The 226,841-nt window shown below is 38.5% G+C and overlaps 20 protein-coding genes, 2 long non-coding RNA genes, 1 other non-coding gene and 1 pseudogene across 52 annotated transcripts; 7 read left to right on the plus strand and 17 right to left on the minus strand.

Annotated features, from left to right (window-relative positions):
• The first annotated feature begins 1,386 nt into the window (after positions 1 to 1,386).
• Positions 1,387 to 10,134, plus strand: LOC131324886 (uncharacterized). Of its 5 annotated transcripts, XM_058357068.1 has the most exons (8): positions 1,387 to 1,517; positions 1,669 to 2,141; positions 4,203 to 4,578; positions 5,236 to 6,641; positions 7,075 to 7,188; positions 7,541 to 7,695; positions 8,022 to 8,212; positions 9,849 to 10,134. In XM_058357068.1, the coding sequence occupies exons 2-7, from the start codon at positions 1,737 to 1,739 to the stop codon at positions 8,131 to 8,133; spliced, it is 2,568 nt and encodes an 855-aa protein (XP_058213051.1). In that variant the 5' UTR covers positions 1,387 to 1,517; positions 1,669 to 1,736; the 3' UTR covers positions 8,134 to 8,212; positions 9,849 to 10,134. The 5 variants fall into 5 exon arrangements, with proteins under 5 accessions (XP_058213051.1, XP_058213053.1, XP_058213055.1 ...); XM_058357070.1 differs by lacking the exon at positions 1,387 to 1,517 and having other exon boundaries at positions 1,559 to 2,141; positions 4,245 to 4,578; XM_058357072.1 differs by lacking the exon at positions 1,387 to 1,517 and having other exon boundaries at positions 1,559 to 2,141; positions 4,245 to 4,578; positions 8,085 to 8,212.
• A 176-nt stretch (positions 10,135 to 10,310) lies between these two features.
• Positions 10,311 to 16,347, minus strand: LOC131324887 (65-kDa microtubule-associated protein 1-like). 2 transcript variants are annotated; one of them, XM_058357074.1, is made up of 10 exons: positions 16,162 to 16,347; positions 14,876 to 14,970; positions 14,441 to 14,644; positions 13,872 to 14,120; positions 13,557 to 13,772; positions 13,065 to 13,220; positions 12,667 to 12,978; positions 12,301 to 12,388; positions 11,230 to 11,378; positions 10,311 to 10,820 (listed from the first exon to the last, which is right to left on the minus strand). In XM_058357074.1, exons 2-10 carry the CDS (start codon positions 14,945 to 14,947, stop codon positions 10,509 to 10,511), a joined length of 1,758 nt encoding a protein of 585 aa, XP_058213057.1. In that variant the 5' UTR covers positions 14,948 to 14,970; positions 16,162 to 16,347; the 3' UTR covers positions 10,311 to 10,508. The 2 variants fall into 2 exon arrangements, with proteins under 2 accessions (XP_058213057.1, XP_058213056.1); XM_058357073.1 differs by having other exon boundaries at positions 14,876 to 14,965; positions 16,162 to 16,263.
• Positions 16,348 to 17,991: 1,644 nt separating this feature from the next.
• LOC131322854 (trigger factor-like protein TIG, Chloroplastic) lies at positions 17,992 to 25,807 on the minus strand. The gene is made up of 13 exons (XM_058354388.1): positions 25,431 to 25,807; positions 24,381 to 24,464; positions 23,742 to 23,870; positions 22,973 to 23,061; positions 21,446 to 21,629; positions 20,841 to 20,931; positions 20,538 to 20,692; positions 19,991 to 20,083; positions 19,810 to 19,902; positions 19,289 to 19,369; positions 18,976 to 19,125; positions 18,730 to 18,825; positions 17,992 to 18,369 (listed from the first exon to the last, which is right to left on the minus strand). The coding sequence occupies exons 1-13, from the start codon at positions 25,734 to 25,736 to the stop codon at positions 18,292 to 18,294; spliced, it is 1,629 nt and encodes a 542-aa protein (XP_058210371.1). The 5' UTR covers positions 25,737 to 25,807; the 3' UTR covers positions 17,992 to 18,291.
• Positions 25,808 to 30,928: 5,121 nt separating this feature from the next.
• On the plus strand, positions 30,929 to 33,498 carry LOC131322462 (uncharacterized). 2 transcript variants are annotated; one of them, XM_058353789.1, is made up of 3 exons: positions 30,929 to 31,304; positions 32,266 to 32,403; positions 33,069 to 33,498. In XM_058353789.1, the coding sequence occupies exons 1-3, from the start codon at positions 31,044 to 31,046 to the stop codon at positions 33,204 to 33,206; spliced, it is 537 nt and encodes a 178-aa protein (XP_058209772.1). In that variant the 5' UTR covers positions 30,929 to 31,043; the 3' UTR covers positions 33,207 to 33,498. The 2 variants fall into 2 exon arrangements, with proteins under 2 accessions (XP_058209772.1, XP_058209773.1); XM_058353790.1 differs by lacking the exon at positions 33,069 to 33,498 and adding an exon at positions 32,549 to 32,633.
• Positions 33,499 to 34,298: 800 nt separating this feature from the next.
• Positions 34,299 to 40,062, minus strand: LOC131322464 (grpE protein homolog 2, mitochondrial-like). 3 transcript variants are annotated; one of them, XM_058353791.1, is made up of 6 exons: positions 39,752 to 40,062; positions 36,170 to 36,386; positions 35,862 to 36,061; positions 35,575 to 35,742; positions 35,151 to 35,279; positions 34,299 to 34,683 (listed from the first exon to the last, which is right to left on the minus strand). In XM_058353791.1, the coding sequence occupies exons 1-6, from the start codon at positions 39,881 to 39,883 to the stop codon at positions 34,585 to 34,587; spliced, it is 945 nt and encodes a 314-aa protein (XP_058209774.1). In that variant the 5' UTR covers positions 39,884 to 40,062; the 3' UTR covers positions 34,299 to 34,584. The 3 variants fall into 3 exon arrangements, with proteins under 3 accessions (XP_058209774.1, XP_058209776.1, XP_058209775.1); XM_058353793.1 differs by having other exon boundaries at positions 35,862 to 36,049; positions 39,752 to 40,023; XM_058353792.1 differs by having other exon boundaries at positions 35,862 to 36,055; positions 39,752 to 40,023.
• A 4,469-nt stretch (positions 40,063 to 44,531) lies between these two features.
• On the minus strand, positions 44,532 to 55,234 carry LOC131322605 (uncharacterized). The gene is made up of 6 exons (XM_058353979.1): positions 54,995 to 55,234; positions 52,541 to 52,757; positions 51,913 to 52,197; positions 50,549 to 50,871; positions 44,704 to 44,813; positions 44,532 to 44,652 (listed from the first exon to the last, which is right to left on the minus strand). Exons 1-6 carry the CDS (start codon positions 55,133 to 55,135, stop codon positions 44,532 to 44,534), a joined length of 1,197 nt encoding a protein of 398 aa, XP_058209962.1. The 5' UTR covers positions 55,136 to 55,234.
• Positions 55,235 to 59,024: 3,790 nt separating this feature from the next.
• LOC131322786 (small ribosomal subunit protein uS12m) lies at positions 59,025 to 60,231 on the minus strand. Its single transcript, XM_058354249.1, has 2 exons — positions 60,002 to 60,231; positions 59,025 to 59,691 (listed from the first exon to the last, which is right to left on the minus strand). The coding sequence occupies exons 1-2, from the start codon at positions 60,140 to 60,142 to the stop codon at positions 59,251 to 59,253; spliced, it is 582 nt and encodes a 193-aa protein (XP_058210232.1). The 5' UTR covers positions 60,143 to 60,231; the 3' UTR covers positions 59,025 to 59,250.
• Positions 60,232 to 61,545: 1,314 nt separating this feature from the next.
• On the minus strand, positions 61,546 to 65,902 carry LOC131322841 (uncharacterized). The gene is made up of 5 exons (XM_058354358.1): positions 65,705 to 65,902; positions 64,239 to 64,377; positions 63,770 to 63,913; positions 62,546 to 62,734; positions 61,546 to 61,971 (listed from the first exon to the last, which is right to left on the minus strand). Exons 1-5 carry the CDS (start codon positions 65,849 to 65,851, stop codon positions 61,700 to 61,702), a joined length of 891 nt encoding a protein of 296 aa, XP_058210341.1. The 5' UTR covers positions 65,852 to 65,902; the 3' UTR covers positions 61,546 to 61,699.
• Positions 65,903 to 68,776: 2,874 nt separating this feature from the next.
• On the minus strand, positions 68,777 to 76,328 carry LOC131322698 (EH domain-containing protein 1). Of its 6 annotated transcripts, none has more exons than XM_058354115.1 (16): positions 76,089 to 76,328; positions 75,385 to 75,464; positions 74,357 to 74,425; positions 74,211 to 74,268; positions 74,068 to 74,123; positions 73,949 to 73,991; positions 73,813 to 73,874; positions 72,036 to 72,149; positions 71,796 to 71,898; positions 71,657 to 71,706; positions 70,828 to 70,956; positions 70,487 to 70,738; positions 70,309 to 70,388; positions 69,675 to 69,801; positions 69,430 to 69,573; positions 68,777 to 69,277 (listed from the first exon to the last, which is right to left on the minus strand). In XM_058354115.1, exons 1-16 carry the CDS (start codon positions 76,171 to 76,173, stop codon positions 69,092 to 69,094), a joined length of 1,638 nt encoding a protein of 545 aa, XP_058210098.1. In that variant the 5' UTR covers positions 76,174 to 76,328; the 3' UTR covers positions 68,777 to 69,091. The 6 variants fall into 6 exon arrangements, with proteins under 6 accessions (XP_058210098.1, XP_058210100.1, XP_058210099.1 ...); XM_058354117.1 differs by having other exon boundaries at positions 73,946 to 73,988; positions 76,089 to 76,322; XM_058354116.1 differs by having other exon boundaries at positions 73,813 to 73,870; positions 73,942 to 73,988; positions 76,089 to 76,322.
• A 2,478-nt stretch (positions 76,329 to 78,806) lies between these two features.
• Positions 78,807 to 83,026, minus strand: LOC131323294 (uncharacterized). Its single transcript, XM_058355007.1, has 4 exons — positions 82,531 to 83,026; positions 80,776 to 81,225; positions 79,618 to 79,933; positions 78,807 to 79,338 (listed from the first exon to the last, which is right to left on the minus strand). Exons 1-4 carry the CDS (start codon positions 82,936 to 82,938, stop codon positions 79,202 to 79,204), a joined length of 1,311 nt encoding a protein of 436 aa, XP_058210990.1. The 5' UTR covers positions 82,939 to 83,026; the 3' UTR covers positions 78,807 to 79,201.
• Positions 83,027 to 90,218: 7,192 nt separating this feature from the next.
• Positions 90,219 to 91,541, minus strand: LOC131322774 (ethylene-responsive transcription factor 3). The gene has a single exon (XM_058354233.1). The coding sequence runs from the start codon at positions 91,263 to 91,265 to the stop codon at positions 90,600 to 90,602; it is 666 nt and encodes a 221-aa protein (XP_058210216.1). The 5' UTR covers positions 91,266 to 91,541; the 3' UTR covers positions 90,219 to 90,599.
• Positions 91,542 to 101,344: 9,803 nt separating this feature from the next.
• Positions 101,345 to 107,156, minus strand: LOC131322671 (ribonuclease 3-like protein 2). Of its 2 annotated transcripts, none has more exons than XM_058354081.1 (5): positions 106,900 to 107,156; positions 105,756 to 106,142; positions 104,358 to 104,510; positions 103,666 to 104,015; positions 101,345 to 101,732 (listed from the first exon to the last, which is right to left on the minus strand). In XM_058354081.1, exons 1-5 carry the CDS (start codon positions 106,936 to 106,938, stop codon positions 101,549 to 101,551), a joined length of 1,113 nt encoding a protein of 370 aa, XP_058210064.1. In that variant the 5' UTR covers positions 106,939 to 107,156; the 3' UTR covers positions 101,345 to 101,548. The 2 variants fall into 2 exon arrangements, with proteins under 2 accessions (XP_058210064.1, XP_058210063.1); XM_058354080.1 differs by having other exon boundaries at positions 106,968 to 107,146.
• A 2,153-nt stretch (positions 107,157 to 109,309) lies between these two features.
• On the minus strand, positions 109,310 to 114,906 carry LOC131322672 (ribonuclease 3-like protein 2). The gene is made up of 4 exons (XM_058354082.1): positions 114,390 to 114,906; positions 112,444 to 112,596; positions 111,744 to 112,108; positions 109,310 to 109,764 (listed from the first exon to the last, which is right to left on the minus strand). The coding sequence occupies exons 1-4, from the start codon at positions 114,762 to 114,764 to the stop codon at positions 109,590 to 109,592; spliced, it is 1,068 nt and encodes a 355-aa protein (XP_058210065.1). The 5' UTR covers positions 114,765 to 114,906; the 3' UTR covers positions 109,310 to 109,589.
• A 1,389-nt stretch (positions 114,907 to 116,295) lies between these two features.
• On the minus strand, positions 116,296 to 124,494 carry LOC131323285 (uncharacterized). Of its 3 annotated transcripts, XM_058354997.1 has the most exons (10): positions 124,456 to 124,492; positions 124,218 to 124,424; positions 122,679 to 122,750; positions 121,482 to 121,571; positions 120,850 to 120,892; positions 119,693 to 119,799; positions 118,849 to 118,944; positions 117,657 to 117,847; positions 117,455 to 117,524; positions 116,296 to 116,770 (listed from the first exon to the last, which is right to left on the minus strand). In XM_058354997.1, exons 2-10 carry the CDS (start codon positions 124,395 to 124,397, stop codon positions 116,663 to 116,665), a joined length of 957 nt encoding a protein of 318 aa, XP_058210980.1. In that variant the 5' UTR covers positions 124,398 to 124,424; positions 124,456 to 124,492; the 3' UTR covers positions 116,296 to 116,662. The 3 variants fall into 3 exon arrangements, with proteins under 3 accessions (XP_058210980.1, XP_058210979.1, XP_058210981.1); XM_058354996.1 differs by having other exon boundaries at positions 124,218 to 124,494; XM_058354998.1 differs by lacking the exon at positions 124,456 to 124,492 and having other exon boundaries at positions 122,679 to 122,747; positions 124,218 to 124,449.
• Positions 124,495 to 131,734: 7,240 nt separating this feature from the next.
• Positions 131,735 to 137,289, minus strand: LOC131323288 (uncharacterized). Of its 3 annotated transcripts, XR_009199145.1 has the most exons (8): positions 137,076 to 137,289; positions 135,749 to 135,827; positions 134,847 to 135,651; positions 133,539 to 134,514; positions 133,131 to 133,216; positions 132,958 to 133,012; positions 132,213 to 132,522; positions 131,735 to 132,118 (listed from the first exon to the last, which is right to left on the minus strand). It is a non-coding gene; the product is annotated as an uncharacterized LOC131323288 (long non-coding RNA). The 3 variants fall into 3 exon arrangements; XR_009199146.1 differs by lacking the exon at positions 137,076 to 137,289 and having other exon boundaries at positions 134,847 to 135,086; positions 135,198 to 135,879; XR_009199144.1 differs by lacking the exon at positions 137,076 to 137,289 and having other exon boundaries at positions 134,847 to 136,363.
• Positions 137,290 to 143,413: 6,124 nt separating this feature from the next.
• Positions 143,414 to 145,168, minus strand: LOC131323287 (nifU-like protein 2, chloroplastic; annotated as a pseudogene).
• Positions 145,169 to 148,680: 3,512 nt separating this feature from the next.
• On the minus strand, positions 148,681 to 161,511 carry LOC131323284 (1,4-alpha-glucan-branching enzyme 3, chloroplastic/amyloplastic). 5 transcript variants are annotated; one of them, XM_058354991.1, is made up of 22 exons: positions 161,113 to 161,511; positions 159,992 to 160,063; positions 158,970 to 159,034; positions 158,064 to 158,741; positions 157,381 to 157,553; positions 157,162 to 157,251; positions 156,509 to 156,584; positions 156,256 to 156,363; positions 155,352 to 155,442; positions 155,065 to 155,166; positions 154,445 to 154,547; positions 154,040 to 154,177; positions 153,862 to 153,933; positions 153,625 to 153,729; positions 153,059 to 153,136; positions 152,879 to 152,986; positions 152,009 to 152,089; positions 150,512 to 150,616; positions 150,104 to 150,189; positions 149,929 to 149,983; positions 149,203 to 149,516; positions 148,681 to 149,104 (listed from the first exon to the last, which is right to left on the minus strand). In XM_058354991.1, the coding sequence occupies exons 1-21, from the start codon at positions 161,409 to 161,411 to the stop codon at positions 149,484 to 149,486; spliced, it is 2,718 nt and encodes a 905-aa protein (XP_058210974.1). In that variant the 5' UTR covers positions 161,412 to 161,511; the 3' UTR covers positions 148,681 to 149,104; positions 149,203 to 149,483. The 5 variants fall into 5 exon arrangements, with proteins under 5 accessions (XP_058210974.1, XP_058210975.1, XP_058210973.1 ...); XM_058354992.1 differs by having other exon boundaries at positions 148,757 to 149,166; positions 149,267 to 149,516; positions 157,381 to 157,547; XM_058354990.1 differs by having other exon boundaries at positions 148,757 to 149,166; positions 149,267 to 149,516.
• On the plus strand, positions 158,993 to 160,065 carry LOC131323289 (uncharacterized). Its single transcript, XR_009199147.1, has 3 exons — positions 158,993 to 159,125; positions 159,265 to 159,355; positions 159,943 to 160,065. It is a non-coding gene; the product is annotated as an uncharacterized LOC131323289 (long non-coding RNA).
• Positions 161,512 to 165,316: 3,805 nt separating the features above from the next.
• Positions 165,317 to 166,206, minus strand: LOC131323286 (stigma-specific STIG1-like protein 1). Its single transcript, XM_058354999.1, has one exon. It carries the CDS (start codon positions 166,113 to 166,115, stop codon positions 165,603 to 165,605), a length of 513 nt encoding a protein of 170 aa, XP_058210982.1. The 5' UTR covers positions 166,116 to 166,206; the 3' UTR covers positions 165,317 to 165,602.
• A 4,301-nt stretch (positions 166,207 to 170,507) lies between these two features.
• LOC131323282 (uncharacterized) lies at positions 170,508 to 186,434 on the plus strand. 2 transcript variants are annotated; one of them, XR_009199143.1, is made up of 24 exons: positions 170,508 to 170,691; positions 172,020 to 172,232; positions 172,629 to 172,659; positions 172,861 to 173,045; positions 173,139 to 173,298; positions 173,871 to 173,967; positions 174,067 to 174,236; positions 174,885 to 175,051; positions 175,808 to 175,996; positions 176,110 to 176,199; positions 177,738 to 177,818; positions 179,545 to 179,688; positions 179,861 to 179,943; positions 182,120 to 182,261; positions 182,355 to 182,438; positions 182,813 to 182,974; positions 183,059 to 183,146; positions 183,451 to 183,528; positions 184,557 to 184,623; positions 184,699 to 184,798; positions 185,133 to 185,249; positions 185,347 to 185,403; positions 185,996 to 186,256; positions 186,295 to 186,434. XR_009199143.1 is itself a non-coding variant. In XM_058354989.1 (23 exons), the coding sequence occupies exons 1-23, from the start codon at positions 170,584 to 170,586 to the stop codon at positions 186,116 to 186,118; spliced, it is 2,736 nt and encodes a 911-aa protein (XP_058210972.1). In that variant the 5' UTR covers positions 170,508 to 170,583; the 3' UTR covers positions 186,119 to 186,434. The 2 variants fall into 2 exon arrangements, 1 of the variants encoding a protein (XP_058210972.1); XM_058354989.1 differs by having other exon boundaries at positions 185,996 to 186,434.
• An 861-nt stretch (positions 186,435 to 187,295) lies between these two features.
• Positions 187,296 to 194,887, minus strand: LOC131323290 (dihydrolipoyllysine-residue succinyltransferase component of 2-oxoglutarate dehydrogenase complex 1, mitochondrial-like). Its single transcript, XM_058355000.1, has 15 exons — positions 194,696 to 194,887; positions 194,441 to 194,517; positions 194,165 to 194,233; positions 192,655 to 192,724; positions 192,511 to 192,538; positions 191,950 to 192,020; positions 190,887 to 190,961; positions 190,729 to 190,784; positions 190,570 to 190,614; positions 190,171 to 190,455; positions 189,945 to 190,039; positions 189,581 to 189,671; positions 189,315 to 189,425; positions 188,290 to 188,484; positions 187,296 to 187,952 (listed from the first exon to the last, which is right to left on the minus strand). The coding sequence occupies exons 2-15, from the start codon at positions 194,495 to 194,497 to the stop codon at positions 187,761 to 187,763; spliced, it is 1,440 nt and encodes a 479-aa protein (XP_058210983.1). The 5' UTR covers positions 194,498 to 194,517; positions 194,696 to 194,887; the 3' UTR covers positions 187,296 to 187,760.
• A 2,823-nt stretch (positions 194,888 to 197,710) lies between these two features.
• Positions 197,711 to 211,798, plus strand: LOC131323176 (DNA mismatch repair protein MSH5). Of its 7 annotated transcripts, none has more exons than XM_058354856.1 (34): positions 197,711 to 197,817; positions 198,590 to 198,621; positions 199,410 to 199,504; positions 199,683 to 199,763; positions 199,839 to 199,908; positions 200,433 to 200,496; positions 202,054 to 202,208; positions 202,308 to 202,409; positions 202,476 to 202,503; positions 202,585 to 202,616; positions 202,703 to 202,760; positions 203,083 to 203,169; positions 203,481 to 203,537; positions 203,818 to 203,919; positions 204,014 to 204,058; positions 204,961 to 205,038; positions 205,358 to 205,408; positions 205,505 to 205,586; positions 205,826 to 205,899; positions 205,976 to 206,075; positions 206,508 to 206,604; positions 206,723 to 206,812; positions 206,938 to 207,002; positions 207,119 to 207,177; positions 207,934 to 208,010; positions 208,103 to 208,189; positions 208,394 to 208,455; positions 208,553 to 208,614; positions 209,397 to 209,450; positions 209,541 to 209,623; positions 210,047 to 210,078; positions 210,174 to 210,245; positions 211,323 to 211,438; positions 211,540 to 211,798. In XM_058354856.1, the coding sequence occupies exons 1-34, from the start codon at positions 197,782 to 197,784 to the stop codon at positions 211,675 to 211,677; spliced, it is 2,523 nt and encodes an 840-aa protein (XP_058210839.1). In that variant the 5' UTR covers positions 197,711 to 197,781; the 3' UTR covers positions 211,678 to 211,798. The 7 variants fall into 7 exon arrangements, with proteins under 7 accessions (XP_058210839.1, XP_058210841.1, XP_058210843.1 ...); XM_058354857.1 differs by having other exon boundaries at positions 197,712 to 197,817; positions 210,174 to 210,197; XM_058354858.1 differs by lacking the exon at positions 199,683 to 199,763.
• A 2,164-nt stretch (positions 211,799 to 213,962) lies between these two features.
• Positions 213,963 to 215,287, plus strand: LOC131322724 (NDR1/HIN1-like protein 3). Its single transcript, XM_058354142.1, has one exon. The coding sequence runs from the start codon at positions 214,349 to 214,351 to the stop codon at positions 215,051 to 215,053; it is 705 nt and encodes a 234-aa protein (XP_058210125.1). The 5' UTR covers positions 213,963 to 214,348; the 3' UTR covers positions 215,054 to 215,287.
• A 6,309-nt stretch (positions 215,288 to 221,596) lies between these two features.
• On the plus strand, positions 221,597 to 221,669 carry TRNAF-GAA (transfer RNA phenylalanine (anticodon GAA)). Its single transcript has one exon. It is a non-coding gene; the product is annotated as a tRNA-Phe (tRNA).
• Positions 221,670 to 226,841: the final 5,172 nt, after the last annotated feature.

Raw genomic sequence — 226,841 nt, forward strand, 5'->3', positions numbered from 1 at the left:
ATCCTCGTCCGGAACAGCCGGCATGCTTATTGGGTTGTGGTCTAGGGGGTGGATTCGTAACCTCTGCTTGTTTTCTTGTCGGATTTTCATCAGCACATGTTGAAGCCTCTGATAGGATTGTCTTTCTGAGGCGACTAATTGTCGGGTCACCTATCCTCACCTACACCGCCCTCTGATCAGTCTGTTTTCGGCAGCAATGTGTTGGGAGCTTCGTGCTCGCGTTTAGGGCTTAGGCATTAGTTTTGCTCTTTATGCTTATTGTTTATTCCTTATATCTGTATTGGATGAAAAATCGTGTAGATGTCATATGAATTCACTTTACGCGTTCAACATTTTTTTCAACCAACTTAAACAAACTACTAATCGACTCATCTAAAGCTCTTTACAATTGAAAAAATGTCAATCAAATATTATTTTTTTTTAAGCACGATATTTTCGTGGACATGGAATAGTAAAATGGTTCAAGCTGATTTTACCAAGAGTGAGTTGTTCAATCTTGTCTTAATATTTCAGTGAATCAAGAAAATACTCATCATCATATAATTAGTTTTTTTTATTTTTTTATTTTATCACTCAAGTCCGAAAAAAGTATTATTTAACATCTATGGCCAGTGGCAGAGGGAGCTCGTGCCCAATAGGAGCTTGCCCCAACTGGAATTTATGATTTTACTTATCTAAATCTATAGTGTAACAAGATATAATTACAAAAAAATCTAAATATACTACTAGTACAAAGTTTACACGAAGTCCTAAGATTTAAAACAAACACATAAACGTGAGAAACTCTTTAAAAGAGACACAAAGGTCGAGGATGAGAGATGCTAGGTGCATAACCATCCGAACACAATACCAAACACAATCTCTCATATACACGTGGGTTCTGTACACATTTAACACGTGAGACCCATGTGTATGTGAGGGATTGCGTTTGAAGTTGTGTTTGGATGGTTGTGCACCTAACATTTTTTGGCGATAATATATATATATATATATATATATTTGTAATGAAGGGACAATCCTACAGTCAGGCCATTAAATGAACTCGATTGCGCAATCCAAACCTCGCCCCCACTTACTTCAGGGGAATCGAATCCCAGACCTTAAGGAGCACCCCTAAAACCCGAACATCCGCCCGAGAGCAACCCGTGTAGTTGACATATTTTATCTTCGTTTGACGAAGAAATACATTATAAAATGGATTTACAAAATTTATCGCTTTTTTGTGTGTGTGTGCGCGCTTGTGTGTGTTGCAAAAGAAAATAATAACGGGTAACGGGTTAAAGCAAAAATTAAGGTATTAAAGTGTAATTAAGGGAAGGGCAGGGCAGGGTAGCACGAAGGGAGTCGTGCACCGGGCGTTAATTATAAACAGTATGGCAGTAGAAAAAAGACTTAAGGCCGTCCCTCTAAAATACGCGCCCCCTCTCGAAATCTCTCTCTGCTCAAAGATTTTGCTTTGGTGTTGCGCGCAAGTGAGTTGAGAAGTATTTTCCTCTCTTCAATTACCCGCCCAAAAGGTATATAATTTAACGAATTAAAACTCCCTATTTTCCAAAATAATCGTCTTATCCCTCTCTCTCTCTCCGTCCCTCTCTCCTCCCCTTCTGTTTCTCTCTCTAGGGTTTCCCCCGCCCCTCCCATGGCTCCTCACCTTCCTCTCCTGTGCAGGTTTCCCAGGCTCAATCCGTCGTTCGGAGGCTTTTTTGATGTTGAAACGGTGAGGCGGCGGGGTTTGGATGGATTCGAGTTCGATGGAGGGTTTGGAGGTGGGGGTGGCGGTGGGGGAGAAGCGGCCGGCGGGGGAGGGGGGTGAATTGGCCGCGGCGAAGAAGAAGGCGAGGAGGGCCGACGGGGTGGTTGCGAACGTGAGGAGGGCGGCGGAGATAGTGATGGTTCTGGCGGCGATGGGGAAGATGCGGGGAGGGAGGAGCCCGAGCGCAGCGGAGAGGGAAATGGCGGCGGAGGCAAGGGAGAAGGTGGCGGCGGTGTGCGGGGAGTTTGCGCCCAAGGACTTGTTCCCGAGGGATGCGTTTGGTGGGGTGATTGAGGATCTGGGGTTTAATAAGGTGAGGGAACAGAGGTTAGGGTTTCGGCCTCCGAAGATGTCTATTGCTGAGAAGGTGTTGCTTGCCAAGCAAAAGGTGAGGTTTGAATTGGTGCTTAAGTGTTGTCTGGTTGAATGCTTAGCTCATTTTTTTTCGCTGTATAGTTCATTCAGTATTTATGTTTCCATCAGTCTAATCAGAAGACACTAGATGTGGACGTGATGATTGTGCAAATTGTCTTGTGCGAAAGAGGGAAAGGGAAAAATCCTCAATTGGGATTAGTTTCTAATGGAATCTGAGTTGTGAAAGTAGAAAAAATTGGGAGAATAAAATTAGGGTGACAAGTTTATTTTTTCTTCTGGGCAGCTCCTTAGGCAGTTTAAGGGTAGTTTTGGAAACTATAATGTGAGCCAGCTTCAAAACTGACGTTCCCACTAAAAGGGTTGTTCCCTTTGTTATAGTAATAGATGAAGTATTAGGAATTGCTGTTCCTTGAGAGTTTGTGTTGAGGAGTTTTAGCACTTGTTTTTAAAGCATATGTTTATTTGGGGACATGCTTGGTTCAATTTGTTGTGTACTAATGAGACGATTTCGACACAAAGAAACAATAAAGAGATAGAAGAGAATACCTGATATACTTGGTTCAATAGTGTGCCTAAAGAGATGAAGAACAGTCGTTTAAGTGTACTGCACACGAACTATCCACTGTTGGGTCCAGGCCTCTGGCTTTCATAAAAGGCCTTTTACCGTGTTGTTAACGTTGAGAGTTTATAAAACCAGACGCTGTCAGGGTACAGTTTAAGGTGCATCTCTAGGCTCCAGTGGTGAAAATTCAGTTGGAGTACTATTTTAGTTTAGATGATTAGTAGGATTCTTTTGGAGAAATTTTGCAACTTTTGTACGGGCTGATGGTTAAATTAGGGATTTTGCAAGTCACCTATGTAGATTATTAGAACTGTGCAAGTAGTTGACAGCTAATGCCTAACGGTAAAAATGTTCCAACGAAGGATATTATGTTCGATGGGACAGCTCCCATGACGCTTGGCCATATTGTAGTTTGAAAGGTCTTGAGGATTAGATACCTATGGTCCTATACATCCCTAGACAGCTATTACGAGTATCATACCCTCGTGGAGAATGAATGAGTACGCTGAACTCTCCTAAAGAAAGTTATTTTGGATGTTATTGATGGACGAAAAACTAACTTTAGTTAAACTCAACCCAATAAGCCCCTTTTTTTTAACTTTGCTCCAGTTGATTTTGTTCGTAGTGATAGCCTCCGCTAAGTTTAAGTTAATTGTGTTTTTCCTCATCACCTCAACCCAAGTTCTCATTGGTCTCCGACTCTCCATCTATTTCTTTTACTTAAGAGGCACAACTAAGGCTAGTTAGTGAATCAAACCGATGTTTAACCTTGTAGATTCAGTACTCCTGAAAACTGTGTTCCATCAAAGGTTGTAATGGTGACTCGGGCTTGTGAGCTTGTAGCAGCCAACTTACAGGTTCCATATATGACTGGTTGTCTTTATTAAGGCCTCGGGTTTCGTAAACCTAGTTTTCGTGTGGATCCGTGCATGCAAACATGCAGTTGCACCTAAATCAAATTAGATGTATATCATGTAGGATTTTTCTACTTCCTAAATCACTTGTGCATTATGGGTAAATCTGCTTATGCCAGACCAATGTTCGAGGGATTCTGGTTTCTCCTAATACTGAACATCTTGAGCTACTTGTAGTTGTCAAGTGTCCCTTGAAATCATGAACAAGCTATTAATCTTTGTAGAGCAGTAGAGGGATTATCCACAACAAAGGACTTGTTGATGACAAGAAGTTATCTCGATAGTCAAGATATTTTGGTACAGATATGCTTCCTTCACATCATCCTTTTCATCCTAAGAATGTATTGTGAGGTTCCCGTGTAAATAAAAGAGAACCTATTGTCAGATGCTAAGATTTAGTTGATTCTGGCTGGTTGAAAGTTTTCGTGGGCCTTTTTTCTCTTTTAATGGCGTCTATTGAGGTTACTGCTTTTCTCAACAGGGTGAAGCCTTTATGAACTCATATTTCTGCAAGTATTTGTTTGACAAACGTTGCTTTTAAGTTATGCCACTTGTTTCTTTTATGACACTCACCAATGTTTTCCTCACTCGCTTTTAGATGGAAAAATCTGACGAATTTTCTTTACGCAATGGGATACAGTTATCTCAACGGTTGCAAACAAATATGGGTGCAACAGAAAGCCGTGGGGCATCACATGCTACTAGAATGTTTCCATCAGATAAACCTAATCATGGACAGGCTACCTCTGGAGCTTTCCAATCTGCTTCTTCTTTAGGCCATATGTCTGCCGCAAATTCTACATCTTTACCGTATCAGCTGCCTGCTAGTGAAGTAAAACAATCTCTGGCTTCCACTGGATTACCTCCCAGTCTTCTGGCAAGGGATTCTTCAACCACAGCGCCGAAAGTTGACAGGCTACATATGAGGTCGGATCCGAGATCGAATGGTTCATCATATACATTGCGAAATCAAGGTATCCCTTTTTTTAGCTTTTCTCATCCTCATTTAACATGTCAAGATCTGCTTGGAAAGTCACCGATAGATTATCTAGAAAACTTACGAGCAAATATATATCTAGAGAATAGTTGTGAACAAAAACTTCAGTGTAAAGCGTGTTCTCCATTGGATGGTACCTGGATCTCTTTTTCCTTTTGGAGACCATCCTAATCTTCAGCATCTTTATTATGATTGGCTCTCTCTGTTGTAAGACTTGCTTTAGTGTAAACTGTTGTCCTCCAACATTTGACTGCCATCATCTTTTTTTCTTGGGAGATCAGCATCTCTGTCATCATTTATCATTATTATGATTTGTTCTTTCTTTGAGAGGTTTCCGTCATTACATGAAGTTATTGGCTGGTTCTCAAACTCTCCGTCTTGCTAATACTTCCCCTCCTCTAATTAAAAAAAGAATATGTTTTACTTTATTTTGTTTGTTTTTTTTGGTGGGCCCAGCAAAGGGGCGAGCATGTTTTTTGGAGAGTTGTTTCATTTGTGCTTACAACAACAGAATAAAGTTTAATATGCAACTTTACTATTTTCTCCACATTTCTATATTACTTTGTCAGCTTTCTGTATTGAATTGTCTGCTGAGTTTTTATTCAATTATCATTAGTGGATCATCTGTTTGCAGTAAATTCTTCAGGAGACCACACAATGCAAAAAACTCCGGCTTGGTCTCAACAATCGCAATCTGCTTCATCAGGTAAAACTGGTCCGGATAATAAGGTGCTGCCTCATCCTTCTATTAAGGTCGAGGGGACAGTTAGTATTACTGCATCAAGAGTAGCCCCTCAAGCAGCAACTTCTAAACCACCGGTCACTCAGACCACATCTGGACATCTGCCGACTATGCATCAGCATGTGCAAGGAATGAACGTTCCTCAAGCCCCTTCGCTTAGCAATATGCACATTGAAATTGGTAAAATTGTTCAAAAGTTATTACAACCGCATCTTCCAGTTCACCCTACTTGGACTCCTCCTTCAAGAGATTACATGAATAAGGCTCTGACTTGTCAAGTGTGCAAGCTTACCATTAATGAGGTTGAAAATGTACTTGTTTGTGATGCTTGTGAGAAGGGGTATCACCTAAAATGTCTCCAGTCTCACAATCAAAAAGGAGTTCCCAGAGGCGAGTGGCACTGCTTTAAGTGTTTGTCATTGAGCAATGGGAAACCTTTGCCCCCTAAATACGGTCGTGTCACGAGAAATATAACTGCACCAAAAGTGCCATCCAATGCCGCAGCAGTTCGGCCATCTCCAGATAATAAAGGGGGAACATTAGCTGAGAAGGGAAATCAGCAGAAAATAACGGCAAATGGAAGCTCTGGCATAGAAAGTGCTGCTGCTGGTGGCATGGGCAATAATCATAATCAATCAGCATCTGATTCAAATATTCAAAACGCAAAGGAAATGCACGGGAAAGATATTTTATCGAGTGGAGAGAAAAAAGATGACAAGATCAAGTCTGAAACTTGTCCAAATGACGTAATGAGAACATCGTTGTCTGCTTGTGTTTCTTCTGCTTCTGGCTCAATGGTTGAAATGTCAAATGAACAGAAATTGGTTCCTGAAGCCGAAGGACAGTCTCCTGCAAAATCATGTGAGACTGGTTCCAAGATGTTGGATCATCTGCAAGCCTCTGGTAACTCCCAAAACGATGTCCAAGAAGGGCTTCCAAATAGTGCTGGAGTTCCTCCATTGCAAAGTGATGAAAAGAGCGTCATCCTCAAAGATTCAGGGGAATCTGATGGTAACAGAAATTTGGATGGAAATCCAATTGATGATAATAAGGAAGAGGAGCAAGCAAATGCACGAGCTGAACCTGTTGAAAATTATGAAACCAGCGCTCCAGCCGCTGAGCAGGCTGGGTCATTGTCAGATGGCTCAGATTATGTTGATTGGATTGGTGATGTACTTAGAATTGTTGATGACAAGACATATTATGAATCCTGTTGCATCAATGGAGTTGTGTATAAAGTGCAGGATTATGCTCTTTGTCGTTCTATCAAAGACAACCTGATGCCTTCTAAGCTTCAGGTAGGCAAGCTGTTGCACGTTCCAAGTATATTGTGGCCATTACTCTCGTTTTAGTTAAAGCTGTTGTACGAGTACAGTCTTATCACCTTTGATTTTTTTCCCGTCTCTGATTTTTTTATTTACCACTGTCCTGGTTTAAGCTCCAGTTTGCATCATAAGAGGTACAATAGCCCCTGAAGTGTGCTGGAATGCTACTAAACCAGCACTCACCTGCTGGCAACTTATCCAATGAGATGAGCCTAGGTTGCCACGCTAAGTGGGTTTGGTTAGGCTGTCCTTGCTCAATTTGCATCCGCTTTTCAGCCTTGGTCCAAACCTCCTTAGCACTTGGAAATAGAACTGTAGACTATACCTTTAGCTACTTGAAGAATTAGCTTTTTCATTACTCTATGATAGTATCTTGATATGAAGGAGCTTTACCTTTCCATTGCAGGCCATGTGGGAAGATAACAAAACTAGATCAAAGTGGGTTTTTGTCAACCGCTGCTACTTCCCCAATGACTTGCCAGAAGCAGTTGGCCGTCCTTGTTCCCCCGAAAGCAATGAGGTAGTTGTTTATATGCATTATTTCATTTATTTTGATATCTATGTGCATTTACACAAGAAAGCTATATTCAAAAAGTTGGCTCAAGTCTAATAAGCTCATGTCTGCATGATTTAGCTTCTGTTCTGGTAAGTGCAGTGAATGTTGAGTAATTATGGATTGTGTGAAAATGTAATCAAGTCAAAGGAGTTTGTGAGGTTGACATTCCAACTACTTGTTACTGGACCTATGTTTCATGTTTAGATCTTGATGAAGTAATGACTTGACCAAAATGTCAATTTCTGATTTGAATGAACACCTAAATTTATGTGTAACAGTGTAGTCCCCATAATTACTCCTTGTTGCTCCATTGTAGGTTTATGAGTCTAATCACGGTAACACCATAGTGGCTGGCTTGATTCGTGGCCCATGTGTAGTCCTTCCTCCAAGCAAGTTTAACGAAGAAAGTGGGAGGAGATCCCGCTTGGGGCCAGGGGCAAATGATGGATTACAGCCACTTTACCTGTGCAAGTATGTTTCATTGTTTCTCACATCTATTCCTTGTCTTCGATTGCTGCCTGCAAGTTGCTTCTCTATAAAAGTTGGATGGCTTCAAGAAACCTCGTCAATGTTCATGGGTTTATTGTCGCATTGCTTTACTTTCTGCAGTGATTTTATTTGCTTCAATGGGGTATCTTCAGTGCTCATAATGAGGCATCACAATTCTGAAGCTATTCATGCTTCTATTTTTCACAATTCTGAAACTATTCATGCTTCTACTATTTCCGCTGCGTATATGACAATATTTCTTATGCTAAAGCTTCTATTTTTCCATGTTTATTCTATTTTATTTTCAGTCTAGTGGAGATGAATTATCAGATTGTGGGTGTAATTTATTGGAGAACGATCTTGTTTTGCAGATGGTTTTTTGATGAATCAAAAGGCGTATTCAGAGATGTTTCGAGTTAGTTGCAGTCAAGAGTATTTTTTTGTGCTAGTCTTATTCAGGGCTCTAGTGCACAAAGTTGATGGATCTCCTTCTGATCAGGTAGCACTTATATGTCAAGTTACCTTCTCTATTAGGGCCCTGTCTTCTAGCATGCTTTGGGGCTGTATGGCTAAATTAAGGGTTGATTATATTTGATTTAGTCAAATCAGTGAGTATGTTCATTGGCAAACTATATTAGTCTCTTGTTTGCACGGTTTTACAACTGATCCAGTTCACCTGAATCCTCTATTTTGCGGAGTCCACAATCAGAGGGGCAGTTGGTCCTATATTTCCTATGAGGTTGACAGTATTAGAACTATTTTAAACTAATGGTTCAATTCAGATAAATCATGCATGTATAATACTATGTTTTTAGACCTTTCCAATGAACATGAGAATGTGAGGTCAAGGTTTAGGCAACCACGTGGTACAAATATTGCGGGAGGTAGGTCTGTGTCACTCTGTACCCGGTTAACCCCTCCAACACCCCATTATGGTTGTATCGAATTTGATGTTAGCATGCACATGATTGTTGAGGTGGTGGTTATGTTCACAAATAACTGTGGGTAAAAAATTAGCATGAGTCATGAATCATCATGATGACTCATGCTCTTTCCTTGTTGGTTCGTGTTTTGTGTTCCGACCTAGTAAACTAAATTTGCTGGCAAAGGTTTCAACGTCATATTTTCCTTAGGTAATTCATGTGTTCTTAGAGTGGATATGCCTCCAATAGGTAAGTTCGACTTCTACAGTGGAAAATATTGTCTCAGACGGAATGAAGTCATCCACTTATGAGGGATAATTAGCTTGCTAATCGTAGCACTGTAACCTGACGACATTTTCAGACAAATAATGAAAGACAAGATACGAACTTATTTCAGAACTAAAGAGGAAATCCACTCCAATCACTTTCAATAAGCACACCCACTGCAAACAAATCGAGCAGCTTGAGGCTCGGCTCGGCTCATTTAGAAATTGAGCGGAGCTTGAGCTCGAGTTTTAGGCTCGTGTAGTAAACAAGCTGAGCTCAACACTCTAAAGCTCGGTCTTTTGTATAGGATCGCTTTGTTTTTTTATAGACTTGTTTAGTAAATTAACCGGGCTCGGCTTGTTTGTGAACGAGCCGCTCTTGAGGTCTGGTTTTAGGATTGTTTAATAAATGAGCCGAGCTTGAACACAAGTCTCGGCTCTACTTGTTTGCACCCCTTCACCCACATCTACATTTTAGTACGCCTTAAATGGATGAATGCATTGCAGATATGTTGTTTCTATAAAGCTGCTCATGATCTCTTGATTCCAATGTTGCTTCTAGTCTTCTCCTGTAGTATGCTTACAGAACTTGAAATCGTTAGGACTTTGACATTTTTTCTATACGGTTGCAGCAACTTAACACATGTGCAAAGTAGAACTTGTTTAATTATATTATGGATCATGAACTAGTAATCATTTGTGGCACCACCTCAGCCACCACAATGCCTCCGCCCCTTGCCGAGGAAAAATGGGAACAAAATCTTGGGTTGACAGACCGAAGCGCCTTATGATCTGATCGTGTTTATCAACTATGTTTTTGAAAATTGATTTTGATCTGTGGTTCTGTACTTTGAAGGCTACTTTCTACAAGCATTGTTCTGTAAAAGCTTTATAAGATGCTTATCAGATTGTTTGATTTGGGATCTTAACTTTGTGTCCGAAACAGGTAGCTTGGATACCAGGGGACCCTTCGGACCTTTACTGCCGGAGCTTCCAATACTTCCCATCTGTCTCTTGTACCATATGTAGCGTTAGCTCTAGTCTGTATCATTTTTTCTTCTAGGAATTTAATTTGTATTTTGCTGCAGAATTGCATCTTCTTCCCTCCTTTTCTAGTTGCTGAAAGCTTATATTGTATTTTCATCAAGTGAAACCGAAATATGAACTGCGTTTTTTCTTCTCCGCTTGCTTAACATTGAAATATTTATTCAATAGAAGATGCAATTTCATTTCTTCTTGGGAATTGATTTTCGCTCTCTACTCCTTTTTCTCCCTTTAGTTATGGAAGTTATTACATTAAACTCCCGCGTTTGAGATTGTTGCCAGGTTTGAGATTGTTGCCAGGGCATCGTACAACTCTTGGATGATGCACGATTATTTGACTATAGTGAAATGAAGGCACATGGACTAAAAAAAAACTGTGCAAAAACCAGCGTCGATTGATTTGGAAACTCAACTACAAAATAGCAATACAAAAACAGGCAAACAAACAACCAATCCGTCTCTCCCCGCCCCATTACTCAAACAAGTATCCTACAGCCTCAACTAAGCTAGCTATGACAATAATAATATCACAACAGGATTAACCTCCAGATCTCATTTGTGATTACTCTGGTGAGGCCGGAAGAGGCTCTGTACCAGAAATGGGAGAGGCATCATCCTCTTTCGACATGGCAACATAGTTCACCGGAGCAATCGGCCTCGTATTATTATCTCTCTTCCCGTCCTTGTTTATGGACCTCGAACCATTTTGATTCAGGGACAACCGCTTGATTGGAGTTCCATTTGCACCGCCTCCATTTGCGCGTGGTCCCACCACCTTTTTTGCACCTAGACTTGATCGACCAGGGCTAGGGGTTGGCCTTGAACCAAAGACTTCTGGTTCTGGGTTTACCTGTTCCTGGAACTTTTTCTGATCCTGTCAAGTCCAAAGTTTTAACTGTATTTAAGCAACTTGCGAAATTGAGATTGAGATTGAATTGAGGTTTTCGACTCCACAAGACAACATCGCTCCCATATTTTGGGTCTTTTCTCTTTTGGGATGTCCCAAATATGTCGTCCATCTTGAATAGTGACAAAAAGCATAACTTCCCAAAACTATCCATTATAGATAGCTCATAGCTATGAATGTAGTTTTTTTTTTTTTGAAAGGCAGCTATGAATGTAGTTTAAAATGGGAAAAATGAGAGGCTGAGAGCAACTCAGAAAAATGTCATTGATTTTGAATTCAAATGCGTTAACATGTCTCCTTAAAAAGTTAGGATTCCCATGGAGGATCAAGAATCTGAGACGGGATAGGAGAGGAACCCCATCCCAAGAAAACTTACTCTCATCCTTCGTTTCTCTTCTTCTCTGTCGTGCCTGAGCATCGCATATTCATCCAGCATTGCAAGGAGAGGAACGCCATCGTAAGAAAATGTTATGCCTCGGTCTTCTTCCCATGCTCGAGTTTTGGTAACCAACGTGTCCACGAGAGCTACATGACATGAAACGAATTAACAGCTATTCATTTCTGATTACTCTTTGCATTTACAGCAGTTCACCAAATTGTTGGAGTTACTACATTTACTCATTTATGCACTCAATAAGCTGCAAATGAAGGTTGTGCCCAAACTACTTGAAACTTCAAAAGATAATCTTAATGACTTCTGTAGTAACCACCAGCGAATTCCATTACCTACTGGCTTTTATTTTTTCGGATAATGCTTTACCTACTGACTCATTCCGTATTGTAGTAGGTTCATTAATGATAAAACGAACAAGAAAACAAATAAAAACATCTCAAGCATAAATCAAACGAGATCAATAAAAAGGGTTGCAGGGATTCCCTCCACAATCTTGTGTCATCACATCACAAGGTTCCATCCAAAGTGTGTTGCCTCTTGGTGTTATACTGGCTCAAATCTTGGAAAAGGGTCTCAATCTTAAATCTTGGAAAATGGCTTACTTTTAAATCTTAAGAAAGGGTCTACTTTTACTTGACTGCGCCTAGATAGGCTGAAAGATATAGATGCAACATTTTAAGCCTTGTTCATGAACTTCTTGCCCGCTCAAAATTTACTGGAGTGCAAGACAGCAACAGAAATGAAATGGAAACTCAGAAAAATGCAGGAAGGGTTCCTTCTTCAGATTTTTGTATAATCCATGTTTAACAGGTTAGCCAAGTGAATACATTTTGTGTTGTCAGAAACAAAGATTAACATTTTCGAGTGTCGAAACTATGCAAGTCCAAGGAAGGGTGAAGAGAAAATGCGAAGCCCTAAACATAGTCGCATTATTAGAGATCACAAAAATAGTTACAATATCTAGGTTTAAAGATAAACCATCTTACAGATAATCGAAAAAACATAGTTCATAAATATAGTTCCAATATTAGTCCTCACATATTCTGGGCATACCTGGAATTTTGTTGACTAGAACACGAGCTTTTTCAGCCCGCTTGAGATTTAAGTGTGCACCTCTACTTGCGTTATACCTGTTTTCATCCTGATTCAGAGACACAAAATCAGACAGTAATCTGGAGAGGAGGCTATTCACTGTCACAAAGCTTATTGTTCCATTACCAGTCTACCACCATTGGTTTGACAAGATTTTTCCTACTGTTGATCAACTAATCTCATCTTGTCTAATTCTTTGATAAGCAGGCCACAGGATAAATCAAATGGAGAGATGGTAAAACTGAAGAAAACATATGCTGACCATGGGGATGGACCAATATATTATAGACAAGCAAACATATAGGGAGAAAGTGAAAGCAGCAATACCCTATTGTAGTCTTCTAGCCAACTCTCTTCTTCACAAGCCGACATCCATTTCTCAACCTTGTCCAATATATCTTTCCTGCTGAGAGACTCTTCCTTTGCTTTTACTATCTGGTTATCCATATCAGCAAGTAGCTCAGAAGGCTCAACATTACCAGAATCAATCAAAGCCATAATTTTCTCTCGTGCATCATCTGAATCAATCTCGATATGAGCGCGTGCATAAATCTCTTCAAGCTCAGCTTGCTTTTTGAAAGCAATTTCCTTCATCCGGCTAGCTTTTAGCTGATCAAGCCTTTCAACTTCCACCTCAGCCTTGACAACAGAAACCAAGTTAACATATAACCAGCAGTTACTATATTATACAACTTAAGTCTGGCAAGGTAATGGAATTCAATTACCTGCTCTATCAAATCCAAAGCAAGAGCCCCGGGGACGGTCACTTCATCTACTGTAGCCGATATGTTACAAGTAACATGATCAAACAAACACCGTTCTTCATGAGGGGCATCCATTAGATTCCAAAGATCAATTAACTGAGTCGCTAATTCTTGAAGCTGTCAGGGCAAGATGCACGTCAGAATAGTATCTAGAAATATATGCAGCATTCATGTTTCGACATTTGCTGAACACGAGCTCATGGAAGTTTCATGTTCCGAGTCACCAAAAGAAGATTTATCCACCATGAAGAAGTGAAAGCAAAGAGCTCATATTTCAGAACATCAATTATTGATTATTCGAAAAGCTTACCATTTGGCAAAGCAAAGAGAAAAGCTAGCAGGAAATATGCAAAACGGAGAAGACACATTCTATGGAATTATCAAGAGTGAATTCCATGATCTGCTTACAATTAGTAGGTGCAAATTTCAAAAAGTATAAAAATTAACACATACCTTATGTAGCCTCTGCTTCTTATCTTCCTTCAGTGCTAAGACTGTCTTAGCCAGACTGGATAGAGTGGCATTGCTAATACTTTTGGATTGTACACCAGTTGAGTCATTTAAGCTTGGATGAACTTCAGTCACTGTACTGAGGAAGTCCATCCCAAGAACAGCACAGAGATCGTGCACAGTGCTTACAAATTCAAGAACCTTGTGCAACCTCTCACTCTGCCAGATCAAAGAAACAATTGACAATCATTGACTGCGTGAGTAAAAGCTAGTCAAACTCCTATACACTAATCAAAGTCCACAAGATGCAGAATTTACCTTTTCCTTTTGCAGTTCTTGGAGCTGAGATTGAAACTCATCCAACTTCTTCAGGGTTAGGTCGGCCTCATCAACTACAAGACTCCCCACTTGCTCACTAGTTCCCGCAATTTCTCCGGATATCCTTTGAATCTGTGACTGTACATTAAAAAACTCCTTTATCCTCTCGTCTTTCTGTTTCCAAAGCTGCTCCAGTGCCGGTGCAATAGCCTCAAGTTGTTTTTTTATCGTTCCAGAAGTCTTCTCGGGCTACAAAACAAAGCAAATAAAACTACTGAGAGACCCGCTTATCTTTGCAATCACTTCAACCTCGTTGAAGCCCAGTTATAACTTTGAATCATAAATCAGAAAATACTACGCCCATTTTGGTCCCGATTGAGGGGTCTTGGAATGGTACATTGAAAGCAGACCTAACCTTTGGCATCATATGCACAAAGTGGTTGGCCTCATTCTCAAAAGATAACCTCAAGGTTAAAAGGTCCAATTTTGAACACTGAACCAAAAGGATCACCCAATTTTAAATCAGATATTCATTACGTGTTCAAGTAAAGTGGCTACTAAGTACTAACAATTCCAGTAAAAGTTTTCTCTCCAAGAGCGGATAGAAGGCTGGTGAGTTCAACATTGGCATCTGCCAAGGTCTGAAGAAGTTCTGCCCTCGACTTTGCAGCATGATCGACTTTCCTCTTGTAGACATCCAAGCACTCCTGCTCTATCTGAAAAAGCATCTTGTCCCGTTCCTCATCACTCTCACCAACCTCATCCCAGATTCGCTGCATTAAACACACACAACTTATAATAAGCCAATCATACTCATCATGATCGAACTGAACAACTGACAAAACTATAATACTAACAACTCAACTGAAAACTGAAATACTAACTACCCGTGATTTTTCTCAAATAATTAATTAAACTGAAATACTAACTACCCGTGATTTTTCTCAAATAATTAATTAAACTGGGCAGAATACTGAAAATCAACAAAATTTAAGATGGATTGCCTGCAATTGCTGCAGCAGAGAGCCACAAGTAATTTCTCCCATAAGCGGATTATGTGCATCCACTGCGGCCATTCACGCTATTGCTACAACCTATTCTGCACCACATATTGTATCCAGAGAAAGAAACGTCAGATACAATGATTCAAAACGGGGAACAAAAAGATGATATTACCGTAACTGATCCATTAGGGCAACCCTCTAACTTATTGCAGTTGGAGACAAACATTTTCCGTTTGAAAGACAACATCACTAGCTAGATATCCAAAACATGAACTTTTCACCCACAAACTGAAAATCACTTCACCCTTCTATAAATAGAAACCCATACATCAAAGTGATCAAACCACACTAAAAGGTATGCACTCGTCTAAAGAACCTAATCTGCACTCATCATATAAAGATCTTCTCCATTAAAAGATGTTGCCACCTCAACCGACAAGCAAAACAGTAGTTTTGGTGAAGCCACACGGACCAGTTTGGTAAGATTTGAGAAAAAAGGAAGGAAATTCTGTTCGTTCGAATTCCAAGATTTGCGACTATATTCGTTAGAATCCCAACAATGTAGCGCGACAACATGTACTGTAATGGGCCTCGTAACGGAGAAGATCTTAGTCCCCTTGTTAGCACTCAACCCACTGAACTTTTACCAATCAACGAGTTCAAGTGCAAAATTACGCTTTTATCAAGCGAACCCCTCGGTTCAAAAAATGCACTAAAATTAGATACGCATTTACATTTAATTTAGTTTTTTTCTCGAATAATGTCTGCAATGGATCATTCATATGACACCAAAGTAACTAAAAATTCATTTCCATTTCTATGGAAGTACATAACATACGCCAGCTAATAGATTTTCAACCAAAATAACTACTATCTTTCTTTACTTCTTATAGAGTTTCGTATGGATTTATTTATTTATATTTATTTTTAAGTTTTCGTCACCGCTGAACTAAAAATCTTGACCACTAAGCTAAAATCCTGGAGCCGCCCGGAAGCAGACACAGTTAAGCACAAGATCTCGAGTTCACAAACTATGAATATTCAAGGCTATTTCAAGCAAACGAAGAAGTACTACCCCACAAAAACCTTTATTCTAACACAAATGTGCAGCAACCCATGACCACAAACCTTACATTTAGCACAATAGAGTGACGTACGAGCTTCAAAATCCTCAGATCTCAAATCAAAACCCAGTCCTTTTTTCTACTTGAAGTTTGAACTCGGAGGAAAAAAAGGCATTATAGTGAAAACGAAGAAGGAACAGTTGAGTGGAAGAAAATGCTTACCGAGATCTTTCTTGGAGCTGAGGTTTTCGGAAGTTGCGGAGTTTAGATCTGTGAAGTCAGTGTGTGGGTTTTGGAAGAAGAATGCAGAGTGAGAGAAGCAGGAGAGTGAGATAGGGAGAGGAGAGAGAAGGTGATATTATTTGCATAAAGAGAGAGAGAGAGGGAGAGAGGGAGGGGGGAAAGGGGCGGGTGGGGCACGTGTCGTCGTGCTCTGTCTGTAATTGTCCGGAAGATCTTGGTGGTAAAATGGGCCTGTCTTGTCGTTTAATTACGAGCATGACACTACCTTGAGTTCCTTCTGGTTGACCAACATCACTGGTCCTTTGACCGGAATAGTAGCTGCGGTAGTGGGGAAATAATTACTATTCCATATATCATACAGTATAAATTTGCAAAATACATTTTTTTTATCTGAGCAAAAAAAAAAAAAAACATGATTTAGTGTATAAATTTTACATGATATGTGATCAATGCGCAACATGACCCATTCTTCCTACCTTTTTGTCTAGTATTTTTTTGAAAAAAATTCATCTTAATTTTTGAGATTAATTATTTGTCTCGTACTTAGAGGAATTTGAAAAATATAAGAATGAAGGTTGAAGATGAAAAGAGTTCATAATATAAGACAACACTCAAGACAAAAAACACCAATTGTTTGGTACTTTTTTCGTCTTTCGTGAATTTTTTTTTTGGTTATAATTTCTTTAATTTTCAAACTCCTCTCGTCGAAGCCAATGATAAATCCTCAATATATAACATGAACCCAACAAAAATTAAGAAAAGACAAAAAAAAAAAAATTACTACCAAAACCAAAAAGTCAAAAAGGTTGGAAGGAACGAGGTTAGATTTAGTCATCTTGAAAAGAAATGGAGATGATAATTTACTCATCAGTGTCACTAAAACACATTTTATTAGTAATACTTTTGCCCTTTGAACTAAAAGTGTTCAGGATTACCAATTTAACCATTTGCCCTTGCATTTTGGTGGGACATGCATGTGATGATCGGAGGGGGGCAACTTTGTAGTTAAGACTAAAAAGAAGGTCATATAATATTGAAAAGATCAAAGCAATATCTATCAAAAAAGGTTTTCTAGTCAAGAGGGGGGACGAAAGTGAAATTTGTTAGGGATAAGGGGGGCCAATGTCATGGGTAGTTGTGTGTCATCTTGGTATCAATAATCAAGTCTTTTATCCACCTCCATATTCACATGATTTTACTCTCTTTTTTTGAGCAAATGGGCAAATGACTCCTTCGTTAGCATATAAAACAGTCACAGGTTTGGGTAGCACTCATCATGTTGGGAAAAGTTGTTTTGTTTTATTTAAATCCTGGAGACTTTTCCAACCCATCCATCAACCACCTGCCACACATAGATAATAGGGACAATTTGTATTGAAAAATATAGATAAGACCAAAAAAAAGTTAACCTGTTTGGCACAAAGTATACAAAGATTCCTCTAATTGCCCTGCTGCACTATGGGGATGAGAATGCAATCTCACATTCTTATGTCTCCTACGTTCTAAACTGACTGGAACTGGAACTGGAACAGGAACAGGAATAGAAACATGTGTGTCTGTTTCGCTAATTCAAATAAGTACTTATTTTCTGAATTAAATGTAATATATTGTTAGTGGATGATTTATCTCGTAAAGCGAAAAATAATTACTTAAAAAATAAAAATTTTAGCGGAATGATATTCAACTAGTAAACAAAAGTATGAATCCTAAATTTCTTGCTAAATCCATACATAAAGGAAATGTTTGACTCTGGTGAACTTCCAAAATAATTGATTCCTGAGGAATATTACTGAAATAATCCAAACATAGAAATAAGATTACTATGAATTTGATTCCTGGTAATCAAATTTCTATTCATACTAAAGATTATGGGCATCCAAACTGAGCCTAAGACAATGTTTGCTGTTGCCTCACAAAGAACCAAAAAACAAAAACAAAAAATGAAACTATTTTCCAACAAATTGCCAGTTTTCTTTGTTTTTCAGTGAAAAATTCAGAATCAATCATCATGCCACTCATGCTATTTTGCCTATGCTGAAGGAGGATGAATTTCTGGTGGGGAAAGGACCTCTAAAAGGAAAATTAAAAATCCAATCTGATCTCTCTTTCTCATCGCGTTATATACTCGATCTCCGCGTGTTCTCTTAACCATTCAAGCACTTTTGCCCCCTCCAAAATTTCTTGCACCTGGACAACAATCAAGAAACAAAAGTCATGATTATGAATACGTTGATAGTCGTATCTAGATTCGAGTTTTGAACAAAAAAAAATTCAGAACCAATCATGATTCAAGCTGATTAACCAAATATAGCAGAAGAAAGTGGAGCCAACAGAGGTTTATTAGCAATGAAGAGAGTTTCACCAAGATCTGGAATAAAAGTAGACTTGATGGAAGCCTATTATTCAGGGGCTTGGCCTTTTCAGTTTGATAGATAGATAGGGTCATTTAACTTGCTCCTTGATTCATTCACAGAATCAGAGAATGTGTCTTAATTGCCAAACTCGTAGTAGCGGTTCCAGGAGCCATAGCAGCAGTCCAGTACTGACCTGTTCCTTCACGCGCTCCTCATCGTAGTCTTGATTTTGACGTTTAAATTCAGCTATCGAGTTCTCGACCTCCTTCACCAACTCCTCAGTTGAAAACTGCAACATAAAAGTGCAACGCATGTATTCACCATCTCATCTTTAGTCAAGCATAGCCATTGTAAGTATGCAAATTGGAAGGTTATACAATCTGGCCAGTGAATAAATTATACTACGTAGATAAGAAATGCATCATACAGAAGCATTTACCCGCAAATCTTCACGTTTAAATATGTCTCCAACGGCTAGATTTTGCCTTATTATACCCTCTATATCCTCCCTCTGGTCTTCCAGGTATTCCTTTACTGCTCTTGGACTTGATAGAGAGGCTAACTGCTGCTCATTCAGTTTCATATTTGCCTAGCACATTAAAACTTGGAAATGAATATACAAATCATCACAAGCATGTGCACCTACAGACCAACACACGCATACAAGAGAGAGAGAGACTACAAATGCTTGAAATTAGGGATTCACGGTAGATGAGTCCCTAGTGAGATGACGGGGAGTTACGTGGGCTAACCTGTACTTGTAGAAGTTTGGCTCCATAAAGTTGCCTACCTTGTTCCTCGAACAATGATTGAGGAATTTCAATTTCAACCATCTGAAAATACATAATACGTCTGAATGTAAAGAAATGCCAGGCAAAAATGCAAAGACGGAGGTGAATATGTGGTATCTAGAGAGAGAAAGGACCCCAACACTCAGTCTCAAACATAATCTCCCCTGGATGAATGGATTTTGATCAAGGGGCTAACAAAATTCTCCATTTGATTCTTATGTAGGTCCGCAAAATTTAGGCAAATACATAGGTTATTTATACATGCAGTTGACAGAATGGACCAAAAGAAACCCTTTACGTTTCTATTCCATGAAATCGCTGACTAGCTATGTACAGCAAGCAAAAGAATAAAATAGAAAAGTAAAGAAAACAAAACAAAAACACATGTGGAAGTGTGATTGCAGAAGCATCAGATGAAATCCCGTAGAGATGAACTCAATTTATAAACCACAAATTACTGAGATAGAAAGAAGCTATGGTACCTTGCGAAGCTGGTCAAGAATGGCATTATCTGTTGCTTGATCTTTGGCTGTTTGCTCCAATTCTAAGAATTGTTGTAGCAAGGATTCTTTGACCTGCAGTTCATGTAGCCAAAATTTTATCACATTTTACTTACCTTCACCAAGAACTCCAATGAAAATCCATGTTTCTGTAATGGCTCACCTGCTTAAGGGTAGTGCATTCGGGAAGAAGCTTATCAGCAAGGGAGTCGTCCAACTCTGGTAGATCTCTGTAAAATAGTTCCTTACATTCAACCTAAAAGGAGATAAAGCAACATCAAACTTAAACAGTCTTTCAAGTCAACAAAGCATATTATATGGTCCCTTAGAATAGCATAACATTACTATGAAATTTTGTAGACTTCACGTGGACTCAACAGAAAAATGCCTTTGTTTGTTGAGGTAAAAGGTAGGTACAATTCAAAGAAAAACTCAACGAGTTACACCGCTTCTGAATGTAGTTCCACTCGGTAATATCCAACTGAATTGGCCAAGACTTTGCTTCTATTCACTCTTTTATCGAAGTATCAAATTCGGGCATCTATTCTGAAGGTATATTAGGACAAGCTCAAATATCTAGCTCGCTCAAAACTAGGATTTTATTGAAAACAGATTCACACTGGCACAGAACATCAAACATATCCGAATGAAATACAATGGCTAAGGAGCAAAAGAAAAATTGGATTCCCTTAAAGTACAAAGGAGCCTACAGTAAATTGAGCGTGAACACCTCGAAGATTCTCTTGCCTCCATGATTCAGGAAATACAAGTGGAAACAATTTTGTTTCACCTCGTTGAATTCCAATTATTGAATCCAAGAAACCAGGAAGGACTTTATCTCCATCCTCTGTATCGAAGTTAAAGCCTACAAAACAAAAAAAAAATATCAGAATTTGGTAGGACCACTAGAAATACTTTGTCATATAACATTCCAGAGAGTGAAACAACTTTAGTGTTACTGGGCTACAGTCCCTTATTGCCTAGAGGGGTGAATGAAGTGACTAACGACAAACCTTTACTTTCTGCAGAAGGGATCTTTTTAATGTTAGATTCATCTTGGTCAATTGTCGTTGCTGATATATCAAGGACTGCAACATCATTAACCTGTGCAACCATCAAGAAATCAGCAACACGTTTTCTTCAAATGAACCTCAAATCATATGGAACTCCTTCTGAACCTTGGGTCAGTATGCTGTAAGCAAGTGTGCATCAAAGGATTCAAAACGAACAAGAATGTATCTCGGAAACCTATGTTGGTCAAGGAAACAAAATCGCATTTACTCCCTGGCTTCTAGAGATGATTATTCAGTGAGGTTCATCTCTCGCGAAGTCATAAGTTTAACAGATTCATTCTTGTTCTTCTTCCAACTGCTCACAGTATTTCATTCCGTCATAGTAGATGTTGCAGATTTATACAAGTTGATGAGAGGTTTTTTTAATTTTTTTGCTCGGCGAATTTATGGAAGGTTGGTTGAAGCAAACGAGTTTAGTATTTTTTTTCCATGTAGTTATGACAATTACTTTTCCCCTGTTCTTGGGCAAATAAAATCGATTGAATCATGAAGCTCTCCATTGAAGTGAGAGGTCATATTCATATTCAAAAAATTTAAAGGATTACCTGTAGGCCTCTGTCAGTAACAATTCTCATGGAACCGAGAAGTTTGTGCCGGCGCCTTAATTCCTGTTTAGAAGCTTTGTGAGCATCTATTTCACTATCTATCTCAACAACTACCTTCAAATTCTTGTATCCATCCTGAGGAATCCACCTGACCTCCGGTGCCAGGTCAACAATGACGTCATATCTAGAGCAGAAGTCGAAGTCAGCACGCACTCCAACAAATGCACAAAACTAAATGCACACGCGCGCGCGCACAAAAAAAAAAACTCTCCAGTCTCCTCACTAAATGCCGCTACTTCTAATAAACCAGGCCAAAGTTATTAAAGTCTCACTTTCATGAGCACCTTAAGTTTTGGGTTTTGTGAAGCCGGATTAGTACTGGATTCAAAGCCCACACGTTAATGGATATAGGAATACCAATTTTGTTATGGTAATTCATTGATTGTAGAACCATAGCTTATGGATCTGCTGGCTACATTAGCAGTCATAATTGCATCTTCCTCCTGATTGACAATAGTGAATTTGGTGTGACCCATGGCTGTTGTCTTTCTAGCCGAAATAAATCTGTGTCATATTTTCCTGGTTGTGCTTTATCTTTTATTTTTTGTGCTATTGTCTGTAACTGTTTGGTTTGTTGCCCAAATGCCTCAGCACCTGGGTGGGTCTTTAATGCTAGAAAAACAGCCTCCAGTCCAAAGTTCGGCTAGGTGCCTCTCGTTGTCAAGGGGCAGCATTATTCACATGGAAATTTGTACCATTCATTTGTTAGCGATAAACTCATCTAAAGTAGTAGTTGGAAAGATGGGTAACTTTACAGCATATATGCTCGATGCACCATCTAATGTGTGTCCAGAATCTCCACCATAAGGGCGCCAAACATGAGCAAATATTGTAAGCATTGGGCTGGCGAACAGGTTTCAATACATGATCTATTGCTTACTCTAATACCATGTTAAATTGTTGACCACTAACTCATCCAAAAGCGTAAGAGAGAAAGGTAACTTCATAATATAAGTTATCAACGAGAAATATGAGGTCACCTAGAAGTTTACAATGTTCGAGAAACCAATGTCCACACATTCTCGTATTCTTAGTCCATGTCATTTTACTAGAACGTAAAGTTCATCAACATAAAGCTCACCCCTTGGATAATATTTGTCTGCATCCACCAGCACCAACTAACCAAAGTACTGAACTGCTTATTACTACTTATCTGTAAGACAAATGCCATCATAATACTGCATAAAAGATGCAGCATTTCGGCCGAGTGATCCGCTACATACTCTGGCTACTCCTTGGGCCGACAATGGGAACCTTATCCAGTCCCCCTTAAGCAGATCAGACAGCCAAGAAGACAAACATTGGAAAGTGCTTATGATGACTTTTCCCCTCTACTTTCTTGTATCCTTCCCAATTTGTTTGGGAAGGAGTTAATCACAATGTGCATGAGTAATTGAGTACAATAAAGGTGCTTGAAGTAAAGAAATGCAAAGTCAACGTTACTGATGAGAAGAATACTAAACAAACCTAACCAAATTTTGAGAAGAATAAGTCTCTTCCATGTCAGAGAATTTGGTTGCTATGCGGACTGAGTCTTTCAAAGCCCTTCCACTCACCTGTGAACCAAAAAAATGCATCAAGAGAGCAGTTTTTTTTTTATATATCAGAGAGAGAGAATCAGGAACGGCTTATTGAGAATTACAAAACAAACCACCACAAAAAAAAAAAAAAAATTTAAAGTAAGCTTTCTGTTGCCTTCATCAACATTGGAAATACATGAAGAATGGTCTTTTCATCTTCTGGCCTTGGCCACACCAACAAACTCAACCCTTGAAGTTCTTGACTACATGAGAACAAATTGAACCTTTGTTGCATGTGAAAAAATATGTGAGAGCCCTTTTAGAAAGCATTATAAACGTACTATCCGTAAAGACTATTTAACCACAAATTGCTTCTGATCTAATTGCAGAAAGCTTAAGGTAGTGTACGAGGTAATCCTCTGGAGCTCCTTTTATTTTTTGATTTTTGGGCAATGGAGATGAGTTCCCATCAAAGGGCTGAGTTGGTGTGGGTCGGGATGAAACGTCTATATCTAGACATTTTGAAATACTCAAATCAATGTAATCATCTAGTAGAATATCAAAACAGTAGATAGTCATGAAGAAGCAAACGCCAAAATTTCTCATAGGTGAAATTTCAAATGACTAAAGTAACTGCTGCTTTCCATGGAAAATCTGAAATGTAAAATCGCAAAAACGTAGGATTTAAAAGAATGTAAGAAATAATGGCAACATACCGAAGACATGGCATGTGGAAGAGTTCTGTCCAAAATTGATTCAACAGTAGCCTGCCGAATATTTTTCCTCCCTACATGACCAACCAGGATATTCTCTGGAACTTCCTTCCCTGGGCGAAATCCGGGGACCTGGGAATAAAGAAAAAAAATACTTAAAAACCAAATGATGCTAAATCTCATTCTCGGAGTTAGGTTTCCTGATCAGGACCGCCACGATGTATTCCAGGTCCCACAGGTTGTACAAGTATTGGGGAAAGTCAAAACAATTTACCAAAAGCATCAACTGGGTTCCAATGTTTGACAGGCAGACTTAAAACAAAATAAATAGCTGAAAGAGCGAGGGTGTCCTGTATGATGTCTATAATGGGAAAAAAAACTAACTTGGGAGGGTCGGGTAATGCAAAAAACCTGTTCCACCATTGCAACTCAAAAGTTCAATTTCACTGAAATTCCTAATATCAAGAATTGTTTCCCAGGTTAGTTTTTATTCTAAAAACCTCTCAATCCATAATATCCGAAATCAAAGGATTGTCAACTAATTGTCCAATGCAACTTATCACGTCGTATTCCATTCAAGAAAACATTATGCTAATGAACATGAACTGTAGGAGAATAACCAATATATAAACACAATATTACCTTCGCCATCTTCATGAATTCCTTTATGATTCTATTGTAACAATCCTCGCAAACAGCTGGTGGAACTTCTACACTCAATCGAACCTGAATTTCGAGAGAGAGAAAATCTCCAAATTATGACCCCAAAACTAGTACACCGTAAAATTTGGATAGATAAATGCAAAACCCACCGGTAAATTAGCTCATCATGATAGAGGCGGGTTGCTAAACAAACCATGCTACACGAGTTCGGGCTCATGTTCACTTGGTAAAAGTTCGTTCAAGATCGGCTTGTTGCATAAATAAGCAGAACTTGGAACATATTTTTAAAGCTCCTCAAGCTTTCAAACCACTTTTGAACAAGCTACTGCTTGGCTTCTTTCGCTTATAATGTATCAAATTTGGCTCGATTAAAGCTTGTTTGAGATCAGCTCGTCCCATAAACAAGCTAGGCTCAGAACATATTCTAAAGTTGGTTAAGTTTTCAAACCACATTTCATCAACCACCTGGTCGGTTCGTTTGGCTAGTTTAAAACATCTGATTGAGGAGAAAAAACCATTGACAAAACGTTGACTAGGTGATGATTCAAATAATACTAACTACTTGACAACCATATACCCAAAATCTCCATATTATGACGCAAAAAATAGTACACGACAAAATTTGGATAGAAAGTGCAAAACCCAACCCGCCATTAAATTAGCTCCACAGAGGCAGACTGCTAAACGAATCAATCTACGAGTTTGAGCCCGTGTTTGCTTGTTCAAAGCTCATTCAAAATCGGTTTGATATATAAACTAAAGAAACTTGAACATTTTTTTAAAAACTCGTTAGGCTTTCAAATGAAGAGACTACTACTCGGTTTTTCTGTCCAGAAATGCTTGTCTAGTCCACAAAACGAGAAGTTAAAAATAATACTGAATATTTTTCAAGAAAAAATTCATTACAAAATATCAATGAGTTTTTCTAATTGACGACAAAACTATGAATTTTCTCTTGAAAAAAAAATGTATTATGTTGTAAGTTATCGTTTCGCGGACGGACGGAAAGAGATGACTAGAACGACTCACTCTGGAATTGGGTTCTTTCATTTCTGTGACCAAGATATCAGCCGGAAGTTTGTCTTGTACATCGGCTACCGCAGCGGATGAAGCCGAAGCTGCGAACACGGTTGAAAATCTTGTAGATTGGGGTTGGAGGAGAGAGAATTGGCGGGAAGGAGGAGTTGATAGTTTGTGAGAAGTGAAGAATCTGTGGGCGGTGCTAGTGTAGTTTGATTGAAGAAAGAGAGAGTTAGAGAGAGAGAGAGATGGGGTGGAAGAAGTGGGTTTGAATTGAGGTAAGGTTGAGGTGGTTGTGGAGCTGCAGAGCGCCATTGCTGGTATGGACTGGAGTAGAGATTTTTGCCTTGAGCAGAACGGATAAAGTTCGGGGGAAGCTGAATGGGGAAGGGTGTGCGGAAACGACGACGTAGTGTATGATTTTTGTAATTTTCCAATGAAAATTGATATTTACACCCCGTTTTTTGTTATCTACACTTTTTTTTTTATTGAAAGTGTATGTATTTTTTTTTGCTAAAAGACAAAAAATGAAGTGTGGATAATAAAAAAAAGTGTGTGAATATCAATTCCCTTTGCGTATGTAGAAAAATAGTACTCCAATGACTCCCATCTTTTCCAAAATGTGCTGTAAACGAATCGAGCAGCTCGCGAGCTCGGCTTGTTTACTAAATAAGCCGAGCTCGAGTTCGAGTTTTCGGCCGAGTGGAGTTCGGCTTGTTTGACTCGTTAAAAGAGGCTCGACACAAAGATATTTACCGTAATCCGTTCGAGTGCCATCCCCAGATACCAATCTTTCTAAGGAGTTGATGTATTTCGGAGAATGCGGGGTCGTTTGCTTCCTGTACAGACTCAACACAATGCTACGGACTTCAAGGTGCTTGAGATCAATCTTGGGTCCCTGCAGTGCTTCCAAAGCACTGCAATGTGCAGCCACCTCAAGCTACACCGTTTTCACTCCACAAAATGAATATTTGCACTATATGGAACCAAGTCCTTCAATATATTCTCATCTACTTTGCACTTTTACCTATTTTCAGATTTTCTTAATTTTAATTAATTTATCTTAAAAACAAAGTATCGTCTGTTGGGTGTTGGAAGAGAGGCCCGATTTTCGAAAAAGATAAGTTGTTCGATTTACACACACAAAAAAGCTTGACTATATTAGTCACTTATCCGAGCTAATATTTAATTTAAAAATAGTTTTCGAGTAGCCTTGTACAATTTCCGGCTTGATTAGATAACTGTAAGTGCTCGATCTAATGAACTTACTTTTGATTAAGAATTTAGAATCCTCAATTTTGAATGGAAGTTAGATAATTGGATCAAGCACTTATAGATATTCAAGTGAAATTAAATTTTATAAGACTACACGAAATTATACAATCCTCAATTATGTCTAAATTGTCGTCCTACATAAACTTTTTTCAACATTAGTCCATATTTAATTATTTTCTCTGATTCATCTAGTTGAGATGGATGATTGATCTCAAAAGTTACGAAGAAAAACTAAATAAAAAGTTACGAAGAGTAAAAATTATTGAAAAAAAAGTTTTAGACAAAAAGTTAGAAAGAATGGAGCCAGAGTTTCTAAACTAAATTGATTTAAATTTAAAAAAAAATCTCAAAAAAGGAATAAAAGTGCAAAGTAAATTGAGAATATCTTGAAGGACTTGGTTCCATATGGTGAAAATATTAGCTTATTGTAGTCAAAACGGTGTAGCTTGAGGTGGCTGCACATTGCAGTGCTTTGGAAGCACTGCAGGGACCTAAGATCCGCTTGAGATGATGGACGGAGAGGATAGCTTCCGGTGGGCTATCATGTATGTCGTAGATCTAGCACCCTTGACATTGCCGAAAAGAAAAACCTGTAAGTTTATGGTGTTAAGTGTTATGAAAGTGGGACCAAATGAAAATGATCTCGCGGTGATGTTATGCATTCAGGGCAAAGTCAAACAGTATAATATCGAGTGCAAGACATTAACGGCGAACCGTGGTTTGAACGGACGCAACTTTCCAGCCTACATCACCCGTCCTTTTTTGCATTCTTATCACTTCATTGAAAGTCTAACGCCTGTTTGAGCGACATTCTCTGCGTTTTGAAGAAATGCCGGTCAGTAGTTGTTTTGGTAGGGGTGTTTTCTTCTTTCCTTGTTTTCTAGGCGAGGCGATGTGTGAAATCAAAGATGAAGACAGTGAGAGAGTTTGTGTATGTAAATATATTAAGATTTTTACTGAACAATGGAAGTGGTTTTATTTTTCTTTTTGTGGCCATGTGATAGAATGTTAGTAGATGTTAGAGAGTTACTATTAGTTATAGCGGGAGCTGAGCACCTCTTCCATTTGTGAAAGTGAGTTCTTCAAGTTTTGAGGCTTAATCAAAATGTAGGTATTATGAGGATTCAAACTCTCAAGACCTCTACTTTAGAAGGGAGAGTGAAGAACCGACCACACCAATCCGTTGTTCTTAAAAGTGTTCGTAATCCAAAGGGACTCTTATTGAAAATGAAAAGGGGCGTTCGGGTGTTGCGTTCAAGTAATCCAACCGTTGAGCAGCATTCGGAGAAGATGACATGATAAGAGAGAGAGAGAGAGAGAGAGAGAGAGAGAGAAGTGGGAGGAAAGTCTGATATTCAGTTACTACACTGATTTCGCCGTCAGTCTTGTTCGTTTTGAGGTGTCAAAAGTCAAAACCTTTAGGCACATATGGTTCCTAATAAATTTTTTTTCATCTCTTTCCATTCATTACTCTAAGAAAAACCTCCATCAAAATCCAAACTAAACAGAAAGCGTAGTGGCCATTCAGTTGCTACTGCACTTAAGCGGCAAAATTAGAGGACATGAAAAGCCATCGTGACCTTTGGTGTTCCTTTGTTCCTCAGTTAAGTACTCCGTAGGTACTACATTGGCTTTTGGTGTTCTTGAAGCTTAATCTGATTCTGAGCCCATAAGTATTAAACTTCTCTCTCTCTCTCTCTCTCTCTCTCTCTCTCTCTCTCTCATCTCCTCCACCACCCCATAAGCCCTCCGCTCCAACAGCCGTAAAAAAAAAAATGTCAAAGAAGCTATCTCTCACATCCCCGGCGACGCCGGCGGCAGTAGCAGTAGTCGCGAGCTCCTAACAGAAATACTCGTACGAGTCCCCGTGAAATCGCACATCAAATTCAATTCTGTTTCCAAGCAATGGCTCTCTCTCATCTCCGACTCCCGATTCTCCCGCAAACACACTCACCAAAATCCCCTTCCTCTGCCCTCAGGCCTCTACTTCTACTCCGAACAAGACCGCTCGTTATCCTTGAACGATCAAATCACCCGTCTCTCGCTTAACGGTCACCCAAGAACGAGTCTTCCGAGTTTATCATTTCTTGATGGATTAGGATCCAAAACAAAACTACTTCACTCTTCCAACGGCTTGGTGTTGTGCTCAACTGGGGAGAAAAGTGAACACTATGTGGTTTGTAATCTGACCACACAAAAGTTCGTGGTTCTTCCCACGCTCGCCCTCGAATCCACATCGTATAGGTTTCGATCGTACTTGGTTTTTGATCCTAAAAAATCACCTTACTACAATGTTGCGGTTGTTATTTTTGCCTTTCACTCGGATACTTCGGATCAACTTGCTGGCGCTACTCTTCCGACAGTGCCTCTTGGAAAAGCAAGGTTCTCGGTCCGAAGAGTCGAGACGCGGCATCGGACACGTACGGGGCCTTTTGGAATGGAGCATTCATTTTGATGTATTGCGTGGGAGCTTGGCGAAATTGTGCGGAGCATGACCACTTCTACTTTCGATTCGACATCGACACAGAGAAGCTGACTACCACTCGAGCGCCACCCCCAGATACCAATCTTTCTCAGGAGTTGATGTATTTCGGAGAATGTAGGGGTCGTTTGCTTCATATACAGACTCAGTACAATGCTATGGATTTCAAGGTGCTTGAGATGACGTGTGGGGAGGATAACTTTCGGTGGGATGTCAAGTACGTCGTAGATCTAGCACCCTTGACATTGCCGAAAAGAAAAACCTGTAAGTTTATGGTGGTAAGCGTTATGAAAGTGGGACCAAATAAAAATGATCTCGCAGTGGTTCTACGTTCGGAGCAAAGTTGTACAATATAATATCACAAGTGCAAGACATTAACGGTGCTTTGTGATTTGACGGGACGCAACTTTGCAAGCATACTCGACCCTTACATGCATTCCTTCTCCTTCATCATCGAAAGTCTAGCGTCTCTTTGAGTGATGTCTTCTCGTTCGGTTTGATTGTTCATTTTAGGGACGTCGGTAGTTGTTGTGGTAGGGGTGTTTTCTTCTTTCCTTGTTTTCTAGGAATTAGCCCCTAGTTGCTTGTAGGTATGTCACCTGTTTTCCAAAAGAAAAAACGCATGGGCATATAACTGGTGTCTTAGTTATTGTGCTCTATAGTCTATAGGCTCCAAGCCCCAATGCTCATTAGTTCCCCTTCATGCATGATTTTGTCCTAGCTTATTATGATAGTCCAGTTCAAGTCAGGACATCCAGATTTTGTGTTAGGTTCAGACCACGATTCATCTGTTGGATCGTGTTTTTAATGATTCATATCAGCGGAAGGTTTAAACTATAAATTATATATGATCGGCCATAAACTTTCCGCAGATCCGAACCATTAAAAACACAATCTAACAGTTGATAGCAAAAATTCGGAACCTAACATAAAATCTGGGCGTCCTGAATTGATCCTCCCTGCATATTATGATATCCAAAATCCCCTTGAAATGTAAATGACAAACTTTCTTCAATAGGTCAAACGTGCCCATAGATTTTGAAATCCAAAACGTCAAGGTAAGACTGTAGAAAAGATGAATGATGGATTTTATTTTCCGTTTAATAACAGTGCACCAAACATGCAGACGAAAGGCCTCGAAGAAAGCCAAACTTGAGCCCCGTTATGGGTGCGGAATATGTCAATATTTAATGTGCGAGAGTTTGTGTGTTTTAAGTGTTTATGTTTGCAGCAAAACTCTATACACGAAAACATTGGATTTTCCTTTCGTGTTCGAAAAAGACACGTAAAGAGGATCAATTGGGGGATGGTGCTGCATAGTGGTGTGCGCAGCACTGTGCTGCGCACCTCCGAACCGTCGGATGCAAAGGATGGTGCCATACAGTGGTATGCGCAGTACCGTACTGTGCACCTCCGAGCCATCGGATCGTACATCCGATGGCTCGGATCTCATCTCGGCAATGAACGGCTTTTAATCGTTGGTTGCCGAGATAAGATCTGAGCCGTCGCACCATCCGACGGCTTGGAAATGTGTAACACGATGCTATACACCTTACTGCACAACACTAACCCAAAAGGACTGTGTGAATGAGCCCCAAAAGGACTGTGTGAATGAGCCGAACTGCTCGCGACCTGGTCGCGCACTAACCGGTACGACTTTTGCTTGCGACTGCGACCTGGTCGTGGCTTCGCTCCTTAAGGCAAGGCTTGACTCGACTCATTTAAATTGAGCTGGGCTCGGCTCGAATTTTAGACTGCTAACCATCGAGAGCTCTCAAAACACAGAAACCCATTTCCTCTCTCTTTCTCTCTCGTCTGGCTTCAGTATCTCTGTACTGCACCGACTGTATCACTGGTCGTATCCCATGGAGGGAGTTGGGTCAAGGCTGGGCCGAGCCTCGTCGCGCTACGGCTCCTCCTCCTCGGCCGTCTTCAGTGGCCCAGTTAGGAAATGGAAACGCCGTTGGGTCCATGTCTCTTACCCGACCAACAACTCCTCTCGCTCCAATAACGCCAATAACACCACCAACTCCTCCGCTCTCGTCCTCTGCCGGTGGACCCCAATTTCCGGCGACAACTCCGTCAAGACGGAGGAGCCGCCTCGCCGGAAGTTCCGTTACGTTCCGGTTAGTATATAAACCTTAAATTTTGAGGCCCAATTCTTTTACTATTTAAAGGGTTTTATGCTGCTTTTGTTTGTAGGGTTTATGAGGGTTTTGGCGTTAGAATTGGGTATTGTTAAAAACATACCAGGATATTTTCAAATTGATTGGAATTTTGAAATGTTTATGTGATGGAGTATTATTTTCCTGTTTGAAGGGTTTTATGCTGCTTCTGTTTGCAGGGTTTATGAGGGTTTTGGCGTTACAATTTGGTATTTTGATTGGAATTTTGAAATGTTTATGTGATGGAGTATTATTTTCCTGTTTGAAGGGTTTTATGCTGCTTCTGTTTGTAGGGTTTATGAGGGTTTTGGCGTTACAATTTGGTATTGTTGATTGGAATTTGGAATATTTAGGTGATGGAGTACATTTGGGTAAAGCCAAAATAAAACCTCGAAGCGTTTTCGTTTAAGGGTTTTATTGTGTTTTTTCAGTATGGAGATCTGAGTGTTCTTTTCGGTAGAAGGGTTTCATCGGATCCGTGGGTGCTGTAGTGCATCCCCGTGTAGTGTGCCGTGTAGGGCATCCAAACGACGTCATTTTGGAGCCAAATGGAGCCAAAACACAAAGCCTCAAAACTACGCCGTTTTGAGCCACAAAATCTGTGGTGTATCCCCGACCGACCTAGCTGTACAAACCGACCGCTGCAATGCCTTCGGTGACCGGTTGGGTCGGCCGAAACCGATTGTATCAGAGAGCAGACCAAATCTCAGATGAAAACTCATAGTAATAATCTCAAATCCCTTAAAAACTTTATAGATTCACTCCTCATAGAGAGCACAAGCCAAGATTCAAAGACAACTCGAACAAACAGATTGCAGGAAAAATGGAAAATGGAAGGGGAAAAAAAGAAGCAGCAAAAATTGGAACAAGAGGCTTTTCTCACTGTGAAATCGAATGTGTAGCTGATGCCTTTCTTTTGCAGATTGTTGAGCTAGAAGATCAGAAACAAGAGGCTTCCGAAAAGGTTGATGGTAAAGCTAAAACACGCAAAGCATCATCTAGAAGTGATGATATCTTTGGAATTCCCAATATTGAGGGTGTTTTTACTGAAGAAATTCAGGTGACCAGTTGAACCCCTGTTCATTTGCTCTCCTTTGGAATTTCTTACTACCCGTTGTTGAAATCATTCTAATTTGCCGAGCCTTACATCCAATATATTCTGTTCTTTTTATGCTAAACATTAAGACCTTGGCTTGGAATTTCAGTTAGGCTACAATACAGAAGAGAGAATTGCTTGTTTGTCAAGATGTTTGGGATAGACGCATTGAACCCTGTACAATTCTTAGATCAAGTAGTACCAGAGATTCTGGAGCGAGTTATATGTTAGACTTGTCCCACGTAGCTCATCTAAGCCACCCAAGCTTGGTTAATAAAATCTAGAGGTTACTCCACTTATTGCCAATTGGTTTTAGGTTGGAATCCTCCAAGAAATCTAACATTATACAGTATACACACTCAAGAACTTGCTAAGCAAATTATTATCTAGCACACGCTAAGATCAAATCTTTGTATTCAAGTGGAAAAATGGTACATACCTCCTTCAAGGAGCCAAGATATTGGTATTGCTTTGTATTTTACAAAGCTAAAAATGAAGTTCATTCATTTGCTTCTCCATGTCAAGCGGGAAACAAAGTTTGAGAGAACTTCTGCTATTGAGTTGAAGATTCTTGTATACTGGTTGTTGGGTTACAAGTCCTTGAAAAGCCTAATGGTCTTGTATTGCAGGCTGCAAACAAGATCCGTTCAACCCAGCAAGATTCAAACATGAGCAACTTGAACTTGGATTTGGGCTTGAAGGGCCACGATGAATACCTAGAATCAGATGGTGAAGACGACGAGGCTGGGAAGTCTGGGTTAGATTGAGCTCAGGAGTCTCACCGCAAGGATAGAAGACTGCATGTGTGTTTACGTGAAGCCATCCCTTTTGTTGACTCACTGTAGTGCCTAATGTGCATGATATGTATTGTGGAAAAGAATCGCACTGCAACCTTAGACCTTTAGTGGAGGTTTGTGTATTGGCACGTGGATTATCTGGATGTGAAATATGTACTTTAGTGGTAGATAGTATATGCTGTACATACGAAATGACCATTTTCTACTGTGACTGGTTCCTTTGGTGTGCTGGGGGTCGACCGTAACAATACCCTTACCAGTATTCTCTGTGTCCTAATTGATTCTCCAGTGATGAAAGAAAAGTTTGACATCAATCTAGCAGAAGCACTCAGAATCTTCTCTTGATTGCAGATCAAACTTAGATCCGCGATTGTTGACTTGCCTGAGAAAATCTCTTTTTAGTTAGGAGTTTGTGTTTCAAAGGAAATGGACATTTAGCAGAATCCCACCTATTTGGAGCCTAGTGTTTTCTGAAGATGACACATAATCAAATGACAGAAGAATGAATGAACTAGACAAGAACCTACTTTTTTTTGCCCGAGGAACGAAACCATGTAGATCTACCCCTGCTTGCAACATCTTAGATATAATAGTTACTCGAGCTCGTTCAGCCAAACAAGCTTAACAGTGACATATACTTAATTTAAAACACGATCCAACTTCAAGTAGCTTGAATTTCGTTTCCCACTATAAGCTAAACAAGCCAAATAATAACTTGTTCATGTTTAGTTTGAAAGCTTAATGAATTCTAAAAAACGCTCAAGCTTAATTTAGTTATGATACAAATTGACCTCAAGTGAGCTTTTAATGAGCCAAAACACAAGTAGCTTGGTTCGTTTGAGCCCCAACAAAATTTGAATCCGAAGGGATGCAGGCAAGTTCACAAGAATGCAATTGGACAACTCCTGCTCACAATCAGGCTAACTTATTTAGCCACCAGCAATTAAAAAACCAATAGAGAAAATCGGGGGTGCAGCACTGCCTTTATGATCTTAAAAAGCTCAAGAAAGCTACACTTCTATCAGCGAGGGGATAACATGTTGCAGACAACCCAAGACAAACTGAATCCTTTCAACTCAACGGGTTGCAAAATCAAGCCGCCCCTGCATTCAAAACTCATCGATCAACTGAAAAGGACTAAGGGTTTGCAAAGCCCCCGCGGAACCTCCTCTATAAATAACAATTAATAAAATGAAAACTGGATAAAATAGTGTTCATCTATTCGAACTAGACTACGCACAGCAGCTATAGTTTATATGTTACCGGCAAAAACACTATTTCCTCTGTCACAGACAGACAAAAGCGAAACAGATCATATTCTTGCGTAGGGATTGTACCCATGCATTCTTCAAGCCTCGGAGCCTTGTTCTGCCTCCTTATTATCCACTGCTTCGGTCACACCAACTTCAGCTGGCCGAATAACTCGTTCGTGCAGCATATATCCAGCCTGCAGCACAAGAACATATAGAAACATTTACCACTGCTAGCATGCCACTTCACAAAATGCTTTGTTCTGAGAGAGAGAGAGAGAGAGAGAGAGAGAGAGAGAGAGAGAGAGAGAATTGCGCCACTGATTGCCCCGAAGGATGCAAATGATTCATTTCAAATACAAGTACTAATCCAAAGAGGGCCAAATTTCAACATAAGAAAATGAAATCGTATCTAATTCCACTGCACTAGAATTTAGAGCATTTCTTTTACCCAAACATTAATAATAAATCAACACTAATTCCTACATTTCTTGCTGATAACTCAGGTTTTCGGGTCACCTTACGCACACCTCACCTAATCCATGGGGGACCAATCCATTATTAAAGAGACTTATTGAGGACATGTATTTATTAATATCTAAAGTTGGTCGACCACCCCGATTCCATGAAGCAATAGAAAGAAAGAGTAAAAGCGATTCATTACCTTCAAAACAACTGCGACAGTGCCAGGGGGCTTCGAAGGATCTGGTAACTGGAATACTGCATTATGCCTATTTGGATCAAATTGCTCATTTGTAGGATCATATTTCACCACTCCAAACTTTCTGAATACCTGAAAACATATTGACACACCCAGTAAAAAAGCATTATCTTCCAAACATAGAAATGTAATAGAAATCCAATCACTATAGCACATGCGACAACTAAATTCGTCCGGAGGGGGAAAAGATTACCTGATGCAATTATGAATGTAATTCCAACTGACATACGAAACAGATACCGGGAAACGTACATAAATGCCTCCCCATAGTTGCTTAAAAAGTTTTTTAAGCAATATGTCTTAAACAGTTATCAGGTGATATTCTGAATATGTACTCACTCTTATTTGCCAGAAGAAGGAGTCAAACCTCTATAAGTTGTTTTTCAGTCATTTCAACACCTTCAAGAAGTGTTTTGAGAAGGGGCACAGCTCCAGAAGTGTCTTTAGATGTATCTATCTTTGAAAATCCATCTTTTACAACAGACGAAGCTCTCCCTAGATTATCTGCGACATCCAATAAGCTCTTTGCGAAATTCTGCAGCATTGTGCATAATATCAATCAAAGAGCAGAGTTTAGCAACCCAAAAACGCAAGGCAACCAAGAATGGGATCTGAGAAGGAAGCACACAGCACAATTTCAAAAGAGAAGAAAACCTGTATTGCAAACTTTTTTGAGTTCTCTGACTCGCGTCTTGCCCTGTCCATGACATTCTCCATATCTGCATAGGTGCGGAGAACTTTGTCTTGCATCTTCTCAATTTCTTTGTGCTTCACGTTTAGAAGTTCTTCTTTCTCCGTGACAAGTTTCACCAGATCATCCATGGTCAACTCCTCCTCTGAATCTGAATCTGAATCTGAATCAGAAAATACAATTTGTTTAGCACCTCTCCTCCTTTTAACAGTGGTATAGTGGGATTCTGAATTTGAACCAGAATCCTCTTCCTGATTAGTAACTTTCATACCTCCAGAAATGGGCACCTCTCGTTGCTCAGAAGCTTCAGTATCTCCACTTGCTTTTGCAGTGGCACCATTGCTTTCTACTGTACTCCCACCATTGGCAGACGGGGAATTCTCCTTTTCAGGAGTTTCAGGAGATGGCACTGATGAGAATCCAAACTGTTGAAATGCAGATGCATTCAGGGATGAATGATGGAACAGAGACATCTGGCCTGCAACCACCTAAAACAGAATAACAGTATGCATTAGCTCTTTGGCAGAGAGATTAAACAACAGATAAAAGATGGAAGATGCAATTTCCTAGAGTCCGCCCCTTCTCTCTTCTCCCTTTTCTTCTAAATGAAGAGCATCTCTAAAAAGTTAAAGTTCCATAATAATGTGAGCAAAGTGCAAAGCACTCGCAATGCGTCCCTCATCAGTATAGACACAGACCACCCTGTTTTTTAGAGCCTTGTACAAGCCAAGCCCCATCGATTTGCCAAGAAGAGTCAGTTATGGAATAGTCTTTTGGTTGGCTTTCTCGAATCTTGAAGGCTTTCCGGCCGGCAGGCTCTATAGGAGGACCTGCCTTGCTGACAGGGAGGATATGAAATAGATAGTTGTGACTGCCTTCACTCAGAAAGTCTATGCCCCCCACCGCAATGCATGCTCTCGAAAGTTGATTCACTCGTTCTTGTCTCCAGCAATTAACCATTCCAGAGCAGTCTGGTGACTAGCCTATCCCACACTAGAAGCCAACGTAAACTCATTCTCTGGTTCTATCGTAGTGAAAGTTTCCCTGAGGAGATCCTTGTGCCAGTGAAGATTGCTTCCAATGATTGATGCAAAAAAACTGTACTGCTTGCTCGAGCGCTTGCACCCAAGCATGTGAATTAGTGTGAGACTACAAGAGCAACACCACCTCATTTTTTTGTACTAGCATAGAAACTCTCTTAAATTCTGTTGGAATTTGTCCCATATCGGTTAATGATCACCGCAAAACTAGTATATTAGCCAATTGGTTTTGAATTGTATGCTTTAACAAATACATTTGAAGTTCAATGTTGCTTCGCAAACCATAAGGCATTGAGTTCTGAATGTTAATACTTATCATGTATAACGGTTGTAATCTATGTTAGGCTCATTCCCTACATGGCTAGTGTTAGCACCTTGATGGTCAAGGCTTGCTAAGCTTGGCTAGCGGTGACACCTTGCACCCTAGCCAACCGGTGGAATCAAAGGCATGAGGCAGGCATGTCTTTACAAGGTGACCTGATGGTGTCGGCACTGGTCCCTTAGGCAAGTGGCAGTCGTGATGCACGTGAAGGCCCAATGATATTGAGGCATGGATGCTAAACGGGAAGCAGGCTTGTGGGACAAGGAAATCAAGGAAAACGGCTAAGTATTGGGAGCCGGGGTTGGATCACGAAATTGGCCAGGCAGCCTTGAGTTGTCTCGGGTAAAACGGAGGCAGACTTGAGTTGGCTTAAGCAAAACGGTTATTGACAGTTAAACAGCATTCTACACATGTTGCTGGGAGCATGAGACAGGTGTCCAAGGCAGAAACGGGCAGTTATCGGCAGTTACGGCCAGACAATTTCATATTTTAGTGTGCTGGCAAATTCTGGCAAAACCAGCATAGCCCTAGGGCAGTTGGGGGTGTCAACTGCAAGATCATGGGTTGGCCCCATGATCTCATGTACTTAGTGGCCACGTTTTATGATTGTAAGCCTATTTAGGCAAGGCATTTTTGTAGGCTAAGGCATAGGGGATGTTTTGTCTAGACTCTTGAGAGTTTCCTTTGTAAGTTGGTGCTTAATAAAGGTTGGTACGGTTTCCGTAACTCTTGTGTGTGTTCTAGATGTTCAAAACATAACGGGTGTGTGAGTAAACACTAGTTGGCTGATCACAGGCAAATTTCTAGGCGAGGGCTGTGACAACTAGTAATGTAGACAAACTGAAAGGAACCAAATTAATCAGCACAAGCAGTAAACATGCCACTTAACTGAAGCACAAGAATAGAGAAACCATATAGAGGTAGAAAAACCCATAACTTGATATCCAAGCCAAGAGATTCAAACTTTTGCCGCGGACTAGAATCATAAGTACGATTGAAACTACGTTTAACGGGCAATAAAAACTTCGTGAGATCGCAAAAGGATATCGAAGTCTCAAACATACTAAAGGCTACAGAAATCTTAAACCCTACAAAACCCCTACCATGTACTAAACAATAGATCATGGAGCAGTGCACAATTCTGAAAACCAAACTTTGATACCAAAGCCACGAAAAGATTCTGCTTTTAAAGTTGTAAATCATTAACCATATAAAACCTACATTTAATGAGAAAGGAAAAGACCAGAAAAAACAAAATTTGGCATTGAAGTCCTCAAACACAAGAAAAGGACACAGGAACCAAAAACCCTAACAAAACCCTCACGTGTATTTAAAGGTCAAAGATAGAGTAGTGCACAATTCTGAAAAAAAACCCCCAAACTTTGATACCCAAGTCGCCAAAGGTTCCAACTTGCTAATGTTAGAAACCATAAACGATTAAAAATAAAACCTTCATTCAATGAGCAAGGAAAACATCGAAAGATCGAAATTCGGCATTTAAGTCCACAAACACAACAAAAGGACACAGAAACCAAAAACCCTAACAAAACCCTTGCGTGTATTAAAATACAAATCAGAGCTCGAAGATATAGTAGTGCACAATTCTGAAAAAAATCTAAACTTCGATACCCAAGTCATGCAAGTTTCCAACTTTCTAATGTTAGAAACCATAAACGACATAAAACCTTCATTCAACGAGCAAGGAAAACATCGAAAGATCGAAATTTGGCATTGTAGTCCACAAACACAACAAAAGGACACAGAAACCAAAAACCCTAACAAAACCCTCGCTTGTATTAAAGTACAAATCAGAGTTCGAAGATATAGTAGTGCACAATTCTGAAAAAAATCCAAACTTCGATAGCAAAGTCACGAAAGTTTCCAACTTTCTAATGTTACAAACCATAAATGACATAAAACCTTCATTCAACGAGTAAGGAAAACATCAAAAGATCGAAATTATGCATTGAACCCCTCAAACACAACAAAAGATACATAAACCAAAAACCCTAACAAAACCTTCGTGTGTATTAAAGTACAAATCAGAGCTCGAAGATATAGTAGTGCACAATTCTGAAAAAGATCCAAACTTCGATGGGAAAGTCACGAAAGTTTCCAACTTTCTAACGTTAGAAACCATAAACGACATAAAACCTTCATTCAACGAGCAAGGAAAACATCGAAAGTAGGCATTGAAGTCCTCAAACACAAGAAAAGGATACAGAAACCGAAAACCCTAACAAAACCCTCGCGTGTATTAAAGTACAAACCAAAGGTCGAAGACAGAGTAGTGCACAATTCTGAAAACCCAAACTTTGATACCCAAGTCACAAAAGGTTCCAACTTTCTAACGTTAGGAACCATCAACGATTTAAAAAAAAAAAACCCTTCATTAACGAGCAAGGAAAACACCAGGCAAAAACGAAATTTGGCATTGAATTCCTCAAAAACACCAAAAGTCAAATTGAAGAGTTTCTGATTAATGGCGTACCATACTGCGAGGTTCACCGATTGAGTGAAACTGATTGGAGGGGTGGCTGTGACGGGTGGAGATTACGAATGAGTTTCGCAACTGGGCTAATATGGTTCTTGGAAAACGAGACGAAATCCTGGAGAGCGACATGATTGTAGATGGGTTTGATGGCAGGGAAGGAGGAATATAGATTTGGAGAGATAGAGTTGTCTGAGGTGGGAAGGGTTTTGGAGGGGGAGAAGAAACGGTGGGAGAGAGAAATTTGTGCTTGGGGGAAAAAAAAATGCAAGGTAGGAAAGTGGTGGAGAGAGAGAGTGGGTTGATATTTTCAATTGACCAAATTAGCCCTTCTCATGGAACTCTAGTCTTCTTTGTTTTGACTTTTTGTTGGGGAGTTTCGTAACCACACCCCATATTTTGTTTTTTTAGTGTTAAAAATCTATGTTAATTTTTTGTTATAAAACATAAAAGGGGGTGTGGATATAAACAAAAGGGAGCATGAAAATTAATTTCTTTTTTGTTTTGTCTTTCTATGTTACAAGGCCTATTTGGACGAAGGTATTTGTGATAAAAAAGAAATAAGAAAAGAAGAAGTTCTTATTTTAGCTAAATTACTCATTTGAATCAAGTATTTTGGTGAGAAATAAAAAAAATGTATAAATCGAAATAAAATATTTTGATTGGCTCTTCTTCTTTTTCATCTCATCTCACAAAAAAATGTTCATTTTTTTAACTCGTTCTTTCTCACCATCTAAATGAGCTATTTCTGATTATTGTGTTTTGTTTGATTTTGAAGAAAGAAACATAAAAGAAAGAAGCAAAAGACGTAGAGTTATTCAAGGACAAAAGGGAATCTGCACTTAATAATATCTAATCAAGCTAATTTTTTTTTGTAGAGTTGTTCTACTCGACGAGCTTTATGAAGTGAACGTTTCTAATAATCGGAGACCTTTTTGCAGAGTTATTCTACTCGCAGTGCCGGCCTCGACATTTGGGTTGCCCAAGCCCGACCTTCCGCTTGGTTGCCCACTCGAAAATTCTAATCGCAAAGAAGATTTGCAGGGAACCACGTAAGGAAAAATGCGTTTGGGCTCATTCCGGATCTCACAAAAATCTAGAAAAATATCCAAAATTTTTTGAATATTATTTTATGGAGCTCTGTAAAAAATCGGCTCCAAGGGATATCGATCGGTAAGTATTACTTTTGGATTCGTTGGAGCGAAACTGCTCAATTCGCCCATATGAATTCAAAAGTAACACTTACTGATGTTCGTTGGAGCTGATTTTTTACAGGACCCCATAAAATAATATTAAAAAATTTATGGATATTTTTCTAGATTTTTGTGGGACCTGGAATGGGCCCAAACGAGTTTTTCCTTATGTGGTTGTCTGCAAATCTTTATTGCGAATAACAGGGCTCGTTGCCCACTGGTGTTAAGTATAAAAAAAAGACATACAAGCAACAACGAAAAAAAGGACAAAAATAAGATTATATTGTCCATTTAGCTTGAATTATATCATCCGTCTTTTCTCGTTTTGGCTATAGCGCCCCTTTTTCTTTTTTTTTTCTTCTTATCTGATAGCCCTCCTAATTTCTCTCTTAATAATTTGCCCTCCTAATTTTTTTTATCTGTTATTTACCCCAAGTATGTAAAAACCTCTCTTTTACCCTCCTAATTTTCTCAAGTATCATAATTTTTTAAAGTAGGTGCAAACCATACATATTTACTTTTTTTTAAAAATTTGTACAAATTTTTTTGGATGATGCTCCTAAATATATTTTTTTTCTGGATTTCTATTTTTTTTTTGTATACATACAAATTTTTTTTTTGTTGCCCCTTGCCGGGGGTTGCCCGAGCCGGCCGGCTTGCGGGGCTTACCCCTGGCCGGCCCTGTCTACTCGACGAGCTCTACGAAGTGAACGTTTTTAATCATCAGAGACCGGAGCAGGTTCCGCTTGCCCGGGACAGCAGGTGCTGTCCTCGAGAGACAGCTGAGCCCCAAGTCCCATTTAATTTGGGTGAACGAGTATGCACTGAATACTTTTCCTTTTTGATTTGGTAATTTTCGTAGAGAAGGAGAAACTGCCAAGTCTCCAATAATTTAATTTTATAACCCTACCAAACAAGGAATATACAGCCAGAGTTTTTTTTTTTTTTTTTCCCGCTTTTATTAGGGCGTGAATAGACATTTGTGTTTAGAAATCCAAAACTGGGTGAAGAAAGTAGTACAGCATAATTGAAAACATAGACGAGGGTATATTCGTCCATTAGGGCATTGGCTAATCTATCTATAGTATTGCAGGGGTCTTTCAGTGTGGGATGGCTCCTGCGCTTGTCATGTGGCACAAATTATTTTTGACGAAAAGAATTTGTTAAGTAACGAAAATTAACCGTAGCGGTGAGCATCGGCCATAACGGCCGTGAATTGAAAACGGAGAGATATGTAACGGAAATTGTCCGATAAGCATGCGATTTTTCTTCCCACCAATATATCAGGCACGTAACGGTATCAAAAGGCCAAAATAATCGGCCGTTAAGTCATGTAACGAGCGATTTTTTTTTTAAATCCTTGATCTCATCCGTGTACTACTAGTTTTTGCAGGTAAAGTACGTAGTAACGCAGTTGGCGTTAGAAGCGTTCAGAACTGGAGTGGGGGAGTGTGCTGCACAGCTACGTGCTGTGCAGCATGCTGCGCGGCTTTTGGTGCCACCTTGCCGGTATCGGTTCAACGATCGCAGACGTCCACTACGTAGAGCTCGTCGAGTACTAAAAGTGTACCAAAAATCAATTTGATCAAATATCGTTAAGTGTCTCATCGGAACACATATAATTAGAAAAGAATGGATTCATTGGTTTTGATCCAGTGTTTCGTATCCATTAGGATTCATTTTTTTCCAAGTTATATGTATTCCGATGAAGTACTTAACGATATTTGATTGGGTTGATTTTTGGTGCACTTGTAGTACTCGACGAGCTCTACGTAGTGGACGTCTCCGATCGTCGAACCGATGTCGGCAAGGCAGCACCGACGGCCGCACAGCACGCTGCACAGCACGTAGCTGTGCAGCACGCTCCCCCACTCTTCCAGAACTTTGGCTATGTAGCCTATGTTGGCGTGGGTCAGAAGAATTGAAATCGTTAAAGATCAGGAATTTGTTACATAAATACATCAAACTTAGATTTTGATGTTTTTAAACAAATAATACTCCACCCGTTCCTCCAAGACATTTTCAAAAAATTCAAGCTACTCGAAACAAGTTTGATGAGGTTAATTTCTCTCACAAACAGGTAAAGCTTTGAACAATAGAATATTTTTGAAGCTTATATTATGTTTTCAATCAAGTTTAAAACTACCTTACTTGACTCGTTTGGAACGTTTTTCAGCTCCATAAAAAAAAAAAAAAAAACGAATGCCAACTCACAAATGGTACATATTTCCACCTTTCTATCTAGCCTTCACATGACACACATAAAATGGTAATCTCAGTAACGCCACATTATTTTGTACCAAATAACAACAAACCTGTAACTTATCCCAAAAAAAAAAAACAAGCAAACATGCAAGAATAGACATGATGTATGCGCGCCGTGCTTTTTAACTCTTGCCTTTTCCGTGACGCGATGTGCCTCTTTTTTTGCGTACTGTGCCTCTTGTCTTGCGTTCTGTGACTCAAGTCTTGCCTCATCCACGACATTCACCATGTTTGCACGAGTGCGTAGAACTTTGTCTTGTATTTTTTCAATCTCTTTATGCTTCCCCTTTAGAAGTACTAACTTCTGTGTCACAAGTTTCATCATATCTGCACAAGTGTGTTGCATTTTTTCAATCTCTTCATGCTACCCCTTTAGAAGTATTTCTACTTTCTCTATCACAAGTTTCACCAGAACCTCCATGGTCAACTTCTTCGACGAATCTGAAGAAAAAAGCGCAATTCGTTTAACACCTCTCCTCGTTTCAATATATTCGGACGAGTTATAGAGGGAATCTAAATTTGAACTTGTTGGAAAATATTATTAAAATATAATATTTTATTTTAAGTGTGAATAAAAATTGATTTGATTTGGAGTCGCGTCTTTTCATTAGTTAGTCTATATATATATCACACTCCTCATTCATTGTGCGTGGCAATTTTCCCTTTCATTCAAATCTTTTTATTTAAGAGACTGCAAACACAAATTTGGTTCGTCAAGTCCTTAATTGTAGTGCTGCTTTGGAGAGATTACGATCAAATAATGGTGGAAGACAGACGTCCGATGCAAACCGTGAGCACCGAAGCAAGGGTGAAATCCGTCTTAAGTATAGAGTGCCTTGATCAACATATGTTGTTTTCATCGAGTTCCAAGTTTTGCATTTTGATTTTATTGCATTCCTATTATTGGTTCATCACAAAAGTAAACTTTTTTTTTTCTTCTAACAATTCTTAAGACAGGTTTGTATTTACTTTTTGTGTGAGTCTAATTATACGGTTGGAATCGTATGCACGAAACCACCATATAAATTCTACGGCAAAATGCAGAATACCTCCCTATGGTTTCGTCATTTTGCAGATGATCTTCCTGCATTATGATTTTGTTGCATTCATATTATAGGATTCATCATATAAAAGAAACATATTCTCTAACGGAATTTGAATTCTCTTTCTGACCAGTAACTGTCATACCTTTAGAAACGAGCGCCTCTCTTTTCTCAGGAGCTTCAGTATCTCCACTTACTTTCGCCATGGCACCACTGTATCCAAGCTAAAAAAAGATCCAACTTTATAAAGAAATAATCAACCAGATAAAGACCCACATTTCACGAGAAAGGAAAACACCGCAAAATCGAAACTTGGTCATTGAGGTCCTCATACACCTCAGTACCAAAAAGATACAGATTGAAGCCTAAAAGCTTAGCAAAACCCTCACCTGCGTTAAAACTGAAATACGAAATTCTGATTAATGGTGTAGTACCTTATGACGAGATTTACCAAGTGAGTGAAATTGATTGGATGGAACTGGAAGCGGGTGGTGACGGCTGGAGATTTCGAAGGAGTTCCTGCACTGAGCCAATAAGATTCTCGAGAAGCGAGACGAAATCCTGGGGAGCAACATTGTAGGAAATTGCTGTATTGGCAGGGAAGGAGAAGTATAGATTTGGGGAGAGAGAGAGAGAGAGAGAGAGAGAGAGAGAGAGAGAGGTGTGCATGGTTGGAGGGGAGCAGAAACTGTTGGAAAAATGGAATTTGAATCAAAGAGAATTTGGTGGGATCCACACCGCGCGAGGTGGGCCCAAGTGGGTTTTAGATACTCCTTATTAAGGAGTTTAAATCAGTGAAAGAATGAACAAATTTCATTGAGAGATGAATGAGAAATTGTCTCTCAAAGTGGGTTTCGGACCGACAACAGTGCACGGTTGAATGGTCAAAGCTGGGTTGATTATCCAGAGTTATTACCCATGATTGTGTATTCAATTTCGGAAATAATAACTTTATCAGTTTTATTTCAGAATTGAATTGCGAAATCAATTCCGCTATTGATTATTGGCTCCTCCATGAATATTCGAATTCATTGTCGTATTGATGGTAGAGGCTCCTCCTTCAGCTATATGAGGGGACCTCTACCTTTGGTTTCAACACACCGAAAACAATCCAAAGCATCTCTACTACTTCTTCTGCAATACAATTGTTCTTTTTGAGAAAGAGAGTACAGACACAAGTTAGTTCGACGGGCAGTCTATGGCAGTGCTCTGGCGGCTGAGTGGTAACCGAGTCAACTCTGAGAGACGAACACCGACACAACCTCCAGCACCGGTGAGGCGGCGAATTTGTCTTAAGGGCACCGTTGAACAAAACGGGTCTCGGTTTGGAATTGCTAATACTCTTTTACAGTTTATATCTACATTTCATAATCTGTAATTTTGTGATTCATGTTCATGTTGTAATTTTCAGAAATTAGTAAAATCGTTTATTGTTTTTCGTACTATTTTCCTACAGAAACTCAAGGGAAAAAATAGCTAAATATTGGGTACTTGTAATCGTCATGGATGCTCTCCATGAATAAATATTGTCATCTGTCACCACACAACATGAGTTACCTTTTGTTTTTAAATCATCCAAGGTAAACAATACTGTCCATACCGTATAATTTGTCGGTACGTTAATGGTTGAGTAGTCTCGTAATGCATGCATAATGCTGAGGTAGCTAGGAAAGTGTTGAAGAGAGTGAGGTTGATTCTTTGAATTGACCAAATTTGTAATTGTTCAAGATTGGGGGGAATTGAAACAAGGGACGAAATATGCAGTATGCTGGGCCTTGAGCAAACAATTACTTCTTGGAAATAAGAACTTGTTCAATAATCCTCGAAGCAAATCGTTAGATATTTGATTTGCTACATAAATGAACTGTTGGCGTTTTTGGATATCTCTTAATATTATAAACATGATTTTTATTTCGATAATTATTAGAGTTGGAAAGTGGTTTGCTGATTAAAAATTGAATAAAGACAAGAAATGCAAGGACGGCTCTATTGTTGCTTCATTACTCTTGCATGCATATGACCATGGGCTTGTTTGTTGGAAGGATAAGGGAGGAATGGGGATAAGGGATGGAGGAGAGAAGGAGAAATGTGTTCGTTGGTGGAAGAAGGAAGGGGCCGGGAGAAGGGACGAGGGAGAGAGCTTATCCCCCTCCAAAGGGTATTAGCTAATAACATCTCTCACCCTAAAATTAGCTTAGCCGTAAAGAATATGAAAACATTGGATTAGTTGTGGGTATTTATTCTCACTATCGGTAGTGAAGAATAAAGAACAAGTTTTGATTTTAGCTAAATCACTTATTTGGATGGAGTATTTAGGTGAGAAATTAAAAATATTTACAGAAATAAAATGTTTCAATTGGCTCTTCCCCTTTCTAATCCCGTCTCACAAAAAATGGTGAGATTTGATGATAAAGTATTTTATTTTCTTTAACTCATTCTCCCTCGCCTTCCAAAGGAGCTATTACTCTATTTTTGTGCTTTGTTTGATTTTGAGGAAAGGAACAGAAAAGAAAGAAGAGGAAGAAGTGCATGGGGATCGAAGAATAATTACTACTCCCTCCGTCCCTTTATTATAGTTCAGTATTTCATTTTGGGCTGTCCCTTAATAAGTGTCCATTTGGTAAAGTTAGTGGGTAAAAGTTGGTACATTGTCTATTTTGTCCATAAAAGTATATTCCATTTTGAAAAGTTAGTGAATAAAAAGTGTAATGATGATGGGTAAATAGGAAAAGTGGAGGAAAAAGTTGATGTGAAATGTATAATGATGATGTTTTTTTAATAAGTTGGAGTTACGAAATAGGACATTTAAAAAGGGACGGAAGGAGTATGATTTGTTTGCAACTGGCCGTCCGGGCAACCTTATTTCCTGTTACCGAGACGATCACCGAGGGATGATGTGGTATCTTACTGTACTCTACTCTACACTATACTAGTTTCAAGCATGCATCTATGAAGAGGAAGAAGTGCGTGGGGATCGAGCGAAGAATATATATAGACACCAAATTAAAGATTGTTTTTTTTTTTTTTTTAACGATTAGCCCAAGTAAACAAAGGTGTGTCAAAATCATGCCATTAAGCTTTCATTGCATTCTCAGCTGGCACATGCATGGTTTGACAAGGTATGGAGAGCAACTAGCAAGTTTATACTCGATAAAATTAGATTCTTCAAGTTTGAGTTACATTTTTCTCAACTTCTAACTATTTTGGCCTAATAAAAAAACGGCTCATTTTTTTGGATTATTGTTTTATCATGACTAGGAGAATCTAAAAAGTAAAAAGTTAAGATCGAAACCAATTTTTTTTTTAATAAAGACAAAAATAAGTCAATAAATCAATTTTTTCGTTTTTATTCAAAAGAATTTGGATTTCGATAATAATTTTTCACTTTTTAGATTCCTTTTGCCAAGACGATTCAATAATCGATAAAAACATGTCGCGAAAATAGGAGATATGAAAAGAATTTTACTAAGGACATTCATGTGGCTAATTGTAACGCCCCGAATTTTGGGTACGTTAATGAGGCATTTATTACATAATAAAGAGAGTCTGGCTCATTATTACATCATAAATACATCATAAGTAAATAGTACATTTATTCAACAAGGGAGATAGCTAGGGTTCCTAACTACTGCTCCGCTTGCTCCTCCATTCTGGCAAGCTCCTCTGCTCCAAAGGCCTTCAAGGTGTATTGCTCACCTTGATCATCTACAAAATCTGACACATTATACCAGCGTCGCCACCGATATAATATGTCAGGGTCACCAAAGGTAACACCATGAGCTACGAAAGCTCAATAGAAAAAAATTTCATACCCGCTAACCCATAACTTACAAACAACATGTTATACAATCATGAATTTCCACATGATACACGTATACACAGCTAAACAATGACACATCCATATTCGTTAATCAACTATCGTTGGTGTCCAAGATTTTCTGAGTTTCTCCTACGCAACTCATCGTAGACCGTGTCTCCATTTTCATATACAAATCAACATTTCCCAAAATCATTTGTTTAACACACCCAACCTCGGTTCCACAGCGCCGGGTTCCCGAGTATCCTCATAATGGTTCCGCCGCGCCGGGTTCCCATTGGCACACAAAACTTGCATTGGCTCCTCTCTGCGGATAACCAAGCCACATTACCAATGAAGCTACCACGTCCGGCCGCATTGGCAATCTTCACAATGGGCTACCAAGTCCGGCCACATTGTGGTTTTCACAATCCACACAATGGGCTACCAAGTCTGGCTACATTACGAGTTTTCATACACACAATGGGCTACCAAGTCCGGTCACGTTGCGGTTTTCACAATCCACATGATGGGCTACCAAGTCCGGCCTCATCGCGGATTTCCATATACACAATGGGCTACCAAGTCCGGCCACATTGCGGTTTCAAAACACAACTCATCATTATCCATACTCTAGGTGTCATGTTTCTACTTTCTCGGTTCTCGTGTCTCGTTACATGCATAGACTCCGCGGTAGGACAAAAGTAAGCATGAAACATTCTAACAAGACCATCCAACTCAATACTACTTATAGCATAACGCCACATGTACGGACGCCCTTGGAGTGAAATCACTTATGCTTTATTACACCACAAGTAATACAAGCAACTCGTATATGCATACTCATAACCATCTTAAATATCAAAAATACAAATACTTCGAGATAAGTAAGTAAGGATGCACTACATATAATTAGGAGTAGTAGATAGGGAGAATCTACCGTTCTTCTTGGCAGTTGGTCGGCTACGGAAACTAGTCGTTGGTCGGACGGAGTAACTTCCTACAGTAGGCTTCCGGTAGCTTCGAAAGAGAAAGGTCTCTCTCGAAACCTAATCTTGACTAAACTACTTAAGCTTTTTGGATCGGAGGGTGGTCGAGTGGCGGTCTAGTGGCGGCTTTGGATGAGTTTCTTGAAGAACACAAGAAGAACTCAAGAACAAGAAGAACAAAGCAAGAACAAAGGATTTCTAGAGAGAGAAGTTGAAGAATGGAAAGGTGTGAGTTAAATGCTTGGAATGGCTTGCTATTTATAGGCAAAACTCTTGGCTCCCTCTCCTCTCACAAGGCCGGCCCTCTCTCTCTCTCTATATCTCCTATGGATTTGCTCCATCAACTCACATCAAAGCATGCCATGCTTTGTCAAATCCAAATCTTTAGGCATAAGGCTATAAAACCCAAATAAGATCTTAGGCTTGGATGGCTAGATTGTGTACCTTGGATTGGATTTGGAAGATTTGTTGGAAGGAAAGGAGACAATGGTACAAGATTTAGTTTTAAACAATAATAGAAGTACAATGGAGAGATAGATTTAGGCTAGGAAGAATATTTACCCAAGAATTTGAAAAGATGAAGAAAGATCATGGAAGGTACAATCAATCTTCCTCTCTCTTTCCTCCTTCCTCTCTCTCTCTCTCTCCCTCTCGGCTCACTCTCTCTCTCTCTCTTTCTATATATATGTATATATATATATATATATATATATATATACACACACACACACACATATAATAACATAAAAGTACAAAAGTATAAGATTTTCAATCCAAATACCCCATTAAAGAAATCTAATTAGGCACATGCCCCATTAAACAAATAAATTGAGTACACTAGGGAGATTTAGGCCTATATATAATATGCATATATACACATGCCTATATATACATAGGTATTAAAATATATGACTTAAGATTTCTTCATTAAAATAATAATAAAGTACAAGTACTATTTTATTCAATAAAGTACTTTGGAAAATCTAGGGTTTAGATACACCACAATATTTTAATGCATAAAGTACATGGGAATCCAAATCTTTGATTATTTAAAACAAAGCCTTGTACTTGTTGGAAGATTAAGGCTATTACCCAATGAGTAATAATTCCCCTTGCGATTAATAACCAATGGACAAAAGAGTAAGGTACTTTTATACTTAAAATAAGATTTCTTAAAAGACTACATGTCCTATATGTACTTTAAACAAAATATAATACTGAAAAGGTTATTAACCAATGGACAAAAGTTACCCTAACTTCTATTGACCAATGGATAAAGGCAAAAGGTTCAAAATGTTCAAAAGATTCAACTAGTAACTGGGTGAGTTTGGTTGCTCGGTTCCTCCAAGTAGTCGGTTGGAAACTAACTAAATTGGTCAAGTAGGGTTTCTAGTCGAGAGTTAACCAATGACCAAAATCTAACTATGACGAAAATTAACAAGAAATCATATAGCCACTCAAAAGAAAATAAGTAATTCAAATATTTAACGAAATTTTTACTGACAAAAAACCAGGGCTGTTAAACTAATAATAATAAAACCCAGAGTTGCAAGACTAGACATGATTACTGCGAGCTCTGCATCATCTCTTGCCTTTTCTGCCACATTCACCATATCTGCACAAGTGCGTAGAACTTTGCCTTGCATTTTTTCAATGTCTTTATGCTTCACCTTTAAAAGTACTTCCTTCTGTGTCACAAATTTCACCATATCTGCACAAGTGCGTAGAACTTTGTCTTGCATTTGTTCAATCTCTTTATGCTTCCCCCTTAGAGGTTCTACTTTCTCTGTCACAAGTTTCACTAGATCCTCCATGGTCAACTCCTTCGACGAATCTGAATAAAAAAATGCAATTCGTTTAGCACCTGATCTCCTCGTTTCAACATATTCGGACGAGTTATAGAGAGAATTTAAATATGAACCTGTTGGAAAATATTATTAGAATATAATATTTTATTTTAAGTGTGAATAAAAATTGATTTGATATGGAGTCGTGTCTTTTCATTGACACATTATGAGAAGCGTACGTGTCCCTTTCCATGGTGATTATCCCTAGGCTCACAAGTTAGTCTATATATATCATGCTCCTCATTCATTTTGTGTGGCGATTTTCCCTTCAATTTGAATCTTTTTATTTGAGAGACTGCAAACACAAATTTGGTTCGTCAAGTCCTCCAATTGTAATGCTGCTTTGGAGGAATTCTGTTCAAGTAGCTAGGGGTGGGAGACAGACGTCCAATGTAGACCGTAAGAGCACCGTAGCAGAGGTGAAATCTGTCTTAAGTATAGAGTGCCTTGATAAATATGTTGTTTTCATCGAGTTCCAGGTTTTACATTCTAATTTTATTGCATTCATATTTTTGGTTCATCACAAAAGTAAGCTTTTTTCCTAATAATCTTAAGAGATTTGTATTTGCTTTTGTTTGAGTTCTAATTATATGGTTGGAATCGTATGCACAAACCACCATATAAATTCTAGGACAAAATGTAGAATACCTCTCTATGGTTTGGCCATTTTACAGATGACCTCCCTATGTTTCACTCTTAACCACTTCATCCACCATACCATTCTCTTTTGCCATGATTAATCGAGTGCACGTTATATATAGTATTATTCAACATTTTGAATGCCACATGTCTATGGAAATGGTTTTCCCATGAATTTCATGAATCACTTTTACAATTATGTTTAGTCATTTAGTGCTATATGATGAGTTACAGCACTTGTTTTCTTCCAAATTTTCCTATTGAAATATATATATTTTTTCAATATTGTATACATCAGCGGGTTAATAGGAAAAGTTAATAATTGAGTTAGTCCACAAGGGGTTTAGAGGCTATCTAATACTACACCGAAAATTGGTAAAATCACGAACCTGGTACTTCACTTTCAAGACTTTCCCTATGCTCGCGGCGGCGTTTTTGGCGTCCTCTAGCTCTATGATTCTGAAACCAGTAGAACACGTTCTTCCCATCGATTTTACCGAACTGACGAAGCTCTCCAGCTATTAGTTTGATTTGGTCAGCCGTCGGGGTGCGTGTTCCGCCTTCATACATATCCTCTAGCGCTTGTAATTGCTCCGGCGTCGGATTCCATCTTGAACTAGCAGTCACTAAAGGTGCTGTGTTGTTTTCTTGCTTACTTTGGTCCTGAATAGGAGCTGCACTAATTCATACTCATCAGAAATTAACATAATCTAAGGTTTTATTTGCAAAAAAAAGAGAGAAAATACTTATAACAGATGTATCTCTAAAGAGAAAGTCTACTTAATTTCCCGGTATTATGACGATGAAAAACACGTAGTGAAAATTTTCTGGTCGAGTTAGGGTATTCGATCTTGTCTCAAAGGATGCCTCAATGGCATCTTAGATTGCCACACTCGATCGTTTTGATCACTGCATCGTTCTCATTGGTATTGCATTCGGATTGTTGGATTCATCACAAAAAGTAAATATATTTTCTAACACAACTTGAATCCTCTTTCTGACCAGTAACTTTCATACCTTCATAAACGGGCGCCTCTCTTTGCCGAGGAGCTTCAGCATCTCCACTTGCTTTCGCCGTGGCACCACTGTTTTCTACTGTACTCCCTCCATCGCCTGGCGGGGATTTCACCTTTTTGGGATTTTTAGGAGACGGTACTGACGAGAATCCAAACCGTTGAAATGCATATGCATTCGGCAATGAGTGATGGAATAGAGAACCTTGGCCACCAACCACCTGGAACAAAATAGGAATATGCATTTAGATAACCCATGCAGTTGTGACGCAAAAAGGCAGCAGCATGTTGCAACCTGATGGGGTAGGAGCCAATTTTTTGTATCACCACACCACATGGTGCTCTCTCTCATGTTTGCATTGAACTTCATAGCCCGGCCATGAAATAGTGTGAGACTACAACAGTAAGGGAAGCATTAGTTTTTGCATTGAACTTCATAGCCCGGCCATGAATGGACCTATGTTCAATCACTTCGAGCGACGACATGAAATCTTACACTAAAATGAGAGTTCATCAACCGAGCCTTGACACAATATTTAGGACAAAACTATGAAGCCGCAATCTTTCTATCTCAGCAGTAGTGAATGGGGGACGACGAAAGTCACGAAATAGCACCTTCTCAAATAAATTTTAAAAATTGTTACAAAGATTAATAGGATCAAGGAAAATTCCTAACCCGAAACCCAATCGAGTAAACAAGATAAGAATAATCCTGTCCATCCGAGATCGAAACCCCAAGTTTAGCAAAAAACCAAACATGGGAACACCTATTGGGACAAAACTCACACCTGTTGGCCTAAAAGCATAGAAAAGCCCAGATAACGGGACAAGCCCAAACAATGAAAGTCCAAAATCCTAACAGCTACAAATCCTAAACCTGTCGGCGCCACACCAGCTACCGCCAACCACCACGCAGGCGAGACTTTACACGCCGTTAAGCAAAGACGTGAACATAAATACTTAATTTGACTTAGTTTTACAATACAAAGACGTGAAAACATTCAGCAATCATCTCCTGGATTTCAAAAAAAACAAAACAAATATATGCTATTGTGCCTCAGAGTCTAAGCCCCATTGATTACCATGAAATTGAATCCAATTCCAGTGTTTACGCTAGTGATTAAGAAATTGAATCCAATTTCATTAACGAAATCAAAAAATTATGCTGCATAAGTTAAGCACTAGCATAAACACTCTCAACGTTGTTCAGATATATGATACCAACATTGTGCACAATGACACTGACATTTGACGGAATTACGGGACGAGAAAAACCAAATCGTGAGCTCAAACGAAAAACAAATAAAAGAAGGTTTTCAAACATATACTTATTTACAATCGGGACGCAAGTCTCAATTCAACGTGATATTTAAGATTTCAGTGGTACAAAGATTAGAATCACATTTAACAGGCAACAAAAAAAATCCAGAAGACCGGCCGTGAGTGGGTATTGAAGTACTGCTCCCTACTAAAACCAGTCGATAGAGCAGACCGCGCTTTGCTCTTTTCTCATCTCGAAAAATCCATCTCCAAAATTTTTTACTTCATCATAATTTGTGGTTTACTTTCTTTTTTTTTTTTTGTCTTTAGTGATTTCTTAATCTCAATACCGACAACCACGACCAATGAAAAAATATGCAAACCTATACAACTCAACTAAACAAGGTGCAGACTTTGTATCCAATATTTCAAGACGCGAAAAAGATCCACATATATTTAATGTGAAAGGAAAACACCGAAAATTCGTCATTGAGTTCCTCATACACACCATAGTTTTAAATCGCGGTATATCGGTATCGGGACGTATCGATGATACGTCGCGGGAATCGGGTGTCGCGGCCGTGAATTTTTAAAAATCATCAGCAACATGTATAAAACTTGAAAAATATACTTTTGCAGCTTTTACTCCCAACATTGGCTTACTTTTCTCTAGTCCCACATTAGCAAGTTACAAAACTTCTATCTACTTAAAATGAATTTGCACTTTAGTAGGTTTGTGAATGAGGACTCAAGAAGAGGTCTCGAGTGCTCAGGAAAATAAGCAGCAATTTGGAAAACTGATTCAGAAATCAATTAACCAGGTGCGTGTCACAAGTTATTCGCGCATGGGGGCCACGCGGTTAAGCCCACGTTTTGCTAAAATTCCGAAACGTTTTTTTTTTTTTTCCTTTTTTCCTTCCTGAAAAACGTTTTTTTTCCCGAAACGTTTTTTTTTCTTTTTCTTTTTCCGCGAATCGGCTGAACCGGTCCACAAAATCTGGTACAGACCGATACATACCGGAAACCAGCCGGTTCGCCTCTGTGATTTTCAGTCTCTCCGTTATACCGGCTTATATCCGAACCGGACCCTTCAAATCCTGGTACGAACCGGCCGATATTTAAAACTATGATACACACACAGAAGCCTAAAACTGAGCAAAACCCACTCACGGTCTAGAAAATTACGATTAATGGGTACCTTATAATGAGATTCACCAAGTGAGTGAAATTGATTGGATGGGACTGGAAGTGGGCGGTGTCGGCTAGAGGTTACGATGGAGTTCCGGCACTGAGCCGATACGATTCTCGGGAAGCGAGACGAAATCCTGGAGAGCGACATTATAGGATACTGCTGTATTGGCAGGGAAGGAGAAGTATAGGTTTGGAGAGAGAGAGACAGAGAGGTGAAGGGTTTTGGAGGGGAGAAAAGACGGCGTGAGAGATAAATCTTTGCTTGGGGGAAAAGAAAGGGAACTGGGACAAGATCATCACGTGAATCGTATTTGTAGAGACGGAAAACCTATAGGGACCGACAGGTCCGGCACCGAAATTGTACCAACGGCCACGCCGGGCCGTCTCCGGCCACCGGACTGCTGATCCGAGCCGTCCAAAAATTCTTAAAAAGAAAAACGAGGGGGCTAAAGCGGGAATCAACGGCATCCAAGGTGTGTAGGTACTTGATCCAAACACCTTATTTTCGTGTATATATGTGTATATATATATATGTATACACAAAAAATAGAGTGTTTGGATCAAGTACCCTACATGCTTTGGATGCCGATGATTCTCGGGTAGGCCCCCTCATTTTTTTTTTAGAAATTTTGAACGACTCGAATCGGCAGTCCGATGACCGGAGACAGCCTGGCGCGGCCATCGGTACAATTTCAGTGCCGAACCCGTCGGTCCCTATAGCAGCACTCTTTGTAGAGAGTATCCATGACATATGGCACATGATAATACGGGAGGACACAATAATTAGCCATTTCTTTATTATAATGTCCATATCGAAAATAATTGATCTTAATCGTTGAATTGTGAATACATAAAAAATTGGACTTTGTATTCTTTTTGTATGTATTTTTTGATAGTATGGAAAAATTAATCTTTCATTCAATTACCTGTTTTTTGCTCATCGACAGATTTTTTATTTTTTTTCACATAATCATACTTAATCTTAATTTTTTCCCTTAAGAATTTGTGCCCCCACCCTGACTAAATCCTAGGTATACCACTGCATGCGCAAACTACTTTTGTGAATTTTTGTTAATCAACAGTGCATGCTATGATTTGTTTGCAACTAGACGGTCGGGTAATTTTTTATTTTTTTATAAGCCCTACAGCTGAATCACAATTGGACCCGATTGCACAACTCAAACATCGGGATGAACTAGCGCTTTCCTGTTACATAGACGACCACTGCGGGAATGATGTGGTATCCTACTCTACACTATTCTACTTACAAGCATGTATTTTTTTTGGAACACCCGAAAGAAAAACAACAACTCGAATCTCTCGAAAGCAACGTATCGCATATCCGTTTCTAAAAGCGGCCAAATGATGTCATCTGGCGGGTTGACTTGTGACACCATTTTGTCCTCCTGGCCGGTTCACTTCAATGTTGACCAATTTGTCCACTACCTAGTTTTCCTCCCGAAAGATATGCTTTAGGGTGCTACTCGTGGTGGTTAGGAGGGCTTTGCATTCTTTGATCAGCACTCTGTGGATGGAGCATTCAGGGAACTCATTGATCATTGAAACGGCAATCACGAATAAGCCTGTGAATACACAACCTTTCTTCCTATGTCCATAAAATCTATAGGGGATAGCTCTCTATGGAGCGGCCGGCATTTTGGCTACCACCGCGGTCGTTGTTGGATGGCCCGAACCTCACCTAACAGCTTGGTGATGGATCTGTGAAAGGTTCTTTTGGTTCTGCTTTCCGGTCATTTCTTCTGTGGGGTGGCCAGTTGGTGGATAGGTGGATGTTGGATGATTTGATTGGCCGTGGTGCTGGTTCTGTTTGTAAACGGTGGGCGGCCTTTCTGCTAGGGTAGGTTTTGGATTTGGGAAAATGATGGCGCATGACATGTTTTGATAATTAATACCCGTTAAGGATAAGCTAAGAATATTTATTAATGCTAAAAATATCCTTGACGGTTATTAATTATCAAAACACGTCTTTGGCCATCATTTTCCCTTTGGATTTCTTTTGGCCAGGCTTTTTTGATGTATTTGGGCTTTTTAGGCTTTTCGGGTTGTTTATGATTTCCATTGTTCTATCTAGGTACTTTAGGACCCCTCAGGTTATACAGAGCTTGTCTCTTTGACTGTACGGTTCCAACTTTTGGTTGAATTCCCTTTTCTTTCTTGAATAAAATTTTACTTTTGCCGATTAAAAAAAAATCTGACTCCACCTCTATGGCCTCCATGCCGTGGTTCTGCACCATTTCCAGTCCTCTGACTATTCCCCAAAGCTCAGCTTCAAGCCCAAGACCCAGTGAACCTCTCTCTAAAACAGCATGTATGAAGAGGAAGAAGTGGGGATCGAAGAATATAGACACCAAATTAAAGATTGTTATTTTTTTTTTTTTTTTACGATTAGCCCAAGTAAACAAAGGTGTCTCAAAATCATGCCATTAAGCTTCCATTGCATTCTCTGAAACACATGGTTTGACAAGGTATAGAGAGTAGCAACTAGCAAGTTTTTTTGATCAACTTGATTCTTCAAGTTGATTCTTCAAGTTTTGGGTAGTGCAATTTTTTCTCCACTTCATGTGTTCTACGATAGCATTGCAGTACGAGCAATGGTATTGGAACATGTAACGGTAACGGTCGAGGTGCAACGGTATCGGAAGGATCAAACGATATGTAACGGGAATCAGTTTTCATAGTCGTGAATTTTTAATAATCATTTTTGAGAGAAAAGAATTTGTTAAGTGCCGAAAATTACCTGTAAAGGTGAGTATCAGCCGTGAATTGAAAACGGAGAGATCCGTAAGCGATTTTCCCTCCCACCAGTATATCAGGCGCGTAAGGGTATTGGAAGGCCAAAATACCGTTATGAATTGGCCGTTAAATTATGTAACGAGCAATTTTTTTAAATCCTTGATCTCATCCCGTGCGTAATACGGGTTATTGCTAGCAAAGTAGTAAGACAGTTGACGTTAGAAGCGTCCAGAACATTGGATATGTTGGTGTGGGTCAGAAAAATTGAAATTGTTCAAGATGAGGAATTTGTTACATAAATACATCAAAACTTAGATTTTGATGTTTTTAAACAAACAATACTCCACTCGTTCCTATTAAGACATTTTTAAAAAATTCAAGCTACTCGATCGAAACAAGTTTGATTAGGTTAATTTCCCTCACAAACAAGTAAAGCTTTGAACAATTAGATTAATTTCTCTCACAAACAAGTAAAGCTTTGAACAATAGCATATTTTTGAAGCTTATTTATGTTTCCAATCAAGTTTAAAAACTACCTTACTCGACTCCTCCGAGACGTTTATCAGCTCCATAAAAAATCCGTATAAAGATAACTTATCCACAAATCGAGACAAATGCCAATTCACATATGGTACATATTTTCACCTTTCTATCTAGCCTTCACATGACACAGAGAAAATGGATTCGAGTAAGGAACGTCAAACCAGTGAAACCACCAAAGATCAAAGGAAAAGATTTTGTAAAACTTACTTGAAGTTCAATTTTGCTTTGCAAACCGTGAGGCCTTGAGTTCTGAAATGTGGATGCTATTAGGGATTTCCATTTAGGAGAATTTAAGTTCTAACCTATACTGTAGGGATGTGCACGGGTTGGGCGGGTCGGTTCTGGCCCGAAACCCGAAACCGACCATGTCGGGTAAGAATATTTAGGCCCGCAAAACCAAACCGCACAGGTGATAAGAACCGTCCGCGAGCCCAATTCTTTACGTCGGGTCCGGTTCGACCAAAAACTGAATTTAACCTTCGGGTCGGGTCCGACCCCATAGGTAAGGAACGCACCAACCCGAATCCCGAACCCAAATCTTATTTTTAACAGAAAGTAAACTCGCACCCGTCCGAACCACATGTTCGACCCCGCCCGAGACCCTTAGGGTTGGCTCCGCGGGTTTTTTTGCACACCCCTAACCTATAGTATATGTAAGCCTTATTCCCTGGCATTGCTACATTTTAACATAAATACTAGTAGTTAATTTGACTTAGTTTTACGATACAAAGACCTGAACATTCAGCAATCATCTCTCAGATTTCTAAAAACAGAACACATACTATGCTATTGTGCCTCAGAGTCCAAGCCATTGATTACCATGAAATTGAATCCAATTCCATTACAACTACATGATACCAACATTGTGCACACAATGACACTGACATTTGACGGAATTACGGAACGAGAAAAACCATGTTGTGAGCTAAAATAAAAACAAGTTCCAGAGGCATCTTCCGTTCATATCTATTTGGGTTTTTCCGCACCATATTTGGATCTGCCTCTTCTTCGATTCGGAATTCCCAGCAAATCCTTGACTCCTCGAATACAATGGAATTTCACACCTGGCAAATCTTTCACTCTGCCTCCTCTTATCAAGACCATAGAATGCTCCTGCAAATTATGACCTTCGCCTGGGATGTAAGCAAATATTTTTTGTTTATTGCTCAACTCTACTCTGGCTATCTTACGTAGAGCTGAATTAGGTTTCTTCGGTGTTCTCGTTGAAACACGCTTGCATACCCCTCCCTTCTGGGGACATTGATCCAATGCTCGAGTACGGTTCGTGCGCCGTTTTTCTTCTCTGCCATGACGAATCAATTGATGTAATGTGGACATCGCTTTTTCCTGTGTCCTTCCCCCTATTTTTGCCCTCTCACTAGTGGTTATTCCCAATCCAAGGAACCCCTTTTTCCATTCATAGAGAAATCCAATCGTCAAAATCAATAACAAGGCCATCATGGACCAAAATCCTAAAAGAAGGTTTTCAAACGTATACTACCATATACGATCGGGACGCAAGTCTCAATTCAACGTGATATTTAAGATTTCAAGCCGCGAAAAAAGATCCAAATTTATAAAGAAATTCATTAACAATAAGACCCACATATATTCAATGTGAAAGGAAAACGCTGGAAATTCGTCATTCAGAAGCATAAAACCCAAGCAAAACCCTCGCGTGTTAAAACTGAAATAGAAAATTATGATTAATGGGTACCTTATAGTGAGATTCACCAAGTGAGTGAAATTGATTGGATGGGACTGGAAGCGGGTGGTGTCGGCTAGAGATTACGAAGGAGTTCCGGCACTGAGCCGATACGATTCTCGGGAAGCGAGACAAAATCCTGGAGAGCGACATTATAGGAAACTGCTGTATTGGCAGGGAAGGAGGAGTATGGATTTGGAGAGAGAGAGAGAGAGGGGTGAAGGGTTTCCGAGGGGAGAAGGACGGCGTGAGAGATAAATAAAAAGGAAAATTTATATAAATGGTCCTCCTAGTTTTATTCGAGTCTCATTTTCGTCCTCTAAGTATCAATTACAACTATTTTGATCTTCAGGTTTAGTTTTCGTACCAAATTGGTCCAATTGATAACTTCTGTCAGCCAAATTGGACAGATAAAATCTAATTGATGGCGGTTTGGACGTTGCAGTTTGTACCAAGTTGGTTCAATAGATGACGTCTGCCCTCAATCTTATTTTTTTCGTCCAGTTTGGCTGACACGTTATCAATTGGACCAATTTAATACGAAAACCAAATTTGAAGGTCAAAAGAGTTACAATTGATACTTAGAGAACGAAAATGAGATTCGGGTGAAACTAGGAGAACCATTTTTTATAAATTTTCCCAAATAAAATAAGCTCTTGTTGGCAAGAAGCCAGCAAAGAGAACCCTAATGGGCCTAGCCCAGATCACCAAAAGAGTCTAAACATGTATAAATATAACAATAAACCCACAAGAAATCCATAACCCCAAAACAGCATGAAGCCCAAGAAGCCGAAAACCTAGCCCAAAACTAAAAGGCATACCCATAGACAACATAGGCCAGCCTAAAACAGTAACCCTACACCACCACCCACCGTAGCCACTTGGAGTGAGACGGACCTCTGTCACCACCGTCGCAAGAACTCAGGGAACAAGCCCTTATTATTATCCCTAAGAACGACCCGACTTCCTCACTACAAAAAGCCCCACCAGAACCAGTCACCACCTACACCAAACCGTCACCACCACTACACTAAAACACCCCAAACCACCACAGCTCCAAAATTGACACACATTTTAAATGTTGGGGACGAAATTGGACAAATGTTTAAATTGGGGATAAAATTGGTGACTCGCCAATACTTTGGAGACCAAAAAGGTAAATAAGCAATAATAATGAGTATGGGTATTTAACTACTACAAAATCTTGATAAAATTGGGGGCGGTTATTTGCAACCCTGTGTTTTCTCCCTTAACACACATTTTATATGTATGTCACAATCTGTATCTATAATTTTGCAGTACGAGCAATGGTATCGGAACATGTGACGGTAACTGTCGAGGTGTAACGGTATCGGGAGAATTGAACGATATATAACCGGGAATCAGTTATCACAGTCGTGAATTTACTTTTTAGGAAAAGAATTTGTTAAGTGCCAAAAATCACCCGTAACGATAGGTATCGGCCGTGAATACATCGAACTTAGATTTTGATGTTTTTAAACAAACAATACTCCACTTGTTCCTCTTAACACATTTTAAAAAAATTCAAGCTACTCAAAACAAGTTTTATAAGCTCCATAAAATAAAATAAAAACCGTATAAAGATAACTTCTCCAAAAAATGCCAACTCACATATGGTACATATTTTCACCTTTCTGTCTAGCCTTCACACGACACAGAGAAAATGGTAATTAATCTCCAGTAGCCTCACTATATCCTGGCCCCAATAATAACCAACATGAGCAATGCGAACCACGTGGCAATAACCTGATACACAAGGGTGTGTAGAACATTGTCTTGCGTTTTTTCAATCTTTTCCTGCTTCGCCTTTAGAAGTTCTTCCCTCTTTGTCACAAGTTTCATCATAGCTGTACAAGTGCCTTGCATTTTCTCAATCTCTTCGTGCTTCCCCTTCAGAAGTTCTACTTTCTCGGTCACAAGTTTCACCAGATCCTCCATGGCCAACTTCTTCGTCGACGAATCTGAATAAAAAAAAAAATGCAATTACCTTTCCTTGTTTCAACGTATCCGGACGAGTTATAGAGGGAATCTAAATTTGAACCTGTTGAAAAATATTATTAGAATATTTTATTTTTAAATGTGAATGAAAATTGATTTGATTTAGAGTCCCGTTTTTTCTTTGACATGATTTAGAGTCCCGTTTTTTCTTTGACACTTGTTCGCTTTGGACGGACGCGTCCTTTACAAACAAGCGTGTCCCTTTCTCTAGTGATTATAATATAGATGTTAGGAACTAAGCAGTAGCACTGTTGTGTAATGTTATGAAGTTTCAACTTTGACAGTTATGTATTAGTCATTTAATTTTTCCGCATTCACATGGCACTGAGGCTATATGATGAGAATTGGGGTATTCGGTCGTCTCAAAGGATACCTCAATGGCGTCTCAGAGTGCTATACTCGTCTTGATTACTATTTCGTTCTCATTGGTTTCCAGGATTTGCATTCTAATTTTATTGTATTCATATTATTGGATTGATTGTCACAAAACTTGAATCCAATAACTTGAATCCTCTTTTTGACGAGCAACTTTCATACCTTCAAAAACGGGCGTCTCTCTTTTCTCAAGAGCTTCAGCATCTCCACTTGCTCTTGCCCTTTCCGCGACATTCACCATATCTGCAAAAGTCCGTAGAACTTTGTCTTGTATTTTTTCAATCTCTTCATGCTTCCCCTTTAGAGTCACAAGTTTCACGAGATCCTCCATGGTCAACTCCTTGAACGAATCTAAAGAAAAAAACGCAATTACCTCTCCACGTTTCAACATATTCGAACGAGTTATTGAGGGAATCTAAATTTGAACATGTAGGAAAATATTATTAGGATATAATATTTTATTTTAAATGTGAATGAAAATTGATTTGATTTGAAGTCGCATCTTTTCATTAACACATGTTCACCTTGGACGGATGCATCCTTTACGAACAAGCATGTCCCTTGGACCCTTTCTCCGGTAATTATTCCTAGGCTCACCAGTTAGTCTGTATTTATCATGCTCCTCATTCATTTTGTGTGGCGATTTTCTCTTCCATTTGAATCTTTTTATTTGAGAGACTGCAAAAACAAATTTGGTTCGTCAAGTCCCCCAATTGTAGTGCTGCTTTGGGAGAATTCCGATCAAATAGTGTTCGGAGACAGACGTCCTTGTTTCAACATTTTGAATGCCACATGTCTATGGAAATGATTTTCTCGAGGAACGTTATGAAGGTTCAACTTTGCCAATTATGTTTAGTCATTTTATTTATCCACATTCACATGGCACTAAGCTGCGTTCTTTTGGCTTTAACTTATTTTTTTAATTCAGTACGTCCATTCTCCTACCCTTAACTTAACTTATTTCCCATCCTTCCCAAACAAGCCTCAAGGCATATGTGAAATGTCCAAAATACCCCTCAATGAGTTAAAATCCTATCAAATGGAAGGGCAATTTTGTAATTGTGTATCTATTAGGCAATTAAGTTTAAGTATAGAAGAATGAATGAACTTAACTTATTTTTATTTAAGTTTCAAAAGGGAAAAAAAATTAAGTTCAAGTTAAGGTTAAAAGAACACAACCTAATGCTATATGATGAGAATTGGGGTATTCGATCTTGTCTCAAGGGATACCTTAATTAATGGCGTCTCAGAGTGTTACACTCGTTGGTTTTCAGGATTTGCATTCTAATTTTATTGCATTCATATTATTGGATTGACCATCACAAAAAAATAAACATATTTTCTAACAGAACTTGAATTCAGCTTTTTGACCAGTAACTTTCGTACCTTTAGAAATGGGCGCCTCTCTTTGCTCAAGAGCTTCAGCATCTCCACTTGCTTTTGCCGTGGCACCACTGTTTTCTACTGTACTCCCTTCCAAGACCGACCCAACGTATTTGGGAGTCCTAGGCCAAATGATCAAATGGGGCCCTACATATATTTTCAATTAAAAAACAATTAACAAAAACACTTATTCTATATAATTGTCTTAGTTCACATTTAACATGGAAAATGCTTTGTCTTCAATGGCTGTTATGTATCCTCTTTGACTTTAGTTTGAAACATAGGAACAACAATATTTTTGGCAAATAAGCACTTTATAAAAAAAAAAAAAAAAAAAAACCCCAACTGGGATTCAAACTCAGACACTTTCTATGGGATAGAATACGTTATACTCCGTACAACTGAATCACCGATGGAACTTCTTCTATATTACGAACAAAAAATATATATACTTGTTATGAAGGGGGCCTACTTTTTGCCCAAAATTTGGAGGCCCTAGACGCGGAACTCCTCGGCCTTGCCCTATGGCTGGCCCTACTCCCTCCAAACCGTTGAAATGCAGATGCATTCGGCAATGAGTGATGGAACAGCGAAACCTGGCCACCAACCACCTGCAACAGAACGTTCTTAGATAAATCACGAAAGTCACGACATAGCATGTTCTTAAATAAATCTGTAGAGTGTGTTGGAATGTTAATATTCGCTCTTTCCCGCCACCTATCGGAATCCACCCAAGAGATACAGAAACAGAAAACTCGAGGATTTAACGAGGGATACAGGGCTAGGGGCCGCTCACCGCCCACTCTAAGAAATCTACCTAAGAGATACAGAAACGAAGAACTCGCCACCTATAAGAATCCACTGAAGGATAAGAGTTAACAAAAAGAAAAATCTTCTCACAAGTCAAATGCTATTTTAATTTAACCCTCAAAAACTACTCATTTCATTCATATCAAAGGATTATATAGGATTTGTTGGAACATCCCTCCAAACATAGAAAATATAAACTTGGATTTTCTAGACTAGAATTTAAAGTAAATAAGGATATTTGACTACTAAAAACTAGGAAGACTTCTTAAGAATTTAAAAAGACACCTGTAAACTTAATTAATTAGACCCTTCGATCGACTCAATCTTTTTGAATGACTTCAAGGACTTTGACCGGCATCACATATAATAGTATAAGATTAAAACCACATTAATAGGCAAATTTAACAGGCAACAAAAAATCTGGAAGACCGTGAATAGTTATTGAAGTGCTCAAATACACCAAGAACAATGCTATGGACACAAGTTTAAATATATACAGCTCCGAACCAGGGCCGGTCCAAGGTATTTGGATGCTCTAGGCCAAGTGGTGGAATAGTGCCCTATATAGAAGGAATTTTTTTTTGCAAAAAAATACCCTACCAGGATTTGAACCCAAAAATCTTATGTGGAAAAGCAAACACTTTACCACTAAACCACCAAAGAAGTTTGTATTACAATTGCACATAGAAAATATATATACTTATCTAGAAATTAGTGCCCCATTTTTTGCCCAAAATGTGGAGGCCCAAGGCGGCGGCCTCTTGGGCCTCTCCATTGGGCCGGCCCTGCTCCGAACTCACGTGCATCGAATGACTTTGGACACAATTGTAGTGTTTGTAAACTTTTTGATACGCCAATGGCTAAGAAACCTTAAAACCTACTAAAATTACCACTCGATAGAGTCATAGAGCAGAGCACAATTCCTTAAAACCAAACTTTGTATCCAAGCCACAAAAAGATGCAACTTCATAAAGAAATAATCAACCAGACAAGACCCACCAAAAAGAAACTCTGTCAATGAGGTCCTCATGCACGCACCCAAAAGATACAGAAGCCTAAAACCCTAGAAGAACCCTCGCGTGTATTAAAACTGATCGAAATAAGAAATTCTGATTAATGGCGGAGTACCTTATAACGAGATTCAGCAAGTGAGTGAAATTGATTGGATGGGACTGGAAGCGGGCGGTGTCGGCTGGTAGAGATCACGAAGGAGTTCCGGCACTGAGCCAATACGATTCTCGGGGAGCGAGACGAAATCCTGGAGAGCGACATCATAGGAAACTGCTGTATAGGCAGGGAAGGGGAAGTATATATAGATTTGGAGAGAGAGAGGAGGTTTTTGGAGAGGAGAAGAGACGTGGGAGATTTTAACCACAAAAAAAAAAAAAAAAAAAAAGAAACGTGGGAGAGAAGAAATAGCAAATTATTGGGTACTCCCATGTCATGTGCCATCGGCCCATCATCATGAATGCTCTCTACAAATAAAATATCGTCACCACACAATGTGAGTTACCCTTTTATCAGTGTCGGCTGTGAAGAAAAAAATCAAGGAGTTGGCTGATACACTACTTTTTACTTTATGCATCTAACTCTATATATGCATGGTGGTTCTTTTGAGTTTTGAGTATGTATGAGAAGCAAAAGCCTAAGGCTTAGAGCCAAAGGCAGTGATCAATGTTTCTCCTATGTTGCTCCATATTTTGTATTTCCACATTATTGTTACAGACAGATTACCCAGCAAAACGCAAGGGTGTTTCCGTCGTGGAGCTTTGGTCTCAATCCAAGGGCGGAACTAGAAATTAATTCCACCTTGGGTTGACCGAAATCATATATTTATCATTTTTAGCCATTTTTTTATGAGAGCTCTAGAGAAAATTTAATTATGAGAACAAAAACTTAATTATAAGAGTTTTGGAGATAAAATTTAATTATGACCATTTACTAATATGATCAGAATAATAATATTTTCATACCAGTTCAAACACATTGAAAATTGGAGCACTTACCTTTTCTAAACTGTGTTATATATTAAAAAAATATGGTTAAAAAATTAAATGTTCCAATTTTCAATCTGTTTGAACCGGTGTAGCAGAAACTTAATTATGAGAGCCGTAAAGATAAAATTTAATTATGACTCTTTAGAGAAATATGTTCAACAAAATAACATCTTCGCACCGATTTTAACGAATTAAAACTTGAAGAACTTGATTTTTTTAATTATATTTTACGAAACTCATCCATTTATCACTGTTATCAAACGAGGTCTAGATATACAATCCGCTAGAAATCATCCTTCATTTTGATATAAAGATCAATATTCACATGCTTCCTAGCTAAAAACGCTATTTCTGTAACAAAAATGGGTTGGCTAAAATTTTTGGACCGAATTTTTAATATTAGTTTTTATTTTTTTTGGTTTTTGAAGGTTCACCTGGGCTAAAGCCCAAGGCAGCCCTTCAGTACTGGTTCTCAATCTACTTGTGCAGGGTAGAGCTGTTGGATCCTAGAGGGGACAAGCCATTTTGGAAGTTCTGCATCGGTAGACGATAGTGGTTCAAGATTCAACTAGTCACTACAGAGGACTTAAATCTCCTTAAAGACTGCGGGATATCCGCACCTCAGTCCAATAACTGTGTAATCCATTTATTTGGATAATTGTTTAATATCTACTGTATGATTTACTTGATGTAAGTGGATATTTGTACTCATTGATATATATATATATATATATATATATATAAATTAATGGGAATGGATGAGGCTGCCGTGGAGTTGGCAAATTTGGCTAAAAACTAATGATATTGACATTTTACAGAAACTGAACAAGAAAAACAAAATTGTGAGCTCAAACCAACAACAAATAAGAAGGTTTTCAAACATATATGCTCCGGATTCAAGTCTCTACTCAACGTGCTATTTAAGATTTTATGACTCCCAAATATCATCTCTTATACATCATCTACCCCATCAAAAAAAAAAAAAAAAAAGAGAAGAGAGAAAAAAACGTGGAGTACTTAAAAATCTGTTCACCAATATGGCTACTCGAGATACACAAATCAAAAGAAATCCAAATTAACCAGCACAAGAAGAAAAGAAAAAGAAAAAGAAAAAAAAAACCCTTGATAAAAGCTTCACCATAACTAGTACACAATTCCAACTCCAAGTAGAGGAGAAAAGACTCAAACTTTGATATATATCCAGGTCACAAAAGATTCACAAATTTACAGAGGCAGAAATCGTTAGTATGAGATTAAAACCACGTTTAACAGGCAACAAAAAATTCCGGAAGACCGCAAATAGATATTGAATTGCTCAAATATATAGCAAAGACTCGAGAAATCCTTTAAACCCTACTAAAACCAATCGATGGCGCAGAGCATAATTCCAAAAGAATCTGGCTTCCTTCCTGAGAGTCGTTCATGTGACCCAAGCCGGCTTCGCGGAAAGAGTTTTATTTATTTATTTATTTTAAATATGGACCATTAAGATGAACTGCAACTGGACTGCAGAAAAGCCGGGTCCATTCAAAAAACCAAACTTTGTATGAAGCCACGAAAAGATCGATCCAACTTAGACAAAGAAATCATTAACTAGATAAGACCCACATTAACGAGAAAGGAAAATACCGAAACATGTCTTCTTTTCCCTTTGATTTTGATTTGTGTAGCAATTTGCGTACAAAAAAAATAAAATAATTGATTGACTCTCCGTTATTTCTTGTCTTCATATATGGAGTTCCAACCAAACAAGGAGTACATAGATTTTTTTTTTTCCCTTTTTATTTGGGGCGTGGATCCGAATTTGTGTTTTCATTAACAATTGGGTGAAGAAATTGTTTGGAAAAATAGAGGAGGGTATTTTCGTCCACAGGGGATTAAGTAATCAAGGTACAGTTGGCTTTAGAAGCGTCCGGAACTTTGGCTGTGGAATCGAAACTGGGGACGAAATTCAGGGCATTCCGGAAACTAGAACAGACATATTCCGATTCGAGCTTGCGTTTCGTTTAGTGCAGTGTAGTCAGACATCGTTTGACACTAATTTGTTACACAAACTTCAAATTTTGAAGCTCGAGGTTTTCAAACCAGTACTGCTCTGCTTGTTCGTCTAGGACGTTTAAAAAATTCAAGCTTCTCAAGACACCGATTAAAACTCACTTGAGATCAACTTGTCTCAAAAACAAGTCAAGATTGAACGGTAACATATTTGAAGCTTATTACTCCATCTTTTCACATCAAACTTGAACATTAACTTACTCGACTCGTTCGGCGCGTTTATCGTTACAATAATTGAATAAAGATCACTTCTCTACAAAACTAGACGAATGCCAACTTACATATGGAACATAATTTCACCTTTCTATCTAGCCTCTTCACATGACAAAGAGACAATGGTAATCTGAGTGAAGCCTCAAAAGTATTTCTCGAAAATCAACGAACAAAAATACACGATTACACTCACCCATGAGCTATAAGCATAAGCCACCATTTTGTAGATTATCCGAATCAGCTGAAGCCTTTAATCATAGGGATTTCGGAAATTCTTTAGGAGGTTCGGGATGTCATAGCCAAGCATGTCATCAACAGATTGTATCATCTTAGGCTTCAACTTCTCAAATTTGTCAATGGTGTAACCACTCAATACCTCCCTAAAGTGCTCAACATTCGGGAAATCTCCCGCCGGTAAATGGTGCTCCCTTTGGACCTTTTGAAAAAAAAAACCAAGAAACAAAGGTAAAGATAAGACGATCCTGCACTTTGTAAATACTACCAACGACATGGCATAATATCGCCTTAGCATGAGAGAGAGAGAGAGAGAGAGAGAGAGAGAGAGAGAGAGAGAGAGAGAGAGAGAACCTTTGCAAATTCATCTTCCAAATTATCAATCAGCCTCTGTTGAGCTTTAGCTTTGCCCATCATAACAGGCATCTCTTTCTTAAGGTGGCTAATAATGTAAGCATGAATCTTGGCGGCCCTCGCACGTTTCACAAACTCATTGATCTGAGCAAAGCGTATGAAATTAGAATCGCTTAAAAGTTGGTTCTTTCTAGTTTTGCACATAGAAAGAAAAGAATCTGAAGAGGATAATGTATTGAACTCACTCTACGATCACAGGCCTTCTTCGGTATGTCTTTTAAATCGGCTAGGAGATTATCCTGTTCTTTCTCAAAAAGTTCTTTGCCAAGCGGACCCGCAGCAGCATCATTTACAGGTTTGTCATTGAATGAGCTGCCAAAAACAGGAATAACAGTTACCTTTCAGAATCTGAGCGACCGAATGTCAAACTTACACAGAAAAGGCAAAGAAGTGTGATGGAAAAATCTCATTTGTTATAAGAAGCGAGGAAATTTACTAAATCCAAGATGGATCCACTGGTTTTTTTTCTCTAAAAAAATTTGTGTGCTTCTAACACCACTGCTGCTGCTCCTTATTGGGGTTAATATTGGAACACAGTTCAACTAATATTGTTGAGAAACTTATGTGAACACCAAGAAGCACTTTGCACTATGCATCGCCACTGAAAGAAGCAAGACGGCGTGGTAAGAGACTATTTTACTGCTTATGGAATAAACAAAGAACAAGCGCACATGATTTTCACCAAATACAGAAATAGCTGTAGATTTCACAACATAGATGACTATTTGATGTTGCTAATAGACGCAGAAACACAAGGAATAGGTTAAACCAAAACAAACAGGGGGAAAAGATGAGATGAGTATAAGATTAAGAGCCTACCCGATATAAACACGCATGACCTCAGGAGTATTTAGAACTTTCCCAAGAGACCACATCAATGCTCCATATACTCTCATCAGCTGTATTGTAAAGCCATTAGAGAGCAGATAATATTGCTGCTACAAAACACGGGTAACTCAAACAAATTTGAGTATATAAGTTGAGTATATCGTCTTACTTGCTGGGTATCTATTTGATCTGCCTTGTTCAAAACTACACGAATCTTGTCATCGTGACCTCTTAGAGACGAAATCACACGTTTGAACTCATCACTGATATCAAGTTTATGTGGATCGAATAGAAGTAGAATGAGGTCGCACTTTGCAGCAAACCAAGATGTCACACCAGTAAAATCATAGCTTCTCTGTGTTCGTTGCTTTTCCCCTGATAAAACTCCAGGGGTATCCACAAATGTGATGTGCTCCAGCAGCTTTAGATATCAAAACACATAAAAGTTTTAGATTACATAGAAGGGAAATTCAGAGAATTTTAATTGGAAGCTTGGAAAGAATAACTAACCGGATGACGCATTTGGGAACACTCAAATTTGGACAAGAATGCTGTTCCAAAAGTTGTTAGACCACTATATGGCATATCTGCTTGAACAGCAACAGTGTTCCCAGGAATACTTCTTTCATCAGGTCCGTTCTGTACAGAAGGAAAATCTCAGAAATTAACATTACTGAGAGAAAGTTTAGGAAGATGATTTTCGAAAAGAACCTTTTTCGAATTAAACAAAAATAAAAGTTTCTACAATTACTATAACAGGGAGCATGTACCCCATTATGTAATCCACAAACTACAGGAAAAAGCCTAAAAAATAGGACAATCTGCATCGCAGAATCTATTTCTTCAAGACCCTTAATCCAAGTCTAATTCTAGACCTGTAAGTAAGAATTTCCCCTTCCAAACACTAGAATGTCATATATACTGACGACTTTTCCATATCGTGGCTAATATTATGATCAATTAGTAACAAAACTGTCTATAAATTAGTACTCTTCAGTCATTGCCCTTCCTATATCCCACAAGCTAGTTTATCCCAAATACAAGTTCTCTAACCTCCCCCATCCCACTTATAACCCTGGCAGCATGACCATCAACAAGCACAGGAGGAAGAGCTGATTGAAAGCATTCTTGAGAGAAAAACTGGATCGTAATTTATATGATTAAATTTGATCTTGCCCCTTTAACATAAGTTATACTATCATTCAGTGTGAAATCATTACTACAAGTGATCATTTAACATTTATATTGTCTTCATGAAATAGAATAAACACCTTATCATACCAATTAATTACAATTGATTGCAAAAATAGAAGGCAGGAGAAAATGATCTCGTAAATACCATGACAACGACAAATCTATCTGTTGTAGGCTCGGGTCCAATGTGAGATCCTGTTGTCATCAAAGATATACCAAATAATGAATTCTTCCCACTCACCAAAAGATATAAACGACATAAAAATACGGAGATAATAACTTACCTGGATAACCAGTTTTAAGTAAATGCTTAATGAATGTTGTTTTTCCTGTGGAGTATTGACCCAACAGCATAACCATAGGCTTGGCATCAAAATCACTATTTGTCTGCCAAAAATATCACATCAAAAAATAATGCTAAACAATTATAGATGCTCTATAATAAAGTAACATAACATAATAAGACCACTCCAGCATTTCCTTCAAGTGAAAATAAAAGAGGCCATATGCAACTAATCACTTACCAATGGAGGGGACACAAAATCATTGAAATTGTATGTACTTTCCAATGGCTTCAATTTCTGTATGTACAACTTCTTCAGGCCATCAATAATGGACGTAACAGAGGCCAAAGACACCTAATAAGATACAATGACAGAAAGGAAGAACTCTAAGGGCACAGATGTAAAGTAAAAGCTTAGCTAATTCAGAGAATTTACGTAACAAGTAGGATCACATCTTACAAAATTAAAACCGTGAAGATGAAAAGGAGAGAGAAGTCCTCGAAAAAACAATTAAATAGGGTAGTGATAATGCCAAAACTATTTCTGTTGGTGCCAAAACTGTTTTTGTTGGTACCAAAACTCTAGTACATAAAAGTCTTGTATGGCACAAGCCTTTTGTGCACTAGAGTTTTGGCACTAGCAAAAACAGTTTTGGCATTATCATTTCCCATTAGATTGTTATTTTGGTGGTCATACGACTCATACCCCACTCTAGTTGTCAAAAGCTAATCCTAATTCAAAGTCAAGAACCGCTTTGCTTAATATGTATAGGTCATTCTCATGGATCTTTCCTTCCCTTCGGCCTCATCTAGAATCATATCCCTCTCACAAATCTTATACAATGATTCGTTGTTCAAATTGTTTGAATCAAGCCTTGCTCAGGCAATTTTGGTACCTTTATGTTCAATGAAATGACTTTTTGTAGCAGTGCAAGAACTTCTATATGACAACCCCCGACCAAATTCAGTTTTTAGGTGATCTCCTGAGTGTGATGATCCTAGTCCTGGTTTAGCAGCAGAGTCAGGATCAAAACTATAGAAGTAGCAAGGCACGGATACCCTGTACTTCTTTTCTCCATTTTCCTAAAAATTTGTAGTAGTTTAGTATTACTTGTGCCCTGGCTGTTCACATTTGATCATCACTGTGGATTTAGCCGACTAGAAAAGAAAAGATATTAAAAATACTGCTCCATCATTTTTTTGACCTGCATATCAAAAAGTTTCATTCTAACCACAACCAATGGGTGTGATCTATGAAACACGGATACTCTATTTTGGCCTCTGTATCACGTATTGTATCCATATCAATACCAATACTCTCGGATACTCTCCGGATACATATCCGATATGCTTTTTAAAGTATCCTGCTTTTAGAATAATTTTTTGGTATCCCGATATGTTTCGGATACGCTTGGATACTCTCGGATATGCTCCAAATACATATCCGATACGGTTTTTTTTAAAGTATTTTTTGGTATCCCGATATGTTTTGGATCCGCGCAGATACATTTTGGATACATGCGAGGGTAAATATGTTATTACTTAAATATATGGGTTAAAATTGCAAGTAGGACTATATTTTTCTTTTTCCCCCACCAAACGACACCAACCTTGTAAGTCTCTCTCTCTTGTTGTGCGCTGTAAATATCTCTCTTGACACGTGAAATGGTGATCTTGTGTAATGGAAAACTTTAATCATTAATGAAATTTTAGGAATTAAAATTATATATAATATATTTTTTATTCACTTTTATATTCAACATATCCCCCAACGTATCGTATCTTTCTTTTTGAAAAAATCACGTATCCGCGTATCCGTATCCGTGCTTCTTAGGATGTGATTAAGGTGTGAATGGCTAGAACATATTCCCATACACTTTTATGTGATTCTAGATGGTTTGATATTTATCAATGCACTTTTCACTAGTATATCGAGGTTATCAATGGCACATCGGTTGTAGCCAACACTTTCGAACAGAAAACCTAAAAGAAAAGGGTGCAATAACAGCAACATGTACCTTTTTTGCAGAATTTGAAGAAGTAAACCAATGAGCCGCTGGAGATTGCTGCTCTAAACTGCCTGCATCACTGTTAGTTAGAAAACTAGAAAAGAAAATTGACTTACAACAGTTAAAAAGGAAAAAAACTTACTACCATTCAGTTCAGGCTCAGTTGTTTTAGGTGAACGCTTCTTCTTCTGGATTCAATGAATTATCAAGTTAAAACTCCACAAACAGAACTTCAAAGATCAAATAACACAATAGTATACTTACAGCAAGTAATGCATCCAAACCTTCCATAACAGGAGGATTTATATTTTCGAAGTCAACTGCAAAAGGTTAAACACAATAACGCAAAATGTGATCATCTATGAGAGATAAATTCAAGGAAAATTTAACTGCTAGACAATACTTGCCTTCACTATTCAAGACTTCGTTAGTCATCTCATGCCCACCCTGTCCCAAAGAAACTAACTGCCAATGGTGAAGTAAGGAGAGGTCAGCTCCTAAAACATAAATCAGCTAGGCCATAGAGAAAAGAAAAGGGGAAAAGGAATTCAACCTGCATTGCGACGATGAATTCTTTAAAGCCAAGAAAACCTTGTCGTTTGGAATCTGCAATTGCCCATACCTTGCGAAAAAGATAAAAGGGATACAGGGGTTAGCAACAAAGAAGCAGAAAGACAAGATATAGAACTGGTAAAAAATAAAACATCAAAACCTTTTCACAGATGCATCTAAGACACAAAGGGAATCATGCAATTTAATTACACAGCTAAATTCCTTTCAAAGAATAAGCTATGTACAGACACTCATTTATGAAAAGCAGTAGACTTTTAAAAGTGTAGAAGTGCGTGTATATAAACATGGTCCAAACGCTTGACCTCAGATGGTGTACCCTGAATTGTTATTATAACTTTTACGCTTCAAAAGGTCATACCCAATGGCTTTATTTGAAATGAGACGTTCTATTTGATGTCAAAATGTAAGCAAACTACCCACATAGGGTTCATAGTTTTGAAAAGTAGTAGGCTAGTAGCTCTAGTTGGACCAAACTATTGCAACTTCAAAAGCAATCAAGCCTTTATGAAATTAGATGGCACAAATATGGAGTGGGTGTCAGCAAAAAACCTGTAAACTGTAAATATTCCACTAGTCTACCACAGATACCGTGCATGTAGTGTACATGTTTCATAGAAGAAATATCCACAATAATTACCTAAAATTGACAGAAACATGGACTAAAAGTCTAAAACCCTAACTATAAAAAAAGGTCATCTGAAAGGAAATAAACAATCTCAACACTTGGAGCCATATACGCATGAGCAATGCTAGGAACACAATCCAAAGCTGCTTGATGCACATGGACTGACCTGCCTCAAACAGTTCTTGACACATTTATATCCAGAGTTGTGTTCTAAAATTGCATGCCTAGACTTTTTTGTGTACACATTCGCATAGTAAATTTGAAAACTAGCAGAACTTTTTTAACTCTATTTGTATTTCCGTCATCTCTCAACAACTAAATAGCGAAAAACAACCAAACACAAGGATGAAGGAACGACAAGTAAGGACCAGAGAGAGAGAAACCTGCTTGAGATCAGGTCGAGGTAAATTCGACAGAGAAAAGAACTTGATGGCATCGTTCCCCGTAATTCTTCCATCACCATCTAAATTACAGAGCAAATCACTAATCAATTCGAGAGTCATTCAAATACAAGAATAATTCACCAAAGCATACATCTGTTGACAAATAGTCCAAACCAATAAACACACAACACGCAAGAAACAATCAAGAAAATAAACAAAGAACGCACGACATAGATATTTTCACATGGTTCCCTAACCTTACATTTGACTACATTCACGGCTTACACTCATTTCCACTACGCATCGAACAAATAGTGGAATACAGGTTATCTCAGTTAGCGTATAGCAAGTACTTATAACGTAGTATCTACATCATCAATCATCGTAACACCTAGTCAGCAAAGTGCGAACCAAATCCAATTAGGCTTCACAACCCCAAACAACATCGATACACGGGTACAAACATTTTTACGTGGTTCCCTAACCGTACAGTTGACTACATTCACGGCTTACACTAGTTTCCACTATGTATCGAATGAAGAATGAAACACAGGTGCATATAGCAAGTACTCATATAACGTAGTATTTGCATCATCAATTATCGTAATACCAAATCGAATTAGGCCTCACAAGCCTAACAAAATCGATGGACAGGTATATATATGTGTGTGTGTGTGTGTGTATATATATATATGGAGACGAACCTGAATCAGCGTAAGTGAACCATTCTTCGTAGATCTTCTGGTGTTCTTTGGAGCACTTACTGATAGGAGCCGAATCAAACTCCATTATCGATTTTTCAGAAAAAAATCAGGAAAACAAACAAAAATCTGGAGAGATCGAATCGCGCGGCCTGGGTTTAGGTCTTCTTCGGTTTGAAATTTGGAAAGTGATTTGAAAGCAATTTTAATTGATGAGAGAGAGAGAGAGACGTGGTGGCCGACAGAATGTTTAGTGGAGCGGCGAAGGATAGATTGAAACGACGACGTGTGCATTTGAAACACGTAGAGTGAAATAGCGTCGTCCTCTCTTCGTTGTGCAGCACACGCAGTCGATAGTACTTTTTAGATAAACGTATTTTAATCAAAAGACAAGTATTTTAATCAAAAGAGTAATACAGACGGTTGTGATTTTCACGCTCCTTTTTTTTTAACATTTTTACTGTATTTTTTTATGTGGATTTACAATATTATGCTTTCAAATGCGAAAGGGTATACAAAAAAAAGATTAATTTTGGAAATTCACGTTATAAGATACTCCTAACAAAAGGTAAATGTGTGCTGAGAAAAAAAAAGAAAAAAAAGAGGTAAATGTGGTTATAAAAAAAAAGTGCAAAAATCAATTACTACTAAACATACATCATTTTTAGGCAAGGGACACGTGGTCTAGGATTATGTAGCGCGGTTATGAGTTCAATTCTTACATATAGAATATTAAAATTCTTGTGGTCTAATAGATTGAGTGACAAAAAGAAGTTGTTATTGATTTAATACATATTTTACAAATTCATCCACTAACTTATAATTTCTTCCTGAGCACTCGATACGACTCATAATAATTTTCCAATCTAGCTAAAATAAATTTCTCATGGGAGAACCAATTTCGTAAGTGGGTGAAAGAGTGACGTGTGAATGATTGTTTACTTGAATCGGATTAATAGGATTCTTTGGAACGTATTTTGGAAAATATTTTTTTGCAGCAATGAGTCTATATTATATGCGCCATTTAAAAAATTTTGAAGATCGCATCCATATGCTATCAATGAATATATGTGATTTATTGTATATTTTCGAAATGACATCTTTTAATAATTCAATAAAAGATAAGGTGTATGAATTAATTTAGTTAAAATTTTGACTATTTTTTTTAATCTGTGACAAAGAATGTTAGCTCTGCCTGTTATTTTTTTTGGGTCAACTGAAGAAGTATACTCATTTAAAGAAGTCATAAAGCATCTACAAATTATCACAAGAATACACATCATGGCATACAGCATTTATAGTTCTCATCCGAATACAAAGATGCAGAGACACAACCAAGTCCTAAACATAATGATATATTACATCCGTCTGGATTTAATTGTCCCTAGTTTTATTCTAACCGGCTAAAAAATGGGTTATATGTTTGAATCCGTAACGAATTTCATATCGAATATAGATCTTGTTTGATAGATCTCGATAAGTTCTACAATACAATGTTTTTAAAATCACGTAAAACATTATAAATTAGAAGATATAATCGATTAAAAAATGACACAAATTCCAAAAAATGACTATTAAATTCAAACATAGGGAGTGTAGAAACTTTACATCCATCTCAAAACCAATTGGCAATGAGTGGAGAGGTCCCAGATGTTATTAAGTGATCACCCATTTCACTCCCAAGCAACGTGGGATTCTATTTCCTTAACATCCCCCCTCACGTGCAGCCGCATTTGAGGTCTGTCATGTGTGGCCACTTTTGGGGTCCTATCATCGTGCAGCCTTTGTGCTGGTCTGTCATCGTGGGGTGTGGATTGTTAATTTTTAAAATGTGGGGTGGAACGGGCCCCGCTCTGATACCATGTAGAAACTTTACATCCATCTCAAAACCAATTGGCAATGAGTGGAGAGGTCCCAGATGTTATTAAGTGATCACCCATTTCACTCCCAAGCAATGTGGGATTCTATTTCCTTAACAGGGAGTACAGTAAAAGCAAAGAGACGAATCTTATGTCTAACGTCTATCTCTATCCACTCAATTACCCCTATTCTCAATTATTACTCTATTTTCTCTCTTCACTCATTACCCAAAAATCAAATCCAAAATTTTTTTAAACCCACAATCACAATTGAACAAGGGTTCTGGAATATGATGAAAGTTTACTAGCCTATCTAGAAGCTCCTAGAAGCTTGGAGTTAAGTGAGATAGAGTACAAGTGAGATAGAGTCTAAGTGAGAAAGGAGTCCAAAGTACTTAGGTTTGTTCCAGAACTTAAAAAAAGTTTTTTATTTTTTAAGAAGACAATTTGAAACTAAAAAATTATGAATTTATTGAAATTTAAAAATATATAATATGGATCTTGTTTAAAAGATACGATGCCAAAAAAATTGAAATATTATTTTTCATTTACATTATTTTTGAATTTGAAAATGTGAAATAAGCTGCTTATTTTTTAAGAATGTTGCTGGAACGGAGCCTTAAGAGTTTGTGTCCAAAATTGGTCTTCCTAGATTGTGCGTTACACAAGTCTGGTGTAGTAATTGTAATCAATAAATTAAAGTACATTGATAATCAAAATCAAAAAATTGCTAAAGTTAGCAATATGTGTTTAAAAAGTGCTCATATTGTAATAATCAAAATTAGCAACCTCCTAACCAATAATCAAATTTGGACATTTCAATAATCAAAAGTAACAATGCGGGACTTCACATTACTAATTTTAACAACCCTCTAAATGAATAATTAAAAACGGACGAGGTGACAAATTTTAATTATTCACTTTTAATTATTACATTTGATGCTCTTAGTTTGTTGTGTTCAACTTTTCAAAGAACTCGTACACACTCCCATCATCATCATCTTTCTCTATGCAATAATGGTACAGTCACCAAACAAAAAATTGAAAGGGGAAGGAGAGAACAATACAATCAAAAAGAAAAGAATGCACACCCTCGGCCCTCCCATCATCGTCGTCATCATTATCTCTCTCTCTTTCTCCCCCCTCTCTCTCCTCTCTCTCTCTCTCTCTCTGTGCAACGATGATACAGCCGCGAAACAAATAACGTACTGAAAGGGAGTAGAGGATTCCCCAAGTACATGAAGCAACAAGCTACCTTTAAAGACTGGCAATTGTCTTTCCAAGCAACCAGAGGACGAGGGATAGCTCTATCCCGAATATCGTGTGAAGCGATCCTCTATCCAGCATAAATCCATATACTGTAATCCCAGCTCTGTTGTTCTCAAAATACGTTACTATTCCAAAACAAAAAAATACGAATTTGTTAGCTAAGTCAATCATACAACAGAAAAACTGTTGCATTCAATATTTCTTCATACTGTAGCAATTTTAGTGGCTACGAGCATCTCTAATGAGCCTTTTTACGTGCCATTAGAGAAGCTCAAAGCGGGAAAAAATTAATTAGTGCATGCATGGACACGAACCAACCTCTCTCACAATTTGAAGGGTTGGGTCGTATCATCGGGCACTGAATAATCTCTCATGAATGGGAGAGTAAAAAGGGCGCAACTCACCTAAGGCATGTCTTTTCTGGAATGAGATTGTACTGTAGGCATATGCTGGGATTAGTTTGGTGTTGTCCAACTCGTCTTCTTCATCGCCAACATCATCACCATCCGACGATCCATCAGTGCTCGCCGGAAACAGGCGACTAACAGCACCTTGACCTTGAGCCATTGGAGTCTCGGGGTCGGCTGTATCAAACGACTCTATCGTTGCACATACGTGCCATTTGGTAGCAAGGCTCGTGACAGACTGGGCTTTATGCGTGATCCTCGTTGCACTCCGCAGTAATATCATGAGCCCGGCAAGAAGGCTTACAGAACAGAGCTGCACGCGGACAAATTCAAATCAAGCATTAAACAAACGCCATAGCAACTGTGAAACTGATGTCTAAGCATGTGAATAGGCCTAGGCCACCCACTGCCAGTTTTTCAGGTAGATTGACGCCAAGATTTTTAGAGGCCTTAGACTGATTCTCATAAGGCCTTCTACCAAAGTAAGGGATTCCCCTTCCGAATTCACATGTTCCGAATTTGACAGGAGCATGGTTAGTCCAGGTCTGAGTCCCATGACAAAAAGCTTCTTGGGAAGATTTTGCGTGGGCTATTCGGTTTTGACCATATGATTTTGTCGAGATATGAAAAAACAAAAGAAAAGTCTATTTCCAACAACCAAAAATTTATTCGGTAGTTTATGTCATCAACTATCAAATCCATAATTTCCAGAGATGTGAGGCTCTCTAAGGGTGTCCGATACCAATGCCTTTGTACTACCGAGTAATTTCTCCAACTAACCAAGAGAATTTGATCGAGCCAGTCTATCTATTTCCTCACACTTATACACGTCTTGGCGATACAGAACTTTCCTTGTTTTGATTTCATGACAAATGGTGCTCGCAATCCTTGCAAATGCCATTTTATATATGAAATACAACAAGACAGAATAAAATCGAGTCTGAAGCCCCAATGTCAGTCACCGCGAATTTATATTATCGCCTGGGGTCTGTCAAGAAACTCATTCATAACTGAATTCATCTTGTAAGACTTTAACGAAATCTTTACGTGTTGCTTGTCAGCTAACTAACGAATGCACAATTCTCCTCGGGAGACTGACCGTGAAACAGATAACAATTCGAAATGAATTTCAGCCATATAAGTTTACAATCTTACCGCAAGTTCACCGGCTTTGTAAATGCTCACTTCAGCACTGGACCGTGTTGTCATCAGCAGAGAAGCAAACAAGCTGATTGTGATGAATATCAGTGCCCACAAGATGAACGCCCGATACCGATGGCTTATGACCCGCAGATACCTCCTGATCCTAAGGTGCTCCCTCAACACCGATTCCACGTCGGAGTCCACCTCGAAAACCTGAGCGAAGTCTTGCAACCGTAGAATCTGCAGGTAACATATCAGGCGGAAGAGGATGCACACCAGGAAAAACACCACCGTCCGGTAAAGCCATGAGCAGAGCTCCATGATGCATGCTACCGCATCGCTCACGTAAACGTTGCCCAAGAAGGGGATCTGAGAGGCACCTGAGGAGTACCACCAGATTTTGTATGCGGACTCAACAGCGAAACAGGGGAGGACGAAGATGAGGAGGATCTTCATTGACCTCTGCATCAATTACAACAACGGATAATAAGTGAAAGCACTTTGAATAATAACAACAGGGGTACAAGCTGATCCGGACATCCGGTCATCAAAAATAATACTGTAACAACAGGGATGAGTAAAAGTAATTAGCTAGTATCAACTCCAACTCAAAGTCCAAACAACAATATGAATAGAATCGCAACTTCCATTCGAACTCGAAACAACAAAATGCTATGTGCAGGCACGCACGGAGATGAATGGATCTTCAGGGAACTCTACATCAGTAACGACTAAATACAGAAATTGTTTCTCAAAACAAAATTGAAAAAATTAATGTCAACTGAAGCACGATTTTGATTCTAACGCAAAACATCAACAACCTTATTGACAAATATGATCTCGATCATTAACTTCAACAGAGAATCACCAACACAGATTGAGAAATTAATATCAATGGACGCTCAACTTCAACTGCAACTCCAAAAACCAAAATCTAACTAAAATGTTGTCTCACTCAATATTTTAGAGAGAGAGAGAGAGAGAGAGAGAGAGAGAGAGAGAGAGAGAGAGAGAGAGAGAATAAGGATGAAGAATAGGATCTTCAATGACTCTGCAAACAATTGAAGCATAAACTGAGAAAGTAATATCAATGGAGGCTTAACTTCTATTCGAATTTTAAGTTCAAGCTCGTATCCACTCGTTAAAAGTTCGTTTATGAAAGGTTAACCCAAAATTTAACATTTTTTTGAAACTCATTAAGAGGCCACTGTTCAACTTGTTGACCTTACGATCCTTAAAACTTTCAAGCTTCTCAAGATTGGTTTGTGATCGACTCAGTTAGGCTCGATTAAAGCTCGTCTGAGATCAGCTTGCCTCTTTAACAAGCCAACCTTTAACATATTTTAAAACTCGTTAAGCTTTCAAATCAAGTTTGAACAATTTATTGATTGGCACCCCTAATCATAGACATCAATAATTTTGGAAAAAAAATTAACTGCTCGGCTCATGTTTGCCACGATTAAAGTCTGTTCAAGATCGGCTCAGCTCATAAACAAGCTAAATTAGATCATGTTTTGAAACTCGTTAAGTTTTCAAACTAAGCTCAAATAACTAACTGCTCAGCTTATTCGGCTTGTTTATCATCTCTGATGGAGGCTGAACTTTAATTCGAAATTGAGACTCCAAACACAAAAATCTTATCACAGAAGGTCGAATTTAAGACTCCAAACACAAAAATCTTATCACAGAATGCCGAATTTGAATTCAATCACAGTCAAAAAATTATAAAATAAATGAAAAGAAAAAGCAAGAGAAATACCAACATACATTGAACTGCTCTGTGTACCCCTTCCTCACCGTCTCGCTCTCATCACACAACTTATCAAAGAACAAAAACCTCCGGATCCCGTACTTCTTCACGAACCTCGACAGGCACAGAAACGACAGCGTGGCGACGGCGCTGAGAGAGAGCTGGACGACGCCGTCGTAGGGCCGCTCGTGCGTGGCGTCGCAGGAGGAGCAGGCGAGGAGGAAATGCGAGAGGCAGGGGATGGCGACCGCGAAGACGACGAACACAAACCACGAGAGGCACGTCATCGGCGTGCTGGATTGGTCGACGCACATCCATCGGAGCCACGTCCTGAAGCTGTGCAATTCGTCGTAGGCGTGCGAGACGCTGCGGGAGTAGGGTTTGTTGTCCCTGCTGTTTATGAATGGCTCTCCTTCGTCCCCCATGGCAGAAATGGAATAAGAGAGAGAGAGAGAGAGAGAGAGAGAGAGAGAGAGAGAGAGAGAGAGAGAGAGAGAGAGATCACTGTAGGATTGTTTGTAAGCTGATCGATGTGTGTAAATGTTAATATAGGAAGAGAGAGAGAGAGAGAGAGAGAGAGAGAGAGAGAGAGATGGAAATTGGTTTCTTGTTGATTCTGGTTGGGAAGGTGGAGAAGTCACGGAAATATTTGGGCGCGCAAAAGTAGAAGGCTTAAGAGCCAATCAGTGAATGAAAAGTGGCGTTGGTGGATGGATTTTGCCCGTATATAGTGCAGGTCAAACGGGATGAATCAGCTTCTCGAGTTCTTTTTCTTACAATTTTATGCATGGTTGTCCGGATCAGCTTGCGAACACGTCTACTAATTTCAGAGTTCTTTTTCTTACAATTTTATACATCGGGTGTCCAGATCAACTTGTGAACACGTCTACTAATCTCGAGGCTCTGCACTTAATGATCGGGCAAACTTTAAGCGGCCCAAGATTTAGAACATTTAGCCTTTGTCAGTTTTGACCTCGTGACCTCTTAGATACGGAATGACTGTAGAGCGGTGCAGAGCTGCCGGACCAGCCGCTTATCTTGACAATCAATTACTCGAATCTTAACCAAACAATGAACGATTCAAATTTGAATGCTGAGATGAACGGCCAGCACCTGCTCGGCAACATCCCAAGTCCATACAAGCCCTCTAGTTGTCGTATTTCACTCGGCCATATGCCTTGGGGTACTTTGCTTCTCTGCTTTTTGTTTTTGTTTTTATCAGCTCTTAGCTTCTCAAGTCAATGACTGCAATTTTGTTCGCCCATTCGTTTTACAAAAGTTGGTTGTTTGTCAATCGTTGTAAAAAGAGAAATCAACTCAACCGTGTAGGGATAAAATGTCTTATGAATTACTACATTTAAATTTGATTCAAAATTTTAAATTAGTAATTAATTGGGACTCAATACGAACCCTGCAAAAATTGAATAACATAAAATGGGTCAACAAATTACTAGTACATTTTAAAATTAACCCAATAGGCCTAAAGCGTAGATATAACGTGCATCATATTTACTCTGGTCATTACTTAACACCACAACTAACCTACACAGATTTTGAATTAAAAATGTGAATTAATCAGTGATCTTTTATCAAATAGAAAACAGTGATTCGGTTCACTCAAGTACTAGTAGATGAACTGAACCAAATCAAACATCTTTGGCCAAATTAATTAAGGTCCACTGCATAATTTTCACTTTTCTCCCCTTCGACATTACTTTTTGATAAGATCCACATAATTTCAATCAATACGAAGGACGATAATGTTCATTCTTTTAAGTGGAGGGTGAACAAAATCCAACTCTTTACGAAAAGCTATATCTCCATACAAGTCTCGAATCATCAATCCCCATCCTCAAGGTTTTTTTTTTAACATCAAAAAAGAACTTCATAGATACAAACAGAGACATCACAAAAAATAAAAAACAGCCCATAGCAACCAGAAGATGACAAGCCAGAATAAGATGGTCCCACTTTGATGCAGCCAGTTGGATTTCAACTGCTTCCTCTCCCACGTACTATAGCTTTTGCATATGAAAGCAGACCGCTAACCCGGGGTTGGTCAAGTGATCAAGGTCTGTGACTTCAAGTTTACTTCCTCTTAAAATTTTAAATTCAAAATTCTTCACGTGTTATTAACTCATATGGGATTAGTTCATACAAAGCTTTATTTGGAATAATCCCGAGTGAACGGTGAGATCGATCTCTCAAAATTAGTTAAGATAAACGTAAACTGGTCCGAATACCTGAGTTAAAGATTAATTATGTACTAACAAAGCAATCATACCCCGTAAAACCGGTGGTGGTACAGGGACCCCTTTGTATGCAACGTGTATAGTGAAACAGTCATCTGAGCAAATTGGTCAAGATGCCCACTGCCACATGGGTTTCCCTCTCTCTCTCTCTCCCTCTCTCTCTCTCTCTGTATTATAAAAACTGGTTCGGTGCAAATCATCAACCTTTGTCCCCATATAGACTATAGTATATGCATGTGAGAGGTAACCAAAAAGAAGACACTCAATTTGAGGTTGACATTAAACTATCATTCAGAGCATCTAAAACTACTGGTAAAACCAGCTGGTACCACAGCTAAAAAGTAGTAGTAAAAGAAATCACTCTTGCTTCTGAACAATTTACAAAAGATATGTTTGGATAGAGAAATTAGGAAAATGGTTTTTGCACTACATTTTTATAGAATGCGGAAAATGGTTTATGAATTAAAGGTGATGTATCGTGAGAGAATGACATGTCTCGTAAAACAGAAAATAAGTACTTAAAAAATATGAATCTTAGCGAAACGGGACCTAATTTTATGAATTGAATATAAAGTTTCTACATGGTATAATAACGAAACCTATTCAAACCCACATTTAAAAAATTTACAATCCGCATCCCTTGATGTCATACCTAATAAAAAGATTGCATGATAATTAACACCCAAAAATGCTATTTGCAACAGACCTCAAAAAACAAACTCTATGTGAGAGGGAATATTAAAGGAATATAATTCCACATTGCTTGAATGTGAAATTGGTAATCACTTGAATACGGAATTGGGATGGATACCGAATTAGGAATTAACGCGGAGAAAATTAAGGAAACTAAGATGAAGGGAGAAACATTAACAACTTATTCATTTTGGGTTTTAAAACCCCTGCGCACGGTCCTCAATAAATTCTCTATCTCTCTCTTCACTCATTACTCTCAAAAACCTCCCTCAAAACCCAAATCAAACTGGGTCCGTTTCCTCAGTTCGGCTTTTAAAAACAACATAGAACAAAATGTTCATCATCTTTGTTCTAACAACCACGACATCTTTTGGCACAAGATAAGCGTCTTGAGTCCTCTACTACCAACAAAAAACAACCCATAAGTTCCCTTGGGCCTGGCATTAGAATTGTTAGGAGTCCAGGCAATGGGCTGTATGAGACTTTTATTTTGGGCCTGTCCAATCTTTTGAAGGCAATAGAAATCATTTACATTCTGCAGAATCCAATCTCCCAGACTCTCCTCTAATGAGTCCTTTTTTTTTATGTGAGATGATCTCTCATGTAATCCCTCATCTGGGGGAAAATGAAACCAATCATGTGTCTATTTGACAATCCAAACAGTTCAACAACAAAAGGAACTTTGAGGAGATTATCTTTAGATAATAAACCTACAAATGTCACAAGTAGAGACACATTAATGACGTTTAACGCAGATTGGGATATTCATGTATGCTTCAGAGTCCATTAAGACCTTAGGTTATGTTTGGATCACGGATTTGCGGAGGAATTACAAGGAAAAGGATAATGATAAGGAACTTCCACGAACACTTCATCATCACCATCTCATATTTCTCCTATCCATAAATTCCTGTGAATCCAAACACACCCTCAAAATTTCCGAAGAAGTGAGAGATAAATAGAAGACCAATAAAGGAAAGAGGGAAGCCCCTTCAAAGAAGCAATTCATCTTACTGGTTAAGCCAGCATTAACCTTTCAACTTTTATTTTTTCTGCCAAATTCCCGTGAAACTGGTCGAGTGATTGATATTATTGGTCTCAGATCTAAGCCTATAAGAATACATGTAGGCATGTACTGGAGAGAGAGAGAGAGAGAGAGAGAGACCCAAGAAGTTTGTCTGAGGGGAGAGGACTTCATTTCAATGATGCTGGGGAATAGAAGACGAGTGAAATAGCAAAACCTATTGTCCTCAATCATATCAAATAATGATATGACTAGCAGAAGTGGCAAAGATTTAGAGCCGGCTAATGTCCTTTACAGACCAATAAGTCTTGGAACATCTCCCGACAATTGTGTCCAGAACCGTTCGATAAACTCACACAAATCCAGGCAACCACAATTGTGTCCAGCCGTTCAATATACTCACACAAATCCAAGCAACCCATAAGTTAATATCACGGTTAAAGCCTATGCCCCTGTGGCACTAACTCATCCTTCACCCAAAACTCCATACACGCCAAACCCGTGCAAAAGCTACACCACCCATACTGTATTAATGGCAACCGAATATTATGCATATGAATGCCCCTATGCCAACCTAACAACGGTGACCACATCAAAGCGGGAGGAGGGGAGGGAATGGGGGTCTGTATTTTATATGGATGTTGACAAATGAATCAGCAAAAACAGCTAGGGGGGAAGCATGGTCCTCCATAACCTATATTAACCAAACAAGGTTGGCCAAACCAAACCAGTGGATGCCACTCACAGGTGATTAATCTCACAAAAAAATAAACTAAAATCAAGCTAAATCCCCGAAACCAAACCATTGAAGCCACAATAAGCTAGTCCCAGGTGATTAATCACAAATAAAAGTAAAATCTGAATCCAACCACATATCCGAAACAAAGACGCTACCTTGAGGAGGTTATTACCTAAAACTCAGGCCAGCTGCAAGACGCTAGCACTGCGTTCCTCCAAGTAGCCTTAAAGACGTGTTTCAGCCTTGAATATTGCTCTTCAGTTCCTAAAGATGACAAACAAAGTGAAGCAGCAACTGGTAATGCAAAAAGCAGCACGTAAACCCAGTGAAGTTCCAGTGCCACCTCTTAGAAAGGAAGTAAAAGCATAGAAATTGGCAGTTACTAGAAGATTCGAAGAGATTTGGATGCTCATGTTATCTACGAAGCCTAACCATGGACTTCTAATCCTTGACATAAAAGGAACTATTTCCATCTTAAAAATAGGTACATCACCCACTTGAGTATCATTCCCTCCCTCACTAAACAAGGCTGCAAGCATGTGAGTCTCCCCGCAAGTTTACGCATGCCAACAAGTTAAAAACCGAAACATATACATAAGCTTACAATAACGAATCATGGATGTTGGAAAAAGAGTGAAAGAGATAACCAAAAACAATCAGAAGCTTCCAGGGTGGATTTCAACGTTGAGTTCAGTTCCCTACTTTTTCTACAAGGTACTAGATTATCATAACAAACGACCTCCTACTAATAAAAGTCCACCCATCACGAAAAGCGTAGCCAAGGGACACGTTTTTCCTATTCTCGTAACTTCATTCACCCTAAATTAGTAGAGTGCATGGCAATAGTTGATGTTGATACTAAAGATTCTGCCTACATAAACAGACATGTTCAAAGACATGCATATGGCTTACAAGGAAGACGGAACTCAGAAAGATAGATTAATAAGTTCTGAATTAATAGCATGAAAACACGGGAGGAAAAATTCGAAACCCACAGTAAAAGCAGATTAGGATAGAGTAAAAGCAGTTAGAATACTAACAAAACTAATCATTTCGTCTGCATCCACATTGACGGACATATTAACAGTATTCATACAGACAAAAGTGTAAGTGTTGTCACCACAATGATCAGTTTCTCAGCAAATAAAATAAGACTGAAGAAACTACCATATTAGGAAATGAATAATGAAGCATGAGACCAGTAAAATTACCGACAAAACACGAATAAACTGAAAACAAACCAAGGCCGTATGAATAAATGCAGATAGATTGCTAATGAGGTAATCATTTTGTCGGCATACAATCGATGCAGGATGGATATACCTGTTCAGACATACTATTTTCTACTCGTAGACAAAAATTATATCCATAATGATCAGTTACAAAACATCTACAATAAGAATAGAAGAACCTTCCTTAGAATGAAACGAGTTAGTGATACCATGAGGCTGTAGGATCGTACACAACGACGCTCAAGACTTGCTCAGAAAAGAAATAATTTCCATATCCTCGTCAAGTGTCAACACAAACCTACACTACATGCACCATAAATACGCAAGTTGAGTAACCAAAATAATCAGTATCTATGCATATACAATAAGACTAGAAAAAACTTTCACATGAAAAAATGAATAATGAAGCATGAGACCCATAAAATTACACACAAAAGTTCAAAACACATATAATCTGAAAACAGACAAGGGCTGTAATGCTGTATGAGTAAATGCAGTTCGATTATCATGAGCTAATCATTTTGTAGGCATGCAATCGATGCAGGATGGACATACCTTTGCGGACATACTACTTTCTACTTGTAAGTGTATCCATAATGATCGGTTACAAAACATCAACGATAAGTAAAGAAGAACCTTCATAAAATGAAACAAGTCAATGGTACCATGAGGCATTGGAGGATTATATACGAAAGACGTCTAAGGCTCGCTCTGAAAAGAAACAATTGTCATATACTCGGCAAACACAAAACTACACTAAATGAACCAAAAATACGTAACTTTTCTGCTCCGGTCAAATATGTTTCATCAAAAGAGTAAGTTGTGTGCCCAAAATTATCAGTTTCTAAGACTAGAAAAACTTTCATATGAAGAAATGAATAACAAAGCATAAGACCGATAGTGTCACACGGAAAACACGTATAATCTGTAAACAAATAAAGGCTCTGAGTAAATGGCTAAATGCAGTTAAATTATTAATGACCTAATCTTTTTGTCGGCATGCAATCGATGCAGGACGGATATACCTGTACGGACATGCTACTTTCTACTTGTAGACAGAAGTGTATCCATAATGATCAGTTACAAAACATCTACAATAAGACTAAAAGAATCTTCCATAGTATCAAACTATTTAAAGATTGATTGAGGCATTGTAGGATTATACACAAAAGACGTCCAAGACTCGCTCTAAAAAGAAACAATTGGCATATCCTCGGACAACACAAACCAACACTACATGAGCCATAAATACGTAACTTTTTCCCTCCGATCAGTTAAGTTTCATCAATTGTTCTTAACCCGAAAACCCCAACCAAGATGACCTTCATACTTGACAATATGTAATTTGCACCCACTTCCGCGCCATGACTGAAAGGATTTGCCCGCCAAAGACCTAACGGTTACTCTACGAAAGGATTCGGCAATAATATAGAGATGCAGTTTCCATACAATGCCATGAAGCAATAACACTTCAATATATCTTGCAACCACCTAAAACTCTGACAAACAGATAATCAATCACATATCAAATCAACATATGCATAGGTAGGCGTTAGCAAACATCAACAACAAATAAGGTATTCAATGAACATACCATAAGATAATAACAACATAAAGTCCCAACATTTGAAAACCTCAAGCAACTACCATTAACTCTGCCAAGAGCTAACACCACATCCCAAATCAACAGATGCGTAAGTAGGCATTTGCATAACTAAGAACATACAATCGACGAAACACAAGGAATCAACGGATTGAGCAGGAATAAAGATTTAGAAGTTTCTTCGACTAGCATTGAATCAGATAAAAATTTTATACAGTAAACAAAGAGATCAGAGTAACAGATCAGATGAGGAAAACTCCGCAACGGATCGGAACTGATCCCTCTGTTTTTACATGTAATTTGACTTCAACAACACGAGACTTAAAAAGGTTTAAAGCCCCCGATAATCGTCTCATAATAAGTTCATCATCGACAATCCTCTAATTTACTCTAAAAATTAAAGATGACAAAGCGAAAGATGTGATGGTAATTTCTCCTCAAACAAACATGACAGAACAACCAAACGATTCGATTCAATCACGTTTTTTATGTATCATCTTCTCTTTTTCTCCGAATAAAATACTGAGAACAAAAATATCGCGATTAGAGGCGAAGGTCCGTGAGGTGTATATCGTCGTAGTCATCACTAGCCTCGTGATCCAACAGCGGAGGGAGGTTAAGATCGAACGGCAAGGGCTTGCGAGACGAATTCGACGAGGCGATGTCCGCGTCGCCGTCGTCGACGACCGTGGACGACGAGTCGCAGTCGCTGCGGCAGTCGTCCGGGGAAACCGGCGGCGTCCTGGGGTGCCGCCGGGGAGGCACAACCACCGGTTTCAACGGCGGCGGCCTGGGCCCGCTGAACGACTCGACGGTGCTGGACAAGCTGCTGGAGGTCGGGCGCTGGGGCATAATCTGGTGGTGCGGCGGGTACAATCGGTGCTCGATTAAATGGTCCCTCGAATGTTGATGATGTATCTGGTGGTACGGAGCGAGTACGGACGACGGGACGGGGAAATTGGTCTTGGCCTTGGCTCCGCGGAGGGTCCGGGCGGCCGAGTCGTAGGCCCGGGCGGCGTCCTCCGCGGAGTCGAAGGTCCCGAGCCAAACCCTAGCTTTCTTCCAGGGGTCTCTGATCTCCGCGGCGAATCTTCCCCACGGTCTCTTCCTCACTCCCCGGAACCTAATCGATCCAGATCCGTTGGCTTCGGCCGCCGGCTGAGCCGCCGCCGCCGCCTTGGCCGATGCGGTTGCTCTGGCTCTCCGCATGGCCGGAAAAATTTAACGAACTTTAGTAGAGAGAGAGAGAGAGAGCGAGGGAGGGGAGGGGAGAGAGATTGAGACGATGGATCAAAAATCTTTCTTCTTTCTTGTTTCAAGATGGGGAAGAAGATATAATACAGATCTGTTCTTGAATTCTCTCTCTCTCTCTCTCTCTCTCTAGGATTTCTTTTGGTGGTTTTTCTCTCTCTTCTGTGGGTTTCCTTTTTCTTTTTCTTTGATGATTTTCTCGATTTCTCGACCTTTCACCCCGCCCCCACAAAGCGAGTAGACTGGGTTGGGTGGTTTCGTTTTTCTTTCCTTTTCTTTTTTCTTTTTTTGGATTATAGTAATTTTTGGCCACAAGTTTTTGTTGAAAATTGGAAATTGGGTATAATCAGGAGGCGGAATGACGTAAAGGCCCTGTGGTTTTCATCATTCTCTTCCTGTCAGTGCTGCCCCTAATTGAGTGTTGGCCGTCATTACTCCCTGATTTCTGGTTTTGTGACGTCGTTAAAATTGTGGGATTCCCAAATAAATGGAGTAAAAAAAGAAAGACAATTTGGACTTTAATTTTGTCCTTATTATATCAACGAATTTATTAATTTTGCGTCTTTGTGGATTATTAATTTGTATCGACGAGATAAATTAAAAAAATAAAAATTTATATAAAGTTTATATATTTTATCCAAATATATTCAAAAATATTCACAAAAAAATACACAAGTCTACCTTTTTCTGCATAATATGTTCTGTTAAAAATAATTTTTTTTGTCTATTCTGATTATTTGCCAACGTAATATACACACGAATATTGAAATACCCACATAAAAAAAATTACTTTTAAGCCATTTCACTTCACCTTTTTTTTGAGAATATATTTCCAACTCAACATTCCTAATACGTGAAAGGATGTTAGGCCTCATTTGACGAGTGAAAGATTTTGTGAGAAACTTATGGGATTTTGTGAAAAACTTATGGAAAAATTTTCATTCTATCTCTTGCATATTATGGAAGTTGATAGAGCTTTCCTTTTAGATAAATGATATTTGCACTTTTAAAATTAATACAGGCACTTCAAAATCAATGTAATTCCAAAGCTACTTTCTTTTATTTTTTGGAGTGTCTCCTTCAATTTACTTTCCTTTCATTGCTATAATATAATTTTGAATTATTTCTACACAAAAATTATCATTTTATGAATTTATCGTGAAACAATTGTAGGGATAATGTGAAACTCAATAATAGATGTCCACTATGTTCTTCTTCTTTTTCGTTCAAGGGGTAAGGTCCATAATGGTATAATAAAAAATTAATTGTTTTTAAAGTTAACAATATTTGTATAAAAGATGGCTTATAATGGTATAATCAAACTTAGCAATATCCTTAGAAATAATTAAATTTTAGGCTTTGGATAATCAAAATTAGCAACATTTTTCAATAATCAAAATTTGTCAACCCCACATCAAATAAGTTAATTAGTTCCAAAATTTATATACACGCATGTTTCAATTGGTTTTTTCTTCTTCTCTTCTTCTCCAACTCTATATCTTCTCGCGGATCAAAAAAAAAAAAACTCTATATCTTCTCCACTTTACTCACAAACTATTTCTCTTTCTTTTCCTCCAAAAGTGAAGTTCATATTTCTCGATCATCTATCATTCAACCCATTGTCGCCGAATTAAGGTATTTCACTATTCTTTCTCATTTCGATTCCCCCCTCAAAGAAAAAATAATAATAATAATAATCATAATAGGAGGGAAGGAAGTCATCGATTTTTTCCTAAAATTAAGGGAGGGAATTGATATATTTTTGCCCAAAAAAATGTAAATGAAGAGAAGTGAATGGCGGGAGAGAGAGAGAGAGAGTGAGTGAAATTGTTGTGGAACCCTTATTTTGGTTATGGACTAGAAGCGACCATTGTGAACCTCAATATTGGTAAACTTAGCAACCTCTTAAATAAATAATCAAAAGCTGATGTGTCAACTTTTGATTATTCATTTTTTATCATACCACTATAGATGGCCTAAGAGAATTAAATCGGAAGAGTAATAAGAATTAAAATTTTATATCAACCATGTGAAGACTGTAAGAACTACATCAAACCCTATATAAAATAATCTCACGTGAGGAAGAAATAAACTAACAACGAAAGACTTCTATGCAAGAGAACAATAATCCCAATTTGTACAATGTCACTCCCTGTTCCAGAACACCTTCTTAAAAAATTAAGTATTTATTTCACATTTTGAAACTCAAAAATAATGTAAATGAAAAATAATTTTTCAATTTTTTTCGCATCTTATTAAAGATCTCAATGAGATTTATCAAACAAGATCCATAGTAATAGGAAAATTATTGGCGTAAGCACGTGATTTTTAAGTTTGAAATTGTCTTCTTAAAAAATAAATACTTATTTATTGTTCTGGAACGGGACCGCGGATCCTATTGGGTTAGATATCCCCTTTCTTATTGTTTTCTTTATTTTGTGAAACTCCCGTAATTAAAGTGTTACCAAAAAAAAATTATTGTATTATTTATCACTCTCTTGCTAAAAACAAGCAACAAAATAATTCTCTCTTCATCATTTTCTCATATTCTCCATCACTTTGAGAAACCACGTATAGGGATGATGTTGAATGTGGATGAGAAATGTCTTTTGTTCTTGTTCTTTTCAATTCCAAAAATTTCCACATTTTCCAAACATGTTTTTTTTTAACAATCTGCGTTAGCTAACTTGCTAATTCTTAGTCTATCCGCATGGCTCAAAAGTTATAAATCAGGTCAATACTAGCTGGTGGGCATCACAACATAAATCACTTGACTTTTTCATAATTTCCCGATTTAAAATAAAAGAAAATATATGTGAAGTTGAATGAAGTTTTCAATACCCTTTTATTCATTGTACTATTTGTTTTCTCTATTTTCTGACCATATTTATTTTTTTACTTTTTCTCTATTTTTTGGGTGTAAATTTAAATCTTTATAAAAACAAAAGGTTTAAAAACATGGGACGAAAAACCTTGTATTTTGCACATGGTACAAAAGGTTTTATGCACTACAGTTTCGGCACAGGCATTAGCAACGCCCAAAAATATTATTCATTATTTTTGCTAATCAAAAAACTATTTTTTATTTTGTATTAGTCATACTTCTTCCAATTTTAGACCTAAATTTTGGTTATTTTGGCACATGACGTTCAAAGAAGTGGGAACCGACCACCATAAAAGGTTAGACCACGTCCAAAGGGTATGAATGTACATGCTCTCAGTTATTCTTTAGGGAGCTGCTAAATACAACTGCGAATTTACTACATGTAGCCAATTCATAAAAAGAAAATTTTGGATTCCTCTTTATGAATTGGTTATATGTAACAAATTCGCAGTTGTATTTAACCGGGCCCATTCTTTATGGATATGGGAACACGTTCAATCAAAATAACCCCTCAACCTTTACCTCAATGTGTAACGGACACTCAACTTTGTGAAACTTCAATTACACACGTATACTATTGAGGCGTTATTCAATTACTCCCCTACTATCTAAATCTACCCAGTTGTTTAATGCTTATATGGCCTATAATAGTTTAATTGGAGAGAGAGAGAGAGAGAGAGAGAGAGAGAGAGAGAGAGAGAGAGAGAGAGAGAGAGATATTTCTGTGATAATTGCATCTAGTAGGTCTAGAGGTACATTACAGACGGTGGCACACTTGAATTTCACAAAAAAGGAAGGTTGAGTACAAAAAAAATAATAATTAAAAATTCTAAAGATTATGATTAAAAGGTAAAGTATATAATTATCAAAATTTTAAAGGAAGTAAAACACTAAATGTTGTTCTAAGTACCAAATAAAAACATGAATAACAATCGAGGTTGTCGTAATCCCGTAATATCTCTCCGTCCGTTACAAATCACAGATAATAAGGGAGTGCTTGATTCATTATTACTACAAGTTTGGAGACAAAAGAAGAAAACATAAACTAGGAAATGGCATTTGTCGTGAGAGTTTGACATCAACCTAATAAGTGCTATGTCACCGAATTTTGAAGTCGTTTTGGATAATTCCTTTCAAACCAAAAGGCTCTCATGTCCACCAACTAAAGAGGAGTTTGATCAATACCTTTTTATGTGCTCTGAGTGCATGATTGGTACTCTGTCGCATCGGTTAATATTGTCTAGTCACATCACACAACTATCTCTAGAAGACCTTCAGCATCTATGTCGGAACCGAAGCTTAAGTCCTACTATCACATATGAGTGGTAGGAGATTAGTAAATATCAGCACAATCCTGAATGGAGTTATTTTGACACTTGCCAATTTAACAAATCTTGTACGATTTGGGAATTTGCCGCATTCTAATGAAGGAATATACTGCTCCCAATCTACTCCCCCACAACTAACTGGCTTAGTTGACAAAAACTCTTCTATCTCACTATGAGGTTAAGAATTCGAATCTTTACACTTGCGTGTGGGTGTTTTTTTCTTAGAGAATGTAGTGTCCCGAGTTTGTACTTTGTACTTCATATCTTCTGATGTAAAATAAAATAATCTTTTCTATCGATTGACAAAAAAAGAAAAAGAAAAATCTACTCCCCACAAAAAGTATCTCTATCTGTCTTCATGCATGCCCATTTTTGTGAACAAAGCCAATTCCTCCTACCTGAAGACATGGACTTCTAACGAAAATTTGGTGGAAAAATAATCGGTTGAATCACCTCAATCCCCAATTTGCAAGATATGCCTAATACCCAGAGGAAGGAATACCCTCAATTGCCCATTTGATCCATATTTGGTAATTTTTCGGTTTTCTTGACTGGAGGAATGAAAAAGCAAAGCGATTTTTGTAAAATCTGCAGTGACATAACCATGTTATTTTTAACAAAACTTCAGCTTCTTTCATTTGCAGTGGATTTTTTTTTTTATAGTCTTTTTACGTTTTTGAGTATATATCTAGAGGACTAGGAGTCCCTGAAAGTAAAAGACAATGCCAATAAAGGGTTCAATGACCATAGTCTTCCTCGATTGGGGTTTTACTCGCATCTTGTATGAATTGATCAAGAACACATTCGAAGAAATTCTGACCGTCAATTGGAATGGTTTGTGGGTTCCCAACACCTATAGTTGCGAAAACCTAAAAGTTAGCAATTACGCTCGAATTCCTTTTGCCTTTGCTTTTCGGAACACAAATTAAATAGAAAAAGAACAATAAGGCTCCTTTTGTTTCGATGTAAAATGTTTTAGAATGTAAAATATTTTTCATGTAAAATAAAATTCAAAAATTTATTTTTCGGTGTTTGGTTGGCACTTGAAAAATATTTTCAGAAATTGAAAAAAAAGTGTAGGGGGGGGGCTTAAACGGTGGAAAGATCTGAGAATATTGGACTTGAACGTGAGTCAGGACTGACGATCGAGAAAACTGAGCAGTGAAATTTACAGTAAAAGGCAACAGGTTCATTTTGAAAAATAACTTACGGAAGATTTAATAGTAAGTCATTTTCATTCAATTAATAGAAATTGTTTTACCCGTAAATATTTTCCTTATTTTTTACACAACCAAATACCGAAAAATAAGTAAAATGTTGTATCGGAAAATATTTTACACCCAAATAAACGGAGCCTAAAAGTTTAAGGACGAAAGAATTCTAAAGAAACCAAACTTTATTTTGGAATGCAGGGGCTTTCTTGTCACTTCACATTTAAGTGATGGATTATTTTCTTTTTCCAAAATGGAGAATGATACACCCACCGCATCTCTTCCTTCCACCGAACAACTCACCGTACCACCCATTGCCCGCCGCGTGGCAATGGGCTCATTGTGCAAAAAAACAAAAACGAAACAGTAGTGAACAAAAACCCCAATTCAATTCAAAAAACACGTGTTCTGCGTTCTTCCTGTTTCCAAAAGAAAGAGAGGGAGATGGAGAAACTGGCTATCACCAACTGACGACCACCACCGCCGACCCCAATCACCACCTCCTACCACCACGCCAACTGCTAAACCTCCGGCGACCACCTTAACCACCAAGGTCTCTCTTCCTCCTCTCTCTCTCTCCGAATTTGCCCAATACAGTAGTAAGCCATAATGTGTATTACACATCTTCTTGGTTTTGTCATGTTTTTCCTTTTATGTTTCCCCAATTCATGTTCTGAGCCATGACTAAGAAATTTTTCAAAATCAATTTACCCTAGGTTATTAAAATTCCCAAATTTCATAGTAGGGCTTTAAATAAAACATTAACGTTTCTTGTTTGATTAGATTCCTGAGTGAAATTGCTATCCCAGTTGTTAAGAGTTTTATTTATTTTAACCAAATTTACTTGTATTTCATCTTGTTACTTTGATTATTCTGCATTCACTATCTACATTATAGCAGTAAATAGGAAGAACGCAAAACGCGTATTTTTTGAATTAAATTGGGGTTTTTGTTCACTACCGTTTTGTTTTTGTTTTTTTGCACAATGGACCCACTGCCACGTGGCGGGCAATGGGTGGTACGGTGAGTGGTCCGGCAGAAGAGATGCCGTGGGTGTATCATTCTCAAAATATACTCCAGTTGAGAGGACAAAGTCGTCATAAATTGTGCAACCACTTGCCCTTGAAAAACTGACCACCAGATCCTGGACCATGCTGCTTGGGCCCCCACCCACCAGGTCTAATCTGCATAGACTGAGTCCAGTAGCAGGTCGTCTATTAAGGAATGAGTTGGGCCTAGTCCCAAATCGTGGATTTAGAATCACTTATAAGCTCTTTGCTAGCTGGACCATCTTCCGGAATCCGACCTTAGGCCCTATTCTGCTAATTCAAATAATTACTTATTTTTTGAATTAAAAGATGATGTATTTTAAGAGAATGATCTTTCTAGTAAAGCGAAAGATAAGTACTTAAAAAATAAGAACCTTAGCAAAACGGAACCTTATTCCCTCCTTTTGCAAGTTGAGGTGGCCATCTAGGACTCAAGTCCAGTCCAATATTCCTCCATCCAGTCATGTTTATTTTTGTTTTTGTTGTTCCATCACGGGCTAAGAACATCGATAGAAACCGTTCGACTCATAGAGTTCGTCAAGTTATTTAAGCTTGAGAAAAAACAACCAGCAAACCAATCAATCTTTTTTTTTTTTTTTTTGAACTAACTAGTCTACTTTACCTATCATATTTAGCAAGTCATTTCTCTCAGTACCCAGAAGAACAAAAAAAACCTAGGGATAAATTTACCATTAAATGACATATTTGACCTCCTAAGTCATAACCCATCATTCAATGGCAAGACCCCTCTTTTCTATTGGTTCTTCTTCCTCCCTAGCTAGTCCCAAGCTGCTTTTGAACTAACTAGTCTACTTTACCTATCATATTTTATCAAGTCATTTCTCTCAGTACCCAGAAGAACAAAAAAAACCTAGGGATAAATTTACCATTAAATGACATATTTGACCTCCTAAGTCATAACCCATCATTCAATGGCAAGACCCCTCTTTTCTATTGGTTCTTCTTCCTCCCTAGCTAGTCCCAAGCTGCTCTATCACCCCGTTCACAACTCGTCCTCCGCCATTAAAGTCCTCTCAAACTGTAGACCGAGAAAACTCAAGGGAGTCGTCGCACAGGCTCTGGATCATTCTTGACTCGTCAAGTCACGACTTATGAAATTAATCTCCCTAGTCGTTGCTTGATCGAATCCGAGATTGAGATAAAAAGAAGACACGTGCCACGCATATATTTGCGGAAATGAACTCCACCTTTTCCCCAATTGTTCAAGCTAGCAATGGGATGATTTTGCACACAAATTACCAAACTTATTTAAAACCGGCCACCAGCTGTGAATATTGCACAAGCGAGCAGAAACAAAGGTACAAGGCCTAGCTAGCTTCAAGTGTTTACAGTTCTATTCGTCGCCCGTCTTTTGGAAGTGCCCCTTGCCCACAGGCTCCTCCTCCTCGTACTTTTCCTTAGCGGATTCGACCCTGGAGTCTCCAATGGCAGCCTCTTGCTTGCCATCGCGTGCCTTTCCGAAAGTTTCTTGGTGAGCCTTTGCTTCTGCCACTCTCTCGAATTCCTCCGCCACTCTTTCGAACTCTTCTGCTGTTGTCCGAGCTCTCTCCATTCTATGGCCGTCGCTTTCCTTGCCTGGTTGACTGTTATAACCCTGAAACATCATAGACACAGATCGATGATGATAATACGGATGAAAATTAGTTGACTACATATTGCCAGCACTAAAGACCGGAAATGAAATGAATGGAACTGGAATTAATTGATACCCCAAATCATCATATACACACAGTTTTTGGTCGAATCAACGCAAATATTGGTACAAACATGAACTGGAATTGATACCCCAAATCGTCGTATACTCACAGTTTTTTGTCGAATCAACGCAAATATTCGTACAGACACGTGGAGATTACTTTCTGGAACATTTTCTGTATCACATTAACATTTTTTACTGCTATAATTCCATTGGTAGTAAGATTTTGTTTCTGTTAGTAACCATTTAAAACTAACTTCGATCATCCTAGTAGACAGGGTTAGCCAACAGGATAAAAAAACCAGCTATGTAAAGCACGCCTTTGAAAGCGTTACGCCGGTTACTTCGCTTGTATGATAAACCATCATACCTTTTGACAAACAGAGAATGCTATACACACGCATAAATCTGTACGCAGACCCGACTGACTCGCGTGTGCTGAAAGATTTCCAGCACCTCCATGCGCGTAGGTCTGCGCACAGAGACTTTCCATTCATTGAAGGATCAAAAAGATTGAGGACTGGTTGTTGGATGTGATGTAGGGTCCTGTGTCCTAGTCCTGTTAGAAGATTTTGGTTGCTTTCTGTGTCTTGTTTCAGAGGTTTTAGCCTGCTTGTTTGTATGTTTTGTTTCCTCAGGGTATGCCCTGGTGGGTTTGTATCGTCGTTTCTTGTACTATAAAAGCTCAACTTACCCAAAAACAGAGAGGAAAAAAAAAGGGGCGATTTCCATGATAGCCGTGGAAGTCTCACGGAGGTCAAACATTCAAAACCTTGATGGCACTAAAGGGTTTATTGGATTAGTTACATCAAGATTCCGGAATTAGTCGAGGCATGCAAGCTGCCCGAACATTCGATTATAGGAAAAAAAGTGCAACCTACAGACAGTGGGAAATTAAGAGCTAGTAATAGATAAACAATTTACCCTGATAGAAGGGGGAAAGTACGCGGAGAGCCGTTTAATCGGCGGCGACCGGAAAGAGGCGCGGCGGAGGTGCAGAAGATAGCTGCCCATGTTGCCCTGCTTGTGAAGAAGACTCAGGAGAGCTCAGAATCAGAGACGACGACGTTGTGTTACGTAACGTTATTATCCGTTGTGGAGTATGGGCAAAAAAGCTGCAAGCAGAGGGGGTATATGATCTACACGTGTACACTCGTTCAAAATATTGTAGCCACGTGGAAGCCGGTCTGAATGCCACCTCATCATATCCATGCAACAGGCTTCAAAAAGAAGAAAAAAAGATTACACTTACCTAACTGCTCGTTCATTAGCGTCAAAATTATAGAAGGGATAGTAAGAGGGGGAATGGGGTTGCCAAGCGAGTGCCGAGCAGCTGATTTACTATCTAACTATTCGTTCATTAACAGTTCGGATCTTGACCGAGTTATAAAGGGTTCAGATTTGTATGTGCTAAGATTCAATCTGAGCCGTTCGTGTCAAGATAAACGGCCGGATCGGCCGCTCGGCATTCACTTGACAGAGATGCTTGAGAGCATATAGAATTTGTTTGGATATTGAACAAGGAGGTACGGACGAATAATGGCAATTTTACAAATCATGATGCCATTTTTGTAAATAATACTCCTTTGGCAAAGTTGAAATTTTGAAGGTGAATATAAAGGAGGATATAATTTGGATAGGGTGAGGGGAGTTCAAAATTTATCCGGGTGTGGACGGATATAAAAATCTCCCCGGATTTCTTATTCCCTTCCATTGACCCCAACAAACATCGGACAAGTGGAGAGAGGATAAGAAACCAACAATTCTGGATACCAAAAAACAAAAAAAGCCAAGTCGATGAACGAGCAAGCTGCCCCAGACATCCAATTATATAAATCAAATGCAGAATTAACCAAGCCAAAGGATAATGAATCTCTCTATTAGCATGTATCTTGATCATGTTAAGTGCTTGTGTAAAATACAACTTGTAATACTTTTCAGGGTCTCTACAGGGAAACCTGGAACAAGAGGAGAAAGAAAATGCAAGAGGATTAGACATAATTGACAATCCAACTGATCACACCACAACCGGACCAGACCGAACACGAAAACTTAAATTTTCTTCAATGCTTGTAATCTCCGAATCATCAACGAAGCAGCAGAATTATCAGCATCTCTAACTCTCGACTTTTCATCTCCTTCCACACACAGGTTATACAACACATTCTCTGCAGTTTTGATCTCAACTGAACGAACATATATCCTCTCATGAAAAGGGCCAGACTCTTTCACATTTCTGCAAGTCAAGGAAAAACGAAAATAAGGATATCAATAAATTACATACTAGAGTGCTACATGAAGATGGCGAAAAGGTAAGTAACTCGAAAGAAAACTCAAAACCGAATCCAAGTCATGGCACTAGGAACTCATGGAACACCCCTTATCCAAATAAGTAAACCACGTCATACGACAAATTAGAATTTGAAACCCGCACAACGTAGGAATACCTACCAAACAACTTCTTTCAAACTCGACGGAATCTACACTTCGATTTAGACAACATGCGCTTAGTACGTAGGTAGCTTTGCCACAAGGATAAGTCTGAAGAGTGACATACCAAACATTCAAGCGAGATTGAACACAACACCGACGAAGCAACGAAAAAAGCAACATAACAACAAGAATATAATATCAGTCAAAGATCTCTTAATCTGATTATCAATACAAGTACTTAATTTATGAGATCCCATTGATGATAAGAACTTTGCGAAATAGTTAAACCCAAAGGAGCTGCTATGGGATGCCAAACTATCCCTCCTTGCAATCAGATGGAGAAAGAGGAAGATCAATCTCGAGTTTCTGATTAAAATGAAACAGAACTTCTAGTTCTGGATTGACAACAACTATTCATGGAAATTAGGCATACTGTAGGAAGCTTTAAAACATCACAAACCCAATCGCGTTCATGTTCACAGTCACAGCAGAAATTATCAAGCATCCAGGAGTTTGAATCAAATAAGTTAACCAAAAAGATGTCATGGTAGCAATCACTAACATAGAACAAAGTGCAACAAACTATGTGCAATCCTCCAGACAACTATCATCATAGAAACCTTGTGAGGTTTGTACAGCTCTTGGAGAACGACAGAAACGAACAATTATGAGAATAATTTTGAGTACTGAAAAAACACATAGTTCTTACTAGCTAGCATTCTCTCCAACTATAACACCCTTTTAATCGCATCTTCAAATTCTCCACTGCAGTCCAACATTTTATACCCACTATTACGGCACCCTTGAAATTCTCCCAAATCCCAACCAATATAATTCAACTGATTAGTGTTGGCTGCTAAACTAGTAAAAAACTAGAATCCCAGTATATGTTTCATGTCTTGCCGAAACTTTGTACATTTTGGATCCCAATATATACGAAATGTTGACTACAGTTCCAGAAACATTTTGAAATTATCGTTACTTCATCACATCGCAATGATTATAAGGACAACCAATCAGAACTATATCTGCTAACATGTTTTGTACTAGACCTTGATCGTGATGGTTCTAGAACTCCAATAGACATGAGTTTCTGTTGGATGAATTCGATCTGTACACCTTTCTAGCCACCAAGGTACAAATTTTCTTATGCTACAGGCACCCTTTCCCTATCCAAAACAAGCACAGAAATGGAGTAATTATCTCAAGGATCTCAAAGATAACTAGAAGATAACTTTATGATGCATAATCAGGCACGCATACATAAGCAGGAAAGCTTAGTTAGCCCATGGTACAAAACAAAGCATGCAACTTGACTGTCAGTCTACTATGGACTACCTGGGAACCATCACCAACATTCTTCCAACTAGCTAGAACATAATTCTCAAGAGCAAAATATTACTCCCTCCCTATCGATTTGTTTTTCATTATTTAGCAGTCATGCCCTTTAATCCAGTCAACAAATAATTTACTTCCGTAGGAAACAATGAAGTTTTTTTGCCACCTTTCAAAGGATCACAATTATTTCTCGTATCCAAACTGTTTGATGATTTCTAAAAAATAAAACATAAGAAATTTTAGTCGATTTTTTTATAGATGTCCATACCCGTTAAAAGGGACAAACATATTGAGACGGAGAGAGTATCATATAATATCGATACCATAAAGACCACACTCAAAACTCAAACCATAAGAACTCAAAAATAAAATTCCGCTCGGTAAATGTAAATTCCTACCCATAATATGGTTTTGGCCATCTCTTCTTTCCACAAATCGTGTGTAATTTCTCCTTCGCTCCTTCAATCTCTGTTGTTCCATAGATACAACTATAATCAACGTCCATTTTGCAATTGCATTCATACAAGCATAACTTCTTCAAAGCTGCCCTGGCTGCCTGTATCTCGGAAGATGCTGAGGCAATTAATTCCCCATCCACGTAAACTGCATTGTCCTTTTCCTCTTCTCTAAACTTGAAATCCACTTTCCTGCCGTCTTTCTGGCACAATTCATGAAGCAAAGTCACTGGATGTGGTTGTTTCCAGAGAGTTTCAGGATCAACAATGGGCTCCAATAGTCTTCTAAAGATCTAAACAAATGAAAAAGATCATAGTAGTCAACACCCTTAGAACAAAGAAGAAGAGAAAAGCAGCAAAATTGAGAAAAACTTAATGTGAATTTAGTCAACTGGGAAGTCTATGTTAAATACTACTAGTTGCTCACCACCTTTAAATGACATGTGAATTACGGCATTGGTATCGTGAAAATTCCGATGACCACATAAATTAAACCGACATATGCATAGTCCAATTCTTAACATAAATAGAAATTGAAGAAGATATTTGTTGTTTTGCATTGTTTGCTATAAACAGAATCCCAGAAATAAAGGTTCACAGTAAATTTAGGGTTACAAAATAACAAAACTACGCACCGCCCAGAAAACATGCAGATCAAGTTTACAATCAACATAAACAGCCCCAGCCACAGATTCAACAATGTCAGCCAGAACCTTCGGTGCTTTCACCACCCCTTCATGCACAACCGTGTCATCCTCCTTTTGAACTGCCAATGCAAATTCTCTCACCTAAACAAAATGAAGAAGAAATTGTTCATACTTCATCATAAACTAAATTATTTACGCCTCTAACGAACAAATGTGTACACACATACACATGAAAAACAACATATACATATATATTGTACGCACATACACAGCGATCTCTTTCTTTTCTTTCCACATGTTCCAAATAGGCCATAAATCCTCAATCGGAGTGATTACTCGGGCCCTAGGGCCCAGGGTCACGGTAGCTAGGCGGCCCAACTCCCTCATTACCACATATTTTGTGGTGAACCCCGCACATATGTGAGGTGAGGAGGAAACCCCAATGGTCCAATTTTGTGCTCAATCTTGCCCCAAAAGCATTGAATAATTTCTCTATGAGTAGATAGGGTCGAGGTGTAAATGCCATTTAATATAACATAATTTCAACTTAATTTGCACACTGCACCGGGCATGTTAAGAAATATTCAATCCGTCCGTTTTTAAGTGTCCAATTTCGCAAATTCAGCCTTTTATGAAAACATCATCATTACACTTTAAATATTTTGACTTACCATAATTATCCTCTATGAAGACATCATTGTTGCACTTTTTCTCACTGCTTTTTTCAAAAAGGAATCTAGTCAAAATGGCAAAAGGGGAAGTTTTAACCCTCTAACTTTTATCAAAGGGAATGCCTTCGGTGTCCCCGGTCATTTTGGGGACACCGTAACTTTTGACATAACAAAACCATTATAAGCATAACCGAAACTCATTACAAGCATAACAAAACCATAACTTGTTATGCCTTGTTATTGTTTTGTTATGCCTTGGTTGGTTTTTTGGATATTCCTTAGTTATGTCTTATTTGGATTTTGTTATGCTTGTAATGAATTTTAGTAATGCTCATAATTGTGAAGTTATGCCAAAAATTACGGTATCCCAAAATAACCGGAGACCCAATAGCATCATCCTTTATCAAATGGACACTTATTATTTATTAAGGAAGTGCACAAAATAAAATACTACTCCCTCCGTCCCAAATTATTTGTCCGATTCGCAAAACGAGAATTAAAAAATAACGCACTTCTTTCAAGAAAAAATTCAAATTTTTTTCATAAATTAAAAGAACTCATCGATATCTAGTGAATTGTTGAAAAAAATTGATTTTTTCTTGCAAAAATTATATTATTTTTACGTTCTCGCTTTGCGGACCGGACAAATATTATGGGACGGTGGGAGTACTAAACTATAAAAAAGGGAAGGAGGGAGTATATATCTGCTACGTACCTGCCCATCAAGAGCGGTGGCGTCGTGTCGGAAGTAACAGTGGAGGCGGCAGCGAACAGCAGCTCTAGCAAGCTTCTCAGTACTGGTATTGGCAGAGCGGAGGAGAGAGAGTTGGCCGGGTTGGAGGTCAGGGTGAGCAGAGAACAAGAAATTGGATACGGCGAGGCCCAAGGCGGAGTCGCCGAGCCACTCGAGCCGCTGGTACGACGCCGAATCAGTGCAGGAGGAGTGAGTCAGGGCCTCCTCCAGTAACCTCTTTCCTTTGAATGAGTAGTCGAGGAGCTTTTCCACCGCCCTAACCGAATCGGAAATGTCCGTCCCGTAATCCTCGTCGTCGGCATCGCCGGGACCGGGAGTGTTGTTCTCGATGATACGTTTGTGGATTTTCTGGAGAAGAAGAGAGTGGGAAGAGTTTTAGAGAGGGAAACACTCCAACACAACGCCAACTACACTGCCAAATCATAAAACCATTTTGAAACTACTTCGCAACCACCAGTCATGCAATGTCACGTCGACGAGTGTCATCGGCGTAAATTAAAAGACAAGAAGTGTACCGATGTGCACAGATCGACGGGGGCTCAGGGTCCTGTTCAACTGATCTGAACTGATTTTTTTAAGTGGATCCGTGAAAAATCAGCTTAATCGGAACCGGTGGCCAATTAACTTTTTTTAAAATACAAACCCAACAGTTAGTTAAGCACAATTATATGGCGACAATAACTACTCGTTTTGGGTATTACAAAGGTGATCGGTGATTCGAGTCACAAAGTGAAACAAAATTGAATGTTTTGTAAATGCTCATATCTACATCCAAACAAGATAGTATTTTATAGGGACTTTAAACAACATATTTTGGAAAATATGAGCTGCTCGGATCATCTAAAAGCGAGACTCAAAACGAGCCCCGAAGGGGTATTGTACTCCATACTCATATTCAAATGGATGACATCAATGTACAGAAAGAATTACGACAATCTAAACAATAATCAACCATATTAATTTTTACACTCACTTTTACATCCACTTCTTTTTTTGTTTTTAAAAAAAAAATTTACACACACTTTCAATTAAAAAGGAAAAAAAGAAGGTGTGAATATCGAAAATGAAAGTGTGAAAATCAATCCTGTTGAGAAACTCTACAAACCGAGCCCAGAAACCAGAGGTCCAGAGCAACGCAAGACATAACCCAATAATCCAAGCCTCTATGTAAACCTCGTCGTCGGCGTCGCCTCCGTACGCGGAGGGTGTGTGCGTCGCGGTCGGATCGTTCATTTTTTTTCTGGAGAAGAAGAGCGTGGGAAGAGTTGAAGAGAGAAAGAGAAATTTGTTAAGGGCGAGAGAGAGAGAGAGAGGGAGAGAGAGAGAGAAAGGTCATTGACTGACATTGTTCTGCCCCACCCACCCAAACTGTTCTGTGCTGATGATATTCTTTGCTGTGTGTCCCACCACATTGACAGCAGTTGTTTGGATTTCTTCATTTTGAAGCAACAAAAAATACATTTTGAATTTCTTTAAGTGAAACTTAATGGAAATTAAGTTTTATTTTTCTGTACTTAAAAGTAAAAATCTGTTTCTTTGACGTGTGCATCAAAGAATTAGAATTGAGTCTGACTCGTAATCAATCCTTTGCTGGTTTATAATTTACATTGTATTTTACGGTAGCTCTTTCTTCTTATTTCTAATGACAGAATGTTCTTGGCTCGTAAATTGGATGTTCAAGTATCTCATATTTTGAGGGAAGCAAACTTCTTTGCCGATGGTTTGACAAAAAAAGGCGTTTGACGTCATACGAAACTTTGCACTCCTCCTCTGCACACGGTCCGAATTTGTTCTGTTTCTTGAGAAGGATGGCATGAAGAGATATCATTGAATGTGGTTGAGAAGGATGGCATCAATCAGTACACGATAACAAGAGTGCTACTGGTTTAAGATTTGAGGTTGGAACAAAATACCCAAAAGCAATTCCACTAGATCGAACACGAATAGATTAGGTACTGTCTCGAATCTCGTTTCCCTTTTGCTGTGTCTTCTGCGAAAATCCTCTAAAAAACTCAAACTTCGGGGTGAAGCAATTTCTTTTTGAAACTTTAAGGTGGTATTCAGCTAAAAGGAAATTTTTTTTTTGAAGGTTTTGTTTTCATTCAAAAAAAATTGCGTTCGTTAGTTTTGCGCCAAATCTTTGTGAATTATTAATTCATCTAGACGAGAGTAATTCGGAAAAATAAAAATAAAAAAATATCCAAATATATTAAAAAATAACCATTTTTCAGTCAAAAAAGTTAAATTTAATAAAGACAAAGTGCTTGCTTAGCGGAACGATACCTAAATACTTGAAAAAAGATGATCTTGACAGGGAGGGATATAGAGAACTTTATTGTTGTGAATCAAACCGTGTTGTCTGGCATTTTTCTGATCCTCACATCATCTCCATAATTTGGGCGTTTTCCCAATTCAAAAAAAAAAAAAAAACTAAGATGTCAACAATGTCAGAGCAGTGCTTCGGGCACAAATATCCGGGCATAAATTCAAATACGGATGTGCCCAGACCGTAAAACCATGTCATGCACCTGAGTCCCGCATGTGAAAACCAAACGTTGAACTATTGCAAATACTTCGTATATGTGTGCCTGAACATACATGTTGTAAGCATTCTCCGTAATGTTCCCTAGGGCTGTGCACGGTCCGGATCGGATTAGATTTCTATGAATCCAATCCTAATACGCAAGTCACGGTTTTTTGAAAATGAAATCCGTGTCCGGACCAAAAGTCTCACGGTTCAGTCCCTATTTTGTTCATGGATTATATCGACCAAATGCTTCATCCCGGACAAATGACTTTTATCCTATTTTGTTCACAGATTCTATTTTTTAAAATATCTCACGGTTCGATTCGGATAATCCACGGTTTTTAAATGAAAATCCAATCCTAATCCGTATCTCACGGTTTTTTAATTTGGGAAAATGACGGCCAATGACGTGTTTTGATAATTAATACCCGCCAAAGACATTTTCATCATTAACAAATATTCTTATCATGTTCTTGATGGGTATAATTATCAAAACACGTCCTAGACCGTCATTTTTCCTTTTAATTTTTGAATACGTGTCTAGACCATTAATCCACGTACAAAATCCAAAAGATGCGGAGCGGATCGGTCTAAACTGATTTCACGGTTCACCGATTTTTTTTTGCAACCTTAATGTTCCCCATGATTTCGGGAAGTTCAGCATGACCTCCGTATATAGCATTCTACTAACCACCGCCCGCATACTTGCGGCTAAAGTCAGAAAACGATATTCGAACTTCCGGTACAGTTGGCCTAATACTCGTGAAACAGTAAAATCATAGAGCTGTATGCCTCTATCAAATGAAGAATTGACCAAGCCAAAGGATATATATTTAAGTCTCTCTATTAGCATGCATTTTGATCATGTTCAGTGCTTATGATTTCAGGGTCTCTATAGGCAAACCAGGAACATGCAAGAGGAAAAAGAAAATGCAAGAGGATTTTGACATAGTAATTGGCAATCCAACTGATAATTACTAAATAATAATGGGTCCAATCTAAATTATTATTAGACAGCTAAAGACCATAGTTGATTGGAGTATAATTATTTACATTTGATTGGACAATGGAGTCTCATCCGAAGTAGTAAAAAGATTACAGCGTAGACTATGGTATCTATCAAGATCACACCACAACCTTACCAGAGTTAAAGTCTAGAACATAGAAAACCTAAATACACTTAGATACTCCTTTCGAAGCACATAATTTTCAGCATCTTTAACTCTCGGCTTTTCATCTCCTTTCGAAGTTGTTTGGAACATGAAAACTTATATAAACTTCGATTCTCGTAATCCCCGAATCATCCACGAAGCAGCAGAATTTTCAGCATCTTTAACTCTGGACTTTTCATCTCCTTTCACATGCAACACTTTGTCGACTGTATTGATCTCGACTGAACATACATATCTCTTCTCATGAAAAGGGCCAGACTCTTCCACAATTCTGCAGGTAAAAAAAAAACCAAAAATAAGGATCAACAAATTACATACTAGAGCGGATCAAAAAAAAAAAAAAAAAGCATACTAGAGTGCTAGACTGCCACATAAAGATGGCGCAATGGTATGTAACGCGAAAGAAAACTAAAACCCGAATCCAAGTCATTACACTAGGAACTAATGGAACGCCCCTAATCCAAATAAGTAACCTGTCATACGACAAAACAGAATTTGAAACCTGCACAACGTAGGAATACCTACCAATCATCTTCTTTCAAACTCTGAGTGAATCTACACTTTGTTTTGGAAAACATGCTCTTAGTACGTAGGTAGCTTTTTCACAAGGATATGTCTGAAGAGTGATATACCCAACATTCAAGCAATTGAACACCAACAAGTCACAAAAAAAAGCAGCAGCAACAGCAACATAATGGCAAGATAATAAAATATCAGTCAAAGACCTCTTACTCTCATCATCAGTCTATTTAATTTATGAGAACCCATTGATGATAAGACTCTTTGCAAAATGGTCGAACCCCAAGGAACTGCTATAGGAAAAGAGGGGAAAAGAGGAAAACTAACCTCGAGTTTTGTATTAAAAATGAAACAAAACTTCCAGTTCCAGATGCAATGTTAGGGACTACAGCTATTCATGGTAATATCAAATGCCATAAATCTTCAAAAATCAGGCCTACGAAAGCTTTCAAGCATCACAAACCCAATTCTGTTCGTGTTCAAAGTCACAACAGCTGAAATTATCAAGTATCCAGTAGTGAGAACCAAATAAGTTACCCAAAAAGTTGGTATGGTATCAATCACTAACAAAGAACAAACCACACCAAACTATGTACACCATCATCTAGACAACTATCGACATAGAAACCTTGTGCAGTTCATACAACTCTTGGAAAACGACGGCATCAACTAATTATGAGAAAAAAATTTAGTACTAGAAAAACACAAAGTTCTCACTTGTTCGCATTCTCTCCAACTATGACACCCTTTTAACCATTCCATACTCTGCTCTGCATTTTCGAAGGAGGTGACTTTCTCATCCCAACAGCCATATTGCACATTCAAGTAATTCCATGGGCGTAAATGAATAACCAAAACAATCATATCAGTGTTCAAAGTTTAAACCTCAGTCCATCATTCTATTCCCACTATTACGGCCTTGAGATTCTCCCAATCATTTTAATCCAACTGAAGTAGTGTTGGCTGCTAAACTCGTAAACAACTAGAATCCCAGTATGTGTTTTATATCTTGCCTAAAACTTTGCACATTATAACGAACCTATTGTCACCAACATTTTGGGTGCCAATATATGTGAAATGTTGATTTCAGTTCTAGAAAATATTTGAAAAATCATCACTTCATCACATTGCAATGAACTACATCTACTAGAATGTTTTGTACTAGACCTTGATCGTGATGTTCTAAAACTCCAGTAGACAACGAGACATGAGTTTCCATTGTATGAATTTGATCCCTACACATTTCTAGCCATCAAGATACATTTTTTTTTATCCTACATGCACCCTTTCCCTTAGCGAAACAAGGTCAGAAATGGATTGGTCATCTTAAGAATTTTCAAGAAAACAAGAAGCCAACATTATGATGCATAAGCAGGAACACATACATAAGCAGGAAAGCTTAGTTAGTCCATGATACAAAATAAAGCACGCAACTTGACTGTACTCCCTCTCTATCAAATTGTTTTTCATTTTTTGGCAGCAAGTCAACAAATAATTTACTTTCGCAGGAAACAATCAAGTTTTTTTCCACCTTTCAAACGATCACATTTAGTTCTTCTATACAAAGTGTTTGAAATCATCTAAGAAAGATTACATAAAAAATTGTGGACGATTTTTTCAAGGATGTCCACAATAGTGAAAAGGGACAGACATATTGAGAAGTTGGGACTATCATAATATTGATACCATACAGACCCATAAGAATTCAGCTCAATAAGGATAAATTCCTACCGATAACATGGTTTTGGCCATCTTTTCTTTCCACAAAGCTCATGTAATTTCTGCTTCGCTCCATCGATCTTTGTTGTTCCATCGATATAGCTGCAATCAACATCCATTTTTTCAGACACGCATAACTTCTTCAAAGCTTCCCTGGCTGCATGTAGCTTTGCATTTTCCTTGTTTTCGGAAGATGCTGAGGCAATGAATTGCCCACCCACGTATATGCTTGCAATGTCCTTTTCTCTTTTCCTCCAGTGCTTGATATCCACTTGCCTGCCATCTTTATGGCACAATTCATAAAGCATAGTCACTGGCTGTGGTTGTTTCTGGAGAATTTCAGGCTCAACAATTGGCTCCAACAGTCTTCCAAATTTCTAAAACAAACAAAAAGATCATAGTAGTCAATACTTCCAAGGAAAAAAAAGAACAGAAAAGCAGCAAAATTGGGAAAAAACTTCATGTGAATTTAGTCAACTGGGAAGTCTATCTTAGATAGTAGTTGCTCATCACCTTTAAACTAAATGATTACGTAAATTATGACAATGGTATGGTGTAAATTCCGATGACCACATAAATTAAACCGAAAAATGCATAGTCCAATTCTTAACATAAACTGGAATTGAAGAAGATTTCTGTTGTTTTACATTGTTAAAAACAGAATTTTAGGAATGAAGGTTCAGAATAAATTTTGGGTCACAAAATAACACACCTCCCAAAAAACTCGCAGATCAAAATTACAATCAACATAAACAGCCCCAGCCACAGACTCAACAATGTCAGCCAGAACCTTTGGCGCTTTCACCTCCCCTCCATGCACAACCGTATCCTCCTCCTCTTGAACTGCCAATGCAAATTCATTCACCTAAACAAAATCAAGAACCAATTTTTCATCATAAACTAAACTAAATTATTTAAGTCTCTAAAGAGCACATGTGTACACACATACACATGAAAAACAACATCTAAACATATGGAGAGAGACAAAACGAGAATATATTTTCTGGTTGAATTTGAGTTTCAGTTTTTTATGGCCTGGGTAATTGAAGAAATGAAATTCAAGATTTGAACGTTAATGTCAACTGAAGTTACAAATTAAGCACAATAGAATGCGGACAAGAACTTCAAAATTTTAAGTTTCCTGACATTCGGGAGGTGTGATTAAACCTACTATGACAACATACAAAATTTAAACTATGTGAGAAAACTCTACAAACCAAGCCTAAAAGTTTTACATCACATAGACAATCTAAACAAAATCAACTACGTGAGAAACTCTACAAACCAAGCCTAAAAGTTACAAAGTTAAGCACAATGAAACGAGGAAAAGAACTTTAAAAAATCTTAAATTTCCTTACATTGGGGAAGTGCTATTAAACCTACTAAGATCACATGACTATATACAGAAAATTGCAAAAAGTGGATTTAATATACCCTATGACTCTTCCCAGTTCTATATCATAAGAATGACAGCAATCTAAACAAAATCACTATGTGAAAGACTCCACGTACCAAGTCCACAAACCAGAGCAACTCAAGAAATAACCAACTAGGTCCTACTGCTAATGCTTAGACCTAGTGTTGGCGAGCAGGACACCGTGCCACTCCGACCCTCAGCTCACCAGAGTTCTTCGAGGGAGAACTAGCAGATTGCACAACTTATGAAAACTTTTCGTCTCTCACACTTGGCTCATTTTGTATGATGCTGACAGTGCAGACTTGGCAGTAAAACTCTTTTTTTTGCTCAGTTCATGAATGCTATGAAATGCCTTGAAAAATTATTTAAGCCTCACTAGTGAGAAATAACTTATTTTTTGGACTTGGACGAGGTTTGAACCCTAACTCTCAGTGGCTAGACTAGCTAACTGATTATTCTAAAGTTCATTATCCATCTATCTATCGTTGTATACTATATAGTTCATCATACACTAAGCATGTGAATATATACTAAGCACGTGCATGATACACGGCAATTTCTCTCTTTTTCCACGAAAAATTACATAAAAACTTATATTCCTCTCTCCCCTCTCTCTCTTTGTTCCTTTGCTCCAAATAAAAAAACTTTCAAACTTCCCCCTGCATCTAAACTTTCTTTCTTAATAAAATCCCACATTTTTACTATTATATTCCCAATCATTAGTACCTATGCAAATGAATCGAGCGGTCCGCTAACACGACAAAAAAACTCGTTTACGAAGGAGACTCGGCTCATTTGTGCAGGCTCCTCCAATAGATGAACCGAGCTTGAACACCTCATTACTAAATGAGCCGAGCTCGAACTTGATAACTTGGGCTCGACTTGAGCTCTAGCTGGACCAGCTTCGAACGAGCCTAGCTTGAACACTTAAAAGCTCGGCTCCGATCGTTTGTAGCCCTACTCGTTCAGGACTAATACCATTAAATACTCCCTTCCGTCCCAGTCCCCAGATGTCCGGTCAAATTTTTGAAGAAAAATTCAAAACTTTTTAAACAATCTACTAGATATCAGTAAGTTCTTTTAATTTATGAAGAAAGTTGGAATTTTTCTTAGAAAAAAATTACTCCGTACTTTAAGTCCTCGGTCCGCAGATAAACAATTTGGGACGAAGGTAGTACAACATAAATAATTACGCAACTAAATTTGCACATCAACGGGGCATGTTTAGATGCATCCACTACCTTCTCATCAAGAGCGGTGGCGGTGTGACGGACGTAACGGTGGAGGCCGTGGCGGACGGCGACTCTAGCAAACTTCTCGGTACTGACGTTAGCGGAGCGGAGAAGAGAGAGCTGGCCGGGATCGAGGTCGGGGTGAGCTAAGAACAGGACGTTGGATAGGGCGAGTCCCAGGGCAGCGTCGCCGAGGAACTCGAGGCGCTGGTACGACGCCGATTCGGTGTAGGAAGGGTGGGTCAGGGCCTCCTCGAGTAGCATCTTGTTGTTGAACGAGTACTCGAGGAGGTTTTCCACCGCCCTGACGGAACCGGAAATGTCGGTTATCTCGTCGTCGGCGGAGTCCATGGCCGGTGTGTAGGGGACGATCGGATGGTACATTTTTGGGGGAGGAGGGGAAGAGTTTTTTAGAGAGAGAATTTGAAAGTAGGAGCCTAGGAGGGGGGAGAGGGAGAGAGAGAGAGAGAGTATAGACAGGACTGTGATTATTCGGTGCTGTTTTCCTCCTGCATTGACAGTTGTTGGGGTCAATGCGGTGTCTTGAAATTTGGAAGTAAATGTGAATTTATTTTACCACTCATTTTTTCTTTAATGCCACCCCATTTCTTTCACAATAATAAGTGGAGAGAGATAGAGAGAGAAATATTGGAAGTAGGAGGAATCTAGGGAGAATCTTTTGAAAAATTCTTTTCAAATAGCAAAGAGAACAAGGCAAATCACTTAATATAGACACAAAGAGGCTTTAAAGAAAAAATAGAGTGACAAAATCACTCCTCATTTATTTTAGAGAATTGATTTCTACGCTCATTTTTTATAACAACATTCCATTTTTTTGAATTTTAATATTAAAAATATTATGTATTTTTTTGTTAAAAGACCAAAAAAAGAGAGTCCAGATATTAAAAAAAGATAGTAGAAATCAATTCCCTTTATTTTAGGATAAATTACATTAAACCCCTCTCAATTACGACCTATTTTTAGTTTTCCTCCTTAAAATTTAAAAGCCGACTCTTAATCTCCTTAAAACTATACAAATCTTGCTCTTGATTTTGACGAAGGGAAGGAACAGCGTGAGCCCTAAGGACCATTTAAACACAAAATTGATACGTTTGGGATGCAATGTTTGCAATTGGTATATTGGAGACCAAAATGGCACGACAGATTTACTTTGGGGACCAAAAAAGTAAATATATGGTACTTTGGGTGCCGGGTGTGTACCACGTGGTGTCCGCTCGACACGTCTAGACTGTCTATTTCAATTTTGGACAGCTCGGATTTGGAAGGAGAAAAAGGAGAGAGAAAGACGGGAGAGAGTGGTGGGGTGAGGAAAGAGAGGGTTTCAATCTGGACCTTCCAACACACTTTTAAACGGCCCGGATGAGCCGTTCAAACAACACATGGACACGGTCACGTGATACCCACCTGGCACCCAAAAATTTCTCTTCCGTATTTTGAGTTACAAGTTGCTGTGGTGTCCTTCCAGATTTAAAATTCAAGACTTGGGGGGTGAAGCAATGTCTTTTAGAACCTTCAAAAGTTAGGGAGAAAATAAGTTTGAGAGGGTGTTTAAGGAGTTGTCTTAAACTTCACTGTTTTGTTTTGAACTGTGGTTGGAACCTCACAGCACCATTTCCGCGATGTGAATCGCTCGTCATTGGGATGTCAATCGCTCGTCATTGGGTACACGAGTCTGCTAAGTTATTGTCAAAAAAGTGTCAAATTAAATTGACAAGCGTAATCAAACTGCGATATAATATATGCTCCACATCTATGAAATCAAATTCCACCGGCAATAATATTTGAGCCGTGCTAAAGATATATTTGAGCCGTGCTAAAGATATTTGGACGTAAATCCAAACATAGATTTGTCCATGCAAGTGAAAATCACACATCGGACGGCTGCAAATACATCTGTGTTTGAACATCTATGTCAGTAAGCATTTCCATATATAAACCACTTCTCACATTCTTTTATGCACATAAGAGGCTAAACACCATCCATTAGAAACTACAAATAAGGTGGACAATATAGGCCACAAAAGAAAGAAAAACACAGGAAGGAAACAGTTTGCTTTGCTATAAATTAAACAACAAAAAAGAAGAAGCAAGAGAAGGGTTTCTTGTGACATTAGCCCAAGTCTTTCTGCATATAAAAACTTACTAATAATTACCCTAACATAGATGAAAGGCAGGGTGGAAACTTCACAGGAACTGGAAGTACTCTCTGCCTGTTTAAGTAACAACAGATGAGGCAATGCCAAAAAGCATTGCATACCAGTTTAGTTCACCAGCATATGATCAAATCCTCCCCCAGCCTGAAGCGCCCCACGCGGCCCTTGGACATTGTGAAGCAGTTGCTGCAACCACCTTCTCGTCGTTGGATCATCCTGAAAACATGGAAAACATAAAGTGAGCATCCGTAGGAATATCGATTGAGGAAAAAGGCAAGGTTCCTACAAAATCCCTTGAAAGTAGACAGTCTACCATGTACAAGTTTTTTGAAGTGTTAAATATCATCCTTCCCGTAAACCCAAGCGCACAACTTTAGGTTTCCATTTGTTTCCTTTTTCCTATTTTGTAGTTCCTAGGGTGGGTGAAAATGATACAGAAGGAAAATAAAAAAATTCTACTTCATCTCTTCCTTCACTGTACACACCCAAAATACTTTATCCAAACATAGCCTTATGAATCTCACAATCTATTCTCCACAGGCGATGATACCAACCACTATTGGTCAAACAGCAGTGACTAGTACTATGTTAAACTGACGATCAAACTAGACTATTAACTAAGCCATGACATTCCGACCTATAAACCAAAACTACACCAATTATTGCCATTGTGGACAAAGAATGCTCATTTGCAGCACAAATGGGAGTAAATTTACAACGAATGGTACAGACTAGCATAAACTCTAAAATAAAGTGTCTACAGTGCAACAATAAACATCAAGTTTGTTTAAAATGAAATGAAAACCATAGAACAACAGTGAATATCAAGAACAAGAACAAGAACTTGAGGACTATTGGATGTAAGAAAATCAAAGCATCAAAATTTTAAACATTACTTACACGAAGGCATGCACTAAAGGTGGCATCCCTTAGCATGTCTGGCAGACAACTTCTAAGTGCATCACACGCCCTGCATCACAAAGACAATCATCACATATGTACATATGTGAATATTCTTCCTACCACAAGTAACGTGGAAAGGAAGGGCCAATGGACATCTTTATTGAACTACGATTTCAATAGCTTTTGTATCCAAACTAACCTTGAATTATCCGATAGTCGAAGATAACAACGAATAATATGCTTCAGCAGGCGTGATGAGGGTTGTTCAGCAAGTGCTGCAACCATATTCCCCAAAACTCGACCTACTGCAAAAAACCGCTCTGCTGTGGTGCATATGTAGTCCAGGCCAACATCGTCCAATAAGATCTTTTGAACAATAAACGTTGCAACCTGCCAGCATAAATTTGATCAGACTCACATGGACCTCAAAGTCTATTAGGCGAGTTAAAAAACACTTTGATGAACATTAGATGAAAAGGTGTTATGTGAGCTAAAAAGGAACCAAATTGGAAACAGTGATATTCCAGTATCGAAGGTACCATGGGCAACAACTCATCTGTAGCAAAAAATTAGGAGCCAATGTGTGAACTTAGCCCACTGACTTGTATTTGGCTCAACAAATCACACCTTTGCCTAAATATGGTTCATCTAAACACAGAATTAACAAAACAATGACAGACAGAACACATGTTGTCCCCAATCATTTGGCTTTGATTAGTGGGCATGGTTCCGCAGCAAAACAAGTATAGGGGGGCCACTGTTTCAGTGGTATTCTGAGAGCAGCCACTTTGTGCATATTGCCAAAGGTTAGCAAAACAATAAATCTAGTCTGAAATCCAAAATGGCTACTCTAGGACATTGTCTAACAGCCTCTACCAAGCCAGGCATCGCCCAATACCAGTACGTTGGGAACAGCAAACAGCTATAGTATCTATTGCTGGAACCCGCTTTCCCATCTTGGATTCACATTTTATCAATCCGGACAAGCATATTTCAATTTTCAGGTAATCAATGTTGGACCAATATTACATGTTCGTTAATGCCTCCAGACTCCAAAATGTATTAGAATTACATCCAGGGAACCTACAACATACTTATCTCAGCCCAGATGTGCCACAAATATGATAGGAAGAACGATAAAAGTACATATAGAACACCTTTGACTAAGGAAAGTGAGAAAGTAATAAATATTGAAAGTTAGTATCCAAAGAGGAATTTGATGAGTAGGTATCCAAAGAAGAATTTGATGAGTAGAAAGCAAAAAGAATCAAGTATCCCCTTTAGGCTTTTCTCTAGCTGATAATGTGGTTGTAGTGAAATAGATGCATTGAAGTTACTGGGACATTGGCTAAAATGAGAAGTTAAAAAAGGATTCACGAGTGGCACTTAACTGTTTTCGATAGTTCACTTCCCATCTCCATTGTCCTCAGGCACAGGGGAATTATTTCTGTTGATAGAAGGAAACTGATAACCTCTGTATCATCAACCTGGAATAGAAAAACAAGGTTGTTCTGACATCATAATATATTGCAAATCAAAAAATATATATAATTAGTAATTCAACCAAGAGCTTTCAGCTATTTAAAAGAGTTCTGTCCTCAGAGTTAGAAAGCAGAAAACAAAATTGCAATGTGTTTGGTTTGTTGATCTCAGAAATGTCTTCAAGAAACTCTGTTAAAATGAACCACTTTTCAGGAAACACCAGATTGTTGTTCTCTATCTTATGTTTTTCAATTGTTTTCGGCAAAATAAAAATGAGAGGACAGAAAGCAGTCAGAAAAGCCCATGGGTTGTCGATGCTAGGTCACCTAGTGTTCCAAAAACAATCTCCATTAGTGTAGATACCGAACTGACAATAAGAAATCAAGTCAAATTTTTAAGTTCCACAGCATATGAATCAGTTTAATTGTAGGCTAGCTAGAAGTGGCACGTTCAAGAAACATGATCATCTCCGTGCATCTCCTGCGAGCTTTCGTCAACTTACCAGACCCTAGAATTTCAGAAACATGAAATACATTGTGATTACTTATTCCTATCACCTCTCTTTCAATATCATCCCTACTGCCTAGGTAACAAGTTGAAATCTGCATAGGAAGTTCTTGCAAAAGGATAGGTATTCACGATGTTTATGCACTTGATTGACACTTCCAATGATCATAATGTTTCACATTTATATACACAAAGGAGCATGCATGTGTATGACTCATAAAAAGCAATATCAGAAGAACAAAGCACCTTCACCAAAGCACCAATAACGCCCAAGGAAGTAAGCCTCAAGTACTCAAACGGCCTTGATTTGCTTGTGGTGTTGAGGAAAGGGTAAAGATATAAGGGGATATGTGCTGCAAAGGAGAAGCCATTGGTTAGGACAGTGTCACTGTATCTAAAAGAGACTTCTGCAAATATATGCATCAAGACCAAGCCATGGAAAGAAAGAACTATTCATCTTATGATTCTTATTCTACCAGAAAGCATTCTGAGGAGGAACTCTTTTGAGTTCAAAGGCCAAAAGGTAAAACATAAACTCCCAAGATATATATCCAAGCATTCATAAAAAAATATTACTGAATAGAAGACATGTATAAAAAAAAAGAACTGACACACGTGATCATTAATACAGTCTAATCATGTATTAGCAAGTCACACATGAGGCAAAAGAGGGACAGGGGAGAGGGGATGGGGTCCTCTTGATACATCATAACCACAACAGTGCTACAATCGAACAAAGTGGCGGAAGCACCTAGCATGGTAACAAAGTGTGACATAAACCTCAAAAAGGAGAGACAGGTGTGAATGTAGGCATTCATGAATGTACTGACAACGGCAAAGTAGAAGTAGATCTCTGTTGCGGTAGCAGAACTAAATATTAACTAGAACACCACACTTTTTGCTTATTCAGTGCTAAAGCAATAGTTTTACCTTCTTGGCCCGAAACTTTTTCTTTTATCCTCCTAAGATGGTAACTTTATACGCCTAAGATGGTAACCCCACTGTAGAGAAGCTGACAGTTGGCAGGCTGTGTGGTTTGATGACATTACTGAATCTTCAGCGAAAACAATTTTAATTCAAGTGAAATAAATTATCAGCAAGCTATTCCCTAGGATCTCATACACGGACAGTCAGATCAGAATAAAAGTTGAAAGAGTAGCATACTAGCATCACTCAGAAAAGTGGGGAAAACCAAAACAGTGTTCTCCCTTCATACATTACACTGCTTTCATATGACTTTACTTTCCAACACTAATCATCAGTAAAAAGAAACCATTATACACCAACAAAAGGCTGGTAGTACTGAAGTTACGCATTCGATTCCCATAAACTACATTTTGACAAATAGAATTCCTTAAAGATTAAAAAAAACTTTTAGTGTTGAGAAAATCCTAGAAAATTACCATTGAGGAACAGCATTCTTGTGTCCGGGTGAGAGGCCACACACTACAAAACAATATACGATGAACATAATACATTAGTGAATAATCCCATTTATGAAGGAAAAAGTTAAGGATACTTATGACCTTGACCCTCAAACCTTACTCAAGTTTTCAATATCATCTTCCTTTCCACTTTTCTATTTGAGCCCTCAAAATTTTGTAATAAGCCAATGAACACCCAATGATTAACAATGGCGAGAAAATATAACTGTATGTTAGTAAACCACGATCCTTTACACCCAAAACTGAATTCAAGATTCACCTGCAACTGCTAATTGCATTATGTGCTTCTCTATATTCACAGATGTTTGCATCTCTACGTGCAAGAAGGGGTTGCACCTGACAAATTGTGTTGGATAAATTGATATATACAGTTGAGCCCTTTTCTTAAGTTGTTAGGAAAATATGTGACTTAATTGTCCCCTCCTCGTGGGGGAAAATTATCTGCCAAGGAAACCCCACACAGCTCTACCAGACTTAGTGGCAAAAATTGCGATGATTTCTCCCTTCCCCTGATTACAACTTAATGAAAACCAAAAGAAGAATGTAACAGGAGTGATGGAGCAAGACTAAGAGAAATGAATGTTATATACCTGAAGGAGGGCAAGCGCATTGCAGACTCGGTTAGACTGTGCTGGGGTAAGGTTAGGTGGTGATAAAACAGGGTATATGGAAACTATCTCCTGCAAATAATGACGAATTCTTGCACTAATTATACATAGAAGAATATGATAGTATTTAGACAGTTCATAGAAACAAATCACAAACACATCACTAAGCGGAGCATCATTTATAGATGCCATCGAGCTAGCATGAAGTGTTCCCGTTAGGACCAAAAAGACTGATCAAAAGGTTTACACAAACTTGTCGAACACATTCGAATCTGGACTGCAATCCTCGAGTCCGTAATTCATCTTGAGAATATAACGACAACTTCATTATTTTTCATTTTACAGTCATGAAACTATGATTTGGGTTCCGTCCTTCCACTTCCTTGCAGTTTCCTAAAAATAAACTGGATTATTAAACTCCCATGTTCTTGCTCCACTATCACCATACCATTTCAAGTTTCCATCCACTGAGTCAATAATGCAAGCTTTGTGACAATTTATGAGCTCAAAACTCCTGGGATTCTTTAAAGACTGTCTATCATCATATGGATATCTTCCTTTGCAGCCGATTTATTTACAGATCTCTGTATCTCCTCTAAATTTTGTTGAGCGACTACCATATGATGAAAATCTGAGTCTTGTGAATTTGTTAAATTTTTCACCTTATTTCATTCCTAGTATACCAAGCACTCGTTAAATTGCAAATTTTTTGTGTGGTTACAACTCGTTAAATTGTATTCAACCAGTAAATGAACTTGACAAGGAACCGTGTACGTGTCTTTGTGTTTCGGGTTACTGGAACATTATCAGTCTAACTTTCAAATGTGGGCTCTTCGGGAGGCTTGCCAATCAGTCATGAAGCTTGTACATACTGTGCCCACTTTTGGATAAATGTGGTGGTTAGTCTGAGCAACTAGATGTGCTATGGCTTTATGTTCAAGAAAAGAAACATCGTTTTGTGCAGTATGTTGCATTAAGCAGGAACATCCACCCTCTCCTACAGGGAAAGCTACATAAAGGATGCTATCTATCTGTACTAGACAAATGAAAATCTAAGAAAAAACAAGATACTTGCTGCAAAGAACAAGCAGATAGCCTACAATTAGGACGATTTTGCATCAAACATTAGTTGAGGGGAGGAATAAGATGAATAATATCATTCCAAAGCATGGAGAATACCTGTAAGAGTGCAGCAACAGTACCAAAAGAGTTCCACATTAACGGAGCCAAATCTTGAAATAGCTCTCTCTTCTAGAAATAAAAACAAAAACAACTGGACATTTAATAGATATACTGGTAAGAGAGCAGCAATACTATCCAAGGGGATTTCCCCAGATAAAAAAGCCAACTCATGGGTTCGACAAAAACAAGACCAAACCCATTGACACATAAAGATAGACCTCCACGGTCACTGAGTTAATTCTTGCTATTGGACTTGTCATGGACCAAATCAAATAATGATGACCTCTGGCAGGTTTTCAATTCGTTTTCCCTTCTAAAAGTTGAGTTGATCGGTCACATCACATGGCGACTGCAGCTTAAGAAACAAATTGCATTGACACCTATTACTCAAGTTACAATGCTTGGCCTTTTTAAACCTAGAAATAGACCCCTCTCCCATTCAGGGGTTGTAAACTCAAATCATTTGCCATGAGGAACCCCGTACACGAAAGCATAAAAAACACTCTATGCCGTAACCCATTAAGCATAGCTCTTTCAGGCATTACCTGCCTTGTTCAAAAAAATCTAAGAATGCAACCCCTCTGATCATAACGACCAAAAATCACTATTTTTACAAGTCATTAACGTCTTACACACCAATGTACCTGCATGTCCCTCAAACTATTTCAGTTACCCAAAAAGTTCAAATTCTATGCTTTCGCCCAAACAAGCTGATCTAAAAACAAGTACCAATCAAAATTCACCATTTCTGCGAGTCATTAACAGTCTTACACACCCGTGCAACTGCATGTCCCTCAAACTATTTCCATCACCCAAAAAAATTCGAATTCTACCTTTTTGCCCAAACAAGCAGATCTAAAAACACAGTAAAAAAGAACTGATCTTAAAAACGAGTACCCATCTCAGCAGAAGCAATCTTTAGCTTGTTTTCTTTGGGAATCAAACAAAATTTCAGCCCATAGTCCTGCCTTCTCCGATTCACTTTGATATTTTCAATAACTTCCTCAGAAACAGAATCGCTTGCTAGCTCAAACATTTCGCCTATTGCATGTGAGAATCTATTAACAGCCAAATTGAAACAAATGCTATACTTTCTTGTTCCACACACATCTATGGAAAAAAAAACTCTAGGGTCCGCTTGATTAGAGTGAAAATGATGGAAAATGCAAGAAAGAAAAAGAAAAAAACACACTTTGTCCATAATTTCTTCACCTTAGCAAATAAAATGTTGTCAAACCCTTCCCATTTTGTCCATAGTTTTTCCAATCCATGTGCATGCTGCGGGTAACTACAAACATTATCTCGCAAGATTCTTAGAAAAAAAAAATCATTTTAATCAAATGAGAACAAAATAAATTTTCTTTTCACTCCACTCTCTCATTTTCACTTTCCAATTTCTTCTTAATCAAAGGAGAGAAAAATTGAAACGGACAACAGAGAAAATTTGACAAAAAAAAGAACATCTCGACAGTAATACAAAATGATCAATTGACAAGAATATACAAAGAAATGAACGAAAAACACACACACACATACCTTGGAGAGCTCGAGAAGAGCATTCTCTCGAAGATCAGGGTTGCTGAGATCCAGCACCAACTGCTCCGCCGATTCCATTTTCCGTGCCATGTTCGCCGGAGCTCCGCCGCCGTTCGTAGCCGACGAGCCGGCACCGGTGTAGGGTGTGTTTGAGGAAGGAGATTGGGGCACAGTAACCATTGCCGGCTCCCCTGTCTCTCACGCACTCTCTCTCTCTCTCTTTCTCTCACTTCCCCACAGATTTTCTTCTCACTTCCCCACAGATTTCTTTTTATAGAGAGAGAGAGGGCGCAGGGGCCAAGTTATATAGAAAACCAAGGCTCCAATAGGACCAAAATTTGAAAGACAGTTGTGTTTATGTACACGCGTGCGCGTTAACGTTCTACAAGCGTAAGAAATGCAGCGGACGTGACATTACGCGCTCTTATATAACGTGTGAGAGATAATTTTTGTCATGTGTGTGCGTTAACGGTTCACAAACGTAAGAAATGCAGTGGACATGTCTATGTACATGCGTGCTCATTAACGCTGTGCGTGACATTACGCGCTCTTATATGGCGTGAGAGATAATTTTTGTCACGTGTGCACGTTAACAGTTCACAAGCGTAAGAAATGCAGCAGACGTGACATTACGCACGCTTATGCAGTGTGAGAGATAATTAAGGAATCGAGTTTCTTTTGCCATTCGATTTTCTTTTGTAACCGTTGTTGATGACGTATATATTAATTTCTTGATTGTTTGCATTCTAAAAGAGCATTATTGAAATTAAACCGTCACAAGAAATACATATGAATTTGAAGAAAGTTATTGTGTCGATGTACAACTGTGGGCGTTGACGTTCCACAAGCTTAAGAAATGCAGCGAATGTGACATTACGCGCTCTTATATAGTGTGAGAGACAACTAATGGAGCAAGTTTCTTTTTGCTTGTTGATTTTCTTTGTAACGGTCATTGATGGCGTGATAAATCTAGGGAAAAAAATAACAGCCAATGACGTGTTTTGATAATTAATATCCGCTAAAGACATTTTCAGCATTAACAAATGTTCTCAATATGTCATTGACGGGTATTAATTATCAAAATACGTCATGTGCCGTAATTTCCCATAAATTCTATTATGAGCTTTTCTCCTCTCTTTTTTCCTTTGAAAATGACGATATTGCCGTTTAATTTTTTTTATTGCATGTAATCCACTGTATAATGGAAAGGAATTTATATTATCAAGATCATACTTGAAGAGGAATAAAACTAAATTTGAAAACAGTTGTCATGTCATTAACATTACCACTAGCTAAGTAAAAGAAGAATGACATTCAAATGAGAGTGAGTTTCTCATTCACTGCATCTTGTAACAGACCTTTTGATAACGTCACACCCATTGATTTTTTTTTTTCTTTTCCTTTTTTGTCCTTGAAAAAAGATAGTACCATTAAATTTCTCGATTGCAGGTAATCTCCGGTATTAACAAAATTTGAAGACAGTTGTCGAGTCGATGTACACGTGCACGCGCTATGGCGTTCACAACTGCAACCAACGCAATATTGGTAACGGACGTGACACTAATGTGCTCTATATCGCGCGGAGAGATAATTGAAGGACCGAGTTTCTCTTTCCCACTTAATTCTCTTGTAACGGCCATTGATGACGTCACACATCCATTGAATTAATATCTCGATTGTAGGTGATCTTTCGGCCTGATACAAAGTATGGATCCAAACTAAATTTGAAGACAATTGTTGTTTAGATGTTACACATGCGCATGTTAAACATTCCACAAGTGCAAGAAACACAGTTCTAATGACGAACATGATGCTACACGCTCTTATAAAGCACGAGAGATAATTTAAGGGGCGAGTTGAGTTTCTATTTGCCATTCGATTTTTTCTTTCTTCCAAAAGATGATGTCGTTGTATATCCATCGATAATTTTCTCGTATTTTTTTCCCTTTTTTTGTCATTGAATAAAGATAGTACCATTAAATTTCTCGGTTGCATGTAATCTCCGGTATAACAAAATTTGAAGACAGTTGTCACGTCGATGTACACGTGCTCGCGACGGCATTGACAACTGCAACCAACGCAAATATTTGTAACGGATCGGACGTGACACTAATGTGCTCTATATTGCACGAGAGATAATTGAATGACCGAGTTTCTCTTTACCACTTAATTCTCTTGTAACGGCCATCGATGACATCACACATCCATTGAATTAATATGTCGATTGTAGGTGATCTTTGGCGTAATACAAGAATACAAGTATGGATCCAAACTAAATTTGAAGACAATTGTTGTTTAGATGTTATCATGTTACACATGAGCATGTTATCCAAACTGAAGATGGAAACCCATTCTGATCGTGACCTCTCTTAGGAAATCCCACTGCACACGGTCATACGCTTTGTTGAAATCCAGCTTGAGAGCCACAGCCGCTGCCTGTCGCCTTCCCCTTTTATGAATCTTGAAGAAATGGAAGGCCTCATGAGCTACTATGACATTGTCTTGAATCATCCTCCCAGGAATAAAAGCTGATTGATTGGGGGTGATCAACTTGCTCAAGATAAGCTTTAAGCGATTAGCCAGAACTTTACACATAATCCTCATGCTTAGGTTACAAAGACTAATAGGTCTGTATTGAGATAGGCATTCAGGATTAGAAACCTTGGGGATAAGTCTGCTCTCAGTTGTTGGGCAGACTAATAAAGCAGCTTTTTGGGTACACATATGACTGGTATAGTAATCTGCTGCTACTTGCCATCACGTTCGAACCCTGCATCACATTCGAACCCTGCGTTTATAAACATGAGAGGGTCAAGGCAATTCTTTAAAATGGAGAAGGCCTACACCAACACTTAAAAATAATATTTATAAACATGAGAGGGTCAAGGAAAACTGAAGCTCCAGCATGAGAAAGACAGCATCACCATCATCTTCAGCTCCAAAACTGCAGAAACTGGAAGAAGAAGAAGAAGAAGAAGAAGAAGAAGAAAATCAGCAGCACCCCAGCCACAACAAAGCTTACAAACATAGTCCAGACCTCAGGACCAGGCTTGATTCCTGAACCAAGGAAAATCGTTTGGAAAAGGAGCAGAAATAGCCGAAAAACATATCCTGCACTGCTCAATCATAGAATATATCAGCAACAGAAAATTCTCATCCATATTCGTATCGTCAGGCTTGTTAACCAACAGCATCAGGAGCACGTAACTGAAAGTTTGAAGATACCCACATAACTTGAGTTTCGGGCTCTTGTAGAATTCGTCCCCGGTATTACACTTCACTAGCTCCTAAATTAAAAACAGAACTAGGGAATGCTCAAGCTAATACAAATACCATCGAAACCGAAATATAACATCAAGTAAAAACACTTTTCGGGGCTCAATTCAAGTTAAGAAAGATAAAATAGAAAGACATCTGAAGGTACCTTAATGTACTAACTGATTTAACTCATTGGATGAGCTATCTACTGGAATGTACTATTCCATACATAGAAGTTTTGGCTGCCAAAGCAAAAGCACAAAGTGGAAGTGGACTCTTTATACATTAAATTTGTTTTTGTCGCCCAAATTGACTATCACATCCCACAAAACTGCAAATAAGATTCAAAACTTCAATCCTCAATAATAAATTGGTTGAGAAATTTACTCTTTGTTTCTTTCGCTCTGCCTGGGTTTTTATCAATAACACCCATAATGTATTTCCCTAACATTTTGTTCTCAGAAATCAAATTCCCACCACGATGCTTTTCCATGTCAATAATATTGCGAAAGAACAATGAAAGCTAGTAGTATAAGATTAGAAGAGACCTGTTAGTTAGTTGTTATGGCAGTGAGAGACCAATCCCATCAATTCCTTCCTTCCGTCTGCTGACAAACCAACCACCGCATTCTCTCTCTCTCTCTCGTCGGAGTGGATTTATTCCGTAGTTTTACTGTATAAAGTGGGTTTGATCAAGTGTGGCCAAATCTATTTTTATAAAAATAAAATCACACAAATTATCCCCGATTATGGAACAATCCATATGCAATCAATATGATCTTCAACAAGCTTTATCTAATATATATATATTTTTTTTTGATAATCAAAACTTTCCGAGGGATTACAGAAGGGAACTATCCCTGGTTACAATAGAAACTAAACAGGAGGATGGGAAAGACACCCAATTAACGGGCAGTACACCCCTAAGAGCTTCAGAAGCTATTTCATGGGCCAAACCATTCGCCTCTCGTTTGCACCAAGCACAGTTTATCCCTTCCTCTTGGCAAAGCTTTCGGATATCCCAAACCACTGCCATTACTTCCCAAGGGGGAACAAGCTCAGAAACACTCAATTTGATGGCTGTTTGGTTGTCTGATTCAATGGTAACACCACTCAGACCCATAGTTTTGACCATCCCACAAGCAATACGAACAGCTAAAAGCTCCCCGTGAAGCGAAGAGGTGATCTCAACATCAACCACTCTGCCATCGATATCAACAAGCTTTATCTAATTGATAGGCTCTAACACTTGAACAGTCTCGATCAAGAAATAAATCCGAAATGAGTTTGCAATTTACCAATTAGTTGTCGTAGTTCCTAAAATGAGAGCTTTCAATAATTGCGACGCCGTTTCAATTTACCTCTCATGTTCAAGATGCGAGATAGATTTTATCGAGTACAGCCAAATCTATTTTCTTAAAAAAATATTCGCCAAAATCATCTCCGATCATGTAGCAACTGACATCTCAACAACATGATATCTAAGTTTTATCTTCTTGACAAGATCTATCTATCACTTGAACACTTTCGATCAAGAAATAAACTCAGAATGAGTTCGAAATTTGAAATTTATTAGGGGAATTGATATTCGCGCTCCAAGATTTACTGCAGGCGCTCCATTTTTTGTTTTTACACTGTGATGTTGCCAGCAACATCACAGTGTAAAAACAAAATATAACAAAATATACACTGATGTTGCAAGCAACATCACAGTATAAAAACAAAAAATGGAGCACCTGCAGTAAATCTTGGAGCGCGAAAATCAGTTCCCTTTATTAGGTTTGAAAGACTTTGCAGGTTGAAGATAAGAAGTATATGGGAAATTCGACCGACGTCGTTTTGAAGACCTCAAGCGTTGAAGACGCGAGGTGTCAAGAAAACCCCGGTTGACGTCGTCCCGCCCATTCGCCCAAGTTGAGGAAGATCATCTCTAACAGGTCGTCGTCCTCATTCTCTCTCTCTCTCCATGTTATATCTCACCACACCTTTAGCCACAAACGACCGTCAATTTTCTTCATTCTAGCCTCACATTTTAGATATGCAAAACCTCAATTTTTATTCGAATTAATTTCGTCATTTCACGTTTCGTGATTTAATTCAGGTCAATCCTCTTTGTCGGCTGCTTGGATTTTGTGTTTGGCAATTCTTGTCTTCATCACCAGCCATCTCCTCCCACCATAGTCACCTCCTCCTCCCCAACCCATTCCATTTCTCATTCTCAGGAGTCGTAAACTTGTACCCAATTCTCTGGTTGTTCTTCCGCAGTAGGGAGAACAAGCTTTGTGGCGGTGGGATTTGTGGCAGCGATGTCTACAGAGTAGAGTAGATTGTCGGCCATGATGAGAATTTTTTGATTTGTGTGAAGGTGGGTAATCTGGTGGGAGACAGACGCTGCAAAACCAGTCACGCATTTGCAAAATGCGTTATACGAAGCATTATGTATTCGGAATCTGCGTTTTTAACGAGAAAAAAAAAAAGAAATGACGCATAGAGTGTTCGGATATTAGTATCTGAATTTTGTAAATATTTTCAGAAGTTAATTTCCGATTTTGGTAGCGATTTTTGGGACTGAATGTCCGATTGGAGTTCATCTTTTTTTTTTTGGGCAAGTAGTATGTTATTGGTGATGGCGGTGACTGTGGTAGTTGGAGCTGACTGGCGGTCGTGGTTGTCGGTGCGTGGTGGTGGTGTTGTCTGGTGTGGTGGTGGTGAACAGACGGACAAAGAAGAGGGCAACGGGGAGAGACGGAGAAGGGCAAAACGGTGGTGGTGGTGGTGACATCGCCGTGAGTTTAAAATGGAGGGCAAGGTGGGTACAGTCCAACCACGGTGGTGGTTACGGAGGATTTGGTGGTGGTGCAGAGGAGAGGGTTCCATTTTGGGGGAAAAGTCGTTTTTGGAATGCAGGAACAATTTTGGAAGTTTGGAGAAATTTTTTAGGTTGTAGTTAAGATTTGTGGGTTAGACTTACAACAGACTATGTATAAAAAATTTGTGGTTACAAATAGCTCGATCCTTGGTAAATTTCAAACTCATTTCGAATTTATTTCTTGATCGAGACTGTATGTATAAAAAATTTGTGGTTACAAATAGCTCGATCCTTGGTAAATTTCAAACTCATTTCGAATTTATTTCTTGATCGAGACTGTTCGAGTGCTAGAACCTGTCGATTAGATATACCTTGCTGAAGATCTTGTTGATCAAATATGGATTGGTACATAATCGGGGACAATCTGGGTGATTTTATTTTTATGAAAAAATAGATTTTGCCACACTTATCAAACCCACTTTATACAGTAAAATTACGGAATAAATCCACTCCAGAAAGAGAGAGAGAGAGAGAGAGAGAGAGAGAGAGAATGCAGTGGTTGGTTCAAGTTCTTCAGCAGACGGAAGGAAGGAAGGAAGGAATTTGTTCTTTCATAATCCGTCCCGGCTTTAGATCTGCTCGATCCATTGCCTGTTTAAAATTGAGTCAACTTAATTAAGCTCTGTTGACTACTTGTTTACCACTGTACGAGCTATTGTATTTGTGGGCCCGCTTAGTGACATAGGACTCTTAGCAAGACTCTTTTGATGCCATCACGCTCGTGCTTCTGCTCATGCACGTGCACTATGTGAATTTTGTTGGGGATACATTTGAGGAACCGTCGAGGAGAGTTGCTCAATGGAAAAATGCCCAAAGTGTTCGGCTTTGGCCATTCTGCTTTGAAGATCGAACCCAAACCAAAGAAATGAAGGAATACAACAAAGTTTGAAGACAGTTGTTGCGGCGATGTACACGTGCGTGCAATGAAGTTCACAACCGTAACCAACACAATATTGATAACGGACGTGTGACACTAATATGCTCTATATCGCTTGAATTGAGAGATAATCGAAGGACCGAGTTTCTCTTTGACGCTTCTCTTGTAAAGGGAATTAATATAAAGATTGTAGGCCATATTCGGTGTAATACAAGAAGATAAATATGGACCTCAAATTGTTGTTTAGATGTACGCATGCGCATGTTAACAATCCACAAGTGCAAGAAGCACAGTTTTAACGACGAACGTGACGCTACACGCTCTTATAAAGCGTGAGAGATAATTGAAGGGGTTTCAAGTAGGAGAGAGGGTGGCCCGTGTGATATTTCAAAAAATAATACTGTCACATCTTTTTGAACGAATAATTTTGTAAATGCTTCAGTATCGAAATCATTTTCCTTTTCTGTAGTTCAAGTTTTCACTGGTCAGGGCTTTGTAGCACAGCTGCACACATCTCTAATCATGATCTCACGTTTCTCTTCAAGGACACAACAATTTTCCGGAAAGGAACAGTCCTCAAAATAAAAGGGAAAATTTGCGAAGTCACACACCAAATAAAAAAGTACCGCGGTTACATCCTGTTGAAGACCCTACATAGCTATAATCCTTCCTAATCCAATCCCTCCAATCAAACAGGGCCTATTTGTATGAGTTTATTCACAGGAGTTCAGTCTCTCTGCAACTGATTGTTTGTTTGCCACCTGATCCAGACGTGCCCTCAATAGCATAAATGAAAGAATGATCAGGCAAAAGTTTGAGGAATCCAACCGTGGGGCTCAAGAACCTCAAAAGTTTTTGCTGTTCCAAGTGTGCCTTTTCTTCAAGTCACAAGTAGACCTGATGAAAAACGGGTAAAAGATCGATCAGATTCACTTCCTCCTAGTCACAAGTAGACCTGATGAAACACGAGTAAACATTCAATCAGACTCACTTCTTTTTACGGTAGCACATTGAGAAAGCATCACCCAGAGAGAGAGAGAGAGAGGTCAACCACAGTGCTAGTACTGTACACCACCGGAGATAACCGAGGATTATGTGTGAGCTGAAAAGTTTATGGACCCCCATTCTTTCTGTCAAAATTTACGTTTCAAAGCTTTTAAAGAGTAAAAATGTTGCCCAAGGAAGGTAAACAATCTTATGTGATCATTGGTTTTGGCTTCATTTCCTTGAAAAACCAGAGTTGTGCAAAATTGAGTATGCATGACAGTTCATATTCTCAGAATCCGAGTCAATTTGTAAACCTGCTAGAAAAGCAAATGATCAGGCCCAAATCCAAGACACATATTTGATGATCCCGATTTTCAAGTTCAGGCAACCAGTCAAAATTAATGCAACATTCAGATTAATTTGTTAAAGCGGGATGTTGATTCTGAAATAAAATACTGTCTCCCTAGTTCTGCGTCAAGCAACATAGGTACTACGTCTACGACCTAAGGAGCCAGAGTGAGAATGAGAAAACACAAGTAGTTAATTGCATGTTCATTCTTTGATGCACAATAATTTGTAGATATAGATATTAGAGTGGAAATAGTCTACCAAAAAGTTATTTTCCATGGTTGGCAGCCTCATATCTATCACGAGTCTTATGACAGTAGAGCTTCAACTGTTAATACTTCATGAATATTTGCATTTTGAAACAGTACTAAAGCTTGTGTTTGCCTCTGGGCTGAACTAACCTGAGCACTTCTATTAGGAAGTGGCACTTCCAAACAATTTCGGAGTCCATCCATTCTGCCCAGAGACTGAGACGGGTTAGCAAACAAGAAAGAATCGTAACTCACAATATAATGTAGCAAACAATGGATGCTGGACTTGATGCATGGCAAAAGCAAAGAAAGAAGATGACTACCTCTGACTGATAGTTCTTTGAATATATTGGTCCTGCTAAATCAGTGCTTGACCACCGTACCTCTTTTCATCCGAATTCAGTATGACCTGTGTCAACCATAAGCTAGTTGAAAGAAAAACATGGGTTTGAATCCAATATTCTCATGCATGAAAGAGTAAGGAATCAGCAAATTATACACCATGTGACTTTTGTTATGCACCAAAGAGAAAGACATTCTTTAGACTACTCTTTTGCTCTTGGCAACTAACCACCACTCCCAATGTGACTCCATTTCGATTCAGGGGAGTTGCGTTACACACACCCCATCAATCTCAAAGCACTGGCTCTTACCACAAGGAATAACCAGATACGAAGTAGAAATATTTGGAGAGCTTAGTTTAGAAAGAAATACTAAGAGATACCACTTACTTGATATTCTCCATCTTCTTCCACACCTACACTGTATCTTTCGTATGACGTTGTGGGATGAAAACTGAATATGAAAAGTAGGGGACCTCTCAAGTAAGATATCACCTGCACCATAGGAATAGATTGTCTTCACTTTCCACTAATACAGACTAATTACAAATTAATGTGCTCATAAATGCAAGCAAAAACATTGGGGTGAGAGGAGATTTCTACTAAGAGGATAGATCAAAACTCAAATTTAAGGACAGTTTCTCAAATCCACATCAAAATAAAACCCAGAATTGCACCACTGGATCCTGGATGGTCATCAAGACTGTAATAGTTAATATCCCAGTACCAAAGTGTGAAATACTGCTTTCAATGTAATCACCATAACAATGTAAGCGGACAATTATCGAATTTAAACCTTGACAAGGATTATTAATTTGCTTATGGTATTGCTGGAAGAGCATCAGTCAGCAGGAGAATCCGTCGCTGAAAGGGGTTTCAAGTAGGAGAGAGGGTGGCCCGTGAGATATTTCGAAAAATAATACTGTCACATCTTTCTGAACGAATAATTTTGTAAAAGCTTCTGTATCGAAATCATTTTCCTTTATTGTAGTTCAAGTTTTCCAGAAACGAACATCTCTAATCATGATCTCATATTTCTCTTTGAAGACAACAATTTTCCGGAAACGAACATTCCTCAAAATAAAGGGAAAATTTGCAAATTCACAAACCAAATGAAAAAAGTAAGGCAAAACTTCCCTCCTACCGCGGTTACATCCTGTTCAAGACCCTATTTGTATAAGTTTACTCACAGGAGTTCAGTCTCTCTGCAACTGATTGTTTGCTCACCACCCGATCCAGACATGCCATCAATAGCATAAATAAAAGAATCATCAGGCAAAAGTTTGGTGGATCCAACCGTGGGGCTCAAGAACCTCAAAAGTTTTTTCTGTTCCAAGTGTGCCTTTTCTTCGAGTCAGAAGTAGACCTGATGAAACATAAGTAAACGTTCGATCAGACTCACTTCCTTTATGGTAGCACAATGAGAGAGCATCACCCAGAGAGACAGAGAGAGAGGGGTCAACCACAGTCTAGTACTGTACACCACCGGAGATAACCGAGGAAATGTGTGAGCTGCAAAGTTTATGGACCCCCGCTCTTTCTGTCAAAATTTACGTTTCAAAGCTTTTGAAGAGTAAAAATGTTGCCCAAGGAAGGTAAACAATCTTATGTGATCATTGGTATTAACCCCCTTTTAGGAAGAAAAGAAAAACGGCTCTCTCCATTGATGACAACAGAATAAGAGACAGTAGAAACTACCTGCATAATGAGGTGTACCCACTGAAGATTGAAGCACATTCTAATCATGACCTCTCTTAGGAAATCCCACTGTGCACGGTCGTACACTTTGTTGAAAATCCAGCTTGAGAGCCACAGTCACTACCTGTCGCTTTCCCCTTTTATGAATCTTGAAGAAATGAGGAAGGCCTCATGAGCTACTATGACATTGTCTTGAATCATCCTCACAGGAATAAAAGCTGATTGATTGGGGGTGATCAACTTGCTCAAGATAAGCTTTAAGCGATTAGCCAGAACTTTACAGATAATCCTCACGCTTAGGTTACAAAGACTAATAGGTCTGTATTGAGAGAGGCATTCAGGATTAGAAACCTTTGGGATACGTCTGCTATCAGTTGTTGAGCAGACTTATAAACCAGATTTTTGGGTACACATATGACTGGCATAGTAATCTGCTGCTACTTGCCATCACGTTTGAAAAAAAAAATCAAACTTATGATCGGACCTGCGTTTATAAACATGAGAGGGTCAAGGCAATTCTTAAAATGGAGAAGGCCTACACCAACACTTAACAATAACATTTATAAACATGAGAGGGTCAAGGCAAACTGAAGCTCCAGCATGAGAAAGACATCATCACCATCGTCTTCAGCTCCAAACCTGCAGAAACTGGAGAAGAAGAAGAAGAAGAAGAAGAAGAAGAAAATCAGCAGCATCCCAGCCACAACAAAGCTTACAAACATAGTCCAGACCTCAGGACCAGACCTGATTCCTGAACCACAGAAAATCGTTTGGAAAAGGAGCAGAAATAGCCGAAAAACATATCCTGCACTGCTCAATCATAGAATATATCAGCAATAGAAAATTCTCATCCATATTCGTATCGTAAGGCTTGTTAACCAACAGCATCAGGAGCACGTAACTGAAAGTTTGAAGATACCCACATAGGTTGAGCTTCAGGCTCTTGTAGAATTCGTCCCCCGTATTACACTTCACTAGCTCCTAAATTAAAAACAGAACTAGGGAATGCTTAAGCAAAGACAAATACCATCGAAACCGAAATATAACATCATATAAAAACACTTTTCGGGCCTCAATTCAAGTTAAGAAAGATAAAATAGAAAGACATCTGAGGTACCTTAATGTACTAAGTGATTTAACTAATTGGATGGGCTATCTACTGGAATGTACTATTCCAAACATAGAAGTTTTGGCTGCCAAAGCAAAAGCACAAAGTGGAAGTGGAGTTTTTATACATTAAATTTGTTTTTGTCGCCCAAATTGACTATCACATCCCACCAAACTGCAAATGAGATTCAAAACTTCAATCCTCAATAATAAATTGGTTGAGAAATTTACTCTTTGTTTCTTTTGCCCTGCCTGGGTTTTATCAATAACACCCAGAGTGTATTTCCCTATTATTTTGTTCTCAGAAATCAAATTCCCACCCACAATGGTAATCCAATCACCAAACAAGGAAACAAGAATATTTTCTAATATCCTCATAACCATATCCAGCCTGATTCGAAAGAAAGCCCATTTGCAAACACAGAGACACTGCCGGCTCTGAGCTAAGCCGAGTAAGGCGGCGGCCTTAAGCCCCCGAAATTTGGCGGAAAATTGGGGCCCCTATACCTAGGTACGTAATATATACACACACACACACTTTTGAGTGGCTTCCAGATACCAGAGGAGATAGCCAGCCAAGTGGTAAGTTTAAGTCTTGATATCCAACAGATTCAAGGTTCAATTCTCAGCCCAAGCAACTCTCAGCCTTTTTTCGCCTTCTTTTGTTTTCCTTGAGGTTTTTTTTTTTTTAAAGAAAAATAGGCCCCTGTTTTACAAGTTCGACTTAGGCCCCAAGAATCTCAGGGCCGGCCCTGCACAGAGATTCAAACTTTCTAAACAACCGAACAAGGGTAGAGAGCATAGGTTGTTTGATCGATGATACACTCCCTGCCTTTCTACTTCTCACTTTACCGGTGCCCACAACAAAATTCACATAATGCGCGTGCGCGTGCACGAGCAGAAGCACGAGCGTGATTGAGTCAAAGAGTCTTGCTAAGGGTCCTATCAACGGATACAGTGGTAAACGAGTACTAGTTGACAAAGCTTAATTAAGTCAACTCAATTTTAAACAGGCAATGGAGCAGAAAGCCTCCCCCCCCACTGGGTGGGAGCTTGACCCTCTTCAAAAACACCATCAACGGATTATGAAAGAACAATGAAAGCTGTAAGATTAGAAGAGACCTGTTAGTTAGTTGCTATGGGCGTGAGCCAGTGAGAGACCAATCCCATCAATTCCCTCCTTCCTTCCGTCTGCTGAAGAACCTTAACCAACCAGGCAACCACCGCATTTTCTCTCTCTCTCTCTCTGGTCGGAGTGGATTTATTCCGTAGTTTTACCGTATAAAATGGGTTTGATCAAGTGTGACCAAATCTATTTTTATAAAAATAAAATCACCAAAATGAGTTTGGACAGTCTCGATCAAGAATTAAATCCGAAATGAGTTTGAAATTTACCAATTAGTCGTCTTAGTTCCTAAGATGGGAGCTTTCAATAATTGCGACGCCGTTTCAATGGTTCAAGGTGCGAGGTGGGTATTATCAAGTACAGCCAAACCTATTTTCATAAGAAAAAATTCACCAAAATCATCTCCGATCATGTATCAATTGACATCCCAACAACATGATATTTATCAAGTTTTATCTTCCTGACAAGATCTATCACTCGAACACTTTCGATCAAGAAATAAACTCAGAATAAGTTAGCAATTTACAAATTATTAGTCTTGAAAGGACTTCTCAGTTTGAGATTGCGAAGTCTATGTGAAATTCGACCGACGTCGTTTGGTGGACCTCAAGTGTTGAAGACGCGAGGTCTCACGAAAACCCGGAAGTCGTTTCAGTCTCCCCCCAAACATCGACCCGGTGAGGAAGATATAGGTCGTTGTCCTCATCCCCTCTCTCTCTCTACATGTTATATCTCACCACACCTTTAGTCACAAACAACCTCAATTCTCTTGCGAATTGATTTTAGCCTCATATTTTAGGTACGCAAAAGCTTAGTTTTTATCTGTATTGCACACGATTAATATTAATATTAGGCTATCGATTTCATCATTTTACATTACCTAATTTAATTCGGGTCGATTGTCTTTGCCGGGTGCTTGGATTCTGTGTTTGGCAATTCTTGTCTTCATCACGAAAGTTATCATTTTTCATTTCTTTAAGGTGTACTTCTATGGGTTATATGGGGTGTTTGGATAAATTTCTGTATAGGCGAACCGTAAAGGGTAGAAGCCCTGTGTTCATTATGCGGTGGATACTTTGCTGTCGATTCTCGCATAACAGAGCTCGATGAGGTAGATAGTTTGGTTTTTCTTATCAAGAGAAAAAAAACCACAAAGCTTGCATGGGAGACAACGCTAACTTATAAACTAAGAAAGTTTTTTTTTTTGCTACTTCATGTTTTGATTTTCCTGGGGAATGGTGCCCGAGTGGAACGCTTTCTTTAGCAGCCTTGTTTAAGACCCTAGCCGGTAGTTACCTTTCCTCTTTTTTAGAGAAAAGTAAAGAAGAAGTTTAGGCCTAGTAGATTGGCAACAGCAGTTAGCAGCTCAACGTAGTGGCTTATACCTTCCGTCGCTTCATTCATGCTTCGCCAGCCAGCTAGAGGACTTTACCGACTCCCTTTTCTGATAGCGAGGGGAAGGGGGTTGGAACGTTATCAACGGGACCACTTTCTCCTTCGTGCACTATCATCTCCTTTGCCTCATCCTCGTCTAGACACCTCAACAAGATGTTGAAGTAAGACCGTGCTAGGAATTCTCTTAGCCCATTTGGAAGGGTCTCATCGCATAATTATCTATGAATAGAACACTTAGGAACTTCCAGTTAAGAGCTACCTTATAGAGCTCTCAAGAACTCTTTTGTTTACTGAATTCTTAAAAAAAAAAGAAGACTTTTCTTCTTGGATCTTCTGTTTATTCTTTTTTCGAATAAAAGTTTTTTTTTTCTCTATTTCTCGAAAAGAGCTGATATAAGATCTTTGGTTAAAATTAATGAATCGTGGAAACTAATTGATTAAGTTTGATAACTATCTTCGTAGCTCCAGAATGTTTCAGTTTATGCTCCTACCTCCAAGATGTAAAAGTAGTCTTCAACTTCCAAGTTACCTTCACTGCTTTCCTTTCGAGAACTAAGCACCATTGGTAAATAAGTGCTGCAAACAGCACTGCAGTATGTGTTGGAAGGAAAATTCTGTTGTACAATGAAACACCCGAACCATACTGAACAATGAACAGACCAAGGTAAATTGGCCTAAGCCGTCGAGCATGAACTAGAACGCAAGCGCTGCCTGCAATCGCTCTTGCACATACCACACCAATTTAATATAACTTACTTCCCCGGAACAAATATTTGCTGATTTAGCCTTGTCCCAAGACACACACCATTCTAAAATTGCATCCTTGAAAGGAGGTTACGTCCTTAATGCCCTTCCAAATACCAAGGAGAGGAAGTATTATCGTTCTTTCAACGCTTGATAACATGACCACCTGGACAGACTCCAAGGAAGCTAGGCTCTATCTTATTAGATCGACCCGTGTCCCAAATGTCAGTAATCCATTCGTCTCTCTGTAAGAGCCGTCAACTTGTCCATCTCCCATTGCTGCACCTCCTTGTGAAGCAAGGTGTCCCGAACCAAACATAGAAATTCGTTGATTGCTTGGTTCTACAGTTCTACTATAGTTACTAGTTTATTTACTAACAATTGGGGATGGAGGGAGTCATATACTGTCTTCTATCTTTGGAATTTCATGCAAATTGGTCTTGGCCATAGTTTTTAATACTCCTACTTAATGATATTGATACCATAGCTACCAGACCTAAATGTACTCTCTCCCCTAAACCATAAATATTGGATCTTCCTGAGGCTCCAAATTTACAGCAGTGGGAGTTCCATTAATTACATCAATGGATATCAAGAGGGAACGACTAGAGAAAGCCGAAGAATACAGTTGGGGCAAGTTGAGGGAGGGCCAATTAAAACAGTCTACGTGCAAATATTAACATTGGAAATTTACTGTTTCAATTGCCTTTTGTAGGGGAATGAAGATCTAATTCTTGTTCAGGATGCACTTGACTTCGGAGACTAGCGTTTATCTAGGTTATATAGCAACCTTTAATTTTATGCAGACTTGCAGTTAAACTATGTTAGTTTTGGCTCTTCTTTAGGTGTGGAGTACTAGTATTAGACACTAGAGCAAGGGTATCAGATATGTGGACATGTATAGTTGGACATTTTCCAAGAAATGTCAAGGAATTGAAATTTACATGTCGCTTGCAATGGGGTCCGCTGACACCAATAATTTAGATAGTATATCATATGTTAAAGTCTAGTAGTTCCTGCTGGTATCAGTGGTAAGTATGTTATCTGGTTTCGTCTTAATCTAGAAGGGCATAGGCATAGCCGATGCTATCGTGAATCTTGTGAGTAGCACAACTACATTGCCAGAGAACAATTTGAAAGAAATCGAAGGTGGAGTAATATTGGAAAGTCAGGTGAACTCTCTTTTGACTTAACCAAGCATATAAAACCAATCTTTGGAATTTATAACAAAAGGGTGGTTTTTGTTCTATCAAGTTGAAGTTGTCTGTACATTTTCTTACCTTGTCTTCAGACCGTCCTTGTTGCTAGCAGGAAGTCCTTGACCAAACAGAAAGTTGTATTGAACATCACACGTGAAATCCTTGAAAGATTGGAGGCACGTTTGAGGGAAGCTGGCCAGCTCACTATGTAGAATTTGTTCATATGTTATGGTTGCAGTTTCCTTTACTTTAATTGTCTCACTGTAGGCATTTTACGTTACTAAAAACAGGAGGGGAACCAGTGCAGAGAAGGTGGCCGAGCGAGTACTGAGCCAAACATCTCTCTCTCTCTCTCTCTCTCTCTCTCTCTCTCTCTCTCTCTCTCTCTCTCTCTCTCTGTGGTTTGAGATTAGCCAGTGGATCAACATTGCTTGTTGGATAAAGAAGTTGAAGTGGGTTTTGTCATCTTTATTAGTACATGGGATCATTTTAAGCTCCATCCGTTAAACACGCTGTCATAAGAGACATGCCAACGTTTTTCAAATGTAGGTTGTTGAACACTTCACTCGATGATCTGGTCAATCACATACGAGGAAGAGTGCTAAGCCCAATAATGTCATGTCGGGGCAAAAACCCTGTACTTGGAATGATTTACAAAATTGAACTCATAATTTTTGAGTTGGGTGAGGGAGGCTAAATTTGGAGTGATGATAGTTGGATTCAATTTGGAGTGATGATAGTTGATTTGGGTCTCTAGGCCTGCCCTCTCTGATGTCATTTGGCTTTGATTGGGGGTATAGTTTTACAATAAAACGTCCTTGTAGCTCCTCGGTTCTTGGAGGTTTAGGGGGGCCACTGTTTTAATGGTATTCTGAGAGCAACCACTTTGTGCATATATTGCCAAATGTTAGGTCTGTCTCCAATCATTCCCCGCCCATATCCCCAATGATTGGGGACTAGATGGGTTATGTTATGTTGTTGTTGTTGTTGTTGTTATAGTTGGATTCAATTCTCGAAAATTCAAGCAGCTAATATTAGGAACTTTCCGCCTATTGGCCTTGTCAACCAAGCCATACATGTTATATTGTTGTCGTTAAGTGTTGATGTAGGTTTTCTCCCTTATAAGAATTGCCTTAACCCTTTCATGTTTATACATGCAGGGACCCACTATAAGTTCGGTTTTTTGCAAACGTGATGGGAGAGTAGCAGCAGATTATTATGCCGTAGTTATATGTGTTCCCAAAAAGCTGCTTTATAAGTATGTTCAACAACTTGAGCGGTGAGATAATTTTCTTTCTTTACTATGCCATAGTCATTTGTCTGACCCAGATTTGTGGGACCACTCTAGGTTACAACTTTCTTTGTCAAATGATGTACTACATGAAGTTCGTAAGACACATCCCAGCATGCAACAGTTGCGATAACATTCCATAAAAAATGCAAGTTTGAGTCTCTCTCCCTCGCTTGTAAAATGAAGGGCATCAGATTTTTCGAGATCGATGAAGACTCAAAAGTGTGATTTTAGAATTCTATGGAATTTCTGGCTCAGTGGGCTTACAGTTTCACTTATTCGCAGCTTGTGGCTGATTTTCCAAAAAAAAAGAGCATGGTTCGTGCAAAAAATGCATGGAAAATGATGAGTTTTGGTTGAACTGATTGTGATTAGTTCTATGTTGTTTTTCAATGACGAATTCTGATTCTTGACTCTAAGTAAACACCGTTTCCAATGCTTATGCCGGGCTTTCAGAGACGAAAGCTTGTGCCTCTTCAAACTACTAGAAAATGGGCGGACTACAAGGAGAGTGAATGGGAGAAGAAATTAAGTCACAGAAGAATCAGAATCAACCTCCTCTAATTCATATGCCAAGCCAAGTCCAAGACTGGTGAGGAAAGGGTATGAAAGACTAGGGCCCATCCATGTAGCTGGCAATTGATTGTTTGACCCGAGGAGACCTGGTTGATGCTTTTGCGCCAGAAGCCGCAGCAACAGTTGCCCGCCGGGGGCAATAATACACAAGCAACTTTAGGCCTCGAAGTGCCGATGCAAAACACACTTTATGTCCCAATTCTGGCCATCCGTTTACAGGAATTGCAGCTTTGATCATCATAACTTTTCTGTTTTTCCTTCATCTTTGTTAAAATCCGAGAATATCATGATGGCTTTTTGTAACTCATTGCTCGATCGATTATATTTTGTGATGCAGATTTGGAGTGGAGTTCTTATTTCTCCTCTGGCCTACATTTTCGATGAAAAACCCCCTCTATGGCGTGAACTCCTTTTCAAAACTTGGCACGTAGTAGTCTTTTGAGAATGCCTTGGGTGATTTCTGCATTCTACAGCATTAGCGTGTCGAAGAACTCCTGGAGCTTGTGTTTGAAGAGATTTCAGCTCAAGTTGTGCACTTACATGTATTTCGGCGTAGTGTATTTTTATGTTCTAAATTGACCTCCATAATTGTTTTGAATTTTTCTGAAACAAGTTAATAATTAGATTGGAATCTCTCTCTCTCTCTCTCTCTCTCTCTCTCTCTCTCTCTCTCTCTCTCTCTCATCCAAGTCCCTCGCCCTCAGTCCTCCCAGCTATCCCATCCATGATGGTTGATGGCATAGAAGGAAAGGAGAGAAGAAGAGGGAGGAGGAATGGATTGAAAGCATAGAGTAGCGGGTGTAGGGAGAAGGTGGTGACCAAGTTTGGGATTAACGAACTGCCATTGCGAAATTCGCTAGACACGGTAATGTTTGACACCTGAATTAAAAGTTGAATCCATGGTATGAGAAAACATATGCTGTCCTATACGTATGCCTTCTGTTTCTAGTCCGATGTTGTATTTAGGACTAATCCAAGTCAACATTTTAAGGAATATAACGGGGCCTTTCAATATTTGATCGTGAAAGTACGCATTTTGCTTCAAAAAAATCCATCTAATCCTGAAAATGCAAATCACACACATGCACAAAAAATGACGATTTCCAAGTCCCGGTTTTCCAAAAAGATAAAATGAAATCCTCTAATCAAATTGAATTGCTACGAATGAACCGTCACACTTTTATAATGACGAAGCTATACTAAGCACAATTTATCAGCTGTGGTTCACTAGTCATGGCCAACCCAGTCACATTCCAAACTGGGTCTTGAAATATATCACAAAACGTTTGGCTAACACCCTTCTTTAAGCATGAAAGACCCGAAGTTCTTCAACATGGAAGTCCGCGAGTATTATAGAACTTGAACTGCTGCAACTGATAGTATTTTCTCCTGTAGTTTCTGTGCGACAGACACCCGAACCATAATACCCCAGCAATTGGACCCGAGATTCGAATTATCACAATTGGCTCTTCGATTGCTACAAGTTCAACAGATCCACCCGCTTCTCTGATAGGTATGGCGGTATTTTTCATGGACCTAAAGGAAACCAATGAAGTTTACTTGAGTGATATGGGCACAGATAATAAAGTACACTGCAAATTAGTATATAAGCTTCTTTATGAACACAATAAAAACACTGAATCAAGTGGCGACTCAAGAATATGTTGTTGCTACCGAGGAACAAACTTTCATGATATATCAATTTTTTCAGGAAAAAACTTTTCTTCTATCACTTAAAAGAGATGTTCAAAATCTAGTCAGGACATTCTGCTCTCAGTAGGTGTTAGCTCATCGCTTCTCTCTAGCTACACTATGTCCACTCAAATCTTCAAATAACATAACAAGAGTCCACAATAGTTTTTATCATCTACACCCCTGTAGCCCTATGTGAAATCAAAATCAGGGTTCTAAGTATAGTCGCATATCGTCTGGCCTACCGGCACCTCCAATACCGACATTTCTAGTACACAAGCCAATATTGTGCTATACCGACTAACGCATGGCCGTATGAGCAATAGAGATAAGAATCCCAAATACCTTATTCAAAACAATGCCGAAACTCTTGCTGAACTACACAAACAAGAGCTTGGCCTACATATTTATATATCTCTGTTTCTCCCTAGATTCATCACTTTCAACACATAATGTTTAACATAGATGATGAGACATATCTAAGGAGAAATAGCACTTCTTTCATCACATAGCATTTTTCATTCGATGCCCCCCTACCTGCCTAACTTTGCTGACGATATGTGTTATCTATTTGCATCAAGGATGGTACTGCTCTTCCTAAAAAAGGATCCTGAATGATGTAAAGGCTCTCAAACACATTTTACAATTCCTTTTCGAGCACATAAAGTGAGTACGATCACACCCTAAGAATCAGAACAGAAATACAATTTCCAAAGGGGTAATACAGCCCCACAATGCAGAAAAGTATCAACTGGTTCACAAACATGTAAAAACCACACTTAAGTGCTTTAAAAGATAACAGCTTGTATGTAAAGAATGGAGATGCATCATTCTTACCTTCTCTATGTTTTCTTAAATTCAGCTTCGAGGCCAATCTCCCCGTCTTCTATAGGTTCCACGGCAACTACTTTAGAATAATTTTACATCGAACAGTACTTGATTCCCATCTTTTCATTGTTGTTACAAAACTTGAACAGGAGCCACACGGTCCTTGTAGCTTCAACCTCACAGAATCGCCATCAATTTCGTGTAGAACCACATTACCAACGTCTGCAATGAGATAATGTTGAATTTCATCCGGCACACCCTCCACATTTTCTGCAGTTAAGGGCAGCTCCACAGCAGAATCTGGTGCAACAACTGGTTTTACAACTGAATAATAAATAGAGTCAATTTTGAAAATATGAGTAAAAATTCAATGAAGTACCATCAACTACAATGAAGAATCAAAATCAGATTTTGAGATGTTGGAGCATGAACAGCCTGCTATAAGCTGAGAGAGAAACTGAGTAGAATTAAGGAACTAAGTAGACCTCTTCGCCTAATCTTTTTTTTAAACAGTGATTTTTTAAAATTAATCGAATGTAATGGATACAAAGATTAAAAGGAGCGAGAGCACTTCCTCGCCTAATCAATGTTATGTCTACTCTAACCAACTACGGTGTACATTCGGGATACAGTTTTTGTCAGATAGTGAAAACCATGTCAATTCACACGGCTCAAATTGGCAAGTGGTTTTTCTCTTGATAAGAAAAACCAAAGCTTTCTACCTCATCGAGCCCTTTTTATGAGAGAATCGACCACAGCCAAAGATCCACCACATAATCAACACAAGGCTTTTACGCTTTGCAATTCGCCTATACAGAAATTTATCCAAACACCCCATATAACCCATAGAAGTATACCTTAAAGAAATGAAAAATGATAGCTTTGGTGATGAAGACAAGAATTGCCAACCACAAAATCCAAGCACCCGACAAAGAGGATCGACCTGAATTAAATTAGGTAACGTGAAATTATGAAATCGATAGCCTAATATTAATCATGTACAATTCGGATAAAAATTGAGGTTTTGCATACCTGAAATGTGAGGCCAGAATCAATCAATTCGCATGAGAATTGACAGTTGTTTGTGATTAAAGGTGTGGTGAGATATAACATGGAGAGAGAGAGAGAGAGAATGAGGACGACGACCTGTTAGCGATGATCTTCCTCACCTTGGGCGAATGGGCGGGACGACGCCGACCGGGTTTTATTGAGGCCTCGCGTCTTCAACACTTGAGGTCCACCAAACGACGTCGGTCAAATTTCACATACACTTCTCATCTTCAACTTGCGAAGTCCGTTCAAGCCTAATAATTTGTAAATTTCTAACTCATTCTGAGATGACTTCTTGATCGAAAGTGTTCATGTGATACATCTTGTCAAGAAGATAAAACTTGATATATATCATGTTATTGGGATGTCAATTGATACATGATCGGAGATGATCTTGGCGAATTTTTTTTCAGGAAAATAGACTTGGCTGCACTTGATAAAAAAAACTTCGCATCTTGAACGTACGAGGTAAATTGAAACGGCGTCGCAAGTATTGAAAGCTCCCGCTTTAGGAACTTCGACGACTAATTGGTAAATTGCAAACTCGTTTCGAATTTATTTCTTGATCGAGACTGTTCAAGTGCTAGAGCCTGTCAATTAGATAAACCTTGTTGAAGATCTTGTTGATCGAATATGGATTGGTTTATAATCGGGGATGATTTGGGTGATTTTATTTTTATGAAAATAGATTTGGCCACACTTGATCAAAACCAGTTTATACAGTAATTACGGAATAATTCCACTCCGACGAGAGAGAGAGAGATAGAGAGAGAGAGAGAGGGAATGCGGTGGTGGTTGGTTCTTGAGCAGACGGAAGGAAGGAATTGATGAGATTGGTCTCACTGCTATAGTAACTACTAAACTATAACAGGTCTCTTCTTCTTCTAATCTTGCTGGTTCAGCCCTCGTATAGCTTTCGCAATATTATTGACATGGAAAAGCACTGCCTGCTCCATTAAAGGAATTTAGCAACAATTATTATGTATAAATGGGATTTCATGGTCACTGGGATTTATTATATATAATCCGTCCTTGTTGACGGGTGTCTTCGAAGAGGGGAGGCTTTCTGCTCCATTGCCTGTTTAAAATTGAACGGCGCTGTTTGATAAAACTTAAAATTGAAATTGAAAAATCAAGTATTCAAAGCTGAAAAAAAACTGTTTGATAAACATATCAAGGACTGAAAAAATATATGAATTAACTTTAGTTTCAATTCTCTCTTAATTTACAATGATTATAATGTACTTATGATAATGGTGGAGTGGTGATTGTGGTGGTGGTGGTGGTGATGGAGTTGGAGTGGTGGTGGTGGCGGCGGATTGGTGAGGGTGGGGATGGAGTGGGAGTGGGAGTGGTGGTGGTGTTGGAGTGGTGGCGGTGGTAATGTAATGGTGGTGGTGGTGGAGTGATGGTGGTGTAATGGTGGCAATGAATGGTAGCGGTGAAGTGATGGCTGTGCAATGGTGGCGTTGTGGCGTGGCAGCGGCGACGGCGTGGTAGTGGAGCTGGCGGTGTGGTGGTAGGCTGGAATGCTGTAACTTTTTATCCTGCATTTTGAGTGGCACTTAATTTGTTAAGTAATGTAAAATGTGATTATCAAACATACTGAATCACTTATTACTTAATTGATTCAATTTTAAGTGCTGAATTTAGGTTATCAAACAACCTTGTCAACTACTTGTTTACTACTGTACGAGCTATTGTGGGCCCGCTTGGTGACATAGGACCCTAAGCGAGTCTTTTTTTTTTTTTTTTGACCGTCATAGCAAGACTCTTTAATGCAATCACGCTCATTTTTCTGCTTACGCACGCGCATTATGTGAATTTTGTTGGGGTGGATACAACTGCTGTAATTTTGAGGAACCATCGAGGAGAGTTGCTCAATGGAAAAAAGTCCGAAGTGTTTGGCCATTCTGCTTTGACTGTGAAGCCCTGGCTCTTAGAGAAGCATGTCTTATGGCAAAGGCTCTGGATCTGCGTTCGGTTCAGATTGGAAGTGATGATGACAAGCAGCTGCTTTCTTTGAGTGTTTCAGTGTTTGTCCCTCCGTGGGAGCGTGATTGTATTATCTAAGACATTACCTTGTTCGTTTTAGGATTTAAGATTTTGGATTTTCTCTTGGCGCACGATCTTCAATGATATATTCCATTCCACACATCAGCGGAGTATATGTCTAGCCCTGAATTGTGGGACCAACTCCGGGTTACCTCTTTCCGTTTCAAATGATGTATTCCATGAAGTTCCCTCGGGGCACATCCCAGCAACTTGGATAACATTCCACTAAAAAAATGCAAGTTGGAGTCTCCTCAATCCCTTGTAAAATGAAGGGCATAAGAACTTTCTGGATCGATGAAGAATGAAGGGCATAAGAATTTTCTGGATCAATGAAGATGCAAAAGTGTAATTTTAGTACCGCTACAGAACTTCTGTCTCATCGGGCCGACAGTTTCACTGATTCTCAGCTTGTCGCTGATTTTCCAACAGAAAACGTGATTCTGGCAAAAAGTGTCTGCGATTGATTAGTTTTGGTTGAACTGTTTGTAGGCGATCTTCAGTGTAATACAAGAAGATGAATATGGACCTTAAACCTCAATAAGGAATCAAACTGAATTTGAAGACAATTGTTGTTTAGATGTAGGCATGTGCATGTTAACATTCCACAAGTGCAAGAAACGCAGTTCAATGACGAACGTGACGCTACACTCTCTTATAAAGCGTGAGAGATAATTAAAGGGGTTTCAAGTAGGAGAGAGGGTGGCCCGTGTGATACTTTGAAAAATAATATTGTCACATCTTTCTAAACGAATAATTTTGTAAAAGCTTCTGTATCGAAATCATTTTCCTTTTCTGTAGTTCAAGTTTTCACCGGCCCAGGCCCTGTAGCACAGCTGCACGCCAGTAACATCTCTAATCATGATCTCACATTTCTCTTTTAAGACACAACAATTTTCCGTAAACGAACATTCCTCAAAATAAAGGGAAAATTTGCAAACCAAATAGAAAAAGTAAGGCAAAACTTCCCTCCTACCGCGGTTACATCCTGTTCAAGACCCTATTTGTATAAGTTTACTCACAGGAGTTCAGTCTCTCTGCAACTGATTGTTTGTTCACCACCCGATCCAGACATGCCCTCAATAGCATAAATAAAAGAATCATCAGGCAAAAGTTCGGTGAATCCAACCGTGGGGCTCAAGAACCTCAAAAGTTTTTGCTGTTCCAAGCGTGCCTTTTCTTCGAGTCAGAAGTAGACCTGATGAAACACGAGTAAACATTCAATCAGACTCACTTCCTTCCTTCGAGTCACAAGTAGACCTGATGAAACACGAGTAAACGTTCGATCAGACTCACTTCTTTTTATGGTAGCACAATGAGAGAGGCAGAGAGCATCACAGAGAGAGAGAGAGAGATCAACCACAGTGCTAGTACTGTACACCACCGGAGATAACTGAGGATTATGTGTGAGCTGCAAAGTTTATGGACCCCCATTCTTTTTGTCAAAATTTACGTTTCAAAGCTTTTGGAGAGTAGAAATGTTGCCCAAGGAAGGTAAACAATCTTATGTGATCATTGGTTTTGGCTTCATTTCCTCGAAAAACCAGAGTTGTGCAAGATTGAGTATGCACGACAGTTCATATTCTCAGAATCCGAGTCAATTTGTAAACCTGCCGGAAAAGCAAATGATCAGGCCCAAATCCACGACACAAATATTCGATGATCCCGATTTTCAAGTTCAGGCAACCAGTCAAAATTAATACAGCATTCAGATTAATTTTTTAAATCGGGATGTTGATTCTGAAATAAACACTGGTCTCCGTATTACATCTAAGACAATGAGAAACACAAGTAGTTGATTGCATGTTCATTCTTTGATGCGCAATAACTTGTAGATACAGATACTAGAGTGGAAATACCGATATGAGAGTGGAAATACTACCAAAAAGTTATTTTCCATCGTTGGCAGCCTCATATCTATTACGAGTCTTATGACAGTAGAGCTTCAACTGTTAATACTTCATGAAGATTTGCACTTTGAAACAGTACTAAAGCTAGTGTTTGCCTCTGGGCTGAACTAACCTGAGCACTTCTATTAGGAAGTGGCACTTCCAAACAATTTCGGAGTCCATCCATCCTGCCCAGAGACCGAGACAGAGGTTAGCAAACAAGGAAGAATCGAAACTCACAATGTAATGTAGCAAACAAAGGATGCTGGACTTGATGCATGGCAAGAGCAAAGAAAGAAGATGACTACCTCTTACTGACAGTTCTTCGAATATATTGGTCCTGCTCAATCAGTGCTTGACCACCGTACCTCTTTTCATCCGAATTCAGTATGACCTGTGTCAATCATAAGCTAGTTGAAAGAAAAACATGGGTTTGAATCCGATATTCTCATCCATGAAAGAGTAAGGAATCAGCAAATTATACGCCATGTGACTTTTGTTATGCACCAAAGAGAGAGACATTCTTGAGCCTACTCTTTTGCTCTTGGCAACTTACAACCACTCCCAATGTGACTCCATTTAGATTCAGGGGAGTTGCATTCCACACACCCCATCCATGTTAAAGCACTGGCTCTTACCACCAGGAATAACCAGATACGAAGTAGAAATATTTGGAAAGCTTAGTTTAGAAAGAAATACAAAGAGATACCACTTACTTGATATTCTCCAGCTTCTTCCACACCTACACTGTATCTTTCGTATGACGTTGTGGGATGAAAATTGAATATGAAAAGTAGGGGACCTCTCAAGTAAGATATCACCTGTACCATAGGAATAGATTGTCTTCACTTTCCACTAATACAGACTAATTACAAATTAATGTGCTCATAAATGCGCTAGAAAGAAGCAAAAACATGGGTGTGAGAGGAGATTTCTACAAGAGGATAAATCATAACTCAAAAATTTAAGGACACTTTCTCAAATCCACATCAAAATAAAACACAGAATTCCACCACTGGATCCTGTACGGTCATCAAGACTGTAATAGTTAATATCCCAGTACCAAAGTGTGAAATACTGCTTCCAACTAGGGCTGTTACGAACCCGACCGGACCGAAAAAGACCCAAAAAACCAACCGATCGGTTCGGTCTTCGGTCGGTCCAAGGGAGTTTTTTTTCGGTTCGGGGTGGACCGAACCGAACCTAGGTCGGTTCAGTCTCGGTTTTCTGGAAATCTATACCAACCGAACCGAATGCGGACCGAACCGACCGAACCATGTATATTATATATATTTATATAAATTGTTTTAATCTTCTGGCTCTTATTGTTTTGAATGGTTAACTTTTGGCTCTTACTTTTTTTTTTTTGGAATTTCATTGCTTGATTTATTTACGTTTTTGCAAAATTTTCCAATCGATTACTCTCTCTGTTCTAAATTACTTTAACTCCTCCAAGTTATATACACTAGTGTAGAAAATATTTCCAATCGATTGAAAAAAAAAAGAAGATGGTGGAAGAGTACTTATAAAAGTTGTAATTGTTTGAGCATACTTGTTGTATGTTTTTTTTTTTTTTCAATTGGTGTTTGAAAAAAAAAAAAATAGGTAGAAATTACGATGGCCCAAATGTGAAAAAATGGCCCAAACATGGGTGATTGACTTAAGGTTGAAAATTGCCCAAATATGGGTGAGAAACATGTGAAAATGGCCCAAATATGGGTGAAAAAATGGTCCAAACATAGCCCGTAGTCTATTGTTAGTTTTTAAAAACGGCCCAAATGGCCCAACTAAGGCCCATTTCGGGCGGACCGAATGCCCCGAAATCCCCAACCAAACCGAACTCACCCTGAACCGAACCGAACCGAAATTAATACCGGTCGGGATCGGTCTCCGGATTATATACCCCGAACCCGATCGGGGTGCGGCAAATCCACCCCGAACCGAACCGACCGAATAACACCCCTACTTCCAACCTTCGTGACATTATTGTGAAGAAATATTGCTCTAACATATGAAAGGGATATGGAAAACGAGGCACCTGCCATACCCATGGAACCTCCATTTTCTATTAGCATGCCAAAAAAGGAATGTCGCGACTACTTCTTTTCCATTTACTACTCAAGATCATTTTAAGAAGAAGCTCACCATGCACATAGAAGTTATACACGGAGTGAAAATATATAAGTTGAAAATGGAGAGGAGGGCAGATATACCATAGTAGTATCATTCACATGGTGAATGTTTGGAAGTCCCCTTGAAAGAATCCTTTCCTTTTCATCAATGTTCATCATGTCCTGAGGAAAGGAAAAGGAAAAACTGCCCACTAAAAAGCCTTTTTGATTTGATCACCACAAGCATTCTTATGGAGTTAATCTCACTAATCCTACATGACAATGACACAATTATTTTCTACTTCAGGAATTTGCATAGCAGGAACATGATTAGGCTTTACTATGCTAGATCAATGAGCAATTGAAATTAGAGATTTATTCCATTCACCAGTTAGATATTGTTAGAGCTTGTCCCCCATTGGTTAATTATAACCTCCACAACTAGTAGATGAGCCTGGGCAGCATCTCTACTCATTACTCATTGCCAATGCAAATAACCAACGTCAAACATTTTTGGCATTTCAGCAAATACAAAAAATTTCGTAGAAGGATACCTGATAAAACTGGAACAACAAAGCTAGCTACGCTAGGGTGTGACATGTGTTAAAGTGTTGAATTCATCTTATTCTGATGGCCCAAGGCGCTGGATAGGTCTGGACTTTCTTCCATGTTTTAGGATAAAATGGTTTTCACAATTTTAAGTAGAGCAGTTTATGCATGAAATGTGGCCTATTGCAGAAAGTTAACTCAACTTACACATGCTCATTACATGTATGCCCTGGTTGACATGTCAAACACAATACACCCAAAAAATTGGAAGAGCCCATGAGACGTAGTTAATACAAAGAATTCCGTGTCTTTTCTTTGGTGATAAGGACAAAGAAGCCAAGTTAGTAACATTAACATAGAGCTGAAAACATCACAACAAGCATGCAAATATCAAGTTTAGAATAACAAAGAAGTGAGTGACACCTTATCAAAGGAGAAGAGTTCCTTATGCACTTGGGCTTCCAACAGATCCCAGTGACGATTAGCAAGTGAGAATGAGAAGTTGTTACTTGGCATTGGGAACTCTACCCTCTGGGCAAAAAATACAATAGTTAACTGGATGTACTCAGTCGTTCAAGGATATTGAAGGGAGAGAGACTTCACCTTTGGATGCCCAAATTCATTACCCATGAAGTTTAGGTAAGCATGGCCACCAATTGTAAATGAAATTAACCTGATCATCTTAGTCCCGAGCAAAAAATTACATTAGTATACAAAGAATCAAATAAGCTTTTACAAGTTACTAAGTAACCTATGAATCATAGCATCATATGAGTTACAAAATTCTATCTACAAATCTACAAGAACAGGGACCACCTTGGCTTGCAGAAAAAGCACATCTTACTACCCAATTCCCGAAGCTGGGTTTGTTTTGGAATAAAACTGATACTATATTACAACGAAAACAAAGCCCAATATAAACAGCCACTGGCCAATTTTCAGAAAATACGTACCCCTTCCCTCCAACACATATCCCAGAAAACAAAAGCACTTGCTTGATGAGTCCCAGGATATTTACAAATTCAAACTGCACAGCATATTAGAACTGATAGGGTCCATTTTAAATGGAATGACAGGCTTATGAAAAACCAGAGGTCCCTAAATCAGAATAAAAAAAAGAGCATACATATTGAGTTTAACAATAACAAAAGAATGACAGTGTAGCATACTTTATGCAGTGAACACCCTCTAAGAATTGATGCCTTTCTGTCAGAAGCATGCTCCCTGGGTTCGCCAAGCAATATTTCTCCGAAGGAACATCCTCCAGATATGGACTGCGAGGCCAAAAAAAAAAAACTAGCAATGAGAGATAAATTTTGGCAAACTGCAACAAGAAGAAAGCAAAGTACAAGCAGGTATTATCATATACGATCTAGCTCTTAAAGTAAACAAGGGAAGATAATTACCTGGTTGTGATTTTCAGCATACAAAAGCATTTTATCAGCACTATGCCTGTTTCCGATTAACGTGCTCACAATCTAGACAAGTAGTAAATACAGACTTATAAATGCCAACTCTCGGATGAGGAAGGAATTAATCCCCTTCAATAACAAAGATGGACTGTGAATGGTAAGAAGTCAGAACCTTACTCATGTTCCAATCACGGTCAGGAACATTCCCAAGTAACGATGACCACATCTCGGATGCAGAAAGATTGACAAAGTAATCAAAGCCCAATCCTCCCTGAGAAGTGGGCTCACATAGTCCGGGATAAAGTGTTGCCTGAACAATAATCCACGCCAAGATCATAAATGACCACAAGACAAAAAATAGCACCTGTAGCGACTCGAGATATAACTGGTAGCAGGAACCTATATTCCAAATGTAATATACAGTAGCTTGTAATATTCGGCAATGGAACATATATTACAATCATATGCATGTTACTCAAAGAAAGAAGTTCACTGCCCAAAGACTTATAGAAGTAACTTAGTTTGTATTAACTGCTACACATTTGTCAAAATGAAAACACACAATTAGATCACTTACATCCTCAGCAATTGTAATTATCTTGGGATGAAGAGCATGCAATATCTCATTTGCCAAAATAAGATACATTAGAGCATCCTTGTCAACATATTGGTTACAGTACCTGCAACCAGAAAACCAATAAAAATATATGTAGCCATTTCAAAACGGAATTCTAACCAACCATGATTTACATAAGTATTCAGTGCCCACCAAAACAACAAAAGATCACGTTCTATTTCACCTATACAGTGCAAAATTTGATGAAACACGCTATGTAAAAGTGGTTATACTTATTGGAGCACCTATTGTCTGAAAAACTAAAGTTGTTTAGAAATTGGCCCAAAAATGTCCATCAAGGCATCCAACACCCTTTGTCATGTGTAAGACAAGTAATACAAGGAGATGCAAATGCCCATGAATGGAGAGATGAATTCAAATGGGGGAATAAATTGTGGAATCCCCAGATCCCACATCGGCTTTGAAATAGAAATGGATGTGGTATATAACGAATTTCGACCTTTTGAGCCACGTGGTTAGGCTAAGGGTTAGCAGGTGGCGTGGGTCGTTATATAAATGCAGCCTGAGATATCCAACAATAATTGTTGAGAGAAAAAGTAGTTAAGACATAGATGCCTTACTCTTCCATATCACCACTAAAAGAAGCAAAACCATTGTGCGTATATATCATCGATGCGAGTGAATGGAACTGGAAACCATCAATATGATACTCCACCACCCACCTGCTCAAAGGAAATTGCATGAGAAATGCACATAACTGATATAAAGAACTGACTAAGGCAATCTCAACCATAGCAGTAATCCATGGAATTAAAATATAATGACATGCAACATAAGCTAAAAATAAAGTCACAATCAGCAACTTCATCAATTTTTATGATGAAAAAATTCTGATGCTTCACCTTACCAATTCAGATTAGAGAGAAGAAAATGCAGCACATCAACGTCTCCGTATTTGAACATTCTCGTACCCCAAAATTTGTGATGCCCTCGTTTGCCTTTCATACAGGAAAAAGTTAAAAAATGGGATCACCAATAAGAAAAAGATAAACAGGAAAGAGCCCAGATTGCAAGCCAATGAAACCACATATGGTTCTTATCACAGGCCAACCATAGATAGTAATAACCACATTCATATTTTTCAAGGAAACAAGGAATCCACTAATACTGTTCATCAGTGTGCGCAACTTTATAAAATCCATGAAGGAAATGACTAGGAAGACACAATTTGGATAAATAAACTCAAGTTTCTTGTATGGTTACCAGAAGTGAGGACTATACATATGAAAAACACCCTTTAACAAAGAGCCATTAGAATCCAGTTAATAACACCACAAGAAACATAAATCAGAGAGTTTTAGAGCAAAGACATAGAGGCAATAAGTTGGATAATGTTTGACAATGGTGCGAATTTTAGACCTTGAATGCAAGATGAAAAAGAGAATTCACCAATTACCACCTTAGAATTTTTAACACATGATTTGCATACCATGTAATGTGGTTTTCTCATTATGGCTACAAAGTCACATAAACGGCATACTGGAAACACCACAGCCCCACCTTCCTAGTCCTAGGAAAAAGTTTTATTTCTCCAAGATTAGAAAAAGTTTAATAGCTCCATACTAAACGGCAAACATGGAAAACTAGAAACCAAGATCTTCCCAACACTGCTATGCTGGTGTTAAACAGACGACATTGCACAAGCAAGCTGACACTAAATATGGAAAAAGACAAGAATATTGACCAAGTGACTAGCCTTCTGTATAACCTAGGTGTAATGAATTAAAACCGTCAGCACAAACAGATTTTACCAGTATGAAAGAAGCAATCATTTGATCCATCAAAAAGTGATAACCCAACCATCTCATCTGCTGCTGAGTAGGAATGAACAATGTCTAAGAAGACTAGTAGGCCCAATCCTGCAAAATGGAAAGGGAAAGAAATAGCCCTCAGTAAAAGAAATTAACTGTATAGAAACAATTGTGATAAAAAAAAAAATGATATGGTGAATATTCAACATGCAAACTGAAGCCAAAAAAGGAGGGTTGGCAATCCAATAATAACCATGAGCTTCGTCAACCAAGCGCTTGAAGTCATCAGGTGTACCATAACGGCTGCTAACAGCATACAAATTGGTTACCTGCATTGACATTGATATTTCAAATCATATTTTCAGAATTTAGAAACCTATAGAATCCGACTAATGACCATTTAGTATCAATAAAATTGAAAGTAGGTCAGACGTGTGAAATTAACAATAGCACAATGAATGATTATAATTTATACGCATATAACACATATTAAATGTGTCCTACTCGATGCAAAAGCATAGCCTAAATGATGAACACGTCATACAATCCTCAAAGTCAAAACAAAAACACAATGTCACGTGTTGCCTTGACGTCTAATTGTCATGGTTTAGAAAGTCAAAATAAACTAGAAGTAGAGAAAAGCAACAGGCACCCACAGGAATGAAAGTTCAACAGTGTTTCACTTCCATCCCATATTTTCTGTCTTCAGCACCAAAATTTATCCAATGTTAAAATAAAAACACTCGATACATTTCTAAAACTTGATTAATGAAAGGAAGCTTTGTGCCACCATCATATAGACAAGCAGTGCAAAAGTGCATTGCAGCAACTCAAAAGAGAGAAATTTGAATGACATTCAGCTTTAGATACGAGATAATACAGAAACTAGAATTCATCTCTACTCACTCTATAACCAACAGTGAAATAATCTTTGTGCTCAACAAGTCCAATCAACTGGATCACATTATATCCTGCTTCTTTTACATGAGGAAGGACCTATAACAATGAAAAGCAGTATACATGATTCAGGGACAAGATTTGTATCAAAGAGAAAAAGAACTAAGAATGTTAGATCAAACCACAACATTGAAGAAACCGAATATTAACAACGAACATTTGAGTTACCTTCTCTGTAAAGTCATTGAATGAGGCAATTTTTGGCTCTAGTCCACTTATTCCAACATGGCATTCATAAATCCGCAAAGACTTCGGCACTTCAGGATGCTTGTGTTTCCATTTATATGTATATTCAGGAGGTGGTTCCCAGTGGACAGCAAAAGCTTGATTTCCATCTGCATCTGGATGTAACCATATCAGACTTAGAATTAAGCAAAGCAAGCAAAATACAACACAAATATCAGCATACAACATACAAAAAAAAATAAGGTTGGCGAGTATTGATCGCCACCCCCCCCCCCCCCCCCCCAAAAAAACACACACACACCCCAAGGCCACCACCAACACAGGAAAAAAAGAGAAAGGGCAAAAAAATCAGCTGTCAAACATTAAATGCTAAGAGGTCAAAGCATGCAAGAAAATGCTAAGTGGAATTAAAAGAAAGGTGAAACAAGCAGTCAAATGCAATAGAGAGTAGACTTCCAAACATTGGTGGAATGATGAGGCAGTATACTTTCTAGGATACCAATTTCAATTATCTATCCTTCTGAAATGCTTATCAACACCCCCCACCCCAACCAACACAGCACACCCACACAAGAAAAAGGGGGCAAATGGGATCAGCTGTAAACAGTAAAAGCTACGAGAACAAAGTGCTCAACAACAGGTGAAGCAATGCGAAGTTAGGTTACCAGGAACTACGTAAGGGGCCCACGCAGGAACGCGCTCCAAAGGCCCATCAGAAGTGTTAAAATATACCCTGTACTTGCTTCCATGAGGGATAGCGGGCATGTATTTTTTTAACCATGCTTTCCTTCCTTTACGGGTCTCTAACCAGTACGGAAGTGGAGGCTTCTTAGCTCGAAATTTCGCCCGCGATACAGGATCATTCACAATTTTGTAAATATCATATTCTTTTCCATCATCAATCACATCATATCGTGGTAAGTTACTGGGCGGATCATCTTTATGCTGTTCTTTCCATGCCTTGTACCTCGTCTCAGCGTCAGGTATTTCTTCCAATTCTTCTTCTGTTTGAGGACCATTTGGACCAAATATTTGTTCATATAACTTAGCTGCAATTTCAAAACGTGATTTTACATACCGGTCCTCTCCGGGTTCCCAGTAGTCATCATTTGCTTTCTGGAAAAGTTCCTCAGCAGTAACACCACTGTCCCCTTTATCATAATCATCCACGTAGTTATACTGCTGAAAAAAGAGTTCATCAGGTTCTTCACCATCCCTCAGTTTATCTTCTAGAATGATGAACCAGTATCCGTAATCATCATGCCCAAAATGACCTTCTCTTGCAGAATTTTCTGTTGGTGACCATCCATTAATTTCACCCACCACTGAACAATAGCGAGCACCTGTAATCAACAAAGTTAAGGATTCGCACCGTAACAAACCAAACCTGACATAGATAAGGAATTGGAATTGGAACTGGAATTGACTTCTAAGTTCTATCTATAGTGCTGATTCGATCTAGTCCTAATCATGGGTCAAGTATCAGGACTAGTCATATATTATCGAAAACATCAAATCAATAACAACCTAAAACAGAAAAATGTAATCAACGTGAGTGGGTTATACCATACCTGGAGCCCACTCCATGAAATCGACCCGGTGTTGCACATGGCGGTGCATGCCTAATAATTCAAATCTAGAAATACATGCACAACGTCAGCATACCACAGCAGACCAAATCCTCCTCACCAAGAAATAAAAGGAGAAGAAAATAAACACTTTGTTTGGTTGAGCTTTTAGAAAGTTATTTTTGAGAGTTGGAGTGGTAATGAGTAGAGAGAGATAGAGAGAAAAATTTATTGAAAACTGTGTCGAGAGTTGAAAGTTACTCTCAAAAAGGCCAACCAAACACAGCGACATTCCAAGTTCAAACAAAAAAAGTTCAGAAACAAACGCTTCCTCTGGTGGCTCACGATGCACAAACTTAATCTAATCAAAATTTTAAATGTTAAATGTGGTGGGCTGAACTGAAATTGGGCATCTGGTTGGCCCACGAAAGGGAAGCGGGCAGAGCCAGAGTGTGGGCTCTGCTGGCTGGCCCAGTGTACATTGCCATGGCTGAAACCTAGCATGGCAAAGAGGACGGCCGAGCGGAGGTGGGCCGGACCGAAGGGTCCGACTCACCGGTTTACGTGCCAGATTGCTGGCCCAATGTCTGAGCCTTCGGGTCGGGCTTGTGGGCCGGGCCGGGCCTGTTTGACCCATGTAGAGGTCACGTGGAGATTCCTCTTGTTTCCAGAGTGGCTTGGAATGTCTAAGAAGGAAAGAGGTTATTCGTGACATCATGGGCATGTGCCATGCATCACGATGGCTCCTGGCTTGGAGAGCAAGTACATTGGCCTATATAAGTGGAGAGATAAACCCTAGAGAAGGTACGCAACCCTACATCACTCGAAAAGTACTTTCTCTCCTGTATTCGAACTTGCTCGTCGGAGGGGCGAGAGGCGGCCAACCGCCTCACGCATTGGTGCAGGTTCACGACGGAGCAGAGGAGAGGCGATCCGGAGAAGGTGTGAAGAGAAGCCACCACCCACATTAAACTAGGAAGTAGAAAATAGGGAAGAGTAGTATGATGAATTTTACAAAAACTAACCCAGAAGCTATGTCCCTGAGATTCATGTAGCGCTTGAAAATTTCATCTTTCAGGTCTTTCAATGATTTGTACCTGCAGATTCAAAAGAAGAGCAATGATAACTATGGCAATCACTTAAAAAATTAATAAATACTCCTAAATTATGTAATGGATGAAATTAGGATGAAATAGATATTGTGTTGCCAAGCAAAACGAAACGTTCAGAAAATAGTATACCTTGGTTCCAAAAAGCTACTCCTACAGATTATCCAAAATACTCCAACAACTATAAGAAACTAGAAACATCAAGAGTGGAGCTTTACTGGAGAAAATATCAATAAACTTATCATACCTCTAAAAAATGTGTTTTAAATAAATATCTATGAGTTATATTGAAGTTTATCGAATACTTATAACCAGTACTAGAATGGAAACACTAATCTTCTTATTTTTATTGCTTTAGATCCCTAGTGCTGAAAAATGCAAAGCAAAAAAGTATAGAAACACGGAGAAGGTACATCCCAAAAAAATTTGGTAACAAAGATTTTGATTACCAAAAAATGCGCAACTAATAATATGCATAACTAACCAAAAGTGGGTACAAAACTATTTTGAATTTACCATACACCCCAATTCATAACTCTACCAAAAAATGCCTAACACGATACCATGATACCATAAAAATGGATAAATGATGAGCCCAAATATTTGCGCATCATACCAAAAAAACATGCGTACGGAACACCAATAAGTTTTCTCTCCAACTATTACTCTCATTTGGGTCTCTAAAACCTATACTTCTCTCGGTGCACAGTCCCCAACAAATTTTCCCTCCAATTATTATTCTCATTTCTCTATCTATCTCTAAACCTCACTCAAAACCCAAACCAAATAAAGCCTTACGTACCCTGCTCCAAGAAAATTCATACGATATGCTACACCCTTAACCTTTGTGTAAACAATAAAAAATACTGCATAACATGTCAAAAATCTGCATAGCATTCACTAAAAAAATGCACAATATTACACCTGGGTATAACATAAGCTTTCTCCGAGAAGCAAAGTAAAACAAACACACTAACCTAAGAAGAACCAAGCAAGGAGTTGTTTTTCAGTTCTCAACAATCAACATCCAAAATTACCTTTCCCGGAGGAATTGAGCGAAGGGTTTATGGGAAATATCGAGTTTCGTGAGGAACCCAACTGGGTCAATCCCTTTCTCGACTTCGGTCTGGGTTTTCTTCTTCTTCGGCTGCCTCTGTCGCTGCTGCTGCTGCTGTTGTGATGGTTTCTGCTGTGGTTGGTCGGTGGCTGAACACCGCCATTTTGCCCTCGTGAATGCGATTTTCTGCTGAGAATTTAAGTTTCTTGTCGTTCGAAAGTTGGGAGAAGGGTCGTTCGAAGGTAGAAAAATTGCAACTGGAAGTGTTAACGAATTCATCGCCAAAGACAAGTGCAGCAGGAGAAGAGCTTGTTCTCAGTTTTTGAGATGATAGGGCGGGCACTGCTGCATTTTGCTCTCAAGTGAAAATTTTGACTAGTTTCTATTGATTGATTGAAAAGTGATTTTTGGCATTCCCTATTTAACCATTTATGTTATGTAAAATTATCAAATTATTTTTTATTTTATTAATATTTATCTATTTTAAAGAGTATTAGAATTTTCCTAGAATTTATTTTTAAACTTAAAAAAAGTGAGTTTACGAAAATAATCTTTTAATTTTTTTTCAGGGTTTGATAAATCTCATCAACAACTATAAAACTAGATCTATATTATATATTTTTTAATTTCAGTAAATTTATTTTTTTTAAATTTAAAAATTATAAATAAATATTTTTTTTAAGGGATAAACCGGAATGGGGCCTTATTGTAATTTCAAAAAAAATAAAAAGTTTCCTTAGAGAAAACTTCACTTATACCTATGTGTGATTTGGACAATGTGCAAACGCACCTCTCTCACATTTACTTTGTTGCATACGCATTCCTTGTGCTTTGTGAAGAATTACATTTGCACGCAATTTTATCTAAACCAAGGGGGTATATGTGAAGTTTGCCAGAGAAAAATCAAGAAAAAAGATGAACGCTTATTGGACTTTTTATTGATTCTGTAAATGGTGCAAGATGAATTCTGCATTATTTTTCGTTAATTGGGTGTGGATGCAAATTTTCACAAAGAACATGGAATGCGAATGTAACAAAATAAACATGAGGGGTGTATTCATGCATCGTCCAAATCACAAGAGATATGGATGAAGTTTGTCATTTTTTTTGAACTAAGTCACATAATTCGCGTTTGTTTATTTGTGGGTAAAGTATGAGTCCGAGTGAGAAAAAATCTTTAAATAAATAATAAAATTAATGAGAGTAAAAATTAGACAATCGAGTATATAACGAAAATGCCTTCATCCATTGCAGAACAATAAATAAATATTGAGTTTCCCCCCCCCCCCCCCCCCCCCCCCCCCTCTCTCTTGAGTAAATTACAGATATCAGGAGTCAGGTATTTTCTTAATCGCAGATAACTACCCTTTTGAGTAAATTACAACACTTACCTCAGGTTTCTGACAACTACAGATAATTGCCCTTAAGTTTTTGAAATAACACTTTTCTTCATTGTCAGACTTGTCATCCAAATTTCGTTAACTGAGACTGAATTTCTGGGAATGCTTGACTAGTCGGATTTATAGAAATAACAAAAATCAGTTGTATGTGTTTAGTTTTTGTGAATAAAATAAGTGATGAATATATATATCTTGCATGTTTGACAATAAATCTAGTAGAAAATGATCGAGATGCGATATTAAAAAATGTCACATTAATAAACACTTTCAATATTGTTTGTCCAAACTAGAGAGTAAGTCCTTAACTACCAAACCACAGAAGTTGGTAATGAAATTATTTTACCGCTTGGTCTGCAAATGCTCTTGTCTTGATACGGGTTCTAACCAAATACTAGTTTGGATCAACCAGATTCATCAAGAAATCAGCAAAAATATGACCAGGAAGAACTTGATTTGAGCAGTTTTTATTGAACACTAATAACCGGCCTTAATGTAAGATCTTAACTAGTTTGTTCCCATACGATGCTGCATGTATGCATGTGAGGACACCATTTGCTAGCTGCATGTGGGGAAACCGAGAAATTAATTTGAAGGATCTTTTCAAAGGAAGAGCATGTGATAAATTTATGCGATCTACATCCTTAAATCAAGCTTGATTTTAGAAGGCTTAATTGTCTCTCTTTTTATTGTACCGTTGAAGCAACGTTTCTTTGAAGGAAAAAACGAAGACTTGTTCCTAGCTTTTGCTTGCCTGCAGAATGCGGCCAATTAAAATGCTTGTACCACTAGTTACGTATCGTCCATATTAATTTTATTTATTTATTTATTTTTTTTTTGGGGGGGGGGGAGAGGAGGAGGATAAGTGTACCATTTTATAACCAACCAATTCAGAGATCAAAGGGTATATAAAAACCCTAGCCTATATATACAAATACCTTTCAAAAGAAGCAAAACCTCACAACAAGCCACATCTGTAGAAAGGAAGAAAACAAAACTAAGGGATAGCTAGCTCTATTTGAGATATTCCCATTGGCTACAGATCGAGCCTTTGATTCTCAAAGAACTGTGTTACACACACAGCAATCTGTGCATTGTGCACAGATTTCATTGTGGGGCCTACCACGGGTCCCACACAAATCATCCAAGCCGTTCATTAAATGTAAAACATTTTTTCAAGGGTCCCCGTAAAAAATAAGCTCAATCCAATACCTATAGGTGCTTCATCCAACCATCTAACTTTTCATTCAGATTTTCGGATAATGAAAAGTTATACGATTGGATCGAGCACCTATAGGTATCGGATTGAGATTATTTTTTACGGAGACCCTTGAAAAAATATTTTACATTTAATGAACGGCTCGGATGATTTGTGTGGGACCCGTGGTGAGCCCCACAACAAAATCTGTGCACAGATTGTATGTGTGTGTAGACTTTCTGATTCTCAAAAGATTTTGGGAAATGCTTCCAAAGTATAGACCCAAAACCGTATGTTATCATCAATATTAAGCTTTTTCCACCAAATACTCTCTGGAGTTCCTCTCAGTAGACTCAGCCCAAATGAAATACACTCCTGCTGCTGAAGCTAACTTACACATGCAGTTCTGTGGCTATCTTCCATATTCAGTATATAAGAAATAATTTTAAAAAAATTACTTGCTAGAGCCATATGTTAGAAGAATGGTTTTGAAGGCATAAGTTTTCTAAAATTGCAAAATGGGTTAGAAAAAAATATCCTATTCAATGCAAAAATTGACATGAGGTTCACGTCCGAAAATTTTGTTTGTCTTCATAACTTATTTCGAAGCAGCTTGAAGTCTTCCAATTTTATTAATTTTGTTAGGCATTTTCCTCTTATTTCAAGATTTAGAACTTGCATTAAAATGAAGCGTTGATGCTAAACTCAATCTACAAAATTTATTTGAAGCATTGATGCTAACCCAATACTGTGCCCCTGCAGGTTGATATTTTTTGTATAGAAAAATACCAAATAATCCATTATCAGGACGAAAAAACCACCACATTTTTTTTGATAACTCCGGATGTATCTAGGTTAGTTTATGCGCACATTGACTAATCCTGGGTTATCAAAACTAGAGGAGGTTGAATTAAATCCGAAGCAAATTGAGCCCCGTATTAGTTGATAGCACTTGAGAGTTAGGTGTCAAACATGAAACCATGCATAGAATGGAGCAAACCTCTAAGTCCTAGCTATATAGCTAGACATTGACGATCAGGCCAATTCCTTGAGATTTACAAGCATGCTTAATTTTTTATGGGTGATGAAAAAGAAGATCAATCCAATACCATCATTGTCGATCATAGCAATTTCAAATACATGCAATTATGATTTCTGGAAGAAAACACTGTACGTAAGTGCTCATGATGAGCAAAACTCATTAGTCGATTCGGATGATCTCCACTTATTTTCGCCCAAACTTCATCCTTGTTATAAATGATCAGTCGGTTCAGATCTCCACTTTTTTTTTTTGAACAGCAAAAAAAATTTATTAATCTTTGAAAACAGATTACAAAGATTAAAAGGATCCACTTATTCCTACGATATTACTCTATCTTTACTTTGGATTGTTATGAGTTCCTTGCATTACAAGAAACCTTTTTATTCATTTTTTTCCCATTCAGAAATTAAAGAATAAATTCAATTTCCCTTTTACTACACAAAAAAGAACTCACCACACAATGAAAACAACATATATATACGTAATGTAAAACATTAGCCACCTCTCTCTAACCCTAACAATAAGTAAGAAAAATAACACCACCAGATCACATATAAACGCGTACTTTAATTCCATATATGTCCCCCAATCTCATATATATATATATATATATATAGACACACACACACTTGTATATACTTTTGCGAAAAAATCCCTGCGAGCGGATCTATCGATACAAAGCAAAAATAAATCTTACAGATAGCATTTTTTTTTTGATAAGTAATCTTACAGATAGTATATATACCACACAAACGTGGCATTTTATTAAAACACTGTATGAATATTAATTAACAACACATAATTTACCAATTCTCTCATGACCAAATTACCCCTCAAGCGTAATTACACATCGAATATAGGCAAGCCAGACGCTGGCCACACACATTGTGGCACAGCCCGCAATGGTTCACGTCGGTAGCTATGTTCACGCACACTCCCCCGCAGCAAACTTTAGGGAACGGGCACACGAAACCGCACAAACCGCAGTTTCTGCGGTCGGACTGTAAGTGCACGCACTTCAGGTTGCAGCACGTGGAGTTCTTGGTATGCCCTGATGTACTTACGGAAACGCAATTAATCTGGTTCTTCTGGCACACGTTGTAGGCGTATGTTCGCGCGGGAGCAGTGCTCTGTTCAACTAGGAATCGACTCACCCTTTTCGAGGGCATCCTCGCGTTTTCCTGCAACGGGAAGGGCTCGTCTGGCGACGAGGAGGTGGTTGGAGTAGTACTTTCGATCGGATCGAAATACGGTTTCTCTTCCTCGTCCATGGTGCTTTTGATGGTGACAGCGATGGATAGTGCCATGGTCATGGCTATGATGAGGATTAGGGTTATCACCTTCATGGCTATGAAGGTGATGAGAGAGAGGGTGGGGGTGGGGGTGGGGGTGGAGATCTAGAGAGGAAGCCGGGGACTGAGTTAGTTTTTTTGGTAGGGGAATTGAGGGTAAGACTTTAGGGTTTATATATAGAGGCTGACCATATGGGAGGGAGTTGACGCGGAAAAAGTGGTAAAAAAGATGGAGTCCCTGTGTGCTGTAAAATGGGGGTGGTGGATGGTTGAATTTGTGCACTCACATTGAGTCTTTGTATGAAATGACCATTTTGGCCCTCTAGAGTCTAAATACAAAACAAGGGGATCACAATAATGCAATGTTGTCACCCTAATAACTTTATTAAACCCAATTCGTGTGGAAAAAAAAAAAAAACGTTATCAACTAAAAAAAGGCGCCTACAAGGAAGAAATTTTATATGTACTAATGTAAAGGGTTCTCTTCACATATTGCGGCGGCGAAATCATACGTATATTGTCACTGTTCAAAAAGAATTAAAACAATGTAATCGCATAAGATTTGGCCGAAGCTACTTCTCAATGGATCAAAATTTGCTCTCGCTATATAGTAAGTCACAACTGCAGACCAATCATGCTTGATGCGTGGTTTTGTTTTTAAAGTGCGTTCTACATATATGTAGAGGCTAGAGATGATATTGGTTTTATAAACACCCATATAGGAGGTGAAAATGAGAGGGTCCTGCAATACATATAGGTAAATACTCTCTTTGTCCTAATTTATCTGTCTTTTTTTAGAGTTCGTATTACTTTTCAATTGATTATATCTTTGAGATTTATAATCTTTTAGATGATTTTAAAAACATTATTTGAGATATATCAAACAAGATCTATATTACATATATATAAAAAGTATTATCAATTAAAAAATATTATCAATTTTCTATAACGAGAGAGTTAAAAATTAGGACGGAGGGAGTATCATTTTTGAAAAAAAATATGTTGTAAGAATAAGGAGCGGAAGCTAGTAAAAATAATCAAGCTGCAATATGCAGTAGATCACAAAAGTCAAAGGTTAGTTAAGGTTCGTTTCGACATTTTACATGCTCAGCCGATTGACCAGGGGTGGCCCGCGTGTTTACATTACCAGAGGTGTCCAAAATGCCGACCTTCGATGATCGATGGTGGGTGAAGCAAAGGCATGCAGCTTATGTCCTGCATGCTAAGCGACGTGAATTTGTCAAAGAAAACTTGAGCTGAAAGATGGGTCCTCATGAGTAACCCCCAAGTACTCGTTCGGCCGGATGAGCATGAGAAAGTAATTACAACATCGTCTTGTTCGGTCGAGTGAGCATGAGACAGTAATTAAAGAGCTTTCGATCGTTTCAAGAGATTGCAAATTAAGTTGAATCTCATGAAAGTAAAACTTTTCAAATCTTGGAGCCACGAATTTAAATTTGCTTAGTCGTTAATTTCAGGGCTTTAATTACAATTAGCCGAGATATGTGTGAGCTGACTTGAATACCCCGCTGTAAGAAAAAGATGGGTCATCAGCGAAGTACTTTAATTTGCAAAATTTTCTCAAAGCTTTTTCAATACTCAAACACCAATCGAAAGTTTTAATTGGGTATAATAGCAGCCAGGAAAACAAAATCACAGGTTAAGTCCATTTAAAGGATGCCAGTTGTCAAGGTTTTTTTATTTTATTTTTCCTGAGAACACGAAAAATTGAATATTAGTTTACGCCATTGAATAATAGGCACTCCGTACTAGGTCAACCGCTCATTAAAAAAGAAGAAGAAGAAAGAGTATTGGGTGAGTCTTACATGCACGAGGGTACGTAGTCTCTCTCTCTCTCTGCAAGCAGAGACGGAAACACGGCTGGGTCGGGGGTTGGGTAGGTGACACGTCACTTGCTGTTGCAAATTAATTTTCCTTTCGCTTGGATCAGAAAAATAATATCTCAACAGCTATTTTCCTTTGGCTTGAATCATAAGGATAATATCTCAATAGCTTTTATTTGAAGATCATAATATATATAGTTGGATCGATCAAGTTTTATGCCTTAAATAAACAAAAGTACAACAAAATCAAATTAATTACAGAATTATATACATGTAACCCTCCTTTTTCACATTTTTTTTGGCATGAAAAACATTCAACAGCTAGCGCATGATTGGAGTCTCATCGAACAACGCCACTCCTAAACCCAAATCAGCTTCGCCATTGAGAGATCGAGTGATGAAGAATTAAATACAAACGTCACGTTTGGAGTGTAATTTTCACTCATCTGCTAGTGGAGATTTTGGTCAATTCCACGAGGAAGATCGGATAAGTAAAAATATATATAATCGAGCTTAGAGAAAATTCAAAGAAGACAAAAGTAGGGTGCAAACGATCGAGCCGAGCTTTAGGAAGTTCAAGCTCGACTAGTTTACATTTCAGTGAGCTCAAGCTCCAATCATGTCCAATTATTTGAGTTGGAGATCAATTGGTATTCGAGGATTCAATACTAAACGAGTCGAATCCATATATATGTGTGTGCAAACATATGAGCTGAGCTTATCCATATATACGAGTCGAGTTATGGCTAGTTTGACTTCAAGCTAGACTTGCTTACTAAACGAGTATATTTTTTTTGCTTAAGCTTTGCTCTTTTACTAAACAGAACCCGAGTTGTACCAAACCCTATAATGAGTCGAACCTAGCTCAAGCTGCTCATTGTGAACAACTCAATTCGTTTGCAAACCCTAGACAAAAATAGTGTGTTAGTTAAAAACGTACCAGCTTTGAATCATTTTCTTACTTTTACCAAAAATGTATTGTTAATTAACTTTTTAATCATATACTATATATATTTCTTTTATATTTTTCACATTCTGAAAAAAGTAAAATACTCCATGCATCCAATTAAATTAAACCCCGTCCTCAGTCCTCACCAATATTGTTGTACGCAATACGCTCTAAGCCGTGAAACAATTTAGAGGAAATTAAGCACTTGATTTACGCCCCTGTCCACGGGAAAATTAATTATGAGAGATTTAATTTCATATTTAAATAAAAAATTACTCCGTAACTCAGAATTGTCGCCGAGCAAAAAAAAAAAAACTCAGAATTGTCGTAGCCAATGGAGTACGTAGGATTTTGGTTAAGCTGTTGCATGACTTTATCTATGGAAAGTCAACTCTGTCGTGCATGCCAATTCTAGTACCCATTACTCGACGTGCATGGGAAGTGATCGATCGATTCAATAGATCAATTACGTGCTCTCGGTGTACACTCGTAAATCTCACTCGATCACCACTTGCATGTCTTTCGATCGTTGATGAGATCCTAAGCACACGACCAATATAGAATCATAATTCAGAATCTAACTAGCTAGCTGATGACTCCAATAGAATCGTAACTCGGAATGTAATTAGTCGATCAATTCCTCCAAGTACTTTTTCGATTGTTAATTCTTTTCTCCTCTTTTTTATATTGTGTTTTCGGTAATCCAGAAATAAAATTGGTGTTGAATTATGAATGGTGATCACTCGTTACTGAAATAATAATAGGGATCGATTTGCCTAGCCTCCTCCGTCCCTTGTGACCAACAAAGGGACTGCGCTCGAGACATTTGGTTCAGTAAACCATTAATTGAACAAAAACATTCATGCATACATGCACTGTGAACCCAACAATGTAAACGTAACTAATTTTCCATCTCATACCACTAAATGCATGTCACATACATGTAAGTTCACAGAATCACAATACGTACATACAACCAGGTTAGTACGTAACTTGTTTATTGCACCATGTTAGTGCGACGACATGACAATACAAGTACATAAACCTATCTTGGGGTTCAGTAATCACCGGGGGCAAGGTTGGTATTTTGGGATCTATTTTTGCTAGTTCATCGATGTAAGAGCCACGATATCCGTTGCGAGAGAGTCGTATATACGTACGCATTTTTGCTTGTGCAATGAGTTTCAGAGTTATATTTGATTAAGATGGACCAAAACTGCAACACAAAATTTTGGACGGGGTTTAATGATAATACTAGGGAATAACGGTGGTTGTGCATATTTTTTAGTTTTTTTTTATTCAAATTTTTTCGCGTCTAGTAATTTTGCGTTTAACACAAAAATTAGACTAAAAACTACCAAACCCGAAAAATTCTGAATAAAAACAAAACATGAAAAAACCCAAAATTCCATATCCCTTAGCGGAATTAACCTAATCTTTATTGTTTTACTTATTGCTCATCTCTGATTTTCGAAAAAATTTACAGTGCTGGCGGGATACCACGTGGTGTTCGCTCGGCACATTAAAGCCGTCTATTGCGTTTTTAGACTGCTCGAATTTGAAAAGAAAAAACAATATTAAAATTAAAAAAAAAAAGATTTCAATCAGAGCTGTCCAAAAGTTTATTGGACAGCCCGGATGCACTGATTTTCTCGCCAGCCAAACAGAGCCAACCTCACGCTACCCTAACATAAACCAGACCAAAGTTTTTTTCAAGAGAAAAAGCGCCATGGAATTCAGACCTCGAAATTACACCGTTGAAGAAGAATCACACTCTCTGGATCGAGTGTCCGTCGACACTCATCCTCTCTCTCCTCCATCCCCGTCGCACCTCCAGGTTCAATCTTCACCACAACGTTCCTATCAGCGATCTTTCACCTCTTTTAACTAGCTTTTCGTTTTAGTTTAGTTTTTAGTTTTCTTTCATTGAAATGTTAAAGCATAACGATTACCGATCAAAGAATGGTTTTACAGTCAATTAGCTGAGGTTAATTCGAAACTGTATCCTGAGTACTTCAATGCTTTGTTTGGACTTTGGATTGCTTTGAATTTCAGAGGAAGGGATCTGACTTTAGTTATTCAATGTGATTAGCTTAAACTGTTTGTAACTATCGCATAGTTGATTGATTTTCACCAGAACGTTCCTGTGTCGGTCTAACTACTTTTAACTAGCTTTTCAGTTCAGTTATGCTTTCTTTTACTGAATGTTGAATTGCTTCTGAGCATAACGATTCCAGTTGTCATTTACCGAATCAAACAAAATATGTAGTGAATAAGCGGAGGTTGGTTCGTAACTGTATTGATTTCATTGGACATCAAACATTTAGTAAAATATTCACGATTTCATAGTTATTATGTTCAATGAGATTAGCTTATACTGTTTTGTAACTATCTCATAGCTGATTGATCTTCACCACAGCGTTCCTATCGTCGATCTAACTGCTTTTAACTAGTTTTTCAGTTCTGTTATGCTTTCTTTTGCTAAATGTTAATTGCTTCTGAGTGTAACGATTCCAGTTATTTTCCAAATCAAAGAAAAGATTTGTAGTCAATTAGCGGAGGTTAGTTTGAAACTGTATTGATTTAAATGACATGATCATCGAACATTGAGTTGTATATTCACGATTTTGTGAAAGGCAGGCTTGAACGATTATACCAAACTGTTTGAATTGATGTGGATTTCAGATGAAGGTATCTGACTTCAATTATTCACTGAGATCAGCTTAAATTTAGGTTTAGATAGTTTACTATGAATTTGAATATTGAGGGTCTGTTAAAAGGGGCAAATGGCTATAGCCATTTTAGAACCCCATTGGACATGCTCTAAGATCCAAACAAACCAGAGTCTGGAAGCTCATGAAGGATTTGAAACGGCTATTAAGTAGGAGTGATATGGAATCCTTCATGTTAAGGATTGGAGTTATACATGGATCTTAATAAAATGACTATATTTTTTTTTACCTCTGACCCATCTTCCACTCTAGTTTTACTAGCCACCTATAGCTATACCTCCTATTCTATTTGTGAAAATTGAACATTAATTCCTTTCATTAGAAATCCAAACCAGTCCAGACAGAGCCCGAATCTTGTTTGTTTCTTACATGACTATTGTAAAGGGCTATCAGCCATTGCATTGTTGATCGGTTTTATAATATCTCATGCTAGGTTGATGTTGTGGATCACGGGAAGAGTGATTTTTATGATCCACTTAGGGGTTCAGATGCTAACGTAATGATCTCTCTAGACGATTTACGAGAAGAAGATAATAGTTCTGCTGTGAATGAAGCTGATGCTGAACTTCCAACAAAGGAATGGACATCTTTCAAGAAATTCTTAATGCAGAGATTTTCTGGCTCAAAAATGGTTTCGATTTCTCCAGTAAGAGACTCATCCTTCTGAACTTCTGATTATATTTAAATGCTGATTTACGGTATTAAAAATCCATGGGAAGAACTGTTGAGGGCTTTTAGTGTAGTTGTGGTTATTTTAGGAATTCTCAAAGTAGAGATTTTCTGGCTCAAAACCGGTTTTGATTTCTGCATTAACAATAAACCATTCCTTGCAAACTTGTACTCATCTGAATTTGCTGCTTTATGATGTTACATATCTTCCATATTAAATATGTACCTACCTGGACTTGTGGGATAAGTAACTACTTGTTTGGGGGCTTAAACAGCCTTTTTATTGAGATAGTTACCATATTCCGAGTTCGACTTTGATACTTGACTTTTCTGGTTTAAGTTTTGACTTTGACATGTGTTTTTTTTCTTACAGATGTCTGACGTAATAATGAAAAGTGGCCAGGGTATGTTATACTTTTTCTTATTCTTACTTGGTTCTTGATCGCATCATTGGGACAAAAGGGAAAAAATGGGGTGGACCGAGATCTTAAGCATTAGAAATTGTTGCTTGTGTCATTTGGTTGGTAATATCTGACCACTGCAATGTCTATGTAGAAGCTGTAATATCTTTTTGCTCTTGGTTGTATGATGATGCCAATTTGCAGTACGTGAGAAAGCATCAACGACTATGCATCTAGAGGAACTGGATGATCCACAAAAGTTTGCTGAAGATGGCATCAAGGTTATCAGCCAGCAGGTTTATGTTTCACGGCTGCATGAACTTAAAGATGAGATCAATCGATCTTGGCAGGCCAATGATCGGGTAACATCTTTGACGTTGGCAATCAAGGTGAGTTTACTTTGTTTTTTCAGTCAAACTACTTAGTGGTATGTTCATAGATTTGCATAAAAGGGCATGTTTGGACTGTTGGCTATTCTGCAGGTTGCTAGGCTTCTGATGGACACGTCTGTTCTTCAATTTTATCCTACATTGTTTGTTCTAGCTACAGATGTAATGGATATGGTTGGTGAAATGGTATGGCAGCGAATCAAGCAGAAAGCTGAGTTTTCTGAAGATGGAAATGTAATCTGCTCTTTAACAGGTTTTATAACTTTTAGAAGTTCAGATCTCATTCTTTTCTTCTACTCATTCATATGGCCCTATGTGCTAATGTAATAGATCAATGCAAGTCCAAAGCGCATTATTCAAATTATGCCCAGTTAACTAGGACTCATTTGAATAAGCACTAGGGCAACATTATTAGGGGTTGCATGGGTTTATAAGGGGATTATTTTTTCTTTTTGAACTTTTTGCCTGGTAAGGTATCATGACCTATGACATTATTCCATACAAAGTTGAGATGTAATAAACACATACATGGGCCTGATATATCAAACTTGTGGATCACTTTGTAACTGATGATGAAAGGAAACAAACATGTTGAAATGGATGCACATTAATTGTGAACTTCAAATATTTTCTTCTGGACACTTTGTCCTTGCACATTGATAACTGGAGCATGGTGAAAAGGCCAGACCTGCTCTGGATCGCCCTTTCATTTTGTAATTTACCTGTATTCAGTTCCCACTCTACAATATAACCTTTCCTGAGTGCTCGGGATTGCCAGCAAGTTTAGACATGAAATTACCTAAAAATGGTGTTTGTGTTTGGCAGAGAACTTTGAAGCAAAAGATATATGTGTAGATGCCAAAGAGATTTGCAGCAACTGGTTCTTCAAAATTGGTTCCATTCGTGAGCTTCTTCCACGCATGTGAAGTCCTTAACCTTTTGATTCTGTTCTCTGTATTGTTCCATAACTTTGTCATATACATGCGTTTTTCTTTACTGACTGTTTCTTACTGTACTCCAGTTATTTAGAGCTGGCAATATTGCCTTGCTGGCGTTTCCTGGTTGACTGCCCTGTTGATGTCATCCAGCGCTTGGTAATGATGACAAGAGGGATTGCAGATCCATTGGCATCCGCCTATTGCTGCTTATATATTGCTCACTGTGTGCAAAAATTACCTCACCAGGATACAGGTAGGTGATTTACACTCTTTATGCCAACCAAACCAATCCAAAACAAGCCTTGCGTCACAATCAATAATTACACTCGCACTGCAAGGGCACTTGGAATGTACTCCCTCCGTTCCAAATTGAGAGTCCCTTTTGGGGATTCCAACTATTTAAGGAGACATGCAATGATTACACCTACAATGGCTATTGTTTCCACCATTAGCCCTATATTCTGCCTACTTTATAACACTTATATTCACCTTTGAGGGACACTTTTGGAAAATCACCAAATTTTTCCTTCTATTTTGGGAAAGGGTCTTCATTTTGGAACCCAAAATGGAATAATGGACTCTCAATTTGGAACGGAGGGAGTATCATTTGTAGAAAAATGGCTTTCTTTCTTTCCAATTGTTACTTTCCTCCTTTGGGATCTTAAGGGACCTGCTTTGGCCATTACAGCGAGAATTCTGATTGTCTAGTAGTTCTGAACTTAGCCATGGACCTGGAAGGACCTTTAGTTTGGATTTGCAATTTTTAACTTGGGCCATACTGAAGATCACACTAAAGTGTATTCATTTATGAATGCTCTGCATTTAATATTTCTTTAGTGCTTCACATTCATTGATCCTATGGGGATTTAATTCTACGTATTGTTTGATTCTTCGGTAACAGGATATTTGATCATTTGCATTAATGACATAAAGATTCTATTGACACGGTTTCTATCAGCGGAAGAATCTACAGATGGAAATTTTTCAGAAAGGAGCAAGTCACTTATCAGTTTGATGGAACCTACAATCGAGTATATTGTTAAGTGCATAGTTAAGGATTCATATCAGGTTAGTCCCTACATGTAATGTGATAATCACTCTTCTCCATAACACTTCTTCTGTAAGAAGCTATGTATCCTCCCTTTACAAGGGGTCTCCCAATGGATGCAGCAAATTTGTACACTATTAGTTCCACAGTCATTGTATTTCAAATAGCAATACTGGGGTAAGATGCATCAAAATAAAATGTTAGAGAATACAATTCGACAATGTAGTATTTCGACTTTCCTGTGGATATAGACTGCATCCTGACCGTGCTAGCACGTACTCCATGGCTGGGAAGACTGCAAATGCTTGGTACTATTTTCCATAATTAATGCATGTGATTAAGCATTATTCCTAGTGCCTTGCTATGTATTGGTTTCCCGGATATTGTCGAGATATTAGCCAGATTTGGTTTGAATGCATGAAAGAACTTTGTGAATTTGCAAAAATGGTTGATGTTATAAGTTCATGTTAAGGATGTGAAGTGAAGTCTCACATCGTCTACACATGAAAAAAAGGTGCAGTATATAAGTGGGAGGGAACCCTCACTTCAGTTGCCTTATGAGTTGAGTTCGCTGCCTACGACTATGTAACATGGTATTTGACGCAACCAAGTTAGTTTTAGGTTTGGTAGGGTGCGTGTCCCTGGCCTCTGCACGCTCTATGTGCTGCTGAGTGAGCACTCTGCATCATCATGTATATACGGTGTTCATGAGTAAGTTTCTGTTGTAACCGGAAAAGATGTATCTAACCCTAGAATCTCTAATTTCGCTTTTGAAGACACGAGCCATAAATATCCTGGTGGAGCTTGGAATAGGAATGAAGCAGACTGAGTTTGTCGGGAAACTTCCATGCATCTCTATTATTCTTCATCATTTCCTCAAGGAGCTTCCTAGTGAACTTGTCAGCTCTAATGCTGTGGAGATTTTCCAACTCATTGAGAGCAGCAAAGATTATTCTTTTGACCAGGTATTCTCGTAAATGATCCTAATTGTATGCCACTTTCATAGTTGTAGAAGATTGATTGCACTGTACTGATTCTGACAATTGCTTGTGAGAAGGTTGACTCATAAGATATGCAGTGCTTAAATTACAGGTTGCTTGGCTTCCGGATTTCTGAAAGTAGATCTCAACTGGATATAGTCAATGCAGTAGTAGATAAAGTTATCAAGGTATTTTCGGAAATTTGACTTCCTATTTGCTGTGTGGAACTTAATTTGAGAAGTGCCATTCCATCACTTGTTTCTTGTTAAGGTCTTTCAGATAAGATTCATAGTATTTCCTTCTGCAGACTCCGTATCAAATTCTGTTTGGGGATGTCCTGTTTTGGTGGTGCTTTTGAAAATTCTTCCTGTCTCAGTTATGTTCTTCCTTTTTTGGATTCATAGTACTTCATAGTAATTTTTTGGTCTGCATATGCTTTACTGTTGCACAACGCAGATAGTTGTGGATTGCCTAGACTCCTATAGATAAGCCAGCATATACATCAGTTGCTGAGTTTCTTATAACTTGCTGGACACTTGGGAAGTTACTTCTCTCTGAAGACTATGAGAGAGTTGTGGTCCAGTCACTCTACATGATCCTTATTCTCCCAGAACTACCATATGCGATAAAATATTCTTTGGTAGATATTGTAGCGTGTGGAGAAAGATAGGTGTTGAGGTATATCAAGTGGATCACATATTGTGTCGTATACACATCACAATATCCTGTCTTTCTCATCAATGATACGATAACTAACTTTCTCATGTATGAAAGTAGTAAAACCCAGGTAGCTGAACTTCTCATTAGAATCCATGCTAAGAAACTGGAGGGAACTTAAACATACACACACATGCACGCACGCACATACACACAGGGAGAGAGAGTTATGGCTCCCAGAAAACCTCTCCGGTAAGTGATGTTGATAACCTGTGATGCAAGATCAGTTACGTAGTCCGCACCAGATGCTCATTATTTTTTAGGCACTACAGGCACAGGGGATGACACCAGGCGAAAGCCTCCTTCTCTTACCCCATGCTACTAACCCTCAGAAGTCCCGCGGTGTTTGGCGATCACGGAGGCTTGACTAAGCCTGGCCTCATGGCCTTAGGCACTTGCGTGGGGCTATATCACACCATAAGAATATAGTAATTTCCTAGAAATACTCCTGCCAATATTACAGATGTAGTTGGACTTACTGCAGTGGTGACATGGATTAGACTCCTGACTTCCACCACAATGCTTCATGATTGATACCTTGGTTCCATGTACGATGCTATCAGTCCCTTACTTGGCTTGGTTAGGACTGGACATGTGGAACTAACACTTTACCTATGTGTCAATCATGTGTGTCATGGCCTGCTTGTCATGCACAGGTGGTAATGTAGAAGATTCTACACATGTGGATATCTCTTACTAGGATTACTCTTGCCACTTGCTTTTACACCCAGTCATTGCCTTGTCTAGATATGCCCCGAAATATACCTTTGGCTAGTGGCTTCATGACCATGTTGAATTACGTTGTTAAGTTTTAAAATTGACTTTTGCTTTTCTCTCGTTTGTTTTCCCCTTTAAATTTCATGGCGAGCTGGTAATTTATAAAGATTTGTGGTTATGTGGCGATTGTCTAGCCAGTGGAAGTGTATCTTATACTTGAAACCTCATTTGTCATTTTCTTTATTGGATAACTTAGCATCAACTTTATGTGATTCCGAAATTAAAACTTCAGGTTGCTTCTGAATACAATAGCCTGGATGAGTTCTTGAAGGTTGTGGATGCTTATGTGGATATTATTCTTCAGAATCAGATGGTAAGTTTTGTGCCTTTCAGGTTTTGATTTACCAACTCCTTTCCTATTTTGGCGCCGGCAAGGGGAGGGAAGGAGAGGATGGAACAACTTCAATGTGATACAGTGCATACCTTTATATTTCATGATTTTCATGACAATGTTGTAAATTTGGCCGTTCTGTACTGGATAGAAATCCACTGATTCAGTACTGAAGTATGAAGATGTGGTGGTTTTGTTCAGGTATGCGTCTCATATGGTTGAGATATGCTTACCATTGTCTGGAGAGTTGGCTAATCTACTTCATTTTGAAGTTTCTGCAGTTATCTGCAGTTATTGAAATGTTGTATAGACTGTTGAGTGAATTTATTGTATGAGTGTTTTTGTGTGCTATATGTCATGTGTTAATTTAAGGAACCACAAACCTTGTACGGTAATGTGTGCATGACATTTATGGTAAACAGGTAATCGTTTGGAGATTTAGCCAGCTTGGTGATGTGTTTGTAGCACTTAGAAGTGTGTTTTGAGAGTTGCATGCTTCACAATATTTTGTTTCACTCTATTTGTTTATTTGCTGAAGCGCGTTAAGTATTTTTCCGTTTAAGTTAAACCACCTGTATGATTTATGACTTCATTTATGTGAATCTTAGATAATCATCTAATCCAGTTTTGCACCTCTTGAGAACTTGGCAAAATTGGGGATCTTCTTCCATTTTTCTTCTTGAATAGGGAGTTCAACTGAAAGTGGACAAACCATGGCTTCTGGCAATTATATATTCTGCTTTCAGATTTACTTAAGTTGTTTGCCAGGAGTCAATTTCCATTGGTTATAGGCTTTCTGACTCTTGCCCCAGGTGCTATAAGAGGAACTACAGGTGGCAGGGAACTTCCTATTTGGCAAATAAAAAGAGCTAGGTCTCTACGAAATGGCTCATTAGATTCAAAGAAGTAGATTCTTGTGTATACTTATCTCTATAGAAAGCCACAAAGTCTACCATACATAACCCTGTGACCTTGGCTAGAAAATGCTAAAACTCCACCTCATAACTAATTCCATGGACCAGGGTTGCTGCTTATAGAAAACTTGGCAGGATTATCTATGAGAGCTCCAAAGCGTGAATGCGTGAAGCAACATGAATTTTGTGACCGAGAATCATCAATTGCTTTTTCCATCTTTCAAATTTTAGTTATTTGTGCTGGTGAGAATGTGCCAGGAAAATGAGGGTACTAGTGTTGTTTGGTCAATACTGTGAGGAAGGATGGAACGACATGTTGATGCTTCTTAGTTGCAGCACTGATGAGGAGAATCTTGCTTAATGTGCTCTGTCGCATAAACTACAGATAATGGTGCACCCTTAGGAGTGGTATGGGTTAAGTCAGAAGGATGGTTTAATTGTTAGGAGAAGCTATTTGTACAGGGGAAAACAGGATGGTTGGTTTAAATTGAATATGTGGGAAGGTGAGTGGCTCGTGGAAGGTGAGATAGAATGTGTAGGGCTCAGATGATTTCTTTGTTTAGTTGCCTTTGGCTTGCCCCTTCCTATGCATCATATGGTGCTTTACCTACAATTGTAGGTGTTCCAAAACCGTTCCTCGGGTTTGTTAGCCATGGCTTTGGAGTTTTAGGTATTTTATCGAATAATATTCTGTTCTATCTTGAAGTTTGCAGGCAATATGGTGAACCTGAGCATTTGTCGTGTGCAGTCTTTAAACTGATCTAGGTTTCCTAAATGAATGTATTGTGTTGCAGGACAATAAGTTGAATATTATACTGGATGGTATTGTAAAGCGAGCATGCAATGAAGGGATTGCTGAAATTGAATTGATCAACTTGCAATCAATTTTCTTAAAGCTTCTTGCCCATCTTAAGAACTTGGAAGATATATTTTCCCTGGTAGGATTATTCAACTTGTCTTGTGGTTTTACCTCTTTAGTTAATAATGAATCGCTATTTACCATCTATTGGTTTCAAGTTTAATGGTTTTGCAGTTTAGAACCACAGTATATATTTTCTTTGAGTAGACATGACTGATAAAAAGCAGCATACTGTGTCATTTATTTTGCAGAGCCATTTCATTGAGATTTTAGATATGATGCATGGGAGTGCAAGAAGCATGGTCAATATGCACATTCTCAACATGGTAACAAGGTATGCCCCTTGGTTTAGCATCTTCGTATACATCCTAATTGGTCCTCGAGAGATTGTCGGCATTGCTGAAACACGCATGCTTAGGTATAGGAGGCTTTTACTGTTGCTTTAAGCGTGCTTGGCCAACGAAGCACTTGAGGCATGGTCAATTGAATATCTCTTCAATTATTTAGTCCATGGTAGATGTGATTGGACTTGTGACTGATAGAAATTGGGCCAGTCCACTTAGTCTGTCGGTCTTGGCCAAGGTCAGGCGTTTGTTAGAGTATGTAATACTTGTGGCCACTAGTGAAATGTATTTTAACTTCATTTCTGGAATGAAACACTTTTTTGTTGAAGTTAAATCATACTAGGTTTCTATTATCCGTGGCCACAGCATCTTCTGGTTCATTCTTCTTGGTGTTGTAAGCAAGCATATGTACAATTTTATTCTTAGATAAGATGCTGAGCATGCCAATTTCTTTTTCCATCTTCTGTTTCAGTTGCTGTAGATGTCATATTTTATTTTTTTATGTCCCTTGTTTCTTGCTTGATTGATATTGTCACATTTTTTTGGCTTTGCGGTATCGATGATCTTGTATCGATGATCTTTTTTTTCTTCACAGTTTTGCATTCTCTCTATTACTTCTTGGAAAAAAGATACTTGGCCTCGCCACATGGATTCTCCATGTGATCTCCATTGCTGGTGTGATCTGTTGAGTCACCACACAAGTTTCCCCAAAAGCTCAAGCAGTGTTGAATTAGGCCCAACAATGTATATCGAGTTATCCAATACCCTTCCTCACTTGCAACTGTGCTTGCAAGTAGAGATGCAGACATCCAGAGAAAAAAGAAGCAAAATGAAAGCAAAGAGTTGACCACAAACAAAGAAGCAAATGAGGCACAAATGAAGACAATGAGACTTGAACCCAAAACCTCTCATATATCAAACCTATGGTACGATGTTTAATTCCCTAATTTTATGGAAGGCTTAAGCTTATAGGGTAGAGCGCAACAAATCAGTCTATCCAACACGGTCACCACGTGCTATCCTCATGAGGTGACATGTGGATTCAGATGGAAGGGCCGTAGGCCTTTGCCTCCTTTGAGACCGAGCGATTTCGACCAAGGTGAGTGCACACGGTGCCCTTAGCCTCGTGATATGGCTCCAAACATCTATGAGCCATTCACAGCATCACCTTGATCAAGGATTTTCCGTGGAGCACGTTCAGCACTCATCAACAGTATAATATGTCCCAGTGTCTAACGACTCTAACCCAACTGAGTGAGCTAGACGATATCCTCGAATAGGTTCGACTAGCCTGACTTGTATATCACTAGACCGCCTAGGCTGGGAGTAGGGAGGGACCTAGGAATTCTGCTCGGACTCACTTAGGGACTTGTTGCTTGGAGGGGGATTGCCAATATTTCTCAGTCGTCCCTCTCATATGGCTCCAGCTTGACCAGTCTTGGGACAGAGTGACCAGTGACTCATATATATGATTTGATGGAGCGCAAACATAATTCATACCTACAGTGATAGGGAGATATTGGACCTACCATCACTCAATAATACGACACCCAAGGACTGGCAAAAGGGACAGAAGGTTGATAGAGCAAGTGACGGTTTATCAGACCAAGGGGTTGGGGTCAGTTGCCCAATGAGAATTGTCCCTCTGTTCAAGCCTATATAGAGGGCTTTTGTATCAATGAAGACAATCGCCTCTAGTCCTCCTCCGTCGTCAACCTACTGAAGACACTCGACTGCCAGCCGCTCTCTTTAAGGGTGCTCAGCCCCTCTGGAGATCTCCGGCCATTCAAGTGCCTGACATCCTCCCACAGGGCCTACTCTGGCTATCTCATCTCCGACCTCGTTTAAGGAGAACCCAAATTGCATGCTTCATAGATTGAAGAATGTGCTTCGTGTTTTGCTTCTCCGTGATACATCTCATATTTCCTTGATTCTCTTGCCGATGCAAATTGTTCAATGTGTATAGATGGTAGGAGTTCAACACTATGGAAGCCATCTGAATGGAACGATAACTTGTTGATTTGAGTTTCCATCCTTGGTTAATATATAGTATCTAGAAAGCTTCTTGTCTGTGGATCTTCTAACCAGTATATAAGTTGAGCATTTTTTTGTTCTAGGAGTATAATGAAGCAATATGTATTTATCCTTTACTGTTTTACCGAGCAGGAAGGGTCGCATTCACGATCCAACCATTGTACAGTTTCTTTTTGAAGTTTCTCAGTCTCTGCATGATGGTATGGATCATTCAAACATGAAGTATGATGATAGTCAACAACCTGCACGCCTGATATCTCGTTTTGTGACTATGGTAACTCAGTTCGGTGGCCACATCTCTGTATTCCATAAAGTTAAGTTCTACAAAGCTTTTTGCTATGGCAATGAATTAGATTGATGCTCTTAGGTTGACTATGGGCCGGAGCTGGAACGCCATTTGGCATTCTTACTTGAATGTCGTGGGGCTTTTGGTGGCGTCAATGACCTCAAGGTTCGTAATTAGCTGTACTTTTCAAATATCTTAGAATAGCGTTCGAGGGTAGATTATCACTATTCTTTTATCTTTGGTAGAAGTGCATGACACAACCTTAAATGTACTCTCTAGTTTGTTACGTTTTTTGGTAACACTATGTCATGGGTTCGTAATTATTTGTCAAACCGGAGCACTTTTATGCGTAATATTGCTTCTTGACAGAGCTCAAACAATCTGCTGTTCTGCTACTAAATTTTTGTTACATTGAATGACCAAATAAAAGGAGGCATTTTAAACTTATTTTGTGTATAAAAGGGTTTTGAAGATCTTCAGAGGGGCTGCAAAATAATTTACTGTCAAGCCTATGTTCAAATTTTTTGTTCTACTTGCAGGAAACACTTGTTCACTCCAGCAATCGCTTAGCAGTTAAAGCAATGAAAGATGGAGAAAACCATACTAGTTATGTCAAATCGTGTATAGCATTTAATGAAGTTACTATCCCTTCTGTTCCATCTTGTGTTAAGCAGCTAAATCTTTATCTTGAAACTGCAGAGGTAATGTACTTCTTTTTCATTTAGGAGTAAAATAATAAACTACAAGGCAGATTTCTTGCTGATTATCTCGTTCCTATACATCAGGTTGCTCTATTGAGTGGCTTAGTGTCTCATTCAGATGGACTTTTAGATTCAGCAATCTTCTGTTTGCAGACTATGGATCAGATGGATGGTTGGTTCATCCCTTCTGCTTATTATTCACTTTGACAGATGAATAGTTGCAGCAGACTTTAGGCATTGCTTGGAGCGTGGATTTGTGGAGGGATTTGCACATGGAAATGAAAAGTTAAGGGAAAAGAGCAGAAAAATTGGGTTCACAAATTCTGTTCCTTTTCTCTCTCTGCAAATTTCTCCATGAACCTGAGTTCCAAACGCCACTTTAAAGAACTTTCCTTATTTCTTTGTGCATATCCTATCAAATGCTGTTGTAATGCTCTATGCTAAAGTGAATGCTGAATAAGCTTCGCTCTTTGTAGATTTACGCTTACCGAGTGATGTTGATTGGATCCTCTCCTTTATGCGAAAGTTGTGCAGCCTATTGGTTTTGGTTCCAGGTAATTGGTTTTCCCCTAAGAACTCCTTGAAACTGCATTGCAACTGATGATGTTCCACATTTTTATGTGCATTCATTCCGAAACAGGTACATGAATATTATATGGTTGGTAGTGGACAATATATGCCTGATTGAAAGAAGAGGTAGTGCAATTTTGTTCGGGCATAACTCACATGAGCTTGCTAAAAATGCCTTGTCGTGGTGAAAATCAAGGAAAAGAAATGATTATACTCAACTATCGCTGGATAAAAGTCATGAACGATGTTGTAATTCATGCCTGTGTTTATGATCTTGCAACAGCCTAGCTGAGATAAAACGATAGAATGCCGGGCAAGATTGTTTGGTCACGTGCAACATTGACCATCAATTGCACTCATTAGGAAGTTATGTGGCCCCATCTTGAGGTGATTGTTGGGTAAGGAGGCCATTGACATTAATTGGGAAATTCGGATTCGAATCCCAAGGATTGTGGGTTAGGATGGCAAAGAAAGGCATGGTAGCATGAGGCGTAGCTGTTGATACGGCTCTAGAAGTGTGCTAAGAAAACCAGGATTTATTCAACATATCTCAAATGTTACGGTTTAGGAGTCAGCTAGTTTCAGTGATGTTGATATGGTGGATGGCGATTGAAAGAGTTTAATGAATTGATGTCCGTTTATTCGGTAAATTGGCAAGGGGGAACGGAAAAAAATGGATGGAGCTTGAATAATGTCCAGAATTATACTCCGTAATGTATATGTGTTGCTGAGGGGTACGTATCCCGTGAACTTGGTCTTGCTTAATCTAAACATTGCCATATGGGTTAATGGTGCCACTATTCCAAACTCAAAGTGATTCAAATGCTACTGTTATGGATGTTTCGATATAGGTTTACGGTGCCCCTATTCCAAACTCAAAGTGATTTAATGCTTCTGTAGTTCTGTTATGGATGTTGAAAGCGTGCATTGCTCTATATTTCAGAACAAGCTTTGTGATTCTGTTCTCTGATTTTGGCTGCTGTTGGATATGTTGTGTTGTGTTGTGTTAAAGGTAATCCCCAACAAGGAGTCACTTATATTCTAAGGAGTATGTTGGCCCCAATTAATTCTCAATCATGGTAAGCTTTTGCTTTTCCATTGAAAATCCTTGTGTTTCTTCCATACCTGTCTGATGTTCTAATACAATGTTGTAGGGTTTCATCAAGAACAAGGACAAGGGTGTTATGCGCAGTTCTTTCTTTGGCGGCAACCCTCTCTCAATTTGAGCTCCCGTACCACGCAAACCATGAACTGGTACTTGTATTTTGTTAGCTAGCCTTTTATATGTGGTTTCACATTTTCAGTCATCACATCAGTTTCAACCCCAAATGGGGATTCCTGAAGCTTCAAAAATATTTTAAGTAACTTGGGCCAGATTGAACTGGTGATGTCATGTTTAAAAATTACTTAGTGAATTGCGCACAATGCACTCTCACCTGGAACTAGAACTTGTTAGCTTTTGCTGGCCTGAACAGTTGTTTAAGCATGCACGAATATGTATGTTTCTCAGCCAGACAGTTGCAACACACCTGAGTTGGTCTGTTATATCTCATGGTGGTTGATATATTTCTCTTTCTTGTACATGCAGGTTCTGGGCAACGACCGTCTGTTTTATGGCGATCCAATCTATTCACAAGAGCTTCTGTCATTGTCTGCTTCTGTTCTTCAGAATCTTGTTGATAATATTATACAAGAGCCTTCACGGGTAAGTTCGGATTCTATGACTTGTTACTGTTGCATTTATGGTGTGAATAAAAAGTATCCTGACTTGTTGCGATAATGCTGGGATTGCTGGGACCAAGGTTGCTCGTGGAAGCATGGCTCTTGAAGCTTGCAACTGTATTGCATCATCTTTCAATGTAAGTAGCAATGCCATCTTTAGTTGCTTGCTGTTATACAGCAAAGGGTTAGGCACTTTCATATGAGGAAACAGAGCTTGTAGGATTTTGAGCCATTTAAGAAGAAGTGAGTGGTGGATGACGATGATATAATCCTTGCATGGATGACACATTTTTTGATGGATAACAAAGATTGCATGTTTTACCCATCGAATCTTTTGGTTTACCGATCGGATCATTTTGCATTGTCAAGTTTTTTGTCCAACTACCCTTCTGTGCGAAAGAAATTAATTCTGCAGGTCATATATGATGTTTGCTGGGGTTGACCTTGAATCTTTCATTTGAAGCGCTCTCTCTTGCATCTTTGTAGATGCCTAAACTTCCATCTGGATCTTTTAGAGGATTCCAATATTCTAAAATCCAGTCATATTCCACAGTTATCTTTCACCTTTAACTCCATGCCACACAAATATGCGTTACCTGAATTACTAGCGACCACCTAGTTTGATGCAAAGAATATGCATTTGATTAAAACAATAGGTTCTCATTGATTGCAGTATAGCTTTCCATCTGTTGCCTAAATGTGATTATTGATGCCATTTTATGTTGGCAGCTAGTGCAGGAAGTGTTACCATTCGTCTCCAAGCTGATGGAAACTGCCAAGTCATGTCTGAGCTCTAATGACAAATATTTGCAGTCCACCATGAAATTCGTAGACAAATTCTTGAGCGCTTGAGGGAGTTAAGATGCTGAGTTGGTGGACAGCTGATGATTCGTTCATTGCATTTTTGATAATTTGGTATTCTCTATTCCCTTTGTACATTCGAAACATCAAGGACGGAGAAAATTAAAGGTACGTTAATTTCACGATATGGTACTTGGAAGGGTGGAGCTATATTATCTCAGAACAAGTTGGATGAAGATTTTACTTCCGTTTTTTCTGGGTCCAACTGTACATTTGTTGTATAGATGCTCAATATCAAGGGGGAAAAGCCAAATTGACCTCTTCCCCCTGCACTCCTCTATTCCATTGGAAGGAAGCGACTTCATTATTTTCGTGTTCATGAAATCCTTTGGTTATGCTGATGACTCGTGAAAGGCTAGTTTGAGATTGAGTTATTATTTTCTGTGAGAGAGTTATTATTAGACCTGGGTAACAGGTCGTGTCGGGTCGTGTTCGTGTCTTGTTAGTCGGGTTCGTGTCACAAATCACCCAACCCTAACCCAACCCATTTAGAATTCGTGTTTCTCGAGTCGTGTCATTTTCGTGTTTCGTGTCAAAAATGCTCAACCCTAACCCGTTAACTTCGTGTCTGGTTCGTGTCGTGTTATCGTGTCTGTTGCCTAACTCTATATAGAATTGCAGATATACCATATATTATGTATATATGTTCGTGAAAATGGGTGACACAGATTCGTAACCGTGTTGGTCGTGTCAATTTCGTGTCTCGCGTGTTCGACCCGAACCCGGCCCATTTAGAATTCGTGTTCTCGAGTCGTGTCATTTTCGTGTTTCGTGTCAGAAATGTTCAACCCTAACCCGCTAACTTCGTGTCCGGTTCGTGTCGTGTTATCATGTCTCGTGTCTGTTGCCCAGCTCTAGTTATTATGTTCTGTGAGAGTCAAAGCGCAGAAGAGAGAGAAGTGGGCGTGTGAGATTGGGCTAGGCAAGGCAAGACAGGGCACATGTACATGTCTCTGGAAAGAACGCGAATGTCTCGCTTCGAAGACAACCAACCCAAATTCCTTGATCAATATACGCTTCAAAGACAGCCGACACAAATTCCTTAATCAATGTACACTCAGGGGAACCTTAGTTGTTCTCCAAACATAAACGCGATGAGGTACAATCAATACTCACCAACAGAAACATCTAAACATCAATGTGCAGCATTAAAAATAAAAAAACAAAATTCCAAATAAGATTTATTGCACTTCGCCTGCCTCCAAAGCCGCGTGAACCAAAAGCAATCTTGATAAATACAACGGAAACTCACCTTCAAGTATATGAATCTACACTGGACTTTAAAATACTCCAAACTAAATGTCACCATTAGCGTGAGAACATCATTGAAATACATTTCATATTCGTCACGTACTTCTTAAATAGAATCTCTGAATTGTCTTCATTCTATAAGTGATTCCTGGGGCGATAAAACTTGGATAAAGTATTCTAAAAAGGTAACTCTTTGATATGTGAACCCGGCCAGCCGCAATTCACAATTCACAACTCGCTAATGCGAAGAATCAACGATAAACGTTGAGAAAAAAAAAAACTCCAACCCTAGACATTCATTCATGGTTAATGAACTCCCATTATATTTAGATCCAAAATATACCAGCAAATCACGTATGAAGCACGACTTGCGACTGTGTCTTCATATATCAAGTAGCAACCTCCGGGGATCCTCCACCACATCCTTGATACGGCGGAGGAAAAATACTGCCTCTCTCCCATCAATCAGCCTATGGTCATATGTCAGAGCAATGTACATCATTGGTCTTGGTACTATGGTTCCTCCAACGACCATCGGACGGGACACGATAGTATGCATGCCCAGGATCGCAGACTGTCGAAAATGTCAAATTGCATGAATGCGGATCCTCATATAGTTGATAACATCAAGGCTGTGTTTGGATCTTGGATTTTTTAAAGATTTCTGTATGAGAGGAATAGTCAAGCGATACTACATTTTCTTTTACTATGTGTTGACGTATAGTCGCCTGACTTTTTCTTTTCTCTCCACAAAACAAAGATCCAAACACAGCCCAAGTAGAAGGGGATAACAAAGTAGCAAAACCACCCATTCTGTGTCTTCCACTGATGGGAAAGGATAAAGTATAAACAAGTGGTGATTTATGAGGGGGGACCAAAAAAAAATTCATCTACTTTATATTAAGTCATACCTGAGGGGGGTTGATGATGGGGGTGCTTAAAAGGCTTCCATAAACACCACCATTAGATATAGTGAATGAACCTCCAGCCATCTCGTCAATTGATATGGTTCCATTACTAGCCTTCTTCGCAAGGGTGTTGATCTCTTTCTCTATCTCAGCGAAATTCATCTTCTCAGCATTGCGGATAACTGGAACAACAAGACCCTAAACAAGGGGGCACCCAGTTGTATAAGTGTAGAACTGATAAAGCCAAACAAACTATGTTGTTTGAATTAATTGGAAATGTTTGGTATTAATCTGGGCCAGAAGAAGAAAATCTGAAAAAGAAAGAAGAGGGAGTTCAAGCATATCAAGCAGTCATCATTGACTCATCAAATCAAAGCCAATCAAGAGATCAACATATTGGGGAAGAAAATATCCCAAGGATCACCGGAAAACTATTCCAATGTCATCAGGACTTGAAAACGAATGAAGCCCAAGCGGCAGAGGGACAAACACTAGATAACACAGAAGAATAAATATTATTGGTAGTGAAATTCCTTAACCAACAGAACAGAATAATGTTGGATACTTTGGGCTAGGTCTGGAGTGTATGAGGTGTCCAAAGAAATGAAATACATGTGGATTATGGACACATCCACGGGGCACTGGAATTGCCTACGATAGTCTGACATGTGTCAATGAAAAACATGGCAGTATGGCACCTATACACAAAATATCCTACTTCATAGACTAAGCATACATGTCAGACATGCCTTATTTTATTGACACTTCATCATCCTAAAGTAGATGACACAAATTATTTCACCTCTTAAATTATGTGAAATATATCCATGAATTAAGGGTCTATTACATGCAACAAGAAGAAACAGGGCATCGAACATTTCTCCAAAAGTATTACATAGACCATAGTACCATACAAGGTTATCTAAAGCAAGCCCACAATCTCTTAAGATTGAAATTCTGCAGATTCACAACCATATTTTGAACTCAGATTACTACTTCGTATAATGAAAAAACAAAATTTGACTAACCTTTGGTGTACCAACGGCTATGCTAATGTCTATATAGTCTCTGTAGATTATATCATCTCCATCGATAACAGCATTGATAATAGGTTGATTCTGGAGCCCACTAACAGCAGCCTGATATTTGAAACATTAGTCAATCGTTATCTTTGAAATAAGCAGGAAGAAAATGGGAAAAAAAACACATGCACATGTGAGCAGAGCATGCATGTAGGAGCACAACTTTGAGCATGCTCCATTCTAGTAATAAAAGCCACAGGCTTACTACATACCTTCACAAACCCGGACATAAGTCCCAACTTGACTCCATGCTTTTCCAGAAAAGCATCCTTATAGTCAGACCGGAGTTTCATCAAATTGGTCCTGCAAGAAAAACAAAACAAAAAATGGAACTAATACAATTAATGAGAGTGACATGTATACAATTAATGAGAGTGACATGTCAAATATCCTCTTGTTTTCCTCTTTTTCTTCTGTCAGTCAAGTCTAGGATTTAGCAGCATCGAATGATAACTACTAATTTAATTGAAAAAAACCTAACCCCATTGATCGGCAAACCCTATATGAGGAAAATTGACATAAGCCACCCACCAACCCTAGCTCATGAAAGTATAAAAAACATGCATTTACACTTACATATCAACTTCGTTAAATGTTGTCAAAAGTGCGAAAGTGTTTTGAGAATCTTTCAAACGGGTTGCAACACGTTTTCTGAGCCTTGTCATAGGAACCTGTGATCATGATAAACTGTATTTATACAGTGAAGTAGCTTGGAAAGTTCACTAGTACAGAAAAGTAGATTAATGTATTTCTGATGGAAAAATATATGGCACACCTAGGCTATATGGAACTATAGACTTACTCGTCTTTCCCTTTCTTTTGGGGGAAGCTGAGGTTCTGTAGCAGAACGCTTAGGAGGAGGGGGAGGAGGAGAAGTTGCCTTCTTGGGCTTCTCTAGAGCAGAAGCACTTTCAACTTTAGGCTTTGGCTTACCCTCATCACTCTTGTCAGCAGGAGGAGGTGGCTGAGAAGCCGCTTTATCAGATGTCTTCTCAGATGGAGCAACATGGGCTACACCTTCACCGGACTTTGAAATGACAGCAATCTTAGTACCAGGTTCCACAGTATCCCCTTCTTTCGCCACAAACTATCAAGGATCAAGTAAACAATCAGAATCCCAGCCACTCTGAAGGGAGCAAAGGAGAAGTGTGGGGAACTTGTATAAAACAATAATAGAAACCCAACCTCACTGACATTTTACCTTTTGGATTACACCTGCTTCAGGGCTTGCTACGTCGATTGTCACCTGGCAGAAGATAAACAATCCAAATATTAAAAGCAATCAGTGTTGTTGACAAGTTTAGAACAGTGGATAACATAATGGTGCCACTTAACATTGATTGGTGCTTTACAGAAGTACCTTATCTGTTTCAATTTGGGCAATTGGTTCATCAACTTCCACTCTGTCACCAGGATCTGCTCCCACATATTAGATGCAAACAAACATCAACAACTTATATGCACTGAGAACAGATACTTGAATGGAGGAAATTGGGAAAGAAAAACCAAGATTCATACTCTTCAAAAATTTCGCAAGAGTTCCATCACTTATAGATTCACCCATGAAAGGCACAACAGCATCAACCACATCACCTGCGTCACTCACGACACAATGAATAAATTCAGTAATAATATCAATTGTTTTCAACTGACAAATTATTAAGGAAGCATGCTAACATTTTAAATGTTATATTTGCTTGCAGTTGCTGTGCATGTTTGGATTCTACCATCTCTTAATACATTGTCCGTAATGAACCCCTACTTAAGTCTACTCTCAAGCTTGCAGTCTTGTACCTGAGATCTATAACACTCGCATATAATATGTCCATACATTTCCCAGAGGTTAATGTAGCCATTATTGCATTGGTTAAAAAGTGCACGTTTGCGTTGGAAACTAAAAGCAAAATCAAAGGGTCCACAGCAAAGACGAAAAAAATTCAGTCCAAAGGAAAGTTCCCGCAGGGCCACAGCAATGTTGAGAGTTAGGGGTTTTTTATTAATTTCACAACTTTTTGAGCATGGACAGTAGGAGCCACCAATCAGTTACATAAAGGGTGGTAAATAATGTTTTCTCAGGTCTTGTGCATGATATTATATGTCACATATAGCCAAACGTTTTGATCATTCCCACGTTTTTAACGTAGTCTTAGAAGAATTAGGAGAAAAAGAGAAATCTGACCACTTATAACATCTCTACATACTTCTAAAGGGGGAGAACTTTAAATGCGCGCTTGAAATTCTCTGATTCTTCTGGTAGGGTGAACTTTTATCCTACTTTCTATCGCATCAGCAAAAAAGCAAGTTACTGTTTCCAAATTCTTGTTAATCAAGTCTAAACCAACCCTTACCATTGCCTGTGCTATTAGAATTCAACATTTCATATTGGAGATTCTCTGAGTTATCTTTCTAGGAAAAAGAGGGAAAAATCATCCCAAAACAAGCCCATACCTTCCAAGTCAAGCCCACATTTTGTAAAGGAACTAACATGTAAAAAATTCTACCAAGGTCTGCTGCATCATGCATGCTTGCAAACAATCTTACATATAAAAGAAAGTCATTATGAGAGGCATGTGTGTCACACCATTGTCAGAAGAAAACACCCTGTGTTGTATCTGCATGGTAACCTTCGGGTGAAAACAGGCAGTAAATTCCCTGCACACCAAGACAAGTTTTTTTAAACAAATTCGGAGAATCAGCAAACCATAAAGCAAGACAGCTCCATTAAACAGAGTGCTATTTTGTATTTATCATACGTGCATGGTTTGGTTTATCCATCCTTGCTATTTCCTCTATCCTTTTCAAATGTATTGAGGTGAAATAGCAGAACAAATTCAACCCATGCCAGATAACTCATCAACGATGGTCCGATGGATATAACATTTCCTCAACCTGTCTTATACAAGTACGTGTAAATCACATTGGAACTTGGAGATGGTTTTGAGTGATGTACAAGAAACCAGATTCAAGAAACGGTTGAATGATTTTATCCAAAGAACTTCCATTGTTTGTCGAACTTATGTATGATTCACTTTCTTTATATAGACATCCCGCTAAACATTTATTGGGAAACATCCTGAGGCTACCTGCAGAGCTAATCCAGTTACCATTTGATAACCTACATAAATAAGAAGGCATCACCAACCTTATTGACCGTGAACTCGTTGAGCAGCCTATCACAGGGGGGGAAAAAACATTTGGGGTAGTTAGCCGCAAAGATATTTCAGAAAATATAAAGTATCAGCTCTTTTACATGTCAAAAGAACAATAGAGGTGGCCTAGAGTGTACCTGGTGAAATGATGCGAGTCATGTGACACAAGCTTCGGACATGCCCAAATTCTCTAGGCTGAGGTAGAATCTGTTCACGTCAAAATTCTTAGAAATTTTTAAAGCAACGTTGGGAAAATATTCTATGGTCTCATAGGTAAAATATCAAAGAAGAGTTGCAAACCTATCTTGGTCTCTTTAACCATACTTCAGCAACCATCCACCAGTTACTATATTGTACCTCTGACAGAACCAACTAAAACTACACAGTACATATAAATACTTCCAATCTTGGAAACTGATTATTGCCCTAGTTTTGGTCAAAAACTAAGTAGTGAACAATTATCTGTAGCATTTATTCACAATCTCATTTCATTGGAACAAAATAACAAACTCAATTCAATATTCTCAGACAAAACTGCTTGGGATGGTCCAAGCAAGTTATTGGAACCACGAGTTGCACAAAACATATGACTCCAAGTCTCATTTTCATTTCTTTTCCTACATTTTTCCTCGTTTGGTTCCCTTTGAAAAAGTTTAACGGGAAAGAAGTGCTGAAAAAAGAAGAAGAGATACTTAGCACATGTATGTCGGAATTTATGTCGGGACATGTGTGTCTCTAGCACTGCTCGAAAGCCACGATACAAACTTAATTCGAAACCAGTCCATAACCTCTACAAGATACAAACATGCAGTGTCTAGGACCAGGCCTACAAACAGTGTTCTAAAACAAGGAATTAATCGGCGATTAATTGCTGGCGGGGCCTATCCGATTAGGTCCGACTAACCATTTATCACCGATTACTAATTAATATGGACCGATTAATTGCCCGATTAATCTGATTAATAGCTCGAAGGTGGCCGACCGCCCGACTAGTGCCTAGCGACTTTTAGAACATTGCCTACAAATTAAATGAGCCCATTCGTGACTTGTTCAAGGCTCAACAGCCAACTTAATAAAGGCTCGTCCCAAGTTCAGTTTATCTATTAAATGAACTGAACCTATGTCTCAATTTTAGTCTCGTTTTATAAATGAAGAGAGCCTAAACCTGACAATATTTGGCTTGATTAGGCTCACGAACCTGGAGTAATTATGTGTGTGTGTGTGTGATGAGAATTTCATACATAGATTTGAATTTATGCCTAAACATATGTGTGTACATGATGAAAATTTTATAATTTCTACATGCATCAACTTTTACAAGTACTATAAACTAATACATATAAACATAATTATAATTTTGTATTTCTATGGACATAGTTATGTGCATAACAAAATATTTGAAGCTCTAGACCTGTATGAGAGTATAAATATCTAATATTTTTGGCTCGCTAAGGCTCGTAAACAAGCTTGACCTCGACTCAAACTAAGGCAAGCTTGGCTTGTCAAATTTTCATTGAGCTCGAGCTCACTAAAAACTTAACAAACAAACCTAAACATTCTAAAACTTAGCTCAGCTACTTTGCAGCCTTACTAGGACTGATTGTTAATAACATACACTAGAGCATAGAATAAACCAAAACCGTGTACCTCTCCTCCAGCAGTTGAGTGAAGTCCAGGTGCAGCAGGTCGAATGCAACGAAGAGATTGACCCAAAACCTGACACCAAAATAGCTTCATTACAAGGTTCATCGATCACAATAACCAAGCAATGCTAAGGATACAATTTTAAAACACAATTCCAGACAGAACTGTATTGGAACCGTTGGATGCATCGAGTCATGTTTTAAAGTTGTGTTCCTAGACTTTTTGCAAATAAACGCGGTTCCATAAAATGATGGAACTGAAAAGTTCCGCCCCTCGTACCGAAGAAGACGAGCCTCCTTGAGAAACTGCTCTTCGCCTTAAAATGCCCAACATCATCGGTCTGTTGTCTCCTTAAACTGCTTCCAATATTAAATCAGCTCACATATCTCAATTAATATAAGTATATAAGTATATCAAAACATTTTACCAATCACACACTGACAAACATGGATAGAGGAAACAGAGAGCGTCGAAATTGAAGCAGATCGTACACGGTAATATCATCAGAGAACAAAATGGATTCAGAGATTTGACCTGGTTGAAGGAAGCTGCGAATCTTCGAATGCACTGGAATTGAAAACCGTAGGGTTCTTTTGGGCCGCCTCTATGTAGAGAGAGAGAGAGAGAGAGAGAGAGAGAGTACAACTTTCCAATTGAGAATTTTCCTTTCCTGTATTGGGAGCAACCGACCAGGGCTCTCTCTCGCAGGTACAGTTGCAAGGAAGCGGAATGATGTGCACAAAAAAACGGTACCGTTTAAGGGTTTACAGTTGGGGAATTCAGTTGGGCCGTGTCTCGTTTGGGCCCATTTGGGTAGTCGGCGGGTCTTACGGTTTTGGGCATCAATATAGTCGTCAGCTCTCAAGCCCAATCCAAAAATTAAACAAAAAGAAAAGGGAAAATTACGGCCCAGGACGTGTTTTGATAATTAATATCTGTCAATGACAAGCTAAAAATATTTGTTAATGCTGAAAATATCTTTGGCGGATATTGATTATCAAAACACGTCATTGGCCATCATTTTCCCAAAAGAAAACGAGCCGAGCTTTCTAGCGTTCGAGCTCAGATCGTTTATTAGATAAACGAGCCTAAAAATTGAGCTCGGAGCCTAGATAATTTACTTAACAAGCTTTTAAAACGAGTCTAATTTTTGCAAGCTAAACCGAGCTTTTGAGTGTTCATCTCGGCTTGTATATTAAACGAACCTCAAACTCAAGCTTAAACTCGGCTTGATTATTAAACGAAATGAGCCGAGCCACAACCTACTTGCGAGCAGCTCAGTACATTTGCCACAAATTTTCTATATTAAATTTTAATTTTTAAATTTTGGAATATTAAACTCTAGTTGGCTTAATCAATCATCTAACATGCGATGGGATTTGAGCACTCCTATTGTTAGCAAAGTGGCCTCAGGCGAAAGTTCAAGGTGTGTCGATTTAGGCCCCCAAAATTTTCGAATTTTGGGGCCCTCTAATTTTCTCACCCTTTCAATAGTCCAGTATAAAAAAAAAAGGAGGCCGTCTTTAGTCTTTGTTTTAAGCCCAAAAAAAATTTGGATCGGCCCTGCCAATAACCATGCACCCTACCCTATAAGAGCATCCCCATTTGAACTTTAACTTAATATTTGGTAAGGGAAGTGTTATATGAAAAAAAGTGGGAACCAAAATTGTATTTTAGAGAATTGTTAGGTAGAGAGTGCAAAAGAGGTACATTTGACATTTTAGAGCATGCACAGTGGACTAATCAAAATTAGATAATCAAAAGTTGTCACATCACCTTTTTATTATTTTTTGATTATACATTTAAGGTGTAGTTAAAGTTAGCAATGTAAATGTCCACAGCGATATAATCAATATTGAATATTCAAAACTTGTCACGTAACCTTTTCAACTTGTAAAAATCTAAAAATTGTCACCATATAAAATAATTTTTTAAAAATAATCTTCAAACTAATAAAAATAGGTTATTAGAAATAGAAATTAATTTATAAAAAAAATTATTTTGAAAAATAATTTTCCGAAAAAAAGTTATAAAAAAACAGTTTTTGAAAAAAAAAGACAGTTTTTTTTTAAATAACAAATTTTGAAAAAGAAGAAGACAGTTTTAAAAAAATAGTTAACTATTTTTTCAAATACTCCTAGAAGCATTGAGAGAGAGAGAGAGAGAGAGAGAGAGAGAGAGAGAGAGAGAGAGAGAGAGAGAGAGAGAGAGAGAGAGAGAGAGAGAGAGAGAGAGAGAGTGTGTGTTTTGACTATTGGCAAAATGTTGCTAGTTTTGATTATTCAATGACTAAAATTTGATGAGTTGATAAGTAAGAAATTATTAAGTTTGATTATATCACTGTAAGCATTTTTTTAAAGAAGTTGCTAATTTTAACAATTTTATTATTTTAATTATTCCACTGTAGATACTCTTAGGAGTTCTTTTTAGTATTGGTTAAATAAATAAAAACCGAAATGGAACCCACTACTCTACATGTATTCTCTCTTTTATCTCTCTTCTTGTCCCTCTCTGATCGCCTTCTGACACCCTCTTCTCATCTCTCTCTCCTCTTAACTCACTTTAGCATGTTGACGACAGTTACACAAGCAGAAAAAAATAAATCCATAAATGATTTTTGAATAGCGAAAAAATTTATTAATCTTTAAAAGTGATTACAAAGACTTTGAATCCAGAAATGATGGGCTTAGGCCCCGTTCCGGAACGTAAAATAAGCACTTATTTTTTAATAAGGCAATTTCAAGCTAAAAAATAATGTGTTTATGCAAATAATTTTTCTACCAATATGGATCTTGTTTAATAGATCTCATCAAGATCTTTAATACGGTGCGAAAAAAATTAAAAATATATTTTTCATTTACATTATTTTGAGTTTGAAAATATGAAATAAGCTGCTTATTTTTTAAGAATGTTTCTGGAACGGGGCCTTAGCCCACCCTAAAGTGACCAAAATGGAGGGAGAAAAAGTGTCATTTTTTTTTGTTATCTACATGAGTCTGAAAAATAACGGACGCTGCTATTCGCAATCCTTTATTTTCTCCCATAGTCCACTACATTTCGGTAAATGGTTGTTGAAAATCATACATAACATTTCGGTAAATAACTGTTGAAAACACGATTATATTTCGGTAACTATATGTCGAAAATATGTTCAAATTTCGGTAAACAACTGCCGAACATACATTTTCGGTAAATAACTGTTAAAAAAAATATTATATTTCAGTAATTGGATGCTGAAAATATATCTCAATTTCAGTAACTAACTGTCGAGTATAACTGAAAATTTTTAATGGGCTATGGAAGAAAATAAAAGACTGCAAATAGCAGCGCCCAAAATAACCCATAGCAAAATGACCTGATGTGGATGCTCTAAACTACAAAGGGGCAAACGTGTAGTTTTCCAAATTTAAAAGGCTAAAACAAGCATTGATTGCAAGTTCCGTTGGTCACCCGCGTTTTCGAGCGAGCGGGTATGTATATAGTGGCGCGGTCACGTTCATCACACACGATACGAAACACCAAATTCGAAAACCCTTACTCCAACAGATCTCTCTCTCTCTCTCTCTCTCTCTCTCTCTCTCTCTCTCTCTCTCTCTCATTCAAGGTTCGAGCACGTGAACATGGAGGAAGTCGACGAAACAGAAGCCAAGCCTCAGGTCGTTTCCGAATATTTGCTTTACATTCAGCTGTTTTCACGAACAGATCATCTACATTATACATCTGGTTCACGTTCTTTGCATTAGAATCCAACTGTTAGTCGAATTCATAGTTGCTCCGCCAGTTCTTAGAAAAATAGCACAATCTCATCTCATACAATGGATTACTGTAGGAATTTAATACGTATGAGTCTATGACTAGCTTATAAAACCTAAGAAGCACGGAGACTTAAAGGAAGGAGGTGTGTCTGTTCGAAACGCGTCAGACACTGACACTCTCGTCTCTCGTACACGTGCCCAATACTCTTTTTTTCCGTGTCACAATTAGAAAATAAAAATGTTAAATCGGACACATGTCTGACACTCTTTCTGCAACATGTCCGACACTTCTTTGGCGCTAATGACTTCAGTAAGAAATAAATTTGTGATCGACGCTTGTTGGACACTTCCTAACATGTAATTTGACATGCCTACGCATGTGATCATAAAATGAAGGAGAAGAAAATGCCGATTGTCCAGTTATCGTAGCTTTGGCATTCTTTAAAGAAAGATGTGGTACTTTTGTGTTCAAACATATATATTTGCAAGTGCTAAGTTATCTTATTAGCATAGTTTTATAGTTCATGCTACTTATTAACTCGAACTGCAGAATCTTAAGTAAAAATCCAAATGCCATGTATTTGAGTTTACAATGTGTAACAGGTCATATGCTTTGTGTAGTTAACTTGCTAGCACCGTCTGGACGTGATGTTTGGTTTGGTATTTTATGCAGGTCTACATGGCTTGCATAATGCATGGTCATCGGTAAGTTTCTTATTCCTGTACCATGCATGTTTATGGAAAAGGTTGATGTTGGAAAACAATGAGTTAAATTAGCACCAGTGAAAAGGAGACAGGAATGTAAGAAGATTTGTGTTCTAGTTGTTATTCAGTTGGAAATGAAAATTTGGAATTGAGTGCATTTTGTACAAGAATAACTATGCCATGAATGCCTCAAAGCAACAATATTTCTTATGGCTATCAGGGTAACCTCTATTTTTTCTTTGTTCTGTGTAGTCACCTTGGGATTTTGTAATTCAATGCATTCAAAAGTTCATTGCAAAATGGCAGGTGTCGGTCCTTGGTAATCTAAGTACTTTTTTGGTTTTCAGATGGAAATCCTTGGTGAAATTTGGAAAAGTACTAATGAAATAGAGGCCAGTTCCACCTCTATAGGAGAGAATCTTATTTTTTACATGTTCCTCTCACTGTTACCAATGAGGAAGTATTGTTTGTGGAAACTTCACAAATTCTCTTCTAAATAGCAATTGACACCTGCGTGTCCATCGATGTTCATAGTTTATCACAACCATTCCAATTTAGTACTATTGTCCTTTTGTATATGGTACATGCTGTGGCAACTGTAACGGTTTGGGGTTTACTACAAGTCTCTCTCTCTCTCTCTCTCTCTCTCTCTCTCTCTCTCTCTCTCTCTCTCAGATATAGTTTGCTCATACGATCCGGGATACACTTCTGGCATTTTTAGTTCTTTACATTCATGTTTGGTTTTCTTATGTTTGAGTAACTATGGCTTCAATAACTATTCTTTCCAGAATTGGAGTTTCTTATTACGATTCAAGCCTCCGCCAACTTTATGTGATGGAAGTTTGGGAAGACGGAGGTGAAGATTTCCCCCTAATTGATATGGGTATGTGTTCTCATATTTTTTTTCAGGAAAAGGTTTAAATCTCACTTGGTGTTAGCCCCATTTTCTGTGGTATCAATTGGTTTTATATGTTTTCCTTTTTCCTTTATCTTTTTTTCTTCGGGTAGAAGCCTATTTGTTTTGGTTTCATGCATCTTTTTCTCTACACTCACTGGTCCAGTAAAATATCAAGCCAAGCCCCTGATCATTTACACAAGCACTAAGAGTGAGGAGTCTTTTATGACTGCATTACAGAAAAATGGTATGCTGCTCATAGCTTGTCGATTGTTCAACCGTCAGCTTGTTATGGATTTGTTTACTCTCTGAACTGATGCAGATGGAACATGTGAGGCTCAACTGAAGCTTATGAAAAGTTCAATGTTCAGCTATGAGCAAGCATGGCACAGGTATAGAACAGAATGTTGTATCAACCTATTATTGGGTGCCATTAGGTTAGAACAAAAGTTCTTCCCACAAAAAGAATGTGTCTTAGTGTTTCATTTAGTATCTGCCCATTATAACGTATAGGTTCAACAGAAACTACAAACCCCACTAATATTTGGGTAAATTGGTGCTCTTCCCGTCCCACGTATACCTATTATAACAGGTAATTATTGGGTCTGAGCCATAGGTGTGGCCTCAGGCCTGAGTCCCTAACTTCCCATGCGGGTTTCATGGTCTGTCCAACCATGACAACCCAGTTGGTTTTCAAACATGCACATACCGTACATGCCTCTTGACGAAACCCAATATTTTGACTGTCTGAAACCTTACCAACCGTTTCCTGACCAATCAGAACTACATGGGAAAATACAGAGGAAAGGAAAATGGTGATGAGAAACATTTAGCTTTGTGATCTTATAAAATTTAATTCTCCTATCCCTTTCTTGCCTTGTTCTTCTTTCTGTTCACCTTATTGTTTTGCGGACAGATTGATATACCTCCGAGTCTCAGGAATGGATGATGGGTTAAACATCAAGGAGAGAATTTGTTATGTGAGTTAAACTCAGATATCAGCCTTACATTCCATCTCAAGATTGAACTTTCAATTTTTCAAAGTGATGCTCAGATCATAGTTGATTGTTGTGACTTTGACTCAGTCGACACTCTTGTCCTAAATACTGGCATTTGAAATATATAGCAAGTGCTATTCTGTTTAAATTTTGCGTGAGTGTGCACGCATGCATGCTAATTCAACTTGCAAGCTATGGTTTCTTCCTGCGCACCTTTTCCTGACTTAATTCTTCTCACGAGTAAGTGATCTAGTCAGGAAGAACAATATTATCCACATTTATAGTAATATTAATTCAAAGGGACGCAGAGACTGAAATTAACTTGGTTTGAGATAAAAAGAAAGCCATGTCAGCTCATGGTTTAACTGAGACATGACCGTTGATTGATCAAGAGGAACTGCAAAAACAGATTCATGTAGCCACCCCTAGTAGTTGGGAAAATGCTTTGTTGAGTTGAGTTGCCTTTTGGAAACTCTTTACGGGAAAGGAAGAATAAATAACGGTGGTTATACAATATTCTGTAGCAAAAAGTGGCCCGGAAGTAACTTTGAGATTTTTAAGAAAGTTGTTCCTTGCAGAAGTGCATCCGATTATAAAGTAAAACCAACAAAGATTGTTAGAGTTTCTCTTTACTTTTTGGTGGAAGAATTGCATAATTGTTGGCTATGTATGAGCTTTGGGTCAGCACTTGAGACTTGAGAGTGACCATTGCTTCTATAGCTTTTGTCGGAATTAGTCCCCAGTGTTTGAAAAGTTAAAGAGGAATCCATAATATCTAATTGTAAGAAGAAAGTTAGCTTCGAGTAGGATCTAGTCTAAATTTGGCGTGCGCAACTATATTTTGTATGCTTTTTGTAATGATGCTACTACTTCTGCTCTCTTTCAGTGTGTGTTTTAACTCTAAATCGAAAGGCTTGAGTAGACATAATGAAGTCAACATGAGGTTATATAACATTGGTAAAGCTTGCATGCGAAATTAGTTTACTTGAATCTATCTTAGAGGTGAGAAACAAACTTTTCAGTAAACATATTTATTGAAATTCTTGGAAAAGAATATAGTTTTGTTAGAAAGTGAAAGTACAAGAAGTGTCATTTTTTTTTCTTCTGTTTATATGCGCTTGCTTGTTGAAGAAATACGACATGCTTTACATGGATCATGTGTCAGAGAGAGAGAGTGATGCTCTACATTGCCGGTTGTGAGCCCAATGACTCTTTCTCAGTTTCTTGCTCTCTCTGATGTTTAATTGTGTTTCTGATTTTTTTTATCTTTCTGAATTTGAGTTTGTTGGGTAATAGAACTCCATGGTTGAGGGCTCACCGGACATGCTTTTTTCTCAAATTTTTCATTTGTTTTGGACTTCAAGTTCTCAACAAATTCTACAAGACTAGATTATTGTGCTTTGTCCCTGTTTCTCTTTGTACATTTTGTGTGCTATTAACCAAATTTTCTGAATGTGAAAGAAGCTTGAGCTTTAAAAGCAGCATCGGTTTGTTCACCCTCATGCCTATTCAAAGTATATTTTACTTTATCAATTGCAGCTAAGTTCTATGATGGACATTCGAAGTGATGTTCAAGTTCGTGTGAGTGGAGGGCTTCTGGCCATATTGGAGAATGAAAGGATTGTAGATACCTTAGAACAACAGGAATGTGGGAATGCAGCAATTACAATCGACTCTGTCACCGAGATTTCACTGTATCTTTGTACACATCTTCATTCGTAGATAGTCAAATTTCATACTCCATTTCATATCTTAGTTAACTTAATGCATGTAAAACTTAACCATAAAACTAGAAACAAGTTTCTTAAAGTAGATGAAGCTGCTCATGAGGCTCTGCAAATATTTCAAACAGACAAACATCCAAGCCATATGGGCATTGGCAGAGCAAAAGAAGGGTAAATGCTGAAAAGTACTCTTGATGTTTTTGTTGATAAATGGTTACTGATATTCTTGAGCTGCAGTTTCTCTGTATTTGGGATGATGAACAAGGTATGCAGGAGCCATTTTGTTTCCAACTCTGCAGTACTTTCGGATTTTGACGCAGTACTAAGTTAGTTGTCCTTATTTCAGTGTGTAACGCCAATGGGCAGACGTCTCTTGAGGTAAATTCAGATTGAGATTTTTTCTTTTCTGCCACTTTTACCATAAAAAAAACCAAGGCCTTTGATGACATTTCTTCTTGCACTAGGAGCTGGTTTCTGAGGCCCATACTAGACCTTGATAGCCTCAACTATCGTCTTAATGCTGTATCCTTTTATCCCCAAACTGAGTTACAATTATACCCATTTTTCATGGGGACTATATCTCCAGATTGAAGTGCCAGAACAAGAGATGGGTAACCGATAACACAGTGAAATGAGGTATGGTTGAAGCCATAGAGACTGAATGGTGATCACGTGACTACTCATGAGCTGTACCTGAGAGCTTTAGATTAATCAACATTGCTAACTCTTGCTTGAATAGTGATCACACGACTAAGCATGAACTAAGAAATGGCTTCCCATGCATTTGTATTCTGTATTGTCAATTCTGTCTCAAACAAAAATCATTTTCTTTAATTGCATGAAGATATCATTCTTCCATTGTTCTGAAGAACTATTGGCTTCTTTACGGGAAACTCTGAAGTCCGTGAAGGATATCCCCCACATACTCAAGGTGCAATAATATATTTCCTTCTCTCTCTCTCTCTCTCTCTCTCTCTCTCTCTCTCTCATTTTATCTATATCCTTGACTTTTTGTTGTTCCAAACAATATGAACTTTATTTCTGAACTAGAAACTGCAGGCATCGATCCAAACACGACAGTCTTCCACACTTTCTCTCCAACATTTAGAATGGCATTTTTACTAAATTAAGGCTTTTAAATGCTTGCATTCCTAAGTTTGTAGCTCTAGCACATCATTACTTTTCCTATCCTGTATTTAAGGAAATTAAAGCTTATGAATCTTTTCCTTTTTCTTGTTGAAGAAATTCAACTCCCCAAGTTCTGCATGTACACCTGGTGATTGGACAGCTTTTTTGAAGGTAAATTTGCCCTTTTTATGGTATCTGTTCCTGGCTGCTTGATAACTTGAGTTATTCATTAAGTAAGGTATAGTGAATATGCTTCCTCTGTATTGGATGGAAAATTTACTCGTAAATCTTGTTTATTCTTCAGAGGATTTCTCTATGTGTTCACTTGTAGGAAATGGTGTTTTTTCTGTTCTTCATTCATTTTATTGATTTGTCCTTTGCCGTTGGGGTCAAAGGACATGATACTGCTGGCACACTAACACACTAACCAATCTTGTGCTTTCTCTGATAGAGCATCTGTTCGCTCCTACATGTGAACAAGATATTTGAAGTTGGGGTTTCTGGAAGTCTTCTAGAACAAGTGAAATATTTGAAATTGGACATCATTCAAAAGGTACAACTATTAGTTTTTCTAATTCTCTCTAAAGCTGTGACTTAGTGTTACTTTCTTCTTATAATTCATTCTTACTTCATTGCATTCATTACAGGCTGGTTCATGCATTTCGACGGATCTAGCCTATGTATATGAATTGGTTAGTTTATCTACAGACCTTGACCTATTGGGCTATTTCATCTGTACTTTGCTACGGCCAAATGCAATTGACAAGAGAGCCTTTTCAAAAGCAGAAATGTATGATGCTCTACTGGCTCCACACCTTGGAGTGCAATTCAGAGTTCTGTTTCAGGCCTTTTAGTTTAGTAAGAGTAGAACCCTTGTTTAAAAGTAACTTTTTGAGCAGTTGTCCTAATTATTTGTGAGAACCTTATTCGAAGGTATTTTCTTGCTACAACAAAGTGAAAGCAGGAAGAAAAAAAATTGAAGAGTGAAGCCCTATTGTACTAGTGAAACTTGTAATTGAGGACCCTTTTTTCTCTCTCCACAAACTTGAACAAGGTCTGAAAATGAAGAGATGGGTCTTGGTTGCCCGTGTGGGTAAGCATATGCAAGCACATTTTGCAGCTCACTAAGTGTTCACCAGTTGCAAGACTAGCGCCATATTGTCAGCAGACTAATGGCCAGAAATGGTGCTCATTTTACTTTGAAATGAATCTTATGACTCTCTTGGTACTTCCTTCCTAATTTCTACTGAACTTTGTAACCAATATCTACTTAGTATTGACCCGTTGTTACCTATAGCGAAGTTGCTTACTTGGTACACTTTTTTTCCTCTACTTTCTTTAATGTTGCTGTTAACTGGTGGAGTGCTAATAGACACACAAAGATAGATGACTTTTAGATACTTAACAATTCCTAGGACCATACATTAGTTATCTACCTCTCTCTTACTTGTTCAGCTTTCCCCCTTCCCCCATTTCTCTTTTTGTCCACACTCCTAGGTCAAGGATGAAGCACTTAAAATTCTTATTTGCCTTCTATTTTTCTGTTTTCTTTCTTGATTTCATTTGGTTCTCTTATGTTTTTCTGTTTGTGTAGGTAATTGGTGTTATCGATGTAAGTAGAAGCAAAGACAAGGGTTACATGACAATGGTGAAAGAAGGGTTCTGTGATGAGGTAATTTATCCATCTTATTGGTGATTTTCTTTCACAAATTAAACTTTCGAATTGGTTATCCGGGTGCCACCTTTTTTTCTTTTGACTTTTGCAGTAGGAAATTGTAAACTTAGTTAGTTGCCATCGAATGTATCTACTGCTTTCTTTTTCAAACTTTCATACAAACAGTTCAGTTGTGGATAGACTTTGTTCTTATCATAAGAAGTTGAAGATTCATGCTACACTTAGTATTCTTGTTAGTGCTGGTTCTCTTATTGCGTCTTCTCCTTGGTTTTCTTTTTCCACTTCTAACAAATCATTCCATCATCTTGAATTGTAGTTAGATGAGTTGAGGCAAATTTACGAGGAATTGCCAGAATTTCTGGAAGAGGTGCCTCTTGTTAGTTCCTTTTACATACGAAGTTTGGGGATGAAATGACATTGAATTCACATATCGGACTGCTTTCATAGAAGAAATGTTTTACAGGTGTCATCGTTGGAACTTGCAAGACTTCCTATTGTGTCTGGAGAAAAGTTTCTTCCTTGCATTGTTTATATACATCAAATAGGTTGGTCTCCTGTGTAAATAGAAAAGCACAAAATTTTCCAAAATAGTGGTTATGGGTTTTTCTTTTCTATAAGTTTTGAGACAGGACTTTTCATAATATCTTTTTGTTTTCCTATTCTTTTCTTTTCTTTTTTGTCTCTAAATAATATATGCCATTCAGGATTGCTATGTCAGGTATTGACTGTGAAACAAGCTTTAGTCCCATTGATTGATGCTCTGGATATGGTTGCTTATATGTAGGATACTTTCTGTGCATTTTTGAACAAAAGCTTGATGAAACCACGCTAGAAACTCTTCCAGATTTTGAATTTGCAGTAAGTGGCCGATTTCCTAAATTGGAATATGAACTTATGTCTTTTACCCTTCTATAAAATGTGCCACTCAATGTAGTTCTCAGATGAAGACAGAGACACGAAAAAGTTTTTCTATCGCACTTCAAAGACACGGGAGTTGGACAACCTTCTTGGGGATATATACCACAAAATCCTAGGTCCGTAGACTAATTCACTCTTCTGCTTAGAGATATTCCAGATGACAATTCCTCAGCTTCTTGGAGTTCCCAAATGAATTGGCATGCTGTTATTGATACCTTGTAAATTGTGTGCAGAAGGTGATAAAACTAGCATTTATAACTTATTTAAATGTAGAGTACTGCAGCAAATCTCCTGTGAGCAGGCACAACTTGATGTGTCTCAATACCAAAGTGTTAATGAACTTAACATACCCTCAATAGCTTAGTTGTGAGACTAATGGTTTAGAGATGCAAATTTATTTAACAAAAGATGTCAAGGTCTTTAACTAAGGTTTTGAAGGCATGGAGTGGGCAATTACCAGTATCTTAGATGTCAGATTAATGGTTTGATGATTTTTTTTTGTTACTAGAAAAAATGGCTATGTCTTTAACTTCCATTTCTTTTTGAAGACATGGAAAGGGCAATTACTAGGGACTTGGTATCACACATTATTCCATTCTCAGTACATCTTCTGAAGGCTGTGAATTTTGCAGCTGAAATTGATTGGTATTTTATTTATCTATCTTATTTCCATTGCCTTCTACCGTTAAGTTTTTAAGTTTTCCAGCCTTGTTTTACAGAATATTTACTTATTCTCTCTATCTTTGTTTTTGTTGCCACTCAGCTTTTTATCACTTGCATTAGTTGCTCGTCAAAATAACTATGTGAAGCCGACTCTGACATTGGAAGAGTTGCTTGATATACAGAATGGAAGGTTAGGCTGTTTTGTACAAGCAAAATGTCTCATTGATTTCATCAGAATGTAATTGTATAATTAGTTATAGAAGAATAGTTCATTGTGCATTCAAGAAAAGAATCCTAACAAGTAGTTTTATCCAGACATGTTTTACAGGAAATGACAGTAGACACCTTCATTCCCAACGATACAAAGATTCATGATGAAGGTATATGTGGTTAAACATTTGTTGTTTAATGGGCTTTTGACTCATCCCAACAAAGCCTAATCTCATTCTATTATACTAGTTATTCTCGTTAAACTAACTAAGTCACATGTCTTCAGGGAGGATAAATATCATTACTGGCCCCAATTATTCAGGAAAAAGTATCTACGTAAAACAGGTCAATAGTTACTATAGTCTTTTTCTGGAACCAGCATGCTCTGCTTCCCTTCCTCCCTCCCTGCATCGCCCTATGCTTTGAATTACACACATTTATCTGCAGAATGTTGTCACATTTCTGAACCGTGACTCTATGAAATCCATACTATGGATGTGTACTGCTTACAGCGCTCAAGTGGAACTCAATTTGAGTTCATTTTGAAATCTGCTTTAAGTTTGCTCAAACAATATATCTGAAGACTAAGAACAGAGTTGTATTAGTGTTTCCTTTTTGTGACATTTGTGTTCTGTATCTCTGAACAAATGTTGCCATGCAGAATCCTTTATAAATATCATACCTATTTCCTAGTTTCTAGTTTAAGTTTTCGTTCTTGACCAAGGCATGACTTTGATGGTATATCTCCAGATGCTTGAGCCCAATTAAGAGAGAGTTATTAGGTTTTCATATCACCATTTCAGCAATTAAAAAAGGCATTCATGTTTTCAGTACTTTTTTTGCCACTTATCCATGTGGCACGTTTGTTCCAATCTCACTTTAGACATCTCTCAATCATGTCAGATACCAATACTGGCACCATTCTTATATTCATCTCTCTCCAGATGCTTGAGCCCAATTAAGAGAGTTATTAGTTTTTCATATCCCCATTTCAGCAATTAAAAAAGGCATTCATGTTTTCAGTACTTTTTTTGCCTCTTATCCATGTGGCACGTTTGTTCCAATCTCACTTTAGACATCTCACATGATACGTTTTCTCAGGTAGCTTTAATTGTTTTCCTTGCCCACATTGGAAGTTTTGTACCCGCGGATGCTGCTACTGTGGGCTTGACCGATAGGTTTGACAGTTATATCCTCATCTTTTCACGAATTTCTTGATGCTGAATTTTGAATACGCTATGACGCAACTAACCAGAATCACTAATAACAGGATATTCTGTGCCATGGGAAGCAAACATATGACTGCTGAACAATCAACATTTATGATAGATCTGCATCAGGTGGGAATGATGATAAGGTATACTTGCACGGTTTCCTTTTCACCTTCTAATAGCGGATATAGATTTTGCTGTCTGTCCTTGCATTTTTGGTATTGGTTCTTGTGATGAGCACTCTGACTTTTTCCGGTTCGTTGCTTGGAATCATACTGGCTGTGTTTCACCTGGAAATTCTATTCATATACTAAGTCAAACATCTATATTGATGCTGAAAACTATTGCAGGCATGCGACTTCACGATCTTTATGTTTGTTAGATGAATTTGGTAAAGGCACCCTTACTGAAGGTTAGTTTTTGCAAACCATCACATCTCACTTTTGTATATGCCCTGCCTTAAATGTAACTTTCCAGCTACTATAAAATGTTCTCAAAATTCATTGCAGATGGCATTGGACTCCTTGGTGGAACTATTAGCCATTTTAGCAATTGCTATGACCCTCCAAAGGTTTGATGCTCATGTTTTTCTTTTTTGAGCAGCTTCAGAAACAAAATTGTAGTAGAATGGGAGTATGGGACAATGGGGCACAACCCATATACAATCAAAGAAAAGAGAGAGAGGTGAGAATATTACAAAAGATGATTCCAACAAGCCAATGAAAACCAACCGACCCTACTACTAGAACATTCAAACATGTGGCCTTTTCACAGAACATGCTTTACCAACATCTTGCATCGATTCTCTTAATTGCCATCCAACCATAATTGCCAAGTGAAGCATGTTCTATAAGATGCATTCCTGGTGGTGGCCTCTAGATTCACTTAGCATTGATAGTGCTGTCTGATTACGAGTTTGCTGAGCTATGTAAACTGCCCTTTGATTAATGTAGAAGACAGTACAATTTATATTATGCGATTTGGTTATGGAGTCAAATGTTCAGCACCATTCCAAGCCTCATACCATGCTTTGTTTACCAGTCCACCTACAGCTACGCATTGGTGAATTATTGGTTATTTGCTGCAATAATGCGCCATATGAACACAATATCTCTTCAATAATGAGTCAGCAATGCATGAAACTTGTCTCAAGCGTCATTTAAGAGCAAGTAATGCCAGGTGTTATGGAGGAACATAAATAAAGGAACCTTATAAGTAGTAGCCTCTATATTTTGAACCTCTGAGGCAGAGAACATTTACTCTTACATCTCCTGCTCTATAGAGCTTCTGTGATAGCTGCCACGTTTGTTTTGATGGGTAGCTTGTGATAGAATATGCTCTACTAATTTGCAGGTTTTGGTTTGCACTCACTTGACAGAGATATCTAGTGATAGTTTCTTACCAGAGGTATGAATTGGTACAAATCTAATGTGCGCGTACATAGAAACTTCAATAATTAACTACTTCAGCTGAATAACACATTTTCATTGTTTGCAGTCTGATAAAATTAAGTATTACACCATGAGTGTCCTAAGACCCGACAATGGTACAGATCTTGAAGAGATTGTATTTCTTTATAGGTAAGTGATCCCTAATAAACTCTTGAAGCAAATATATTGCACGCTTTTGGAGAGTCATCAGGACCTCATATTCTATTTTTAAAGTAGCGTGTTTCTGTTGTTTTACTAATTTTGTTGGTGTCTTGTTCATAGAATGGTGGGGTTTCTGTGATTAATCTTTCCATTCCACACTCATCCCTTTCTGATAGCCTTTGTATGGACTCTTTGGAGTGACCTACATTGGTGTCTACAACCGTTTAGCTCTTTGAAATGAGGCAAATGGAAAACTATTTTTCTTGGGTGACGCAAGTTGAAATATTGAATGCATGTCCTTATGCTTAGTTATTCAGATGTTTTGGCTGACAAATTCTACCATCTGTGCATTTTAATTTCTAATAGAAATCTGCTTTGGTGAAAAACATTTGTCTTACTTTTGTGTTGCAGGCTTGTTCCAGGACATGCACTTCTTAGCTATGGTGAGTAAATAGTCTATTTCTGTTTTGGGGGTTGCTAGTGGCTATATATATAATTAAGAAAAATGTAGTTCATAATTTCGGTTTATGCACTGCAGGGCTGCATTGTGCACTACTCGCCGGTAAGATTCAAATTATAGCTGTCATTTTGCTGCAGAAAAGTATGGTTGGTATTCCAAAATAACCTTTTCTTTCTTCTAATACTTCTGATGCTTCACTGCATATACAAACAGAAAACAAGGAGTTCCTATTCCTGTTCTTGTACACTTATATGCATCGAGTTTTTACGAAGCATTTACTAGTTAAGCTTGACAAATGGATCAGAAACATAAGCGCTGCCATTAACAGAAGTAGACAACGGATTTAAGTTATTGCTGATTGACCTTATGGTAGCAGTAGCCCTCGGAGGCAGATGGAATTTGGAGAGGACTTTTTTGAGAAAGATTGTTATGGGAACTGATGCCAAGTGAGATCCTGATCGACTGTAATAGCTGAATCAAATCCGCATTGAGAACCAATTTAATAAAATAATTATATTAGTATTTGAACCACCAAAAACCAATTTAATGATTTTACTTTCTATGACGATGAAAATACAAGGTAATGCATCTGGCAGAGTAACAAGTAAAGGCTAAAATTCATAACATGGGACATTGTTTCGTAGTTTGATGTAACTTGTGAATAATTGCTTTTTGCATCATCGTGTATTTGCTTCAGAGTGATGTTGAATTCCATGCAATTGGCATTTGTTATTGTTTCTTGGTTTGAAGAAGTTACTAATGCTCGCAGAATTTATCCTTTCTTGCTCTATTTGGTCTTCCCCCGCACCCCAACACACACACACACACACACAAACACACGCAAGCCCCACACTGACGCGGCACATGCACGTCAAATTAGGTCTTTCTGGAAGACACTGTGTGTTAGGACCAGACAGACTTATTCTTAGCTTGATCTCAGCTTAATGTGCCTGCAGCAAGATTTTGCATAGTTGATTTTTCTCTCTACCTGGATTTTCTCCTTGGACTTTCCATCTCATTGAAAGTTCCGTAGAACTTCCACTGGGGCCAGTTCCTTGGTTTCTGCCTCTCGGCTTTCATATATCTGAGACCTTTGTTTGGCATCTGGAGGTCATGGGCTTAAATTCATGGATTCACTTTCTCAAAAATTCATGTACCTATTACTTGAGGCTTCTTTTCCAGTGTTTCCATTATTTTGACGCTTCAGTTAAGAAAGTGTGTGTATAGGTGTGCCGGAGGAAGTTATAAAGAGAGCAGCATCTGTATTGGATGCCCTTGGAAATAATAAGCACGTCGAGCGAGTGTGCACCAGTGAGATATCAGCTCAAGATCAGCAATACAAGGTGATATATTTCCAGGACCTGGGGTTCGTTTCTTTCGTAGAGAAAAATATAGTTTTTGTCGTATATATGATTAGTTTCTATCATGTTTGAACCAAATGCAGGATGCAATTGACAAGATGTTATCCTTTGATCCTCTTAATGGTGATCTGAACCTCTTCTTCAAGGAGATCTTTCCTTCTTCCATTCCTGAAGACACCAAAGCTGCTACTTATCTCATGGATACAGGAATGTCATCATGAAATGCTACTGTTAATCACATACTGTTTATAGAACCAATCAAACAGGAAGAAACAACATTTCTTTTGCTCTGAATATGGAGCAATTTTGAAGTGAAGGAAAACAAATGGACCTTTTCGTCAAGTCCGGTGATTTTTCTTTTCGTCGAAGGCGGAGCCACAGAGAAACAAGTGGGGTCACTTCTTATTTTAAGACCCCGCTCCCTTTGATTTCTCAATAAGAAATATTATATTTTGCACCCGATATTTGCTATTTTGACCCCACAATAGAACTCTTAGTTTGCCCTATAATTCTGTTGTTTAGTTTTTGACCTCATACATCCAAAATTCTGCCTCCGCCCCAGCATATTATATTCAATCAACCCATATTAGAACTTCTCCCAATCTTGTGCAAGATATGCATTATGGTGATAGTTCTGCACATTTATACGTGAAGCAAAAACTTTAGATTTAATACACTGGATAGAGATTGGACAGCTCCGTAGCTTATGGAACTAGAACAGTTGATTTGTTCTAATAAACTCACTGATCCAATCCCAGAAATATAATATGCATGACAATAAGAGAGGATAAAGTTGAATGAGCAAACACGTTAATTGCGCTCAAATCATGAATTTGTGAAGGTTTATAACATAATAGAGAGGGTAAAGGTGTAATTAGTTTAAAGCATCTTCAATTGACCCTTTAAGCATTTTTTACTGTCAGGTTTTAAGGTCCTTTTAGCTAGCCAACAGTTTTTTTCTTCTTTTGCATCTTTAACCTCATTCAGGTACCAATGGGCTTTTAGCCCAATTGGTAACTACTGGCTGTGGGCGAGGCGATTTTTGGGTTCAGGACTATGGATAGCTTTTGAACCCCCTGTAAGCTAACTCACTAACTTCTCCCACTAACCCCCGCTGATGTATATAATATTGAAAAAAAAAAAAACTCATTCAGGTAGCAAAAGATGGTCTCAATTTTAGAGTCATTTGTATCTCTTGATAGAAAGAGAGGTAGGGAAAAGAAGGAGAGTTCAAGACAAGTCTCTTGATTCACTTACCTAACAAAGCATTACTCCAAGTCTTAACATGCATTTTGGGTCTCAACTTTAATAATTTTTTTATCGCATACATCTTTCACACGTATATTTTAAAGCGTCAAATGAAAATACTATTCTCTTTTCTTTTCTTTTTGTGGGAGAGGGATGTTAATTGTTATTACCCTTTTCAGTTAATTTTACAGTTAATAAAATACAAATATTACAGTTAATTTTTTGAACTGAATTTTAAAGTTCAATTAAGAAAATGAGAGTGCAAAAATTAATTTTCTTTTTTAAAACAAGCCTTTTTGATCCTTTATACTAAACCAACTTGGTTTTGTGACTGAACCCCAAGGGATTTAGCCAAGTGTGGTATGAGAAATCAATTGAAAGGTCTATTACTCCCCAAAGGTTCTCAAGTTCAAATTCTACATATGCCTAACATTTCAAACCGTGAGGCAATTCGAGGTTCATCTGGCTTTTAACTTTGGGGGCCTGGAATTAGTCGAGGTGCGTACAAGTTGGCCTGAACGACATGTTATCCCAAAAAAAACTTGGTTCGTGGATTGGTGCAAAATACACAGTGAAGTAACCTACAAATAAAGCTGCACCATTCTTCGTTCCGCTAAAATTCTTATTTTTAAAATATTTATTTTCTGTTTTACAATATAGATCATTCTCTCACATTACATCATCTTTAATTCAAAAAATAATTATTTATTGTAATTAATGGAACACACTCTAACTTGGCCAGTAGCCCAAGCCCAATTTTGGGGGTAAATGCCAGGGGGCGTTTGGCTTAATAAGCCAAACGGCCTATTTTTTGCCCTTATTAAAAAAATATTGTATTTGTTAGTTTTTCATTAATTTTTGTAAAGTATTGCTTCGTCATGACGAGAAAAATCTAAAAAATAAAAATTACGATCGAAACCTAAATTTTTTAAAAAAAATGCCAGGGGGCATTTGGCTTAATAAGCCAAACGGCTTATTTTTTTGCCCTTATTAAAAAAATATTGTATTTATTAGTTTTTCGTTAATTTTTGTAAAGTATTGCTTCGTCATGACAAGAAAAAATCTAAAAATCTAAAAATTACAATTGAAACCTAATTTTTTTTTTAAAAAGACAAAAGTAAGTAAATAAGTCTATTTTTTGGGGTAAACGTCTTCAGGAACGCGGAAGATGTAGTATGCGGGCATAGAACGCGGAAGATGTCGTATGCGGCATGCCCCGGAGTCAATGGAATTTGGGAATGAGAAAGTTACTAGTCGCCCACCCTCTCCTCAGTCCTCTCCTCTCCTCTCCAGACTCCCCTCCCCCACACAAACGAAATATAGCAAGTTTAGCAACCAAGTTTTACTCAAATTCAAGCAACCGCGTCAATTCTATCTGTTCTGTAACAAAAAATCAACACACGCCCACACAGCCTTGCCGTGTCCAACCCGATACACACTAGAGTTCCCTTCCCCATTCCCACCCGGGCCACCCCAATATTGATGGCCCGGCCCTGAACCACTCAACCTCTCCTCCTCTCTCTATATATAATAAACTCTTTCTTCTCACCTCCAATAGCATCACACACACAAACAACCCACCTCTCTGTCTCTCTCTCTCTCTCTCTCTCTCTCTCTTACCAAATACTCCACCAATTCCTAATCATGTCCAGCCCAAAACAACCCCACTTGAACGGAGCCTACTACGGCCCCTCAATCCCGCCCCCGTCGAAATCTTACCACCGCCCCGGGCGCGGCAGCAGCTGCAACCCCTTAAGCTGCCTCTGCGGCTGCGTCTTCAACCTGATCTTCAAGATCCTCTTCACGGTCCTCTTCACCGCCGGCCTCGTCATCTTCCTCTTCTGGCTCGCCCTCCGCCCCATCAACAGGGTCAAGTTCCACGTCACCGACGCCGCCCTCACCAAGTTCAGCCTCAACACCACCACCACCGGCAACAACCTCTACTACAACCTGGACCTCAACCTCACCATCCGGAACCCCAACAAGCACATCGGGATCTACTACGACAGCGTCGAGGCGCGGGCGTTCTACGGCGGCCAGCGCTTCGCCACGAAGACGCTCCCCCGGTTCTACCAGGGGAAGAAGAACACCACGGTGTTGAACGTGGTTCTTGAGGGGCAGGATATCGCGGTGAATAACGATCTCTTATCGGATTACAATTCAGAGAAGGGCTCGGGGGTTTACAGCATCGATGTCAAGCTTTACCTCCGGGTTAGGTTCAAGTTGCGTGATGTCAAGACTCCGAGATTCAAGCCGAAGATCGAGTGCGATCTGAAGGTGCCGTTGGATTCGAATAACGGGACAGCGTCCGGTACTTTTCAAACTACCAAATGTGGATTCGATTGGTAGTGTTCTTTGCTGCTTCGTATTACTATTTTTTTTTTTAAGAGGAGGATATACATCTCGATGGTTTTTCCTTTTTCTCTGGGCGTTTGTTTGATCTGGAGTTTTTGTTTTGGTTTTGGTTATGTTTCTGCTCTATATTGGATTATTTCGTTGAATTTTAGTATTAGTATTATATTTCTGCCCTTTAGTGCCGTTGCTGTGAATAAAATAATGGAAGATTAGATTTCTTTCTTTTCATTGGAATCCATGGTACAGTATTTTTATAATGGAGTATTTTTTTTTTTTCCTCTGTCAATGTTTGAATGTGGCACAGACCCGGCAGTTATCCCAGTGGTTTACGCGGATATTCAGGTTTTGAAAGTATTTTTCAAAGTTTAGGGTTCGATTTTTCATCGGATGATTACCCTGTAGCAAGTGGAAGATAGGTTTTGAAAGTATTTCTCAAGGTTTAGGGTTCGATTCTCCATCGGATGATTACCCTGTAGCAAGTGGGAGACGTGACTAATGTGACCACGCTATCTCCTCAGGAGATTTAGATTGCGCAGTTTAGCCCATTTAATAAATTAATTATAGGGCTGTTAATCCGTTAAAAAAAAAATATTTTTGAATGTGGCAGATTCTGTTGACTCTAGTTTGGTTTGGATTAGAAATATGCGGTTGTGGGTAAGAGATGCTCACGACACACCAATTGGAGGAATTTTTCAGTACTGGACGGGTACCGCGTGGTATCCAAGTAGACCGTCCAAAAGTGTGTTAGACAGCTTGGATTGAAACACTTTCTCTCCTCTCATCCACGAGAAATTTTTTGGTCCCGGTTGGGTATATCCCACGTTGTCTCGCCATCCAATGCACTTTTAGATGGCCCTGATTGAAATTCTCTCTCCTCTCAACCCACCACTCTCTCTCTCTCCTCTTTCTCTCTCCAAATTTGAGCCGTCCAAAACCGCAATGGAGACCCAGATGCGCCAAGCGGACACCATGTGATATCCACCTGGCACTGAAAAATTCTTACACCCCACCACTCTCTCTCCTTTTTTCTCTTCCTAAATTCGAGCCGTCTAAAATTGAAATAAACGGCCCGAATGTACCGAGCGGGCGCCACGTTATACTCAGGCCCCGTTCCGGAACGATAAATAAGTACTTATTTTTTAAGAAGGCAATTTCAAGCTCAAAAATTATGTGCTTACGCAAATAATTTTCCTATCACTATGGATCTTGTTTGATAGATCTCATTGAGATCTTTAATACGGTGTAAAAAAATTTGAAAAATTATTTTTCATTTACGTTATTTTTGAGTTTGAAAATGTGAAATAAGTGTTTATTTTTTAAAGAGGTGTTCTGAAACGGGGCCTCAGACACTGAAAAACTTCTCCACCAATTGCGCGCCTAGAGGTTCTAGACTGGATATTATTATTATTAAGTGCCCGTTTGTTGAAAAGCATGATTACATGGAATTCAAATACTCCTACGCAAGTCCAAACATGATACAGTCATTGAGCTACTAAGCTATCCCGGTTTTTTTTTTTTCTTTTTTTGAACACAGCACAAGATTCATTTCATTACAAAGAGCCCATCAAACAAATACAGGAATCTATCGAAAATATAGTGATAAAGGCTAAACATGAACAACAGGTAAGAACCTAAACTCTATTACCGAAAAATAAGCACATACTGCAAAACAGAGCCGACACACAAAGTTCGACCAATAAAGCCGTTACTGTAATAAAGACTAAGTACCTACGGGAAAGGAACCTAATCACTGAATAAGCAAGACAAAACGTGGGATCCCTCTTCCTCAAACCAATCGTAACCCCGAAATCAGCCATTGGCACGAGGCCAACTAACGGCAAACAACAACCAGACAAAGACCACCACGACCGGAGAGGCAATTCCTCCATTGAAACCCATTCAGAAAAGCGCATGGAGCAAGATCAAGACCACAATCAACCCACCATCATCAGACTATTCCTCAATAGGCGCCGGAATTATTCATCCACCTCCTCTTCCACATCAGATTTGGGGAAACAACCAAACTGATACAAAACCGGACTGATTTGGGGGAAACCCAAAACAACTGGTAGAAAGCCAACGGGAACCCGCTGGAAAAACAAAACAAAGAAACAAAAACCCACGAACATCAGATCTGAAGATGGCAGACGTGATACAGGCTTGGGCACCACCGACCGCCGGACACGCCGACGAGAGGACCTCGTTGATTAACGGAGATGTAGCCTCAGGCTGGGAGCTTGGGGACACCAAGAAAAAGAGGTGTAGGTTGTGCTTTTTCCAGCTGAGTCTTTTAGGAAGGGGGCTAGGTTGACTGTGCCCTTGAGCGTGGATAGGACCTGCACACTTAGCATCCGTGTTAGTGCCAAACCCAAATCATTGGGAGTCCGGGAGAGCACTCTGACGATCAAGTTAGAATGTGAGTAGGAAAGCTTTGAATGTGTTTGAAGGCTTTTTTGGAGAGAGAAAAGCATTACCTTAGTTTGAAGGTGGAGCACTCTTTTTATAGGCAAAGGTAGCTTGGAGCCCAATTCACGCGTGAACACCACGCGCTCGGTGATTGGAGCCTACATGATATACTCAGATAGGTTTGCAGTCAAAAGCCTATCACGAGCTCTGCCCCCCATTCGTTCGCTAAGAGTGGTGGTGTCACACCACTTTCCAACCACCTGTTAGCTCTTCGTTGTCATGCCACCTGCCCCTCCTACCCAACTTTACCTGACTTCCTCTCCAAGTCAAGGGGCAAAGGTGGCTCGATGGTAGACTTTTCTGCCGTCTGGTAACGCTCGGCTCTGTTCAATATGCTTTACCAGGTAACCTTTGGTCCGGCGAGACCTCATCGGGCAACAGGATGCCGCCCAGCGCAACAGACATACTAAAGCTCTGGTATGGTTCTTACTTTGGTCGGATGAACTTAGCTCGGCACCGGGCAAGCACAGCTCGGCAGTATGGGTCCATCGGAGATATAATGAGCGGATTGCACATTGCCAGTCAACTCTTAAGACCTTGGATTTGACTGTTTATTAGAGTGACGTGGCCGTCCCCTGAATCACTTCTCTGAGCTCGACCACCACAAAAGGATAGAGAGGCGAGGAAGGTACCGTGGGGGGGAGAAAGAGGGGAGGGGGGGAGAAAGAGAGAGTACCGTGGCGGGGAGAAAGAGGGGGGGGAGAGAGAGAGAGAGAGAGAGAGAGAGAGAGAGAGAGAGAGAGGCAGAGGCCTCTCCCAGCGGCGGCGGCTAGGGTTTTTTCCTGGATAGAGAGAGAGTCGTTTCCACTATGACTGATCTAAGCTATCCCAGTTTGGTTCAACAATTTGTTTGGTATACCATTTTCTGTTTTTATGGTACTAGTGTAATGCATCATGCTTACTCGATTTTCTCACCTTTGGATTGGACATGGAATTAGATTACAATTCCAAGGGTGTGTTTTCACTTCTTCTTTTTTTTTGAACACGGAAGGGTGGGAGAGTAATTTCACTTATCAACTCCACAAAGTAATTGCTTACTGGAGGGATATGAAGACCCTATTAAACACACACATACACTTAACCCAAACTCCTGATATGTTTTCACTGTTTCAGTACAACAATTTTTGAAGGAATTGCATCTCAGTTGGACAACAGATCCTGCAAAACGTGAAATGTGCAATACCTTTGCGGATATGTATTTGCTAATCCCTTTACTACTAAGTCTCATGGAATTACTCATCTCTTAAACACACACTTAACCCAAACTTCCGATATGTGTTTGTTAATGTCGTAAATCGGACATTGCCGTAATGAATTAGGGTTGTAAACCATGGCTGATGCCAAATGGATCAAAAATATAAGCGCTGAGAGCAAGTTTACCAATACTTAGTTAAAAAAACTTGTGAACAGTGTACATTTTTCATTTTACCTACTCATATTTCTTTCAACACTACACCAATATTATCTATTTAACCTACTCTCTATTAAAATACACATTTTTTCAACCTTTTTCTTTATTCTATTATTATAAAATGAGAGAGAGAAGGGGGGAGAGAGAGAAAATAATAAAAAAATGAATTGCTTGTGAATAGTTGTAAGCTATTTTTAGCTTACAACTGTGGATTGAGCCAGATTGGCTCCCTGTTTAGCTCCTCTGATGTAAGGATGTTTTTCCTCTTTTTATGAGCTAAAATAGCTTTGTAGCTATTTTAAAGTTGCTGGTAAACTTGTCCTGACATTAAGGCTTGGTTCCCTACTTCTCTTTTAACTTAATTAATTTTTTTGTTTTGTGTGTTTTGTTCGTCTTTTCTGAATTTTTGTTAGATTCACGTGATATTTTTGAAATTAATCATCCGTCTAAACGAGAGGAGTCTAAAAAGTACAAAATTATGACCAAAAGCAAAAAAAAAAAAAGAATAAGAGTTCACTAAAAACGGAAAAAGAATCAACCAGCTGTCTTTTGGAGCTTAAGTATCGTCTTATTTCAATTTTTTCAACATCGGTCCATATTTTATATTTTTCCGATTCGTCTCGTCAAGACGAATCTATTTTTGACTCTTTTTTGTTTAAAAATGTTTAAAACAATGTAGCTTCTTGGTCGGCCTGGCTACAAAAGTAAAGAATTGAGCTACTATAGCTGGAATACGGGAATCCATAGGAACCATAAATCGAAAGCAACAGTGGTTCTCGGTAAAGAGAAATATGACCCAGACTAGGTAAGACTTTCCGGTTTAGGAGTGAAGCTCCTTCTCCTGGTAGTCTTCCTTATGGTTCGATCTAAAGACAAGACAATAAAGAAGCATAGAAAGGAATTCTTAGTTTCTACCCTGAAACTAATGTTTGCAGTAGCTTCTTATAGAGCTTAAACATCCTATACACGCATTAACTTCAACAAGAGGGACCCCTTTTTTATCCGTATCTGGTGAGCATGAGGTATTGTAGGCCACCAACAAGGCTTCGATACAACGTGGGATTCTCAAATGGAAGCTGATCATCATCCATTTAGAGAAGGTACTAAGCGGCGAACCAAGATTCAAAGCGAGCCAAGGCAATGTCAATTGAAGAATAATCACTATTGGAATCAAGAAAGCAAGAAGGAAAGCGAACACTTTCTCCCGTCATCCTCAGGACAATCGACTGTCTGAACAGTCCTTGTTGGTACTAGTGGAGTCTCCATCTCCACCTTTTCCGTCTGCTCCTCCTCGTCCTCCACCTGCTGTGGAGTATCCGGCTCTATGTTCTCCTTCTGCTGTAACATCCCAGACTCATAAGAGGTTTTGAATGGGTGAAGAACAAGACGAAAAAGAGGATCCATATGAAGAAAAAAAAAAAGGGTAAGAACCTCTCTTTCATTGGGTATATGTAAACGCCGGGGGCGCTAAAATTATGAAGAAAAGTTACGAAATATATATAAAAAAAAGCCGAAATAAGTTCCGGACAAACAACGGATTTTAGTTAGTGCCGATTGACCTTATGGCAGCGGGTAGCCGTCGTGAGGCAGATGGAATTTGGAGAGGACTGTTTTGGAGAAAGATTGTCCAAAATTCTACTAGTATTGTTTAGTTTTTGACCTCATATATACGTCTAAAATCCTGGCTCGATCCGCTCCTCTTATTTGTTATACTCAATCAACCAATATTAGAACTTCTCCCAATCTTGTGCAAGACTTATGCATTCAGGTAGCAAAAGATGGTCTTAATTTTAGAGTCATTTGTATATCTTTTGATAGAAAGACGTAGGGAAAAAAAGAAGGAGAGTTCAGGACAAGTCTCTTCATTCGCTAATGCAAATGCTATAAAGAGTGAAGAGAGAGAACGTTTAAACAGTAAAGAAATAGAGAGAGAAAAACAATGAAAGTGTATGAACTCAATATCGGGTTCTGATCTTTCAAAAAAAAAAAAAATTTCGGGTTTTGTTTTTTTATTCTTTATTTATTATTTATAACACTAAAAAAGCACCTTAAAAGTGTCTAATGGATGATCATATTTCATTCTTACCTAACAAACTATTACCCTAAGTCTTAACATACATTTTGGGTCTCAAATTTTATATTTTTTTTATCGTATACATCTTTCACACGTGTATATTTTTTTTATCAGCAACGTTTATTTTAAACCAAATGAAAATACTGGAGTATTAGCCTTTTATTTTATTTTCTTTTGGAGAGGGATGTTAATTGTATTATGGTTTCCCCACGTTGTAGGATTGTTACAAAACCGACGAACCGAAAAAACCCAAAAAAAATCAACTAATTGGTTCGGTTTTCGATCGGGGTAAAGACCGGTTTTTTCCCGGACCAGAGAAAACCGAACCGAACCAACTATATATTTTTTACATATACACACTTTAAATTAAATGGTAATTTTATATTTCGGGTGGACCGAAATCCCCAACCAGACCGATCCCACCCCCTAACCAAACCGAACTCAGCTTTGTTCGGGATCGATCATGGAAATATTTGGACATAACCGAATCGGTCTTCGGGAATTTCATCCCAAACCGGGCTGGAATCACCTCTACCACGTTGTTTTGTAGTATCTTATATTAAACAATAAGAACTACAGCAACGTTGCGGGGATAGCTCAGTTGGGAGAGCGTCAGACTGAAGATCTGAAGGTCGCGTGTTCGATCCACGCTCACCGCATGTAAACTCCTTTTCTTTTGTCACTCCTCTTTTGCTTTTTTTAACTACTATTTGAAATCGGCTAAGTTTGAATCCAAATGTATCGTCGTTTAGTAAATGTATATTCTATTAGGCTGCAAATGTATCGAGGTATTCCGAGCAGCTCAAGTCTCGGCTCGACTCGTTTCGTTTAGTAAACGAGACACGTTTGGATAGAATTTTTGGCTCGTGCCGAACTTGACTTAGCTGTACTTGGCTCGTGTAGATATAAACCATGTTTGTATTAATTGGGTCGGCTCATTTATAGAAGCTCGTTTATTACTTGAACCGATGCGTCGAGTTCTCAAATACTAATGGAGGTCAAACTCGAGCTCACAAAAAATTGTTAAAGATCAGCGCTCGTCCATGGTTTGTTTTGGTTTGGTTTTGAGATGGGTGGGTAATGATTCACGGATAAAAACAAAATTTAATTTTTGTGAATAAAAGGGTTTGCTGGTTATTATATATCTCCCTATAGGCTAATATACCATCCGGGCGGATGAATAATCTCCTCCTCATTCGGGCGTCAAACATCAGATAAGGAGGAGGGGGCGAATGACAAAGCCGACCTTTCTCACAAACGGGCCGTTAGGGTTAATGCTTTTCAGTTTGGTAACAAAAGAACTAATTTTTCTTAATCTAATTTTAATGTGCTGCCTTCCCACCACATTGAAGAAATCTTCATGTAAAACTTCCCCTAATCAATTCTGATTAACAACTTCTTGTTTCTGAGCAAAATTCAAATTAACAACTGATCATATGCATACTTATAGTAGCATAGAAATTGACTGTTTTCAGGATTCTTTTCAATCTTTGTTAGTCCACTCGACCAGTGGTGGACTCAGGATTTGTCTCTCGTGGGGGCACATTATACTAATAACCTTAAGCAAAAATTGAAATTAAGCGTAAAGGCACAAAACTATGGAAAATTGAATTGTAAATTTCATTCATTGGGTAAAAACCAAGTAAAGAAACGAAGGCCTAATTTTCTCGAACAAGCAAGGTATATATTACAACTTTAAAAGAAAAGAATAAAAAGTCCTAAATTATGTAGCCGCAAATTGAAAGTCTTTTCAATAAAATGTTACTTTTGCCATGTAGCCCCAAATTTAATTGATGATTGGCGAGGAAAACGGTGAGATGGCGGGCGACGACCACAGAAATGAGCGACCGACAACGACAAAGTAAATCAAGTGTCGAGCGAGTTCTCCCCGTCGAGTTTTCCGTGTGGATTTCTCGTTCTCCCATTCATTTTTGCAAAAAAACAAAAACAAAAGCACTCATTTTTGCATTAAAAAACTATAAAAAAAAATTTAACAAAGGGGGTGGGGGGTTGGATGGATTGGGGTGGAGGCACGTGACCTCACGTGCTCCTTACTCAATTCGCCCCAGCACTTGACCCATCGTCTTAAAGATTTTTTAAATTGTACAATATATTTTTTGCCAAGAGGCCTTTGGGCCAACGACATTGAAGGTGCACTTAGATACCGGTGGAAAGGTGATCAAGAGTTCAATTCCTCTTTCAATGTGTTAATTTAACTATTTTTAAATTAGCACTGGCTTTCACGGATTATTATTTAGTATTTATTTATTTTATCATAAATCCTTTTGCAAATTCAAAATAATTGCAAAAACGTATTGAACTTGGGTTAGAGTAAAGAATAGCCGGCCCAACCATGAGGAAAACAGAGACCATTATTTTCGCTTTGATTTGCGGCAACTGGACTTGTTTGATTTGGGGCAAGTGGTCCTATTCTTTTGGGGTGACTTTTGCACTTTTCGAATTGTTAACTGTACTCCCAATAAAAGCAAGTTGGGAAATGCAAAAATCAACCCTATATTGATAGTTAGCAATTTTGTTTCCATAATATTTCATATTCCTGTTTAACAAGCTTGTTTGCTTAACTAGTTTTACAGCTTTTCGTCATAATGCAAGGCGTTACGGGCCAGTTTACGCGGAACTCAGCCTGATCTCTACAATCCCTCCAACAGCTCTTTCCACGCTTACGTGTGAAGTGAGGTGACCTCAATTATTGCTGGCCAAGAGAATTGATTTGTAGACCTTAGAGCCTGCTTGGATGGAGCCAAAAGGGGTGGGGAAAAATAAGAAGGGGTATATGGGAGGGGCCCATCCCTTTTCCCCCCGTTTGGTATCCAAATTAATTCCCTGATAATTTTTTACCCGCTCCACGTTTTCCCCTCTTCTCCGGTTTATCCGGTATTATATTTGGGCTCCTCCTGGGGTCCCTAAAAATAATCAGGCAGTGGAGGGTGTTTTTGTGGCGAAAATACCCCTCGTTATTCCCTTTCTCCATTCACCATTCAACCAACTTTTACTCTCCATTCTACCCAAAATCATACTTTCCATTCAAACATATCCTAAGACTCTTTATTTGGAGCACTTAATTTTTTAATATATAGACGGCGTAAAGAGGTTGAAAAATAAGTGTTCCAAATTTCAATCCGTTTAAACCGGTGTGAAAATCTTCGTTTTCTGATCATTTTATCCTAAATGATCATAATTAAATTTTGACTCTAGGTCTCTCATTGATTAGCCTTAAGAAAGTTGTAGAATCCAATATCTCTTAAGGTTAATCAACGAGAGCCCTAGATTCAAAATTTAATTATGATCATTTATGATAAAATGATTAAAAAACTAAGATCTTCGCACCGGTTCAAACGAATTGAAATTTGAAATTGTTGAAAAATGTATGCATTATAATTTGTGAAAATTTATATGCATCTCTATTAATTATTTTGATGATTAATTCAATGATATTTTTATTCGGCAAATACAAAATTATCGAAAAGTCGATTCCCGAATTAAATATTTTCGTGACCTTGAAATATAGCATAAAGTCTCTTGGATTCATGATTTATATTTACAAAGACTTTATTGAGCTCAATACATGCTTTAACGGTTTATTTAGATGAAATTGTGAGCCACAGGTTGACGAACCGGCTGACAAGCCGGCTGTCTGAACAGAAAGCTGTGACAACCGGACGACTACCCGGATGACCACTCTATCAAACGGCTAGTTTCCAACGGCTAGTTTCAAACGGCTAGTTTCCAACGGCTAGTTTCAAACGGCTAGTTCCAACGGCTAGTTCCAACGGCTAGTTTCCAACGGCTAGGAAGCATATGGATGGCTATATAAGGCATCAAGAACTCATTAATGAGTACATACACAAGCTACAATATTCCATATTATTGCAAGAGCAAATTCTCAAAAGATCAAAGCCAAAAATTCTCATTGTTCTTCCACTTTCATATTATTCTTGAGAGAAAATTTGTACAAGTCGTGAGCGATAATTTTCATACCTTCTTCACATACTTGTATTTCCTAAGTGAGTGTTTGAGTCAAACACTTGAAAGCTTAGAAGACCAAATTCGGGTTGGAATTTGGGTGTTATTGTTTTTGAGAAGTTTTCGGAGAAAATTCTTGCGGTTGTGCTAGCTCCTCGGGAAAGCTAGAGGCATTCGGTTCTTGTAAGCACCCGCAAGACTTACAAGTTGTAATCTTTTAAAGATTAGTCTAACCTTCAAGTAATTGCTTGAGGAGAAGTGGAGTAGGGCCGGACCGTGGACAAATCCGGACCGAACCACTATAAACGGGTTCTATCTCTCTATCTCTCTATTTTGATTGCATACTTATTGTTTGCATATATTGTTAGAGATAAATTTTTATTGGTAATTATTACTAGCAATCCTATTCACCCCCCCTCTAGGTTGCATAATTTGGGTAACAATTGGTATCAGAGCCTCGGCTCTTGTTTGTAGATTTAACCATCTAAGAGTTAAGATCCATGGCAACCACTAGTAATGTTTCTTGTATCGAAGGTCAATCGTCCAATAGACCTCCCTTGTTCACCGGAGAAAATTACTCTCATTGGAAAAATAGAATGATGATCTTTATTCAATCCACGGATTATGATCTATGAAAAATTATCAAAAATGGTCCCATTATTCCTACTAAGAAAGTTGGAGAAGAGACTATGCCTAAACCAGATTATGAGTGGAGTCATTTGGAAAAGGCTTCAATAGAAAAGAACTATAGAGCTATGAACCTTCTTTTTTGTGCTATTACTCCCAATGAATATGATTGTGTTTCCGCATGTGAATCGGCTAAAGAAATATGGGATAAGTTAGAAATGTCACATGAAGGAGATAGTCAAGTTAAGGAGTCCAAAATTGATATTCTTGTGCATAGCTATGAGCTCTTCAAAATGAAACCGGATGAATCTATATCTCAAATGTTTGCTAGATTTGCTAGTATTACTAACGGTTTAAAAGCTCTTGGAAAGATTTACAGTCAATCCGAAATGACAAGGAAGGTGCTCCGTTCCATGCCAACCAATTGGGACACTACCACCTCCATCATCCTACAATCCAAAGATTTCTCAACATACACGATGGACAAGCTCATGGGATCTCTCATGACGGAGGAAATGCATCACAACCTCAAGGGTGAAAAAGAAAAGAAAGTTAAGGATCTTGCCTTCAAAAGTACAACAAGCAAATCAAAAAGCAAGGAGGATTCAAGCAACGAAAGTGAGGATGATGAAATGGCGCTCATCACAAAAACGTTCAAGAAACTCCTCAAAAATAGAGCATCTCACAAAGGCAGAGGATTTTCAAGAAAAGATGGAGGCAAAGAAGAAAATAGTAAAAAGGATCCAATCATTTGCTACGAGTGCAAGAAGCCCGGCCACATCAAAAGTGAATGTCCATATGCAAAAAAATATTCAAAGAAGGACAAAAAGAGAGCTATGATGGCCGCATGGGACAATAGTGACGATAGTAGCTCCGATGAGGACGATGAGCAACAAGAGGTCGCTAACTTGTGTTTCATGGCCATCGAAGAAAACGAGGTAGATCTCGACTCATCCTATTCCTTTGATGAATTATTTATTGCCTATAAAGAGTTGAAAGTAGAATTTGAAAAGGTTGTTTCTAAAAACAAATTTCTTAAAAAGGTTGCTAAAGATCTTTCACTAGAAATAGATGATTTAATTGAAGAGAAAGATATTTTGGAGGAAGAAAATGAAAGTTTAAGAACCTCTTTGGAAAAAGAAAAAGAGTATTTGAAGGATACTTCCAAAAACGAATATTTAGAAAAACAAATTGATGATTTAACTAATTCTCTTTCAAAA

The sequence above is a fragment of the Rhododendron vialii genome, chromosome 4a (assembly GCF_030253575.1).
Source record: "Rhododendron vialii isolate Sample 1 chromosome 4a, ASM3025357v1".
Classification (NCBI taxonomy): domain Eukaryota; kingdom Viridiplantae; phylum Streptophyta; class Magnoliopsida; order Ericales; family Ericaceae; genus Rhododendron; species Rhododendron vialii.

What these genes read in the sequence shown, in the direction of transcription:
- LOC131324886 (XM_058357068.1), top strand. Translation starts at nt 1,737, where the DNA reads ATGGATTCGAGTTCGATGGAGGGTTTGGAGGTGGGGGTGGCGGTGGGG. An exon ending in TGTTGCTTGCCAAGCAAAAG is followed by an intron (nt 2,142 to 4,202) that starts GTGAGGTTTGAA and finishes ACTCGCTTTTAG; the next exon opens with ATGGAAAAATCTGACGAATT. An exon ending in TGATGCCTTCTAAGCTTCAG is followed by an intron (nt 6,642 to 7,074) that starts GTAGGCAAGCTG and finishes TTTCCATTGCAG; the next exon opens with GCCATGTGGGAAGATAACAA.
- LOC131324887 (XM_058357074.1), bottom strand. Translation starts at nt 14,947, where the DNA reads ATGGCCGCAGTGGATGCACATAATCCGCTTATGGGAGAAATTACTTGT. An exon ending in AGAAAACTTTTACTGGAATT is followed by an intron (nt 14,121 to 14,440) that starts GTTAGTACTTAG and finishes TTTGTTTTGTAG; the next exon opens with CCCGAGAAGACTTCTGGAAC. An exon ending in AAGAACTGCAAAAGGAAAAG is followed by an intron (nt 13,773 to 13,871) that starts GTAAATTCTGCA and finishes TTGATCTGGCAG; the next exon opens with AGTGAGAGGTTGCACAAGGT.
- LOC131322854 (XM_058354388.1), bottom strand. Translation starts at nt 25,736, where the DNA reads ATGGCGCTCTGCAGCTCCACAACCACCTCAACCTTACCTCAATTCAAA. An exon ending in TGAAAGAACCCAATTCCAGA is followed by an intron (nt 24,465 to 25,430) that starts GTGAGTCGTTCT and finishes CTCGAAATTCAG; the next exon opens with GTTCGATTGAGTGTAGAAGT. An exon ending in TTAAACGTGAAGATTTGCGG is followed by an intron (nt 18,826 to 18,975) that starts GTAAATGCTTCT and finishes TTTATGTTGCAG; the next exon opens with TTTTCAACTGAGGAGTTGGT.
- LOC131322462 (XM_058353789.1), top strand. Translation starts at nt 31,044, where the DNA reads ATGGAGGGAGTTGGGTCAAGGCTGGGCCGAGCCTCGTCGCGCTACGGC. An exon ending in GGAAGTTCCGTTACGTTCCG is followed by an intron (nt 31,305 to 32,265) that starts GTTAGTATATAA and finishes TTTCTTTTGCAG; the next exon opens with ATTGTTGAGCTAGAAGATCA. An exon ending in TTTTTACTGAAGAAATTCAG is followed by an intron (nt 32,404 to 33,068) that starts GTGACCAGTTGA and finishes CTTGTATTGCAG; the next exon opens with GCTGCAAACAAGATCCGTTC.
- LOC131322464 (XM_058353791.1), bottom strand. Translation starts at nt 39,883, where the DNA reads ATGTCGCTCTCCAGGATTTCGTCTCGTTTTCCAAGAACCATATTAGCC. An exon ending in AGAGGTGCCCATTTCTGGAG is followed by an intron (nt 36,062 to 36,169) that starts GTATGAAAGTTA and finishes TTTCTGATTCAG; the next exon opens with ATTCAGATTCAGATTCAGAG. An exon ending in CAAAAAAGTTTGCAATACAG is followed by an intron (nt 35,743 to 35,861) that starts GTTTTCTTCTCT and finishes ACAATGCTGCAG; the next exon opens with AATTTCGCAAAGAGCTTATT.
- LOC131322605 (XM_058353979.1), bottom strand. Translation starts at nt 55,135, where the DNA reads ATGTCGCTCTCCAGGATTTCGTCTCGCTTCCCGAGAATCGTATCGGCT. An exon ending in AGAGGCGCCCGTTTATGAAG is followed by an intron (nt 52,198 to 52,540) that starts GTATGAAAGTTA and finishes GAATTAGTGCAG; the next exon opens with CTCCTATTCAGGACCAAAGT. An exon ending in TCTTGAAAGTGAAGTACCAG is followed by an intron (nt 50,872 to 51,912) that starts GTTCGTGATTTT and finishes TTTTTTATTCAG; the next exon opens with ATTCGTCGAAGGAGTTGACC.
- LOC131322786 (XM_058354249.1), bottom strand. Translation starts at nt 60,142, where the DNA reads ATGTCGCTCTCCAGGATTTTGTCTCGCTTCCCGAGAATCGTATCGGCT. An exon ending in TTGGTGAATCTCACTATAAG is followed by an intron (nt 59,692 to 60,001) that starts GTACCCATTAAT and finishes GAATGGAAAAAG; the next exon opens with GGGTTCCTTGGATTGGGAAT.
- LOC131322841 (XM_058354358.1), bottom strand. Translation starts at nt 65,851, where the DNA reads ATGATGTCGCTCTCCAGGATTTCGTCTCGCTCCCCGAGAATCGTATTG. An exon ending in CTCCAAATTTTGGGCAAAAA is followed by an intron (nt 63,914 to 64,238) that starts GTAGGCCCCCTT and finishes AAATATATGTAG; the next exon opens with GGCCCCATTTGATCATTTGG. An exon ending in AGAGGCGCCCATTTCTAAAG is followed by an intron (nt 62,735 to 63,769) that starts GTACGAAAGTTA and finishes TTTTTTCTTTAG; the next exon opens with ATTCGTTCAAGGAGTTGACC.
- LOC131322698 (XM_058354113.1), bottom strand. Translation starts at nt 76,173, where the DNA reads ATGGAGTTTGATTCGGCTCCTATCAGTAAGTGCTCCAAAGAACACCAG. An exon ending in GTTCACTTACGCTGATTCAG is followed by an intron (nt 75,465 to 76,088) that starts GTTCGTCTCCAT and finishes TCTGTAATTTAG; the next exon opens with ATGGTGATGGAAGAATTACG. An exon ending in CGAAGTCTTGAATAGTGAAG is followed by an intron (nt 74,124 to 74,210) that starts GCAAGTATTGTC and finishes AACCTTTTGCAG; the next exon opens with TTGACTTCGAAAATATAAAT.
- LOC131323294 (XM_058355007.1), bottom strand. Translation starts at nt 82,938, where the DNA reads ATGGGGGACGAAGGAGAGCCATTCATAAACAGCAGGGACAACAAACCC. An exon ending in ACAAAGCCGGTGAACTTGCG is followed by an intron (nt 79,934 to 80,775) that starts GTAAGATTGTAA and finishes GTCCGCGTGCAG; the next exon opens with CTCTGTTCTGTAAGCCTTCT. An exon ending in CCAGAAAAGACATGCCTTAG is followed by an intron (nt 79,339 to 79,617) that starts GTGAGTTGCGCC and finishes GTTTTGGAATAG; the next exon opens with TAACGTATTTTGAGAACAAC.
- LOC131322774 (XM_058354233.1), bottom strand. Translation starts at nt 91,265, where the DNA reads ATGCGGAGAGCCAGAGCAACCGCATCGGCCAAGGCGGCGGCGGCGGCT.
- LOC131322671 (XM_058354080.1), bottom strand. Translation starts at nt 107,027, where the DNA reads ATGAACGATCCGACCGCGACGCACACACCCTCCGCGTACGGAGGCGAC. An exon ending in ATCTGCATGTTTTCTGGGCG is followed by an intron (nt 104,016 to 104,357) that starts GTGCGTAGTTTT and finishes TCATTTGTTTAG; the next exon opens with ATCTTTAGAAGACTATTGGA. An exon ending in TGGCCAAAACCATATTATGG is followed by an intron (nt 101,733 to 103,665) that starts GTAGGAATTTAC and finishes CTTGACTTGCAG; the next exon opens with AAATGTGAAAGAGTCTGGCC.
- LOC131322672 (XM_058354082.1), bottom strand. Translation starts at nt 114,764, where the DNA reads ATGTACCATCCGATCGTCCCCTACACACCGGCCATGGACTCCGCCGAC. An exon ending in CCACCGCTCTTGATGAGAAG is followed by an intron (nt 112,597 to 114,389) that starts GTAGTGGATGCA and finishes GATTTTGTTTAG; the next exon opens with GTGAATGAATTTGCATTGGC. An exon ending in ATCTGCGAGTTTTTTGGGAG is followed by an intron (nt 112,109 to 112,443) that starts GTGTGTTATTTT and finishes TGTTTGTTTTAG; the next exon opens with AAATTTGGAAGACTGTTGGA.
- LOC131323285 (XM_058354996.1), bottom strand. Translation starts at nt 124,397, where the DNA reads ATGGTTACTGTGCCCCAATCTCCTTCCTCAAACACACCCTACACCGGT. An exon ending in CTGTTGCTGCACTCTTACAG is followed by an intron (nt 121,572 to 122,678) that starts GTATTCTCCATG and finishes CATTATTTGCAG; the next exon opens with GAGATAGTTTCCATATACCC. An exon ending in CGACTATCGGATAATTCAAG is followed by an intron (nt 117,525 to 117,656) that starts GTTAGTTTGGAT and finishes TTTGTGATGCAG; the next exon opens with GGCGTGTGATGCACTTAGAA.
- LOC131323284 (XM_058354991.1), bottom strand. Translation starts at nt 161,411, where the DNA reads ATGAATTCGTTAACACTTCCAGTTGCAATTTTTCTACCTTCGAACGAC. An exon ending in ATGCTGAAAATCACAACCAG is followed by an intron (nt 153,730 to 153,861) that starts GTAATTATCTTC and finishes TTGGCCTCGCAG; the next exon opens with TCCATATCTGGAGGATGTTC. An exon ending in AACTCTTCTCCTTTGATAAG is followed by an intron (nt 152,090 to 152,878) that starts GTGTCACTCACT and finishes TCCTTTCCTCAG; the next exon opens with GACATGATGAACATTGATGA.
- LOC131323286 (XM_058354999.1), bottom strand. Translation starts at nt 166,115, where the DNA reads ATGAAGGTGATAACCCTAATCCTCATCATAGCCATGACCATGGCACTA.
- LOC131323282 (XM_058354989.1), top strand. Translation starts at nt 170,584, where the DNA reads ATGGAATTCAGACCTCGAAATTACACCGTTGAAGAAGAATCACACTCT. An exon ending in TAGTTAAGGATTCATATCAG is followed by an intron (nt 175,052 to 175,807) that starts GTTAGTCCCTAC and finishes TCGCTTTTGAAG; the next exon opens with ACACGAGCCATAAATATCCT. An exon ending in TTTATCTTGAAACTGCAGAG is followed by an intron (nt 182,975 to 183,058) that starts GTAATGTACTTC and finishes CCTATACATCAG; the next exon opens with GTTGCTCTATTGAGTGGCTT.
- LOC131323290 (XM_058355000.1), bottom strand. Translation starts at nt 194,497, where the DNA reads ATGATGTTGGGCATTTTAAGGCGAAGAGCAGTTTCTCAAGGAGGCTCG. An exon ending in AAGGAGGCTCGTCTTCTTCG is followed by an intron (nt 194,234 to 194,440) that starts GTACGAGGGGCG and finishes TTTTGGTGTCAG; the next exon opens with GTTTTGGGTCAATCTCTTCG. An exon ending in ACTCAACTGCTGGAGGAGAG is followed by an intron (nt 192,725 to 194,164) that starts GTACACGGTTTT and finishes TGACGTGAACAG; the next exon opens with ATTCTACCTCAGCCTAGAGA.
- LOC131323176 (XM_058354856.1), top strand. Translation starts at nt 197,782, where the DNA reads ATGGAGGAAGTCGACGAAACAGAAGCCAAGCCTCAG. An exon ending in GTGATAGTTTCTTACCAGAG is followed by an intron (nt 209,451 to 209,540) that starts GTATGAATTGGT and finishes CATTGTTTGCAG; the next exon opens with TCTGATAAAATTAAGTATTA. An exon ending in ACATGCACTTCTTAGCTATG is followed by an intron (nt 210,079 to 210,173) that starts GTGAGTAAATAG and finishes TATGCACTGCAG; the next exon opens with GGCTGCATTGTGCACTACTC.
- LOC131322724 (XM_058354142.1), top strand. Translation starts at nt 214,349, where the DNA reads ATGTCCAGCCCAAAACAACCCCACTTGAACGGAGCCTACTACGGCCCC.